The sequence below is a fragment of the Uloborus diversus genome, chromosome 5 (assembly GCF_026930045.1).
Source record: "Uloborus diversus isolate 005 chromosome 5, Udiv.v.3.1, whole genome shotgun sequence".
NCBI classification, from domain to species: Eukaryota; Metazoa; Arthropoda; class Arachnida; order Araneae; family Uloboridae; genus Uloborus; species Uloborus diversus.
Genome location: NC_072735.1, coordinates 22,859,086 through 23,147,443, shown reverse-complemented (window position 1 = coordinate 23,147,443; position 288,358 = coordinate 22,859,086). Strand labels below are relative to the sequence as shown.

At 33.8% G+C, this 288,358-nt stretch overlaps 3 protein-coding genes across 6 annotated transcripts; all 3 read left to right on the top strand.

Annotated features, from left to right (window-relative positions):
- Positions 1–79,809: 79,809 nt before the first annotated feature.
- LOC129222850 (F-box/LRR-repeat protein 5-like) lies at positions 79,810–114,248 on the top strand. The gene is made up of 9 exons (XM_054857403.1): positions 79,810–79,998; positions 84,953–85,090; positions 91,837–92,034; positions 95,443–95,587; positions 101,550–101,738; positions 103,083–103,336; positions 105,835–105,917; positions 107,802–108,362; positions 113,079–114,248. The coding sequence occupies exons 1-9, from the start codon at positions 79,915–79,917 to the stop codon at positions 113,308–113,310; spliced, it is 1,884 nt and encodes a 627-aa protein (XP_054713378.1). The 5' UTR covers positions 79,810–79,914; the 3' UTR covers positions 113,311–114,248.
- Positions 114,249–123,439: 9,191 nt separating this feature from the next.
- On the top strand, positions 123,440–124,156 carry LOC129222488 (uncharacterized). The gene has a single exon (XM_054857002.1). It carries the CDS (start codon positions 123,440–123,442, stop codon positions 124,154–124,156), a length of 717 nt encoding a protein of 238 aa, XP_054712977.1.
- Positions 124,157–145,113: 20,957 nt separating this feature from the next.
- Positions 145,114–286,503, top strand: LOC129222851 (6-phosphofructo-2-kinase/fructose-2,6-bisphosphatase-like). Of its 4 annotated transcripts, none has more exons than XR_008580620.1 (14): positions 145,114–145,789; positions 229,612–229,737; positions 233,270–233,366; positions 241,042–241,105; positions 242,235–242,369; positions 242,475–242,658; positions 259,675–259,748; positions 262,644–262,715; positions 262,853–262,999; positions 264,344–264,448; positions 266,852–266,893; positions 266,985–267,072; positions 270,753–272,646; positions 272,738–273,850. XR_008580620.1 is itself a non-coding variant. In XM_054857404.1 (14 exons), exons 1-14 carry the CDS (start codon positions 196,944–196,946, stop codon positions 284,288–284,290), a joined length of 1,413 nt encoding a protein of 470 aa, XP_054713379.1. In that variant the 5' UTR covers positions 195,781–196,943; the 3' UTR covers positions 284,291–286,503. The 4 variants fall into 4 exon arrangements, 2 of the variants coding, with proteins under 2 accessions (XP_054713380.1, XP_054713379.1); XR_008580619.1 differs by lacking the exon at positions 145,114–145,789 and adding an exon at positions 195,781–197,010; XM_054857404.1 differs by lacking the exons at positions 145,114–145,789; positions 270,753–272,646; positions 272,738–273,850 and adding exons at positions 195,781–197,010; positions 283,259–283,386; positions 284,207–286,503.
- Positions 286,504–288,358: the final 1,855 nt, after the last annotated feature.

The following is a 288,358-nucleotide window of genomic DNA, read 5'->3' as shown; positions in this document are numbered from 1 at the left end:
TAACGAGGTTTTGTTACTGATGTCTTCAAATTACATGCCTTCTCCTGTGCGCTTACTTTTTTCCGTTTAATTTTTCGGTTTTTCTTCATAATATTCTTTCTTTGAAATTTTTAAAGAGCGAAATGCCTTATGAAACGATTCGAAGTACAGTGCGGAGTTCCGCACGGGTCGACTAGTTTTCTATATAATCAGCAGAGAAAAAAATCGAAGTGAAAAGTAGATTAAAAACCCAACTATTGTCAGTGTACGGCCTCTAACAGGTCAATACATGAATATGAATATTTTTACTGAAATGACACTTGATCCTTCCTTGGACCAGAAATTTAAATTAATGCCATTCAGTGTAATTCTGGTGCAATTTAAAAGATAAATACAATTTTCAATCGTCACGAAATTCCGTGTTGTCACTTTTACTACATATTTGCAACTGAATACTGCTGTGGGCATATAAAGGGCAGTAATTACAAATTTTCCTTTTTCCTTTGTTTTGTGTATTTTTATTATCTATTGTACGTTAGTTTTATTGTACAAGCTAGTTTATTTAGTTTTTGTTGGGGAAAAAAACGCGAAAAAAGGTCTAATTCCAACATTTCCCTGTTGTTAGTATTGGTATTGACTCCAAATTGAGTTTCTTCAAATATCTCGAAAATTCATTTCTGCAGATATTGCCGTTTACCTGCCCACAACAGAATATATGTCCTCAACTTATGTGTCCACAAAAATTAAACTTAAGCAATAAACATAGTGCTGAACTTCAGGATCCGTTCAAGTCAAAGGGATAATCAAGTTCTGGTAAAATTTGATGTTCCTCTCACAAGAAAATCCACACATTTTCAAAGTAGTAGTCACAAAAAAGTGAAGAAAGAAATTTACCCATTATTGTTGCCCAGGTCCATGGACTCGTAGGACCGTCACTTAAAATCAGGCCCTGCTGGTTGCCCATATGGGGGGGGGGGGGGCAAAGGGGCTCAAGCTCCCCTAAGAATTTAGAACTTCCTTTCTTTTAGTACATTTTTCTTTGCAAAAATGTAAAAATATTTCTCCAGTTGTAAATGAATAAGTTATTAAAAATGACAAATTTTAATTTCCTCTAATCTGCACTGAAATTAGTTTCCATGGGGAAAATATCTTGCTAAACCATGGAGAAAATATCTGAGCCCCCCCCCCCCCCCTTACAATTTTGCATATTGCCCTTGACTGGACTTGACACAAGAATACGACTTCCATCTTTAGAAAATGGGGGAATAAGCCAGGTCATTGCTCTCCTTTGTAAACGCCCCCTGTCATTCTAAAAAGTCATTCAAGAAATTGACTTTACGGCAATTTTGCTCACATTTCTCGAAGTTCGCTTACCCCGTTTATTACTTCCCTATGCTTAACTTGAGATTGAGACTAATCAGCCTGGTAGTTGGATAGCCAGCTAATAGGAAGAAATAAGGTTTCATAGGAACCGTACCGGAGGACAGGGCCTGATTACCCACAAAAAGCTCCGGAAGCTTAAGTTCCCCTCAGAAATTTTAGGAGGCCCAAATATGACTGTAAAACTGCTTAAAAATTCCAGTTTCTGCTTTTAGCTGCGTTTTTTAAAGATATTGCAAACATTTGAACTTGTTAACAAAAATGTTTGAAAACATTAAATAATTATCGAAATATGTTTCATAAAATGTAGCTACAAGCTAGGTTCCCAAATGTGGACTTCGACTCAACTTTGTAACCATGTACTTTTGTGACATTTAATTTCCTTTGTGAAGTGTCAAATATGATTTAACATGTTACTACCCGCATTTTCTGAGAATTCAAACGCAATATATGTAATAAACGAATTTCTGTCAGTCGGCAAGGTGGAATTAACTTAAATTCTGAATTGTGCTGGCCCTTTTAGCATTAGTCAGTGTTGTATCAATGTACATAGAATATTTTTAAAAAATTTCCCCAAACAAAAAGTGGGGCCCAAAAATGAGACCAAGCTTCCCCTAATTTCAGATTGGGCCCTGCCGGGGGACCAGTTTGGATAGTGGTAATTGTTTCCTTTACTGCTTTTATGACGGTGGTTTTCGTCTTCCCCTCATTGTTGCAAAACTGAGAAGGCCTCTGTTACTATTTTATGCGGGAGTGCAGAATGTTTTTTAGCTTCTTTTGGCCATTTCCAATATTTATATTCCCATCTTTTATTTTGTTACTTCACCAATTGTTTGGCGCTGAATAACTTATTATGGTCTTTTTTTACAATTAAGCCCAACAAACCAACTATAAACAAGTCACGGATACGTTCATTTAGTTATATTAGGAAAATTTTCTTCTATGTTGTTCGCCTATGTTAGCCAGATGAGCAAAATTGTATTTTCCATCGAACTGAAGATTCTAGTCTTTATCCTGTGACAGCCAACAATCTCAATTGGATACTCGATTTTCCGAACCTCTAATTTACGAAAACTCATGATTTTACGAACAGCTTACCAGTCTCAAAATGTATTTTATTGAATTTGAAACAAAACTATTCGATTCTATGAACACTTTTCGTGGTCTCAAGCAGTTCGCAAAATCGATCATGAATTGTGCACTGTGCACTCCAAAGACTTCAGTCGGCTTGATGATGAGTCTCTGGGGAGATTTACATCTAAAAGTTTTCAGTCTTTTAGAGTAGAGAGTACCATAAATCAGAGTTTCTCAAACTGTGGTCCGCGGACCCCTGATGGTCCGCAAGTCAATGCCAGGGGGTCTGCGGTGCTATCCAGTTAAAACGTTGAATATAATTGAGATTCAAGGACGAGTAACGATATTTTAGTTAAAAAAGAAAGTACATTTAAGAGGAATAAAAAAGTTCTTGCTTAGGTTATGCAGGACGCACCACCCGCTCCGCCCCCCCCCCCCCGAAACCCAACACACTACACGTTTATTAATTTTGTGTGCATGACTAAACACACTTAAAAGTGTTTTGTTCACTAACTTCAAAAGTTCATTTTTATTAGTAAACTTGTTGCAGAAATTTGGTGATAACATTTCTATTCCTAATTGAATTTCACATAGAATTTTACTTCCATAACGCAAAATAATAACGAAAGAAATGAAAACCAGACCAGAGCTCTGAAAAATATACAGAACAATGAATAAATAAATTTTAAGGAAAAAGAGCACAAAAATATATTTAAAAAAAAAATTTGACTGTGTCAAATCTTTTTTTTTTTTGCGCACTGAGGGGGGGGGGAGTTGCAAAGTTCGTAATTTCTCCGGAGGGGGTCCACGGAGGCCTGAAGTTTGGGAATCTCTGCCATAAATGTTCACAACAATTTTGAGTGAAAAATCGAGCATTAACTGTACTGTGGCTGCAAACCTTGGACTTCAGCTCTTTTAGTATTTGGTAAAAATCAATAAGTATTACATTCCATCTCAACTAACAAATCTTACTACATTTCTAGTTGTGGATTTTAGTCCTTTTCCCTTACATCATGATTTTCCATACCATTCTGGGCACCCCGTTGTACGAAGTATCTTCTACCGTCGAATCTCGCTTCGATCCCGATGCAGTTGATAAGTTCATAAGAATGTTCAAAGAAGCCATTGACAGAAACTTCTCAGAGAATCCTCGCGGCAATGATTCATCCAGAAAGCAAAGAGACGACTGGTCAGCCAGACGAATGGAAGACATCGAAAGCGAACAAGCCCCAGATGAAGTTTTTCCGGAAGACAAGTTGTTAGTTGAAGTCACCGAAGAGATGCCAGAGAACTTCGAACGGTAAAAATGAATTTAAAAAGATGCAGTTTTTCTCATTTTGCTTGCATTGCGTGAATTATCAATTGATAAGCAGAAACTTAATTTTAAAATTGGCTAATTCTTCATCATGTTTTACTACGTACTGTACTGTACATGTTTCACTGTATAATGGTGCATCTATATTAAATCTTTGCGCATGTGCATGTGATAACAATAAATAACAAGCTTATAAATAATATTCGCCTAAACATGCAAGTCATAGAATCAGTGGTGCTGCCTGGGGGGAGGGACCCTCCTAAAACTCCAACACATTCATTTTTCCCCACAAAAAAAAAAATTGAATTTTGGCTTCTTGAATTCAAATTAAGTTTTTTCGCAACAACGAGTGTGTGTGTGTATGTAGGGGTGTGTGTTTGTGTCCAGGCATGAGTGTATGGGTATGTGTGTGTGTGTATACGAATTTGTATGTATGCGTGTGTGTTTGTGTCTGTATGCAGGCATAAGTGTGTGTGTGCATGTGTGTGTTTGTATACGAATTTGTATGTATGCGTGTGTATTTGTGTCTGTGTGCATGTGTGTGTAGGTGTGTGCGTGTGTATTTGTGTCTGAGTGCAGGCATGAGTGTGTGTGTGCAGGCATGAGTGTGTGTGTGTGTGCAGGTGTGTATATGTATGCATGTGAGTGTAGGATATGGGGGCAACCTGGAGACGGTTTTCGCTAGAGGAGCAGCATCGTGAGGAGCCGATCGACGGTGGTGCTGCAGAGGATGCTGGTGGGAAAATAAAATGATAGCACATCAAAATAGTCAAATGAAAGTAATAAGCAATTGTGATTGCTCAAAAAAAAAGTATCTAAACTTTTCCAAACGGAATACGTTTTAATAAAATAGCTTACTGCACTCAGGAAACAATTATTTTCCAATAGGATTGTTTCCTTCAGTCAAAAGTAGTACTTTTAGTCACTGAAATTGATAGAATAAGCAAGAAAAAAAAATAATAATAACATGGACCCAGAAAATTTTTTCATTTTCTCAACAGTTATTTTTTTAAATTCATTTTTGAAAATGTCCGATTTTTCAAACAAGGCGTGGTCTTGATGACGTCACAAATGATGCTCTTTGGCGCATCTTTGTACCGCGTTTCCATGTTATGATAATCAAGAAGCGAATTAAAATTGCGCTCTACGCTTGCTATCAACCATATCGTTGCCAATACACGTGAGTAAAGATGCGAATTAAATATTTTGCTCTGTGAATGGCAACACAGAATGGCATTTCATCATTTGTGACGTCACACGACAGAAGTGTAAACAATGAAAGCGCAACGATTTAAGTAATTTTTTTTAAATATTAAACTTAAATAAATTATTTAAAAAATGGTCGGATCCTATGTTTTTAAGCATGCTCTTTCAGAAAACAATACTTTTAAAATTTTGGAAACGACCCCATTGCTTTATAAAAAAAACCAGAATTTTTTAAAAAATACTAAGCACTTTTCATAATGCCCTCAAAAGGGCAAAATAACTTTTCTGGGGCAGAATGGACAGTTTAACTACTCCTGTAGTTTTCAATTACTCCAAGAAAATGACTCCACAAACGAGGAAAAGTGCGACTCAAGTCAGGTAGAGAATTTCTTATTATTATATTATCTTATACATTTGAGTGCTGAAACATGCATATTTTTCGGAGAAAGTTAGGTTTCAAATGACTTGAGCCTCACTTTTCTTCGTTTGTGGTGTCATTTTCTTGGAGTAATTGAAAACTTCAGGAATACTTAAACTGTCCATTCTGCCCCAGAAAAGTTATTTTGTCCTTTTGAGTGCATTATGAAAAGTACTTAGTATTTTTTTTTTTAAATCTGTTATTTTATTCATTTTAGTGTAAATGTATTTCAGAAGTTGTATGATGTTAGCATCATGAAACTTCACCTTATTTTTTCGCAAGAAATGCTCCTACAAAGAGAAAAATAGCCTATATACGTGTCAAAATTTTTAAGCAATTGGCACTAAAAATGAATCTTTGTTCCTCTCTAGGATTTATTTGCGTGCTAATTTAATTAAAACCATTTAAATACTAAAGGTTTCCCAAACTAATTTATGTTTCAAAACACACAAGTTACTCGTGATAAAGAGCCTATGTCTCTTTACTTATCCCCGTTATCTACTACTGGTATAGCTGAGGACAAATATCCTACGAGTGCAATGATAGTAAATGAATTTCATGCTTGCTCCAGAGAAGCCTTGATTCAAAATTTTTATTATGATTACTCTCAATATTGCTGATATAATAATTTGTAACAATCGTTTTCATATTTAAACATCAAATGGGGAAATTACATGAAACTTGCTGTTTTCCATCCTAACTGAAATAGAAAATTCATTTTAGAGTTTTAATGTTTCAGCGTTAAGTTTTACCTTAAGATTAAGCTAATCATTTAGTGAAATCCCGAAGTCTCTAAGTGATCTAGTTCCTGAAATAAAAGCGAAAGGAGGCCTCAGGTTACTCCATGACAATCAGGCCAAGTATAATAAAAGTGCTTAATAATAATGGATATATTTAGAAATGATTCTGTGTGTTTTTGCACGTTTCATAGCCTTTTTTTTTAATACTGAAAAGTTTGCTTATTAAACGGTGAAAAATCAATTTGCAAGGAATTCTATCATTTTTACACATTTTTGTTATTTTTTCAATTAAAATTACCAATTACATAGTCCTTAAGAGTCATTTTTTTTAAAGCTGGACAAAGTGAATGGGAGCCTGATAGTTGACACCTTCGATTTTCCTGAAACTTTCAGAATATGTTGCTGTATTGTGATAAGACAAAGTGTAGCTTCTTTCTTCTCAAATTTGACTTGTTGGCAATTCAGTGGAGGTCAAAGTTTAAGGACGTGAGAAAAAAGAGCTTAATATATGATTCCTTTGCTTCAAAACCAATGAGTGTACCAAGCCATTTTTTTTTTGTGGATACTACTTGATACTAGGTACATGCTAGCCGAAATATTTTGGTCGCTCATTCATGGCTTTGAGGGCAAAGGTCAATTGAAAATGCTATTTTTTTTACTTTTTTTGCCTTGTTTGGGCCCGGATATCTGCTAAAGCCGTGAGTAACCCTCGAAAATAAGTATATACCTAACTACTCATCACAGTATAGTACTAAGAAAAACATGAAATAGCATGGGTTACTCTTTGCTTTAGCAGTTAAACGGTCTCAAAGTCGATGATTTTTTAAAAATAGCCAAGTTTAGACGTCAATAACTCTGATCGCGACGCATCAACAACTTTGGGACACTGCTGTAGTTATAGTCCAAGTGGTCTATTTTAAGGTCCAGGTTAGAAACCCATGGCAACTAATAAACTTTTTTAGTTATACGGCCTCAAAGTTGAAAATTTGAGCTATAATTTCATTATTTTTTTTTTTCAATTACTCTATGATTGGTGAGTTAGTAACTTAGAAAAACATCTGTAATTACATTCAAAGTGATATAGTTTTATACTCAGGCCAGAAAACTTTGGGATCTAATCATCTTGCTTAATTAAACGGTCTCACAAAAATGATAATTTTAACATAAAGTGTCAAGTTTCAACTAAGCTAAGCTTTCAATCACAAAAAATTTTCTGCCAGAGATAAAACAAAGAGACACTATGAGAAAACTGGAAGAATCTAAACGATATCTTAAATTGACATATTTAACTCACTGCACTCAGAACAACAACTGCGAAAGTCATTGCATCTCCCATGCATTGTCCAGTCCAAATGATAGTAACTTTTCATTACCTTGCACAACAGCTCATGATAGCTGGTGTCCGCAGTGCTCTGATCTTTTGGAAACTGAGATTGTTATTTCAGAAGCAATTGAGAAAATGGAAAGTAGCGAGCATAAGGACGACATCCAGTACGATTTCAACATCGCAACACAAAACATTTTTGCTTGGATGAAGCATGATATTCGTTCTGTACAACAAAACAATGCCAAAATAGATGCCTTTGAAAAGTTAAATGACACTACTAGTCTATGGATCCGAGACTGGGCACAGAAAGTTCTTTCCATAAAATACCGTGAAGGTCAAGCAGATTATTTTGGCAAGAAAGGGATCTCTGTGCATGTTGATGTGTTTTTTAAAAAATCAAAAGCATGTTTACAAAAGTCAGTTTACTTCACTATATTATTCCGTTGCGAACAAGATGTTGTTGACACGCTGTCAGTTGCCGATGTTGTTTTGAAGCAGTATCGTCAAGATTTTCCAAGTGTGGTGAATATGTATGCGAAATCAGATAACGCTGGTTGTTATACTGGGAATGGTTACGTTGAAACAGAGTATAACATTTGTAAGAACTACGGTATTGTTCTCGTCCGCCATGATTATAATGAACCTCAAAAAGGAAAAGATCTGGCTGATCGGGAGAGTGCGGTGGCAAAACGGTACTTACAAGCATACGTAAAAAGTGGTCACGACATAGTAACTGCTGAAGATGTAAAAAATGGCATTTTGTACCAGGGAGGGGTCAAGAGCTCAAAAGTAGCCATCATTGAAGTTAACAAAAAAATTGCTTCGCTTCTTATCCCAAAGAAGATTACCGGAATCAGTAATTTCCATTCAGTACAATTTTCTGACAGTGAAATGACTTTCTGGATGTACTATAACATAGGATCTGGTATTAAGATTCCATATACCCTTTGCCAATTTACAAAAGGCACAGTCATAATAGATGATTTCAGCTCAACTGGGAAAAATCAGGCAACATCTGTTTCATCGAATCATCGCCGAGATCGACAGTACAAGTGCCTGTATTTTTGTCCAGAAATTGAATGCAGTGATGCATTTTTTGATAGTATTGAATTGGAAGAACATATAGCTTCAGGAAAACACAAATACATTCAAACTAAAACTTCCTTAGACAATGTGAGAAAATTGTATGCAGAAAAAATGAAAGCTTCTTGCTCTGTAACCCGTACAATAGCCGAAACTCAAATCCCACCATTATCTACTCGCAAAATAATGACTGAGAAGCTGTATGATAAAATATTCTTTGATGAAACTGGATGGGCATTGCCAGTTAGAAAATTTTCAAAATTTAGCGATAAGCAGAAGAATTTTATGCGTCAGCTGTTTTTGGAAAGAGAGAAGACTTCCATAAAAATTACTCCCGAAAAAGCGGCAAAAGAAATGAGAGAAAAAAGAAATCAAAAGGGAGAAAAACTATTTTCGCCTGATGAGTATCTGACGACTCAACAAATTAGGAGCATGTTTTATCGCATGGCGTCTAAGATGAAAAAAGGAAAACTTGTGGAACATGATCAGACTCTTGAAGACAATGAGCAAGTAAGTTACTATACATAATGCATTCGCATTGAAAATTTAAAAATCTAAGATTTCCTTTTGCTTAATAGAATCGAAATATTTTTTTTTTAAATAATTGATTAGATAAATATAAGGAAAACTTATTAGCTGATAATAGCTTTTTTTTTATAATGGTAACCTTTAAATTTGAGTGTCTCTGTCTTGTTAAACTTAAGTGTACTTTCCCTAGGAAGAAGATAGAAATGAAGTAAGATCAATTCTCCAAGAGATAAGGGCATTGGAGCTATAGGAAAGCCACCTTCATAAGTTTCAAATGTAAATTTTTCTCCATGCAACTCCAAACCTCGGGTCTGCAAGAGCAAATCTGTGCTGTATTTTGAGTTATATTTTGCCTTTTAAGTTTAGTAAAAAAAATATTTATTTACTTTCAATTGTTTATTATTCATGTATGCAAATTTCTACTGTACTTACTTTATTGTGCAATTGAAATCCTATTTATAAAATACAGCATTGACTTATTTTGATTATAAAATCAAGAATGACATTAAGAAATAGGAAAATTGATTGTTTTGCGCAAATGAAGAGTGAAAAAAAAGGTTGTATTTGCAAAAAAAAAATAACAAGTCCCATGGGTATATAATCTGGGTCAAAAACTGAATGCTGGGGACTGAAGCTGTAATTACAGCTGTGTCTCAAAATTTTGACTCGTGCATTAGCGTAGTTGAAACTTGACATTTTATGGGTAAATTATCAATTTTGAAACCGTTTCATTAAGCAAGATGATTAAATCTCATGGTTTTCTCACCTGAGTCTAAAACTACATCACTTAGGGTATGATTACAACTGTTTCTCGAAGTTACTAACTCATCAGTCAAAGAGTAATTGAAAAAAAAATAAGTTGAAATTATAGATCAAATTTTCAACTTTGAGACCGTGTAACTAAAAAAGTTTATTAGTTGCCATGGGTTTCTAACCTGGACCTTAAAATAGATCACTTCGACTATAACTACAGCTGTGTCCCAAAGTTGTTGATGCGTCGCGATCAGAGTTATTGACGTCTAAACTTGGCTATTTTTAAAAAATCATCGACTTTGAGACCGTTTAACTGCTAAAGCAAAGAGTAACCCATGCTATTTCATGTTTTTCTTAGTACTATACTGTGATGAGTAGTTAGGTATATACTTATTTTCGATGGTTACTCACGGCTTTAGCAGATATCCGGGCCCAAACAGGGCAAAAAAAGTTTAAAAAATAGCATTTTCAATTGACCTTTGCCCTCAAAGCCATGAATGAGCGACCAAAATATTTCGGCTAGCATGTACCTAGTATCAAGTAGTATCCACATAAAAAAAATTGGCTTGCTACACCCATTGGTTTTGAAGCAAAGCAATCATAGATTAAGCTCTTTTTTCTCACATTCTTAAACTTTGACCTCTACTCAAGGGCAAACAAATCAGTTTTTTAAAAAAATAAACTTCACTTTTTCTTATCATAGTACCACTAACACATCCTGAAATTTTTACGAAAATCGAAGACATCAACTATCAAAAGTGTCCAAGCTTAAAAAAAATGACTCTTAATAACTTTGTGTTGGTCAGGTTTATGAAAAAAATGCACTATATTGGACGAATGGAAGCCGTATACGGATCAACTGATTTCATTACACATTTCTAAACGAAAAGGTAGTTTTTCGAAGCACAGAAAATTATTATTTTTTCCCCGATGTAAAAGATGTGTCCCAAATATCGTGAAATGAAACTGCAGGGAAACTACCATCGTAAGATGTTGCTGGTAGCACGTTCCATTCTGCATCTCACATAACATTTCATGTTTGATTTCTTTAATCTATACTAATATTATAAAGAGAGAGGGCGGATTTTTGTGTGTTTATATGTTCGAGGTAAGCTCCGGAACCACTGCACCTATTTGAAAAATTCCTTCACTGTATGAAAAGTGCTTTCTTACTGAGTCCTAATATTATAAAGAGAGAGGGCGGATTTTTGTGTGTTTATATGTTCGAGGTAATCTCCGGAACCGCTGCACCTATTTGAAAAATTCCTTCACTATATGAAAGGTGCTTTCTTACTGAGTAACATAGGGTATAATTCGAAAAAAAATCCGATAAATGGTTCTTTTTTTATTCCAATTTAGCCCCAAATTTCACGTAAATTGCCTATTATTGGCTATTAAATGGATGAAAAATTACTTGCAAATGTTAATATTATGTATCGTTGAAAAGGGTAGAATTTTCCGCGTTCTAAACAATTTGTTTCAATCCTGTAACTTTATTACGGCGGGCATAATTTACGTTTTTAGCTCGAACTTTTTTAGGCTTAGCTAAAATTTAGGCACTACTTTCTTCATTAAATCTATCACTTAAAAGTGAAGGAATTGTCCCACGGTTTTCTTTTTGACACCATTGGGAAAAGCGACATTTTTTACTCCAGATCTCTCTCGACCTGTGGTCGAAAAAATTAGCTTCTATCTTCAAAGGAAAAAAAGTTACAAGCGTTTTTAAATCAATTTCGAAATATGTCATTTCGATTCAAGTTGTCAACTATTTTCTTTTCGCGTTTCCACAGTTACGCTTTTTTAATCCATTGTTCATTTCCTTATTTTGCATTTAATTTCTCAAACCTATTTTATTTCATGTTTCCATGGTTACGCTTTTAAAATCCATCTTTCGCATTTTAATTTCTTAAAAGTATTTTAATATCTGTCGTCATTGTTTGGAAGGGTAATTTTGCAGGGTGTTCTTTTTTTATCTTTTATTTAAGCCTGATTGTTGACCATATGTCACATGACACAATTTTTATTATCAAGGTAGACCGGGCAAAGCCCGGCAACGCAGCTCTTAATATATAAAGATTTGAAAGCTACTGTAAATGTGATTTTATACCTTTTTGTTTGTTTAAGGAAACATTTATTATTGCCAAAGAAAAAACGTCCGCTTCACTTGCAAAAGGGCTGAGTTCCGGTAGCGTGGTCGCTTGGCGCGTTATACGCTGAGCAGTTCAGTCTAGGTTTATTGTTTTAAGGCAACCGTTAATGTAATTCATTGTTTTGGCGATTTGTTTTGAAAGAAAAGAAACTTTTGATTTGTTTTTATCCTAGTGAAATGTACGACATTTTCTGTTTCTTTTTTTTTTTCGTTAGACGGATCGATTATGATAGCGTGGTTGCTGGGCAAGTTTTGCGATAAACAATCGAGTTGCGGAATTATTTTTACATATGAAAGATATTATTTAATGTTTTTTTTTTTTTTGTTTATTTGGCGAAATATTTTAAATTGCAGCAAAAACCGCTTCATTAACGAAATAGAGTTTCAAAGCAACTGTAAATCTAATTTAATGATTTGACGAAAAGTTTTAAATTCCAAAGAAACTTTAATAGTTTTTTTTTTAAATAGGTTTGTACAAATTTTATACAAAGAAAAATGATCATTTCACATCAGAGGGGAGGGGGGAGTCAATTTTTTTCATCCAACGAACTTCCATTAAATTTTTAGCACGGGCATCGCTGTGCGGGTACTGCTAGTAATAATGTAAAGTAGAAAACAAAATTTCACTTCTACATTAAAATAACCTTTTTCCAACTAAATAAAAGTGAATAGCTTTCAAACATGTCAATTGAGGCAGTGAGAAGCAAAGGGATGCAAGTGGCAAAATTAAAAATTTGGAGATAACCTGTGCACATGGTAGGTGAACCTCTCCTCTGTCTTGGGGCAAAAGATGGTACTAGTAACCCTGGTAGCTGCTGCTATACAACATGATTTAGAAAAAAAAATTTCAATGAAAGCCTACCTAGGATGTTATCTTTAAACGTGTTTTACTCAAAACTAGAAAATGTCCACTTGCATCCCTTAACTTCTCACTGCCTCAATTTATCTTGGAAATAGTTTCTTTATTATAAGACAATTCATAAGCTACAAATTACTATCTTGAACTTTATTATTAATTATAATATGCTTTGTTAAGGTTAACATTGGCTAAGGAATCTGCTATTTAAGTTAATATTTATTTATTTATGTTTTTAAATCCACTGTTTATATTCCTTAGTTAGTATTCTAGCTTGTCCACACTAGCCTCTTAGCTTGTTCACATTAACCCCATGACAAGGGGCTAGAGTGGACAAAAACAACCTTAAAAAAAATTATTAAATAACTTCTCAGCCAAATGTTTTAACATATCAATTAAAACAAGTGCAAAAGTGCAAATTATTGTTAAAAAATACCGGGTGTGTTAAAAACAGCCTTTAGTGCATTTTTTTTCCAAAAATGCAAAATTTGTCCACACTAGCCCCCTTCTCCCCTACCCATAAATTAGTATTTTTAATGCAATATATAAGGCGCCACGTGCGGGACAAAATTACCGTTTTCCGTGGAATGGCCCTACAGCGAATTTCTAGTTTCTGAAAACAATATTAATTACATGCTTCATTTTAGCATACCTGAATCTGGAATAGCATCCTATGCCTGTGATAGATATGACGACGTGAGTAGGTCATGCGTCAATGTACGACAACTTGGTACAACATTGACTTTTAAAGTACCACATGGCACCAATGAAAAGCACGGACTGCATCACATCCGTTGGTATCGATGCTTCAAAAAACGAGGCTCACAGACGCCTGTGAAAGAAGAAATTACCAGAGGTGAGCCCGGATACGTGTTTTTCAGTTCCATTTATATGATCAGGGTATCCTTCAGGATCACTTGCTGAGTTGCTGATGTCCTGTTTTGTGAAAAAGGATTTAGAGTTTTGTGGAAAATACTAATATCGAATTCTGTGAAACTAAATGGCGTTTGTCATAAATACATTGAGGTCCTGTTTTGATAAAAAATTAAATTTCACGAAAACCACAACCATAAAAGTAGTATGAACATTTAAACATATAAGAATTAGTATTAAACAAGATTTTAGAAATAGAAAAGAATAGCTAGAGAAAGCTATCTTAAACGGATGTTACCTGCTATAAATATTTTATTGATTGATTGATTTTTTTTTTTTTTTTACTTTTTTTTCATTTAATATCAGTTGCGAGAGAAAGTTAAAACGGTAGATTCTTAGAATATTCTGAAAGGTTTATCTAAGTATAAGTAATTTAGGATGCCGTAATACTTAAGAGAATGTACAATAAAGAAGTAATTTAGGATTTTCTGAAAGAACGTTTTGAGGCGTTTGGAATTGCGAAGATTCCACTTTGAGAAGTAGTACTTTTGTGAACTAGATCGTAAACGAGTAAAATTTCTTTCTAGATAGCCTGATATGTGGTTGATTATGGCTGTTCTCTATAGGTTAAGATTTATAATTTCATTAAAATTGTGACCAAAAAACCTTCTTCTGCTCCACATAAAACAACTACTTTTCCTTTTGTAATAGGTTACTTATTAATGTCTTACTAGCTGATGATTGTTTTAATTTTATACTATGCTTTTCTTGAAGCGTAAAAGCTCCCCGTTAGCAACACAACCTAAATATTACCAGCAAGGAAAAACAAATTATGAGTTGCATATCTTCCAAAATTACATCCATCTATGAAGTTCTTATTTTCTGATCAGGTATTAGCAATTTATCAAGTAACACTATTTTATTCTTATCTTTTATGACAGATTATTCTCCTTGGAACATCAACATTGGAGGCGACAACAACGAACTGCGAGTATCCCCCATCACCGAAACAGACTTCAGCTTCAACTATTTCATCGCCTCGGTGGAGATACCCGAAACGAACGATCCTTTCCACAAGAAGTCAGTCAAAAAGCACGATTTTAAATTCATAATAGAACCTATCACTATAGGTAATTATATTACTTATGAACGTGAAATTACGTCAGTGCATGGCTTAGCTGCTTATTTGGGCCATTTTCTCTCTTTCCTCTTACTTTCTCTCTCTTCCCCTCGTCCCTCCTTTTTATGTTATACAGGGTAGGACACGGAAACTTCCTTTTTTGAATTTTTTGAATTTGGCATGTAAAAAAAAGTGGAGCATCACATAGTGGTGGGGTGAGGCTCAACGAAAAGATCTGGCGGATCTTTTCGCTCCGGAGTTTCGTTGACGGAGAGGATCAACGGAAAAGTTTGTTACATCGTGCTCTTGCCATCATGCTTCGGTCGAGACAGCATCGCGCTTTTATTGTGGAGGCGTATTTTTCTAACAGCCGTTTGACCGGAATGGGGGCTTAAACTGGATTGCACGCTCGCCTGATTTAGCCACCTGTGACTACTTCCTGTGAGGTTATCTGAAGTCGAGGGTTTATAAGGATCGTCCACGAATCCTGGAGGACCTGAAGAACCGCATCCGAGCCGAAACTGTCAATATACCGGTCGACATGCTCCAAAAGAGTTGACCAAAACTTCCGAGTTCAATTGAATCAGTGTATTGACAGTGGAAGGCAACACTTACAAGATATTGTTTTCTAAACAATGTAAAGTATAATCTTCCATTATGTGTGACAGGAAAAAGATAACAATATAGAATTTTTAGGTATGTAAATTTTTTTTATTTCGTTTTCAAAAAAGGAAGTTCCCGCGGCCCACCTTGTATTTTTACGCATGAGTATTAATCCGAATAAAACGAGGGTTCAATGAATATGTATCTTTATTTTCAGCACGTTTTGTTTTAAGTTTTATGTTTTGCTCTGTGTTAAATATTATGTTCTGCCTCGCCTTCCCCAATACACATGAACCAGATCCCCATACATATGAAAGTATCAGACCTTTGACTAAGGACAAAAACTTGCGTACCTGGAGCGTTGGAAACCTTATCGACCCCCCCCCCTAAAGTAGTCCCCTTAAGACTCCACACACAACCCCCGGCGATGCTGCCATTGCTGGAAGTATTCTGAGAAGGCCTGTTTCGGAAAGTAATTTAGCTCGACTGTCGTTGCAGCCATAATATCTTCTCTTGTCCGAAATTTTCCTCTTGTTAGTGGTTTCTTGATTTGGAAAACAACCAGAAGTCGCAGAGCCCATGTCAGAAGAGTAAGGAGTTTGTTAAACCGCAGAAATCTATTTTTTTCGCCAAAAAAAAAAAAAAAAAGTCTGAATCAAACGCGAAAAATGTGCTTGCAAATCGTCTCCGAAAGCCGTCTGTATCTTTCGAACGGTGTCCGCTTGGTTGTCGTTGAGTTTCGGGCAAAATTTGATGCAGTAACACTCCTCCAGTCGGTCCGTCTTTTTTTTTTTTTTTGTAATTAAAAAAAAAATAAGAAAAAAAAATCGACGACAGCACTAAGCACTACCTCATTCAAACGCTGCTTCTCAGTGACTCAAGCTAATTGATGGGGAAAAATTCACGCATGCGTACAAAATTTCAATGTCATCTCAAGTAAGCGTGCTTGATTCATATCCATCAGGTTTTATAAAAAAAATAAGGTCGGATACTTTTCTAATAGACCTCTTATGAATGAATGGATGCTAACTGTAAGATCCACAAAATTTTCTATCAATTGATGATCTGGGCCCAACAGAAAAAGAAAAGGACCCGATTTGTCTACTTAAGAGTCATTTTTTTAAAAGCTGGACAAAGTGAATGGGGGCCTGATAGTTGACACTTTTAATTTTCCCGAAACTTTCAGGATATTTTACTAGTGTTGTGATAAGAAAAAGTGAAGCTTATTTCCTCTCTAATTTGACTTGTTGACCCTCGAGTGGAGGTCAAAGTTTAGGGTCGTGAGAAAAAAGAGCTAAATACATGTTTGCTTTGCTCCAAAAGCAATGAGTGAACCGAGCCAATTCTTTTAAATAAGGATACTACTTGATACTAGATACATTCTAGTATAAATATTTTTGTGACTCATTCATAGCTTTGAGGGCAAAGGTCAATTGAAAGTGCAATTCTTTAACCTTTTTTGCCTTGTTTGGGTCCAGATGTCTGCTAAAGCCGTTAGTAACCCTCAGAAATTTGTATATGATTAACTACTCCCCACAGTATAGTACTAAGAAAAATATAAAATAACTTCCGTTTGCCTTGGCTTTAGTAGTTACACAGCTGTAGTTATAGTCCGAGTGGTGTAGTTTAAGGTCCAGGTTAGAAACCCATGGCAACTAATCAACTTTTTTAATTACGCGATCTCAAAGTTGATAATTTGAAACAACAAAAACCAAAGTTTTAGGTCTCTAACGCCTGAGTCAATAACTTTGAGCAAGAGCTGTAACTATGCTCTACGTGGTGTAGTTTTAGACTTATGTCAGAAAACCATGAGATCTAATCATATTACTTAATTAAACGGTCTCAAAAATGATGATTTCAGTATAAAAGAGCGTTTTTTCACGAGTTTATAAGCGTGCTACTCAAAATCGTATGAGCTCAAACTCACATAAATACTAGAACGAATTAACAGTCAAATGTACTTTAAGCTCCCAACATTTCATGCTTCCAGTGTAATAAATTTTTCTGTAATCTTGACCACAATATGGCAATTCTTCTCACAAAGCTAATCCGCCATTTTGGAGCACTATATTTTCTAGATCCTAGATCCTCAGGATTTGGATCTCGGAAGCTGAAAATTCTATAAAATTTCACCCCATTCGGGGATGATCGAGCAGGGACAGTTTTAAAAATTTAGGTCAGTTGACTTGGAATCACTCTGATATAACATTGGGACTATTCACATGCATCTTTGGTTGTTTTTGACTTTATAATGATCATAAATTAATGCGATATTTTAGAAAGAAGATTGCAATTGGGTAAGATTTTTAGTTCAAAATTACAGTAGAATTTGTATATACACTACTTAGTAATAAACTTTTATAAATAAACAAATTTATTAAATTTGGCTCAAAAGTAAAAACATAAAAAAATAAATACAAAGTCAAAAAAAAAAAAAAATTGAATTTTGACATCTGGAATTCAAATTATGTTTTTCGCAATCACAAGTATTTGTATATAGGCGTGTGTGTTTGTAAAGTCAGACAAAACAACGTAAGTAGAAGCACAAATTTGTAAATTACAGACAAATTTGTGCTTCTACTTACGCTGTTTTGTCTGACTTTACTATTCATGCACAAAGGTATTTATTTATCTTGTGTGTGTTTGTGTCTGCGTGCAGGCATGAGTGTGTGGGTGGGTGTATGTGTGTGTGTATGTACCTTCGACTCCAACTGACTCCTTTACTCCAAAATGACATTGACTCCGACTCCGACTCTGAAGGCACGGAATATGTTTTGAAATAATTATTGCCGATGTTTTTTTATTTTCACGCTGAAGTTTTAGTTTTTCATTTAGTGTTTAGCAGAGGAATTCCGAGTCCTTTATATTTCCATACGAAAATATGCGCAGTTTTTTTTTTTTTTTTTTTTTTTTTGCCGATGAAAATTATTTCTTTAAAATGACACTTTGTTGTTTTTTATAAATTTTAAAGCTACATTTATAAACTTTTTAAATTATTTTTTGGCTACAGAGGAAAAATAAGCGATTTTTTTTCTTTACATAATGTATTTATTTTAATGAGCTCTTTAGTTTTCTTTTTTGAAAGCGATTAAAGATTTTTCTAATGGAAAAAAAACATATTAGCAGCTTTATTTAAAAGATGCTACTACTTTATTTGTTGATTTATATTTTTTTTATGCATCTGTTTCTTCAGATGAGCGAGACATATTTTATTTCTTGAAATCAGCTTAAAATGCTTACAAGTTATGTTTGAAAAAATTTGCGATTCTAGCTAATTTTGAAAATATTGATCATATACTAGAAAGTCGATATTGGTATGCGGGAAAGTAGGCTCGTTTAGTTCTGGACGGAACTCCTTGTTTTTCCGAGAGAAACCATGTACTCTTCTTAGACATGGGCTTTACTGTTGAATAGTGGTATACCTCATGTCAGAATTCTGATTGGAGTATTTAGCTTCGCGAATCGTAACTAGAATAAAGCGAATGGTTAGTTTTTCCGCATTGGTAGTTCTTAGGCAGTGGAACAAGTTGTACAGAGTTCATTGATTCAATGGAGGAGCTCATTCGAGGGGACGATATGAACTTGTATTTCCAGAAGGAAAAAAAAATGAAACACGGTTCTTGAAAATATCGGACTTTAAAAGGGATAACGACCGATTCCGACTCCGAGTCTTTGAGTTAAAAACCTTTGACTCCCGAATTTGACTTTTTTACCCAAAAATGAGATTGACTTGATTGGAGCTTGAGGGGACGGTATGAACTTGTGTTTCGAGAAGGAAAATAAAAAAATAATTATTAAATAAAAACAAGAAACTCGACTGCATAAAAACCGAAAAAACTAAAAAGAAAAAAATATAAGCCCAGTAGTTTAGAATGTTATTAAGTACTACTGAATAACTACACCATTGAAATAATTTTTAATAGTTCAACAGTTGGGGCTCATTTAAATTTTACGGGGTTCCTTGATTGGTCAAAAAAGAATGGGCCCCGACTGTTGATCCGTCTATTCTGCTTTTGAATTTATGATTTGTCTTATGGTGTGTATCGATTATAAAACTATTTCAATAGTGTAGTTATTCAGTAGTAGGGTAGACCGGGGCACGTTTACGAGGATTTTTTTCAATGAATTTTCTAATTTTTATGTTTGAACTTAGGAAATTTTAGACATTGTTAGTCCAGTCAATGAACACATTGTAGCGTGCCTGGAATATGCGATAATTTTTGACTTAAGAATATTGTTAGGGGTAGTTAGTAAGTAAACATACTAAAAGTCCCCGACTCTGGGGGGGGGGGGGGTGAGCTAAAGGTGGGAGGGAGGGGGGGTAGAAAATTTTGGGTTTTCTAGAAAATGTCCGAAACGGTGGAAAAAATGCGTTTAAAATAAAAATTCAAGCTAAATAAAGTTATTATGAAACTGTTTCTACACATATTTTAGGAAATTTTCAATAATTTTCTGGGTGTATGGTATGAAAAATCGATGATTTTTCGGAAAAATTCTCTCTTTTTGTCAAACATTTGCGCCTAGTGCTTCTCAGGATCAGTTTTCATGAAAGTTGTCAATGACAAAGTTGTAAGGCTTTAAATTTCATTCAATTTGATATGCTATTTTGCTATATTGTATTCAACCAATCAAAAGTTACAGAATTTCAAACTCGCACTTTCATGGCAAAAAATGGAACACTTGCCATTCACAAATTTCAAACCGACTCGAAAGGATCGCGCAGGCGCACTTCCTCTTTCTTCAATGAATTCGACAATCCTGATGGGCAATAAAGAAGTATTTGTGGATTAATACAACGCAAATGATATTTAAGGTGTGTGTGTGGGGGGGGGGAGTTGCGAATAGTCCGTTATGTTTCTACATAAAGATATGCGCAGACGATTTTTTTTCCTTTTATATATATATATATATATATATATATATATATATATAGAGAGAGAGAGAGAGAGAGAGAGATACATAGATACATAGATAATGAAAGTTATTTTTAAGTTGATATTTTGTTGTTGTTTTTCTTTTTATTTTGATAGTATGTACATTAATTATTTTTTGGCAACAGGGGAAAATCATATGATTTTTTTTTTTTTTTGAAATAATGTATTTATTTTAATGAGCTTATTCGCAACTTCCGAGCACGAATTCGTTACCTTGCGGTGATTAACAATACTACAGAAAAAGGTAAAACATTCCATTCCACGTGCTTTCTTTAGGGTAAATTACAGGCTCCAGACAGTTTGTGGTGTAATGTAATTTCAGAAGAACTAGGGGGCTATCGCCCCCTGCTCGCTATCGCTCGCCAACCCCCGGAACTGCTTACGCAGTTCCCTGTGGATCGCTTCGCGATCCATGCTCGCTTCGCTCGCTCGCTGTATGCCAATACATTAGCCTAGCTAAAATTTTCCGTAAAAATTAAAGTTGATAATTGCATTTAGGTCACCATCCATTTAACCAATATGAAAATTACGTTCATAATGTTAATTTGTCTGCTTTAGCCAGATTTTCGACAGTTTAACTTTGCTGTATGTAAGATGACTGCCTTGGCAATGTGCACAACTTTACCATTATAGATACAAAAGTGTCTGTCATTGCTTTGGAGAGATTGCACTTCTACCTGTTGGTCCGCGGAAGGTATTTTATTTCCCTTCTACCACCCATTGGAAAACCAATGAAGGCATTCCCCTATCCGCCACCTGGGGACGCGCCCTCTAGGGGTTACAGGCTCCCCCGAGGGATGTATTTACATTATTTACACTCTTATATATTTACATATTTACACTCTTATATATTCTAATCTGAGAAAACTTCCTCATATACACAATTAAAAATGTCCCGTTTGGGAGCCACAACTGACACTGCTTCAAAAGATCTTGTTCTTGATAATGCCACATAGAGCTGGCCATGACTAAAAACAGGCTCAGAGAGCACCAAACATATTTTCTCAAACGTTTGTCCTTGCGACTTATTGATGGTCATTGAAAATGCAACACGAATAGGGAATTGCATTCGTTTAAATTTGAAGGGCATGTTAGTCTGAGACGGAATCATTGGGATTCTTGGAATCAGGAAGGTTATTACCAGCTTTGAGCTTTTCTTTGCTGATTAAGGTTGAAATGGGCCACAGCCCGACTCAAACTCATCTCAAAAAAAAAAAAAAGTTCGTTGAGTATTCTGTGATTCAAGATTTCAAAACAACGTGGAAGTTTGTTTACATGATTTATCGGCGAAGTGTTGCCAACAGAGGTTTAGAAATTCACCCCTTCATTTGCCGGCACGTAAGAGAATTATATATATAGATAGAAAAGAAAGCTTCCCACAAACACGATGAAAAATTACTGTCATTCACTAAGCGTCAAAGCAAGTTATAAAAGTTACGGCATTTGTTTGCTTTACCTTTTTCATCCGCCATTAGACAGTAGCTGCAGCGCCCTCTATAGTTAATTGGAGTTGCGAATTACTTTTTCTTTTTTTTCCTCTCTCTTTGAAAGCAATTAAAGCTTTTTTTTTTTTTTTTTTTTGATGGAAAAAAAATAGATTATTTGCTTTGATTGGAAGGTGGTACTACATTATTTGTTAGTTTATTTTTTACGCATTTATTTCTTCAGATGAGCAAAGCATATTCTATTCCTAGAAATCAGGTTAAAATGTTAAAAAATTAAGTTTGAAATAATATGCAATTTTAACTAAATTTGAGAATATTGATCAGATACTAGAAAGTCGATATTCGTATACCGGAAAGTAGGCTCGTTTAGCTGTGTACTGAACTTGTTGTAATAATACAGAAGGGCTTATGCACCGTGAAATAAAGTTCTTTTTAAAAAATGTTCAAAAAAAAAAGAACCGAAACGAAGCAGCAAAAAGGAGCAACAAAACAAAATTTTAATTTTAATTGCGAAAATGAACTCCATTCATCTTTGATTTTTAATTTTATACCTGAGTTCAATGATTTAGAATCGTTTGGCTTGATTAAAGAAAGCCCGATTTTCCAATTTTCTAATATCAGATCTCGTAGCTCTCCCAATGATCGTAGAAACTTCTAACAAACTTGATCTTATGCAGAAAATTCAAAGCTTTCGAATAACTAAAATATAAAAATGTGCATGAAATATGTCTCTCCCATGTTGTCAAATTCACTCCGAAAATGAGTTAAAAATTGCAATAGAAAAAGAACAAAATCGAAATTTCGAAAAACACTTCGAGGTGTTTTTCAACCCCCCTCTCAAGCTTCAAACTAGTTTTGTGCCATATTCCATTAAAATCGGCCGAACAGTCTGGGCCCTACGCGGCGTAACGGACAAACATCCTGACACCCAGGCATCCATCCAAACTTTCTGTTTATTATTAGTATAGATTAGAGAATAGTGCAAATGCAATGTAAATCGGTTCCAAACCGCCTTTTCTTTTGGTGAGTCCCCAAACCCCAAAATGAGTTCTCCCAAATATTTTTTTTTTCCCAACTACAGCACTACTGTGGTATATTATATACTGATGTTTCATTGTAAAACAAAATATCAATTTTCTTTCAAGATCTCGGAGTATTGTACCATGGAGAGGAGTTGTCTATCAATGCCAGAGCATTTATGGAATTGCCGAAGAGTTCTATTCACCTGGAGTGGTCCTTCAGCGATCCAGATTTCCACGTCTTCTATGAACTACCTAGCAATATGAGACTGAGCAGTGACGCCAGTGCTGTCATCGTCAAAGAATACAAAATTTCAGCAGACAAAATACTAACATGTGCTGTGTATTCAAATAAGAATATCTTCGTTGCCCGAAGAAGTTTTTTACTTCGCCAAATACGTAAGTCATATATTTTAGAGCAGCTCCGTGGAATATTTCATGTTCTATTTATTCTAGAGTTTTTGAATAAGTTCCTTTCATAATGTGTTTGTCTGCTTCAAACTGATATAAAATTTGAAAAGATAAAAGAATTTCTTCAACACAATATTTTCAAAAACATCCTATAATCGGATAAATTATTTTTAAAAAAAAATCTACTCTTACCTTTTCTCTATCAAGAAGTGACAAATGCTGTGTAATTGTATTCTAACGCGTTAAGGGGGTGATATGGCTTGAATGCACTGAACAGGTACAAAAACAAGCTTTCTTTCAAATATATTCTGTGGACGAGACACTTCATTCCAGTAGGTATCTAAAGTGCATGTAGAAATCAGGCCCGTCATTTCTTAGTTTTCTGAGGGGGATGACTATGTGCTCAATATACATTGCTGGCAAAAAATAACAAGATACACATATATGTTCATATATAAATACATTATGTTTCTAAAAGCCAGAGGCAGGTCCCTGTCCTATTCCACAAATGACAGGCCTGGTGGTGCTGGGAATGCATGAAGTTACAAACCCAACCTGGCTGCATTGTGAAGGTTACGCAGATCCTAATCACAGCATTACGACGCTGCCAGGCAGAGGCGCCGACTCCATGGGGCCTGAGGGGGCCCGAGCCCCCTCAAAAATGTTTTTGAGGGGGCAGAGCCCCCAATAAATCAAGGAAATTATTAGTTATATTACGCTTTTTAAACTCATAAATTTAACTTTTATTTTCTTTGTTTGAAGATAGTTTACCTTGTAAAATACATTCAGTAATGAGTTAAAACAAATAATTATTGCGATAGTAAGGAGGATAACTGAAAACGAGTGGTGTGAGTAATGATAGTGTTACGATGTTGCAAGCACACTTAGAATTTGTCCCAGTGCGTGAACTTACGGGTCAAGTCAGTTACTGGTGGGCAGCGCTGCGACGCGCTCATCTAAGTGTTGCTGATCTGGAAAAAATATACGAGGGTTTGATTTGTATATTAAATGGGAGGCGTGATAGTTTTGAATACTTTTGGGTATTGTGTTTAAAAGAAAAACCTTCACAAAATGAACAAATTCAACATCCTTCGCTTCCTCAGAATCGACGTATACCAAAGAAGTATGAAAACAACGAAGTCAGCTCACCACACACTTTCAAAATCCCAAAGTACTACGAGGCAATACGTTGATGAGGTTTGTGAACTGGTGCAATCTTGCATTATTGGGCTGTTTATATCAACTGGACTCCCACGGGTCACTGCAGTTGAACAAGAGTGCTTGCTTTTATTAAACAAAGGTGAAACAAATTTTGAAAAATCAACTGTTTTTTAAAAATGACCTAGACATTGAGAGACTGCCTTTACATTTGAATATGTTAGCCGATATCACTAATGAAAAAAAAAAAAACTGGTCTTAAAAAACATGTGTAAATTAAAGTACCTTTTTACAAAAATACTGTGCATGTTTGTATTTATTTTTTCCTTTTTTCAAAGCCAGAAAATATGTTTCAGGCTTGTCGAGTTTTCAGGGTTCTAATTTTCATTATATAACTTTAAAATGCTTTAAAACTCACTATTTTTCATCTCAAATTTTGAAAATTTCTCGCTGCAAAACCCTCCAGTATGCCCCCCCCCCTCCCCCAATATTTTTTTTTAGTCGGCGTCCCTGGGAGTGCCCTTCTATGCAAATCAAGCGCCCTACCTTTTTCAATGCCTAGATACGGCGCTGCACGGCTTCCCGTAAAAAAGAACAAATGTTTGTTACTAAGACAAGTTACATGATCTAAATGAACCAGAAAATTTATATTTCAATTTTTAGATTGTTTTACTTTGAAAACGCCATGTCACATTTGTTTGTTTAAATTATACACACCAGAAAATATGTAAATTGGCATTTTCAAGGTACAAAAATCTGACCTTTATTGGGAGGAGGAACTTTCGTGGGAGTACATAACCCCCTAAGCCCCCGGTGATGTTTAGCCTCCCCCCCCCCAATAATTTTTGTAAGTCGGCGCCCCTGCTGCCAAGTTAAATTTGCCCCAACTCTAAAGGGAGAGTAGTAGCTAGTGATTGTACAAAATTACTTAAAGTACCAAGTATTGTATAAAATACACACGTAAATATGCAATTAATCTCCACTTTGTCCATTTTTTCCAGTTGGCCGTCACCGATCAATGACAGAGTCAAAAGCATTTTCTTTAAAAAGACACAAGAGGAGTTATGATGAAAATTATGACCAGGACGATGAATTTGAGTATGTGAAGCCAAACAGGGAAGGGATCGAAGTACCAGTGCGCAAACCTGATCCCTATTCCTTGCCAGTTTACGACACATATCCTGACAAACAGACGTATCCAGAAAACAACGAGAAACGATTTTTTCCCCTTAATCACCAAGAACCTTCTTTAAGATACGCAGTTAAAGAATCACAACGTCCCAAATCTGATGGTGATATATACTACGAACGATATAAAACTCCAGAATCATCATTAGTTGGAAAATTCTACGAAAAGAAGCGGAATAGCCCGGAATGGAAAGATGATATTAATGACTTTGGAACAAAACGGGGTTCTTTTTTAAAAAACCCTAAAGAACCTTATGCCCAAATTCCTGATGAACAATATTCAGACTTGCAGCCAAATCCACATTTAAGGCGGTTAATAGAACAAGCGAATTCTTTTGTTGAATCCCCTGCATCGAGAGAGAAATTGATAGTGAAAGACGATTACGTGAAAGATGACTTGGAAGACTCAAGCACATTTGATGATACTGAGTCTAGACTTATCGCTGAATGCCGGTCAAAATCTGATTGCAGTGTTCACGCAACTTGTCATGAAGCTAGAGATGGGACACGTTATTGCAAATGCAGCACCAAATATAAAGGCAATGGGACATTTTGCTGGAATGTTTAGCCGTCAATGCAAAGGTTTGAACTGGACACATAATGTGTGCTTTGGAAGTTAAATTCCGTAAATTACTTTCTGTGTTTTTTCAGCCATTGTTCTCTTTCTTCATAATATTATATTTATGGTGAATGCATGAAAAATGTTGATGAGTTTACATCTTTAATAAAATAATTTTTGTAACATTTTTATATTGTTCTTTTTTTTTCTTTTTTTTTTGAGCAGTCACGATTGCTTATTGTTCTCATTTGACGGTCCTTGGCATTATGGTTCCTTTTTCAACTTGGACCAGGGCCTCTGCAGCAAAACTGCACACCGGCTCCTCTGGTCATGAGCACTGTCCCCCGGAAACCGCTTCTCCTGGTTGGGGGCGTCCAGGTCCTACACACATACACGCCTCAGTGTATTCACACAGGTCTACACACACACACACACAAAAGCCTACCTCATGCACGCGGGCCTACACAAACACACAACTATACACACGAAATCTCCCAACTGGGGAGGGGCAGGCTTGGGGGGACAGGAGCCGTTTCTAGAAACAATATCTCCAATGAGTAGTGTCCTGTCGTCGTGATTGCGAAAAACATAATTTGAATTCAAAATTTCAGAATTCTAATTAATTTTTAATTTTAATTCTTTTTTTTGAACAATCACATTGCTTATTGTTCTCACTTGATGGTTTTGATGTTCCTATGATTTTATTTCCCCACCCCCCGCCTCCCTCTGCAGCACCACCGTCGACAGGCCTCATGATGCTGCTGAGATCGTCTACAGGTTGCGTCCATATCATACACACACACACTCATACATACATACACTCATGCCTGCACACACCACAAAAACACCCGCAAACACATACACACACATACACAAACACCTACACACACATACACAAACACCTACACACACATACACAAACACCTACACACACACATACACACACACCTAGCCACACACATACAAACACATACCCACACACACACACCTAGCCACACACATACAAACACATACCCACACACACACACCTAGCCACACACATACAAACACATACTCACACACTCATGCCTGCACACAGACCCAAGCACACACGCCTACATTCACACATTTATATATTTATTTATTTGTTCAATATGCTTTTGAACTCGTTTTTTTTTATAATCCGTGTTTCGTTTTTCTAAAGTTTATAATTTTTAAAGCCTATATTTTCAGTGAGTTTTAAAGACAAATCAATTTACTACAAAACATAGATCCCCCCCCCCCGAAGAAAATCATAAAGCATACCCATACAACAGTGCTTCATATTCTGTTGTGTAGAATTTGCTGTGAACTGTCGTAATTCGCACATATTCGGAACTCCAGCGCTCGAATACGCTACCTTGCGGTGATTTATAAAACTGCGAATGCAACTAAAACATTGCCACGTTGCGCTCCACGTGTATCTGTTGTTGGATCTGTTGCTCCACGTGTATCTGTTGTAAACACAGGCAGTTTGTTCTGAGTAACGCATTCAACATGTCTAAGAACGCCTTCAACAACAGAAATTAATTCGTCCCTTAGTAGTATTCTCGAGCTTCTCAAAATAATGTTAGTTTTCCTTATTTCTTTCAAAAAAGTATTAAATGGTGGAAGCGTAAATAAGAAAACTCTGGATTAACAAAATTGGATAACGTTATACCAGGTAAAATTTTTTATTGTTTTGTATGAATTTGTAAGAATATGAGTTTTTTTTTAATCTTAAATTAATTTAACTAATCATATTTTACAGCAGCATTTAGTTGGAATGGTCGGTATGCAAAATATTTTCTTGAATTTATTATAGTAGGACAAAATGAAAAATGTGAAAGAATTTACTTTATTCCTTTTATTCTCAGCTGAAAGGTTTCGCCAAATTTGTTTAGGGTTATAGTTTTGGAACTGTGCGAGCAAAGTAGCCTTGGCGAGATTTCGCGTTTTTAGTTAAACCATTTTTAATTTTTATCATTGTGGAATAAAATGATAGTAAGATTACAGAATTCGATAAGTAAAATGAAATAATGGTCAATCAACTGAAAAGAAAACTACCACCATATATAAACTGTGAGTACACATTTTATTTATTTTATTCTGAGTGAATTTGAATAAATATCAGTTTTTCAATTCGATGAAGAAAAAAAAAACGAACAACATTGACTGGTCACTTTTCCTTAACCTAATTCCACATAAATGATTTAAATACCCTTTGTTACTACAGTATCCTACTGAAATAGAAAGTATGCAAATAAATTTTCTTAAAATATTTATCGCAGAACAGATTGAAAAATCCAGAAAGAACGTTAAGAATTTGAACAATAAAAAATAAAAGTTCGCCAAAAATCTGTTTATAAGGTTATGGTTTTAAAATTGTGCGAAAAAATAATGTATCTTGACAAGATTTCGCATATCAGGTAAATCATTTCCATGACGAATGAATTAAATGCATGATTTCTTTAGATATCCAATCATATAGTCATAGAAATAAATTATCTAGTGTTAAACGTTACTCTTGACAGTCTGCCACGTATGTGCACTATGTGACAAAAATGTCAACAAATGCCAGAAATGTCACGAAACTGAACTTAATATGTACTAATGTATAGAAAAAACGGTACAAAATGAAAATGCCGTTCGAAGCGAACCAAAAATTTATGAATTCCGAATTCAACATCGTGAAAATGGCTGCTTCAGAACAACTTTTACTGTGTGTTCTGCATTAATTGTTTACTTTCGTAATACTTTTTGGTTTCTATTCTCTTTCTATATGGGTCAGAATAACCAAAAGACTTTGAAAAATCTTTTCAAATGAATAAAGCGAAAAAATCATGCATAACAACAAAAATCACAACACTTTTAGCATTTTCTTCGTTACCACATGCGTTTGTTTTGGTTTTTAATTCCGCCATTAGACAGTGATTGCAGTGCCCCCTATAGTTCGTTGGAGTTGCGAATTAATTTTCATAAGAATGGAATTCGGAACTCCAGCGCTCGAATACGCTACCTTGCGGTGATTTATAAAACTGCGAATGCAACTAAAACTTTGCCACGTTGCGTTCCATGTGTGTCTGTTGACGTAAACACAGGCAGTTTGTTCTGAGTATTTATTAACGCAATCGATGTGTCTTAGTTTGCTTTCAGCTACAGAAATTAATTCGTCCCTTAGTAGTATTCTCGAGCTCCTCAAAATAATGTTAGTTTTCATTATTTCCTTAATTATAGGTGAAAGCGAAAATTCTGGATTAACAAACTTGGATAACGTTCTACAAGGTAAAAAATTTTATTGTTTTGTATGAATTTGTAAGAATATGGGAGTTTTTTTAATCTTAAATTAATTAAACTTACCATATTTTACAGCAGCATTTAGTTGGAATGGACAGTATGCAAAATATTTTCTTGAATATATTATCGTAGAACAAAATGAATAACCGAGAAAGAATTTACTTTATTCCTTTTATTCTCAGCTGAAAGGTATCGCCAAATTTGTTTAGGGTTATAATTTTGGCATTGTGCGAGCAAAGTAGCCTTGGCGAGATTTCGCGTTTTTAGTTAAACCATTTTCAATTTTTATCATGAGTGGAATAAAATGGTAGTAAGATTACAGAATTCGATAAGTAAAAAGAAATAATTGTCAATCAACTGAAAAGAAAACTACCACCATATATCCGTGAGAATTTTGTTGATGATTTGCATAACATGACACAATTAAATCGTAACTCAGAAATTAGAAAAATCGAAACAGAAAATTTTTAAATTAACCGATTCGGGAATTTAAGAGAAATAACTCAGCTACAAATGGAAAACAAGCGCTAGCCAAAGCAAAGCAAAGAAGTATCATCTTCTTTTGGTAATAATTTGTAATGTCATATTAAATTTTCTAGCATTAATTGTTATTCTTGTCAGGCCACAATTATTATTTAGTTTTATCAAGAATTGATAAATATCGAATTCAACATCGTGAAAATGGCTGCTTAGGACTACGAACTACGTACTTTGCATTAATGTTTGACGTTTAGTAATGCTTCTTGAATTCTCATTTCTTTCTACGTGTGTCAGAATATCAACAAGACTTTGAAAATTAATTTAAAAAGAATAAAGCGAAACAATCATACGTACGAACAAAAATCACAACACTTTTAGCAGTTTCTTCGTTACCATGTGCGTTTGTTTTAGTTTTCAATTCCGCCATTAGACAGTGACTTCAGTGCCCCCTATAGTTCGTTGGAGTTGCGAATCACGGTGTATTGGTGCTTTGGTAACTTCTTTATTTCAACTTTGTTCGCAACAGAAAAATATTATTTAAAAAAACCTAATAAAATTTGATTTGACTTTGTCCAGCACATAATAAATAAATAGATATAGATCTACGACTATCGGCTCTTTAACTGAGTTATAAAGCAAAAGCGTTCGATAGAACATCGGTTGGTGAACAACAACTGAATAACCACTCACTTCATTAGCTGTCATGTGATCAAGTAACCGCAATCCATTGGTAGCTCTATGCGAACAAAACCAAGTTAGTTTTGAATGTTTATTAGTAGGATTCAACTCAACTCCAACTGATCTCCCCCCCTTCCCCCCCGCTGCTGTTGTCATGTTTTGAAAATTTACCTGTGCGAAGATTGGGATGTCATGAGAGAAAACGATGTTGAATGCGTTTGATGTAACAAAAGTCAAATTACGGGGATGGAGCTTGAATGAATAACTTTGATTTTGCATCAAAATCTATAAACAGTGGAGTTGTTTTCGGACATTATATCCTTTTCTGAATTTCGATGGCCGGCAAAAAAGCTGCTTCTCCGTTTACTGACGAAGAAATTTTGGCTGAGTTAAAGAAACTAGGTCATTATGATGTTCCTCCGGAGATATTTCAAATGATGAAAAAGGATCTTTCCAATCTTATGGCAAAAGATCAGCGATATATTTCTTCAGGTCTTAATAAAAATGCTTCCAACGTGAAGGACTCTGCAGCTGCTAATGTTCGTATTAAAGCTGACTCTAAACAAACTTTTGCAAAATCTTCAATTCATCACCAGTTTACAAAAGCTATTAAAATATCCGAGGAGGAATTGTCTGACAGTTGTTCCAGGAGCCCGACATCCAGCCCAAGTGTCGATGCACGAATTAGTAAGTACAAAAATTCTTTTGCAGCTTATAAATCAAAGAAAAACGCTGTTTATCCTAGCGATACAATCCATGAAATTGAAAGCGATGCAAGTACCTCATATGACAACAGCCCTATTAGGAAATACACAACCTCATTGAGTAAATATAGAGCTCAAAAGATCTTAAATAGTCCTGTCAAATCAGTGAATAACTTTCATGGCGATAAAAGGAGCAGTTGCGTTTCTAATAGCATCCAAGATCATTTCGTTCGCCATGAAGTCAATCATGAGATCGCAACTAATGTTGATTTGTCAGTTGTGGAAAACGGCACTAGAAATAACTCTCAAAGTAGTAGTCCCATTCGTTTGTGCACAAATTTGAGGCATTCTGAAAAACAACAGGAACCTGTAAAAATTAGAAGTGATGAAAATGACTCTAAGACTAGTGTGTCATTGAACAAGTACAAAGATTCTTTAAAAAACTATAAAATAAGAAGGTATACTGTTAAAAATTGCAATGAAAAAGGGAATGCTACACAAATAAATTCTACAGTAGCTCATAAACAAAATAATAGTCTTACTGATCGACAAATAGACAATGACAAAGAACTTAATGCTAATGTAACTTCGGCAAAAAATAGCCAAGGAAATAAATTATTTCAAAACAACGGGAAAATGAAAACATTCATTAAATCGAGTGACTTTATCGATCACGTTGATGTTGCCACTATTCCGGTTATCAATGACTCTAATGGTAGTCATAAAAAAGATACTCAGACTGCTATTTCCAATAATAAACCCAAAAGCATTGATGCTGAAAATGATACATTATCAAATACTGACTCAAGTAGTGATGATTTTGGAAAAACTTCAAGAAGTACTTCTCTGGAATATAATGAAGTGCAGAGCAGTTCCATTGCAAGAAAGAAAAATGTGAAAGCAGAAAATGTTCCTAAAAATGAAACAACTAAAATAAAAGTTATTTCTGAAAGTAGTTCTTCCGATTCTAAGCCTAGTGGTAGTCTGCATAACTTTGAAAAAGATGTGGAACATTTATCTGATGATCAGACTGATGATGACGAAATATATAATTCACCTCCAAATTTGGAATCAATACAGATGTATAAGGATTCAGTAAATATGTTTAAATTAAAGAAAAAATATGCTAAAGCTACTGATTTGGTAAAACGAACTGATTGCAATTCAGTTAGCCCCACTGTCAATCGCATTAATAAGTATAGGGACACTTTATGTAATTCTAATCTGAGGCGTTACATCCAAGGGGCTCCAGCATATACTGGTGGAGCTAAAAATCTCGCTGACTTTAGTCAAACGAGTACATTAAGGTTGTCCAGTCAAAATTCCAAAACAATTAAAAGAAAAATATTGAGACATGTAAATGGAATTGCTGTAGTAACTGAAGAAATGCTGCAGATACCTATAATTCTGGACACCTCTTATCCTGAGAGTGACAGTTTGCCGAGTAATAAATCTTATTCCAGCGATGATCTATCGTTCCAATCCAACGATAGTACAGGAAGTGTCATCGCCACAAGTCCAAAAGCAATTAGTAATTCCCAATCTACTTCATCACTTGCATCTCTATCTTTGATGCCATCTCGCATACCTGTGCAACGGAGGAAGAAAAACGACCCTGTTGCTATGTACGGTTATTACCAGAAGTATTGGAAAAATTTTAAGCCTCCCGGTGAAAAAACCCATGATAAGTTACGATGGGCTGTTCGAGATAAAATGCTTGAATATCATTTGTGATATGGAGTGATTTTCGAGTAAATATTTAATTTTTTTCTATGTATCTTATTTCCTACTGCCAGTTTTAAATGTTCTCTTGGTGCTTTTCCTTTAAAGAGTTTGCCCACTCTACCTTGGCAACAATAGAAAAGCATGCTTAAAGTGATTGGCGATATCTACAAGTGTGTTGCAACCCTATAACTTAGAAATTGAAGCTATTGAATGTTGTCAACTACCAAATTTTTAGTTAGCAATAGCAATAATTTAAAATAACCGAAAATAAGAAAATGCGCCAAGTGATGTACGTACCTTTAACAGAGAAGTACCATTCTCTTTTTCCATACTTTTCTCTAAATGCTTGCATTAATTATACAATTAGTTTCATTTATAAGACTCTCTTATAGTAAAGTAGTTGTTCATACTATAAGAAATAATCAATTTCTCAAATTTCATTAGAGAAAGCCAAGGAGCCTTTCCACCTTTAAGCATGGGTTACTCTTTTGAAAATAGGTATTTTTGACATGGATATTGGAAAATACTTTTTTTATAGATAAATTTATCATTAAAAGAGTTATAAATTTCATTATTTATGAAAACTGAAAGTAAAATTTTTCTTGATTATTACATTGTTTCAAATATTTTAATCTATATCACTAATTGGAAGCCACAATAAAAAAAAATGAAATTTTACAGGAGAAACGTTTGAAGTTGAACTCAGGCAATTTACATTAAGAAAAGTAAGTTTGCTGTGCTCTCCAGTGGTTAATATTAGAACAAAAAATCTCATTATTTTCCAAAAGAGATAACCTCATTTGAAGCCCTTTATGCAAAAAGAAAATTGAAAATTTTCCAATGAGCGATATGTAGTTAGAAAATTATATAAATAACAAAATTGACTCTTCATTTGGAGTTTGAAATTTGCATTACAGAGCCCGCGCTAAGCATTTGCCATGGCACCAAATGTGATAAAATCTTAAATAAGACGAATTAAACTCTGATTTGGCACAAGTATTGGCAAATGGAAAATTCTCCAAAATTTCTAGAAAAAAAAACATATTATCCACAATCCTCTAAATTATGTCAAAAGATAGTTAAAAATTCTGCAAAAGAAAAAAATCGTCACCAAATGGAGAATTGATTTGGAATCTGTTCCTGCCGAGAGAATGCTGGTTGTTTAATGAAAATTAGGTAAATGTGTTATTGTTATTAATTTTATGCTGCATATTTAAAATATAAGTAAATGTTTGCATTCCGTATTTATTAAATTATACTTTGTTTGCTAATTAAAAAACTTCTAAATAAAAATATTTGCAGGAAAAAATTGTTAAAATTAATCTTTGGCTGAAACTATAAACTTCGCTTAGGTTTTTGAAATTTGGCTAATTTACTCGCTGATTAAATTCCTAGTGCCAGCTTTGTATTGTAACTATTTTAATGCATTGTGGACCGGTTTAAATAACCTTTGTTGACACCTGTTTCCGGGCATTTAAACCAACATCTTTACATGTATGATTGCAACCGGGTGATTGTCGTGACAAGTGCACAATGTGTTTTCACAGTTGTATCATCAGTTTTTCCTATTAAGTTTTACAGTATGTCAATTTTGATGATTCAAAGTATCATTTGTCTCTCTTTGGGATCTTTTCAACTAATCTGTAAAGCTGTGCTGTAATTGGAGCAGGTTCAACCTGACATAATGAAGGTAATCGGGTTGTACTGGAACTGAAAATTAAATTTTAAGTCGAAGGCAGACACCTCCCAACATGATGAGTACATTGAAGGAGATCACATTGTTTAAAGGGAGAAAAGTCATAAGATTATTTAGTGTTCTAACATTACTTGCATTTTTGTCTTCTAAAATTTTGCATTCACTGCATTGCTCTTATGCAAACAACTTTATCCTAATTCTTTGCATTTGAGGCAGTGAGGAGCAAAGGTAAACATTTTCAAGTTTTGAGTCAAATGTGTTGAAAGATTAGGTTCTAGGTAAGCTTTCATTGAAAAGTTTTTCTAAATCATGCTATATTAGAGAACCTACCAATACTACTAATACTATCTCTTACCCTAAGACAAAGGAGAGGTTCCCCTACTTTATGTATACTGTAAAGTAAGAAATAACAACGTCAAAAAGCAAATTGCAGAATTGAAGATTGCTTTTTGATGTTGTTATTTCTTACTTTATTTTTCAGCACAAAGATATTTATTTATCTTATATGTATATTGGTTATCTTCAATTTTTAGCCTACTTTTCCAGTAAAAGTCAGAAAAAGAAGAAAAAAAGCATGAAAGGCTTAATGCATCTTAAAAATATCACGAAAAACAAAAAAAAAAGTCAAAAATAAATAAAATAATTAAATAAATATTAAAAAATTAAAAATTGGAAACTAGGGTATTGAGATGGGGAAAAATGTCCGTCGGTCTGTCTGTCTGTCTGTCCCCCCCTAATAACTTTTGAATGAATAGTCCGATTCGAACAAACTTTTTTTTGTTCGAAAGATCTCGGCGAGGACACCTCATTCCCATATTTCACTTGAACTATCTTTTGTTCAATTTTAAACAGTTCAAAAAAACTTAACATTAGCGCCTACGGGGAAATTCAAAGCAATTCCGAACTGTGAGGCGAATTTGCTTCAAACTAGAGACGTACCGAGTACTCGGTAACTACTCGGTACTCGGCCTACTCGGCCAATTTGCCGAGTACTCGGTACTCGGCCAATACCGAGTAGTTGCAAAAAATTGAATATTGTCCAAGACAGATACTAAAATTTATAAAAAAAGAGCAAACATTATATTCTGCAATCATTTACAATTAAAATTTATAAGTCAAATTTAAATTTTGAGAATAATGAAGTTTGTAATGCTTCAATGGAATAAATCTTTATTTTAATGTCCCCAAAGTTAATAAAACTTATTTATTAAAAATTACGCAAAAAATGTAAGTATAGAAAATATGTAATTTTTATATTAAAAATGGATTTTTGCTACAAACAAAAATTAGTTATAAAAATGTAAAAATAACTTTGCTTAAAAAATAAAACAATCTTAAAAGTACAGTGCAGGAACTCTGCAGACACGTGTTTTGGCATTACAAGGAATTCCTTTTTCAATGCACAAAATGGGGGCTCGTAGATTTAAAGGCATCCGACAAAAGTCGTATTTTTTTGTTGAATGTCTTTACATTCTCTAGCTCAAATGTTATGCACTGAAAAAGACGTTCCTTGTAATGGGGGGGGGGGGGGGGGCAGAAACACGTGGTCTGGAGTGTTCCTGCACATTTGTTTTATCTGCTTTTAAAAATTATTTATGTTTGGCAGATTAGAACTATAATTGGTTGGTATACAGTGAAACCCCTCCTAACGGACACCCCTCAAAGGCGGACACCCCTCTTATGCGGACAATTTTTAATTCCCCAGTTCCAATGCAAATAACATTATTAAACCCCTGTCCTGCGGACGCCTCTATATTGCAGAAAAAAAATTTGTCCTGTTAGTGTCCACATTAGATTTTAGTGTAATTTGTTTTAATTCCAACTTGATTAATCATACCTGTTATTTATTTATTTTTAATTTAAAAAATTATTTTTTTGTAAAATTTTTGACACAAACAAATGTGTGTCGGTGGTTCTTCTTAAAACATAATTGGTACTTGGAACTCGGCCGAGTACTCGGTAACTCGGTACTCGGCCCGAGTAATAAAAGGCCGAGTACTCGGTACTCGGCTACTCGGCCAAAGTGCTACTCGGTACGTCTCTACTTCAAACAAACTTTGTAGGAAAAAGCTTTTGATGAAAAACTTGTATATAAAATATCTTTTTGATTTGAACAATTTTCCGTTCAATTTTGAACAGTTCAAATCCCTTAACATTATCGCCTACGGGGAAACTGAAAGTCAATGTAGATTCCGTACTTGAAGGCGGATTTTTTTCAAACAAATTTTGTTGGAAATAGCTCTTGACGCCAAACTACAGACTTCAACTCTGAGAATTTAGGGGCACTTGACTCCGACTCCTATGCCCGACAATTAATCAGGCTCCGACTCCCCGACTTCGTAGCTTTGGCAAAAATTTATACACGGAGGACAAATGACTGACCCCGATTCTTAGATATTCGACTTCGACTCCTTTACCCCAAAATGAGATTGACTCCGACTCCCCAGCTATGGTTTTGACTGTGAAATAATTATTGTTGATCTGACTTGTTTTTATTTTTACGCTAAAGTTTTAATTTAGGTATTCAGTTTTCGGCGAATAAACTCGAAGTCATTTATGTTTCTACATAAAGATATGCGCAGATGATTTTTTTTTTTTTGACAATGAAAATTATTTCTTTAAGTTGACATTTTATTGTTTTTATTTATTTTGGTAAGTGCATTAATTCGTTTAAAAAATTGTTTTTGGCAACAGGGGAAAAAGAAACGATTTTTTTTTTGATATGATGTATTTATTTTAATGAGCTTATTAATTTTAATTATTATTTTTTCATTTTGAAAGCTGTTAAAGTTTTTTTTAATGGAAAAAAGTGTATTAGCTGCTTTGTTTAAAAGTTGCTGCTATTTTTTTTTTTTTTTTAAATTTTTTTAGATGAGTGAAGAATATTTTATTCCTAGAAATCAGCTTAAATTATTTTAAAAATATGTTTGAAAAAATTTGCGATTTTAGCTATTTTTGAGAATATTGATCAGGTACTAGAAAGTAGTATGGGTATACGGGAAAGTAGGCTCGTCTAGTTCTAGACAGAACTTCTTGTTTAATTTTGCTATCTTTTGCTTCTCACTGCTTGAACTAAATAAAGGACACAGTAAATTTTTTGAAATTGAACAAATTTCAGAGCACTTCAGCATCAGAACAAAAATGTTTCTTTTTCATTCTGTACTGGCATTGATGAATCTTCCGCTGGTAGAAACCTCCCGTCCCGACTGAAAATCTGTTGGTATTCGGTATATGCTTCCTATTCAGCAGACAAACCAAATATTCAAAAAATTATTATTGCAACCAGTTATAAAACAAATTTTGTTCAAAAATTTGTAAAAATAAACGCATTTTGAATGAAATGTATTGTTCCATAGTACAAATTTAATTCAAATTGTTTCTTGCTAATGTCATCACATTCAAAGTAATTTTAAATGTTGGTAGTAAATATAATTTGCACTTATAGTTAAAAATAAAAATGATCTCATGGCTATGTTTAAATTTGACTCCTTAATTTCAATTTTGATAAAATTCTTTATCAAGTTACGAAAGATTTTAGAAACGTTATGTAATCATGCGTTTTGTATGTCTTTTGTTGTTTTTCCCTGTAAAATGTATTAAATACAAACCTTTCTCCCCTTGGAAAATTTTGAAATGAACAGCCTGAAAGAGAAAGATAGCTGGAAATCACATGAATAAATTGTATTTGATGTTTTTAGCAACTTGGTTTTTATATTTTTTTATGAAGTTAATGCAAGATTATTTATTTACAACATGTTACCATGACATAGCTGCCAAGTGCTCCGTTTTTCCCGGAGTTTCTCCGATTTTTATTGCGTACTCCGAAAATCCGATTTTTTCCAAAAAACTCCGTTTTTTTGACTTTGCTTGTACACTTTTCGATTTTTGAGGAAAAAGAAGAAATTATGCGCAAACTCAACAAAAGAGAAGATAATTTGATGCTTTGGAAGCTTAGTGTCAGGATAAACACTGAGGGGGAGAGCCGATTGGAGATTGTCGTTTTTTCATCGAGCATTTCAGCTACGTGTAAAACGTAGCCGCCATGTTTGGTCATTCACAAGATGGAAGTTAGCAGACGATACTTAAGCGCCTTCGTTTTCAAAGACAAAGCAGAATTGGGTGTTTCTTTTAACTGCAAACTAATGAAAATAAGCAAAATGTGCTGCAAAATGTTTTTTTTTTTGGTTATTTTAAATAATTTTATTGAGAAATATGAAAACAGTTATACCATTTAAAATTTCATTTTATCCTTATTGCTTTGGACACGAATGTGCTAAAAATTCGCAATTAAATTGTAGTTTCATGGGGATTTTTTATTTTTGAATTATTTTCATGCTATAAATTCAAAATTTTATATCTGAATTTTTGACTTAGTCGCCATATTTGGTCATTTGCGAGATTTTAGTACACAAAACTCTTAAGTGGCCAAGTTTTCAAAATCGGAATTAGATGTTTATTGCAATGCAAACTATTGAAAATAATGCAAAAATGGGCTTTTTTTTCCCCGGAAAATTCTAAATTTTTTTCTTGAAAAATGCAAAATTTTTTCTTCAGAATATTATTTTATCCTCATTGGTTTAGACTAATGTGCTAAAAACTCGCTATTTCGTCTGAATTTTAGTTTTTTAAGGGTCATTAATTATTTATGATTGCTTTTCATGCTATAAATTCAAAATTTTATATCTGAATTTTTGACTTAGTCGCCATATTTGGTCATTTGCGAGATTTTAGTACACAAGACTCTTAAGTGGCCAAGTTTTCATAATTGGAATTAGTTGTTTATTGGAATGCAAACTATTGAAAGTAATGCAAAATAGGCTTTTTTTTTTTGGAAAATTCTAAATTTTTTTCTTGAAAAATGCAAAATTTTTCTTCAGAATATTATTCTATCCTCATTGGTTTAGACTAATGTGCTAAAAACTCGCTATTTCGTCTAAATTTTAGTTTTTTTAAGGCTCATTAATTATTTATAATTACTTTTAATGCAACAAACTCAAAAATCTATTGTCTTGACTTTTTCGCGTTGCCATGTTTTGTCATTTGCAACATGAAGTAGACAAAACTATTAATAGCCTAAGTTCCCGAAAACAGAATTAGTTGTTTGTCTCAATACAAACTATTAAAAATAACAGAAGGCAAAAAGTTATGGTTTTTTTTTTAAATAATTTTCTTGAAGGGGAAATTTTATCTATTTGATCCTTATTGCCTTGTAGGCTTTGCTATAAACTGAAACTATTTCATCTAAATTGAAGGTTCCTGCTGACTTCTCCTTCATTCATTTATTTTTTTAAATAAATCAGAAACCTATTTTAACTTAAATTTTACATGTGCAAAAAAAATATTGAATATCTCTCTTTAAATCCTATTCATCTATTTTTTTTTTTTAAGGGAAGTTGTAAAAACTGCCTCCCCCACTCCAGTTTGTATTTCAAAACTCAATGACATTGGTGGCCACTAAGTTTTTGGAGTCGAGTGCGTGCCACTGGCCACTTTCAAAATTTCAGAGTCTTGACCTTTACTATGAAGTTGCTTTACTTCCAAGTATAAGAAATAATTGTTTTTTTTTAAATCTTAAATATGTTCTTATGCATGTAGGATATGTATAAAAGCATATTTTTAAAAAGGATTGCAGTTTTATTAAATCAAACAGTAATCATGTTTTTTTAAAACTTTTCAATATGTATCTATGTAATGTTGCTTTTTTAATGTAAAATAATTTTGTTTTAAACTTGGTTGTAGTTTTGTTGAAAATCTAACATGAAAACTTAGAAAAGCATTTTATAAGTGCTTAGAATTTATGGAAACTTATGGTACAGAAGGAAGGTTTAGCGCAGGCCACGATTTCATGCTCCTATTTTAGCCCTCAGTGCTCCTATTTTTTCCCTTAAGTGCTCCTATTTTTTGTATCTTGAGGTTGGCAGCTATGCCATGATTATCACTTGTCATTTCATACATCAGGAAAGAAATTATCAGCATAACATTACTCTCAAAAAATCTCTTAAGGGAGCCAAAATTTTTCGCCTCCAGCTCATGTGATTCCTATTCCGGGCTGATGAGTGCTAAAAAGCACGAAACTGCAGTCCTCGGATGGAATAACTGAGCTGGCAGTGTATTTTAAATATTTTTGCCGTAGCCCTTTCTTTAGGGCGGTAACTTACTACAAAATACCTTAGCTTTGGCATCAATCTTTGAGTTGAACCGCACCATTGCTTCGGTCGCTCATCTGGTTTGCTAATTCTGCATTAGCTACCAGTTTGTTTGGCTCTCTTGTCTTCCTTAAGAGATTTTTCGCCTCCAGCTCATGTGATCCCTATTCCGGGCTGATGAGTGCTAGAAAGCACGAAACTGCAGTCCTCGGATGGAATAACTGAGCTGGCGGTGTATTTTAAGTATTTTTGCCTTAGCCCTGGCTTTAGGGCAGTTACTTACTACAAAATAAGCCATACATAAACCAAATGAGCCATTTACTATAAAATTAGTTTGCTTTTGCTCTTTGAATGATTTATTTTGATTTTAATTAATTTTAGATTACTAACGACTAAATGCTGATAAACCACTCTGCAACAGATACTAAATAGAAACGTATACTTTCATTTCACAAAAAAGACCCAAAATCACTTCAGGGTTGTTGTGGAATGGTATGTTTTTCTTGATGAGCCTAACTGTTGTATCTTAGGAAAGTAATGGAATGATTTGAAAAAAAAAGGTAGTATTCAAATATACCCTATCTAAGAACTAATGCTAATTAGGTTTTGGTGTCAATTGCCCGGAAGTGAGGGCAACAAATTTTAAAAAGTATCCATGTCTAAGATGCAGAAGAAAGCTTTGGATGGCCATGACATGTTGGTTTTGTTGAATATTCATAGTGTAGCATTTCAGTAACAGCTTTTTATAACTTTTTGAATATAAGCACATGGATCCTTCTTATGAAAACAGTACAGATTATATTTCACACTTTGATTTTTTTTTCTTGAATAATTTTAATTACCACTAATTAGGTTTTATTGAGAATTATTGATTCTCTGTTTATTTAATCAAAAATCTATGGTTTGTACAAAAGTAATTTATGATGGGTTTGGCCACTCTGTTGTATGTTCAATGTAACAGTGAATATTCAAACCTTTGAAAAATATTTCTGTTTTTTGATGAAATGTCCTAATTTAAAATAAAAAAGACGTTAAAAAACTATAATTCTAAAGCTATGCATTAATTGTAGATATTTGTTCAAGAAAAGGCTAAAAAAATTTATACTGAACTCTATTGCAAGATAAAGTAGCATATTTTTTAAATGGACCTTGATTATGTTATGAATTTTGACATACGGTATAACCCTGGTTTAACGATTGTCAAGGGACTGAAAAAAGTTATCGTTAAATCAAAGATATCGTTAAATGGAGGTAGAGACATTCAATGCAAACAAATCCAGACCAGTGAAATGTTTCATTATAATTGAAAAAATCATTAAATTGAAGTTATACTGTACGTTTTTTATTATTTGTATTTTGTTTATGTGTTATTTGGAAGATTATTAATTTATTTTTATTATCTTGGGTTATAAACTGGCCCTAAATATGGTTCCTTTCAGAGCGGTGGGAGCTAAGGCTGTTGTTACAGGCTTGACTCCCATCTACTCAATCAGTGAGTTTTAATTGACAGGGGAAAATATAATGATGTGCCTGTAATTTATTTCCTTTTATATTAAATTTTTGTAAAAATTGCATGATTGAAAAAGTTGAAATTGAATTATATTGATTGCAATTTTAAGAAAAAATATGCTATTATTATTTTTTTTTCAAAATCATGAACATAAATGTAACATAGTGGACTTTCAATAATTCAAATTATAAAAGTATATATTTAAGATTTGGAAATTTAACGTTTAGATTAATTACAGTTTCAGTGATGCATTGAATATTTTAAGTTTATAAATATTAAAATTATTAGATTAGAGATAAAATTACGAAAAATAAAGCTGGCTGTGCAGCCAATCCCCGTAAATAAAGCAAAAATATAATTTTGACATTCATTTTTTCTGTGGGTTTTTCCTTTGGGAAAAACGTACCAACCCTATTCCAAAGCAAAATATTTTTCAACCCTTCATAAATTGGTGGCGATTATTACATTTGATAGAAAAAGTTGCAAAGTGTCACACATTATTTGTACTATTTTCACAAGAACCACATATCTATTTAAATCAGATAGATGTTGACAATCACTTTCAAATCTAGCACATTTAACATTTCTCAATGTTGCTCAAATGTTTCTCAAAGTACTGTTGAGTATGTTGTTTAATGATGCTATTTTATGAAACATATTTTGCTCTATAAGTTAATACATATTAATGTAACTTGCTATAGTCAATTTCAATTGTATTGCTCAGATTTTTTACTCTTAAGTGAAATTGAATGTTCATATGCATTTCTAAGATGATGGAATTTCAATTAGATTGCACCTTTAATCAGATAAGCACTGAAAGTTTCTATTTTGGGATTACGTGAGATCTTCATGTACAACATAAACATTGGAAATTTGTTACTGAATCCAAATCCAGGGCTTGACTATTAGCTATCAGACCCTAGTACCATCCTACTGAAGCGGCCTAAAAATCGTTACCAGTTAATTTGCAAAAATATTTTTATCATTATTTTTTAAAGAAAGCTCAAAAACATTGTTTAATTCACAGTATGGGGGTGCAGTTTTAGGATCCTGAAATCCTGAAAACCCAAAACTTGAACCGATTTTAAATGTTTAAAATTGTTAACAAAAGCCTTTCCCTCGTTGAAAGAACAGTACAGTAGAATACCTTTATAATGCTGACCTATATAACTCAATTCTCTATAAACTGCACAGCTTTTTAGAAGTAAACAAAGGTTTTTGAAGTTTAAAAAATCCATCAGTTTTGCCTTGCAAACATAACAATTGTTAGGCTAATTAAATTTTGAAACAGTTTTTCATCTTTCAATCTTAATTCAAAACTTTTAAATGAAAATTAGTATTCACAGTAAAAGAAAAAACTAGATGGCTCTTGAAAATGCAGGTTATGCAAACCATGAAGCTAGCAGAATTGCAAGATAGTTCACTCTTTTGATTAAGAAACATATTTAATTGCGAATGACTAATTGTATAATGAGTGCTTTAATACTCAATGCAGATAAAATTCACTCTGAGGTGCTAATATACAGATATATTCTGAATAATAGTTTCAAAATTTGAAAGACCTGTATAATGCCAAAACCTGTATAACGCAAAACCTCTGATCCCAAGATGTGCCTTATAACGGTCTTCTACTGCACTTACCTCAGAGTAAAAATTAGTAAATGGAGGGAGCAAGTCCAATCATTGGTCTCATCAAAAGCTTGGGCAAAGACCTCAAGTCACGTCACTCAATAAAGATGATTGGTTGCCATGTTTTGCGTGAAACTAGCGAAAGAAACCTGATTTCTTCCAATGCTTTTCTTTAAAATCTGTCACGTGACCTGAGAGTTTTCCTTCACGAATGAAAGTCTTCACTCCTTCTATTATATCTCTTCTCAATGGTGCTTACATCTTGTTTTTACATTTCTTCGATGCCACATGGCATGCATAATACTAGCATTTTGCCATAATTGTACAGCAATCATAGCATCCGCTTCCAACTTATGCTATTCTTTTGTTTTTCTCTTTAGTGGGAATAACAAAGCGTACTGAGCAAAAACACAAATATATTTTCATTTTGGAGTATCTACCGAGTGACACATTGAATTATACATAATAATAAAAAACAACAGTGGCGAATCATGCATGCAAATTATGTCGTTTTCCTTTTTTTTTAAGTATACTTTTTTCTTTTCTTTTTTTTTCTTTTTTTAGGTATATTAAAGTATGTTTTCATCAGATTGATAAAGATAAGAGAAAATGAAAAAAAAATGGCTTGAATATAAGTGAAATGTGCCCAATATCCATTGACGGATTTACACATTTGGGGGCCCATTACAATACAATTTCAGAGCCTTCTTGTCCTATGTAAAAAAAAAATTTAATGTCACATTTTTGCCATTTTTGGGGCCCTTATGTTGTGGGGTCACAACGTTAGCGACTTGGTAAATCCGCCTTTGCAATACGATATATCGCACTATACAATAATTTTTGATATTCTTTGAGTCAGTGTCTAATATCCGGAAAAGTTGCGACCCAGAGTGTTCCGGGTTTAGGGTCCCATACTGTAAATCCAAATGCCTTGCACCTTCAAATTTCAATGATTATCAGCAAAAAGTGAACAAACCAGAAATCAAAATATTGCTTTAAGGGAATGGGGGTCTATAAATTATCAAAGTCAGGCCTAGACTGAGCTTGTGATAGAAAGCAGTAAGTTTCGGCCCTTATGAGAGAGCATCTGCCTCCAGCTCTGGTATTTATTCCAGTCTGATGAGTCTAGAACAAGGACGAAACTACAATGTCTGAATGTCATAATCGAGCTGCCGGTATTTTACATGTAGCTGTAGAAAGTTGATCTATAATACAGAAATTTTATTCCTATTGCTAACTTTGTTGAACAAGAGAATCCAAATAGCCTCAGAACAGCTAAATGTGGTATTTATCTGATTACTCACGTGATATTGTTTGCACATGGTCTTTCATCTCAACACGAAATTTGTACTTTATGTACAACTTTAATGTTGAAGTAGTTTAGCAGATAATTGTATATTCTTATTTAATACAAGTACAATGAAAGCCGTCTAATGCGAACACTAACGGAATAAAAAAAAATTCCGTAAAAGAGGGGTGTATGTCGGACAGCGTTTTAATAATGTTATTTGCCTTGGAATCGGGGAATTAAGAATTGCCCAAATAAGAGGTTTGTCCGTTATGATGGGTTTTACTGTACTTTATTTAGAGTTGAAATATTTTCGGATGATTTTCGCCTTAAAGCTCACAATTTTACACCAGGTTAAGGGAAACTACGTTTTAGGTGTCTACAATTTTATGAATTCTTGGTGCATTACATGTAATTAAGTTTTTCTGCTATTGTTTCTGCTCAAAGGTAGACTTTTGACTGCTTAGTTTGCTGATTTTCAAAATACCAACCACGAATTCTGCCGAGTCAATCCACTCCACCTCTTGTTTTTTAGGTTTGAGGCTTTACTAATGAAAAACTTCATTTTTGAAACATGGAAAATTCCCCAATTGTGAGATAATAATTTTAAGAGTGCATAACTAGAAACCCTGTGTTGTATCTCCAATTTGATATCAATTTAGTTTATGAAGACCGTTGAGTGCCAATGAATATTGATCTGTATGTAAATATATTAATTAGCTTATGTGAAAAATTCGATTTTATACATTGTGTGTCAATTGATAGTCAGAGTCAGTATAAAATTTCAAAGTAAAATAACTTATAGTAATTATTCTGTATTTATCATTGTTGAAGAAAGTAGTTACATTGTTAGAAAATTTGTAAGTCACTTTCATATAATTGTTATGAAAAATTGGATTAAATGAATTTTTTTTGAAATGTTTGAGCTTTCTAATTGTTGCTTAATGCATATTTCATATTGAAACGTTTCATAGTATAGTATGGTATGTTTTAAAACATTTATAAAATTTTAGCGCAACTTGAGTATAAATAGTGTTATGAATGAAAGGTAATAAAAATGAAATTTGCTTAAAATGCTTGCGAATATGTAAAAGGTATTTAAACGAAAGTTTGTTTATTGAATTTTAAATATTAATGCAAGGTGATATTCTACATGTTATTGTTTTGACTTTATTGTTATGAATTGAAATCTTCCCATTATACAGTATTTATGCTATGGTTTTATTATGTTTTTTGTCTTCTGTACCTAAATGTTTTTAAAAATTAGATTTTTAAGTAATTCATTCCTATTGTCAGAGCTCTTTGTATATATTGTAAATTGTTACCAAGTTTTGAATAATGAAACGTATCATATTTACATGTTGAACACTTTGAATAAATATCTTTGTTGTGAATATTGGTGCTTTAAATTTTTCTTCACTGCTTAATTTCTTCTTTTCCGAAAATGAATACAAACACAGGGTTGCCATTGGCAACTAAAGCTACTATATTTTGAAGCAAAGGCGACTATGTGATGACTAGTTTAAAGAGCTATTTGGCAATCAAACGGCGTCTGTTTTTGTGAGAAAACGACTAAAATATATAAAAACTCCCGATCTTTTTCCTTTTTTTTTTTTTTTTTTGCTCCAACCAAAAAAAAAAAAAAAAAAACAGGAAATTCTTTAATAAGTTTATCCCCTACTTCCGAGAGGGGGGGGGGGTATGGAACAAGAACGCTTTACTGGCGTGTTTAATTTTTCAGAAATAAGAGTTTTAAAAAATAGGAAATTTTAGTACAATAAAAATATTTGCGATTATAAATGTATGATGTTCATATCTTTGACTGATAAGTTTCGTTTTTTGTAAAAGAGTTTGTGTTTGCGATCGCAATTTTCGTAATTATTTTTTACTACCGCTATTTTTAAGAGAAGTTCGTTTCGCCGACTACTATTTTTGTTAACTGCTTTTTGCATTTTTAATGCATGTCAACAAACTTCTGCTCTTCAATTCCTTGTTTTATTTCGCTCTTTTTTTTTTTTTTTTGAAAAACGATTTCTTATTTCCACGCGATCGTAAAATATTGGTAATGCGCTGTTTCAAGCTTTTTTTATGCTGTTAGTCTTTTACTATTGCCTTTAATTAAGTCAAACAATAAAAATTAAACCAGAATGTGCCACGACGTACTTGTTTCTTTAGTGTTCCTTTAAAACGGCTGGACTAGTCTGGAAAATGTTTTTTCACTACCTCCCACCCCACCGGGATTTGTTTAAGGCAACATTTGTATAAAATTGCCCTGCGTATAGGTCTAACTCCCTGCTTTGAGTCATCCCACTTACATACCGCGCAGCTAAGATACTATGTCTATTTTTCGAATTGTCATTACATTCTTATGACATGAAAGCTATTTTTTTTTAAATGGGCGACTATTTTTGAAACTTTTCTACAGCTGGCAACTATTTGGGAGACTTTTTTGTATTAAAGGCTTCTAAAACAACTATTGGTCTCTGAACTCAGTGTCAGCTATATAATAACTGCTCATGTTGAAATCAATAGTTCTGCAAAAACTAATAATCCTTTGATGGTATAAAATAAATTATGAAACATAAAGTAAGCAATTAAATGCCTTAAAGCAGCATAAAAGTAACAGTTCTGAATTAAATTATATGAGAAACTTCATATAAGTGAGGATTGAACAGATTGGTCCAAAAGTGGGCGTACCCCCTTTTAAACTGAATGGTGTTCGATTGCAAAACTAAAGGGTTACTGGTTCTGCTGGTATCGAAAACCCATAGGGCTCAGGACGTAACTTTTTCTGGCACTAGAGGACGCCTATGATGTAGGGAGATTTATTGCTGCTAATCAAATAAGTGTTTTGATTATTACTGTCTAGTTCTAGCTTTTTTTACTGTATTTCATCATGTAATTTAGCTTTGTATTGTTTAGAGGGCTCATTTTTGCTTTTATTGTATTCTTGGAAGTATTTTTACATTTTTTGGAGCTAAGCCTAACATGTGGTGATCTCCTAGTTTTTAATTTCTGTGCTTTTGTTGTGTGTAGCAACTCTGTTTTACTATATTTGCTGTTGGCAGTATTATTCTGTGTTTCGTTTGCATTTTTATCATTCTGGTGTGTCTTTTGGGGGTATTCACTGAGTAGAAATGGGGTGTTGTATGTATTTTATGAAAGGGGGAGTTTAAGAGTGGGAATGGGGAACAGTTGAATCTCTTGTGACTTATGTCATATGTTCTGCCTGTATAAGGGGGAGGCTGAGTCTGTTTTTGAGGAGGATTATATTTGCACTAAATGTGCTGAACTCTCAGACTTAAGAGTTAGGATGCAAACTTTGGAAGCGCAGTTAGCATTAGATTGTGGGTCAGTTGTAGAGGGTACTGTAAATATTCCAGAGATAAAGGGGGAAGTTTCAAATAAGGAACCAGACTGGAAAACTAAGGGTGTAATTTTGGGGGACTCGATGGTAATTGAGGTGGGTAATACAGTTGGGAGAGTTAAACGTTAAGTGGCTAGGTGTTCTTTAACAGGGGCTTGGGTGACGTTATAAGACGTTAATAAGATTGCTGAAAAGTAGGGGTATTAAATAAGGATGATAAGGTTACTTTGTGGGTGGGGGTATGTTAGAGACAATTTCATTTGCAATGAATTGGTCATAAATGATAAACCTGGTGATATTGATATGGTTTGGCTGGATTTGATGAACAATAAGGGCAAAAAATTGCGCATTGGAAACATTTATAGGCCACCTAACTCAAGCCAGGGACATGATGAACAGATGTTTCGTATTATTTGTGACATGTCCAGTAAGGGATCCGTCATCATAATGGGGGATTTCAATTTTCCGGGTATTGATTGGAATAATTTTTATCCTATTAAAAGGGGTAGAAGTAGTCCTATATTTCCTATATTCCCATAGTTTGTGTATATATTTTTAGAAAATGACCTTGGAAAAACCTTTAGGTCACTTGATTCACACTTTCTTTCAAAGCTTGACAGCAAATAACTCAAGATTGCTTGAAAACGAGATGTTTGTATATATATATATATATATATATATATATATATATATATATATATAGGGTGGTCCTTATTTATATGGGGGAAAAAAAATTTCGGAATTCAACAAGTGACGCCCCCTAGTTTTGTGACACTATAATAAAAAGTAACGTGTGCAAAATTTGAACTCGATCGGTCAATAATAACACGTGCCCCTAGGCCGTTGAACTTGAACACTTTTGATAATTTTCTCACAAATCTTCGAAATTTTACTTCAGACTCAGTACATCGTTTCTCCTAGGTTTGCAAAATATTTTTACAGTGAGGTAGCACTAAAATTAATTTTTATAATTACTTTATATCATCTAAAGATTTTACGTTGAATAAGAATGAAATAAGGCTTTAGAAACTTTCCTTAATCGTACGCTTTTCTCAACGTATCTCGATAGTGTGTATTTTTTTCCGATAGTCTTGGACGGTCTGTAAAATAAATTGTTTTTGTGACTCATATTCGGTAAATTAGTTGCAAAATTCTTTGATTAATTGTGCTCCTCTTTCAGTTGTATCATTCACAATTTTCAGTATTTTAACGATCTTTCTTCCCTTTAAAGAGTTTTCTTCATTTTGCCGTGAATCAGGATCAAATAGAAAAAAATCTTTTAGTATTTGTAACTTATCAAACAGTTTTATTGACTCGTAATTGATTCTATGAAGAGGAAGATCTTTACCAAGAAAGTATTCCAAATCATCTACAGTTATCTGAAATTTGTTAAACAGTCATCAGACACGTCTTCCATATCACAAGCATTTTTTGGACAAGTGTTTTCCTATCTTCAAAATTAATTCCGTCATCCGATACGGACAAAGCTACTAGTTTATCCCCTAAATAGCATAAGTGATTTAGAAATTTTCCAATCACTGCTTCTGCTGCATGTTTGTCGACATTTTGTACGCTGCTAGTTTTTCAGACACATTATATTATTCAAAGTAGCCTCGATTGCTTCATACAGCATTTAATTGGAAAACAGCTTTGTAAAACAGCATTGAAGGACTTTCTTTTTATGTAAGGTCAATTGAAATTGTTTCCTAAATATAAAAATTTTCAAACAAAAATTCCTTTTGCCACCCATGTGGCGCAGGGATAAGCTCCAGGTTGCTGAAAACATATCCCTGTAGGAAGAAATTCACCAGGAAATATTATTACAATTATGAAAATTATCTGTAATCTTTCTCAATTCCGCTTTTTACGAACAATAATCATGTCATCAACATCAACTTCGTCTTTTAGAATTTAAGTGGTATGTGTACTTGATTGAAATGTTATTAGTTCTAAATGATGGAGATCTTTCCACAAAATTTTGAAGCACTTAAATAATTGAATATCTGATCTGGAATTAAGAAAGGCAAGAACTTCTTTAAGGACACACTCTGCAGTACGATTTCAAGTGCATGATGATGACAATCCTAATGTAATATATCACAGTTCAGTTTTTGCTCTAAAAAATTTCATGCACAATTCATTGGTATTGCAAGTCGTTGTATCAAACACTACAGCTAGAACAGTTAGTAATAAAAAGCTATCATATAAGATATCATAAGCAACTGAAGAAATATCTAAGGAATTCCGTGTAGCTGTTCAATATTAGTACCTGAATCTATCACGGTAATCCTGTCGGATATCTTTTTCCAGTTACATCTGGATGTAGCTTTGTATCCCAGTGAATAACTACAAAATCTAAATTTAAATTCATGAAATTTAATTTTACCTCTCGAAGATTTTCTCTTGCTCTCTTAAGGAATGTACCATTGATTACTAGATCATTTGGATTCAAATTTGCTGCATCTATATAGGCTGTAAATAAATGAATAACATCTTTATCCCTAATATGGCATTTGTCTAACAGTGATGAAAGGCGAGCAGATATCAATAGTTGTCAAGCTTTTTTGCATTGAGGTAGACCGCTGTAGAAAACAAAAGTTCAACAGTTTAGGATAGGTATCCATTTCGGTTTCTAAATCTTGTGAATCGCAAGAATTTGATGATAATAAAGGACTATGTACTGAAGTAGAAGAAAATTAATTTAAAGTATAGGTTTCTACATTGTTCTGATCTGAAATTTTTTTTTTAATTTATATTTTAGCTATGGGAAATACAGTATATTTTTATGTTAGGAGTAATTGCGGATTTTTCGAAATTTGTGTTTTAAAAATTAAAAATTATGTAAGCATTTATGTATGTTTATAACTAAAGAACAGCGAATTAAAATATAATTGCAATTACTTATATTTATAGCATTGAAACCTTGCGACTCTATTTGCCACACCTATTACATACACAGGGAATTTTGTAAATCAACACCCCAAAGCCTGGAGGAGGCAATTTGTTGCTGTCAATGATCATTCATTAATGACTTAAGCCATTCATTAATGGCCTATAGAATTCCTTGTGTCCATCTTGGTGGGAAGAAACGTTCCCCTGCTGCTTGGTTCGAACAAGCGAAGAAGAGCGGTACGCTTGACCCAAGCCCATTGGTGTACATGTACCCTCTGTAACATGTTAAATTTTACAGAATGAAGGTAAGAGAATGGTTGCTCTGGAAGTAGCAGCACCTATTGAGGCTCAAAATTACTTTAAATATAAAACGTTAGAATTATTTTTACATAAAAATGAGAAAATCCGCAATTTTTTCTTCGAAACTCAAAAAAGGGGGCCCTAGGGGCACGTGTTAATATTCATGGATTGACTTAAAATTTTGCAGGGATCATTTATTTGTATAATGGAACAAATTGAGGGGGCGTCGCGTAAAATATCTGCAACTTCAAAAATAAGGACCACCCTAATATATATATATATATATATATATATATATATATATATATATATATATATATATATATATATATATATATATATATATATATATATATATATATATATATTTTGAATCTCTAGCATAACTTGTCTGTTTTAATTTTGTTTTAGATGTCGAGTATTTTTGACAATGTTTAAAATTGTTTTAAGAGAAAGCTTCAATGATCCATATTTTATAACAAGCTCTCCTAACTATTGCTGAAGTACTTTGACAATGAATCGGTACGAACACCACAAGATTACCTTGGCTTTAGATAACAAAAAGTGTGTGAATGTTGTTTATATTGATTTTCAAAAAGCTTTTGATAAGGTACCGCATGTTGCTCTTCTCAGAAAATTAGCTGATATAGGAATAAGAGGAAAAACTTTACTTTGAGTTAGAAATTGGCTGACTGGAAGGAAACAAAGAGTAGTTGTGAGGGGAAATCATTCTAAATGGAGTGATGCTTTAAGCCGAGTTCCTCAGGGTTCAGTTTTAGGGCCTCTCTTGTTTATTATTTTCATGAATAACATCAATGAAAATATTTCTGGAAGCATGAATTGTTTTGTGGATGATGTAAAAGTTATGGGTATTGTAGAAAACGAAGAACAGGTAAAACAGCTTCAAGAGGATTTAGATTATATTACTAAGTGGGCGGATAAGTGGGGTATGGCAGTTAATGTAGGGAAATGTCAGGTGCTACACTTAGGTCATGGAAATAAGCGTACGAGTTATCGTTTACAGGGTTCTATCATTAGTCAGGCAGAAAATGTTATTGATCTGGGTATGTTAATAAATCAGGACTTCAAATGTCAACAGTGCAGCATTGCAAGTAACTAAGCCAACAGAATGCTTGGGTTTATCAATAGATCTAGAGCCGCTATATAGATAGGCCGACGCATCAGTTTAAGTTTAGCAATTTTGGATCGGATTTTTCATTGTTTCACTGATAGGGTTACTACAGCAAAGTTTCGGATTTCGCCAAATTTGCCAAAAATAATATGTTATTTAATAAACAATTCACGTGCCGCTAATAATTGCTCAAAGTGAACAATCACCAAACGCGATTACTCGCCAGAAAACTCAACCACTCAAACACGCGCTCCGATCCAAAATGGTTAATCTGAAGCTCATGCGTCGGCTCGTATGTATAGGGGCCTTTAATAGATCTATTGCAAACAAATCTAAGAAGGTTCTTCTGCCTTTATATAGGAGTTTAGTAAGACCCCATTTGGAGTATGCTATGCAGTTTTGGTCGCCTTATCTGAGGAAAGATATTTGTGTTGGAAAGTGTTCAAAGAAGAGTAACTAGACTAGTAAGGGGACTTTCATATTTAGATTATGATACCAGACTTAATAGGCTTAATATGTATAACCTTGAGCAGAGGAGACCTGATTCAGTTGTTTAAATTTATCAAAATGAATGATGTTAATGGATTAAATTTTTGCACCGAAAGCAGGACGAGGGGTCATTGTTTTAAGGTATTCATCAAATCTCAGGCTAACCTGGAAATAAGGAAAATCTACTACCATAAAATGGTACAACTTTGTGACAAGGGGGCAACAAAGGGCCATTGTTGCCTTGGTGATGATTTTGCTCTCTAGTGGCTTCTTTTTTGAACTTAACGAGCTCCAAAAAAATTCCCCAGGTAGTGTAACCATTTAGGTAGCTAAACACGTTTTATCAGAGATTGCCATTGTTGTTGTATAGCTTAGATAACTTAGTCGTTCTTATTGCGTGATTCGACTCACTCGTGGAAGAGCCACCAAGTCTCCTTTGAACAGACCACTTATACTGTTTTCCAAGATCTGGTAAGTTCAGATTTGCTTTACTATTTTGTCAGTTATAAATTAAGCCGCTTGTTGACTTAAAATGTTTCATAGTTTTCACAAGCTCTCGACATTTATCGAAAATGGGAATATTGTGGTACAACAGTGTACCTGTTTTTCATGGTTTTTAGTGGCTGGAAGCTTCATTTTATTCTCCGTAGGAATAATTTTGTCATATTTTTATGTTATTTGTTGTACATAATGGTAAGAAAAGACAGAAGAAAGCTTGGTGATCGTCCTATCGCCCGTATTCATGGGAATTTTTGCAGCAGGTGCTGACTGAAATCCGAACCAAATATAAACTGAGATAATTTTTTAAAAAATATTTATTTGATGAGATTTGGAATGAGAAATATGATTTCACATTTCAGTTTTCAAAACCTTTGTTGATCTCGTTTAAAACTTGTCAGACCTACGTATTTTCTGAGACTAGATATATAGGTACCTAGATGTATAGTACCTACTGAGTATAGGTACCTAGCCTTTAGTTAGTGAGATTTTTCTAGTTTTCAAATGTTTCTATGTCAAAACCTAGGCAGATAAAAAAGAACGTTACCTAAATCTACCTTGTTGAACTTTATTAATCACCCGAGACGGTAAATGATGATTAAACCTTAAAAAAGTTTTTTTTTTAAAAAAAAGGTGGACTAATAAAATTCTTTATGCAGTTTCAAGCAGAAAGCAACTTGTAGCCTCAGACAACAATAGTCCAGATCAAGTTTTGACCATGTTTTCTAAGTTAAAATGAGGTGGCCCATGTACCCCATAGAGGTACAACTATGGGCCACGGGGGGGGGGGGGGAATTCCCCTTTCTCTTCTTTCCAACTTAGATTTTTTTTAAACATTTCATTTGAAAGATGAGATGTATAGCTACCATTGCTAAAGTCCTCAAATTTCTAAATCAAAAATATACACGGAATTTTCATTGAAAACATCGAAAAGTGGCCCATAGTTGGACCATTTTACGGTACTTTAATAGGGTTGTGGGCAGTTGGAACAGCTTACCGGAAGAGGTGGTAATGAGCAAGGGGGTGGATAGCTTTAAGAGGGCCATTGATCTTCATTGAGGACTGATAAATTGACTAGGAGCAGCTTGGCTGGCCAAGAGCCTGTTGCTGTTCGTCATATTTGTATTTGAAACTGTTGGTTTCAATAATAGACTACTGCGAATTTCAACCCCTATTTTTAATTATTATTTTACGACAGAAACTGAAATTAACGTAGGTTGTTTTCGCCATGTTGTAAAACATGATAACAGAAAATCTCATTAGCTCAGAGTAAGCTTTAAAGTACATAACTGTTAATAACTCTTTTCCGTAAGTCAATATTTAAATATTGCTTTTACGAAGGACTAATATTCGATTCCAAAGAATTAGGCCTTTCTAGAAATACGTTTTAATACCGTGACTGAAACCTATTGCCTGAGTCTTTTTTTTTTCTTCCAGTGGAAAAATAGTTTGAATTTGTTCCCAATATCGATTGAACATATATTCCTCTAACTTTTGGTTACTCAGAGCAACCGATGACAGAATTATACTTGATGTATCTCTTTCCTTCAAAAAGATTTATTACTTTCCTTTTAGTTCATTAGCTTTGGAAAAGAAGGGAGAAAAAAGTTGAATTGAGCGCTGTCCTTGGAGACTCGAGTTTTGTCAATTCTTAATACTAATTGTCCGTGCAAATAAGAAATTTCGCTAATGTTAATACAGAAATCAATTTTCGAAACTGGTTTTGATGAATAAAGAATAAATACCTTTGTGCTGAAAAATTAAAATGTCAGTAATCCAACGTTATTAAGCACAAAACTTGCAAATGATTGCAGACACGTGTTTCGGTGTTACAAGGAACACCTTTTTCAATGCAAAGAAGTGTGAGCTTTTGGATGAAAAGTCATCCGAGAAAAGCAACACGGTGGAACAGGAGGTAGTATAAATATCAAAAAATAGAAATTAAACAAAACAAAAAAGATAAAATGACAAATGGAGACAAAATTTATTATATAATTCCATCAGGAAAAAACCGTTAAGTAGTAAATTTTAAAAGAAAACCCATAAACAATGCAAAAAGTCCAAAAATGAAACCACTCTGAATAAATTAGCAATAAATTTACCAGCGGGAAAAACTATGTATGGAAGCAATGTATCAAATGGAGAAATGCAGAAAAAACAGAGTGAAGGATAAACATATTGGAATTAGTTAATCACAAAACGAAATAAGAAAGCAAAAAATGAAAAAATAAAAGTAAGAAATGTACGACGTTTACATAAAAATAATAGAAAATCTAAAAAAATTTTAACAAAGGAGTCCACACAGAAGAAAAATGGGGAATTGCAGTAAGATCGTTAACTAAATTAGAACGGTTCCTCAGGATGTGAAAAGATTCCCAAAAATCAAGATCCAACGAATTGGGGCATTTTTGGATAATTTGATAAGAGTTAAAATCAAAAGAGTGATTCGATTCCCAACAGTGTTGAGCAATACTGGATTTATTCAGCTGTTGTTTTCTCACATAGCTTTGATGTTCTTTTAACCGAAATTTCAAAGAACGGCGGGTCTGTCCGATGTATCCGAGTCCGCAATTGCAAACAATTTTATAGATCCCACAGCAATTAAGAGGGTGAATAGAATCTTTAAGAGAAGAGAAAGAAAGTTTATTAATAGGAGAAAATACCACTTGGAATTGGAATCGCTTCAGAATCTTAGCAACCTGAAAACTGATACCAGGGAAGAAAGGCAGAACAACTAAATTCTTAGTGTTAAAAGTTCTATTAAGAACAACATTTTGAGATTTTTTGCAAAGTTTTTTATAAATGGAATCAACTAAGGTGGGCGGATAGTCTCTATCAACAGCCACAGCTCTTATATAGTTAAGTTCCGCATTAAGAAGCTCAGGTGAAGAACAAATATTCATTGCACGATAAACATATGTGTTGAAAGCTGAATATTTTTGATTAGGAGGGTGAGACGATAATCTATGTGGGGGTAAGGAAACAGCAAAAGGTTTACGATAAACCGTAGTTTCAAAACCGGACTCAGTTCGAGAAACGAGAACATCCAGAAATGGAAGGCAATTATTCTGTTCTTTTTCACAAGAGAATTGAATATGAGGATCAATGGAATTTAAAATGGATAAAGTATCATCAATGCTTAGTTGACCGTGGTTCATAAGAACAAAACAGTCATCAACATAGCGAACATAGAATTGAAACTGTAGTTTCTGAAACAACTTGACCTCAAAGTAATGCATGTAAATATCACTAAGGATGGGGCTAAGTGGGTTTCCCATTGCCAAACCATCCAACATAGTATAAAATTTACCATTAAAAACAAAGGAACTTTGCCTTAGACAAGTATGAGTAAGGAAAACTAAATCCTCAATTTCCTTAGAGGTAAAATGAAATTCAGACAGTCTACTCTGAAGGCATAACAATGAACCCTCGACCGGAACGTTCGTAAATAATGAGTTCACATCAAAAGAAACCATAAAAGAATTATTTGGAACGCAATTATGAATTTTTTTGACAAACTCGATAGAGTTTTTTACAGTGAATACATTATTACTCATAAGAGGAGAAAACACAGAGACTAAATATTTTGCAAGTTTATAAGAAGCCGTACCAATATTGGAAACAATCGGTCTGAAAGGAATGCCAGCTTTATGTACCTTGGGTAAAGCATAAAATCTAGCGCAATTAGCAATAGAAGGAATAACAGAGCGTTTAACATTTATTGGAATAGAATGAACAGACTTGACAGCCGAAGAAATAGTCTTTAACTCATTTTCACTAGGATCTTTAGAAATCTCTAAGTATGGACCAGAAGAAATCAAATCATTAGTTTTGTCAACATAAAATGATTTGTCAAGAACAACAATTTGACCACCCTTGTCAGCTTTAGTAACAACAATGTCTGAATTAGAAGTTAAATTCTTTACAGTACGCCGAACAGTATTAGTAAAGACGGGATTGGAAATTCTAGAATTAAAGTCCACATTAGAAGCAATAAGATGCCTAACGCAATCTTTTTGATTGGATGATAAGGCACTAAATTTAAAAGCTTTCTCAATAGGAGCAATAAGCTTAGAAAAAGAAGGTTTGCTGGCCAGAGCAAAGTTATTATTGCATTTTAGAGCATTAATTTGAGAACTATTTAAAGGAACACTTGAAATATTAACGACAACATTTTTATTTACCATTGGTAAATTTTCCGAAGGAACAACTTTCGAATTTCTACAAAGTTTAGCTAATTTCTTTTTCAAAACAACTTGATGATTCTCCGTAGAACGAAGGGTTCTAGACCAAGAAGTTCTATCTACATAATCAAAATCAAAAATAGAATTTGAAATAGAGAGATGCAAATCATAGAGCTCACGTTCAATAAACGAGAGGCGTTTCCTAGTTTCTTGGATCGAAGCTCTAAGTAGAGCCAATTTCGACCGAAAAATAACTTTATCAATTTTTACAGAACGTGGTAAGTTACATTTCAAAGAAATAAAATTCGGAATAACTTTCCTGCGCCTACATTCTTGAAGAAATTTTAAGTGGTTCAAAAAGCGAAACTTCTTAATACGAAGATTGCAAAACCTATTGATTTGAGACATTCCAAAAACAAAATAACAAAGTACATAAGAACAAATTATTATCAAAAATACAAATCAAATTAAAACAGTAACAAGGCAAAAATGAAGCAAAATTCAAAACTACCAAATACAACAAATACAACCAAAATTCAAGGCAAGAAGAAAGAAAAAGGAAAGTAGAATGCAAACGTACGGCCCGTTTAAGCCAACTAAATAAAGAATAAATACCTTTGTGCTGAAAAATTAAAATGTCAGTAATCCAACGTTATTAAGCACAAAACTTGCAAATGATTGCAGACACGTGTTTCGGTGTTACAAGGAACACCTTTTTCAATGCAAAGAAGTGTGAGCTTTTGGATGAAAAGTCATCCGAGAAAAGCAACACGGTGGAACAGGAGGTAGTATAAATATCAAAAAATAGAAATTAAACAAAACAAAAAAGATAAAATGACAAATGGAGACAAAATTTATTATATAATTCCATCAGGAAAAAACCGTTAAGTAGTAAATTTTAAAAGAAAACCCATAAACAATGCAAAAAGTCCAAAAATGAAACCACTCTGAATAAATTAGCAATAAATTTACCAGCGGGAAAAACTATGTATGGAAGCAATGTATCAAATGGAGAAATGCAGAAAAAACAGAGTGAAGGATAAACATATTGGAATTAGTTAATCACAAAACGAAATAAGAAAGCAAAAAATGAAAAAATAAAAGTAAGAAATGTACGACGTTTACATAAAAATAATAGAAAATCTAAAAAAATTTTAACAAAGGAGTCCACACAGAAGAAAAATGGGGAATTGCAGTAAGATCGTTAACTAAATTAGAACGGTTCCTCAGGATGTGAAAAGATTCCCAAAAATCAAGATCCAACGAATTGGGGCATTTTTGGATAATTTGATAAGAGTTAAAATCAAAAGAGTGATTCGATTCCCAACAGTGTTGAGCAATACTGGATTTATTCAGCTGTTGTTTTCTCACATAGCTTTGATGTTCTTTTAACCGAAATTTCAAAGAACGGCGGGTCTGTCCGATCAGGGCCGATCCTAGCAGGTGTGCAGAGTGTGCGCCGCACAAGGGCGGCCAAAGCAAGGGGCGGCCGCAGGCCGCATCATATAGTTCTTATAATCAAGCAAAATTCCTCAAGATATTCTCACAAGATAACTTATAATAAGTAGAATAAATATGCTGATTTTTAAATGTTCAATTGTCAAAATATATGTCGATTTCCCGACAGCATAGCATAGTTTAAGAAAAATAGAATGTTAGGGAATATTGTGTTAGTTCATTGTCCATTAATATCTACTCTTAACACACATGCTTCGTTTAGTTGCAAAGTTTGTGACAGAACCGGTAATCAGGCACGGATACAGGGGAGGGGAAAGGCCCCCTTCTGAAGCATGAAATGGTGGCGTCTAAAAGGAGCACCGAGGGCGGCCACTAATGTATACCCCCCCCCCCCCAAGCTTTTATAGACCTAAACAATGAAGACATATTTTATTTATTTAAAAAAATCTATACTGATTAGATACTCTCGCAAAAGCCTTTCAAACAACAAACTATGTAATAAACTCTGTTTAACAATCGTGGATGCGTATAGAGAAAGTGGAAAATTGCGACTCCCTTGAGTAACATATATGAATGACGAACTAAAAGTTGTACTTTTCTCCCTTTACGACAGTTTTTCTGATTAAAATCTTGAATAAACTTCCCGGTTTCAGATCAGGTAGAAGGACAGGACCCTTGCCCCGGGAAGCAAATTTAAATGTAGCTCCAAAACGAAGATCCAAAAGGATGCCATGACCTCCTTGACGAAACTAAAGAAGGCTTGAAATTGCGTTTCTAGGACTTTACTTTCGGAAAACTTCGCTGGTTGAACCATCGATCTTAAGGACCCAATTAAGTCTCTGATTCACCTCTTCCACAATAACTTAATCAAATGTAGCCTAAAAAGATTGGCTCCAAAATCCAAAACGTGTTTCCAGACGACAGCCCTTCCTACCATCAAACGTCATATAAAATTGCTTTGGCATTTTTCGAAATCTTTGTAGTGGAGGATCCCGAAATCCATTCACGAACATTACTACAAAAGACAGTCTCAATTAGCGTCTTTAGAGAAGCCCCTAATTCCACCCCCTCTCACTTAACGTATTGAAAAACAAACTAAAATTGCGTTTTTCAAAATCAGTTTCAAGAACTTTTGGGGAAAGACCCCGGATCCCCCTTTTCTCTAACGCAATCATTATACCAGAAAATTTCATTTTTAGACGGTTCCGTGGAGCCACAGCTTCCTGCCAAAACTAGCCTGAAATTGACTTCAGTTTCAAAAACGCAGTTCGTGAGGGCACACTGAACCCCCGCCCGCTCTTAGTCCCATCGTTATCAAACAATGCTTAAAATACGATTTTGGGACTTATATTTCTAAAGAATTCCGGAGGAGAACTGCCAGGCTTATGTAACTTTTTACGGCGCTAGGGCATATCTATTAATCGTCGAGGTGAGGTGGACAAAAGTCTATAGTTATATTTTTCAGATATTAATGTTGAAAAACATCCGAAAGATCCGTAGAAGCTTCCCAATTTTGTTAACGTCACCAAAGATAATATAAAATTGCGATTTTAGAAATATCCGCTTAAGAGCTCCAAAATCCTTTCTTCCCAAAAATAGCCTATAATGGATTTCAGTTTCGAAAAATATTTTGATTCGGAATATTTTTACGTTTCCCCTATTGTTTTCAACTCTAGCCAAAAACGGGTTTTTGAAAAAATAGTGCCGAGAAATTACCGGAGGGTAGCCGCCATATCCCGTACCGTCATCAAAGACGGCATAAATTTGCGTTTTAAACTTATATTTCGGAATCTTTCGATGGAAGACGATTGAATCTCCCTCCCTCTTGCAACGTCAACAAAGGTAACCCAAAATTGCGGGTTTAAAATTTCAGTTGCGGAGATTTTTCGGGAAGAACGCCGATCCTTCCTAAGCTACGGTCTTAAAAAAATAGTTTCAAATTGATTTCAATTTTGAAAGAATTTTAGGAAAGAACTGCAACATTACTTTCACCTAAAGTCTCGAAAAAGTTCCTAAAATTGCTATATTTGACGTCAATTTCGAAAATTTCTCCACGCACCTTGAATATAATTGACTCTTTTGTCCTTGCAACCAAACACAACTAAAGATTAACTAAAAATATTTTTCATACGCCGATTTCGATAATTTTCTTGGAGCAATCCTCCTCCCCTGAACCCCTGACACCTCCCCCCACGCTTCCCCCTTCCTCCGTCCCTTTTCTGATGTCACCGAAGAAAGACTATAAAATGCGAAAAGTAACAACGTATAAAAAGCACAAATTCGCAGATGGTAATCTGCCAAATTTGTGCTTTTTATACGTTGTTACTTTTCGTTTCTTTACAACAGCACAAAGGTATTTATTTATCTTACTATAAAATGCGTTTTTACGACTAGTAAATTTTGGTATCTATTACTTTCTTCAAAGATATAAATTGTACCTAAGGAGTTTCTTACTATAAAAATTTCTTCCTTTTTATAAGATTATTCTTCTGTCCCCCCCCCCTCCTTTTTTAAATTCGAACTTGGCATAGAAATTTAAAGAAAGATTTATATAGACGTTAAAGATTAGTCAAAATATGCGAATTGCTCTTGAGGGACGGCACATTAGGTCTTTGCACACGGGCGGCCGACACCCTAGGATCGGCCCTGTGTCCGATGTATCCGAGTCCGCAATTGCAAACAATTTTATATATCCCACAGCAATTAAGAGGGTGAATAGAATCTTTAAGAGAAGAGAAAGAAAGTTTATTAATAGGAGAAAATACCACTTGGAATTGGATCAAAACAGTTTTCCTTTGGTCTGACTCTACCATTGTTCTGCATTGGATTAAAGGATCAGCTCGAAACTGGAAGCCTTTTGTAGCGAATCGAGTAACAGAAATTCAGAGCCATACTGATCCGCTGGACTGGAAACATTGTGAGAGCAAATTAAATCCTTCAGATATAATTACAAAAGGAAGCCGTGCTGAAGATCTACTGCATTCAGAAAAATGGGTTCATGGTCCTGCGTAATAGCATAAAATTTTATTTTAAGGGAAAGGAGGGCAATAATTTTAAGCAATTTTCGAAGTCCGCGCCGGGGGAGAGGGGGAGACAACTAGAAACATCTATCTTGTTGCGCATGTGCTTGCCCCTCCTGAACTGGAATCCTGGCTACGCCCATGGTTCCAGACATAAAAAATAACAAGAATTTCCCTATAGAAATAAACGAGCCTACTTTCACGTGTACTAACATCGATTTTCTAGCATCAGATCAAAATCTTCCCAACTAGCTGAAGTTGCAAATTATGTCAAATATACTTCTAGTCTACTTTTACAGTAAAACTCAGAGAAAGAAGAAAAAAGCATGAAAGAAGGCCTAATGCAACTTGAAAATATTACAAAAAAAAGTAAAAAAAAAATATATTTAAATAAATATCGAAAAATTAAAATTGGAAAGTCGGGTATTGAGATGGGGGAAAATTTCTGTCGATATGTCTGTCCCCCTCCCCTCCCTAATAACTTTTGAGTGAATAGTCCGATTCGAACAATTTTTTTTTTTTTTTGGAAGATCTCGGCGAGGACACCTCATTCCTATATTTCACTTTTTGATTTGAACTATTTTTTGTTCAATTTTGAACAGTTCAAAAAACTTAGCATTTGCGTCTACGGGGAGATTCAAGGCAATTCCGAATTTAGAGGCGAATTTGCTTCAAACAAACTTTGTAGGAAAAAGCTTTCGGTGAAAAACTTGAATGTAAAATATTTATCTGATTTGAACAATTTTCTGTTTAATTTTGAACAGTTCAAATCCCTTAACATTACCGCCCACGGGGAAACTGAAAGTCAATGTAGATTCCGTACTTGAAGGCGGATTTACTTCAAACAAATTTTTTCAAAACAGCTCTTGACGACAAACTCCAGACTCCTATTCCGAGAATTTAGGAGCACCTGACTCCTACTTCTGTGCCCGACAATTAGTCGGACTCCGACTCCACAACTTCGACTCTGACTTCGTAGCTTTGGCAAAAATTTATACACTAAGGAAAAATGACTGTCTCCTATTCTTGGATATTCGACTCCGACTCCTTTGTTTTAAAATGAGATTGACTCCGACTTCACAGCCATGGTTTTAACTGTGAAATAATTATTGTTAATATGACTTGTTTTTATTTTCACTCTAAAGTTTTTATTTAAGTATTCAGTTTTTGGCGGATAAACTCGAAGTCATTTATGTTTCTACATAAAGATATGCGCAGACTTTTTTTTTTTTTTTTGAACAATGAAAATTATTTCTTTGAATTGACATTTTATTCGCAACTCCAACAAACTATAGAGGACGCTGCAGCCACTGTCTAATGGCGAATGAAAAAGGTAAAACAAACGCACGCCGTAACGTATAAATTGCTTCTAAGCTTAGTAAATGACAGACATTTTTGTTCGTATGTATAATTTTTTTTGTTCTTCATTCTTCTGAAAAGATTTTCCAAAGTCATTTGGTTATTCTGACCCATGCAGAAAGAGATGGGAGATCAAAAAGTATTACGAAAGTATAAAATTAATGCAAAACGCACAGTAAGTTGTTCTGAAGCAGCCATTTTCACGATGTTGAATTTGATATTCATAAATTTTTGGTTCACTTCGAACAACATTTTCATTTTGTACTGGTTTTTTTTTTTAATTCTATAATATGTTTAGTACTTATTATTACCAGTTTAGTGACATTTCCGGCATTTGTTGACATTTTTGTCACATTGTGCACATACGTGACTGTACGACTGCCAAGAGTAACATTCAGTACTAGATAATTTATTTCTATGACTATGATTGAATATCAAAAGAGGAAGATGAAATTTCGTTTTTTTATTTAGCTGGCGCAAATTTTTTTAATGAGTGAGGCATATTTTATTCCTAGAAATCAATTTAAAATATTATAAAATTATGTTTGAAACAATATGCGATTTTAGCTATTTTTGAGAATATAGATCAGGCAGTAGAAAGTAAGATATGGGTGTACGGGAAAGTAGGTTCGTTTATTTCTAGACAGAACTTCTTGTTTAACATTTAAAAATGATTTCAAACAATAAAGTATCCCTTATGCAAAAAAAAAAGAAAAAAAAAGGTAATATAGAATCTTAGAATATTTTGCCTAACATTTAAGCGAAAACTTTTACAAGAGGTAAATTCGCAACTCCAGAGCTGGAATACGCTACCTTGCGGTAATCAACAATAATAGAGGAAAAGGTAAAACATTCCGTTCCACGTGTTTTATTTGGAGTAAATTACAGGCTTCTGACAGTTTGTGGTGTTATGTAATTTCAGAGGAATAGAAAAGAAAGCTTCCCACAAGCACGATGAAAAATTAGTCATTCACTAAGCTTCAAAGCAAGTTATAAGTTACGGCGATTGTTTGTTTTACCTTTTTCATCCGCCATTAGACAATGGCTGCAGCGACCCCTCTAGTTTGTTGGAGCTGCGAATCGAAGAACAGATTTCTCTTAACATACAATTTTGAATCTGAATGCGTAAAAAACTAATAAATATACAAATGAAGTAACAATCGCAGTGCAAAAAAAGCTAATTTATTAGCCTTGGTCTATTCAAAAACTTTTTAGTCGTTTTTGAAAAAAAAGAATCAAAATGCTTCAAAACAAATAATTTTTATTAAAAACGAAATTGCTTACAGCTTTTTCTTTTGGTTTAAAAAATTTTTCACCTCTGATTTTTTTCCGTTGCCAAAACTTTAAAAACAAAAAATAAACTTATTTACTAATAATAAAACTGAAAGTCTGTCTGGATGTCCGTAGGAAGTCTGGATGTCTGGATGTCTGGATCTCTGTGACGCGCATAGCGCCTAGATCGTTCGGCCGATTTTCATGAAATTTGGCACAAAGTTAGTTTGTAGAACGGGGTGTGCACCTCGAAGCGATTTTTCGAAAATTCGATGTGGTTCTTATTCTATTCCAATTTGAAGAACAAAATTATCATAATACGAACGAGTATATTACAAAATTATCATAACGTGGAACCGTAACATGGGTACAAGACAATTGGCGAAGTACGAAATTATCATAACGTGGAATCGTAACATGAATACAAGCCAATTGGCGAGAAAATTCACCATACATTATTTGTAATTACAGGCGAACCAAAAGATCTTTCAATTTTTCTATTACGGGCAAAGCCGTACGGGTACCACTAGTCAGAAATAAATACGAAAGAAATACACGAAAAGAAAAAAAGTATACCAAATGCACTGTTTTTATTTTAAAAAATTTGAAAAAAAAAGTAGAACCGACTTCAAAATTGCTCTAAAAAGTGAAAAATAATTTTATTCTTTAAACACCATCGATAATGCTTTTAAACATAATTTTTGAAGTTGGCGCAAAAACAAAACGTAAAATCTAGTGTAACCATGCTTCGTTCATATTTTTTTCAGAAAAGCATCCAAAGTTACGAATGAAAGATTTATATCGTTATTCAAATATGCTGTCATGAATACATAATGTATGTGATAGTGAAGAAACTGGGCGTGGTTAAATTTATAATTATAGTTAAGTTACGGCTGTGAATGACTTTATCGATCGTTTTTGCGCCAACTTCAAAAATTATGTTTAAAAGCATTATCGATGGTGTTTAAAGAATAAAATTATTTTTCACTTTTTAGAGCAATTTTGAAGTCGGTTCTACTTTTTTTTTTTTTTTTTCAAATTTTTTTTATTTTATTCTTTTTAGTGTAAATGTACGTATTTCAGAACTAGTAAGAAGTTACCATCACGAAACTTCGCATTATTTTTTTCATAAAAATGCTCCATACTAAAAAAAAAAAAAAAAAACTATAAACACGCATTAAACTTTAGGCGATTGGCACTAAAAACTTATCTTTGTTCTTCTCTGGAATTCATGTGTAGTTAATTTAATTATAACCATTTAAGTATTACGTTTTCCTTAACTAGTTTCCATTTCATATCATACAAGTTGCTTGTTATGCAATCCTGTATTTTCTTACTTATCCCTGATCATCTGTTGTTGGCGTAGATGATAACGATAAAAATAGTACTGTGTAGTGAGGCAAACCAAATGGTAGCATTGTGAAGGCTAAGCAGATCCTAATCACTGCATCACCTCGCTTCCAGGTTAGGTTTACCCCCACTATGGCGCAATAGCACTGAAGAAGGGAAGATTTTGATAATTCACATAGGCTTACTATAAATCAGCAGGATTACCAAAATCAAATTATTTATGCCAAAAATGAAACGACAGCGCCAGATTCCCGATTATCGAAATATCCCCCTGAAGAAATTTGATGCTTGCTTCAGAGAAACCTTCATTCAAAATTATCATTACAATTACTATTAATGTTACTGTCGTATGGCACCAAACTATCATAACAATGGGTTTTATATTTAATCATTTAATAGGGAAATTGCATGAAATTTGTTGTTTTTTGCCCATAACTTTTTTTCTAAAGGACAAATATGGTCAAACAAAGTAATGGGACCAAAGTTGAGCCATCCCCTATCCATTAAAACAAGAATCATCAAAATCGGTTTACTAGGTGAGACGCTGTGAGTGGACAAACAAAAAAAAAAAAAAAACATACATACGGTATGAATTGATAACCGCCTCCTTTTTGAAGTGGGTTAAAAAATAAAATAGTCTGCAGCTCTTATGTTTTGGTAAATGAGAAAGTACCCTCAATTTTCATTAAGTTTTCGCTGCCAAAAAAAAAAAAAAAATCCCATTAGCGTTAATGTTGAAAAAATTTAATTTTTATTTTCAACATATTCTTCTTCAACGAAGCGCGCTCCAATACGCAACTCCAGAGCTCGAATACGCTACCTTGCGGTGATTTACAATACTGAAGAAAAGGGTAAAACATTCCATTCCTAGTGTTTTCTTTGGAGTAAATAACAAGCTTCAGACAGTTTGTGATGTAATGTAATTTCAGAGAATAGAAAAGAAAGCTTCTCACAAACACGATGAAAAATTACCGTCATTCATTAAGCGTCAAAGCAAGTTATAAGTTACGGCATTTGTTTGTTTTACCTTTTACGTCCGCCATTAGACAGTGGCTGCAACGCTCCCTATAGTTTATTGGAGTTGCGAATCAAATTCGTCTTTAAGTGCGGGATCTTTTAATTGCCTTTAACTTCCGCATAGGCGTTAATATAAAGTTTTATTAACATGGTTTTCGTAAACAGCTTAAACGCTAATATTAAATTTTTTGAACCGTTCAAAATTAAACGGAGAATTATTCAAAGAATAAAAAAAGATATATGGAAATAAGGTGTCCTTGCCGAGATCTTTCGAACAAAAACAAGGTTTGTTCGAATCGGAGAATTCCCTCATAAGTTGCTAAGGAAGACCGACACATTTTCCCCATCTCAAAAACTCTTTCCATTTTTTTTTTTTTTTTTTCAATATTTATTTATTTATTTTATTCATTTTTGACTTGTTTTCGTTCGTAGTGATATTTTTGCGATACATAACCCACTTTTCCGGACTTTTTTTACTTTTACGGAAAAGGATATGTCTTAACTATTCGCACCTTTCCCATTCCTAAAGATATCCGAGATTGAAATATGGCGTGTAATAGTATATTTCAATGGCATAGATCTCGTTGTATTGCTCAGGGTCCGGGACGTTTTCATGCACATTTTAAATATTAGCACTAAATTTTTACTTTGTACATGGACACTGAGTTTAATGTAGGAATTGAAAACTAAAACGCTAATTGGAGAGAATGACCAATGGCTACCAAAAAGTCTTATAACTTGCTAAGATTTCCCCATTATATATTTCAATCGCGTATAACTCGAAAATGGAAAAGTTGAGAAAAATTAGATCCCCACCATCGGATTCAGCACCCTCATATTTCAAGAGAACTATGTTTCATTTTTTTGAGCAATCACGATTGCTTATTGTTCTCACTTGGCCATTTTGATGTTCCTATGATTTTATTTTCCACCACCTCCCTCTGCAGCACCACCGTCGCCCCCCCCCCCCACACACACAAACACATATACACCCAAATACCCACACACTCATTCCTGCACACAAACACAAACACACATGCCTACACACCACATACATATACTCCCCCCTCCCCACGCACACACAAACACACATTCGTGATTGCGAAAATCATAATTTGAGTTCGAGATGTCAAAATTCAATTTTTTTTTTTTCTTTCTTTTTCTTCTGAAAATACAAGTTTATAACGTTTCTTCAAGCTCCTGGAAAGTTATTTCCAGTGAATCAATGAACTCTGTACAACTTGTTCCACTGCCTACGAACTACCAATGCAGGAAAACAAACCATTCGCTTTGTTCTCGTTACGATTCGAAAGGTTAAACACTCCAATCGGAATTCTGAATTATGGTGTAACACTGTTCAACAGTAAAAGTCCATGTCTAAGAAGGGTACATGGTTTCTCTCGGATAAAGTAAAAAAATATTTAAAAAAAATGGGTGCGTGCGCTTTTGTTCACTCGGAAAAAGTTATATTGCCGTCAGCAGGTCAATGACAGTAGATTTACAACAAAAAAACTAGTATGTTGTGGCCATCACGAAACTTTCTTCTATATTTTTCCTTTTTCTGATCCCTCCTCATGCTTGACGAGGAAGCAATATTCCTAACAAAAACAAAATTACACATGCAAAAACTTGACGACCATCCCAATGTCTGAATTATTGTAAAAACAAAACAAAGAGCGAAAATTGAAAGTTACTTTAAAAGCCTTACTTCAATTAATTACAAATATTTTATTTATTAACAAACATAAGATGGCAACAGTTAAAAATTTTAAATCATTGAGATAATATTTCCGATCATTTCCATACAATTAAAATCACGAGAAATACGCAGACGACAATCTATTACGATTTATCTTTCTTATTGTTGCATTAATAAAACTATTTTTATTCGCAAAAAAAAAAAAAAAAAAATCAACACCTCTTGGAGCGATTGGAGTCAAAATTGAACCAAAGCCTGTTTACGTATGGATTCACATATATTCCAAATTTCAACCAGAACGTAGCATTACTTCTTGAGATAGGGCACTCACAATGGAAAAAAAGAACGGGCGATTGCGCTACCCCCCTTTTAGCTGTTGACACCAAAATAAAATCAGCTCTTATCTTTATATATAAAAATGGAGTTTGGTAAATTTGTTCCCTAAGATCTCAGAAACTACCCGGCAGATTTGGCTGAAACTTTCACCGTTTGTTCTTTTTGGTACTGGGGAGGTTTGTAGAGCAGTTCGAAAAAAATCCGATTGTTAGTTCCTTTTTTATTCTAATATGTCCAAATTTTCGCATAAATGCCCCAATATGACGGTGAAAAATTACATGCACATATTAACATTATATGTCCATCGAAAGCGCCAATTTTTCTGCTGAAGATAGCATCTGTTCGAACTTTCTAAGTTGTATAAAAAACGAGTTATGAGCTTTTTTTGTTCCCTGTTCGAAGGCTTTCATCAACCCAAGTCATTATTTAGTGTGTCATCTCAACTCCCAAGAATTGTTGTATTGTTGAATATTTTTGCGTTTCGTCTGACTTTTTGAGGCTTTTCTCAAGTCAAATCTTAAAGTAACGTTTTTCCACAAGATTAGCTAAAAATAAATGGATTTGGCTGATCATTTTATTTTAAACAGAACTTATGTAATTAACGGTTTATTATTATTATTTATGCTGATTGGACACTTGCTCACTATATCCTTATACCTTATATATATATATATATATGCTTATTATATATATAACCAGCAGAAATATCGCCAGAATTTTTTCAGAAAGATTTCAGTAGCTGATGCATTTGGCAGTTTTTTCCACTGTCGCTGTTTTTGAGCCCAAAGACTACGTAATAATGTTTCTCAGCTTTCACCATATAAACAAAATATCGCCAATCAAAGATACTTAAAAAAAAAAAGAAAAGAAAAAGAAAAATACTGTGTAAAATAAGTCAACAACTAAATTAGGCAAATCCATAAACCGCACAAAAACTTCCATTAATTTTTCTTTTTGCACGATTTCAAACAATCGCCAAATTTTACTACTTATTTTGGAAACATTTCGGATGAAACCGTTTAGCGCCATTTTATTTTGACCAAAAGTGTCTCAGCATATAGCAACAAGATTTCTATAATAAAAATTAGTAAGGAGGGGGAGTATTATCGAAAGTGTCCCAAAACGATTCTCGCAAATTTGATAAGATTTTAAACCGCACCAAGTGCCCACAGAAACTGAAATTTCCCAAAATAACGAAAGCAAGTGTAAGGGAAACACGGGCGGCTACATTTTTACTTTCTTCTATATCTAATATATAGAAGAAAGTATTGGATTCGTGCAAATTTTCGAATTTCGAATTTTGACGGATTCGAACGTTTTGAGGTGTGCTGAGTCCATTTCGACCATTTTTGGAAAATGTCTGTCTGTCTGTGTGTGTGTATGTATGTGTGTGTGTGTGTGTGTGTGTGTGTGTGTGTGTGTATGTATGTATGTGTGTCACGTCTGTGTGTGACCAGTTTTTTGTGGCCGCTCTACAACAAAAACTACCGCATGAAATCGAACGAAATTTAGTACACATATGTGCCCCTATGTGAACTTGTGCCCATTAGTTTTTGGCGCGAATTCCTCCAAGGGGGGTGGAGCAATGGGACGTTTTTCGAGTTACGCGTGCTTGCTATTCCTCAGGAAGTAACTGGCGGAATCAAACAAAATTTGGTCCATATGTTGGTATTAACAGGAACAGGTGCTGATTCAATTTTGGTGTCAATAACTCAAACGGGGGTTGAGCTGTAGAACGTTTTTTGTCGTCAATTGTGACTGCTGTATCTCAAGAAATAATGAACGGAATGAAAGAAAAATTTATCGGCAAGTAGCCCTTAGTGGGTATAAGAACTGATTTTATTTTTGTGTCAACAGCTAAAAGGGGGGGTAGCGCAATCACCCGTTCTTTTTTTCCATTTTGAGTGCCCTATCTCAAGAAGTAATACTACGTTCTGGTTGAAATTTGGAATATATGTGAATCCATATGTAAACAGGCTTTGGTTCTATTTTGACGCCGATCGCTCCAAGAGGTGTTGATTTTTTTTTTTTTGCGAATAAAAATATTTTTATTAATGCAACAATAAGAAAGATAAATCGTAATAGATTGTCGTCTGCGTATTTCTCGTGATTTTAATTGTATGGAAATGATAGGAAATATTATCTCAATGATTTAAAATTTTGAACTGTTGCCATCTTATGTTTGTTAACAAATAAAATATTTGTAATTCATTCAAGCAAGGCTTTTAAAATAACTTTCAATTTTCGCTCTTTGCTTTGCTTTTGCAATAATTCAGACATTGGGATAGTCGTCAAGTTTTTGCATGTGTCATTTTGTTTTTGTTGGGAATATTGCTTCCTCGTCAAGCATGGGGAGGGATCAGGAAAAAAAAAAGAAAAATATAGAAGAAAGTTTCGTGATGGCCACAACATACTAGTTTAAATTAGTTCGTACATCAATAGCCATACAGAGAAGGTTTTACATTAAAAAAAAAAAAAAGTACTAACTGATAAATCTTTTTAAACATGTAAAGTTTAATTTCATATTTCGGAAATTCTTCAAATTTGTATATGCTTAAATGTCGTGCTTTCGTTTCTAATTGAATACTATTTTGTTCTTTATACTTATTGCTATTTTAGTTTAATGAGTAAGGAAGAAGCTTGATTTTTAATAACGTCAAAAAGGTTTGCTTTAAATTCTTTCTCTTAAAACAGAAAACAAGAGCAAGTAACGATTGTTTCTCATAATTATTACTGACCCAGGTAACGCCGGGTATTTTTGCTAGTACCCACTAAGGGCTACTTGTCAAAAATTTTTTGTTTGATTCCGTTCGTTATTTCTTGAGATACAGCAGTCACAATTGACGATAAAAAACGTTCTATAACTCAACCCCAGTTTGAGCTATTGACACCAAAATTGAATCAGCACCTGCTCCTGTTAGGGGCAACATATGGACCAAATTTTGTTTGATTCCGCCAGTTACTTCCTGAGGAATAGCAAGCACGCGTAACTCAAAAAACGTCCCATTGCTCCACCCCCCTTGGAGGAATTCGCGCCAAAAACTAATGGGCACAAGTTCACATAGGGGCACATATGTGTACCAAATTTCGGTCAATTTCATGCTGTAGTTTTTGCTGTAGAGCGGCCACAAAAAACTGGTCACACACAGACGTGACACACACACACACACATACACACACACAGACAGACAGACATTTTCCAAAAATAGTCGAAATGGACTCAGCACACCTCAAAACGTTCGAATCCGTCAAAATTCGAAATTCGAAAATTTGCACGAATCCAATACTTTCTTCTATATATTAGATATAGAAGAAAGTAAAAAGTTTAGAAATACTGTCAGCCCTTCTTAATTGGATAGTGGATAAACGAATACCCCATTTTTACGAATAAAAGATCCCGGAACTGAATATATCCCATAGACGCAATTAATTATTTTTCAAAAAATAATTTTCTTAAAAAAAGGTGCCAAAACAACGATTTCATAACTCAAGTTGCAAGTTCTTTTTTAATACTTTTCATACGTACGTAGAATACATATGCTTATTATTAAACTATTTTGTTGTTTATTTCAAAAACTTTTTACCAATAACATTAATTATTTCCTTTATATAGCTAGCGATTTATTACGTTTATTATTGACGTTTTAAGACAAATTTTGTCAAAAGGAAAAGAAAATTTCCTCGCTTAATCGAATAATATTTTTTGGAACCGACAGTAGTTGAAGAAACGTGTTTTTAATTTGCCACAAACATAATAAAGAAATGTTGGAATTTAAAGTTATGGTTTTAAAAAATACTTTACTTCCAATAAGCATGTTTGTAAGTAATAATTTAAAAAAAAAATTTAAAACGAAATGTTTGTATATGCAGACATTTACCTCGCCTGTGCAATACACTGCTCAAATTCTTAGTTTCTCAATAAATTTTTATATTGGAAGAAGGTCATAGGGACCATTTCCCATATTTGATTTGTTTATATTTTAACAATTTTTCGTGCAGTTTTGAAATTTAAAATACAGTTGGCATGGAATTCTGAGAGAATCTTGTACAAATTCACATCATCTGAACATCTAATAGTTGAATTGGCTTTTTAAAACTGAACTTTAAATGTAGAACTTTTACAAAATATATTTATTTTTAATGTGGAATTATTTTAAAGCTATTTTTAACGGATAATTTTTTTTAACATTATCACCTGCATTACAAACTACAAGCATTTTTATTTATAAACCATTTACAGTTCCAAAAAATAGAAAACTGTGTACACATTCTGTAACTGTAGGAATTGAAAACTAAAACGCTAACTGGAGAGAATGACCAATGACTACCAGAAAGTCTTATAACTTGCTGAGATTTCCCCATTATATATATCAATCGTGTATGACTCGAAAATGGAAAAATTGTGAAAAATTAGATCCTTACCATCGAATTCAGCACCCTCGATATTTCAAGAGAACCATGTTTCATTTTTTTTTTTTTTTTTTTTTTCTGAAAATACAAGTTTATACCGTTCCCTCAAGCTCCTGGAAGGTTATTTCCAGTGAGTCAATGAGCTCTGTACAACTTGTTCCACTGCCTAAGAACTACCAATGCAGGAAAACAAACCGTTCGCTTTGTTCTCGTTACGATTCCCAAGGTTAAACACTCCAATCGGAATTCTGAAATATGGTGTAACACTGTTCAACAGTAAAAGTCCATGTCTAAGAAGGGTATATGGTTTCACTCGGATAAAATTTAAAAAAAAAATGGATGCATGCGCTTTTGTTCACTAGGCAGAAGTTATGCTGCCGTCAGCAGGTCAGTGACAGTAGATTTACCAGTAAAAAAAAAAGTTTAGAAATACTGTCAGCCCCGCTTAATTGAATAGTGGATAAACGAAAACCCCATTTTTATGAATAAAACCTCCCGGAACCGAATAGACGCAATTATTTTTAAAAAAATAATTTTCTAAAAAAAGGTTCCAAAAGAACTATTTCATAACTCAAGTTGCTCTTTTTTATACTTTTCATACGTACTTAGAATACACATACTTATTATAAAACTATTTTGTTGTTTATTTCAAAAACTTTTTACCAATAAAATTAATTATTTCCTTTTATAGCTAGCGATTTATTATTAGTACGTTTTAAGACAAATTTTGTCAATTTAGAAAGGAAAAGAAAATTTCCTCGCTTAATCGAATAATATTTTTTGGAACCGACAGTAGGTGAAGAAACGTGTTTTTAATTTGCCACAAACATAATAAAGAAATGTTGGAATTTAAAGTTATGGTTTTAAAAAATACTTTACTTTCAAAATAAGTAGGTTTGTAGGTGATAATTTTTTTTTTTAAATTAATTAAAACGAAATGTTTGTATGTACAGGCATTTACCTGGTCAGTGCAATACACTGCTTAAATTCTTAGTTTCTCAATAAATTTTTATGTTGGAAGAATTTTATTGTAGTTTAATTAAGTACAGTGCAACTTTTGCTGGCAATGGAAATTGTGTCACTGATGCATAGTGTAACTCCGATAAGATGATTTTAAGTGTAGAAACAAGGATGTGGAAAACCGGTTTGCGTCATGATGGCGATCACTTTCTTTGTGTACATCTAGGAATTTCTCATTTTCCCACTCAAGCATAAATGAGTTCGTTTATGGGCAAGCACCTTTATACGAAAACCTGACTAATGCGGCATCGCGAAATCCGTTTTGAACAAGAATTTGTAAATAAGGAAAAAGAAAAAACACTTAAATAAAATTTTTCACTGAATCATCCTATTTAATCTCATTTTTGCAAATACATTGGTTGATATTATAACTCAAGGAATGTGCCTGCCTGCTTGTCAGTAAATGAAAACGCTAGTTTTCTTTCTGTTATGTGGATAATAGTAGAGAAAATTATCTATCCCATTATTAAGTTGGCAGCAGTAAGCAATAAAAGCGCGTGGGAAATCCAGGCTTCTTTCTGTCAAGGAGTTTCTGCATTCAAGGGCAAATTTATTGAAAAAAAAAGCCTTTTTTAGACTGAAGAATACCGTAAAAGCACTATTTCTGCAAGTTTTTAATTTTTGCGTATAATCTACTTTCGGTTGTATTCATATAACATTCGTGAAATTTTTGGCACGCGAAATCACCGATATATTCGTTTTCTCGAAAATAAGTGATTTTACAGTAGGTATATTTGGAATAATAGCAAACATTGAAAAGTGGACTACAGTTTTTGCAGCGATCCAGCTCCGAAATGTGATGTCACTTTAAACACTTCAGTTGCAGGTTGAAGTATCAGTGTCATCGTTCCAAAAAAATTAATGAATAAAATAATAATGATAAAAAATAAAAATAAAATGATGATGATTATGATAATAATAATTTATTATTATAAGAAGAAGGATATTTCTACTAATCACTCTCAGTATTCAATCATTGTGTGACGCTATGGGAAGCACTGATGTCAAAGTTGATAGCAGGTAACCGAGATAGCCAAGGTGGGCCCTTGGTCTGTTTGGTCACCGAGTCCCCCCCCCCCTCTCCTCCCATAAAACTTTTCAAATTTATGCTGCTCCAATTCTTAGCCATGTTGCCCCAAAGGGCTGCGCCGCTAGTTTCTGACTAGGCTGGCATGACCTCTCGTCTGCCCTGATTGATATATATGAAAGTTGACCCCAAAGTTCGTGGTTAAAGCTCGTTTGATTTCATAGAAAACTCTAAATAGCTCTATAAAAGGACTCGATTCTTGATGTTTCATTCCGAAAATTATTTTCCGGTAAATAAATAGTAATAATGTATTGTATATTTCAGATACTATCATATTCATATTCATAACTCAACAAATGGAACGGACAAGAATATTCACGTGCACTCATCTTATCAAATTCAAATTGGAGCAAATCGAATATTTCAGAATAATGATACATCAGAAAATTGGAATAAAACCATGTTAATTTTTCATATATTTTGATAAATTTTCTCTTTTGTACTCAGTAATCTAACACAGGGGTTGCCAACTTCTAATTGTTCGAAGACCACAGCTGCAACCAAAATCTCGGTGGCGGGTTGTAACGTAGCTAAGACAGTAACCAAAAAAAAAAAAAAAAAAAATTAAGAGGGTGGGGGGGGGGGGGGCGAATCGTAACGAACATTACAAACTAAAAAAGGAAAAAAGAAACTTTGCCAAAAGTAAATACAATGTTCAATGGAGAAACTGTGTTATTCCATTGAACTTACGACTTGTAAGCACTATAAACAAATTCTGCGGAGTCGACAGGAAAGTGATCCACTCCACCTCCCACTCCTTCACAGGTAAAATAGTAGTGCCCTTTCATTCAAAATCAGGCAGGCAACTCTGAAATGTCCCATGACCATCACATTTTTTTTTCCATTACTTTAAAAAATGCAGTAGTTACAAGTAATGAATGTGTGAAATATTCCAAAAGAATTTTAAAACAAAAAATTCTCCTATTTCATCCTTTTAAAATTCAGCACAAGATAGACTATTTTTAGAAATTCAGAAAACATCAATTTTGAAATGGCTGCCCCCAGTTTCAAAAGTAATTATTTCATTTCATCAGTTTTTTTTCTCCTATGAATATTTAAGGCGCTAAGGAACAGCCTTTTATGTAAACCATGGTTTCTCAAAAGGAGCCGTATGGCCCTATTGGCCCTTGGAAGCTACAGAACAAATAAAGTGGACCGCAGGGGGGAGAAAATATGAAAATGGTGGAGCCATGAGTCTTGGGAAGGGGAGCATGGTTGAATTATTTCAAACAACTGAACTCTTTCATAAGACGATGAAATAGTCCATTAATTTTGTCTAAAATGACAATAAACTCTATATCTTCAACCTAATCTTAGCTCAAACCTTTCATCAGTTTGTTTTCTTCTAAAACATATTTTCTTAAAGATTTTGGTAACGTCCCAGACGTGGCATATGCTTTGAAATAACAGAATATATGGGTTACATGATCTTGTAATTAGTCCTTAAAGGGTTTGTTTTCAATTGTTATTTCTAAAATTCTTCCTTATTGGCCTTCTTTTTCATGGTGAAAGTGGAGAAAAATGATCAAAATAAGAACTTGACCTAGTTGTGTTTAGAGTAAGAAATAAACAACGTCAGAAAAGCACAAATTCGCAGATTACTGCAGACACGTGTTTCGGCGTTACAGGGAACGCCTTTTTCAATGCAAAAAGTAATGAGCTTGTGGATGAAAAGACATCCGACAAAAGTCAAGAGCAGATAAGCATACAGCTTAAAAGATAAAAATAGCGAATTAGCCAAACACCAATGAGAAAATTATAAAACAGTAAGGAATAAATAGGAATGCACACAGAGGCTAGGAGCTCTTTCTGAGGTACAGTAAGGCCGAAAGAAAGAATTTAATTGGACAAAGATTAAGCCAAAGATTTAACAAAAAGAAAATGTTAATAACCGTGAACCGCAAGAAAGGAAAAGCAGAATGGAAGCAGAAACACGAAGAAATGAAATAAACCAAAAACAAAAATTTTTTGGAAAAGGAAAAAATAAAGATAAATAGAAGAAAAGGGGGAAAATGTCAACCAAGACAAAAAAGTTAAAAATAAACAAAGCAAGATAGATAAAAATGAATGAAAAAAATGGATGGAGAAAGGACAGTGTTAGAGATATGGGAGTCAGACATCGGAAAGCTGCGGAACTGCTTTAAGATCATTAACTAAAAGTTAGAGCTGTTCCTCAAAATATGGAAAGATCCCCAAAAGTCAAGATCTGATGAATTGGGGCATTTTTGGATTATCTGATAAGAGTTAAAATCAAAAGAGTGATTCCAATCCCAACAATGTCGAGCAATACTAGACTTATTTAATTGTTGTTTTTTCACGTAATTTTGATGCTCTTTCAAGCGAAATTTTAAAGCACGCGGAGTCTGTCCAATATAGGAAAGTTTACAACTACAATTAATTTTATAAATTCTACATCAATTAAGAGGGTGAATAGGATCTTTAAGAGAAGAGAATGAAAGTTTATTAATAGGAGAGAACACCACCTGGAATTGGAACCGTTTTAGAATCTTATCAACCTGATAGCTTACAGATGGAAAGAATGGCAAAACAACCAAATCCTTTCTGCTGAAGGTTTGGTTAAGAACATTAGTTTGGGATTTATTTGAATGTTTTTTATAAATGGAATCAATCAAAGTTGGCGGATAGTCTCTATCAATTGCCACAGCCTTAAGATAATTAAGTTCCACTCTAAGAAGTTCCAATGAAGAACAAATATTAATTGCGTGATACACAAAAAAAATTAAAAGCAGAATATTTTTGATTTGGAGGATGAAACGATAGTCTATGAGGAGGAAAGAAACAGCAAAAGGTTTGCGATAAACAGTAGTTTCAAAACCAATTTCAGTACGAGAAACGAGTACATCAATGTACAAAACAAGTACAAAATGAAATGCAGTTATTACGTTCTTTCTCCCAAGAAAACTGAATATGAAGATCAATGGAGTTCAAAATAGATAAAATCTCATCACTCTCAAACTGATTCTGGTTCATTCGAACAAAACAATCATCATCATACAGAATGTTAAAATTGAAACTGCAGTTTTTGGAACAGCTTAACCTTAAAATAATGCATGTAAATATCATTAAGAATGGGGCTGGTGGGTTTCCCATAGACAGACCATCTAACATAACATAAAACTTCCCATTAAAAACAAAAGAACATTGCTGAAGACAGGTACGAGTTAGGAAAATTAAATCCTCAATTTCCGTATTAGTGAAATGAAATTCAGAATGTTTTCCGCCCTTTCATCGTGTTTGTGGGAAGCTTTCTTTTCTATTCTTCTGAACTTACATTAAATCATAAACTGTCTGAAGCCTGTAATTTACCCCAAAGAAAACACGTGGAATGGAATGTTTTACCTTTTTCTTTAGTTTTGTTAATCACCGCAAGGTAGCGTATTCGAGCTCTGGAGTTGCGAATAAGAATAGAATTTTTGAAAGAAAAAAGCCTAAGTAAATAAGAAAATCATTATTTTTTATCCAGGAATCTCATTTAGTAAACTTTTTCGGTTTGGGATGTGCTAATGCATCGTACATGCATGTATTATGACCTCTCCCTACCCTCCACTATTATTTTTACTCCAGTTATTGTGTTTTGTTTTTGCTTTCAACATGAGCTCCAACCGTAACTGCAATTATAGATTGCAGACAGAGTACAGGTTTAATGATAGTTTATTTACCTAAATGTATATTAAAGTAATGTTACTTTAGAAATTGACACTCGTATTTCATAGTCATACAATTTGACTCAGAACTATGGCACCATATCCAGAAGAAATTGACGTCTTTTCAGCGCCTCATTCGCGAATGAAGCAATTAGTCGATGTCTACTCTGAGAAAGTAAGTTTTTGTTTTTTGAACTCATATTATGTAATGTTTTAAAAAACAAATGTTTAATTTTTTCCGTACCATTTCATTGCATTGTTCTCTTTTATGCTGAGGTAAAAATGAACAAAGCTTTTTGATTTTGGAAAGAATGTTTTGAACTTTAATTCCTTTTTCGTTTGTAGCCTTAGATCTGTTAAGGCAGTTTCATTGAAAGTTATTGTTTGCAAGTTATATTAATTTGTGTGTTACTAAGTTGATCTTGTAACCAGTTGTTTTTGAAAACTTCCTTCACATGAGATAGAAATGGAAAACTATATCAATCGAGATATGTTTTAAGTACGGTTTTCAGAGGCGTAGGAACTTTGTAGAAGTAGGGGGAGCTGGGACACATTATGAGAAGTGTCAGGTATGTAAGGGGCAGAAGCAGTGGCCCCTTAAAATAATTGATGGGGAGGGGGGGGGGACTTTAAATTTTTTTTTCTACATTTGAAATTAACTTCGAAGCTTCCATCTCTTTTTTTTTTTATCTTGTATCAATTGTTTGTAGAGAGAATGAGGTGATAAAACTTCTGGTTTTGAAATAAGGTCAGTCAGCACTCGAAGATGAGCACGTAGAAATAGAGGAGTTTCGGGGATCCTCCCCCGGAAAATTTTCAGAATTCTTGTTCTAAAAACGAGTTTTTAGGCGATCTTTGGTAATGTCAGGGGGAGAAAAGGTTTGAATACCTTCCCTGAAAATTTTTTCGAAATTAATGTCTTAAAAACGCGATTGTATACCATATTTGTTGACTTTAGTGAAAATATGACTCGAAGGATTGTATTCGATCGATTTTTCGAATCGATTTACATCTCCCGCCCAATATTTCGATTTTGAAGTCTTGAAAACGTAATTGTAGACAACCTTCAATGATGTCAGAGGAAAAGGCTGTACTAGGGCTCTACTTTGGAAATTTTTAAACTTGAAGTCCTACTAGAGAGCGTTTTTCAATGATGTTATCAGAAAAGGTTCAGAGGTTCCTTCTCGTTAATTTTTTTCGAAATTATAGTCGCTAAAGCACACGACTGTGGATCATATTTGTTAGCATTAAGGGCCCAGCATTTTGTTTTAAATTGAAGTCCCAAAAACGGAACATTACATAATCTCCCATGTTTTGGAGGGCAAGGTATTCAGGGACTCTTCCGGTAATTTTCAGGGAATCGAATTTTGTAATCGGTGAAAACAAAATTTGAGGTGCTTTGTAATAATTTTGGAGGAAAGGGGAGGCTTCGACAACGTAGCATTTAGAAGAATTTCTTGTTTTCCAAGAACTAGAAAAAGGCGTATAGAAGAAACAGGAGGGCGGAGAAACAGAACGTTGGAAATGTGTTAAAATGAAGTGCTCGTTATATATTATATTGTTCAGATAAGTTTTTGTAAAAGTCTTTGATAGAAACTATAAAATATTAATATAATAATATTGTTGGGGGGTTTTTATCTGCAATAGTAGATGAAAAGTAACAATTTTGTCATGAAAATATATCTGTAAGTGACGATAAAATTGTAATTTAAAAAGCAAAAAAACAAGAATAACTGTAACTTCGTAAAGTATAATCTGAAGGTTCAGATAACTTAAAATGAGATAAGTTTTTGGAAAGTTGAAATTATTTGAACAAGTACAAACAACCTCAGCAATCATTTTTAGTTATGTCTGGAGCATCCATGTTATTCATATTTAAATGCCAAACTGACTCATCCCCCCCAGCTTGCTAGACACTTAATCTTTTGTCCCAGAATTAAAGAAATTAGCCCAAAAATCAAAAATAGGATTTTTTTCCTAATTTGTGTGGTCTTAAAAATGTATTCTAGATGATCTTTGCTAATGCTAGGGTGGAAAAGTGGCCTGGGAGCATTTTCCTCGGCATTTTCTCGAAATTGAAACTTTAAAAATTTTATATTTTTCCTCTGATTACGTTAAGGAGGTTGGTATTTTAGGGTTCTTCCTGGAATTTTTTTCAAAATTGTTGTTCTGAAAACGCAGTTTTAGACATTATTCGGAGATGTTAATTAGAGGAGAAATCCGGCCCCCCCCCCCCTTCCAGAAATTTGTTGAAAATGAACAGTCTAAGAAACGCAGCTGTGTGCCATCTTTGATATTGTTATGAAGACTGGAAATTTTTCCAAATTGGAGCTCCAAAAACAATTTTATTTGACTTTTAATGATGTTAGAGGTGAGTTTTCGGATGTTTTATCCCAGTAATTATTTGAAAGGTAAGGCCTTAAACAAAATTTAAGATTATTTTAAATTATATTGGCAGAGGGTGAGGGGAGCGGAAGCTCATTAATAAAATTTTCGAAGTTAGTTGTCAAAACGCAGTTTTAGATGATAGTTGGCTATGTTACTGGGAGGAGAGGTTCGGGATCCGTCTTCTGCAATTTTAGATGACTAGTTGACTCACACGAAGCATTCGAGTTCAAAGGAAGAATTTTCTGATTTCAATGCAACCTCGAGATGCTATAGACCAAAGCAATGCGTAGTAAAGCAGCAAAATAAATTTATCCTTCTGCAAAGTCAAACTGCTATTTACCCACTTAAAATCAATGTTTTGTTTCCTGATTTTAACAACAACAGATATACAGCTTAGAATTTTGCATATTAGTATAAACTTGGATTAACATTCTGCTGAAAAACAATAAAAACCCATTAAAACGATATTTTTCGTCCCAGATTTGAACTCCCACCCTTTCCGTCATTAGCATGCTGCTTTATTCAACCAAGCCAATGTGTCTTCGCTCTCAGCTGCTATTAATTTCCAAAATTATTTGAGTGGTTTGGTTTTTCCAGAATGAAAGTTTCAATTTCCAGCCTTATATTTTTATTTGTTTGAAATACAAGAGTTTGCGGCCCCCGTCAAAAAAAAAAAAAAAAAACTTTTAACATCTTGGACTTATATGGTAGTTCAGACTTATCTTAGTTTTTACACTTTCTTTTGTTTTAAATGTCATGTCTCCAAAACATCGCTATAAAATTTTTGCTTAATTTCGCCTTTTGTATTTAAACACTTAGAACTAGAACACTAGCAGTGGTGTGACTAGTCATGACATTTTTAAATCTCGCCTTACTCTGTTTCAACTTTTTCTCTAATTAAAATGTATTTTGGTGGCACCAAAATACATTTAGTATATACAAAATAGTATTTTGCTCTACTTAATCACTATTTTCCTGATGATATTTTTACAAAAAGAAAAAGAAAAAGAAAAGAAAAGAAGAAATTAAAAAATGCCGGCAGCCCCTATGAAGTTATGTTTATTTACGTATTCATTTTTTACTTGATTAACGCTTGTCATAGATTTGTACTAAACACTGAATACTTTCTTTTCGTTAAAAAATGTTCAGAAACGTTCGTTTCAGCGCTCCTCAGAGGTAAATCATCACCTTGCTTGGATGATCCTAAATAATATTCAGAGATTGCATTTGCTTTCAAATTTTGCAGAAAAAAACTCTTTTGACACTTTTATTCTATTTGTTCACTTATTATTTCTATTACATGTTCTTAAGATCGCAAAGGTTTCCTTTCTGCTTTTTTTTTGCATCACTAATATGAAATTGGTGACGCCATTTCTGAAAAACTGGGGGAGGGGGGAGGGGTAGTAAAACCCCCCCAAAAAAATGTTTGGTTACGCTACGCCTCTGACTGGTACTGATTTTCACTGCCCGCGGAGTATAGAGTCCACTTTCCCATATTTCGGCAATCAAGAGTGTTTAAACAGTGAAAAAAAAGGTGAAGGTGAATTGAAGTGCACTGACCACTCCGTCTGCTTACCCGAAATTCCCAAAAAAGGCAGATCACATTTTTGAAATCAGGTTCGAGGTAAACAATGTTCGGCAAAAAATAGTAGTGCAAGAATTTTCCGGGGGAGCTGAGCCGGTCTGAAATATTCCAGGGGGAGCTTAAGCTCCCTCAGCTCCCCCGGTTCCGACGCCTATGACGGTTTTAAGCTAATATTTAACATTGGTTTACTAAAGAAATGCCATTGAATTGCCGTGTTTTGATGTTGATATAAATGTGATTTTTTTTTAAAAAAAACTTAGAAATAATATTTAAACATTTTTCATCTTTAGGTTATATCAAAAAAACCTAGGTTTTTGTATCTCAAATATTCCCCAAAATTGCTTGGAATAATATAAACCTGAACACTTAAGTAATGCCTGCCCTGGTCAGATCTGGAGGGGGGAGAAGTCATGATCCAACCTTTGGGGGACCAAGAGTAGCCTAAAGGCACGTTTTGGGGAAAAAAGTTGCAAAACATCCGTAACTGATTTCCTATTTGTGACAGAATATTGTAGTTATAACCTTTTCCATCAGAAACGGCGTACTGCTATTGCACTGTACCTTTTCTGATCAGTGGCATAGCCAAGGGAGGGAGGGAGCGGAGAGATAAAGGGATCATATACTCTCCCCCCTTGTAATATAATACTTGTTTATGCTATTTGGCAATACTGATTTTAACTAAATTAATTGGCAACAATAGCTTTTGTCCTTTTGTCATTTTATGTTTGAAGAAAGCTTAGTTAATTTATCTAGCTTGGTTTTCAGTAAACAAAAGCTTTATTCTTTAAGCCATACTTACATTGTAATGATTATTTATAACACCCCTCAAAAAAAAAAAAAAGATTGTATAAACACACATGCAAGAGCCTAGAATTTTTGCTTTTTGGCCGTATGTTTTCGCTAAATTACACATGACCCGCCCAGCCCCTATGAAACATTTCTCACTGTGCCACTGCTTCTAATAATAACTCCATCTCTCCTTTGTGGAAAGCCCCTTGAGAGTGCTTACAGATAATTTTTAGATTTCAAAAGTTCCATGTAAATAAAATCCTCTCTATATCAGTAAACTGTTGTGTTTGTTTTTGGTGATTTTATTTATTGAAATATTAGGTATGTGACAGAATTTTCTAAAAGGTTTTGAAATTTTGTATTTCAGTTGACTTGTACAGATTTTAAGGATTATGCTGCTGTGGAGTCATTATTACATGATTTACATGACACATTTTGTGAATTTAAGTCTCACGAACAAATCGAGAACAAATATATTATGAGAAAACTGAAGAAAAGGCTGAAAGTATGTATGCTTGTTGTAAATAATGCTGTATTCCTTCTTTATTTTTTATTCATAAAATTTAGGTAATGTAACAATTTTGATTGGTCAGAAAAAAATAAATACCCTATGGATGTGTACTCACTAGTGCATATTTTTATTTCTGAAATATATAAAATTCGTAAAAGTAGTTAACCAAAGAAAAATGAGTAAAGCATCTAATGCTTAAATAATTCTATTAAAATTAATAGACATGTATCAGTTACGCTATATTTTATTTCCTGTGGATTAAATTATCAAATTTTACAAATGATTGTAAATATCATTTATACTTAAATGCCATTCAAGGTATGTAAATTTTTTTTTAAATGTATATTTATGAATGTAAATAATGAAAGAAATATTAATTTTAGAATTGATGCATTATAATAATAGCATAAAAAATGAAGTGATTTGAGGAAGCAGTTACTATTTAATGACTTAAGTTTGCACTGATTGAAAATATCGGATATATATGTCAAAATATCAGATATATTATATCAAGATATTGGATATTTTCAATATTTTCGAAAATATCATGATATTTTCGAACCCTGATGCAGATACAGTCAACTTTGTCATTTAGTATGTTAATGTATGATTAAGACCTTAAAGTAAGAGCTAATGAAACTGTATAGCTGAAAAGAAAGTGAACAAGAAAGTCCCCTCTTGCCTCCTCCACTGAATAAAACATATATAAATTTAGTTCACTACTTGGTTTCTATTGAATGTCTAATAATATTCAGCTGCTCTGAATAATTATTCCCCCTCTTATACTTGCTTCCTAGGTAAACATTCTTTTCAACTTACTATTAGGATGTAAATATGTATTTGTCGTTATTCCTTATGCTCTCAATTTGTTTCAAAAGTAATCTAGAGTTAATATGTACTAAGTCAAAAATGCATGATAATCTGACTTCAGATTTAAATATCGAGGGGGGAAAACTACGAAATATTTGTGCATTCTACATTTAACATAAATCTTTGAGAATTGCGTCCTATTATTTTAGCTTAATTTTTATTCATTAAAAGGCTTGTTGATTATGTATACTATAATTAAATTTTATCATAATGTATGATCAGGCCAGTCCTTTCAAAGTTTTGCAGGGAGAGGGGGTTGGTATGAATTCAATGCATTATGAAGTAGGAAAAAAAACAAAATAGGAGGAAAAATGCATAATTACATTACAGTTTGAAAATCCAGGGAAGCGGAGGTTAATTGACTTCAAGGACTCCCTGATTGCCCAAATGATGGGCTTGTGTGTGAAACCAGTTTGCTTCATATGGTTCTTCAGCAGTGGCGGAGATTCAGAAGGGCAAGGGGGCGCAATCGCCCCCTTCTTTTTATGGCTATATTATTTATTTTGGGTCATTCCATATCAAATCAACCAATAAAAAATAAATTTCGAAGGTCAATGTTTTGGATTGTTATGATTTTTTGTCTGTTTATTATACTTATCTCCCGAAAAAACTGAAGTTTCAAATTTTTTCAACAATTCTTTGCAAAGTTATACAATTTTTAAATTTTGGAAGAATCCGAAATTTTGCATTGATTAAAATCTTAAGAGGTCTATTTTTAGAGTACTATTTGACTTAGAAGTCTACAATTGGTGCTCTTTTGTTCAGTCTTTTATGAGGTTTTCAAAAATATATAACAAAGCCCAGTTGCTAAAAAAAATGTTTTTTCAATTTTTTTATTAAAAAAGTTTTTTTTAATTTGTAAAAATTAAAAATCAAAATTTTTAATTTTCTTGAAAAAAATATATGTTACTTAGCCTTTTGTTAGCAACATTTATTCAAAATTTCAAGATGGCATTCTTTTCGTATCATGCAGAAAAAAACTTTTTCCTCTTTCATCAGTGCTTTAATGGGTCATGCCATGTCAAATCAACCAATAAAAAATAAATTTTTAAGGTCAATGTTTTAGAATGTAATGATTTTTTTATCTGTCTATGACAAATCTGAAGTTTCAAATTATTTCAACTATTCTTTCCAAAGTTATAAATTTTTTTAACTCTGGAAGCATCATAAATTTTACATTGTTTAGTAATCTTTAAAAGGCTATTATCAAAGAACTAATTGACTTAAAAGGTTAAAACTTGTGCTGTTTTCTTCAGTATTTTAGGAGGTTTTAAAAAATATATAACAAAATCTAGCTACAAAAAAAAAAAAAAAAATCATTTGTTTAAAAAAAAAATATTTTGTAAAAATTAAAAATCAAAATTTTTAATTTTCTTGAAAAAAAAAAAACAGGGTACTTAGTCTTCTTTAAGCAACATAAATTCAAAATTTCATGATGGCATTTTTGTGGTATCATGGAGGAAAAAAAAATTTCTCTTTCAAACAGATGCTTTAATTTTATTTGTAAAAAACATTTGTTCTAATGAAAAGTAATTAAAGTTTAAACCCGGACTATTGCATAGAAAAACAAGTACTTGGCAGTATTACAAGCATATTAACAAGTTCAAACAATTTTTTTAGTGAAAAAATATTTATTATTGAATAAAAAATCTAAATGTTATTTAAATTTGAAAACTTCAATTTAAAAGTTACTGAAGCTTTTTTAGCCATATTTTAAAAGCAAATTTAAGTTTTATTTATACATAACTGCTACAATATAAAATTTAATATTTTTTTAAACCCATTAAGAAGCAGTTTGAGATGTGTGTAACTAACTCACTTTGCTACTATAGAACTCGATTTGTAAGTCCTAGTATAGATATACTTTCTTCTTATGTAAGATTACAATTGCTTTTGCCATCTCCTCTTTCGAGACTTGGTATGCCCTGCTTCTAGCAGGGACAGGATGTAATTTGCACAGAACAAAATTTTTAGGAATGGTCAAAATGTCTGCTTTTCTTGGATAAATGAATGATGATGATGGTTTGCTAGGATGAAGGAAAGAAACCTGGATTTCTTCTTCTATCTGATCTTTTGAAATTACATATCCTATCCACCATTTGCTGTCACAGGCACAAGCAATATAGCCCACAAATTCTTCAAACTGTACATCCCCATTATGAGGGCTCATGAACTCGGAATCCTCTGTACTAGAGCCTGGTTTTGGATCTTTGCTGAACTCATTCATAACATCATTAGTTTCAGGAACTGAGGAATGTTTTTGCTTACTTAATTGTATGCGACAAGCAGTACAAATTTTCATTCCTTCTTCAATGCCATATGTTAGTGTTGTCATCCACAAACTTGCAGTTCTTAGATCTTTTTTCACCCAATGTCCTTCCTTTTTAAATGGATTGCAGCAAAATATGCTCCATTGTTTATCCATTTTCAACTGAAAGTTGACTCTTAACAACAAAAATATGCATAAATTTAACATTAAAATAACAATAAAACTTGGAAAAAAAATTCTCAAAGAAAGCAAGCAGTAAAATTTAGAATGTGCACTGTCCAAGAACATACAAAGTACTGAAGATTTCAATGCCTCTGTAGTGGGAGAAAGCAGACAAGTTTCATATTACACCAGGAGAAAGCCTAAGGATTCGTTACAGCTGGCAGCTAATGAGTGGAAGTGGCTACTTAGGGATGGGTAGCAGGGATGTAAGTGCTGAAGCATGACTCATGATGGTCAAGCCCTTCTACTGTATCAACCCATGAACATAAGATTGAAAAAATGTTGATTGGAGACCTTTGCTTTACCGAATTATTTCAACACTTTCGATTACGGACCATTTGCCATTGATAAGTCGACTAATATATTTTCAGTTAATAAATTTTAATACTTGGCTATTTAAAAAAACCTGCATATATGCATATATATATATGGGCAGTTCTCAAAAGGTGGGAGCAAACACAGACCTCAACTTTGAAGCTTCAACACCAAATAACTTTCATTTTAATTAACTCAAAAATTTTTGAGTTAAATTATAATACTGTATAGAGACAAGAATTGACATAAATTATGGAAAAAATGCTCTTTAAATGCCCTTAAAAAAATATTTTCTTTGCTAAAAGGTGCAATTTTGGACATACCAAAACGTTAACTGAGCAAATGTACCATTAAAGAAAAATTTTTTTAAATTATTTCCATACGTTTCAAAAAAAAATTTAAAGGTATGAATCCTACACTGAATAATTTTTTGTTAATATTTTACACAAATAACAAAAGTAAAGACAGATTATTCACTTTGTAAACGATTTTAGAAAGTAGTAAGTTTGAAATTTGATGCATGTCCAAAATTTACGATCTTTACAATGCTATTTTTTGAGAACTAAGTATATGATGTTTTCATTTTAAAGGTGTTTATCGAGCCTCAGAATCAATTTTTAATTGTTTAAAAGTGTTTTCATAAGCTTTTATGCAGTATCTTAGAAGAAAAATAATTTTTTTTAAACGTACATGTGAGATGTCCAAATGGCGTTACGATCTTGACGCCGATAATTCTGTCCATTTATTCATAATTTTTGATGATCTACTGTCTTCTAACCTCAATAAAAAACGTTATTATAATGTTATCTTCTTTAATCCATTGGTATTCTGCATAATTAATATGTTACACATTGAACAATACATAAATTACAGTAGAAACATGGGTGCTTGTGATCGAACCGAAAGCCATTTTGCGCTAAAATCGCCAAGCAAACCTCCGTTGGCGACAACACAGTATACGATAAGCTAAAGGTTACCAGAGGGGAATTCCAATTTGACAAATGTAGTTTATCGTCAGCTGTACCAGTTTTGGCGACTTTATCACCTGCGCTAGCATTTTTTTTTTTTTCCCCGCTTTTATTATTTTAGAATTCTTTTTCTCTTTTTTCTTTTGGAAACATAATTTAACGATCTCCAAATAGAAATACGAATTTCTTTCTTCAATAATTTTTTTAGACATCATTTTAATTCTTATGACATTAGAAAAAATATTCATTATTAAAACTGATGTTACTTTTTACAATTGTATTATTTTTAATTTGAAGCTTTTTTTTAAACTTTGCATCAATTTCTTCAAAATCATTCCAAAACTGTATTAAATGTAAGGAGCAGCATGTATAGCCATTCAAGTATTTCATTAATATCCTCTTTATTATTAAATTGCAAAATTTAAAAAGTAGTAAATAAAATTTTCATTGGAAAAGTTAAAAATCAGATTAACAATTGTCAAAAATGGTGAAACTTACGTTATGATGATGTCCAAAATCCGTTACCTACAGGAAAACAATGTCCAAAATCTGTTACCTACAGATTGCTGATTTAATTTGCTAATTAACAATTTTTACAAATACCTGCTGTCTTTTCATGTTCATATATTGTGTTCTAGGTATGCATACTATAGAATAAAATCAAAATTGATGTCAAATTCGAAAATTTTTGAAATTGCTCAAAGTTAACCTTTTTGTTCCCACCTTTTGAGAACTGCCCATATATATATGTTTCTGTATAAATAAACATCTATATATATATAAAGGAATCAAACCAAGGGTGCCAATAACACCTCCTCAAATACTGTACAGCCCCCCCCCCCCCCCCACAGGGATGAAACTTCTTTACAGAGAAAAATCCCCCTTAAAAATCTTAATGGCACAGTCTTTGCCATCCTTCCACCTTCCACCCCCTTTGGATGATCCAGCTGATCAAGCAGTATGAATTGTTGAATAAAGATGTTGAAAGAGGAAATTTTTTTTTTCATATGTTACCACAATAATGCCATCATGAAATTTTGCATAAATGTTGCTAAAGTAAGACTTAATAACATAATTTTTTTTCAAAAAAATTAAAAATTTCGATTTTGAGTTTTTTTAAATTAAAAATTTTTTTTTTCAAAAAAATGTTAAAAAAAAGAAAAAAGTAGAAGTAGGTCATGTCATATATTTTATGAAACCTTATTAAATACAGAACAAAACACTACCAGTTTTAACTCTTTGAGTCAAATAGTTTTTTAATTACGGCCGTTTAAAGAAAACACGTCAGGAAAAATTTTCAACTTCGTCAAAACTTTAAAATATTATAATTCGAAAACAAATGAGTGAAAAAATCCAAAACTTTTTATATTTTCTCTGTTGTGGTAATACTCCATTGGAACTAAAAATGAGCAAAATCTAAAGACATGACGTTTTGACCATTGGTTGATTTGATATGGAATTACCCTTTATTTTCCAATTTAAGAACCAAACTAATGTCAAAATTTTCAGAACATAATTATTTCCCTTCATATATCTGTTTATGAACGAAGCATTATTTAGTGCAAGCAATAACTTTTAGTTAATGTATTCTTTGTTTAGATATTAATAAATCAATTATTTTAATAAACAAACCATACTTGTTTAATAAAATCATTACCGTGCATTTGTGACACCTCAAAATACTTTGGTAAGTCTAATTCATGTCTAAGTGTTTCTTTGGAGAAAGTTATTGTGTACAAAGTTCGTGAAAATCGCGAGTTAAGTTGTTAGTCTTGCATCAATTTCCACTTATCTGCTTCAATATTCTCAAAACCAGCCGTAACCAAATTTTGTTCTTTTTTTTCTCTCCCCTCCCTCCTTCCGTACACACTTTTAAGTCTGAATCGCCGCCACTGTTCTTCAGCCAACTCTTAAGGGTTCTTGACTCTGAGGAGGTTTTAACAGTTTAAACTAGTATCCCCTTTTTCACGAATATACTGGTTATGATTTGTTGTTCGTATTTTTATTGACTTGTTTTAAAACATGATGAAGTTTTACTTCTGAAGAAACTTTGTTGCATCTGATATTTATTAATTTATTGTCATTATTATTTTCAGTCTTTGTCCATTCATGATGCTGCTGTATGTAATTGTCATTCTGATAATCAGTTGTCTGACATGTTGGCTCTTGTCAAGGATGGATACTCTTGCACATCTAAACCAGAAGCAGAACGTATCAATTTTGGTGTTAAACTAGAAAATGCCCTTCGAGAATTTACTGGATCCTTCCTACCTCACATGAAGGAAGAGGAAGAGGTTTGTTTGAATCTTTTATCTCAATGCAATTAATGGATTTTTTAATCATTTCTTTCGTTTGTTTGTTTTTTCATCTATTTACCAATTAGTTTATGGATTTTTTAAATTTTTTGAATTTTGGGTCATTAACTTAACAGGTTTATTGCAAATTTATTTTAACCAAATTTATTATGTTTTTCTCAAAGAAACTTATATGTAGAAAAAAAATTATAATACCTAATAAAACTATTATCCTAAAAAGCAAGTTTATTTAATAAATTTTAGTTTATGCCATTTATTTTTGCAAGTTTTTATATAATGCTTGTCTGCTTGAGATTTTAGCTAAATATATGTTAATTTTTTAATATTAGTAGAAAACAGGGCTTAGTTTCTAACAAACAAGGTGTGAGAGCTATAGGTGAAAACTGGGAGGAAATTTGTTAAGTAGCCAATGGCCAATAGGCTTTGTTTTGTTTGTGGCTATTTTTATAATTGGGAATATACAGGCAACCTTTAGTCCTAGATGTATACTTCCAATTGCAAAAAAGTTTAAAATCAGATGCAGAGTTAAGATATTGAAAGTTTGAAGTGAAAATAGAAATAAGTCAAAAAATACAATATTTAACTTTTTATACGGGCCCCAGGTCCCCCAACTTATGTTTAGCGAAATAATTTCCACTTAAAAAATAAATCCAACACAAAAAGTTTAAAATTAATGCGACCAATGTTCACCAAGATATGAAACGCACGTTTTGTGACTTACACTACTTTTCACTCGCCGTCAATAACACCTGTTGGGGAAAACATAGCAGTTAACAAGTGTTAAAAATTATATTTGTGTATAGAGTGTGGTTTTTCAAACTGTTTGAAGTTTCGTAGTGTTTTTGCGTATCACGGCATAACATTTGCATTTATTTTTGAATAGCAATAAAAAATATAATTAACTTGTTTTTCTTACTTTGACGACCTGTCATTCTTCTGAAAGGGCGATAAGTTCCAATCTCGCCTTCAGTACGGTCCTTAAAACTTTTAACTGGAATATGTCCTTGAGTTTTAGTTGCAAAAATGTCAAGTTTTTTGTGTCAGCAATAGTTTTTATTGGAGATTGTTTCTCTAAATATTAGTAAGGGGACCTAGGGCCCATATAACAAGTTAAATTTTTTTTTTGACTCGTTTTTTACTTTTCCTTCAGACTTTCAATATCTTAACTCTGCATCTGATTTTGAACATTTTTGCAATTGGAAGTATACATCTAGGACTAACAGTTGGGAAAATAAAGGTCTCTCAGGTAAAAACTGAATACCCTGTATATTTTGAGACTTAAACAAACTGTTACCCTAATATTTTTAATATATATTTCTATAAATCAGTTTTCTGGGCGATATATGTAAACAGCCCTGTCAGTTAGGCATTTGCAGGCGAGGAGATCAATTGCTTCCCTCCTGGATCATAATTTTGTTGTTTTTTCCTATAAAATATATTTAATACAAACTCTTTGTCCCCAACCTCCAAAATGTGTGAAATGATGAGCCTGTATGTAAAGCATACTCATTGCATAACTAACTAGCCCTGAAATTCATACATGACATGTTTGTGATTATTTTTAATGTAGAAATAAATTGAATTAACTTATTAAACATTCACTTTCAACAAATTTGATTAAAACTACATTAAAATATCAAGTGCATGTAGAATGAAATTATTCATAATTGTAGCACCACATTTGATTAAATCAACAAATGTATATCAAATATAATTAAAAATTGAGAACATTTCCATCAACGTAACAGCTCCATTGCTTCCACCACACTCTAAGCAACTAGTAGCAAAATTTAGAGCCGATAAAATGTTGCTTTGTATCTTAGTTATAGAGCAGCATAAATCAAGTATCAGTCTTCGGCAACGGAACAATATTAATAAAAATGATACATCATTAAAGAAAAAAAAATTGTTTACCTGAAAGTAGAACTAAATCTGTCATGTGTGGCTACAACAAAGCATAGAGTAAATATAATCATGATAGATTTTAATTTAAATTATGTCAGTGCAAATTAAGCCCTAAAATAATACCTGAAATAAAAATTGATTTCTCTTTTTTGATTCTTTTTTAACAACATTAAACATTTATAATGTTATTTCATCCTGAATTCCTGTTATTAGCTATTCCATTTTAACACATTTATCATTTGTGACACAAAACACCCCACAAAGACTCAGAATATGTTAGATTCTTGTTCCATTGCTTGAACTTTATGAGGAACACATACTCGAATTCTATGTAATGTAGAGCCAAACTGTTGTGATCCATTTCTTTATCTCCCCACCAAAGCCATTGAGAACATCCTAAAACTGGGGATAAACAGTCGATCCTGGTATGCCTACGACTTTGGTGCAAGTCCAAGGAAAGAGGAGAATGTATGCCAGTCAAAAGGGTTACAGAGATGCTCAGAAATACAGATTGTTGTTAGCCCATTCTAGTGTGAAGAGATGTAATGATGCTAGATAACATACTAAGTTTTTGTTTTTAGATTGTTTTCTAAGTTTGAACTGTTTTTGTAAATAAGTGTATATGTTGTGTTATTAAAAATAATTTTAAGACATATTGAACTGGTAATGGTTCAAGAGCCTGGTACCGACCTACAATAATGCATTTGAAGATTTCATGAAGCATATTTAAGTAATATTTCTTTGGCTCAGTGACAGACGAATCTTCTGAAATATGCCCATTACTGAGAAATTTGTCGTGTGGCTACCAAGACTGATATTAAGTATGGTCCACTGACCATTAAACTGATACTTAAAGAAATATTGAAATATTGTTCATAGAAATATGCAAAATCTAATTGCAATACATAGAAGTAGAGTCTGCTTTTAAAAAATTCATGCAATGAAACAAGAATGTAACATATCTGGTGTCTATGTGAGATATCTCTAGCAACTATGATATGTCTGTTCCCATGGACTTGACCCTTAACACTTGGTTATGAATTTCCACCTTAAATTGCGCAAATGGATTTTAGGCAGTTACGTATTTCAGGCTGGCAGATACAAAAGAACTGAGTGTAAAATAATGTTTGCAGGAAATTTTTCTCCAGCCCACCTTTTCATTTTTAGAACTAAGCCCCTCATTAGTGATATCACAGTCACTTAAGAGAATAACTTGTAAGAAACTTCATAAATTGGCTATTTGTTTGCTGCAAATACTTTGTTCTTTTCAAATTGATTATTTCATATTGCAAACATATAGTTGCTGTATATTTTAATCATCCGTTTTGCTGATGAATCCTTTGATTAGAAATAAGTGGTTTAGATTTCCAAGATTTTTTTTTCCCTTTATTTCAGTTGATTGTGTATAGGTAGTGAATATTTTATATTTGCAGTTATAAACATTAAAATAGTTATATTTATGAAATCTTTGACATTTTCTAGGTTTTTCAACCTATGTTAATGAAGTACTTTGAGTATGAAGAATTAAAATGTTTGAAAGAACAGGTTCTTGAAGAGCACAGTAAATGGCATTTATATGAAACTGACAATGAAAAGCATTTTTTTGAAGCTGCTGAAGCAGATTTAAGTATGTAATGAGCATCTCATACTTACTTATTAAGTTTTCATTCAGTATTTTTCATCAAAAAAAAAGCTTAAATATATAATTATGGGTACAATATGAATCACAGGCATTTAAATTGGGTTAATACAAGAGGTAATGAGTGTTGTAATTGATCATATTACTTATACTTGTAAATCTGAAAATATTGCATTGTGTGATAGTCACTAACCCTGAGCAAACATGGATTTTAATCAAAGTTTTGTGTATAAGATTTTGGCAAATCTAAATGTAGAAACCACTGAAGATAACTTCTGTAAAAAACATTTCGTTTTCAACAATTAAAAATCGAGGAAAACCACATCAGTGAGTTTTTGCAAGAATTTGTGTTATTTTTACCTTCTGCATTATAAACAAATTTCTAGAAGTGTTTATATCTACAGTCAATTTGCGATAACTCGAATGTAAAGGGACCGACAAAAAACTTTCGACTTATCGGAAGTTCGACTTAACGCTAGTTTTGGTTTTCGATATCTTGATATTAAAACCATTGAATACTTTAATTTATATATGCATATAACAGACAAAATTACAGAACTTAAAAGTTTTTAAGCACAATATGCACAGTTTAATCAAATATTTGAAAGAAAAAAATCAAAAGTATGGTTTTGATTTAGATACTGCTGCAGGGTGGCGACAGATCAGGGAAAAGTCAGGGAACTTTATCAATCAGGGAAAAGTCAGGGAAATATCAGGGAATTTTGAAAAAATAACAAAAAATCAGGGAAAATTAATTTTTGGAGGAAAAATTTTTTTTTTTTTTTGCTTTACAAAATTAAGTAATCTTAATTCCCTACGCATTTTCCACCAATTATCTGTTCAAAAAAAAAGTAAAATTAATGAGGTGCGATTATACACTGCCGTATATTTGTGCTTCTTTTTTCCTCAACGTTAAAGTATTGAATCTTACTTATTAACCACAGGATGAACTCCTAAGATTGTTTTTGTGTCTGTTAGGTTGTTTATTTTACCTAGCTTGAAATTTCCTTTTACGCTTTCGATGCTACGTAAAATAAACAACTATACAGGCAAAGAGGAAGCCTTCAATTATGTCTTAGCTCCTTTGCCTTTATTCCATTGTCTTGAAGTAATTAGCGTACTCTAATCGCGATTTCAAGAAGAAAGCTTTGTTTTTTGAATTAATACTATAAAAGTTTAAAAGTTATTACTTCTTCGCATTTTTAATTTAATTGCTAAAATTGAACTTTCAATTAAAAAAACTTTGTTTTTTGCCGTTATACTATTTGTTGTCACCGCAGATTATAAAGGTTTTCTTTCCTTCAGACTTTAGTGATTCTTTAATTTTATAACCAAGTTGTATTCTTCTTTTATATATTTTAAAATTAATTAATTGCTTTTTTTTTCTTTTCTTTCCCTTGCATTTCAAAGTTGTTTGTTACAAAAGCAATCTAAGATTTTTTCTCGTTACATACTGAAATCATTTGAAATAGAGTTAACTTGTGTACTTAAGTAAATATCTTTATTTTTTTAATTGTTAAAATACTGTATTCATTCATTAAAACCTATGTTCTTGATTAGAGAAAAGCTCCCTATGAATGATTGTCAAATGGTTTCATCTGTTTTGCATAAATATGTCAATTAGTTATATAAGAATAACTACATCTGTTCTCTCACTATTACTTGTTATTCTTGCAACAATTATTATACTGTTTGAAAACTTAGTTCAAAATAATTTCAATTACTTTTTAGTTCTGTCATAAATGCACATGTTTTTAAAAGTAATTTTAATAGTTTCTTAAAATTCTTATACTAAGTGGTTTCTGGAAGTAAAGTTTTTTTTTTTAAATTTTCTGTAATCTTTCCATGTATAAAAATTTAATGTGCTGTATTGTAGGTTGTCCCCCCCCCCCCCCCGAAAATTGTCTTTTTTTTTAAACCATTTTATTAAAAAAAGTAGCATCTTTTTAAAATATATCTTTAGTTCAACAACTTTACATAACTTAAAACGTTTAAAATACTGCATTTTATACAAACATGCAATGGATTTCAAGTAGAGTAAAGAAAGAAAACCATTATCATTGGTAACGTAAATCAGGGAAATTTGGTGAACTTAATCAGGGAAATCAGGGAAAAGTCAGGGAACTTTTTTTCACAGTTCCTGTCGCCACCCTGTGCTGGAACCACTTGAATAGAGCTGATTTTACTTCAGGAAAGGTGCAAATCTTCATTCATTTCAAATTCGGATTCCTGTATTCTACCGCTTTAGAAATTTCGCTTTTTCTTTTAATACTAGAAAGTCCCTCATTATGGTACGATAGGTTAAAATTTGCTTCTACCTTTGAACGCAGCATTTGCCTGTTTGGAGATATCTTAGTGGTTTAAGTTTTAACTCTAACACCAGTGGATTAACCTTAAGCTCCAGTAGGTAGCGTTCATATTGTTGATCATTTTTTCGTTTCTTCATTCCCCTTAAATGACACTGAATTTTAATATTTGATTTTTTTTTCAAGAGATGGCAGATAGTTGCAATCCAAATTGTGTTAGCTCTTAACCAGGGCTAGATTTACCTAGATTTACCTATAAGCTAAGCAAATTTTAGCTTAGGACCAGTGCCAGATTTGGAAGTGTGGAGGCCCCTTGGCAACAAAGGAGTGGAGGCCCCTAGTCAGGGTTCGAAAAGATCATCATATTTTCGAAAATATCCGATACTTTGATATATATCCGAATATTTTGATATGTATGTATAAATCCGATATTTTCGACCCTTGAAAGTTAGGATATTTCGTAAAAATTTTATTGTGGGGGCCCCTTTGTTGTAGATGCCACAGGGCAGTAGCCCCGCATGCCCTCCCCTAAATCCCTACACCTTGCATCGAAAATGTAAAAATCATGGTTCTCATGTTTCTGTAACACGTTGTATGAGAACATATTTGACTCATATGTTTCATAGCTTGCTAATTATTTGATCCCAAATTCAGTATTTTTGGACTTTCTTTTGTTATTGCTTGCTTTTGTCTACTTCTACTGTTTCTATGCTCAGCACAAAAAAAAAAAAGTACAAGCTACCTATATTTATTTTCGTGTTCTGCACCAACTTGTAACGGAAAAGAAAATATTGTAATGATAAATCTGTTTTTTTTTTTCTTTTTTTTTCAAACTTAAAACAGGAATGTTTCACAAAATTTGAAACATTTTGTAAATTTATGTAATCAAGTATTAAAATGTTACAGACTGGAAAGTGCAAATGAAGTGCTTTAAATAATTTTTATTGTTTTAGAGTCTTGAAAATAATTAAATCAGTGTTTGAGACTGCTTGAAAAGTACTTGAGTTTTATTTGTTATCAAGTGTCACTCTCCTGATATCCCCTCTCCCTCCAAGGTCAATACAACACAAGCAAGCGGGCAGTATTGAAATAATGAAAAAAAAATAATGTCTAAGTATCAGAGGAAAATACACGCTAGTGAGAAAAAAAAAAGCTTTAAAATTGGCGTGTACTGGACAACAAAAGGGACCTCATACCTAAGATAGCTTAGGGTCCCATTAAATCTAAATCCTGCCCTGCTCTTAACATATGATAGTGAACAAATTTAGTATTTTGAGAAAAAAAGCATTGAAATTATTTTCTGATTTATTTCCTCTCAACACAACTGACAACAAAGTGACCTTGGTAAAAAAAATAGTTTTGCATCAACTCAATAACTTTCACACTCTCATTTAAATTATTGTTGAATGGCATCAGGGTCATAACCTTAGCTAGATAATGTAGATATATGCATGCCGTTCATGCACGGATACATTTGCTGCTGTGCAGATACATTTACTGCAAATATGTACTTCGTTCAAAAATTTTTAATTAATATCAATATTAAACAATGATTATCTTGAAAATCTGTAGATAAATTAATGAAATTAATCTCCTGTTACCATGGATACATGATTGAAAGTACAATTAGCATTGCATTACTGAAAATTTTACCTACCCACTGAATCTTTTTAAAATACTTGCAGATAGTTTTGAGTTGTGTGTGCAGATACTTTATATTTTACCTTACTATGGTCATAACAAGCATAATTGAATTGATTATTTCAGAAAGGGCATAAGTCCAACTAATGCAACTTTTCAGAAATCAATACAAAGTGATTATTTCATTTAGAAATGAACTAAATTCTATGAAGTTTTATGACTTATATAGCCACAAGTAGGATCATAACCTCACCTTAAATTACGTTTCATTTCATCACCGAAATTAATTTTAAAAAGTTTTTTAATTTGGACTTATGCCCTATCTGCAATAAATATCCTCAAAGACTAGTTTACAGTGATGAAAATCTAAATCAAGTGAAACAGATTTGTTTCAAAGTGATTTATGACAATAAAAAATAATATTACAAAGTGACAAGAATAATTAGTGGAATCTGTATTCATAAATTCATTATCTTAAGAAAATACATCGTGTATTTTCCTCTTTCTCTCCTCTTGTTTTAGTGAAATAATAAAACAAGGTTAGAGAGATAAGTCTGGAGTAAAAAAATAAAAAAGAATACAAAAACTAATACTGAGATAAAAAGCAAAGTTTTACATGTGTATAAAACTATTGATATTCATATTCATTAAATACATCCTCCATGGAAATCTTTTTTTCTATTCTTCTCTTGTCTAGTTTTGTGCACCAAGTTGATGCACATATTAGTATGACCATGTTCAAAATTGCACTGAATAATCATCTTGATATTTGTTATTTTTTTGAACAATATGAAAATTTTCCCTTTATACTCAATATTGGCAAAGGTAGTTGAGCCGACAAGCGTTACTTTGCAATATTCTCTTGAAAACCGTCCATAAAATAGCTAGCCTGAAACCGTTCCTTTGATGTGCTATCCAATAATTAAGCATCATGAATGTTGATAATTGAAAACATTTGTTGCCCAGTAGAATCTTTTTCCAAAAGCTCAATTTGGGAAATAAGTCCTCTAAAAAAATGAAGGGCACCTGTTTAAGCAGTTACAGATTTCATTGTTTTCAACAGATTTGACGGTGAACCTTTATGTAATTTCAGGATTTCACTTATAAGCAATTGGATTTCACTTGGTCTGTCATATCTGTTGAACATTCACTTTACTGTCCCAAGATCCCGGTTGCAAAGGACAAACGAATGTCCTCGCAGAGGAAAGTCATCAGCAATCTTGTTAAATTTCTTCAGTGTTATTTCTAGAAAAAGTCTCCCGCAGTGTTATTCTTATTTTGACCAACGTACATCTCACTGAAAGCATACAGTTTTTTTACAGTTCCTAGAGTGATGTTAATAAAACCCCTGAGAAAATAGTGAAATTCATTTGGATTCCGTGATTTCGAATACCTCCCCCCTCCCAACCCCCAAAACTGACAAACCTACCATTACCAAAATTATGTTAGATCAAAGAAGTTATTTGTTTGAACTTCATTATGCCAAAAAAACTAGTTCTATGAACTTACCATTGCGTCTTACTATTTCTTCCTTTGCGTTTAGTGCAGAAAAGGCATAAGTCCGGGACTTACTCCCTTTCTGCACTAAATGAAAAATCTGACCTCTAAATAAAGTGCTTTGTTGTACAATAATTGACTTCCCTGCTACACTAGCCAATGTCTCTACATACAAGCATGGGAAAACCACAGCTAATTCAATTTTGAAAACAAATGACCTATGCCCTTTCTGCAATAATCGATTCAATTTTTTTCAAATGTTATCTTTTCTCAACATTTGAAGTTTCTTATAGTTACAGCTGAGCTTTCTTTTTCTGGTACCTCTCACCAAGTACATCTGTTTTCTTTCTGGGTCTGTCATGTGATTCAGTTCAAGAGCTAGGTTTGCTGCTGTGCTCTCTGGTAGTGCTCTATGTAAAGTTTGTGTGTTACGTATATTTTTACTTACTGGTACATGTTTATAATTACTGTGCACATATAATATTTGGCTTCAAATAATCTTTCAGAAATTGATACTGCCACTCAAACTGTGGAGAGCAATTTTTCAAAGCTGCCACCAGAAGTACTTTCGCACATATTTTCTTTTTTGTCTCCTCAAGAGCTTCTTAATTGTTCTGCTGTGAATCGTCATTGGTACAACCTTTCCCGTGAACCTTGCTTATGGAAGGAAATATATCCCTGTTACTGGGCTCATGGTAAGCTGCATTTAGATATGTTAGTTTCTTTACCTTTTTTTTTTTTTTAATTTGTTTTCAGTATTGACTTTGGTAAAGTCTTTGTAAGTTTACACAGGCATTAAATTTTTCTGTGGGTTCACAAAAATTTCCCTTTTTTTTAAAGGCTTTCTGATTTTTTGAGATTGATCCTACTCTTAAAAAATTGTGTCAAAAAATATAGAGGGGAGAAGGTAACCCTAATTTTCAGATAAAGCCAATCTTTTCCCGATTTCGATTTTCCAACAATTTATTTGTAATAATTTACTGTATAATAATAATTGTATTTATTTGACTGAAAAATGTTTAATATTTGAGTAAGCTAGATTAAAAGTATACTAGAAATTTCCCTTTAAATTCTAAAAGCTCTAGATTTAAGAAACCGGCTCTTATTTTAAAGTTTGATGTTTCTTGATTTTTTTCCTTTGCGTTTTTAACCTACCATTTACTGTATATGTACAGAAATAAGCTATTTATGTGTTAAAAAACAATTGTTTTTTCATCTTATAAATATTTTTATTTTGGAAAATTTTTTTATGTATTTTGAAGATAATAATAATTTTCCTGAATTTTAAAAAAGATATCCAGTAGTTTAAATGAATACAATCAACCCTTGTTTATCGGGGTAAACCCGTTCCAGACTCTTTTGCTCTATATGAATCCCTGTGAAGTAGGGTTTTTTAATTATAAATCGAACATGCTATTTACGACCTTTTAAATACGTTTTTTTAGCACAGTTTGTTAGAGCCTTCTAAATATGAAATGGCACCTTTTAATCACAATTACATTCATATTACTAAATATATTGCACACAAGATGAAAAAAAGAAGCATAATAGACCTAATACAGTCGAAACTCGCGTGAGTTGAAATTTCGCGTTGTGGAAAAGGGAATGTGTAATTTTTTTTATAAACATACCTAATTATTTTACATACTTGTTAACACCTCCTCAAACTGTTGAAAACCATTCCTTAATTAGAAATTACCATTTTTTAAATAAATAACTGAATTTAGACTTCAAAATTATAGACTTCATTATCGACTTGGTTAACAGAAAGTTTGGTTAATCGAAATTCTACTGTATTTGATATTTTTTAGTTAGATAGGGTACATAAAATATTACTTAATTTTTTCTGGTCAAATTTGAAAAAAAAAAAAAAAAAATTATAAAAATGGCTTCTGTTGCACCATTTAAAATAATGGGAATGATCCAATTAGATTTAAACCAGTTGTTAAAAAAATAAGAGGGTGAGACATAAGAAAAACAAAGTTGAAATAAGTATGACTATTAATATGTAGAGACTGTATATTAAAAACTTGTTCTAGGTGTCTGGGAAAGTTATGACTATAGCCATGAAGAACGCTGTGAAAAATTTTATGGTTCGAACTTTAAGATCAATCAGGTCAGAGATGAAGACGCCGATGTTGATGAAAGTGAAGACAATTCATCAAATGATTCAGATCTTAATGCCAATGAATTAAAAACTTTGAAATCCATCATTACTTACCTTTTACCCCAAATTGGCTCCGGTGTACAAAAAATAGTTTTATCATCTTCAAGAACGCTTTCTAGTAGCTTGGTAAGCATTTTTATGTTATTATGAATTTGTTATGCTTCTTAAAAGTTATACTACTACATATGTATGTATGCACTTGACAGGATTTATTATCTGAATAGTTTCTGATTTCTTAGGTTGCCCTTTTCCCCCAATTTTTTTCTTTCTCTCTCTCTCTCACTCTCTGTCTCTCTCTCTCTCTTGAATGTCTATCAGTTTTATATGATTTTAAAAAGTTTTGTCTCTAATGTATGGGAAATTTTGGAAAAAAGTTTTTTTAAGAAAGCATTTCCTAACTGCAAAAAATCTTAATTTGCCTTTCCTAAACCTTTAGCTGCACTGTATATGTTTTAGTCAAGACATCACATTATTATGGATTCTTCAAAGCAAAATGTTTGTACTGGAAAACTAAAGAAATGAGATAATAACAGTAATAAATTAATAAACTGAAGGAAAGATGAAAAAAAAAAAACCTTGATAGAGCTAGTTGGATTAACATCTTTTGGAGTTTTTATTTCAGACAATTTTTGTGTAATATACAGGGTAATAAATTTTGTGTAATAAACATATATCATTGGTAACTCTTGGAACCCATGCTGTTTGTAATTTCCTCACAAGTTTTTTGTGGGTGAGTAATGAAAGTGCAGTAACCGCTAGAGCTACTGTAGTCGGTAAACGCCTTATAAAATAAATGTGAGTTTCCATTTGCAACAAAACATTCACGAAGTTTTGAGTGCTTCCTTTTTTAAATACATTAGTCATCCCCCCAAATTTGATGGCGCAAATTCCCCCCCCCCCTCCCTCAAAAAAATTATCAACCCTTTTGCCTTTTTTATATTTTATTCATTTTTTTTTTAACAAATATTTTTAATAACTTTTTTTAAATTATAATTATTACGTTGTTAGAAAAGTTCTGTGCTACACCATCCAGCACACACACACACATACACACAAAACAATTAAATAAAATAAGTAATTTAAATTTAAAATAAATCACAAAATAAATTTTAAAAAAAGTTTTAAAAATTTTTTAAATCCCCCCCCCCTATATCTTGATGGCACAACTTGCGCCAGAATCCCCCCCCTGTGGGCACCCCTGATTAGTCATAAACTTTTTCTATGAAGCAAATACCATTAAATTTGCATTCTGCTGCACATGGAGTAATTTTTATATAATATTCTTAGTTAAATTGTATGTTGTCTTTGAATTTTATGTGTCAGAGCTCGGAGCATAATGGTCAAAAAAAGAGCAAAGTTATTAGTGCAAGATAGCAATAAATATTAGCTATATGTTTTGGAATTACAATGAACCTATTTTTTCAATGCAAAAAGATGTGAGCTCATGGGAACAGTTTTCTCTGCTTGCATTTAAAAAGGCTTCCTCGAAACACCACAATAACATGTGTTTTGGTGAATGATTATAAGATACACTTTATTCATCAATATATTTTCCATCAAGACTTTTTTTGGGAAGGAGAAATTTTTTAATTTGTCGAATTATATTCTGAATTGTACCGAAGCATAAATATGAGTATGAACACTAACATGTATCTAATGAGAAGAGACATTAAATATCATTATGTTTTAAAAAGGCAATTTCAAAGTAGTCTCCAAATTTACAGAAGCGTTATAAAAAAAAAAAATGTGGAATAAGAACATTTTTGGTAGGTCACAGTGACCTTCATCGGGGTGCTCCTGCTTTCCAAGCGTTTGGAAAAAATTATGAAATTAAAACGGCAAGGATCATGGACCGGTGTCCAAACATCGGTGCTTGGATTTGTAGTCGGTGTGGTATAAATGCATCGGTTTAGAGGAAAATTCTGAACCGGTTTAATGATGCAGGATGTACACCAATTTTTAGCGATACGTCAATGCATCGCCCAGCCCTACCGAAAATCTTATTCTGATTGAACCATGACGAGATGACATAATTGTAATTAAGTCATGATTCATACTGTTTGTTAAAAGTGTGATAAGAACTTTTTCAAATAAAATGCTCAGAATAAAGGCTTTGAACTTAGATCACTATGTGACACATTCATAGTATAAGTATCCATGTACCGGGGAAAAAAGTTTTATCAAGGGAAAACATCTTTTGAATTACATACTATTAAATTAATTGAAGCTTAGTTTTATAATTTTTGGAAAGTGTTGCATTCCTGTAAATCATTTCAATTCCCTGTTAATAATTTGATTTTGAACATTATGGGCAAATGAATCCTGATTTGCTATAGCAGGTAAAAACCACCCAAATCAGTTCAATTGTAAAATGTATTTGTAATCCTGCCAGATTTTGCTCACAAGCATAAAGTTATTAGTTATCTGACAAAACTGCATTACTTGGGGAATAAACAAATTTATTTCTTGAATTATAATTAGAGTAACATATTTTCTTTCTTCATGCATGACAAAAACAAAAACATGGTATTTTCTACTTAAAATTTTTATAGGGACCTTTTTTAAAAAATCTGATTTAAGTTTAATCTAAAACTATATTTAAATGTTCTTAATTTTTTTTCTAGCTTCGCTCTATCCTAATTTTGTGTCCAAATGTTACTTTCTTGGATGTTTCCTATACTTCAGTCAATGATACAATTTTCAAAGGGTATGTTTTTTATTATCTTATATGTTTGGTTACTTCTTGCCCTTTATTTTCTTCGGGTTTTGTTCCATTCCTCCAGTTATAATTATTTAATTTTTCAGAATGAAGTCTATATACTCTAGCAAAACCTAACCTTTGTGTATTTACCAAAAAAAGAAAAGTATTTTAAAAATTTTTTACCAGATATAATGTCTTTTTACTGCAAATCCGTTTTTGAACTAATTTCTTGAACACATTCATTTGTTCAAGAAACAATTCTATTGCTAACTTTTCATGTCCTGATTTGATTTGTTACCTTATTGCTCCTTAACTAATTTCTTACTCCCTGTCCATCCAGCAATGTGTATGGCAGTAATGATTTTAACTAATTTTTGTACCCCTTGGAAAAACAATGTAGCCTGTTTGTCCATTGTCCTGAAACTTAAAATTTGCTAGCAAAATCAAAAAAAAAAAAAGTCCCAGACTTATAATTTTTTGAAACTTTTCTTCCTTTTTCAGCTGGTTACGCTAGTTTTGCTTTTGAAAGCATTGATCAGTCTGGAGAAAATTAAGCTACATTTTAGTGCTTGCAGCTCAAAACAAAACTATCTTCATCAGTGATCTAATTAGAGTTGCAAACTATCTAAGTTTTGGCTGGAGAATCCCATTTTACAACCAATCTTCCACTTTTGGCCTTTCAACTTATTCTACCCAATTTTATGCTATAATAATTTGTTTTTAAAAGTTTTTAAACTTTTAAGTAGAAGCATTTTTTATATTTTTACTTTCTGTAACTTAACTATTGTCTAATACAAAATTGTTGAGCCGCTTTGTAAAAAACAACTAAGCATTTATTAATTGATTTCTTAAAAATTAAGTAATAATAATTTGAAACACTTATGCCAGTGAATGCCTGACCGCCAATGAGATAGAAAGGCTAACATCCGGTTTACAGGCAGAAGTGGACACATCTATTAGTTTTCACATTTTCAGGGCTGCCAGCTTTTGCAGATGTAAGCCTCTAAATTAATCAGAGTCGCACTATAATGAACAAACAATGTACATCAAATTTTCACTTCTCCTCCTCATTCAAATAGTCTCATTCTAACTGGATGTTTGGCAAAAACTTATAACTATCATGAGCTTCGTTTGGCAAATTCCGGTTGCTGGATTGCCAGGGGGACTAAAGAAACGCCTTGACAACTTCTAGTTTGTTCAGAACAAAAACCTCTTAGAAGCTTTTTTTTTTTCCCTGAATTTTCATATAAACTCTGAGAAATGATTTGCCTGGTGCCTAAAAATATTTTCCTGGAACCTAAGATTTTGCCCTTTTTGTTGGTCTTTTTGTTCATATGGATGGTGATCTTAATACTATTGAGGACTACATGTGAACATATTTGCCCCAGGTGTTTTATTTGTGAGTGCACCATCACCTTCCATAGGCTAGTTTAAAATTAAAAAAAAATCTCTTAAATGAGTATTAAAAGATTTGAAACTGTCCTAAATGTGTCTGATTCTTCAAATAATGGTCTGCTTTAATTGGTTTTAGCTGATCAGTTTGCTTAAATTATGTTTTCACTTGAAAATCGTCAGTGTTAAAAGTATGCACAACCCCTACTATTATTACAAAGAAGTTCTCACTGCAGAAAAACAGAAAACAGCATGATTCATTGCTCTGAAAATCTCACAGATGGGAATCACTAGTCTGTCATTTATTGAGATTTTTATTTATTTATTTATTTTTTTCAAACTATCTTAGTGAAACAACCTTTTTTTTTTGTATCTTGTTTACACACGTCAATATCCCTTTTTTCTTCCCTGTGTAATTTTTGTTTCATTGTAATGTTATGTATATATTTATTTATTTATTTTCGCTGTAATGTTATTCATGATTTTTTTTTTATTTAGGTTGAAATATTATTCTTGCTGCCTGAAACTCCAACACCTTGATTTATCTGGGTGTAAAGCCGTCACGGATTTAGGACTCTATAGGCTTGCAGATACCATGGCACTTCTCCCATCAGAAATACCTGATGGCTCTAATGAGTTGCGTGAAGTGTATTTAAGAGACTGTCACAACTACCAAAGACGCAGTTCAGGGGAAAACAATTCTGGTTCAGACTGTTTGTGTGAAATTGAAGAAAGTGGACTGATGCTTCAGAGAAATCCTTGTTACCCGTGCTCTGCAAGTCGTTTCTGTACAGCTGTTTGTCTGTGGAAGCAAAATGGGGTCATGTGCCATTTGGCAAAACTTTCTTACCAGTGCCCCTTCCTTCAATCTTGTGAATCGCTAGAGAAACAGTATGCCAGATACGAATCACCGGGTGCTAGCAGCATTTTGAAAACAACTGGTATATTTGTTGGTGATTCTTCAAGTTCTGGGTCGAGTAGACCAGACATCCGTGAGGATAGGTCACTGATACATCTTAATCTGTCTGGTTGTGTAGAAATTAGTGATGTAGGCTTGAAGTAAGTTTTAAAATACTTCATCTTTTTTTGCTTTACATGATATTTATATTTTATGTGTACTTTGAATTTGCAGCTGTAAATAGACTTTTCAAATTTTAATGTTTAAGCTTTGTTTACAAAGGGATAGTAGAAGCTTGTAAAACTTCACAATCTATGTCATGAAAATAATGAAAACCATTTTTCATGATAGTTCTACTGTGCAGAAGTGCGAAATATTCAATAACTATATTCTGCAATCGCAATTCTTTAAAAGAAAATTAAACAATTTACAAAAAAGAAAGAAAATGCAGGCATGGGCATAAGTCCAAAGAAAAAAATGATAACAATTTTAGGACAGTAAAGTACAACCTTAAAAGTTCAAATTGATCAAAAGTTTGATATGTTTCTTTTCTTTTAAACACATTACTAACAACAAAAAAAGGAGGGTTTTTTTTCTCTAACAAAACTTATGAGAATTATTTATTTTATTTTATTTTATTTTTTTTATTTATTTATTTTTTTTTTAAGCATTGTGCCACATCTGGAACAATGTTTTAATAGTTTAGTGTCTTCTTGGTACACCAGATGGCTGCACTAGTTCAGCTATTGAATTTCTTATTTTTGAAAGTTAGTGTGGCTGCATTGCAGTAAGAAGTGTGTATTTTTCCTTGGGTTTCCCCCATAAAAAATTGGAAAAAGAGCTTGATAAAAATCCAGGTAGGTGTATGAATCTTCTACTTTCATTTATGATACTTTAAAACTAAAATATTTGTGTACAACTTTTAAAAATGGTGTTCTCCTTATGTGTGCCTCATCTGGAACAAAGAACAGAAGGGAGTAAATCCATTCTTTGAAATGGCTCGCCGAAAGATATTGTCTGCAGAAGAGATACAAGCTATTTTATTTGGCTCTGATACAGATGATGAAACATACGGTCTTTCTGATGATAGCTGGGATGATCCGACTTATAAGCCATTAAAAAACAAAGATGTTTCATCGTCGGAAGAAGAAGAAACCATTGACTCAACCATAGAAGCTGTAGTTGAAAACAGAGATGTATCTTCTGTACTAGTGGGTGAGTTTTTGAACTAATTACTTCTCAGAAGCAAAAATTATGCCAATTCAATTAAAAATAGAAGTGCTGGTAGATTAGCACTGAAATAGTAAAAGAGTTTGGTTACTAAAAGATAAAATTCATAGTTTTGTTTCTAACCAAGAAATATTTTTTTAATATATGTAAATGTACGCAACAGTAAATAAATAGAAAAGGAAAGAAAAATCATTTCAATGGTACTCTAAAATAGTAATTTTTCAAAGAAATAAGTGCAAAAAAAATTTAAGCGATTTTGTGAAATTTGTTTTAGTCAAAATTATTTAGAAACCCCCAACTTGTACTCCAAGAAACCCCAAACTGTACAATGAATTTAAATTTTAACAAGGTCTTTTTTTTTTATTTACAGATGCTACAAACACTTCTGCAAGCCCTAGTTCTGCAGGAGAGAGACCATGCAAAAAAAAGAGAGGCTGCAGTGATATAATTTGGAAAAAGAAAAACTAAAAATTCCTGATGAACAAATGAAATTTAGAGGAAATATTTCTTTCAATTCTCAGATCAAGGCACTTGACACTCCATATCAATTTTTTACATTCTTTTTCACTGATGAATTGATGAATCTCATTACCGAAGAGACTCAGAGATACATCTTACAATGTGACCCTTCGAAACACACACGAATTTCTGTAGTTGATATACAGCATTATATTGGTATTTGCGTATTGATGTCATTGATACATCTACCATCGGCTAGAGATTATTGGAGTGAAAACTTGGGCAACCAAATAATAAGAGAGACTATGAGCGTAAAGGACTTTGAAAAAATACGAAAATTCATGCATTTTAATGATAATTCTAAGATGATTCCGAAAGGAATAAATGGTCACGACAGACTTTACAAAGTAAGACCTTTGATCGAAATTCTGAAAAAACGCTTTCTTGAAGTCCCGATGGAAGATTGTTTGGCAGTTGATGAGCAAATATGTGCAACAAAAGCCTGAAGCCTTTTGAAACAGTATCTTCCAAATAAACCACATAAATGGGGCTATAAGTTTTTTGTTTTGTGTGGAAGCAGTGGCTTTGCTTATGATTTTGAGTTATACAGTGGTCAAGAAAATGATCCAAGCAAACATCTGCCTGATGAGCCAGATTTAGAGTCCGCATCAAACGTTGTTGTACGTCTAAGCCGAAATATTCCTAAAAACCTAAACCATAAGTTATATTTTGATAACTATTACACTTCTTTGGCGCTGCTTGATTATTTATCTCAGAATGGAATACTGTCTTTGGGTACGGTAAGACGAAACCGAATACCTAATTGCAAGCTTCCTACAGAAGCGGACATCAAACAAAACGGAAGGGGATTTAGTGTGGAGCATGTAGCTCAAAGTTCAAGCTCAGAAATTTCTTGCGTCACATGCAACGACAACAGACCAGTAAATTTCATGTCAACGTTTGCTGGGGAGTTACCTATTGAAACAATTTCTAGGTATGATAAAAGCCCAAAACAGAGAGTTGACATCAAATGTCCATTTGTGGTCAAACAATATAACAAGCATATGGGTGGCGTGGACTTACTGGACAGTCATTTAGGGAGATACAAAAACAAAATGAGGTCAAAAAAGTATTACTTTCGAATTTTTTATCACTTACTAGATGTTGCTGTGGTTAATGCTTGGATATTGTATAAAATGGTTAAAAAAGAGGATATGCCTTTAGCTAAATATAGAGAAGAAATAGCCATTTGTTTGTGCAAACTTGGGAAAACAGCAACAGGGGGAAAGAGAGGGCGTCCTAGCACCTCTGAAATTGAAACACAATTACAGAGGAAAAAACAGAAAGGCCCAGCAGCAGCAATGCCAGTGAAAGACGTGAGGCTTGATGGAGTATGCCATTGGCCAACTTATATGGATAGCAGGCAAAGGTGCAAACTTCCAACCTGTGATCGGAAAACATTTATAAAATGTTCTAAGTGTGGAATCCATTTATGTATCAATCAGCAACGAAACTGTTTCGTCGAGTTCCACCAAAATTAACTCACTTTTATTTGTTTTGATGCTCTTTTATTGCTTTTTTTTAAACATTTATAAAGTAAATTGTGTGTTGTTCGCATATTTATTCAGTGTTTTTTATTATCCTAACTCATTTTTACTTTGTTTTAAATTTTAGTAGATATATTTTCTGGACTTTGTGCCAGACATGTTTGTTCCACTTTTGGCACAAAACACACTATAGATACTTACAATTATCAGTATAAGCATACAATGTGTGCTTTGTGCCAAAAGTGGAACAAACAATTAAAACAGCATTTCAGCCAAAAATTTTAGCAATTAATTTTTTTCCTTATTTTTCCTGAATTCAGGACGGCCAAAAGGTATCATATGATTTTTTTCACGAAAATATAAAAAATCGTGCAGTGAAGGGTTAAGGATCTTGTACCAAAAAAAAAAAAAAAAAAAACAATAGACAAAAATCTTGAAATGTTTCATTGATTCCATATATTATAACTAAACACTTTCTTAAAAATTCATATTTTGATATTTTTTTCTGTTCGCTAATTGTTTCTTGCTTTGAAGCCAGGGATTTTTACGGAGGTGAATCTGGTAATTGTGCCCAGGTTCCTATTTCAGGTCAAAACTGGTGTCAACTACTCTTATCTATTTATATATACTGTCCAACCTCATTCTCAGATCACTTTTTAGATTGTCAACAAAATGTCATAAGTGGAGCAACATCTTAGGATGTCTTCAAATCAAGTTATTTTTGCTGTTATCAACTTTTAGTCTTAAACACATACTTCCAATTGGGAAATTGTCAGAATAAGATGCAAAGTTAAGATATAAAAAGTTTGCAGCAGAAAAAAGTAGTAAAAAAATACAAAAACTTTTTATATGATCCCCGCATACCCTACGTTGCATTTAGGGAAATCAGGAGCATGAGAAAACAATTCAAACAAAATGCTTTTGTAGCCTGTTTTTGCTTATCATAGCATAGCATTTACTTTTATTTTTTTAAGAGCAACAAAAAATATCAAATTTTTTTTTTTTTTTTTACTTTGACATATTCTTCTGAAAGGGCGTTAGGTTCCAATCTCATCTTCTGTACAGTCCTAATTTTTCTTTAAATCAAATGTCTCCTTGAATTTTGGTCACAAACGTTTCAAATTTTTTGTGTTGGTATTATTTTTAAATGGAGATTTTGGAATTTTCAGTGGAATATCCCAAAATGTAATATAGTACATGGACTTAGGTATCATGTAAAAATTTACAGTTGAGAATTTTCTATAAAACATATTTTTTTTCACTCTAAATTGTTCATATCTAAACTTTGCAGCTCATTTTGACCATTTTTGCTATTGGAAGCAGGGGCATTCACAGAAATTTTGCGACCCGTCACAAATGACTTTTACAGGCCCTCCCTCCATACTGTTTACCCCTACATTTCACCCTTCATTTTAAAAATATTGGGCCCCTTCAGGCTTGGGCCCAGGCCAACAGGTGTCCCTTCTCCCTCCTCCCCCCTGTGCATGCCCCCGACTGGAAGTATGCCTCTTGGACTAACAGTTGTGAAAATAGAGGTTTTGCAAGTTAAATGGTGAAACTCTGAATATTTCTTTAAATTTTTTTTTCTATTAAAAATATTTTTAAATATGATGTTTTCAAAAATATTACTTAATATTTCAGATGCCTGAAAGAAGCAGGTATCCTCACTGCCTTACAGTACTTAGATGTGTCTGGTTGCTATTTTATGTCTGGGCCTGGATTGTGCTCTGTAATCGACTCTCTGAAGCTACTGGAGCCTAAGAATATTTTTTATTGTGATCGCATTACAGATGGACCTTATCCAGATACTGCCAACGGATGCCAAAATCTAGAAAACGAGTATAGGGCTTGTTGCTGTCGAATGATGTCATAAATTGAAAATTCTTTCATATGTACATATAATTATGTAAAGTGATGTAAAAAGTTTAATTCCTAATTCTGTAAGGAAAAATTGAGATCTTTAATGAAATGCATTGTTTTCACATGAGTAAGCGAGAAAATAATGTTCATATTGTTATTTGCTATTTCGCCTTAAAAAACGATGCAATGCAAAATACGAAGAAATTTATTTTAACATAAAATTCCTATGTGGAAATATTTGATTTTAAAAGTGAATACAAATGTATAGCACTTAGCTTGTTTCATCAATGTTTATACTTATTTTTTTACTTTTCTGTTCATTTTTTTGAAATTTAAACAACTCAAAGATTGCTAAAAAAAAATACACAATAACATTTTTTTTTTTTGAAAATTAAAATCATTTTAGTGCTTTTAAAAATCTGCATAGCAAATATTGATTCTATCTCATTCACCTTTCAGGCGCCTCCCCCCCCTTTTTTTTAGTTCTTCATTGAAATTCAAAAAGGAAATGAAAAATTCAATTATATTAGCACAATAATCTGCAAGGCACTATTTGACTAGATTCTTTCAAAGGTTTGTATGAACTATTAAAAATATTTTGGTAATATTTTATGCATTATCAATTTCTTGCAGAAGTTGAAGTCACCACTGAAATTGCTACAACTTTGCTTCAAGTATTATGTTAAATTTTATGGAAAAATCTATAAATAAAGCAAATTTTTTACATTTTAAAATTAATATTACGTAAAGCACTTCTTGCTTTTCAGTTTAATTATATTCATACACCAAGGATATTTGAAATATCTTTTGAAAAAAAAATCACTGAAATGTATTTTGTTTTAATTTGTTTCGATTTTTTTAATGGAATGTCTCTTCAAGTTGAATGACGAGACATTTTGTCTTAATGCTTCGTTGAAATTTTGTATACCTTCAATATAAATAAAGTTATCATTATTCACTATCATTTTGTTACTCATTGAAATTTTGAACTTGTTATTCTTCCAGGATTGTTTTTAAATAAAATTTAGTGAGATTTATTTTTCTGTGTAAGGATGTTCCTAAGATTTAAAAAGTGTTTTAAATATTCACATATAATATCTTTTGTTACGCGAAAATGTTTTAAATAGTTCGTGTGCACTTCAGTGTGCATTGAAGAGAGCAGTTGCTTAACCAGAAAAAAAAATTCACACTGGGATGTGGTGAAATTTCATAGGGAACATGGTTAATTTGTCCTTTTTTTTTAGTCAGCAAAAAAGGAAAAATTCTAACTTTCATCTGTCCTCATGCCCCCCCTCCGCCCTTCTGAATACACTTCTAGAAGAGAACATAATTTACTTTTAGCATCATTTAAGACAGGTCCCCATTCCCTTGAAGAACCATTACACTCCCCCTAAAATGAGATAGCAACCTTTTCAAATAATGCCCCCACCAGTGGGGGATTTACAGTCTATTCAAGGGGGTAGCAATTAAAAACGGTTAAAGCCATTCCTTCCCCTAAACCCGTCATTCCCGGGGGGGGGTAGGGAGTGAGTTGCTCCCCCTCTTATCCTATCTTTTAAATACCAACTCCTACTTTACCTCATGAACTTATTGCCCCCTTGAAGTGTCAAATCTCCCCTTTGGGGGCTATCAACGCCAGGATTGGAAACTACTGTTCTGAGTCATAGCAATGTATTATCATACCAGTATAGTGTAGTCCCTGGAAGAAAAAGGTTGGAAGACACATATAGAAATATAAAAATTATTAAAGTTCAAAAAAGGGGGGAGGGGTGAGCTTAGGTTCAAATTAAAAAGTATGTAACGTCTTCAATTCTATATTATTAGTTTTAGAAAATGGCGGTCACGGAGGGGGAGGTCGCCCCCCCCCTAATGCCCCCTAGTGAATCCGCCACTGGCCCCCACCCTTAAAATATTAATAATGCTGTCCATATAATAGGACCCCCCCCCCTGGCACCTTTGTTTAAAATGATTCAAATGATTGATTATCAATGTTGAAACTTGATTATTTTCTGCAGAGTCATTCCATGTCAACTGACATAATTTTTCATATCGTTCCCCCTTAACTATCTCCGATTTGGATGAAATTTCATAGATGTGTAGAGATGCTTTTGAAACTAACCTATGCAAATTTTCAGCTTCCTAGATCCAAATCCTGAGGATCTAGGATTTCCGAAAAATGTGATCCAAAATGTAGGATCACCTTTTTGTGCCAAATTGCTAAATTTAGAGTAAGTTTACAGAAAATTTTATTACACTGGAAGCCTACAATTTTAGGCACTTAAAGTACATATGGCGGTAATCAAGTATTTTTGTAAATTTGAGCCTGTTAGACAGTGGCGTATATGTTTTTATTTTGGAGGGGGGCCATATTACGAAGATTACCCCCCCCCCCCTTATGTTGTTTTTTGTAATTTTTTTTGGGGGGGGGAGCTATAGTATCCTGATGTTCTCATTTTTTTAGGGGTGGGGCAAGAACTTTATATATAAGGTTTGTCATCGAGCGTCACAACCAAATAATAGTTTTAGGGGGGCATTTTCGAGAAATAATCGCTTCTGGCGGGGGGAGAGTCAGGGGGTTCTCCCCCGGGAATGTTTTGAAATTCTAGTCCTAAGAATGCAGTTTTAGACGGTCTCTGGTGATGCTCAGAAAGGAAAAATTCGGGGGGCTCTGCGGAAGTTTTCAGAAATTGAAATCTTAAAAACGCCATTATAGGCTGGATTTGTTGACGTTAGTGTAATGAAAAGAGTAGGACTTTTTGAAGTTGCCACCTATTGATTTTTTTTTTTTTTTAAATAGAGCGAAATCCCTCACTCCTCTGCCCAATTTTTCGAAATTGAAGTTCTAAAAACGCAGTTTCAGACTAATTTCGATGATGTTACGGGCAGGGTGGTTCTGGGACAGTCCCCAAAATTATTTTGAAATTGAAGTCCTAAAAAGCGAAGTTTTGAATAGATGTTCAGTAATACTAGGTGGAGGGATTTAAACACTCTCCATCTTGAATTTTCCAAAATTGTAATTTTTTTCCTTGTCAGATTTCAGATGGGAGTAGTCGAACCCTCGTCCGAAATTTTTTCGTAATTGAAGTCTTAAAAGCGCGTCTGTGGACCATATTTGGTAACGTTAGGGGGTTCGGCCATTTTTCAAAATTGAAGCTCCATTAAAGGCAATCTTAAACAATTTTCGATGCTTTCAGAAGGCAAGGCGGTTGGTAGTTGTCCTGTGAAAATGTTTCGACATTGTAGCCCTGAAAACGAGGTTGGAGATGCTCTTCAATGGTTTTAGTGGGTGGAGGGGACTTTAAAGTGTAGTATTTTGAAGACTTTCTTGTCTTTGACGGACTAGGGAAAAAAGGAAAAAAAATGGGGGGGGGGGGGGGCTGAAAAGAATAGAAAGTGTTGGACGTGATCAATAGTCATCAGTAACTTTTAAAATTTTTATTTTAAGGTTATTTTTAAAAGCAATTCAGATTTTTCCCCAACATTAGGCAGTCTTTGGAAGTAAGAAGGAGTTCGAGAATCCTTCTCTGAAAAGTACAAAGCAATTTCAGGTTATCTTTATAGACGTTTAGTGGTAAGGAGCTGTTTTAGGGATCTTCCTCTGAACCTTTTCAAAATTGAAATCTTTAAGGCACAATTGCAGACTATTTTTCATAGTAAGCTCAGTGAAAGGATGTTGGTTCGGGGATCCTCCTCCAGAAATGTTTGAAATAGATGCCCGAAAAAGGCCTAAATAAATGCGTTTTTAGGACATCAATTTCCATTATTACTCCAACCGAACTAAAACTTATTTTAAATTTCTTTTAGGGAACAAGAGTTAATTAGAGAATCATTTTGAAAAGAAAAAAAAAGGGGGGATGAAAGAGAGAGGAATTTAAATTGCTAAGCAATTAGCTACATCTGTTTTTTTTTTTTTTTTTTTAATTAGAAGATTTCTTTTTGAAAAAATTGAGATTTTTTCCCCAACATTATTTGCTTTTCCTTTTGTTGAAATAACTTTAGCTTTCCCAAGACCCGTTCTTTTCTGGAGAACACGGAGTACTGATCCTCCAACCCCTTCTGAACACCATATCCTGGTGCCATCTAAAGCACGGTTCCCAAATTTTAGCGATTCACGGCACCCTTTGAAGAATTAGAATTTTCTCACGGCATTCTAGTCTAGTTTTATACAGGGTGTCCCAAAAGGTCGTTTACAAACTTAAAGCCGCGACTCCACATCACCGGAAAGTCGTCGGAAACGGACAACGGAAACAGAAAAACCTTCCCACTTCCGGTTGTTTCCTTTTCCGAGCGGCAGAAACAAGACGGAATCGAGAGTTGAAACATTTTTAACTTTTTCTGTTTCTGGCAACGGAATCCGCTTCGCAACAGCCTATAGGAACTCTTCACATTGTCAACAACGTTTTTCTTCAGAAATATCGACGGCTAGTGGATCCATGAAGATATATTTAGAAGTATTTTTAGAAGAGGTCAGGAAATATCCTTGCCTCTTCGATAATAAAAAAAAAAAAAAAGGAAAGATTATAAAGATGTCCCAGGGAGTAAAAGGAAGGAGACGAATCTCCATGTTAGCAGTTTGGCAACAAAATTCCACTTCCGCCAGAGGCCGCTAGAGTATCATCTCTCGCACTACTTATATCTTTTCGCTCGTAGCGAAGCATTGTAAACAAGTGTGTTTTAAAAACTATCACCTGTATATTTGGAAGTATTAAACTACTTTCGCCATGAAAGCTGTTCAAAGAAGCATAGAATACTTTACTCCACCCTAGGTTTTTGTCATATTTTGCATTCGATGTGTTTAATTTGTATTTCTGCTACGACTTTAGCGAGCATTCATTCTTGTTATGTGTTGTGCAATTTTGTGTTCTATTTTGTATATTGTTTTTGATATGGCTGTTCTGCTCATTTGCCATGAAACTAAAAATGATTTTAGCTGGCTTTTGAAAACATTTTCTCCCAATAAAATCCGTAAATTACGATCCGGTTTTCATAATTTTTCTGAGTACTATGCATTTAATTTTAAGAGTAAGCGAGAAGACTTGATTTTAAAGTTATTCATTTAAAAAAATAGAAAGAGAGTAGCAATGAACAACTAAAGTTTTGGAATTTAAATCACTAATTTTGTTTCCTTCTAGTTATATTTCCATGTCCTTTTTCTTCTTATTTATTAAATTTCACATATGCTTAACTTGAATAATAGAAACTCCACTGTAGTAGAAAAACTCAATAACGCACTCATGTAGAGAATTCAATTGAAATTAAGATTGAACTGTTTAACTTATAATTTTCATCAAAATATTTATGTTTTGCTTTTTTTTTTCTTCAAATTTCACTTAAATCCAGAGCAGAGCAACAATTTGAAACTAAACGTAATACATAAAGTTTTATGTAAGCTTATATCACACGAAATTTATGTATGGGAGGAGGAGAAAGAAAGTAACTATGGTAAGTGAAAACGAAACACAATGTGATAAATATAAGCTATAAACTAGATCAACGCTTGTAATAAATAGCACTTTCTTGTAACATTATTTGTAATTGTTCACTAATAACTAACGATAAACAATTTTTTTTTCTCAATATACAGAGTGTTAATATTTTTTCTAATCGTTTTTAAAGATAAATCCAACGAAATAAAAAGAAAAAAAAGGTTATTTCAGCAAAAGTAATTAATTAAACAAAAACGAAACTAAATATTGGTGCACATAATACAGTGAACTATATTAAGTTATATGAGCTAATATCGCACGAAATTTGTGTGTGTGGGGGGTGGTGCAGGATAAAGAAACTCGGTGTAACAGAACCAAATATTGGAATAAAAGAACCAAGTAATTATGGTAAGTGAAAACGAAACTTAGCTTGATAAATATAAGCAATAAACTAGATTAACGCTTGAATTAAATAGCACTTTCTTGTAAGATTCTTTTTTAATTGTTCACAATTAACTAACGAAAAAGCAGTTTTTTTTCAATGTTCAAAGTATTATTTTTTTTCTTATCGTTTTTAAAGATTAATCCACCAGAAAAAAAAGGGGGGAAAAACGGCTTTTTCAGCAGAAGTAAACGAAAAACGAAACTAAATATTATTGCACATATTACTGTGAAATATTTAATTTTAAATGAGCTTATATCATGCAAAATTTATGGGGGAGGGGGGGAGAGGGTTGATCGAAGTTACTGCATAAATTAATTGGAGTAAAAGAACTAAGGAGAAAGAAGATCGAGGACACACAGAATTAATGTCTAAATTCTAGAACAAATATAAGAAAGAAAGTAATTTTAGGTCCATCGTGCTGACCGCGCGATATTATTGAGTTCCAACAAATTTTTCGTATCAATGGCCCCAAACTAGCTAACTGCCGGCATCCACCCAGTCGAATACTCGGGGTCGGTTAAATCAGGCGAGCGAACTGCGAGAGATGGACCACTAGCGCCACCATTGGCGATGGAATAATCCGGTCACTTTTTCGCCCCGCTGCCAAAGGAGATGAGGCTCCTTCTTTTAGCCTCCCTGAGATGTCCAAATGAAGAAGAGTTTGTGGCCAGTCATCGGCTCCAAATTCAATTTGAGTGGTAAGTCGAACATTTTTAGTCGCTTTATTTGAATGGTATGAACTATGCATTTGCAATCAACAATCAACTGCAACAAATTAAATTTTTGCAGGTCCTGTAGCAGAAACAAAGTGGACAGTTCAAAGGGACCGGTTTACTAAAGAAAAAAGAAAAGTCAGGGACAAGTTTGGGTACAGGAAAGGGAACCTTGAAGTCTATGTTCCCAAATGGTTCCTGTACCAACAAATGGAATCTATTCTGAATGTGTGTTCATCAGAAAATACAAGAATAGTTATTTTATGCAGGATTTGAAAATATATCTTTCATTCCTTTATTTAGCCTAATAAATACATTGATAGCTTTTTTTTCTGCATATAAAATTAAATTTTGTTTCACTTATCTAAATTTTTAATCAACTTTGATCTGTAATTTTCGAATTTAACGATTTAAAAATTGAAAGTTACTATTGCAGGGCGCTGGATCTAGGGGAGAGCAAGCGAGGCAGCAAACGCACCCTATTTTTTGTGTTGGAGGTTTTTATTCTCGTTAAAATTTGATATTAAATCCTGTTGGGAAATGTGTAAGTGCAGTGGTTTCAATGTTTTGGCCCACCTTGTAAAAATTATGTATTCAGTACTGCACTCCGTTTGATTCTCTCTACCTAAAATGTTGCTAATTTCGAAAGGTTAATTTGTATAACGCAGGCCAATCATTTAAGGGCACTTGAGAAGATAATTGTCCCTAAATGACGGGCTTTGTAAAGTCAATGCATCTATATGAGTGGATATGGTTTTTGTTTATCCAAGAGCAGAGCTGTTATATTAAGAAAATGTAAACTCATCATTGCAAAATCTTTTTTCTTTCTTCGATCCATCTTTCCCACTAAATACACAAAATTAAAGTGAATGTCTGGAATCCTTCACCAGATGGCGCTCCAAGATTCCGCGTAAGAATTTCCGGCCAGTTGAACGGAAATACAACGGAATGGAAAATCGTACGTTTTCCGTTTCAGTTTCCGTTTTGTTTTTCCGGTGATGTGGAGTCGCGGCTTAACATGCTGGTCTTTCATATCATGATGAACAAGATTTACACAGGAACATGTGTTCGCAAACGCAATGATGGCGTACTACATGCACACAAAGTCAGACACTAACGGATGCACAACATGTCGCATATCTATTACATAAAGACGGTTTTGCACAAAATTTTAATTTTTAAGCAAAGCTTAAAGCAGTTGCTAAAATTTGCGGCCCGCCAGCTCTTATAATCACGTTGCAACGACAACGCAGCGATCGGTGAAATCTTGTCAGAATGGATCGTTATTACGACGGTCGGTACTTAGTCGTTGCGACGCGTGTATGACAGCTAAAGGCAGCAAATTTCAACAACAGCTATAAACCTTCCTTCGAAACTAAAATGTTGTGTAAAATCGGCTTTGTGTGATAAATATGCGACATGTTGTGCATCCGTTATTGTCTGACTTAGTGTGCACTTAGTGCGCCAGCATTGTGTTTGCGAATGTATGTTACTATGTTAATCTTGTTCATCATGATATGACAGGCCAGCATGTTAAGTTTGTAAACGACCTTTTGGGACACCCTGTATACATACGTATTATTGTTACCATGGGCGCTTGGCAGCACCCCTCACCTCCTACCTGCGGCACCCAGTTCAGAAATCTCTGCTCTAATGCATAATATTTATTATTATCACTATCGTATTTATTTATTCATTTTTGTAGCTAAAAGTTTGGAAATTATTTGTGAGCAACTAAAACCAAAAATAACAACCCTTATTTAAGTTTTTTCTTCCATATTTTGGAGGGGGCCCGGGCCTCCTCAGCCCCTCCCTTATATAGGGGAGAGTCGGTTGGGATATATGCTTCAGTGTTGGCCATCTTTCAATTGAATTACATTCCTAGCGTGGAAAAATAACTGTAACTGCCGCCATTTTGTGTTTTGTTATTTCAGCGTGAACATATCTAAATTTGTCAACCTTTTCATTAGTGGATTGCGTTAAATTGGTGAGTGTTTTGGGCTTTTCTTCAATTTTATACATAATTAGTCTTCTCGATTAATGATATAATGTTGCTTTTAAGTTAAAATACGGTTAATTTTATTCTCGTTTTGTACTTTAATTTCGACATGACGTCGTCGGGTAAGATGGATATGTAAGATGGCGGGTAAGATGGTGGTCTCCATCTTACACGCAAATAAAAAGCACGCAATTTACTAGTCTCAAATCAAATATTTGTGCCTGTAAGGATTACATATTATCTGTAAAAACTAGATTTTAAGACATTTTTTTACTTTTATTTTGTTTAATTACTTAAAAAAATATTTTTAAATGTTTAAAAAATTTGACTAGGTATTTGTTTAAATAAAAAAAAGAATTCTTTATTTTTATTCGTATTTTTCTTCTACAATGAATTGAGGCATATTAAAGATATCAATCAACTTTTCTTTTCTTGGATAGTTTAAAGGGGGGTAAAATTCATAACTGATGACAGCATCCTTAAAGTGATTATAACTTTATTTTTTTAGAAACAAAACGATGGGGAAATATAAAAGGATTACGGAAAGACAATCTTGGTCCAAAGAAGGTATGGATAAAGCTGTTGAAGAGGTACTAAGAGGAGCGTTCATTTTAACAACAGCAAAAAAATATTCTCTGCCTCAAACTTCTCTTCGGCGTTATGTGGATAAAAGGAAGAACAAAGAGCCATTTCCTGAGAACGCTGGAAGATTTAAGAATACTTTTACTGAGGAACAATTACTCTTGCTAAAAACCTATGTTACAGATATAGACAGACGTGCATTTGGTTTGACAAAGAAAGATTTTGCAAGAATCGCATTTGATTATGCTGAACATCTAAAAATAGAACATCGATTTAATAAAGAAGAAAGGATGGCTGGAAAAGATTTTGTGAGCAACTTTTTAAGTAAATTTAATTTATCTTTACGTAAGCCAGAGGCGACCTCAGTGGCAAGATTAGCAGCATTTAATGAAGTAAGTGTGCAAAACTTCTTTAATTTATTGACTGAAATTATGAAGAAACACAGATATGAGCCACACCAGATTTACAATGTTGACGAAACAGGTTGCTCAACTGTACCAACAAAATCCCCTCTCATTATAACACCAACAGGCAAACGACGGGTGGTTAAAGTATCTTCGGCTGAGAGAGGCTCAAATGTGAGTGTGGTCTGCTGTGTCAGCGCAACTGGACATTATGTGCCTCCACTTTTTATTTTTAAAAGAGTGCGCATGCAAGATTATTTGCTGCATGATGCACCACCTGGATCCCAAGCTGCCTGCAATCCAGACTCCAGCTTTATAAATGCCAAAATATTTTTGGAATGGCTGAGCCATTTTAAAAAAAATGTAGGACCTTCAGCTGACAATCAGATTCTGCTGTTGATGGACAATCACGCATCACACATAACCCTAGAAGCAGTAAATTTTTGCAGGGACAACTTTATCACTCTCCTTGGTTTTCCCCCGCACACAACCCACCGGATGCAGCCTTTGGACGTCAGTTTCTTCGGTCCTTTGAAAACTGCCTACAGTAATGTGTGCAATGATTTTTTAACTATGAATCCTGGCCAAACTGTTGCTGTGAAGAATGTACCTAGCCTCTTTCACAAAGCGTATGCCAAAGCGGCTACGCTAAATAACGCAGTGAAAGGATTTGAAGCAGCGGGGATTGTTCCCCTCAATTCACAAATTTTCTCAGCTGAAGAATTTGAACCTGCTGTGACAACAGCGGCTTATGCCACATCTAGTTCCGAAATTCATGATGCCGACACCCAACCTATTGCTGGTCCTTCTAATGCCTCCGATATCCAACCTGTTGCTGGTCCATCTAATGCCCCCGATATCTTGGTACTCCCTTTAGCTCCCCCAAAGGTAAAGAAACAAAGGACTAAAGCTCCATCGCTACATGCCACAAGTTCGCCTGTAAAAGAATATTTATTAGAAAGGAAGAAGCAAAAGGAAAGAAGAGAAGCAAAAAAAGGAAAGAAAAAAACTAAGGTCGTAGAGAATAAAACTAAGGTCGTAGAGAAGAAAAAATGCTCAAAAACTTATTTTGACTATTCATCAGATTCCTCCGTATCCATACATTACATGGACGAAGATGATAACTCAGATGAAGAAGTCGATGAAGTATGCATCATATGTGATGACTTCGGAAAAAATGAACTGTGGTTCAATTGTGCAAAATGCCACAAGTGGGCTCATGCGGCTTGTACTGGACTGTCAAATTCCGAAGCAAAAAAGAAGTCTTGGATATGTGATTTTTGTTCATAATTTTTTGGAAATTCATAATTTTGGGCATAAAATAAAATATAGTTCTTATACTTGACATAACGAGTTTATTTTATTTTGTCAAATGGAATCAACTACGTAATCGCCATCTTACCCTCCACTGGTATCCATCTTACCCGCACCATCGGGTAAGATGGATACTTTGTGATGGGAGTAAAAAAGCAAGATTAACAAAAATATAAATTGTTTACATGGCAGGGAAATAAACTGTCATTAGGCAATAGTTGTACGAAGATATTAGTACAAAAATATTTTTTCAAATGTAGTTAGTTCTGTCTTAGAAATGTAAAAAGTCTTAGGGTCTCCAACTTACCCGACTCTCCCCTACGCCCTTGCTGTTAGATTTTGTGCAGCATGCGCGTGAACTTGTGAAAAAACGCGATGGGGAACATTTTTCTTGGATTTTAGGTTGTCATAAAATCTGAACAAAAATTAATCAAAAGCTCGTGCTTCGTGATTCCATCGTAAAAATACTTGTTTTTAATGGGTCACAATTGCAGAACTAAAATATCTATTTTCTAAAAGATATTGACATCCAAAGTGGCCATCAAAACCGTTCAAGTGAAAAATAGCTATATTTTCATAGCGCTATAGCTCAAGTTTTTCACCTCGCATCTTCTTTTCATTAAAACCATTAGAAAGAGCAGATTTTTACTTTCAAAATAAGTTTTTTCTTCTATGGTGTTCTTTCGTTTAAGGATAAAAAAATGAGCTTAAAATTCGGACTGTCGTAACGAATTGAAATGTAAGAATAGGTTGCGGAAAATTTTATCACACTGAAAGCGTGAAGTTTTAGGAGCGTAAGTACTTTTAGTTGTCAATATGTTCTAGTATTTTTATGATTTTGAATTCATTTACTTTTATGTAGCATACATGCAAAGTCGTAAGAAAAACACAGTGGAGAAACTTTTTCCTGGGTTTTTCAATGTCATAAAGTCTGAACAAAAATGATTCAAAAGCTAGTACTTTGTAATTCCATTGTCAATATACATGTTTTTAACGGATTATAGTTGCAGAGTGTAAATATTGATTTTACAAAAAATATAGGCTTCCAAAGTGGCTGTCAAAATCGTTCACTTGAAAAATAGCCTGTTTTTAAGGTGCAGTAGGTCAAGTTAGTCATCTTGCATCTTCTTTTCCTTGGTACCATTAGAAATAACATATTTTTTCGTATAAAAATAGTTTCTCTTTATGATAGTGTTCTTTCAGATAAGCATAAAAAATGAGCTTGAAATACTATTTGTCCTAAAGGAGAAAATCTCCTTCTACAATAAATAAAGAATGATGAATGGCATGGGGGGGGGGCGACTAATAGTTTTTTTTTTTTTTTTCAACTGTTATAAGTCGGAAATTGCTTTTTATTTATCCTTTAAAAGAATACTTTGCAAATGAAATATGATAGAAAAAGAAAATCATCTTGTTCTGTCTGATGTATCAGTCTGCTTCCAGAACACGATATTTTTTTGTTTCTATCATATTTAATTTGCAAAAAAACTTTTTAAAAGAGAATCAAAAACCTATTTCTGACTAATAACCGTTGCAAATCCCTTCGAAAAAATTCGAAAGGTAAGATATGAAAGTATTGTTTTATCAAGCAGTTTAAAAAAAAAATCCGTATTTGTAGTTAATTGAGGTACAGTGAAACCTGTGCAAACTGACCACTTGCGGTGCACTACTTTAGTGGTCACCTTATAGAGGCTGAATTATATGATATAGATCTAATTCTGTGCCTGAAAATAACGGTCAATTAGACAGGTGGTCAACTTACACTGGTGGTCAACTTTACAGGTTTTACTGTATCAGGGACTATTTTTAGGAGAAGGCGGTTATTTTAGCGAAAATGAGAAGACAAAAGCGACTTTTTCAATCTATTGTAAAACACCGCTGACATTTTAGAGAAATAACAACTAAGATGTAAAAAAATCCAGTTTATTTTCCTTTTTTCCCATGGGGGGGGGGGAGGGGGAGTGTTGGGGAAAATCGGAAATTCCCTTAAATTATACAAATCTCGCACTATACAAAAATGGTTAGTCATAGAAGGATAAAACTTCATTATACGATTAAGTACAGTGTCAAGTTGTGCACTTCTCTTGTTGATTGCATTCTGATAGTCAAAAAGGGCTGTTTGTTCGGTCTTTGTGTAGAAAATAGTGTTCATTTTTAGTTCTTTTTCGTATGAAGTTATTGTCTGCAAGCCATTTATTAATCTCTAGTCGTCAAAGAATAAATATTTCGTGCCACTGGACGAGTGTTGTTGACATTAACCTACCAATGCCTTTTTGATACTCTATTGTTTGTAGCTAGTAGAGTTTTGCTATTTTAATGCTATTTTTTATCTGCAAAAAACCTTAAAATATAAGTAAAGTAGACGAATTAAACGGAACCTCGGAATTATGAGATTCGGATTTTCGAGACTCTGCTGTTCTTAAAAACTTAAGAATTACTTCCATACTAATGCACTATTCAGTCGGATTATGAAGACGTTAATCCAAATGTTCTGCAATGAAAAATTCGGCAGGGAAGGTTATAGAACGAGTCAAGGTAAATGCGTAGTTTTTCTTATGTCACCTCTTTCGAGATCCCTGCAAAAATGCATGGAACTTTCCTAATCAAGTTGTTACCAAGGTTACAGTGCCAAGACCGATAGAGATCGAAGTTGCCATCGATTTTTCATAATAATTGTCATCCAAGAAATGAACGATAAATGTTATCGTTTTAAATGTCACTGAAAGTTCCACATTTATACTACTGCTCAGTTAATAGTGTTCCTGCAATCAATAGTAAAGTTTTCGTTCAATAACATTGCTATTTTTTTGTCCGTTTTTCACTCAGAGTAGCATTTTGTTTTTCGAACTTACTTTGCATGTGTAGGATTTCGATAGGTTTTATACGAAAATTAGATCTATGAACTTAGGCGGGAAAAAAGTGTTCGGAAAAAGAACTGACTTAAGAGTGAAAATGTAGTGTCGTACAGTTAAATTTAAAATCCTATTTTCTATGAAAATAGATGAAATAGTCACATTTGTGGATATCTAATATTTCTGTTTAGTTATTCACAAGCACAATAAGTTTATAACAATTTGTAAGAACAAGAAAATTTAGGTATAGATTAAAAAACTGAATTATTCGGTAAATGTGATCATTTTTTTAAATTAACTTGAGATGAGTTTCCAATAATAATAATAATAATAATAATAATAATAATAAATGTAGAAATAAACAATAAACAGGTTAATGAAAAAAATAATCGCAATCTATAAAAACTTAACAAATAGAGGAAAGGGGCACATGTGAAGAATTTTCTCACTTCTTTATTTTTCAAAAAATATCAATTTTTCTGCGCAAAAAAATGTCCCCATGATTGATTCTTTTCTTTGTGTCATGGAATTTTTTGAGGTTTTTTAAAAACTTATTTTTTTACTTTTTGGTATTTTTTAAAAAATGTCTTCAATTGTTAAAATGTGCCCCTTTATGGGGGCGCATATGAACACGATTAAAAAATGCAGAAGAAGCAACATATTTTAAAGATTATGACAAGATTTAATATGAAACATATACATGTATATACCAATATCATTGGGACAGTTTGTAACCTACACTGTGGTCAGTTCAACTTGTACAGCAATTGTTTCATTAAAAGATTACTTTTCCCCAAAGATATACCTGCTCATTTTCAGATATTTAAGTCTCGTAGTCTGTTTTGATCACTGGCTAGACGTGAAAAAAACTTACAAGAACGCAATTTAATGCAAAGAATTTTTTGTAATGCAAAAATTATTCGAAATATATATTGCTTTTAAGCTCCATACAAAGTGATAATGTATTTTAAAATGATTTTTAACTTCAGATTTTAACAAAATGAAACTATTTTTTGTCTTTTTATTTTCTGTAAATATTATGTAACATTAAATTGTAAACCAACTACTTAGGAACGAAAGAATAAGAAAAAATAAATAAATATTTAGTAATAATAAGAAGTAGAAGAAAAGAAGAAACAATATATTTGCAATATGATTATAGAAAACTAGCAAAAATACCCGGCGTTGCCTGGATCAGTAATAATTGTGAGAAACAATCGCTACTTTCTTTCGCGGTTTTCTGTTTTAAGTGAAAGAACTTAAAACACACCGCTTTGACGTGATTAAAAATTGAACTTCTTTCTTACCCATAAAAGTAAAATAGCAATAAGTATAATGAACGAACGAGTATTCATTTAGAAACGAAAGCAACGAATTGAAGCATATAAAAAATTTTTAAAAATGTCTTCAATTGTGATTTTTTAAGAAATTTGTTTAAAATGTCTTCAATTGTGCTATTTTTTTTATCATCAATCTTCATATTTTGGAAGTTTTTCAAAATGCCTCCTCTCTCCCCCCCCCCCCCCAAAAAAAAAACGGCTTAACCCGGGTCTTCTCCAGTTATCAAATTTCTTCTTTCGCAGCATATGATATCATTTTAGTTAATGACGTTGAGCAGGGGTTCTCAAACTTTCAGGCTCGACTACTGTGCTCATGCATGGCCAAGCACTCGGTTTCTATGGCGAACTACTGGAGCATTCTCTCATATTAACAATAGATTGGTTTTTAAAATAAAAATATTTTTATACTAGAAACAAGTTAGTGAATCATTATCAGAAATGTACAGCCTAAAGGTTTACATTGTTTTTGTTGTTGAATTGATAGCTGAAATTTACAGGTTAACAAAATTCAACAACTGATCTCTTAAATGGCCGACTACTGAAGTTTTTACCCTATATGAGGATGTTTTTATTTCATGTATTTTTACTTCCTTTTACAAAAAAGGACGTATTGTATTCGCGAAAAAATTTTCACTCAAAAATCGACCTTAATTTCCATCTTGCTCACCCCCGAATGAATGTTGAGGTTTTTTTCGACTCGATCACACGTGGATAAGTGCCTAAGAACGTATAGACACGCGGACGATTCCCGAGTTAATTACAACGAGTTTTCTCGTGACGTCTTTATGTACGTATATATGTGTGTGTGCGTATGTCCGTACATGCGTATGTGCTTATGTATGTCGCATAACTCAAGAACGGAATGTCCTAGAAAGTTGAAATTTGGTACGTAGACTCCTAGTGGGGTCTAGTTGTGCACCTCCCCTTTTGGTTGCATTTGGGTGTTTCTAAAGGGGTCTTTTGCCCCTTTTTATAGGGAAATCATTGTTAATTTCGATGTAAACTCAAGTGGTGTTATAATTTGGCGGGTACTTTGCAATACATCGCCAGTCTTTTGGTCGCCAAGTTTTGTCGACAACGTGGCGACAAATTTGGCGATTTTTTTCTTTAATGTGGTTTCAATTTAGCCATTTTTAGTGATACAGTCAGACCTCGATATAAGGTCACCCCGCATATAAAGTCACTTTTCTAAAGTCCCGGCTCATTGAATAGGAATTCTATGTTATGTCTTGTCGGATGTATGGTCAAGTCTTAATACATTAATCGCTTATAAGATCACTTCTGTCTGATTTCTTTAAATGATTTCAGTGCATAATAGAGTCACTTCCAAGAATTGTCCGCGATATACAATCCTTAAAAAGTGAAAAGCCGTATTCCTATTAACGTAGCATGTTTTGCACCGAATGCAGTAGAAAGTGAGTAATACGACAGTAACACTAAAGTATAAAGTAATAACGAGGACAATCAGAGTGTACTTTTTACCAATTATGAGAAGCCGAAGCTGCAAATTTTCAGAGAATATTTAGAAAACCATTGTGCTTAAATTAAAGAAAAAAATCTGTCAGTTCAGTATTAATGATAATTTTTAAGTTAGATACGTTGCACATCAGTTCTCTGCTTAGGCATATTTGTTCGCAGTTTTACTCTACATGAAAGTTCTAAAAAATCATTTTAAAATTTCTTAGCGATTCCAAAAGTTTTTATTGGTTCAAATCTATTAAACTATTATAACCTAATTACTGATAATTTTGAACGTTTCAAATTTAAAAAAAAAATAATTTATATGCATGTTTATTCCTTAAACATATGTTATAAAATCTATATTGTTCGGTTATAAGGTCACCCAGCTTATAAGGTCAGTTTCGTGAAGTCCCGAAGGGTGACCTTATATCGAGGTTCGTTTGTATTTAGAAAGTAAACTATTGAATCACATTAAAACTGCCAATTATGAGAAAATGACATTAAATTGGAGTAAAAGGAAGTCATGGGATGCACACATCAGCTCGTTTTTCTGAGCATGCGAAAACGTTCGAAGGTCACTTCATTTAATATTTATTCAAAACATGAATTTTAGGAAACAATCCGGGAATTCCCATGAAATTCTTATTCTCGCGCATACTATCACTTCTTCCCCTGTTATTTTCTGAATTAATTTGACCGGTGTAATTCATTGCTTTTTCGCAATTCGCAATCAAACGATTTTCGCAATTTAGCAAGACAGAACGGCAAGATATTGGAAATCACCCAGAGAAAAAAATGTTTTATTTCATTTTGCTTTTTTAACCTTTTATTCTCTAGTTCAATGGAGCAGCTTTTTCTGTTGGTTTACATTACTTAGATGCCATTCATTAATTACGTAAGGATTATTATGGCCATTTTTGGCCATCCTACCCCCATGTAAGGATACGTAAAAATTTTCAACCTCCTCCCCCTGTTCTTAAGTAAGATTCCATTTCATTTTTCAAATCAATAAAATGTCGTTAGAAAAGGTACATACACTAAAACTCCCAGTTAGACTAAGTTAATGGATTTTTATTTCTCAAATATATTATATGATTATAATGCGATACTAGTCAAAAAAATAACATGTCATACATAGTGCGATTCTTTTATTATATTTTACACTATTCATTCTTCGTAAAACAAATAAAAAATAGATCATCTAAATTGGTTTTTACTTCCTTTTACAAAAAAGGAAGTATTGTATTCGCGAAAAATTTTCACTCAAAATTCGGCCTTAATTTCCATTTTGCTTAACCCCGAATTAATGGTTTTTTTTTTTTTTCCCCAACCCGACCACACGCGGATAAGTGCTTAAGAACGTATAAAAACCCGAAGTATCCATTTTGACATTCCCCGAGTTAATTACAACGACTTTTTTCGTGACGTCCGTATGCACGTATGTATGTATGTATGCGCGGATATACGTATGTATGTCGCATAACTCAAGAACGGTATGTCCTAGAAAGTAGAAATTTGGTACGTAGACTCCTAATGGGGTCTAGTTGTGCACCTCCCCTTTTAGTTGCATTCAAGAGTTTCTAAAGGGGTCTTTTTCCCCTTTTTAAAGGGGAAATCACTGTTAATTTCGATGTATACTCAAGTGGTGATATAATTTAGTGGACACGTGGCGATATATCGCCAGTTTTTTAGTCGCCAAGTTTTGTCGCCAAGATAGTGAAAAAACTGGCGATTTTTTTTTTAAAATCTGGTTTCAATTTGGCCACTGGTGGTAATATTTAGAGAGCAAAATATCGAATCACATTAAAATCACCAATAACTGGAAAATGACATTAAAATTGGAGTAAAAGGAAGTCATGTGATGAACACATCAGCTCGTTTCCCTTCCAGTCCAGACGCAAATTAAATATGATCGCTCCCAATCAACTAGACCGCGAGCGTTCTAATCTATAGTATCGAATTAGAAAATATTACGTAAGAATGGGTTTGACCCGTTCTTGAAGGGGGGGGGGGGGCAAAGAACGGGTATGTAGAAGTTTTTCTAATCCCCTCCCCCAGGGACCCTTACGTAATTATTGAACGGCCCCTTACGTCCATGAGTAAGCGGAAAGAAGTCCAATAAATTAAACTAGTATGTTGTGGCCATCACGAAACTTTCTTCTATATTTTTTTTTCTGATCCCTCCCCATGCTTGACGAGGAAGCAATATTCCCAACGAAAACAAAATGACACATGCAAAAACTTGACGACTATCCCAATGTCTGAATTATTGCAAAAGCAAAGCAAAGAACGAAAATTGAAAGTTATTTTAAAAGCCTTGCTTGAATGAATTACAAATATTTTATTTGTTAACAAACATAAGATGGCAACAGTTAAAAATTTTAAATCATTGAGATAATATTTCCTATCATTTCCATACAATTAAAATCACGAGAAATACGCAGACGACAATCTATTACGATTTATCTTTCTTATTGTTGCATTAATAAAAATATTTTTATTCGCAAAAAAAAAAAAAAAATTAACACCTCTTGGAGCGATCGGCGTCAAAATAGAACCAAAGCCTGTTTACATATGGATTCACATATATTCCAAATTTCAACCAGAACGTAGCATTACTTCTTGAGATAGGGCACTCAAAATGGAAAAAAAGAACGGGTGATTGCGCTGCCCCCTTTTTAGCTGTTGACACAAAAATAAAATCAGTTCTTATACCCACTAAGAGCTACTTGCCGATAAATTTTTCTTTCATTCCGTTCATTATTTCTTGAGATACAGCAGTCACAATTGATGACAAAAAACGTTCTATAGCTCAACCCCCGTTTGAGTTATTGACACCAAAATTGAATCAGCACCTGTTCCTGTTAATACCAACATATGGACCAAATTTTGTTTGATTCCGCCAGTAACTTCCTGAGGAATAGCAAGCACGCGTAACTCGAAAAACGTCCCATTGCTCCACCCCCCTTGGAGGAATTCGCGCCAAAAACTAATGGGCACAAGTTCACATAGGGGCACATATGTGTACTAAATTTCGTTCGATTTCATGCGGTAGTTTTTGTTGTAGAGCGGCCACAAAAAACTGGTCACACACAGACGTGACACACATACATACACACACACATACATACACACACACATACATACATACACACACACACACACAGACAGACAGACATTTTCCAAAAATGGTCGAAATGGACTCGGCACACCTCAAAACGTTCGAATCCGTCAAAATTCGAAATTCGAAAATTTGCACGAATCCAATACTTTCTTCTATATATTAGATATAGAAGAAAGTAAAAATGGAGAAGCTTGGATCAATCCGCTGTTGCAACATTCCATAATAGAAAAAGAACAAATAAAAAATAATTAAAACCTGCATTAGGTCATTCAATTTATTCCTTAAAGTTCTATTACGATTCTTTTGTGCTGTACATGATATGGAGTGTCGAATTTAATTTAATATTTTTTTCTGCATTTCTGCAAGTCTTTATTTTTTCTAGCTTGAGTTTTTTTTTTTTTTTTCTACCCAACAAAAATATTAATCTCAGTAGAAACTTTTAACTTCAAAACTTTCATTTTCTTTTGCAGTTTAAAATTTTCATTGTAAATTTCTTTCTTTGATTTTGTATGTTTATTTATAAATATTTCAATATTCAATAAATCATAGCAATTTATACTAATATTTTTTCTATAACTAATGATTCTCACTACTTTTTCTCTCTGATAAAATTTTTGCTTTCTTTTTATATTGTTTTTTGTACTATCAGAATTACTCAGCGGTAAAAACCAAAAGTAAAATATGATATTTTCCATCGCGTATTTCTCTAAAAAAAAAAAAAAAAAAAGCTGAAGCACATTTTCGTAAAAACTACATTTTGAAAATTTGCCCTTGTTCAACCTCCCTTTTTGACTCTGCTTGAGCACCCTCGTTGTTTTTTTAAGCCCTGCATCACTGTGAACAAATAAACATTCTGAAACGCTATTCATTTTAACTATATATGAGGCAGTGAGAAGCAAAGGGGTGTAAATGGTAAAATTAAAAATTTGGAGATAAACAGTACAAATCGTAGGTGAACTTCTCCGCTGTCTCGGGGCAAGATACAGTACGTGTAGCCCTGGTAGGTGCTACTGTGTAGTATGATTTACTTAGAAAAAAAAATCGATGAAAACCTACCGAGGAAGATATCTTCAAACGCATTTTACTCAAAATCTGAAAATGTCCACTTACATCCCTTTGCTTCTCACTGCCTCATATATAATTTATTTTTTTTTAACTAATATTTCTCTGAGAATGGTAAGGAAAAAATTTGCCTTTCTTTTTATAGTGAAGAGAACCGCGCCCATGTGCAAAATTGTAAGGGGGGGGGCTCAGATATTTTTATCATGGTTTAGCAGGATATTTTCCCCATGGAAGCAGATTTCAGGACAGATTAGAGTCATTAAAATTTGACATTTTTAATAACTTATTTATTAATGGCTGGAGAAGAAATGTTTTTACATTTTTGCAAAGAAAAAAGTACTAAAAGCAAGGAAGTTCTAATTTCTAAGGGGGGGCTCGAGCCCCCTCCCCCCTTGCCCCCTATACGGGCGCGCTTGAAGAGAACATTGTTCAATTTAATTCTTTCTAGTAGCATTTTTGCTAATGAAAAACCTCCAATTGCTGTATAATTAAAATGTTCAGACACTTGATCCTAAATGAAATAGAACGTGAATTTCACCGAGGTAAAGCCTTTTTTTGGAATGTTTATTTCTCATATGTGTGTGACAGGGTTGAGGAGAAAAGAGAAAACGTATTTTTCACATGCATTTAAAATTCGCATTGCGCATTGAAGTGCTGTAAAAGTTCTTTTTCCTTCTAGTTGCTGTGCGTGCAGCATAAACAACATACAGCTTCAAAAATGTAGAACTAAACTTGGGGGGAAAATAACCTTGACAGTAATAAATTATGCATTGTATGCTCATAAAAGATTTTATGCACATATTGTTTAATTTTATTTTTTTCGCTCTTAAAGTTGATGCAATTAATCATATTTCAGTGACAGAAATAAATTAGGGTTTATATGCTCATAAAAGTTAAAACATATATTTTTTATTTTACTTTTTCGCTCTTAATGTTTATGCACTTAATAATATTTCAGTTTCTTTTCTTTTCTTTTTTTTTTTGAGAAAAAGAGCAAATACATAGAGTTAGAGCTTCAAAATAATATAAATTAGTTGCACGCTAGATACCGTAATGTCAGTTTTAGCTTGAAAACAGAAAAACTTTCTGAAGACTGGCGGGCATAGTTCTCGCGGGGCGTTTTGCGAAGTGTTTTTTTTTTTTTTTTTTTTTTTTTTTTTTTTCCTCCCTTTGTGCAAGATCCTCATGTTACAAAAAAAAAAAAGCCAGTTTTTTTTTTTTTTTTTTTGATCATATAAATTATAAATGAAATATCTTCCAAGTCGTAACACAGCTGAATTCTGTTTCTTGTTCTCACAGATGTTTCACAGCATAACACCTTTGAATCCTCAAAACATCTACGAGAACATAGAATATGGCGCAGAAATCAGCTAAGTTACAACATGGATGGTGTTCATACCGATGTTTATGATCCCAAAAATTTCAAAACGACTGTTAATACAAGAACATTCAACCACAACTGACATGACATTGAAAATAAAGGGGTTTTGTGCTCACTTCCGGATTACTCTGCACATGTGAGGTAGTTGTGAATTGCTATCGGAACGCCATGTTCCGCTATTGCTTATTCATCTTTCACACAGAGTTAATAAATTTATTTTTCACTTATAAAGAATAATTTAAACAATGGAATCATAAGTGTCAAAAGATCAGCTAAGAGTTAGCCGAAAGTTAAGTATTGCAATTTCATACACCTTTTATAATTTTTTGCCCAGTTTTATAATTTCTCTTGTTATTTTAATTTTTCTTTATGAGTGTCAACTACTGGTGGTTTTACCTTATTGTTATGCAGCTTTTCAGTATGTGTATTATTTCTCAAAGATTTTTTTTTTTTTTTTTTTTGAGCAATCACGATTGCTTATTATTCTCACTTGACTGTTTTGAATTCGTATGATTTTATTTTCCCCCCGCCTCCCTCTGCAGCACCACCGTCGACCGACCTCACGATGCTGCTCCTCTAGCGAAAACCTTCTCCAGATTGCGTCCATATCTTACAAGCATAATGTTACAAATTCTGTAAATAGTAATTATTGTAGGAACGTAACCTGTAAATAGTTTCCCGTAATGAATATACAACCCCTTTTTCATTCGGCTAAAGTATACGACCCCTATTTTCTTTCTTTTCATTGATAACGGTCTACTACTTTACAGAAGCGTGTGGAATATTTGAGAAATTTCTTTTCGGTGTATTTAAGCCGTTAGCGATGGATAAACAGTTAGTTTCGATTGATATTTCGAACTGAGAAGATTTTTGCTCTGTTTATAGCGAGGCATTTCGCTGTGTTGTTTTCGTATTTGGAAGTAAATACGTGTGTAAACGTTGAGTTTACGGTGTTGTGTGATAATTGCTTAATTGCTGATGAATAATTTAGCAGTTGTTGAAGATCTTTCCTGTACATAGTGTAAATAAATTTCCTGTGTTTTTATCAAGAACTGTGTTTTCATTTCAAGAAAGTGGAAGTCGCACCGAATCCGTTACAATTTGGCGCCCAACGTGGGGCTACTTCAGGACTTTCTTGCAGTAAGTGTGACTTTGGACATTTTTTCATAAAGACTTTTTAAATTTGGACTTTATTTTTTATGGTGATTACTCGCGCAATGGATGAACAATTAAAACAACTGCTTGATGCAATCAACTCTGTGAAGAGTGATATGGCGCAGGCACGTAGCTAGAACTTTGTTAAGGGGGGGGGTCCAAGGTTTCACGAACTTCAAAAGAGGAGGCATGCTAAAGCAAAATTTGTAGCTCATATTTACGTCAAAAAATAAATCCAACTAAAACTAATTATTAAAATATGATAATTAACTAAAATTAATTAAATAATTGAAATTGATAGAGCATTTATTAAAAAATTATTTAACAAAAATTTTACATTAAGTGGCAAAAAAATTATTGTCAGTTTATAAAATTAACATTAAACTAAAAGTCTTCCCATACTAAGTTTTCATGCATGGATAGAAAAATTCCATCACATAAGCTTCCTCTGTTCTGATGCTTTGAGAATGAGTGATATAATTCCTCTATTAATAAAAAGTTCACAATAAAAGAAAATCGGAAAAAGAAAATTGTTCTATGGATTACTTGGAAAACGCAGGTAATAGTTTAATAAAATATTAAAGCTTTGTAATATATTTCAACAAAATATGTACAAGTCATTTTATTTGAAAAAAATAAAGAAATCTATATCTATCGAGTCGAATGTATAACTATGAATGCAATATAACGTAATTCCGCCACCCTGTCCGATTTGAACAAGATTTCTGACAAAATTCAACCACCCTCTCGACGAAAATATTAGCAAGGTTTCATTTAAAAAGCTTGAACTAGTTCTTTATTTATCTACTTTATAACATTCTTTTGATTATACGAAATTGAATGAAGTTTCTAATTTTATCCGTTTTCTAATTATCATTTCTAACCATCATTTAAAAACTTGAACAAACTATTAACCCTTTGATGGATGGAGACTTCCTTTGTTGCAATCATTAAAAAAAAAAAATGCGTATTGCCGTTTTTTTTTAAATCTTTATTATTATTTTTTTGCAAAACGAATTGGTAAAATAAGCTATCTTAGGATCCGTTATGGTATTTTTTTTTTCTTTCTAATGGGGCTTCGTTAGAGGCTTTAGCCTTGTCGGACCTAGTGCGAACCACCGATATGGCATCTAGTCTTTCAAATGCTACTATTAAGGCGCGGATGTGACTACACAGGAAATTTCGATGCCAAGTTTCCACCAGATGGAGACACTTGAGCTCTCTTCGGTGCGAAACTGCACTAGGGGTTTAATTTTGTCAAGCCAAACGAATACCTGAGAGATCTTTTACCTGTCGAGTAATGGAATGTATGGTGAATGAAATTAAGCATCTATGTATTTTTATTTTAACAACATTTTGGAAAAAATGCAAATGATTGCTTTTTATAAATGTTCTTTATAAGGTTATGAATGATTTAAACATTATTGGCGATTTTCCTCTGATGTTTTCAATTTGATGTTTCATTTAAAAGATCAAGAGGAGGCATCGCACCCACCTATCTCACCACCAAACACGAGTTCAGTTTGCAGTGGTGCCAATACAAAAAAAAACTTCTGTACAAATCAGTCTTTTTCAAATTAAAAATATAATTGTTAACAACTACAGGGAAAATGGCAATATACTCTATTACGAATTATCATGTCAATATTTGATTATAACTTGGTTACTTTACTGTCTTTATTAGCAGTAAGCAAGTGTTCGACTCGAAAATTTCATGATTTGGAGTCAAACGTCAAATTTTTATCATTAAGGTAATCTTCGTCCCGTTTGCGATTGCGATAATACAGTAGCATTAAATTAGATACATTTCCAACAATATGTAATATGCATTAAAGCTAGCCAATTTTTGAAATCAAAACTTATAGGTTTCTTATAGCCTCAGTTTATAAATTTTTTGCTCAACAGTCATCTGATGTTCAAAAGCCTAAAGACAATCTTTTGTAAAAAAAATCTTAGAATGATTGTGGTTAAAAATCCAGTAATGATTTAAATCTACCTTCCAAAATTCATCTAACAATAATAACACTTCTGATTCTTTCATTTTCAAATTGGTATAACTTCCATTCTAGGAGCGATTTTGTAATCATCATGTATTCTCGAAAGCATATCATATTTTATAACGTAGGTATTGACTTTTTTTTTCTTTCATGTGATGTTAGTAAAAGATACTCTATTGCAAGAAATAGCAAATAATTTTAACTTGAACAAATTAAGAGTTTAAAAAAAAATCTAATATAGACGTGAAAAACACAAGAAAATGTACCTTGCATTGACCTTTTTTTAATTATATGCGCAGTAAATAGCAGAAACTTTCACCGAGTAATTTTATAGTTAAATGCACATGTCCGTTTTTTGTTACGTTTAATGCTACCTTCGCAATTTACTAATGATGGATGCATAGACGCTTATTAAATAATTCCTCAGTAAAAAGGCGGTAAATACTAATCAGAAAATTTATTCCAATGAAACAAATACAAATATGCTTTTCTTGAAAAACGGAACAACATCGAAGAAAGATTTTTTTCTTCAGTTAAAAATGACTAGCTGCTCTTCTCTTGGGACCATAGACTCGCATTTCAGTAAGATTTAAAAATACGAATTTCTAATAATTACTTTTAAATTACATGTGTTAATATGGCCGAACTTGCAATTTCATAAACTGATTACAGTAAAATATTCAAGTAATTTTCAATTTCATTCTTCGCTTCATAAAATTTTGGTACAGCGAAAAGTAATTTCGTTGCATCAACTTCAAATTTATTTATTCACTTATGTTCAAAAAAAAAAAAAAAAAAAACGAACTTTTCAGGATTACAGTTTAAAAGTTGTAAGCTTCCGGGGAGATAAGTAATCTATTATTGTTAAAAATAAACTAAAAGTTTAAATAAGATTATTAATCAAAATATAAAATGAATCTGAAATAAATCATACCAAAAATATAAAGTTAAAAAATAAATTAATAATTAATATTTATTTTTTCTCATCCTCAATCACACGAAATGTGTAGAATTTTTTTTCCGTTGCTGTCGGAACTTAGTTTTTAAATGGGAAAACATATTAACACATAAATTGCTCTTATTGTTAAGAAAACTTTAAAAGGAAACACTACAACTTAGTTACCTAGTTTATGTACACTTAATTTTCTTCTGATTACAATTTTGTTCAAGATATGTTTCCTATAAGCGCATGGTAGAAAAAAACTGTGTGTTAAAACAGAAAATAATAGGAATTTCAATTACTAATTCACCAGGGATGCACCTCACTCTGGCTGTCCTTCGTGCACCATGTGTCTAGGAAATCAAGTCCAAACGGGAAAAGAGTCAAAACGAAAAGAAGAAAGAAAGAAAACCACCCCAATGAGCCTGGGGAATGTTTGTTTTCAATTACTTTGCCAATGGCAATTTGGTGGGCTGAGGGAGAGGGGCCGAATTTCAAGGTCACAACCCAGTTGGGTTGAATTGGAAATTCGTCGTTTTCGGACGGATTCTTCGCGACATAGGAAGAGACCGGCTGCAACTGGGAACCCGCAGTTATTTCACGAGGTTCTCGTGTTCTGAATTGACTCGGACGCGGGAAAATTGTCGATAAATGGGAATATTTAAGGGGAAAATACCGGGTTTCATAAAATTTCTCTCTTTGGAAAATTTTTGTTGTCGTGAGGTGCAACAACCGAGAAGTAGCAGGCAGTGGTCTTTCGGGAAGGGGGGGGGGGGTCCGGACCCCATGGACCCCCCCCCCTTGGCTACGTCCTTGTATGGCGGCTAATCAAGAACAATTAAAAAGTGACTTGACTGCAAGTTTTACAGCTAATCAAGAACAATTAAAAAATGATATGGCGGCTAATCAAAACCAATTGAAAAGTGATTTAACGGTGCTGAAAAATGACCTAGTTTCTAACCAAGAGGAAATTAAAAACGATCTTACTTCGGTAAAGACCGTGATGGAAAATAAATTTAATGAGATAGAGCATCGAGTTGATGCTATTGAAGGAAAGTTTGAGGCAGTTGAAGGCCGATTCATCGCAGTGGAAAATAAAATCGAAGAGAAATTTGAAGAAAAATTAAGTTCCGTGGAAGGTCGATGCAATGCTGTAGAAAATAAACTGGAAGAAGAAGATAGAAAATTTCATCAACTTAAAGAAGACATCTTTAAAGACCTGGAAAGGAGATTGGCGACCGCGGAAAGCAGCTCTGTACAGTTTGGCGCTCCCACATCGGTTGCTCGACCGTCCATTAAACTTGCCACATTTGATGCGAAAACTTCGTGGCAGGTTTACAAAACTTAGTTCATGATAGTGGCGGAAGCGAACGGATGGGACTCTGCTACCAAGGCCTGTCATCTTGCAGCATCCCTGAGAGGTGACGCAGCGGACATTCTCCAGACCCTTCCGGACAGCCAGCGCCTGGATTTTGCCGCCCTCACATCTGCGTTGGAGCTTCGCTTCGGTGAGAAGTGCCAGAAAGATTTCAGCCGACTCCAGTTGAAGTACCGTTTCCAGAAAACCGGGGAAACCCTGCAAGAGCTAGCGGCGGACGTCGAGAGACTGTCTCATCTTGCTTTTCGCGACTGTCCTGCGGATGTTCGGGACAACCTGGCACTCAACTACTACATCGACGGGGTTCGAGATCTGGAAATCCTGAAAGCTCTACGGATGGCGGATGTCAAAGACCTGAATTCTGCTGTTGTGTATGCGATGAGATACGAGGCCGCCCAAGAAGCAACCCGTGTGGATCGCCATCTAATCCGGACTCAGGAAGCTGATGAGTCTGATTCCAGGTCGTCCCACCTCGCTGAACTTGAGAGACAACTCGGTGACTTGACAAGACATCTGAGCAGCAAAACAGCCCAAAAGAAACAAGAGCAGAAGTGCTGGAAATGCGGTAGTGAAGGACACCTGCGAAGGAGTTGTCCGGCTCGCCAAGCTACGCGAGGGAAGGAAATCACCACCACTAGAGCTCTGCAGATTTCCTCTTCTAGTGGTGGCAGTGATGGACTTTTCGTTTGCGCACATGTGAATGGGAACCCCTGCGGACTGATTGTCGACACTGGCGCCGGTGTGACGGTCATTAGGACGGATGTGGCTCGTGAATTTGGATTGAAACTGCTGTGGACATCGCCACGCGTAAGTCTCCAGACTGTGACAGGTGACAAAATTGAGATTGACGGTAAAGTGGACTTGGAAATAGTGTTTGGGAATGCCACCTACCATCATACGGCATTCGTCGCTAATATCACGGACCCCTTCATTCTCGGATTGGACTTTTTGAAGAAATATGACTTCACTCTCGACTTCAAGACTAATGAGCTGCACTCGATGAGAGAAGACATAGCCGTTTTCCCTGCAGAGAGTGATGTAAAATCCGCTCATCAAATAATAGCTCAAACAGATTTATCGATTCCCTCAAGGTCAGAATCATTAATACCTGGCTCCCTTGAAGAAAGCAATAGTTTTCGATTTGGACTCATTGAATACCCTAACCTAAGCAATAGCCTAAAAGGAGTACTGGTAGCATCTACGCTTGTGGACCTTTCTAAGGATGTAATTCCTGTGAGAGTCGCCAACGTGAGTGAAAGGCCAAGGAATATCCGAAAAGGTGAAGTGTTGGCAACTTGTACTCCAGTAAACTGCATCATTAGAAGAATCAATTCCCCTGAGACTGTGTCTTCTGAGTCCTTGACGTCGAAGTTAATTGGGAGTGCGCCATTATCGAAAGATCAAAGAACTGCTGCGGAACAATTGGTGGACGACTTCAAGCATCTGTTTTCATCTACATCGGAGGATGTTGGCCGTACGAATTTAACGCAGCATAGGATTTACACTGGAGAACACCTCCCTATTAAACAGCATCCAAGACGACTACCGTTCGCCAAGAAGGAAGAGGTTGAGACCCTCCTGAAAGAGATGAAGGAGAATGATGTAATCGAACCTTCATCCAGTCCCTGGGCTTCTCCCATCGTCTTAGTCCGAAAGAAAGATGGCTCCACCAGATTTTGTGTCGATTACCGACGGCTGAATGAAATCACCAAGAAAGACAGTTACCCTCTTCCACGGATAGACGACACCTTGGACACTCTTTCCGGACACAAGTGGTTTTCGACCCTGGACTTGAAGAGCGGCTACTGGCAGGTTGAGATACACCCTGATGACCGAGAGAAGACAGCATTTACAACTGGACAAGGCTTATGGCAGTTTAAAGTGATGCCCTTCGGCCTCTGCAATGCACCAGCTACGTTCGAGCGTCTTATGGAGACAGTGTTAAGAGGACTTTCCTACGAATCCTGTCTGGTCTACTTAGACGATATCATCATCGTGGGACGCAGTTTCGAAGAACATCTGGCAAATCTTAGGAAGGTGCTGCAAAAGCTTAAGGAAGCCAATCTGAAGTTAAGCCCGTCCAAATGTAATTTGTTCCGCCGGGAAGTGAACTACCTTGGTCACATCATCTCTTCTGAAGGTGTACCAATTTTGGAGTTCATGGAAAGTGACAGTCGGCGCCCTAGCTGGCAGCACGTTTCCATCTTTAGTCCTGCAACAATAAGATACTGGGCTTTATGGAATTCACTCCATTTACGGAACGGCGTACTGTACCGAAAATGGGAATCTGATGACGGCAAAACGTCTAGGTGGCAGTTACTACTTTCCCGATCAAGGATTTCAGATGTTCTGAAAGAAATACATAGTAGTGCGACTGGAGGACATTTTGGTGTCTTGAAAACCCTTAATAAAGTTCGGGAGCGCTTCTTCTGGAGCAAGGCGAAGGATGATGTGGAGAAGTGGTGCCATTCTTGTGACGCCTGTGCTGCTCGTAAAGGACCGAAGAAGAGAAGCAGAGGGAAGCTACATCTGTACAACGTTGGAGCTCCTTTCGAACGAATTGGGATCGACATCCTGGGTCCTCTACCAAGAACTGCTGACGGGAACAAATACGTTCTTGTTTCCATCGACTATTTCACGAAATGGCCCGAAGCGAATCCCATTCCAGATCAAGAGGCTACCACCGTAGCAGAGACTCTGGTTCAACATTGGATCTCGAGATACGGAACACCTTTGCAGATTCATTCCGATCAAGGGAGGAATTTCATCTCTGCTGTGTTTAAGGGCCTATGTCAAATTTTCGGAATTGAGAAAACTAGGACAACACCACTACACCCACAATCGGACGGCATGGTGGAGAGATTTAACCGCACAATCCTGAACAATCTCTCGCTTATGGTCTCCAGAAATCAACAGGATTGGGACAAGAAGCTACCTTTGTTCCTGCTGGCCTACCGCAGTGCTGTCCACGAGACTACCGGATATGCCCCATCTCAGATGCTCTTCGGACGAGAGCTTCGGCTACCTTGTGATCTCGTCTTCGGTCGTCCTCCGGATGCGCCTTCATCGCCTGAGGAATACGAATACATCCAGGATCTCCAGGCCCGGTTGGAAGACGTTCATAACTTCGCACGAGAGCGAATCAATATCGTGGCGGAGAAGATGAAGACCCGATACGACACAAGGTCTACTGGACATGAATTCAACGAAGGCGACAAGGTTTGGTTATGGAATCCCATCCGACGGAAAGGTCTTTCACCCAAATTGCAGTCGCATTGGGATGGACCCTACAAAGTCGTTAACCGACTAAATGACGTCGTAGTGAGGATCCAAAAATCACCTAATGCAAAACCTAGGGTTGTACATTATGATCGGTTAGCCCCATACTATGGCCATAGTTCATGAGTATTACGTAAACAACCATGGTTGATAACATAAAAGTTGTAGATAATTTTTGCTTTTAATGTTTAGTAATATTTCTTGTTATTATTGTGTTTTCTGTATCTGTTAGTTATTAATTAATGTGTATATTTGTAAACTTGTGATAGAAGTTTGGCACCCTTTCTGGGGATTGTACTGCCTGGGACGTGCAGTCCTTAGGAAGGGGCAATGTTACAAATTCTGTAAATAGTAATTATTGTAGGAACGTAACCTGTAAATAGTTTCCCGTAATGAATATACAACCCCTTTTTCATTCGGCTAAAGTATACGACCCCTATTTTCTTTCTTTTCATTGATAATGGTCTACTACTTTACAGAAGCGTGTGGAATATTTGAGAAATTTCTTTTCGGTGTATTTAAGCCGTTAGCGATGGATAAACAGTTAGTTTCGATTGATATTTCGAACTGAGAAGATTTTTGCTCTGTTTATAGCGAGGCATTTCGCTGTGTTGTTTTCGTATTTGGAAGTAAATACGTGTGTAAACGTTGAGTTTACGGTGTTGTGTGATAATTTCTTAATTGCTGATGAATAATTTAGCAGTTGTTGAAGATCTTTCCTGTACATAGTGTAAATAAATTTCCTGTGTCAAGAACTGTGTTTTCATTTCAAGAAAGTGGAAGTCGCACCGAATCCGTTACAATACATACACATACGCATACCTTACAGACACACACACACATACCCACATACACATATACACACGCACACACATACACCCATGTCTGCACACAGACACAAACACACGCCTACACACACACACACACGCCTGCACACAGACACAAACACACACCTACACACACACATACCCACGCACACACATACACATATATACACACACATACCCACATAAACACTCATGCCTGCACACAGACACAAACATACACGCCTACATACACACACACACACATGCCTGCTAACACGCAAAAAAACTCGTGATTGCGATGACAGCTTTTCAAAAATTTAAACTTAAAAAAATCGGATTTTTGAATTGCCGCTGTCGAGCGCGAAAGCTTTACGCAGGTCAGCTCGTCATTATTATTACTTTTTCTTTTTTTAATCTTATCAGTTTTCCTTTACTATTCATGAATTCTCAACTAAGAGGTATGCAAGGTATTAACGTTGGAAACTCTGAGCATCACAATACAAAAGCAAACCCATAGAAGAACTGCGTTTCAGTGTTTACCTTTGCGAGTCTCTCGCCGACGATCGAATCTCAGAACAATATCCGGTCACATGATTGGCTCTTGCGAGCACAAGGAGCAATGGAACAGCATCCCGGGTTTCTGACGCAACCGCTTCTCCTCTAGGCCGGCATTTTCATCTCATTCGCGTGTAGAATTCCGTCTGGTCCAGTCACTTGTTCCCCTTTTTTCGTTGCAATTAGAACGTCACGCAAGCAGCAAGGTGTTCGCGAGTACTAGAGCGATGTCTCCTGGTATTGGGTCTGGCACTCGAACAAAACCGTTTCCAGTTCGAGGTAAGGTTGTTTTTTTTTTCTTCTCCCTTCTGTTTTTCTTTCCTCAAGGCTGCGAAAGAGTTGAAATATATTTTTAGAATTTTTGCTCTGCAATTTAAATGCATATTTTCCCAGAGTGACACATAGTAGAGTGTTAGCACATAGAGTGTTTGCACTAAATCTGGGAAGAGAAACATTGTGTTCACTTTTTAAAGTGTTCTAATGAGCAATGGTGCTTTTGAAAGCAGTTCAAATATTCGTTTGCCAAAGTGATACATTATGTTGTGAGATTTTTCACCGAAACGAAGAACGAAAAGCATTCTGTAAAGTATTTTATGCGCAACAAATTTATTTTAGAAATTTATTTTCTAAACAGAAAATTACTCTTTTAAGTTGTGTGCACTTAAAAATTATGAATTGTTCAAATCATGAATGAAAGTACAAATGAACAAGGTCTAATGTATTCACAGAAAAAACTCTATCGATTTTGTCCAAAAAAAAAATCAGAATTTCGTTCCAAATAATGCTTTTATGGCTTCTTTTGTTATCTTATACCTGTCCAATATTGCTCTTTGTTAGTTTCCTTCCCTTCCATTCAAATAACAAAACTTGTCCAAACGTTAATGAATCATTTGGCATATTCTTTATGATTTGATGCTTTTGATTCAGCTGTATCTTCATTTCTTTTATAACTGTCCTCAGTCTGTTGACCTTGAAGTGAAATCTCCTTCGATTTGTTGAAGTACTTACTAGATTCAATAACATAACTTTTTACGGGGTTCAAATAGTGCATATTTTGTGTGTCAGGATGAGAATGGATATTACTCCATCTTTTTGAAAGATGATCTTTGAGTTTACTGATGTCTTCGTAGTACGTTTAACAAATAAAACAATGTTCTCAGCAATCCTTTCCTGTGACTTGTTTCAACAAATCTGAAAGCAGTTTCAACATTGTACTGTTCCAATATAAATTTCAAGTTTGTAAGCAAATGTTTTTGCTTGAATTGGCTTGTCATATCACTAACATGTCATACTAAAATGATTTTCACATGTTTAGGAATTTTTAAGCGTAGTTTTCATGATTTTCATCACATAAAATAAAAGAAATAAAATCACCAAACATTTTTTTAAAACTTTAAGCAAAAATTTATTTTTGAAATAAAAGCACTTATAATTTTTGTTCAAATATTACTTAATAATTCAAATGTGACTACTAACTTTAAACAATAGTTTGTTTTATACTTACATTCTTAAATATTACCCTGTATCAGTTTATAGATAAATGTCCTACCGTTACCGTATTTTTTTGTCCTTCCGTTACCAATAAAAACTATATAAATTAAATATCTATTAATATTTAACTATGCCTCCTTAACAAGGGACAAAACTCTTCTTTGCATTAAAAAAAAATTAGTTTCTATACCCCATAGGTTCTTGGTGAGCTAATTAAGATGTAGAATTTCGATAACGGAAGCAGGGTCACGCCGCGCCGTCCCTATGTGCAAGGTCGTGCGTAGCATAACGGCGCCAGAGTCAAAAGGACGACGAGGTCTACCAACCAAAAATGATCCAAATGAGAGGGGAAAATCTCCAACCAAAATATAAAATTGAACGTTTCATTGTATCTAATGATGGTTACGGTGAAATTATACTGCTCACTGAAACAAGGAATTCGTCTCGCTGACCATCTAAAAGAAAAAATGATTGCGTTCTTGTGTCTATACATGCTATTTAAAAGCGCAGTCCTTTACACTGAAATCACGTGATGCTAATTAATGCACACATTAGCATTTTTCTTCCTGAAATGTAAAGCTGTGAATGCTATTTCGGAAAGTCTATAATAGTACACAAGGTTCAGCGTACGAGGCGCAAGAAATTTGCCTCCATTTTGGTTCTTACGATGAATATATGTTGTATTAAAATTTGTGCAATATGCCTTTTTGTGACTTTTAACTATTGTTCGTGGTAATTCAACTGCTTCATGCTATCACACGTTTAAAAAAAATACGATAAGCAGATTTGCGTATTATATTTAGTTGTGCGTAATACTTATTATACTGCAGACAATAAATTAGGTTAAATTTCGAGCCTCGAAAAGTAACGACTTGACCGTAGTTACTCGATTCTCCCCCTATCCCTTTTCTTAAACTATTTGTGTATTAAATTTAAAAAATCGCTTTGGACAATGTATTTGTTTTAGATATTGAATTCAATGTCTTTTTGCCGATACCTCAGTGTTTCAGAATAATTGTTTTTTTTTTTTTTTTTGGAAAGGATTTCAGATTTTAAGGTGGACTATCTCTTCATTATCATACTTTTGGGGTGGTTGAGGGACTCTACAGCATTTTTTCAAAAATGAAGTACTAAAAGTGTTTTTAAGACAATTTTTGATGAATTTAAGGTGCTCTCAACCGGAAATGTTTCGGAATTGAAGTCTTATAAACGCAATTGCATCTTTGATGACACTAGGGAAAAGGGGATGAGGTTCGTAACTCTCCACTCCCAAATGTTTTTAAATTGTGGCTCTAGAAGCGGAATTTTATCATCATGGTGTTAGGTAGAGAAGAGGCTTGCAATATTTTGCAAAACTGAGTCTTAGAAACGCGATTTTAAACCACCTTTGGTGAAGTTAGAGGAACGAATGAAGTGCAAGCAGTTCCCTCTGCTAATTTTTCATAACTGCAGTTCCAGTAAAGCAACTTTAATTGATGTTCGATGATGTTAGAGAGAGTGATGAGGATTCGGAGACTCATCAGTAATTTTTCTAAAATTGAAGTTCTAAAAACGCAATTTCGCCTCTTCCTTGAAGAATTCTTAGATCCGCCCTTGATTATACTTCAATTTAAATATATAATCAAAACCTTTTTTCGTTATATTCGGACAAGCATAAAAGTTTAACTATTTATTAATTAGAGATTAGAGAGGTGTTTAGAGCGGCGTTAACTTTGATACTTAAAATATTGTAAGGAGCAATTCCTCGAGATAGGAAGTAAAAATATACACTATATTCCAAAACAAAGTATTTACACATTAGTTTTTTTAATAAATCTAATGTGAAACGTATTTTTTTATTGAGCAATCACGATTGCTTATTGTTCTCACTTGACTGTTTTTGGCGTCTTTTGATTTTTCCCACCGCCACCCTCCGCACCATCACCGTCGACGGGCTCCTCACGATGCTGCTCCTATAGCGAAAGCCGTCTCCAGGTTGCATCCATGTCCTACACACACGCGCATACATACATAACTACACGCACGCACGCACACACACACAAACACATACATACACATACACACACCTACACACACATACACCTACACACAAACACATACACACACGCATACATACAGACACTCACATATACACACACAAAAACATACACACATACACACAACTACCCACACATTCATGCCTGCACACAGACACAAACACACATGCCTACACACACATACACATAACCCCTACACACAAACACATACCCCCCAAAACAAACACACACGCCACATACACACACTCGTGATTGCGAAAAACATAATTTGAATTCAAGATGTCAAAATTCAAATTAATTTTTATTATATTTGTCCTCACTCCAGGTGCAAACTAAATTTTGCTCGAACGGCACAGCATAAAGGCTCAAAAGACATATGCACGATGGCACCGATCAGGTTTGGCGTGGGCCTGAAGCGGAATTACATCAAATTGTCACCTCAGTAATGGACCTATTTCACGGTTAAAATAAAAGAAATTTGAAATTACTTACCAAAAAGCTTACCTAGACATTTAAAAGATAAAAGGGTACCTAAATATTGTTTGTTGATAATAAGTTTATTCAAATTACAGTATGTAACAAAACAGAGATTTTTTGCTCTGTAAAAACATAAAGAGAAAACTTGATTTTGTGCTTGATTTTCTGAAAGTCATCAAACTATTTGAGAAAAACAGGTTAAGATTTAAACGTTACTTTTAAATGGTTTTTGTTGACACGGGAAAACGCAAAAAGGAATGAAAATTACTAAACGAAGAATTACAAGCATAGCATATACTGACATCTTGGCTGCGAAATGCCTTTTTCTTCTTCTTCTTTTTTTCCCCTTTTCATTTTTTTTTTTTTTTTTTCGATGTCATAAAAACTCTTGAACATGTGAAGTATTAGGGTGCAAACCGCAAATTCATACTACAATTTGTTGGTTTTCTATGATTTTTTTTAAATGTGTCAAGGACTTTTCGAACACCCTGTACAACCAGGTGAAGAAAAAAAGAAATAAGCAAGTCTAGTTTCATCAAGTAGTTCCGTCCCAACAAGCTTACTTTCCCATAAGCCAAAATCGATTTTCATGCATTAGATCATTTTAATCTTTCCCTTCTCTTCTTTCATTCTTTGATTTCTGCAAGAAAGTATAGGCTAAAAAGGGAAAAAATGCCCAAGAAAAACTTTTATATTTATGCCTCAACGTTTTCTATAGCTCATAGCGTCCACTCATGTGACAGTCACTTCAAAAATATAATAAGCAATTACATTGAATCTGGTAGTATTTTTCAAAGGTAAAAATTGTTTTACTCATGTGCTTGAACGGTCATTTTGAATTCTACAGTCAACAAACAAGGTGTGAGTTTTATTCTCTCTCTCTTTCGCTCTTTTTTGTTTGCTTGTTTTCTGACAGTTAATTTGAACTGTTGAATTGTTATATTTTTTGCCCTTTTCTTCCCTTGCTTTCTACAAGAATTTCTCAAATTTAAAACAGAAGTAGAATTAGAAACAAAGTAGGAAAAAAAAAAAAAAACAGCACCTCCTAAAAAGGAGTTCTTGGACTCAAAAAGATTCAAAAGTACTCCTGCAGCTACCTGTATCTATAGTTTTCCATTTTCTTTTGAAGCTTTTCAGTCTTTGTTTTACTCGTAATTTTGAACTTGACATTTTACTTTCAAGCATTCCTTTTCGTTAATTCATAGTAAGTGGCGACTAATCTAATGCTGGTCTACCTTGCAGACTACTTTTGAGTTCTTTAATCTCCATCGCTGACTACTAAAAAAATTTAGCTCCCGGGAACATGATTATGACAGTATTATTTTCTGACAGTATTAATTTTGAGAACCTTCTCATACTCGCTGTAATAAAACTACATTTTGTTCTTTTATTGACAGCGTATGATCCTCATATCATTCTATGTCATATGATGAGTTGATTAAATGGAACAATTAGTAAAACCCGGAAAAGACGGATGAAGTCCCTAGTCATCGTGGTGGTAGAGAAAAGTTGGCAAATGTGACCCTACTGCGTTGTCAACATAGCCTCATCTCATTTGGCAGCACGCCTTGTTATTTGTAGCCTTGACAATCAACTCGTGGTGCTCATGCGAGCAGAGAAAGGGAAAGAACAAGTGGAAAAATATTATACAAAAAGTAATTCATTCATTCAAGATGCGGAAAATGACGTTTTTTTTAATCTATGGAGGAGAATATTTTTGAAAATGGAATCCCTAATGATGATGACGGTGTTTTGTTTATGAGTTACTACTTTACTTTTGTTTTCCAATGTAAAGGAAAAGGTATTTCAAAAATTTTTTAAGGAGTTGTATTTGTGTATGAATTTGCAAACCTTCATGGGCATAAAAGACTATGAAGAAAACGTTACTTGATTTTTATAAATAAAAATTAGCCTACGGAAAAACTATTCAGGGGTTCCCCAACTTTTCCGATTCGCGGTACCCTTTGAAGAATTAGAATTTTCCTATGGTACCCTAGTATTTCCCTATTGTATACATACACTATATGACCAAAACTATTGGGACACTTTCAAAAATTCATATTTTTACGGATTGCTCGAAAAAAAAAAGACCAATTTCTGTTTTTTTTTTTTTTTTTGGACATAAAAAGTATACTCTAGCTGTCATTTTACAATAACAAATATTTCTTCTATTCATTTAGGGGACCAGCAATAAACTGAGGAAACAAAAAAAGGTTTTTTTTTAATCATTTTTCTTTGTAAATAGCTGGGAATAAGTTATAAATTTCAGAAATAAGTTAAAAATCTACCAAAAAATTTTTTTTATATTTTCGTGAAAGTATCTCTTATACCTACTGAGATATAAACATTTCTTTCAAAAATTAAAATTGTTTCTGAAGGTCGCGCAGAGTTTTTCGTCAAACGTTACTAAACTTTCAGGATATCTGACAGCATATTAGAGAAACATGATAATAAAATTTGAAGTTAAAATATTGAAAATTTAATGAAACATGAATGTTTAAAGCAATTAATTTTTCGCTGCGTATGCGCGAAAGATTGCAATTTATAACGTTTATAATCCAAAGCTCAAGTATATCTTACAATTCATAAAAAAAACTCCACCTCAGTATCTTTAAAATCAAAAAAGAAATCAGCAATCTAATGAGCCGAATTTCTATTATTCTTGCATAGGCGACAAATGGTAAGGGGTCGTTCGCCAACTGGCAACACTTTTCTGCTATCTTTGCAGAGTAATTCATGATAAAAACGGATTATTTGCGAACGATCCCTCATGATTCGTTGTCTAGCCAAGAATCATTAGAATTTGGCTCATTAGATCGCTGATAACTTTTTAGTTTTTAAAGATATCAAGATGGAATTTTTTTATGAGACGTAGGATATATCTGGGCTTCCGATTATGAAGGTTATGTTTTGCTATCTTTCGCGCATGCGCAGGGAAAAATTAATTGTTTTAACGTTCATTTTTCTTTAACGTTCATATTTCATTAAAATTTTAATATTTTAACTTCAAATTTTATTATTATGTTTCTCTAATATGCTGTCAAATATTCTGAAAGTTCAGTAACGTTTGACGAAAAACTCTGCGTGATATGAGCCGAAAACCTTCAACAGTTGACGCTAGCAAGACACAAGCTATTATGCAGCTTGAGGATTTTGTGTTTTCCAGGGAGGAGGTTCTATTTCATTTGAAAACATTAAAGCAACTAAAGTTCCAGGAACAGATAATATTTATCCAAAAATTTTAGTGGAATGTGCAGAGGAATTAGTGGATGTTTTTTTTTAAATATTTTCAATGCTTCTTATAACTCAGGGACAGAGCCAGAGGACTGGAAACTGGCTAACATAACGCCGCTCTTCAAGAAAGGGTCTAAAGGTATTGCTGGGAATTATAGACCTGTAAGATTTTCGAAACTTTGATCAAAATTAATATTATGAATTTCTTAGAGACTAATAGTCTGTTGACTAGTTTGCAGTATGGGTTCAGGAAAGGTAAATCGTGTGCTACTAATTTATTGCATTTCTACGACAAGGTTACCTTGCTACCTTGGCTTTAGATAACAAAAAGTGTGTGGATGTTGTTTATATTGATTTTCAAAAAGCTTTTGATAAGGTACTGCATGTTGCTCTTCTCAGCAAATTAGCTGACATAGGAATAGGAGGAAAAAATTTTCTTTGGGTTAGAAATTGGTTGACTGGAGGGAAACAAAGAGTAGTTGTGAGGGGAAATCATTCTAAATGGAGTGATGTTTTAAGCGGAGTTCCTCAGGGTTCAGTTTTAGGGCCTCTCGTGTTTATTATTTTTATGAATGACATCAATGAGAATATTTCTGGAAGCATGAGTTGTTTTGCTGATGATGTAAAAGGTATGGGGATTGTAGAAAATGAAGAACAGGTAAAACAGCTTCAAGAGGATTTAGATTATACAGTAGACGCCGCTTAATATGATCACTTTGGGACATATATAATTTGATAACAATAACCGAAAGGAATCCCGGCGACATAAAATAATGATTTTTTCAAATTAAGAAACATTTATTTTTGCAACTGCGAATTACAATCACAATGACTCTTTAAAACGCAGTTTTCAATTATAAATTACTTAATTAATAGAATGGGAATATCCGTATTATAAAAGAGAAAATTAAAATATGCAATTTTTAAACGCATAGTAATAAATGAAATAAAATATGACTTCCAATCAAAAAAAGTCTTTCAATGACGTTAATGAATTTTTGCAATGAATTTTTTCATATGCAAACAAAAGGCATCTTAGGGGGAGTCGGTGGTGACTAAAAATGAACTTCCTGTAGTTCCACTAGTAGAAAAAAGTAGTATTGCTATTGAAAACTACAAAATGCTTCACAGAAAGTTAGTCTTGTCAGGATTTGCCTTTGTATTTCTGTTGATTGAGGACTAAAAATGGGAAAAAAATTGAAAGTTTGTGAGTAAGTGATAACAATAAACGAAGACACTGATTACAATATCCGACTTTTTTAAACATGTGTTAATATACTAGTGTTCCGGGACTTAGTGATTTTGATAACATTAAGCGAATGATAACATTAACCGTGATTACATTAAGCGGCTCCCACTGTATTACTAAGTGGGCGGATAAGTGGGGTATGGCAATTAAAGGAAAATAAGCGTACAAGTTATCGTTTACAGGATTCAATCATTAGTCAGACAGAAAATGTTATGGATCTGGGTATCTTAATAAATCAGAACTTCAAGTTTAGTCTACAGTGCAGCATTGCAAGTAACAAAGCCAACAGGATGCTTGGGTATATCAATAGATCTATTTCAAACAAATATAAGAAGGTTCTTCTGCATTTATATAGGAGTTTAGTAAGACCTCATTTGGAGTATGTTGTGCAGTTTTGGTCGCCTTATCTGAGGAAAGATATTTGTGTATTATTGGAAAGGGTTCAAAGAAGAGTAACTAGACTAGTAAGGGGACTTTCAGATTTATTATGATACATACCAGACTTAAATGGCTTAATATGTATAGCCTGGAGCAAAGAAGGATCAGTGACCAGGGGCCAATCCAGGATTTTTTTCTCGCTACCTATTTTTGTGTAAGTTTTTTTTTATCATCAGCACTGTTTTTGTGAAATTTTAGAAAGAGGCATCCTCATTTTTGTAAAAGAGAAGTAGAATAAGTAAAATTTTAGTTTCAAAAGTGTAAATGTCATTTAGTATTATTTTTAACAGGTTTTGTTTTTTTTTTGGGGGGGGGGGGGGAGCTAAAAACCTAAGAAGTACAAAAAATACCATCGTAATTTCAGCTTAATGGGCTATTTACTGTGTACAATATAGGAAATTATGAGAAAAACGGCTTCCCAAAACAGATGTTGAAAGATTGCGATAACATTGCATAAATACACTTTGGCGAGAAACAGCTAAAATTTAGTTAAAATACTACAAAAAGGTTTCTATTTAAGCGATTGTTCATATAAACCTGCTTAGAATTTTATTTTATGAGTAAATTTTGTTTTAAACAGAGAAACAAATTTTATATTTTAAAATGCAAATTTTTGAAATTTTTGAAGTTTTTATGAAGCTACTGATTTTATTTCTTGATTTTTGTGAAAGTACCGATTTCAAAACAAGGTTTTTGTGAAGGTACCGAAAAACGGTAGCAAAATCAGCCTGTATTGGGCTCTGGTGACGCATACGCAGTGAAAAATTAATTGCTTTAAACGTTCATATTTCATTAAATTTTCAATATTTTAACTTCAAATTTTATTATTATGTTTCTTTAATATGCTGTCAAATATCCTGAAAGTTTAGTAACGTTTGAAGAAAAACTCTGCGCGATCTTCAAAAACGATTTTAATTTTTGAAAGAAATGCTTATATCTCAGTAGGTATAAGAGATACTTTCACGAAAATATAAAAATAAATTTTTGGTAGATTTTTAACTTATTTCTCAAATCTATAGCTTATTCCCAGCTATTTACAATGAAAAATAATCAAAAACCTTTTTTTTGTTTCCCCAATTTGTTGTTCATCCTCGTCCCCTAAATGAATAGTAGACTTATATTCTTTTGGAAAATGGCGGCTAGAGTATACCTTTTATGTGAAAAAAATTACAGAGCAATTGGTGTTTTATTTCTCGAGAAATCCGTAAAAATGTGAATTTTTGAAAGTGTCCCAATATTTTTGGTCATATAGTCCCAATATAGATACCAACCCCTCGTCTCTCCCTGCGGCACTCCAGAGTGCCGTGGCACCCAGTTTGAGAACCTCGGAACAATATAATATCCAGAAAAAGAAAAAACGAATGTCTTTTTTTCTCTGATTGGATATTTTGTTAAGAGAATATTAAAAGTGCAAACTGAAGTGAAAATTTTCTGGTTTATTGCTGGCTTATTTTCCAGATTGAAAAAGATTTTTTTATCTTAACTATGAAAATTCAGCTATGTAAAGAGGTAGCTAATGCCAATTCTTAAAAAAAGGGAAAATATGAATGAATCGCAGTTGTAAGGAAATAGAATCAACAATTATAAATAAAAAATAATTAAAGATTCATAATATTCGTTAGTATATAGTCGGGTCTCTTCTAAAGGGCGTACGTAGTATGTATACAACAAACGTATACATACGTTTGTTTAAAGAATGATTTTGAAAATCACTCGCAGTAAGCAATCCTTGATAACTCAAAAAAGGGGAGGGGGTGAGAACGTTATTTATTTAACATTTTATTTATTTAAATAAAATACACACAAAGACTCATGCATAAAAATTCACACACAAAATTTCATGTTCAAAGATTCGTGCACAAACACGCAAACAACCATTCGTTTTATGAGTACAAAAGGTCTACCGGTTCAGTAACCGGTGGATAACAGAACGCTGCGGTTAGTAACTGGTTAGTCACCGGTAGACCGGTTGAGGTCGTCGAACGCAACCTATGGGTTTCGATTTTAACGGAAAATCTTAGGCTCAACTCAATTCAAGCACCGAGCTAAAGAGCAAATTATATTACTATAGAGACCACGAATATGAGAGCGACTTTTCAAACGTACAAAACTGCAGTTTTTCAATGCTCAGGAGCCCCTTAGCCCTTACGGCTCTGCAAGTTGGTACAAGTTATTTTTAAACCCGGGGAAGGGGTGCTTTTTGATCCAAAGGAAGCTCATAATGCGAGTTTAATCTTTCTTTTTAATTGACGATTTAAAAATTTGCGAATCATATAAGATTGCGAAGCAATCTTCGGGGGTTGGTGAGCGTTAGCGAGCAGATGGCAGAGCCCCCTAGTTGGTTAAAAAAATTCAAACGAATAAGATTGAAAGTTGGATAACTGCAAAGGATATGTAACACTGCCCGTGTAATATGAAATTTGTTTGTAAAAACAGATGGAAACTGCGTATCAATAAAACAAGCAGGTAGTAATTCTTCCTCGTTTTCCCATGTTATCTATAAGAAAGTACCTAAATGTATTTTAATTTTATATGTGTTCTGGCCAGCGAGATTCATCTTAGTTAAGATGCGGCCCTCAGGTAAAAAAGGTTGTGCACCATTGCTCTACGTTCTGATGATCCCCCCTGATTTGAAAATAGTTTTTTACAACTAAAATGGCTGATAGAGTTTTCAAGAGAAAAAAAAATCTGATTTTTTATGTGTTTAAATCCTACAATCACATATAAAAAATATTTTCTTCACTGTTTTCTTTGAAAATATCATCTTAACCAAAAGTATTATTTGAAGTAATGTAAATGAGAATTACCTTATCTTTTTTCTTATTTCTTTCAAAATATTTTCTTCATTAAAAGTTTATTTTCTTATTACATAAAAAAGAATTAACTAATCTTCTTTTCTGTTTTCTTTCAAAGTACTTTCTTAATTAAAAGTCTTATTTCAATATCGTAATATTTTTTAATGACTTTTTGCGAAACTTATCATTTTTTTAGCATTATAGCTCAAATTATAGATTGACTTTAAAACTTTATGCTTTACATCTGTTCTAAAATGTGACTTTTTTTTTTCATTATTTGTTTTCCATTTTATTATTATTATCGTTTTAGGTTTTTCCCCCGATGTTTTATAGTTATGCATCATTTAGACAAAGACATAAACAGTCCCGCAATCTTAAGAGAATTTTGAGTTATGAAATTGTGCAATTATATGTTAGGCGAAGGCACAAATATTTTCCCTTTAAAGAAAACAAATATTTGAACATAAATATGAAAGGAATTTTTCTACAACATCGGAACGATACACATCAGAATATGATAACAGAGAGTCAATGAATTATCAGTTGTAACGTATCAGGGCGCTCTCTCTTTTTAAAATCTTTTAAGGAATGGCGAAATGTGTTTTAAAATAGATGTTACATTTTTTATGCATTGCTTAATCGTGCAGTTGCCCAAGTGATCCTATTCTACTAATCTGATTTGACCCTGTACTTCTTTTTTTATTCTTAAACTGTCTTTCATGTTTTCGTTTTACGCGTTGCGTTTGTAATCTTCGCCTTTGATTATTATTATGTGATTGAAAGTGGTGATTAATGTTTTTAATCCCAGTCATCTGGCATTCGTTTCGCCTTAAGTTATTTTCATTTGACAACTAAGTGTACAATGACGTGGTTTTAAAAATGTACGTTTGCAAAAATTACTTTCCACTAAACCAATGTAAGAAACAGTAGTGAGTCCAGAAGTGGGACTATGAGGTTGCAGCTGCCACTAGACCAGAGTCCTACCCGCTTCAACATTCTTAAAGAACTTTTCGAACTTCGCCAGATATTTCGAAATTTTTTTGGCGTCAAGTGCTGAACCCCCATCTTTTCTTTTAACTTCATCAGTAAAATGTAACTGACAAGTATTTTTTTTTAAATCTTTATATTCACTTCAATAAAAGTTTGAGAGTCTCAGAAAAAACAAAAAACTTTGTGACCCCCCCCCCCCCCAAGCAAGATCCTGGATTCGTCACAGAAAGTAAAGCAAACATTACCAGAGAGACTTTCGAACTTGTACGTAATACATCAGCGTTTTTCAACCTTTTTTCACCGGAGCGACGGACCGGCGAAAGCTTTTGGGAACAAATCGCGGACCGGTGAGTTTATTTTATTTTATTTTTATTTATTTAATTTTTTTAAACTTCGACTCACGAACTGCCGTTAACAAATTTCGAAAAAAAAAAACAAAAAAAAAAAAAAAACATTTTTCCCACTAATAATTTGTTTTTCTTCTTACGGAGTAGTAATAAATTCTTGGCATTAAAAAACTCGTTTTTTTTAATGAAATAATTAATAAACATTTGTGAAATATTGTAGAGAATTACGAAAATTATGTACAAACGTGGTATAGAACATTGTTTCATATCATTATTATTCTTTTATTTGAGTAAAGAATATTTTTTCAACGCAAAAGAGTGAGGACGAATCAGTGAGGACGTGTCATATTTTTTCTACGGATCGGTGTCCGCCGGACCACCAGTTGAGAATCGCTGCAGTACAATGTAGAATGTTGTTGTTGTTGTTGCATGCCCCCATGGTCAGCAGAGCTAGACCAGGTCCATGAGTTTGTTTACCCTCAAGAAATCCAGCACCGTCACTGGGTCTTCAGTCAAATTCCTCCTGGAGAGCCCCAGCCAGGCACGACAGTATATGGTCAGGCGAGGCCTGCTCAACCGAACACTTGGAACAAGTCTAAAAGGTCTTCGACCCCTCCGAAAATTTTAAAGTTTTAAGATGTCCACTACGAAAACGGGCAAGAGTTGCCCGTTTTCGTAGTAGTGTACATGCTTGCGTAAGTAGTAGTAGTGTACATGTCGTAGTAGTGTACATGCTTATGCAGAATGTACATGCTTGCGTAAGCTTTGTTTGAACATACTTAAATATTTTTTCGAAATGCGCGTCAGCTTCGACATCGGAATGATATTTAACAACTAAAAATAATCAATGAAGTGCAATCTTTTTATAGACCTCTTCTGTTCCTGACACATAATTTATGAGACAAAACTTAGACAAGTGCTTCGCAATGAAATATATATTTGCATCTCTTTTGTTCGAAAATTGGCAGCTGCTTCAATGTTTTATATATAACTTTCCGTCTGAAAGTTTGAGGCATCGGATTTTCCATCGCGGAAGGTTTTCTTAATATAGAAGCATAATTTAAAACCTATTACGTTAACGTTTAACCTATTATTTTGCAGTGGTATTTGCTGGGGGTAGAAAGCATTTGGGAGAACGATTTTGACATTGTTTTCATATTATCTAATAGTCACTCTAATAGTTTTTCACGTGGAAGGTAGTTATACCGTTTCTTTAAATTGCTTCAACTTAAAAATAAAAAGTATATTTTAAATACTTTGGACCCGTAGCGAACTGAAAAAGAGAGGGGCTGTCGATGTTGATATACGGGAAGGTAGACTCTATTAGTTCTGGAGGAACGTTCCTTCTTCCACAAAATGTAGCTATCAAACACTTAAGATATTCTTTTTTTCAAAAGCATAGTTTTTTTTTTTTTAATAATTTAATCGTACTTTAAAAACAAAAAGAATCGGCTTTGCATGCCTTAATTCTTTTTAGTAATTTAATCTATTGCTGAACATTATTTTGCATAAAAATAAAAATGGTTAAAGATGTATAGTCTTTTTACTTTCTTCTCTATTCAATAGATAGCTCAAACACCCCCGTGCTCCCGCTTTGGCTCAAAAAGTACTGTATAAAATTGAAAGAACTTTGGTAGACATATGTGCCCATGTGACTTGATGCTGCTTAGGTTTTGGCATCTCTTTCTACAAGGAGGATGGCGCAATCTAGCGTTTGTTTCCTTAGCATGACTGCTGTACTTCAGTAAGTAACGTAACGATTCTTACAAAAATTGGTTTATCGGTAGACGGTAGACCTCAGAGGGTGCATTGTGCTGATGCCATTTTGCCATCTCTATTTCTCGAGAGGGGTCAATTGAACGTTCTTTCTCTTCATTTCAGTAATACAGAGCTCAGACAAAGTCTGAAATACAAGTGCAATTAAAACGAAAACAGACGCTGAATCGTTTTGGCGCCAATTGTTCCGGGGGGGGGGGGGGTTATCGTCTGCTTGAGTTGTAATCATCTAAAATAAATAACCAACGTGAAAGATGAATTGAGTATTAGACAACCGTATTGCCGCCGTAAATCCGGCAGCCATAATAATTGAAATGACGTGAAGACGACAAAACTTAGCAGTTGCGATTATACGTAAGATTCGAGCATTTATAAATAAGGAATTTTTGAATAAAAAATGGCCACAGCATATCATTTTTATTGCTGTTTTAGCATCAAAACAAAACAGCTTGAATCATTAGTCCTTCAATCAACGTGTCGTGTTCCGAACTCGTTTATGCTCGTAATAAAAACAATTTTTTTTTACATAGCAATAATACCCTTTTCCCTCCTATAACGATTTCAGTAATGCATCCTAATCTTTCTTATGTTTTTCATAAAAATAAATTGCTTATTGTTTTCTCTCGGAATGACCTCATAACGAATTACTGACCATCAAAATACCATTAGACGTACGAAAATATTTTTTGCATAAGGCCTGAAGTGTTCTTTTATTTCACCTTTCTCAAAGCTTTAATAAGCGGAAATTACACTCTATGCTCCACTATTAAAAAAAGAAAAGAAAAAATAATAAGAAGAAGAAAGAAAGATAATTCTAAACATTCCAGTTTGTTTTGTCTATTTTTACTCGTGATTTTTCTAGCTGAACTACTTCAGGCTTCATAAAATAATAATAATAAGAAGAAGAAGAAGACGAAAATTAATTTAAAACAAGAAGTTCCTTCCAGAACTAAACGAGCATACTTTCCCGTATACCAACATCGACTTTCTTGTATAGAATAAATATTCTCTTTGTAAGCTATTCCTGCAAATTATGTCAAATATACCTTTTTAACAATTCAATCTTGTTCTACAAGGTACTGGGTAACAAGTTCTTGCGGAGATTATTCGAACAAAAAAAAAGTTTTGCATTAAACCCTTCTTGGCGTCTCCCTGTCGACTTCATGAAAATAGTTGAAAGACCATCAGTTAGCAAAAACTGATCAATATCGGCATACAAATTCAATTATAATGAGCTATGAAAGTTAATAAATTCGAAGGAATCGAGTTTCTCCTTACAGTTATCAAAAACTAATCAATATTTGCACTGAAAATCAGTTAAAAATTATGAAAGTGGATAAATTTGTGAGAATAGTTTTCTCCTTTATCCAGCTCGTAAAAACTCATCAATATTTACACACAAAACAAATTCAATTATAAATTACGTAAGTAAATAAGTTCGAGAGAATCAAGTTTCTCTTTTTTTACGAGTTAGCAAAAACCTATCAATATCTTAACTGAAATTCATTTAAAAATTATGAAAGGGAATAAATTCGCGAGAATAAAGTTTTCTCTTTTTTACCAGCTCTCAAAAACTCATCAATATTTTCACAAAAAACAAATTCAATTTTTACTTAAGTGAGTAAATAAGTTCGAAAGAATCAAGTTTTTTCTTTTACCACTGAGCAAAAACTGATCAATATCTGCACGAAAATTCAATTTTAAATAATAACAGTAAACAAATTTGAAAAAATCATGTCTCCCCCCCCCCCCCCCTTTTTTTTTACCATTTTGCAAAAACTCATAAATATCTCAAAAAAAGTTATGTAAGTAAATGAATTCGTGAGAATCAAGTTTTCCCTTCTTTACCAGTTCGAAAAAACTCATTTTAAGTCTCTTATTTTTTTAACCTTATATCCCCCCCCCCCCCCCCCCTACCTTACCGAAAAAAGGAAAAGAAGAAGAAAGAGAGAATCTGTGAGAGAATCTAAGAACAGGAGAAAAATCTGTGCTTAGTCTAAGGAAGAAGATATTTTTTAAGCCTCTATAAGCGTTTTTCGCTCACTGAAATTCGGAAAAGTGTTTGCCTAGGGTTTCCCCATATCTTAATCGGGCCCTGTAAATGCCACAAGTATTCTAGATTTAAAAAAATCAAAATAATGCATTCTTAGAGAGTTAAATTTTTTATCGAATTGGTCATGATTGAGCGATATGACAATTCTCGCTGTTTTTGCATATTTTAATCCTCAAGCTGATGTCAGTCTGAAAAATATCGAGGAGTCTTCTCACGCTGTGGAAAAATATCTAGCCTCTGCCTTTATTCTATCTTATTATTTAATCCTTTTATTTTTGGAATTAATGTTTCAGAGACTTTTCTCCCTAACTGCTTCGGAACAAATTTATAGTGGCGACATCTATAAGTGAAAATCTGTACAAGAATTATCTTCCATATTTAAATATCTTTTAAAATATTGGGAATTTCCTCAACCTACCTTAATGAGCGTCGACTTGTAGCGCATGCGCGGTTACCAGTGCTTTGGCGGGGAAAGGCAGTCCATGGAGTGTTAATAAAACAGACGTTCATATTATTTGTCCTCTTTATTTTGTATTTTCATTCCACACACGTTGAAGAACCCAACCCTGAATGATTTATAAATACCTGGTGGCAGCGGGACTTATATAACCTGATGGCAGCGGGATATAGAAAAATCTTATGGAGGATGGAGGGGGCACGGGAAATTGAATAGCATTCCCCCTTCCGCTGACTTCGATGTTTCATTACAAAGTTTTAATGATTTTATTTTTAAACGTGCGTGTTTTTTATTTTATTTATTTATTTTTTTTAGGATTCCTTTAGGCAGAGCGCGATCATTCTGATATTGGACATGGGGCACATTTCTATTTCAGGGCTCCCCTAAGATTTTTGAAGACACTGGGTATAAAATTCATTTTGTGCCCCCCCCCCCCTTCCCCTCATTCTATACAGTGAAGCTATAAAATATTTCGATGCTTGCGTATTAACACAACTATGCTAAATGTTGTTGTACCTCATATCACAATATAGTGCATACAGTTAAAAAGTTATAAGAGATATAGTATACCATAATTATATAAGATGTGGTTAAACTTTGCCCGTTGCAGTAAACCATAAATATCAATGTTACCTATGATATAACTTTTAATAGTAAATACAAACTAAACTTGGAGTGGTTTTGGTATTTGCAAAGAGATCAAATATTTAAGGGGACTTTTTATCAGCAAATAAGAGATTTTTTTCCCTTGTCTTACCATTTTCAAAAATATTAAATAATCAATATAAGCTAAAGGGATTTTGGGCCCCCATGAAATCTAATATTAGGGGCCTGTGCCCCGCATGCCCCTGCAGTAATCAAGCTCTGCCTTTAGGTCAATGAGTCTACTTCTAAGTACATGAATATTATTTACGAAAAAACTTTGAATGAGGACGGAAAACATCTTTAACGTTCAAGGGCGCCGACTTGCAAAAATTATTGGGGGGGCTAAACGTCACCAGTGATCCAGGGGGTATGTAATTCCACGGACCGCCCCCCCCCCCCCGCCCTTTTTCAAAAAATAAATAAATAAAAGTTCATATTTTTGAACTTGCCAATTTACATATTTTCTGATTTATACAAACAAACAATATGTGGCATAGCGTTTTCAAAGTCAATCTAAGAATTGGTATGCAAATTTTCTGGTTCAATTAGATCATATCACTTGTCTTCAGTGAGGGACATTTTTACAATTCTTTTTTGGGGGAAGTCGTCGTGCAGTGCCGTAGCTAGGCATTGATATAAAGTAGGGCACTTGACTTGCATGGAAGGGCACTCCCAGTGGCGCCTACCCACAAAAAATTGGTAGGGTGGGGGACATACCGCGAGGTCTAACTCTGAGAAATTTTCTAAATTGGAGATGGAAAAAGTAAGTATTACAGTTTTTTAAGCATTTTAGAACAATATATTATCAACATTAGAATCCCGAAAACGTTACTCTCGCTAACTCGACACACGTTTTGACTTTGAAAAAGGAAAAAAAAAAAAAACACACTTGTACAGTATTTTTGTAAAAAGTTAATCTATTTTATAGTATAATAATTTTGTTTTTAGACTATTACGGAACAGTATATATATATATCTATAAAAAGATTGAAATTATATTTAAATAAATCTTAAACTATCATTAAAAAATAAATCATAAAATATTGCTGTCGCACTTTGATTAATAAGTGAAATAGCTAATTTAAACTTGCTTTGAATAAGGCTCAGAGTTCATTAAACAAAAATAATATCCCAAAGTTAATTTGTTTAATATTAGTTAATAAAGTTAATATAGTATTTAAAATAGCCGATTTTTATTGTCTTATACCCTAAAAATATTTAAGTATTCGAAAAAACTAATGCAGTAATATAGTAATACGGTAATAAAATAATAGTACTAATATTTCGAAATTTTAATCTAACATTGTGTATGTACAAAAAATCAGTAATCCAACGTCAGAAAGCACAAATATTTGAAGATATTGCAGACACGTGTTTCGGTGTTACAAGGAACACCTTTTTCAATGCAAAGAAATGTGAGCTTCTGGATGAAAAGTCATCCGAGAAAAGCAACACGGTGGAACAGGAGACAGTATAAATATCAAAAACTAGAAATTAAACAAAACAAAAAAGATAAAATGACACCATGAAGGCAAAATTTATTATATAATTCCATCAGGAAAAAAACCGTTAAGTAATAAATTTTGAAAGAAAACCCATAAACAATGCAAAAAGTCCAAAAATGAAACCACTCTGAATAAATTAGCAATAAATTTACCAACTATGTATGAAAGCAATGTATCAAATGGAGAAATGCATTTAAGAACAAAGTGAAGGATAAACATATTGGAATTAGTTAATCACCAAACGAAATAAGAAAGCAAAAAATGAAAAAAATAAAAGTAAGAAATGTACGACATTTACATAAAAAATAATATGAAAACTAAAACAATTTTAACAAAGGAGTCCACACAGAAGAAAAATAGGGAATTGCAGTAAGATCATTGACTAAATTAGAACGGTTCCTCAGGATGTGGAAAGATTCCCAAAAATCAAGATCCAACGAATTGGGGCATTTTTGGATAATTTGATAAGAGTTAAAATCAAAAGAATGATTTGATTCCCAACAGTGTTGGGCAATACTGGATTTATTCAGCTGTTGTTTCCTCACATAGTTTTGATGTTCTTTTAACCGAAATTTCAAAGAACGGCGGGTCTGTCCGATGTATCCGAGTCCGCAATTGCAAACAATTTTGTAGATCCCACAACAATTAAGAGGATGAATGGGATCTTTAAGAGAAGAGAAAGAAAGTTTATTAATAGGAGAAAATACCACTTGGAATTGGAATCGCTTCAGAATCTTAGCAACCTGAAAACTAATACCAGGGAAGAAAGGCAGAACAACTAAATTCTTAGTGTTAAAAGTTCTATTAAGAGCAATATTTTGAGATTTTTTGCAAAGTTTTTTATAAATGGAATCAACTAAGGTGGGCGGATAGTCTCTATCAACAGCCACAGCTCTTAAATAGTTGAGTTCCGCGTTAAGAAGCTCAGGGGAAGAACAAATATTCATTGCACGATAAACAAATGTGTTGAAAGCTGAATATTTTTGATTAGGAGGGTGAGACGATAATCTATGTGGGGGTAATGAAACAGCAAAAGGTTTGCGATAAACTGTAGTTTCAAAACCGGACTCAGTTCGTGAAACGAGAACATCCAGAAATGGAAGGCAATTATTCTGTTCTTTTTCACAAGAGAATTGAATATGTGGATCAATGGAATTTAAAATAGATAAAGCATCATCGATGCTTAGTTGATCGTGATTCATAAGAACAAAACAGTCATCAACGTAGCGAACATAGAATTGAAACTGTAGTTTCTGAAACAACTTGAGCTCAAAGTAATGCATGTAAATATCACTAAGGATGGGGCTAAGTGGGTTTCCCATTGCCAAACCATCCGACATTATATAAAATTTAGCATTAAAAACAAAGGAACATTGCTTTAGACAAGTATGAGTAAGGAAAACTAAATCCTCAATTTCCTTAGAAGTAAAATGAAATTCAGACAGTCTACTCTGAAGGCATAACAATGAACCCTCGACCGGAACGTTCGTAAATAATGAGTTCACATCAAAAGAAGCCATAAAAGAATTATTTGGAACGCAATTCTGAATTTTTTTGACAAAATCGATAGAGTTTTTTACAGTGAATACATTATGACTCATAAGAGGAGAAAACACAGAGACTAAATATTTTGCAAGTTTATAAGAAGCCGTACCAATATTGGAAACAATCGGCCTGAAAGGAATGCCAGCTTTATGTACCTTAGGTAAAGCATAAAATCTAGCGCAATTAGCAATAGAAGGAATAACAGAGCGTTTAACATTTAATGGAATAGACTGAACAGACTTGACAGCAGAAGAAATAGCCTTTAACTCATTTTCACTCGGATCTTTAGAAATCTCTAAGTATGGACCAGAAGAAATCAAATCATTAGTTTTGTCAACATAAGATGATTTGTCAAGAACAACAATTTGACCACCCTTGTCAGCTTTGGTAACAACAATATCTGAATTAGAAATTAAATTCTTTACAGTACGACTAACAGTATTAGTAAAGACGGGATTGGAAATTCTAGAATTAAAGTCCACATTAGAAGCAATAAGATGCCTAACGCAATCTTTTTGATTGGATGATAAGGCACTAAATTTAAAAGCTTTCTCAATAGGAGCAATAAGCTTAGAAAAAGAAGGTTTGCTGGCCAGAGCAAAGTTATCATTGCATTTCAGAGCATTAATTTGAGAACTGTTTAAAGGAACACTTGAAATATTAACGACAACATTTTTATTTACCACTGGTAAATTTTCCGAAGGAACAACTTTCGAATTTCTATAAAGTTTAGCTAATTTCTTTTTCAAAACAACTTGATGATTCTCCGAAGAACGAAGGGTTCTAGACCAAGAAGTTCTATCAACATAATCAAAATCAGAAATAGAATTTGAAATAGAGAGATGCAAATCATAGAGCTCACGTTCAATAAACGAGAGGCGTTTCCTAGTTTCTTGGATCGAAGCTCTAAGTAGAGCCAATTTCGACCGAAAAATAACTTTATCAATTTTTACAGACCGTGGTAAGTTACATTTCAAAGAAATAAAATTCGGAATAACTTTCCTGCGCCTACATTCTTGAAGAAATTTTAAGTGGTTCAAAAAGCGAAACTTCTTAATACGAAGATTGCAAAACCTATTAATTTGAGACATTCCAAAAACAAAATTTCAAAGCACATAAGAACAAATTATTATCAAAAATACAAATCAAATTAAAACAGTAACAAGGCAAAATAAGAAAAATGAAGCAAAATTCAAAAGCTACCAGATATAACAAATACAACCAAAAATTCAAGGCAAGAAGAAAGAAAAAAGAAAGTAGAATGCAAACGTACGGCCCGTTTAAGCCAACTAAATAACGAATAAATACCTTTGTGCTGAAAATTCAAAAAATCAGTAATCCAACGTCAGAAAGCACAAATATTTGAAGATATTGCAGACACGTGTTTCGGTGTTACAAGGAACACCTTTTTCAATGCAAAGAAATGTGAGCTTCTGGATGAAAAGTCATCCGAGAAAAGCAACACGGTGGAACAGGAGACAGTATAAATATCAAAAACTAGAAATTAAACAAAACAAAAAAGATAAAATGACACCATGAAGGCAAAATTTATTATATAATTCCATCAGGAAAAAAACCGTTAAGTAATAAATTTTGAAAGAAAACCCATAAACAATGCAAAAAGTCCAAAAATGAAACCACTCTGAATAAATTAGCAATAAATTTACCAACTATGTATGAAAGCAATGTATCAAATGGAGAAATGCATTTAAGAACAAAGTGAAGGATAAACATATTGGAATTAGTTAATCACCAAACGAAATGAGAAAGCAAAAAATGAAAAAAATAAAAGTAAGAAATGTACGACATTTACATAAAAAATAATATGAAAACTAAAACAATTTTAACAAAGGAGTCCACACAGAAGAAAAATAGGGAATTGCAGTAAGATCATTGACTAAATTAGAACGGTTCCTCAGGATGTGGAAAGATTCCCAAAAATCAAGATCCAACGAATTGGGGCATTTTTGGATAATTTGATAAGAGTTAAAATCAAAAGAATGATTTGATTCCCAACAGTGTTGGGCAATACTGGATTTATTCAGCTGTTGTTTCCTCACATAGTTTTGATGTTCTTTTAACCGAAATTTCAAAGAACGGCGGGTCTGTCCGATGTATCCGAGTCCGCAATTGCAAACAATTTTGTAGATCCCACAACAATTAAGAGGATGAATGGGATCTTTAAGAGAAGAGAAAGAAAGTTTATTAATAGGAGAAAATACCACTTGGAATTGGAATCGCTTCAGAATCTTAGCAACCTGAAAACTAATACCAGGGAAGAAAGGCAGAACAACTAAATTCTTAGTGTTAAAAGTTCTATTAAGAGCAATATTTTGAGATTTTTTGCAAAGTTTTTTATAAATGGAATCAACTAAGGTGGGCGGATAGTCTCTATCAACAGCCACAGCTCTTAAATAGTTGAGTTCCGCGTTAAGAAGCTCAGGGGAAGAACAAATATTCATTGCACGATAAACAAATGTGTTGAAAGCTGAATATTTTTGATTAGGAGGGTGAGACGATAATCTATGTGGGGGTAATGAAACAGCAAAAGGTTTGCGATAAACTGTAGTTTCAAAACCGGACTCAGTTCGTGAAACGAGAACATCCAGAAATGGAAGGCAATTATTCTGTTCTTTTTCACAAGAGAATTGAATATGTGGATCAATGGAATTTAAAATAGATAAAGCATCATCGATGCTTAGTTGATCGTGATTCATAAGAACAAAACAGTCATCAACGTAGCGAACATAGAATTGAAACTGTAGTTTCTGAAACAACTTGAGCTCAAAGTAATGCATGTAAATATCACTAAGGATGGGGCTAAGTGGGTTTCCCATTGCCAAACCATCCGACATTATATAAAATTTAGCATTAAAAACAAAGGAACATTGCTTTAGACAAGTATGAGTAAGGAAAACTAAATCCTCAATTTCCTTAGAAGTAAAATGAAATTCAGACAGTCTACTCTGAAGGCATAACAATGAACCCTCGACCGGAACGTTCGTAAATAATGAGTTCACATCAAAAGAAGCCATAAAAGAATTATTTGGAACGCAATTCTGAATTTTTTTGACAAAATCGATAGAGTTTTTTACAGTGAATACATTATGACTCATAAGAGGAGAAAACACAGAGACTAAATATTTTGCAAGTTTATAAGAAGCCGTACCAATATTGGAAACAATCGGCCTGAAAGGAATGCCAGCTTTATGTACCTTAGGTAAAGCATAAAATCTAGCGCAATTAGCAATAGAAGGAATAACAGAGCGTTTAACATTTAATGGAATAGACTGAACAGACTTGACAGCAGAAGAAATAGCCTTTAACTCATTTTCACTCGGATCTTTAGAAATCTCTAAGTATGGACCAGAAGAAATCAAATCATTAGTTTTGTCAACATAAGATGATTTGTCAAGAACAACAATTTGACCACCCTTGTCAGCTTTGGTAACAACAATATCTGAATTAGAAATTAAATTCTTTACAGTACGACTAACAGTATTAGTAAAGACGGGATTGGAAATTCTAGAATTAAAGTCCACATTAGAAGCAATAAGATGCCTAACGCAATCTTTTTGATTGGATGATAAGGCACTAAATTTAAAAGCTTTCTCAATAGGAGCAATAAGCTTAGAAAAAGAAGGTTTGCTGGCCAGAGCAAAGTTATCATTGCATTTCAGAGCATTAATTTGAGAACTGTTTAAAGGAACACTTGAAATATTAACGACAACATTTTTATTTACCACTGGTAAATTTTCCGAAGGAACAACTTTCGAATTTCTATAAAGTTTAGCTAATTTCTTTTTCAAAACAACTTGATGATTCTCCGAAGAACGAAGGGTTCTAGACCAAGAAGTTCTATCAACATAATCAAAATCAGAAATAGAATTTGAAATAGAGAGATGCAAATCATAGAGCTCACGTTCAATAAACGAGAGGCGTTTCCTAGTTTCTTGGATCGAAGCTCTAAGTAGAGCCAATTTCGACCGAAAAATAACTTTATCAATTTTTACAGACCGTGGTAAGTTACATTTCAAAGAAATAAAATTCGGAATAACTTTCCTGCGCCTACATTCTTGAAGAAATTTTAAGTGGTTCAAAAAGCGAAACTTCTTAATACGAAGATTGCAAAACCTATTAATTTGAGACATTCCAAAAACAAAATTTCAAAGCACATAAGAACAAATTATTATCAAAAATACAAATCAAATTAAAACAGTAACAAGGCAAAATAAGAAAAATGAAGCAAAATTCAAAAGCTACCAGATATAACAAATACAACCAAAAATTCAAGGCAAGAAGAAAGAAAAAAGAAAGTAGAATGCAAACGTACGGCCCGTTTAAGCCAACTAAATAACGAATAAATACCTTTGTGCTGAAAATTCAAAAAATCAGTAATCCAACGTCAGAAAGCACAAATATTTGAAGATATTGCAGACACGTGTTTCGGTGTTACAAGGAACACCTTTTTCAATGCAAAGAAATGTGAGCTTCTGGATGAAAAGTCATCCGAGAAAAGCAACACGGTGGAACAGGAGACAGTATAAATATCAAAAACTAGAAATTAAACAAAACAAAAAAGATAAAATGACACCATGAAGGCAAAATTTATTATATAATTCCATCAGGAAAAAAAACCGTTAAGTAATAAATTTTGAAAGAAAACCCATAAACAATGCAAAAAGTCCAAAAATGAAACCACTCTGAATAAATTAGCAATAAATTTACCAACTATGTATGAAAGCAATGTATCAAATGGAGAAATGCATTTAAGAACAAAGTGAAGGATAAACATATTGGAATTAGTTAATCACCAAACGAAATAAGAAAGCAAAAAATGAAAAAAATAAAAGTAAGAAATGTACGACATTTACATAAAAAATAATATGAAAACTAAAACAATTTTAACAAAGGAGTCCACACAGAAGAAAAATAGGGAATTGCAGTAAGATCATTGACTAAATTAGAACGGTTCCTCAGGATGTGGAAAGATTCCCAAAAATCAAGATCCAACGAATTGGGGCATTTTTGGATAATTTGATAAGAGTTAAAATCAAAAGAATGATTTGATTCCCAACAGTGTTGGGCAATACTGGATTTATTCAGCTGTTGTTTCCTCACATAGTTTTGATGTTCTTTTAACCGAAATTTCAAAGAACGGCGGGTCTGTCCGATGTATCCGAGTCCGCAATTGCAAACAATTTTGTAGATCCCACAACAATTAAGAGGATGAATGGGATCTTTAAGAGAAGAGAAAGAAAGTTTATTAATAGGAGAAAATACCACTTGGAATTGGAATCGCTTCAGAATCTTAGCAACCTGAAAACTAATACCAGGGAAGAAAGGCAGAACAACTAAATTCTTAGTGTTAAAAGTTCTATTAAGAGCAATATTTTGAGATTTTTTGCAAAGTTTTTTATAAATGGAATCAACTAAGGTGGGCGGATAGTCTCTATCAACAGCCACAGCTCTTAAATAGTTGAGTTCCGCGTTAAGAAGCTCAGGGGAAGAACAAATATTCATTGCACGATAAACAAATGTGTTGAAAGCTGAATATTTTTGATTAGGAGGGTGAGACGATAATCTATGTGGGGGTAATGAAACAGCAAAAGGTTTGCGATAAACTGTAGTTTCAAAACCGGACTCAGTTCGTGAAACGAGAACATCCAGAAATGGAAGGCAATTATTCTGTTCTTTTTCACAAGAGAATTGAATATGTGGATCAATGGAATTTAAAATAGATAAAGCATCATCGATGCTTAGTTGATCGTGATTCATAAGAACAAAACAGTCATCAACGTAGCGAACATAGAATTGAAACTGTAGTTTCTGAAACAACTTGAGCTCAAAGTAATGCATGTAAATATCACTAAGGATGGGGCTAAGTGGGTTTCCCATTGCCAAACCATCCGACATTATATAAAATTTAGCATTAAAAACAAAGGAACATTGCTTTAGACAAGTATGAGTAAGGAAAACTAAATCCTCAATTTCCTTAGAAGTAAAATGAAATTCAGACAGTCTACTCTGAAGGCATAACAATGAACCCTCGACCGGAACGTTCGTAAATAATGAGTTCACATCAAAAGAAGCCATAAAAGAATTATTTGGAACGCAATTCTGAATTTTTTTGACAAAATCGATAGAGTTTTTTACAGTGAATACATTATGACTCATAAGAGGAGAAAACACAGAGACTAAATATTTTGCAAGTTTATAAGAAGCCGTACCAATATTGGAAACAATCGGCCTGAAAGGAATGCCAGCTTTATGTACCTTAGGTAAAGCATAAAATCTAGCGCAATTAGCAATAGAAGGAATAACAGAGCGTTTAACATTTAATGGAATAGACTGAACAGACTTGACAGCAGAAGAAATAGCCTTTAACTCATTTTCACTCGGATCTTTAGAAATCTCTAAGTATGGACCAGAAGAAATCAAATCATTAGTTTTGTCAACATAAGATGATTTGTCAAGAACAACAATTTGACCACCCTTGTCAGCTTTGGTAACAACAATATCTGAATTAGAAATTAAATTCTTTACAGTACGACTAACAGTATTAGTAAAGACGGGATTGGAAATTCTAGAATTAAAGTCCACATTAGAAGCAATAAGATGCCTAACGCAATCTTTTTGATTGGATGATAAGGCACTAAATTTAAAAGCTTTCTCAATAGGAGCAATAAGCTTAGAAAAAGAAGGTTTGCTGGCCAGAGCAAAGTTATCATTGCATTTCAGAGCATTAATTTGAGAACTGTTTAAAGGAACACTTGAAATATTAACGACAACATTTTTATTTACCACTGGTAAATTTTCCGAAGGAACAACTTTCGAATTTCTATAAAGTTTAGCTAATTTCTTTTTCAAAACAACTTGATGATTCTCCGAAGAACGAAGGGTTCTAGACCAAGAAGTTCTATCAACATAATCAAAATCAGAAATAGAATTTGAAATAGAGAGATGCAAATCATAGAGCTCACGTTCAATAAACGAGAGGCGTTTCCTAGTTTCTTGGATCGAAGCTCTAAGTAGAGCCAATTTCGACCGAAAAATAACTTTATCAATTTTTACAGACCGTGGTAAGTTACATTTCAAAGAAATAAAATTCGGAATAACTTTCCTGCGCCTACATTCTTGAAGAAATTTTAAGTGGTTCAAAAAGCGAAACTTCTTAATACGAAGATTGCAAAACCTATTAATTTGAGACATTCCAAAAACAAAATTTCAAAGCACATAAGAACAAATTATTATCAAAAATACAAATCAAATTAAAACAGTAACAAGGCAAAATAAGAAAAATGAAGCAAAATTCAAAAGCTACCAGATATAACAAATACAACCAAAAATTCAAGGCAAGAAGAAAGAAAAAAGAAAGTAGAATGCAAACGTACGGCCCGTTTAAGCCAACTAAATAACGAATAAATACCTTTGTGCTGAAAATTCAAAAAATCAGTAATCCAACGTCAGAAAGCACAAATATTTGAAGATATTGCAGACACGTGTTTCGGTGTTACAAGGAACACCTTTTTCAATGCAAAGAAATGTGAGCTTCTGGATGAAAAGTCATCCGAGAAAAGCAACACGGTGGAACAGGAGACAGTATAAATATCAAAAACTAGAAATTAAACAAAACAAAAAAGATAAAATGACACCATGAAGGCAAAATTTATTATATAATTCCATCAGGAAAAAAACCGTTAAGTAATAAATTTTGAAAGAAAACCCATAAACAATGCAAAAAGTCCAAAAATGAAACCACTCTGAATAAATTAGCAATAAATTTACCAACTATGTATGAAAGCAATGTATCAAATGGAGAAATGCATTTAAGAACAAAGTGAAGGATAAACATATTGGAATTAGTTAATCACCAAACGAAATGAGAAAGCAAAAAATGAAAAAAATAAAAGTAAGAAATGTACGACATTTACATAAAAAATAATATGAAAACTAAAACAATTTTAACAAAGGAGTCCACACAGAAGAAAAATAGGGAATTGCAGTAAGATCATTGACTAAATTAGAACGGTTCCTCAGGATGTGGAAAGATTCCTTCAAATATTTGTGCTTTCTGACGTTGGATTACTGATTTTTTGAATTTTCAGCACAAAGGTATTTATTCGTTATTTAGTTGGCTTAAACGGGCCGTACGTTTGCATTCTACTTTCTTTTTTCTTTCTTCTTGCCTTGAATTTTTGGTTGTATTTGTTATATCTGGTAGCTTTTGAATTTTGCTTCATTTTTCTTATTTTGCCTTGTTACTGTTTTAATTTGATTTGTATTTTTGATAATAATTTGTTCTTATGTGCTTTGAAATTTTGTTTTTGGAATGTCTCAAATTAATAGGTTTTGCAATCTTCGTATTAAGAAGTTTCGCTTTTTGAACCACTTAAAATTTCTTCAAGAATGTAGGCGCAGGAAAGTTATTCCGAATTTTATTTCTTTGAAATGTAACTTACCACGGTCTGTAAAAATTGATAAAGTTATTTTTCGGTCGAAATTGGCTCTACTTAGAGCTTCGATCCAAGAAACTAGGAAACGCCTCTCGTTTATTGAACGTGAGCTCTATGATTTGCATCTCTCTATTTCAAATTCTATTTCTGATTTTGATTATGTTGATAGAACTTCTTGGTCTAGAACCCTTCGTTCTTCGGAGAATCATCAAGTTGTTTTGAAAAAGAAATTAGCTAAACTTTATAGAAATTCGAAAGTTGTTCCTTCGGAAAATTTACCAGTGGTAAATAAAAATGTTGTCGTTAATATTTCAAGTGTTCCTTTAAACAGTTCTCAAATTAATGCTCTGAAATGCAATGATAACTTTGCTCTGGCCAGCAAACCTTCTTTTTCTAAGCTTATTGCTCCTATTGAGAAAGCTTTTAAATTTAGTGCCTTATCATCCAATCAAAAAGATTGCGTTAGGCATCTTATTGCTTCTAATGTGGACTTTAATTCTAGAATTTCCAATCCCGTCTTTACTAATACTGTTAGTCGTACTGTAAAGAATTTAATTTCTAATTCAGATATTGTTGTTACCAAAGCTGACAAGGGTGGTCAAATTGTTGTTCTTGACAAATCATCTTATGTTGACAAAACTAATGATTTGATTTCTTCTGGTCCATACTTAGAGATTTCTAAAGATCCGAGTGAAAATGAGTTAAAGGCTATTTCTTCTGCTGTCAAGTCTGTTCAGTCTATTCCATTAAATGTTAAACGCTCTGTTATTCCTTCTATTGCTAATTGCGCTAGATTTTATGCTTTACCTAAGGTACATAAAGCTGGCATTCCTTTCAGGCCGATTGTTTCCAATATTGGTACGGCTTCTTATAAACTTGCAAAATATTTAGTCTCTGTGTTTTCTCCTCTTATGAGTCATAATGTATTCACTGTAAAAAACTCTATCGATTTTGTCAAAAAAATTCAGAATTGCGTTCCAAATAATTCTTTTATGGCTTCTTTTGATGTGAACTCATTATTTACGAACGTTCCGGTCGAGGGTTCATTGTTATGCCTTCAGAGTAGACTGTCTGAATTTCATTTTACTTCTAAGGAAATTGAGGATTTAGTTTTCCTTACTCATACTTGTCTAAAGCAATGTTCCTTTGTTTTTAATGCTAAATTTTATATAATGTCGGATGGTTTGGCAATGGGAAACCCACTTAGCCCCATCCTTAGTGATATTTACATGCATTACTTTGAGCTCAAGTTGTTTCAGAAACTACAGTTTCAATTCTATGTTCGCTACGTTGATGACTGTTTTGTTCTTATGAATCACGATCAACTAAGCATCGATGATGCTTTATCTATTTTAAATTCCATTGATCCACATATTCAATTCTCTTGTGAAAAAGAACAGAATAATTGCCTTCCATTTCTGGATGTTCTCGTTTCACGAACTGAGTCCGGTTTTGAAACTACAGTTTATCGCAAACCTTTTGCTGTTTCATTACCCCCACATAGATTATCGTCTCACCCTCCTAATCAAAAATATTCAGCTTTCAACACATTTGTTTATCGTGCAATGAATATTTGTTCTTCCCCTGAGCTTCTTAACGCGGAACTCAACTATTTAAGAGCTGTGGCTGTTGATAGAGACTATCCGCCCACCTTAGTTGATTCCATTTATAAAAAACTTTGCAAAAAATCTCAAAATATTGCTCTTAATAGAACTTTTAACACTAAGAATTTAGTTGTTCTGCCTTTCTTCCCTGGTATTAGTTTTCAGGTTGCTAAGATTCTGAAGCGATTCCAATTCCAAGTGGTATTTTCTCCTATTAATAAACTTTCTTTCTCTTCTCTTAAAGATCCCATTCATCCTCTTAATTGTTGTGGGATCTACAAAATTGTTTGCAATTGCGGACTCGGATACATCGGACAGACCCGCCGTTCTTTGAAATTTCGGTTAAAAGAACATCAAAACTATGTGAGGAAACAACAGCTGAATAAATCCAGTATTGCCCAACACTGTTGGGAATCAAATCATTCTTTTGATTTTAACTCTTATCAAATTATCCAAAAATGCCCCAATTCGTTGGATCTTGATTTTTGGGAATCTTTCCACATCCTGAGGAACCGTTCTAATTTAGTCAATGATCTTACTGCAATTCCCTATTTTTCTTCTGTGTGGACTCCTTTGTTAAAATTGTTTTAGTTTTCATATTATTTTTTATGTAAATGTCGTACATTTCTTACTTTTATTTTTTTCATTTTTTGCTTTCTTATTTCGTTTGGTGATTAACTAATTCCAATATGTTTATCCTTCACTTTGTTCTTAAATGCATTTCTCCATTTGATACATTGCTTTCATACATAGTTGGTAAATTTATTGCTAATTTATTCAGAGTGGCTTCATTTTTGGACTTTTTGCATTGTTTATGGGTTTTCTTTCAAAATTTATTACTTAACGGTTTTTTTCCTGATGGAATTATATAATAAATTTTGCCTTCATGGTGTCATTTTATCTTTTTTGTTTTGTTTAATTTCTAGTTTTTGATATTTATACTGTCTCCTGTTCCACCGTGTTGCTTTTCTCGGATGACTTTTCATCCAGAAGCTCACATTTCTTTGCATTGAAAAAGGTGTTCCTTGTAACACCGAAACACGTGTCTGCAATATCTTCAAATATTTGTGCTTTCTGACGTTGGATTACTGATTTTTTGAATTTTCAGCACAAAGGTATTTATTCGTTATTGTGTATGTAGTTAATCCTCTATTTTACACAGATTTTTAAAATTGCTCTGAACACCAATATTAGGGCTCTCGTTAGAAAGGTGCAAATGTCGACCGCCTGACTAGATTACTGAATTTGAAGTCGTTGACGACTTGTCAAATATTTAATTCATCCAAAATATCTCGGTGGTTATAAAGAACAGCCAAGTTGTTTAATCGTTTCTACTTTTCAGCTTACCTGCTTTTTACTGTAATAATTGTTTTAACTCACATTACGGAATGTATTTTACAAGGTAACTATCTCCAAACTAGGAAAATAAAAAAATGCTAAGACAAATTTGAGTTTAGAAAGCATTAAATAGCTAATAATTTTCTTAAATGATTGGGGGGGCTCTGCCCCCTCAAAAACTTTTTTGAGGGGGCTCGGGCCCCCTCAGGCCCCATGGAGTCGGCGCCACTGTTAACGTTTCAAGCCATTTAAATACTAAACCCAATATAATGTCACCGAGATGCTAGACAATAAGCGGTTTTACTTAGTAACATTGTCATAATGATTATAACACGAGGGCAAGGTTATTAAATAAACCCATACCTCACTTGATTTTTTTAAAAATTAATTCATAAAGAAAATCATAACTTCATAACACATAAGTTTTACTGAAGAATCCAGAACCTATTTCTGTGTGAATTTCAAAACAGTTGCTGATTTGTTCTTAAAGCCATGATACAGTTGAGATAGCATATTGATACAATAGAACCTCGGTTATCCGAGCTTCGATTAACCGAGCCGACAATGAAGTCTTTTTTTTTTCTTTTGTCAAAAATACGTAAGCTCTAAAAAGGACGACGTGTTTTATTTCTTTGCCTGTGCTGCCTGCTGTTCTCCCTCTAAAACTAACTTCTAAGAAACCTAAGACAGACCCATATTTAGAGCAGATGACAGATACTGCTTACACCAATAGAAATTTTTTTGCTTAAAATATTGCTTCATCGGGGAGATATTGCCAGAAATTCGGGACTTTTGTAAAGAATAGTAACAGATTTAACAACAAAGATGTACATTTAATAAAATGATGAATTTTAAATTTTAAACTAAATTTATTTTCTGGAAATTTTGTGTTTTTCAAAGGCATCTGTTAATATTTAAATCTGCATTGTAAAAAAAAAATCAATTGACTTTTAAAACTTACTACAAGTTATTTTCTTATTTTAGTTTTTTAACTGTAAAACATTATTTTTGCATGTTCATTTTTATCCTTTAAAAATATTTTATTGTATTTTATTTAATACACACATTTTAAAACTTTGAGATCCTGACATGCTTTTGTACAAAGTTTTTACTAATCGAGATCTCCGACAGCCGAGGCACCTGCGGCATACCAGTGAGTTAAATGTATTCTGCAACTCTGTACTTCTTACTCCAGTAATACTTCTTCAGCAAACAAAAATGCTTTTATTCAAAATATGCTGTATGTGTTTTGCGTTCTTTTTAATTATCTACGTAAAAAAGGCAAAAGAAAGGTCAATTTTAAAAAAATAAATAAAATAGTGAAATTAATTTAATTTTTTTTGCGGGGGGGGGGGGGGGCGCACGTGCCCCCCCCCCCCCCCCCCCCCCCCCGCATTAAATCCGCTACTGCTCAACCTCAACGTTCAATTACATGTATTTTAAAATGAGTTATATTTAATAACAACTGAATAATTTAAAAGGATGCAAATAGGTTTTAATTTTATGTATTATTTAGGCTGACACTACATATCAATTAAAATAAACGTTCCCCATTGCCCATTTTCATAATTTGTTTTCAAATTGTATTTAAAAATCCCATTAATGCCAATAATTTCACATCATTTTAATTGAATTCGAAATTCTGATAGTCATGATTGATGACTTATTACAGGCACATGCTTGTAGAAGTATTTAAAGATAAACGTATTTTTAAGGAACTGTGTATCTATAAAATTGAGCGTGGGATTCGCATTTCCGATATGAAAATGAAAATAAGAGGAAAAAATCCCTTGGGGGGAACGGTAAGGTTTTTTTCTTTCTTTATTTTTTTCCTTATTTATTTATTTATTCATTTTGTGTGTGCGTGTGTAAAAAAGTAAAAAGGATGGGGTCGTTTCCAAAATTTTAAAAGTATTTTTTTCTGAAAGCGCATGCTTAAAAACATAGGATCTGACCATTTTTTAAATAACTTGTTTCAGTTTAATATTTTTAAAACATTACTTAAATCGGCGAGCTTTCATTGTTTAGTGCTTCTGTCTGATGACATCACAAATGATGAAATGCCATTCTGTGTGTTGCTATTCACAGAGCAAAATATTTAATTCGCATCTTTACTCACGTGTATTGGCAACGATATGGTTGATAGCAAGCGTTGAGCGCAATTTTAATTCGCTTATTGATTATCATAGCGTGGAAACGCGGAAACAAGATGCGCCAAAATGCATCATTTGTGACGTCATCAAGACCACGCCTTGTTTGAAAAATCGGACATTTAAAAAAATTAATTAAAAAATATCTGTTGGAAAAATGAAAATATTTTCTGGGTACATGCTTTTTTTTTGCTTATTCTATCAATTTCAGTGACAAAAAGTACTACTTTTGACTGAAGGAAGCAACCCCATTATGACTAACGAACCGTTCAAAACTTGGGGAAAATTTTGCGTACGAGTAAAAATCTTACTACCTTCAAAAAAAAAAAAAAAAAACTCGGTGTTAAAGAACTGTCACAAAAAATATTTTGATGCAAAAATAAGTATTTCTAAAAAGAAAATGAAAATTCGAGAATTAGTCTAAGTCTCGGGAAAAAAGATCGATGCTTATTTATATTGCATTTTTCTTTTTAGAGTAAAAATTTTTTCTAAGGTAGACGACAAAAATCTCCGATACCGGTTATATCATCCTGCGGACCGGTGCCGGTCTGTCGAACCAGTGGTTGATAATCGATGTCACAATCTATGCTCGAACTCTTTTCAGACGTTAGCAAATGGAATCACAATACTTTTTCCTCTGCATTGATACCCTTCCGTAATTCTTTTAGTTCGTGGAAATCAACTGCATGGCTGACTAAGAAATTGATGCATCGTAGAAACGAGCAGTGGCGTAGCTAGACCCGACTTTCGGGGGGGGGGGGGTTACTTCTTTTATATATATATATATATATATATATATATATATATATATATATATATATATATATATATATATATATATATATATATATATATATATATAAATATATATATATAGTATATATATATATATATATATATATATATATATATATATATATATATATATATATATATATATATATATATATATAATCGTTTTTCCTTTTCTTCTTTTTTTTTTCTTTCTCATCTCTCTTCCTTTTCTCTTTTTTTTTTTTTTTTGAGACTAACGTTTCGGGGGGGGGGGGGGGTTTGTCCCCCAAACCCCCCCCCCTTAGCTACGCCCCTGGAAACGAGACCGGATGGGCGAGAGTAGACTATTATATAGTAGAAAAGGGGTAGAACTCAAAATCGGCTGGTCACGGCTCGGAACACAACGACACCAAACACCCACCAAACAACCGACTACATTTGTAGTCGGTGGTCTAACGCGTTCGTTATCAAATCTTTAGGACCGAAAGTTCTATGGTTTGTCGTTTGTCGCTAGCAGTTACCATGGGTACAGAATTGCTTCCTTTCACTTCAGACTTTCCCTACCCTTCTAAATTGTAACGATGCTGCTGCCTTCTGTCGCAGCCTAAGTCAGACCCTTCCTCATTTTTTCCATTGGGATCAGGCAGGAACACACTGTTTTCGCGCTTGTTCGTAGTGACAGTATCTGATTACCTTTTACCGCACGGGTCTAATAGGTTTGGGCCTGGGTCCCATCTTCCTAAGGGGTCCCAAATTACCTAAAGAATTACGCATTACAACTATATGAAAAATACATGTATTTTTAAGATAATAATAATAATTAAAAAACATGACTTGTTAATTGGAAAAAATCTTCCTTAAAGGAAATTTTTTATTCATTCGGCCATTAACGGATTAACCATATCACAACTATGAGGGACTCTAAAGGGGATTGATAAATGCATATGTTAAACGATTTATACATAATTCTGTGACAGACAAAGAAGAAAGAGGCCTTCAAAAATGCATTCCAACGGTCCCCAAACCTGTAAATCCACCATTGCATTCCGCTATAGGATATTTTCGAGGGGCCTCCAATTTATTGTGTGCCTAAAGCCTTACTTGTAGTTAGTCGGGCCCTGCGTAGTGAAGACGCTTAGAAGTGCCTATGGTGACCGCGGTCCTGCCTTGAAGTGTTTTTGAAGTATGTAACAAAGCTATCTTATTGGCCGATGAATATATCGACACACAAAAAAAGGTCGTATTACTCGCACCATAAATTTGTAATTTTTTTGAGCAATGCTGATTGCTTATTGTTCTTACTTGACTGTCCTTGGCGTTTACGCTGATAATATTTTCTCCCCGCCTCCCTCTGCAGCACTACCGTCGGCCGGCCGCCTCACGATTCTGCTCCTCTAGCGAAAACCGTCTTCAGGTTGTGTCACTTACTTGCCTACCTTTACACATACACCTACACACACACACACACACACACCTACACCTATACACACAAACACATACACATATGCATACATACAGACACCTACACATACACACACACCTACACATACACACAACTATCCACACATACACATATCCCCCCACACACACAAACACACAACTACCCACACACACACACAAACACACATGCCTACACACACATACACATACCCCCACACACAAACATACCCCCTCTCCCCCCGCCACACACAAACACACATGCCTACATACACCACACACTCGTGATTGCGAAAAACATAATTTGAATTTAAGATGTCAAAGTTCAATTTTTTTTTTTTTTTTAACCATTACTTTGCTTGCAGCGATTTTCAACAGTCGTAGCAAAATTCACCGGATTACTACGAAATTGCCATAGACATTTGAATAATCAAATTAAAATAAAAGAAATCATGGATTTAATTTTATACTATTATTTCCTATTTAGTTTTTAATGTTTACTTTTTTTGGATTTTTTTAAATCTTTTTATTTTGATTTATTGATATTTTACTTACTGCAGCTTACTTAACTTTCTTATTTATTTCAAAACGAATTCTGAGATAATTCTTCTTCTTAGTCAAACATATTGAAAGTTAAAGTTTTATTTCTTTGATCACAATATTTTTGTAATTTGTGCTTTGCTGAAAGTAAATTTAAAATCATTTATTCAAAATGAATATTTTTTTTTAAATAAAAGTTAAGTTTATCATTAAAAAAGTATTTAACTAAATGTACTTCTTAAAATTAATTTAATTTAATTTTTGAAAGCCAAGGAGTCAAAGTGCATCTTTCTGCTGTCCCTGCCAAAAGATTGAGAATAATATTATAACGGATTCGGTGCGACTTCCACTTTCTTGAAATGAAGACACAGTTCTTGATAAAAACACAGGAAATTTATTTACACTATGTACAGGAAAGATCTTCAACAACTGCTAAATTATTCATCAGCAATTAAGCAATTATCACACAACACCGTAAACTCAACGTTTACACACGTATTTACTTCCAAATACGAAAACAACACAGCGAAATGCCTCGCAATAAACAGAGCAAAAACGCACTCAGTTCGAAATCTCAATCGAAACTAACTGTTTATCCATCGCTAACGGCTTATATATACCGAAAAGAAATCTCTCAAATATTCCAGAAAATGCTACGACGTTCTACAACTACACTTCCATTGATAAAATCAGTGAATGAAATAAGAAAAAAAAGAATAGGGGGTTGTATACTTGAGCCATATGTTAAGGGGTTGTATATTCATTACGGGAAATTATTTACAGGTTACGTTACTACAATAATTACTATTTACAGGATTTGTAACATGGCCCCCTTCCTAAGGACTGCACGTCCCGGGCAGTACAATCCCCAGAAAGGGTGCCAAACTTCTATCGCAAGTTCACAATTACACACATTAAATAATAACTAACAGATACAGAAAACACAATAATAACAAGAAAAATTACTAAACATTAAAAGCAAAAATTATCTACAACTTTTATGTTATCAACCATGGTTGTTTACGTAATACTCATGAACTATGGCCATAGTATGGGGCTAACCGATCATAATGTACAACCCTAGGTTTTGCATTAGGTGATTTTTGGATCCTCACTACGACGTCATTTAGTCGGTTAAGGACTTTGTAGGGTCCATCCCAATGCGACTGCAATTTGGGTGAAAGACCTTTCCGTCGGATGGGATTCCATAACCAAACCTTGTCGCCTTCGTTGAATTCATGTCCAGTAGACCTTGTGTCGTATCTGGTCTTCATCTTCTCCGCCGCGATGTTGATTCGCTCTCGTGCGAAGTTATGAACGTCTTCCAACCGGGCCTGGAGATCCTGGATGTACTCCTCAGGCGATGAAGGCGCATCCGGAGGACGACCGAAGACGAGATCACAAGGTAGCCGAAGCTCTCGTCCGAAGAGCATCTGAGATGGGGCAAATCCGGTAGTCTCGTGGACAGCACTGCGGTAGGCCAGCAGGAACAAAGGTAGCTTCTTGTCCCAATCCTGTTGATTTCTGGATACCATAAGTGAGAGATTATTCAGGATTGTGCGGTTAAATCTCTCCACCATGCCGTCCGATTGTGGGTGTAGTGGTGTTGTCCTAGTTTTCTCAATTCCAAGAATTTGACATAGGCCCTTAAACACAGCAGAGATGAAATTCCTCCCTTGATCGGAATGAATCTGCAAAGGTGTTCCATATCTCGAGATCCAATGTTGGACCAGAGTCTCTGCTACGGTGGTAGCCTCTTGATCTGGAATGGGATATGCTTCCGGCCATTTGGTGAAGTAGTCGATGGAAACAAGAATGTATTTGTTCCCATCAGCAGTTCTTGGTAGAGGACCCAGGATGTCGATCCCAATTCGTTCGAAAGGAGCTCCAACGTTGTACAGATGTAGCTTCCCTCTGCTTCTTTTCTTCGGTCCTTTACGAGCAGAACAGGCGTCACAAGAATGGCACCACTTCTCCACATCATCCTTCGCCTTGCTCCAGAAGAAGCGCTCCCGAACTTTATTGAGGGTTTTCAAGACACCAAAAAGTCCTCCAGTCGCACTACTATGTATTTCTTTCAGAACATCTGAAATCCTTGATCGGGGAAGTAGTAACTGCCACCTAGATGTTTTGCCGTCGTCAAATTCCCATTTTCGGTGTAGCACGCCGTTCCGTAAATGGAGCGAGTTCCATAAAGCCCAGTATCTTTTTGTTGCAGGACTGAAGATGGAAACGTCCTGCCAGCTAGGTCGCCGACGGTCACTTTCCATGAACTCCAAAATTGGTTTTATGTCGGGGTCTTCAAGTTGATCTTTTCGAACTTGGTCGTCACTCCATGGATCAGGTTCTGAAGATATTGGAGTCACTGTCACCTGATAGGCGGTAGAGCTAGTCGTTCCATACTGTTTCTCGATTCGGGAACAATAGTGGCAGTTCTCAGGACAGGGTCTCCTTGATAAAGCGTCAGCATTCCCGTGAGATAACCCTTTTCGATGCTTGATCTCCATGTCATATTCCTGGAGCCGCTGTATCCATCTCGTTATCTGGCCTTCCGGATTTTTGAAGTTCAAAAGCCAAGTTAATGAGGCATGATCTGTCCGAAGCAGAAATTTTCGGCCGTAGAGGTAATGATGGAAGTGTTCTACAGCTTTCACTATGGCCAGTAACTCCTTTCTGGTGACGCAGTAATTTCGCTCCGACTTTGATAAGCATTTGCTCCAGTAAGCGATGACATGTTCATTTCCGTCAATTTCTTGGGATAAAACAGCTCCGATGCTCTCGTTGCTCGCATCAGTGTCCAGGATGAAGGGTTTTTCAGGCTGAGGATAGGCGAGGATAGGCGTTGATGTTAAAGCCTCCTTCAGTCGTAGAAATGCATCTTCGCATTCTTTGGACCATTCAAACTTTTGCTTGCTCTCCGTCAGCTTATGCAAAGGTCGTGCAATGTTGGAAAAACCCTTCACAAACTTCCTATAGTACGTGCAGAGCCCCAGGAAACTTCGCAGCTGATGGATGTTTTCGGGACGACTCCAACTCTTGACAGCAGATACCTTTTCTAGATCGGTTTGCACACCCTCAGAAGAGATGATGTGACCAAGATAGTTTTTTCCCGGCGGAACAAATTACATTTGGACGGACTTAACTTCAGATTGGCTTCCTTAAGCTTTTGCAGCACCTTCCTAAGATTTGCCAGATGTTCTTCGAAGCTGCGTCCCACGATGATGATATCGTCTAAGTAGACCAGACAGGATTCGTAAGAGAGTCCTCTTAACACTGTCTCCATAAGACGCTCGAACGTAGCTGGTGCATTGCAGAGGCCGAAGGGCATCACTTTGAACTGCCATAAGCCTTGTCCAGTTGTAAACGCTGTCTTCTCTCGGTCATCAGGGTGTATCTCAACCTGCCAGTAGCCGCTCTTCAAGTCCAGGGTCGAAAACCACTTGTGTCCGGAAAGAGTGTCCAAGGTGTCGTCTATCCGTGGAAGAGGGTAACTGTCTTTCTTGGTGATTTCATTCAGTCGTCGGTAATCGACACAAAATCTGGTGGAGCCATCTTTCTTTCGGACCAAGACGATGGGAGAGGCCCCAAGGACTGGATGAAGGTTCGATTACATCATTCTCCTTCATCTCTTTCAGCATAGGCGTCGGAAGCGGGGGAGCTGGGGGAGCTTGAGCTCCCTCTATAATATTTCAGACCGGCTCAGCTCCCCCGGAAAAATTCTAACCGTATAGCTCTTTGCAGTACATTGTCTATCTCAAACCTGATTTCAAAAATGAGATCTACCTTTTTTAGGAATTTCCACATAATAACCAACAAAGAAAGGGGAGAGATGAAGTGGTCAGTACATTTGTGTTTCCCTCTTTTCAAACCTCTCGATTCCCGGAAGAAAAAGAAAAGTATTGAAGACAAGTTATCTACATATGGGTGTTTTCCGCCCTCTCCACTTTGAGCTTGTCTTTCGCAAGTGTATTACACATTACACTGTAGCTCAGTTTAATGTTCATGCCATTTGTATCTCACACTTCCACTAAAAAGAGATAATCGTGAGCCAGTTTTGTATTTAAATATGAAGGTGCTCCAGACACGTATCAAAAAGAAGGTTTCTAAGGTAAACAACATCTGACCTTCCGGACGCTATCTAAAGAATCTCCGGCGAATCCTTTTAAATTCGTTGATTAAAACAAACTTGCAAAATATGAAACGAAAGTTAAATTAAAATACTGAGTGGTCATATAATATTTTTGTTTATAGTAATCATCAAAAAAAAAAAAGAAAGAAAGAAAGAAAGAAAAGGAAAGAAAGGAAAAAAAAAAAACAATGCAGAGGAAGAAAAGAAAAAAAGTTCAATTTACAAACAAATTTATTTAGCATTTTTATCCATCGTTTCTTTCTCTTTTTTATTTTTTTTTCATTTCTTCATAAAAAGTTCAGCCCCGATCAAAGAAAATTCTTTAGCGAGTTCTCAAAAGTTTAGCAATGTAGTTATTGAACAAAAAATAGTTCTAAACTAATTTTCGAGGGATTATGATCGTATGTTTCGGGTGTTAAATTCCACGTTTTGATCAAAAGATACGATCCCCTACCTCCTAAATTATTAAAAAGCGTTGCAATGTTCGTTTTTGGAGATCAATATCCTGAAAATTCGCGGAAGAGAGCCCATGACTGAACACCTTGCCCTCCACAATAAGATAGATTATATAATATTCCGTTCAATTTCAAAACATTGCTATGCCTCTAACTAGACACGTACCGAGTAGCACTTTGGCCGAGTACCGAGTACTCGGCCTTTCATTACTCGGCCGAGTACCGAGTTACCAAGTACTTGGCCTTTCACTACTCGGCCAAGTTACCAAGTACCAATTATGTTTTAAGAAGAACCACGGACACACATGTAATGAATTTTGAACTTATTGGAATAGTTGTATAGACCTTGTCCATATAACAGTTCTTAAAATTAAATTCCTGCTGAAATTTAATTACGCATTATTTGAAAAATTTTGTTTTTGTCAAAAATTTTACAAAAAAATTATTTTTAAAATTAAAAATAAATAAATAAAAGGTATAATTAATCAAGTTGGAATTAAAACAAAGTATACCAATCTATTATAGTTCTAGTCCGCCAAACATAAATAATGTTTAAAAACAAATAAAACAAATGTGCAGGAACACTGCAGACACGTATTTCTGCATTACAAGGAACGTCTTTTTCAGCGCATAAAATGTGAGCTAAAGAATGTAAAGACATTCGACAGAAGAATCCGACTTTTGGCGGATGCCTTTAAATCCACGAGCTCACATTTTGTGCATTGAAAAAGGAATTCCTTGTAATGCCAAAACACGTGTCTGCACTGTGCTTTTAACATTGTTTTATTTCCATTTATTTTTTAAGCAAGGTATTTTTATACTTCTTATAACTAATTTTTGTTTGTAGCAAAAATCCATTTTTAATATAAAAATTCCATACTTTCTACTATTACTTTTCTGCACAATTTTTAATAAATAAGTTTTATTAACTTTGGGAACATTAAAATAAAGACTAATTCCATTAAAGCATTACAGACTTCATTATTCTCAAAATTTAAATTTGACTTGTAAATGATTGCAGAAAATTATATATGCTTGCGCTTTTTTATAAATTTTAATATCTGTCTTGGACAATATTCAATTTTTTGCAACTACTCGGTATTGGCCGAGTATCTGATCAAAATTGGGCCGTGTACCGAGTGCTCGGCAAATTGGCCGAGTAGTTACCGAGTACTCGGTGCGTCTCTACCTCTAACATTAACAAATATGATCTATCTCGAATAATTTTCGGAGAGCGACACCCGAAACTCCTCTATGATATCAAAAAAGAAGGATGAAAATTCAGTTTTTAAAACTACAATTTCTAAAACTTTAAGGGGAAGGAATCTTTTACAATAACCTCATTGAGGAACGCTCTCTAAGACTTCAATTTCTAAAAAATTCCAGAGAGCCCTAGAACTTCCCCCTTTACCTGACATCATTGAAGACCGTCTTCAATTGCGTTTTTGGAACTTCAATTTTGAAATATTGGGAAAGAGATGTAAATCGATTGAGGACAATCCTTGAGTCATATCATTTTCCCTAACGTCATAAATATGGTCCGAATTCGCGCTTTAAAGACATAAATTCCGAAAAATTTCCAGGGAGGGCATTTGAACATTTTCTCCCCTTAACATTACCAAAGACCGTCTAAACTAAGTTTTTAGAACTAAGATTTCGGAAATTTTCCGGGACTGAAGCTCCAGGACCCCCTATTGATGTGTGCTCATCTTCGAGAACTGACCGACCCCCTTCCAAAAAAACCAGAAGTTTTATCACCTCATTCTCTCCATATACTATTGAGGCGGTGAGAAGCAAGAGGATGTAAGTAGCAAAATTAAAAATTTGGAGATAACCAGTACAAATAGTAGAGAAACCTTTCCTCTGTCTTGGGGTGAGAGATAATACTAGTAGCGCTGGTTGGTGCTGCTGTACAGCATGATTTAGAAAAAATATTAATGAACTCTTACCTGAGACGTTATCTTTAAACGCATTTTACTCAAAACTTGAAGATATCCACTTACATCCCTTTATTTCTCACTGCCTCAATTTATATATTAGATATGATTGAAAACATTACTGGGAAATGGAGAGGAAGACGAAAGGATCGACAATCATTTCAAATAAGAAATTTTTTTCAAGTGCTCCCCCCCCCTTCCCCGCCAAAAAAAAAAAAAAAATCTGGTGGCGCTACTGCTTCTGTCCCTTGCATCCCTATCTTGAGCCCCAGCTCCCCCTACGTTTATATACTTCCTACGCCTCTGTCTTTCAGAAGGGTTTCAACCTCTTCCTTCTTAGCGAACGGTAGTCGTCTTGGATGCTGTTTAATAGGGGGGTGTTCTCCAGTGTAAATCCTATGCTGCGTTAAATTCGTACGGCCAACATCCTCCGATGTAGATGAAAACAGATGCTTGAAGTCGTCCACGAATTGTTCCGCAGCAGTTCTTTGATCCTTCGATAAGGGTGCACTCCGAATTAACTTCTATGTCAAGGACTCAGAAGACACAGTCTCGGGGGAATTGATTCTTCTAATGATGCAGTTTACGGGAGTACAAGTTGCTAACACTTCGCCTTTCCGGATATTCCTTGGCCTTTCACTCACGTTGGCGACTCTCACAGGAATTACATCCTTAGAAAGGTCCACAAGCGTAGATGCTACCAGCACTCCTTTTCGGTTATTGCTTAAGTTGGGGTATTCAATGAGTCCAAATCTAAAACTATTGCTTTCTTCAAGGGAGCCAGGTATTAATGATTCTGACCTTGAGGGAATCGATAAATCTGTTTGGGCTATTATTTGATGAGCGGATTTTACATCACTTTCTGCGGGGAAAACGGCTATGTCTTCTCTCATCGAGTGCAGCTCATTAGTCTTGAAGTCGAGGTTGAAGTCATACTTCTTTAAAAAGTCCAATCCGAGAATGAAGGGGTCCGTGATATCAGCAACGAATGCCGTATGATGGTAGGTGGCATTCCCAAACACTATTTCCAAGTCCACTTTACCCTCAATCTCAATTTTGTCACCTGTCACAGTCTGGAGACTTACGCGTGGCGATGTCCACAACAGTTTCAATCCAAATTCACGAGCCACATCTGTCCGAACGATTGTCACATTGGCTCCAGTGTCGACAATCAGTTTGCAAGGATTCCCATTTACATGTGCGTAAATGAAAAGTCCATCACTGCCACTACTAGTAGAGGAAATCTGCAGAGCTCTGGTGGAGGTGATCTCTTTCCCTCGCGTAGCTTGGCGAGCCGGACAACTCCTTCGCAGGTGTCCTTCACTACCGCATTTCCAGCACTTCTGCTCTTGTTTCTTTTGGGCTGTTATGCTGCTCAGATGTCTTGCCAAGTCACCGAGTTGTCTCTCAAGTTCAGCGAGGTGGGACGACCTGGAATCAGACTCATCAGCTTCCTGAGTCCGGATTAGATGGCGATCCACACGGGTTGCTTCTTGGGCGGCCTCGTATCTCATCGCATACACAACAGCAGAATTCAGGTCTTTGACATCCACCATCCGTAGAGCTTTCTGGATTTCCGGATCTCGAACCCCGTTGATGTAGTAGTTGAGTGCCAGGTTGTCTCGAACATCCGCAGGACAGTCACAAAAAGCAAGATGAGACAATCTCTCGACGTCCGCCTCTAGCTCTTGCAGGGTTTCCCCGGTTTTCTGGAAACGGGACTTCAACTGGAGTCGGCTGAAATCTTTCTGGCACTTCTCACCGAAGCGAAGCTCCAACGCAGATGTGAGGGCGGCGAAATCCAGGCGCTGGCTGTCCGGAAGGGTCTGGAGAATGTCCGCTGCGTCACCTCTCCGGGATGCTGCAAGATGACAGGCCTTGGTAGCAGAGTCCCATCCGTTCGCTTCCGCCACTATCATGAATTGAGTTTTGTAAACCTGCCACGAAGTTTTCCCATCAAATGTGGCAAGTTTAATGGACGGTCGAGCAACCGATGTGGGAGCGCCGAACTGTACAGAGCTGCTTTCCGCGGTCGCCAATCTCCTTTCCACGTCCTTAAAGATCTCTTCTTTAAATAGATGAAATCTTCTGTCTTCATCTTCAAATTTATTTTCTACAGCATTGAATCGGCTTTCAACGGTATTAAATTTTTCTTCAATAGCATCAACTCGATGCTCTATGTCATTAAATTTATTTTCCATCACAGTCTTTACCGAAATAAGGTCGTTTTTAATTTCTTCTTGGTTAGACGTTAAGTCCTTTTTCAGCACCGTTAAATCGCTTTTTAACTGGTCTTGATTTGCCAACATACTTGCAGTCAGATCACTTTTTAATTGTTCTTGATTAGCCGCCATATCATTTTTTATTTGTTCTTGATTAGCCGCCATATCATTTTTAACAGAGTTGATTGCATCAAGAAGTTGTTTTAATTGTTCATCCATTGCGCGAGTAATCACCATAAAATTAAAGTCCAAATTCAAAAAAAAAAGTCTTTATGAAAAAATGTCCAAAGTCACACTTACTCCAAGAAAGTCCAGAAGAAGAGCCACGTTGGGTGCCAAATTGTAACGGATTCGGTGCGACTTCCACTTTCTTGAAATGAAGACACAGTTCTTGATAAAAACACAGGAAATTTATTTACACTATGTACAGGAAAGATCTTCAACAACTGCTAAATTATTCATCAGCAATTAAGCAATTTTCACACAACACCGTAAACTCAACGTTTACACACGTATTTACTTCCAAATACGAAAACAACACAGCGAAATGCCTCGCAATAAACAGAGCAAAAATGCACTGAGTTCGAAATCTCAATCGAAACTAACTGTTTATCCATCGCTAACGGCTTATATATACCGAAAAGAAATCTCTCAAATATTCCAGAAAATGCTACGACGTTCTACAACTACACTTCCATTGATAAAATCAGTGAATGAAATAAAAAAAAAAGAATAGGGGGTTGTATACTTGAGCCATATGTTAAGGGGTTGTATATTCATTACGGGAAACTATTTACAGGTTACGTTACTACAATAATTACTATTTACAGGATTTGTAACAATATTTTCGTGATGTATATTGTAGTTTGTCCTTGATTAATTCATTTTATTTTTTTTTTAAAGCCGGGGGGGGGGGAGAGAACGCACCTCCTTGCACGCTCCTACCAGCACTCGTGGACATAAGCATAAGATTAAATTGTCGTGATGATTTTGTTAAAGTTTTTAAAGTGTTTTGTAGTTTGTTTCTGTTTAATTAATGAAATAATATTTTTGAAGTTAGGGTGTGACCCCCTCCCCCCCCCCCCACTAAAACTCATGGGCATAAACATGAGATTAATATTCTTCGTGTTTGTGATGTACTTTATGCTTAAAACGAATTGAATTTAACTTATTTAATAAAAATACAGCTAAAAAAGTATTCAATTCATACATTTTTTTAAAAAAGTAATTTTATTTCTAAAAGCCATAGGGTAAAAGTGCACCCTATTTTTTTTTTTTTTTTTTTTTTTTTGAAAGTATATTGTAGTTTGTCGCGGGGGTTATTAATTTTTTTTAATTATATTTTTTATTATTTTTATCCAAGGATGTGAGATGTACCTCCTAACGCTAGCGGCACTCGTAACCTTTAGTGTATTTTGTAGTTTTTAAAGTGCTTTGCAGTTAGTCCCATTTTGGAGGTGCCCACAGGGGGGGGGGGGGGGAGGTGATTATGGCGCAAATTGTGCCATCAAATTTTTTTTCGTGGGGGGGGGGTGTAAATTTTTATTATACATTTATTTAAATTTATTCATTGATTTATTTTTAATTTAAAATATTTATTTTATTTTATTTCACTCTTTTTAAATATTACTTATTATTTAGTTTGTGGGGGGAGGGAGGGGTGTATTTGCGTGTATAACATTGGCGTAGCATAGAACTTTTCTAATAAAATAATAATAATAATAATAACATGGGCGGATTTATGGGGGGCAGAGGGGGGCAATGCCCCTTAGTTTTGGGAGGACTTTATGTAGTAACACCACATCTTCCAAAAATTAAAAAAAAATTTTTTTTTCTTTTTTGAATAGTTCAGAAGGGCATGGGTGGATTTATAGGGGAGGGGCGTCGGGGGCAATCCCCCAATTTTGGGAGAACTTTATATAGTAACAACACATCTTCCAAAATCTTAAAACAAAAAATCATGGCTTTTTCTTTTTTGAATAGTTTAATGAAAATGAAGAGAAAAGCGAATGTCCTTTCCTGATGGGAGAAAAGAAAAGGAAGGAAAAAAAAAAAAACGATCATTAAATACAAATAGTACAGCTCTCACTGGGGTGCTGAAAATGTGTTTAAATTCACTATTTTGGACTGAAAACCATTTGGGCAAGTATATGAATGAAAATATAGGCTAAACGAGCTATACAATAAGTTGAAACACTTTATAATAATTGACGATTATTTTAACAAATTAGAACCTAAAGCAAAGGGGAAAAAACTCCCCCCCCCCATTAGCGCTAACAGAATGATCTACTCGTTATGATTTGTGTCCACATTTAAAGTATATTTGTGCATAATATTTATGTTCTTATTAGATTAATTGGCCTTTTGAGAAATTTAAAAAACATAGTTTTTCCCCCCCTTCTCTCTCTCTCTCTCTCTTTTTAAGAGAAAGAGAGAGAGAGAAAATGAATACTGACGAATTTTCATAAAAATTACAAAAAATCAAGCAAAAATCTGCAGGTAAGAGTGAATTACAAACAGGGCTGAATTTGCCCATAAGATAAACAAGCTATTGCTTAGGGTCCCTGCTTTGAAGTGGGTTCCTAACTCCCCCCCCCCCCCCAAAAAAAATCATGATTTGTTCCTTATAAAATAGAAATTGCTTGAAAAAACTAATTTCATTTTTAAGTGCTTGAAAACCTTGAACATTTGGAAACGTGTGGCTACAAACCTTAAATTTTAAAATTTCTAACAAATGGTAGAGGGGAAGGAATACCAAAATATGTCAAATTCAGCTCCTTGCCACCTCTTGTATTAAAAGTTTAAAAATCATGGTTTTCACATTTGTAACATATTGTTTGAAATAAATTTTTGTGACAAACATGTTTCATATCTTGCTATTTATTCAATCCCGAATGCAGTATTTTGGGAATTCTATTGTATTGATTGCTTTTATCTTACTTCTTCTGCATATTGTCTATCTGTTTAGCACGGAGAAAAATACACACTACTTCTATTTCTTTTCGGTTTCTGCCCCACTTGCAACTGAAGAAAAGTTGTTATCATAAGAAATCTATGGTTTCTTTTTCCTTTTAAATTTAAAATAGCTCTTACAAAGTTAGAACAGGACTGTAAATATTTACATTCAAGTACTAAAATATCAGAGACTGGAAGGTACAAATGAAGTGCGTTAAATAATTTTATTTATTCTAGAGTCCTTGAAAATAATTAGAAAAGTCTTCTAAAATCCTAAGCAAAGTGAGCTCTAATTACTTCTACACCATATTGTTAATCTGATTAGCCAGGGGAAAAAAATGACCTCTACCTCTATTCCTTTTTGTTTTATGCACTACTTATAATACAAATACAAATGTGACAACCAGCAACAGACTCCGGGCCCAGCTAGGCTGGTCCTAGTCAATTATTTAGTCCCTAATGAAGATCAATGGCCCTCTTAAAGCTATCCACCCCCTTGCTCACTACCGCCTCTTCTGGTAAGCTATTCCAAGTGTCCATGACCCTACTAAAGTAGTAGTTTTTCTTAATTTCCAAGTTAGCCTGAGATTTAAATAGCTTAAAACAATGACCCTTCGTCCTGCTTTCCCCGCAGAAATTTAATCCATTTACATTTTTCATTTTGATACATTTAAATAACTGAATCATGTCCCCTGACTCTCCTTTGCTCCAGGCTATACATGTTAAAAAAAGGTTGTTGTAATGATAATAAAGGTTGTTGTAATCTATAGTTTATTTTTTCTTTCAAACTTAAAATGACTGTTTCTTACAAAGTTTGAACAATATTGTATAACTGTATAATCTAGTTATCAATTTCTGTCTATCCAATTAACCTTTATAAGGTTTCAAAATGCAGAATTTTATATCCATTTTACAAAATTTCCTCCAGGGGAGAAACCCCCGGATCCCTAAAATTGGAGATATTCTATTTCCCACTTAAAAAGGAGTCCTTCGTCACTCTCTTGATACCAACTCCCTCTCTTAAGGAAAATTTTAAATTTTTTATTTCTTTTCTCAATTCAAAAAGGACAGCATGAAAACATACATTAATGAAAACAACTCACAAAAAAGTAAAGCATAGACTTATGCATCACTGGAAACAGACCACAGCATGAGAGTGGGGGGCAATAAAAATGTTGCTCAAAAAAAAAAAAAAAATCCTGCCCCCCCCCCCCCAGGAATTCAGTCCTAAATCCGCCTATGAATGATAATAAATTAAATAAATAAATAAATAAAAACTATTTTGTTAAAAAAAAATAAATAAAAAAATTATTAAATAAAAACAAAAAACCCGACTGCGTAAAAACCAAAAAAACTAAAAAGAAAAATTTATAAGCCCAGTAGTTTAGAATGTTATTAAGTACTACTGAATAACTACGCCGTTGAAATAGTTTTATAACCGTACACAGATAAGGCAGTAACACAGATAATCATAAATTCAAAAGCAGAATAGAAGGATCAACAGTCGGGGCCCATTCCTTTCTGATTCAAGGAACCCCGTAAAAAAAATTTGAATGAGCCCCGACTGTTGATCCTTCTATTCGGCTTTTGAATTTATGATTTGTGAAATTCTCCCTCCCCTCCCCAAGAAAAATAATTAAATAATAATAATGATAATAATAATAATAATAATTTAAAATGAATAATTAAATAAATCGGGAACAAAGATAAGTTAAAAGATAAAATTGAAAATATCTTGATTGGATGCTTTTTCCCCTCATTTCTTCTGAAGACTGACTACCTTGGTATAAGAGTACAGAGGTATCCCCCCTCCCCCAAAGACCACAAAGCACCCAAAGAATGAGAGCCTGCCCCCCAAAAAAGGAAAATGTCCCAAACCCCCCTTAAAAATTTCAATGTCGAGGTCTGCGGCATGCCCTTCCCCCACTCATGGTGGGCAGGGGTAGGGGCATCCCTAAAAAATGATGGACACAGAAATGAACAGGAAATTTGAATGAAGGTCAAAAAGGTTGCTCACCGGCTATCGCTTCTATTCGAAGAGCCATGCGCTGACAGTGGGCGGCTGCTCAGCCTCACTCTGATTGGCAGATAGCCGAGGGTGTGTTGCTGCGCTTCCTGTGAAAAAGTCTTCCTCGGTTATTTTCAACTGCCGCAGAAACTGGATTGCTGTGTTTGGTGTCGGCTTGCAACGGGACGAGCCGGAAATATGATGTGTGACACATTTCATGGTTCAGTATTGTTTTGGAATTGCAAACAGTGCACAAATGTAAAATCGCATATTTCTCACAGAATGAAAGCGGCGTGAGTGGCTAGCTGACTGTTTTCGGTGCAAGCAGGGTGCAATACAGAAGCATCGATTTTTTTCCACCTTCGTTTATTTTGTTTACTTCGGTGCAATATGCATGTGGATTGGAGCATCGTAAATGCACACCCCGTGATGCGAAGGGAATCTGTTGTGGGTCCAGGTAATATTTTGTTTCCTAATTATGGCGCAGTGAAGCCAAACTGTTGTTAAACCAAAAAGGCTTTCATTTATTCTTCATCTCCCAAGGGCGCCCATATGCAAAATTATAAGGGGGGGGGGGGGGGGGGCTCAGAAATTTTCCCCATGACTTGGCAGAATATTTTCCCCATGAAAAGCGATTTCAGTACATATTAGAGATATTAAAATTTGACATTTTTAATAACTTATTCATTAATGGCTGGAAAAGAAATTTTTATATATTTTTGCAAAGAAAAAAGCACTAAAAGCAAGGAAGTTCTCATTTCCAGGGGAGGGGCTTGAGCCCCCTTGCCCCCCCCCTATATGGAAGCCCTTTTCATCTCCCCCCACCCCCTCAAATATTCTGCAAGGCTTTTGCTTAGACAACATGCTAGAGGCACTTTTCCTAATTCTAATTAAGTAACTGCATGTTCATTAGCTTATATTTGCTCTTGATTATAGAATATTCTTATTGGCTCTGTTAATAAGCTTTGGTACTGGGGCTATTGCCTCTGTGTTGTCATTGAGAGGGCTCAAGAAGGAGGAGTGAGCCCGCCAACCCTGGCTTACAAGGGCACCCATGTAGGGGGGGGGGGGGCTCGAGCCCCCCTTGGAAATTAGAACTTCATTGCTTTTAGTACTTTTTTTCTTTGCAAAAATATAAAAATATTTCTTCTCCAGCCATTAATGAATAAATAATTAAAAATGTCAAATTTTAATGACTCTAATCTGTCCTGAAATCTGCCTCCATAGGGAAAATATCCTGCTAAACCATGGTTAAAATTTCTGAGCCCCCCCCCCCCTTACAATTTTGCCCATGCTGGCTTATAAAGACTTTTACATGTGTTTTCTTTATATGCATATAGAGTAGAGCTTTGCTCCTTCCCCCCCCCCCCCAGTGCACACAGAAAAAATATGCCCTTCTCCATCTGAATTCAGAATGGTTAAAAATTCAAACTTTTCCTCACCATCGAATTGCTAATTTGTTATTTTTGTTCGAGTGAATACCTGTTTGTGTTCTCATAAAGTTTAAAATTATGATTTAAAATAACTCGCAAAATTTTATCAAAGGAATTTCTGCTCGAAAATATATAGTGTCATTGAAGGACTGATAATATGATCTTGCTTCCTTTCCTTGAAACTTCCTGATATCCTCAATCCTAGTTTCTAATTTTTCATTCAAAGAACATCATTCAGTTTCTTACGTGGGGTATTGTATACTCGGATTTCTTTTCATTAGTTTTCATGCAGAGATTTTGAAAGTGCATTTTTTTTTCCAAGCTAATCAAGAAAGTTGCTCAATTGAACAGAAATGAGAGGAAAAGAGCAAAAAAATCCTGTCAGATTTCTCGCATGCTATTTGAAATTTACTTGTTAGAGCTTTTTCAAAGTGCTATGGCACTAAAACTAGTAGGACTTGGCCAAGCAAGTTCCGGCACCTCTGATAAATAATATTTGATAAAGTATTACATACTTTTTGGAAATCTGTTAGGTTTTTTCAAAGCTCCCTATTGAAATTTGTCTCCTATCCGCTATCAAGTTTGTTTCCTTTGTGTTATTATCATGTATTGAATATTATTGCAAAATGGGTATGAAGTTATCAAAAATTTGGAAGAATGGATTTTGTTTTTTCATATTTGTATAATTGTTTTCCCTTTCAGTTGATATTTTAAAAATTCTTGCATATAAGTTTCATAGATTTTATATTTAAAAAAAATGCTCTTCAAAATTTACTTTTAATTATAAATTAAGGCATTTGTGATTTTAAAATAGTTATATTTTACACAAATAAAAAAACTTTGGTTGACTCTCTGGTTAGTCTTGAGAGATCCCAGGCTCATCATTTTGTACTTTGTTGGGAGAAAAGGGAAGCAAAAAGTATAAAACTCAATATAAATGTTGTCAAACAGAGAAAAAAAAAAAAAAAAGCCTCTGCAAAAACTGCAGCCACTCACATGTAAATAAATTAATTTCTCAATCGACTCTCATCTCCCGACCCCCCAGGACCCGGCTCTAGTAGTTTTGCGGCCCCATTCAATGTTGCAAAGTGTCGCCACCCTTTCTTAATAATATATAACTTTTTTCTTAAATCGTTGAGCATACTCTCATGTATTGCTGCAATTGTAGCTTTGTCAAGAAAAGAAAACTAAAGAACAAATTTGAGTTTTTTTCATTTTTTTCTTTTTTTTTTTGCCTCCTTACATTTAGCCATAATGAAATTTGACACCCCTAAAATCTGCAACCCTAAATGGTAGCACAGGTCACTTACCCCAGTTTATAATTTTACGACTAACTGCAACAGGCAAAGTTTCATGACATCTTTTATTATTTAATTATTATATGCTATATCACTTTATTTTTTGTAATGTATACATATTGTAATATAGGTACAGCCAAACTTTAGCATGGCTGTGTTAATATGAAAGTACTGGTATTGAAATATTTTATTGCTTTATTATATAAAGAATAAGCATGGAGAGGGCATCAAATGAATTTTGGGCCTTGTGTCTTGAAAAATCATAATCGGGCCATGGGTATGCAATATGTATTAGAGGCTGTCCATGACGCAAATGATGTCGCTTATTTTCAACGTATTTCATCCCTCTTTGTCAAAGTGTCATATCTCTCATTACCCCTTTCCTTTGTCACATGTCATGATGTCTGTGGTGACCTGATTGGTAAGAGACATTGACTGGAAAGTTCCAGGTTCGATGCCAGCCGGTGGAAGATTCTCCCATGTTCACTAATAATGATTGGGGGCACATTAAATATGCTGTGAGTGGTCACAAAGTCCTCCAAGTTCCTATTCCAAATCAATCTCCTGGGAGTGCTGGATCAGGGGTTGCATGGTTCCTGATCTGCATTAAAAAAGAGCTTTTTTCAGGTCCTAACTAAATGGTAAACCATATATTATAGTTGGTATGGGGAACCTTGGAGTGTTATGTAGTGTGAATGTCATATGTCTTACTGAATTACATAAACATATCGCTGAAAAAATGTTTTTATTTCAATCAGAATGAGTGATCTCACACTTCTTACTACGTCCCCCCCCCTCCCGGTTGTTGTCACTCACAGTTTATGAACCACCCTCAAAGTGTGACAACATTTGTAGACGACCCCTCATGATATTTTACTCCAGCATGTTTTTTTTTTTTTTTTTAAGTTTAAGTATTGACCAAAGAACTCGCTTTTTTTATGAATTAAGTGATATTTGATGTTTTTACAATTAAGTACCTGTTTCTCACAGAATTTGTTAAACCCGATTATTTTTGAAATTTAAGCCAACATGTTCCATTCGGGGTAAGGGCATCCATATAAGGGGGGGGGGGGGGGAGGAATGCAAGTTGCAAAGTGGGGGGCTCAAGCTTCCCTCTTTGAAATTAGAACTTCCTTGCTTTTAGTACTTTTTTCTTTGCAAAAATATAAAAACATTCTTCTCCAGAAATTAATGATTAGTTATTAAAATTTGACATTTTCAATAAATCAATCTGTACTGAAATCGGTTTCTGTGCGGGAAAATATCTCAGCCCCCCCCCTTAAAATTTTGCATATGGGCACTTTTGTACAGGGGTACAAAACTATTGTTACAAAAGTAACCATTGCTTACCTCTAACAACTTTTTAGCATTTACTACAACTTCATATTAATGATTTCAAAGGAAAATTGTTTAGGTTTAAGTTACTACTAATAGCTGTGTGTAATGATTTTTGTTATATTTCTTAACCATTAACCTGCTTTGAGGTTAAAAAAATACTAATTAGGTCAAAATTTGCAGGACAACAAGCACAAATTAAAGAAATCAAATCATTAAGAGAAAGCTTGCGTTAACCTTTAAAAATTGGGGATCACGTTGGTTTTTTTTTTATTTTTATTTTTTATTTATTAGAGCAAGTTCCTCCTGTCTCAAAATAATGGATCATTATGATTACAGAAATTCAGAGCTACGAGAATGGACCAGAAAATAGTCATATGTGGATGATTTTTAGTTTTAGTGGTTTTGCTAACATTGTCATAAAAATATGAGCCCCTCACTAGGGTGGAAGAAAGTGTAAAATTAATGAGGTGCGGATTACAAGCTGCAGTGGATGGTTTTTCCCCCCTTCAACGTCGAAGTACTGAACCTTCGTAATTTGTAGTAGGATTCACTTACAAAGACTGCTTCTTTGCCTGTGGGGCTGTTTATTTTACGTAGCTTGAACTTTCCTTTCGCGGGGTTCATGCTTCGTAAAATAAACAACGCTATAGGTTTTCATTTGTACAGATTATTGACATACCGCTCTTGCCTTTACTTATTGTTTTAAAGCAGAGTACTATAATCACGATTTCAAGAAGAAATAAATCTTTATTTTTTAGAACAATTTTATGTCCCTTCCCGTGGCTCGTCAAAACAATATCTGTTTCTGTTTATTCGGAAATCAGGAAGAAAAATAAAGATTCCTCTCGTTATTTATATTCGCCTGCTTATTTGCGGTGGGGAGGGGGAGTATGTCCTGCCCAAGACCCCCCCCCCCCCACAAATATCTTGAGGGTGCTCAAGCACTGCATCATCCCCGGCGTAGGCTCCACTGTCAGTACAACCAAGTTCAAACTATTAAAATACAATCGTAAAGACTTTTGATCCATGCGTAAATGTGATAAATAGATAAACATAAAATAAATGAAAATACGCAAATATTTAAAAAATGATTTCAATGTTTTAGAGTAGAGGATGCTGAGTTTTTAACGTTGATGTATATTGTAATCGATCCCCGTGGAAGTTTGTATTTAAACAAAATGTTATTAACTAAAAGAAATTTTTTAATTTTATTAACAGAATGTTATAGTTTATAATCAATTTCAAAGTGCTTCATACATGGAAATGTTTTTTTTTCCAATCGAATGCGGGGATGATTAAAATCTTAAATAATATTTGAGATTCTTGAATTTTCCGCGGGGGGGGGGGGGACATTGAAACCAGGGCTGTGGAGTCGGACTGATTTTGGATAAAGGAGTCGGAGTCGTATGAAAAACATGCCGACTCTGGGTTTTTTTACTTTAATTTTCACTGACTCTTGCATTTTTTTAAAAAACTGACTACCAACTAATTTGACTACATGTATAAAGGCCTACTCGTACTAATAAGAAAATAACTCATCTTGTGGCAACCAGCTGGCTTGACTGTTTATCGAACTTTCTGTAACAGCTACCTACGCCGTCTCCTAGTTTGCTTATTTTCTAACTTTATTTAACTGATAGCAACTGTCAGCAAACAGTTTTGTTGCTTAAAATTTTCTAAGTAATCACTTTTGAAGCCGCCTGGCTTCAGGGGGAAAAAACTAATTTTCCAGCAGTGGACTGTATATTGAGAATGGTGACTGCATAGATGAGTCGTGGTTAAAACAACAACAATTAAATTTATTTACAATTAGAGTATGAGCATAATATTAAAGTAAGACTAGGATACGCATGTATCCTTACAAGGGATTGGGAGCGAGAGCCCTATGGCTGCATCCGCTAGCTACAACGTTGGAAGTGCATCCCCGAGGGGTGGTTTCCCACGCTCCTCTCACTATGGGGGCTTTAGGGTTGCTTGGCAAAGCCAAGACCCCAAGCGTTGCTCCTTATCGTTCGGGGACCCGCGCAGAGGCGTTAACAACTTTCAAGTAAAAATAATGATACTTTTTTTTTTTTTTTTTTGCCTCGATCTCAGTTATAAAATAGTAAAAGGAATGTACTATGCTTGAGCAAGTCAGGAAAATACTGAGGGTTCTTGGTAAATTCAAATAAGTGTTGGTAAGAAAGCGCAAATCCAAAAGATCCGATAAAATATAAATGTTTTTTTTTTCTATCTGACGAATATGACTTTATCTAAGAAAGTTTGGTTATCACTTAAAAGTGCAAAATAAAATTGGTACATGATTTATTGGTTACAACACCTTAATTGTAGTTAATCCTTAACCTCTTCATGTTAAGGTTAATTCTGAAGCTGCCAATAAAATTAAAATTAAAAATTGAGCCTAGAAATGTAGATATTCGTACAAATTGTAAAATTTGCTCCAGACGTACATGTACCCCCGACCGCTCTCCGCAATATAGTGCAAATATTTTTGTTGAAATTTTTTAGATGAAATTTAAAATTTAATTTTTGGGAAATTTTTCAGAATTAAAGTATTTAAATTTTTATGAACACTGAAATTAAGTTTAGGTGTTACCCATCAGATGGGTTTCACCCGGGAGGGGGCGGGGCGCCCCCTCTCAAGAAAAGTTTTTGGACTTAGCAAAAAATAAATGACTTCGAGTTTATTCGCCGAAAACTAAATACCTAAATTAAAACTTTAGCGTGAAAATAAAAAAAAAGTCATATCAACAATAATTATTTCGTAGTTAAAACCATAGCTGCGGAGTCGGAGTCAATCACATTTTGCGAGAATGGAGTCGAATATCCGAGAATCGGACTCGGCCATTTGTCCTCGTGTATAAATTTTTGCCAAAGGTACGAAGTCGAAGTCGGGGAGTCGGAGTCCGATTAATTATTGGGCACAGGAGTCGGAGTCAGGTGCCCCTAAATTGTCGGAATCTGGAGTTTTGGCGTCAAGAGCTATTTCCAACAAAATTTGTTTGAAGTAAATCCGCCTTCAAGTACGGAATCTACATTGACTTTCAGTTTCCCCTTAGGCGCTATTGTTAAGGGATTTGAACTGTTTAAAATTGAACAGAAAATTGTTCAAATCAAATAAATATTTTACATTCAAGTTTTTCACCGAAAGCTTTTTCCTACGAAGTTTGTTTGAAGCAAAATCGCCTCTAAATTCGGAATTGCCTTGAATTTCCCCGTAGACGCAAATGCTAAGTTTTTTTGAACTGTTCAAAATTGAACAAAAAAGAGTTCAAATCAAAAAGTGAAATATAGGAATGAGGTGTCCTCGCTAAGATAATCCAAAAAAAAAAAAAAAAATGTTCGAATCGGACTATTCATTCAAATGTTATTAAGGGGGGACAGACAGACAGACCGACAGTCATTTTTCCCCATCTCAATACACTACTTTCCAATTTTTAATTTTTTGATATTTATTTAATTATTTAATTTATTTTTGAATTTTTTTTTTTGTTTTTCGAGACATTTTTAAGATGCATTAAGCCTTCTGTCATGCTTTTTTCTTCTTTCTCTGACTTTTACTGGGAAAGTAAGCTAAAAAACAAGTCAAATGAATAATAATTATTTCACAGTCAAAACCATAGCTGCGGAGTCGTTGTCAATCTCATTTTGGGGTAAAGAAGTCGAATATCTAAGAATCGGAGTCGGTCATTTGTCCTCCGTGTATAAATGTTTGCCAAAGCTACGGAGTCGAAGTCGGGGAGTCGGAGTCCGATTAATTGTCGGGCACAGGAGTCGGAGTCAAGTGCCCCTAAATTCTCGGAGTCGAAATCTGGAGTTTGGTGTCAAGAGCTATTTCCAACAAAATTTGTTTGAAGTAAATCCGCTTTCAAGTACGGAATCTACATTGACTTTCAGTTTCCCCGTAGGCGCTAATGTTAAGGGATTTGAACTGTTCAAAATTGAACGGAAAATTGTTCAAATCGAAAAGATATTTTATATACAAGTTTTTCATCAAAAGCTTTTTCCTACAAAGTTTGTTTGAAGCAAATTCGCCTCACAGTTCGGAATTGCCTTGAATTTCCCCGTAGGCGCTAATGTTAAGTTTTTTGAACTGTTCAAAATTGAAAGAAAAATAGTTCAAATCAAAAAGTAAAATATGGGAATGAGGTGTCCACGCCGAGATCTTTCGAACAAAAGTTTTTTCGAATCGGACTATTCATTCAAAAGTTATTAGGGGGGGGGGGGGCAGACCGACAGACATTTTCCCCCATCTCAATACCCTACTTTCCAATTTTTAATTTTTCAATATGTATTAAATTATTTTATTTATTTTTGACTTTTTTTTGTTTTCGCGATATTTTTAAGATGCATTAAGCCTTCTTTCATGCTTTTTTCTTCTTTTTCTGACTTTTACTGGGTAAGTAGGCTAGAAATGTCTCTTATCTCAGTGGGAGGGGGGAGGGAAAATGCAACTTTAATCTGGATTCGGCTGGGCCGCTTTTAGCCAAACGATTAAAACCTGAGTGCGTGTGTCTGTGTGTGTGCCTGTAAGCCTATCTCCTCTTCCAGACTGCCAATGTCTATTAGGGGCTATTCATGAATTACGTAAGGATGATTTTGGCAATTTTTGACCCCCCTCCCCCCCCATGTAAGGGTACGTAAGATTTTTCAAACCCCTCCCCCTTATCTTACGTAAGATTGACTTTCGTTTTTCAAAATAATAAAATAACGAGTCTTCCATCACTGGAATCGTTATTAAATTCACAAAACAATTTAACATTAATAGTAGCTATATTCAAACCTTTTTGGGTAAAGAAATATTTACTAAAAAGTTGAAATCTAGACTAAATGTTTTTTCGACATTTTTTTTTTCTACATGAAACGATACTAATAAAAAATAAAACATGCCATACATAGTGCAATTCTTTTATTATATTTTACACTATTTATTCTTTGTAAAAGAAATGAAAAACAGCTTATCCTAATACGTTTTTTACCTTCTTGACGCAACTGAAATATTATCACTGCCTAACCGCTTGATAACTTAATTTCTAATATAAAATATCGTCTCCGAAAATATTACGTAAGAATGGGTTTGACCGCCCCCCCCCCCAAAGTAAGGGTATGTAGAGATTTTCCCAATCCCCCCCTCCCCATAGAGAGACTTACGTAATTAATGAATGGCCCCTTAGGTCAATACTGGTACCGTTAAATAGGAGGCATCCATGGAGATCCATTCCGCCCTTTCTCACCCCTCTAAACCTTAAGGGGGGGGGGAAAGTGGGGGCTCAAGTTTCCCCTCCCCTATCCCCTCCTTAGAAATTAGATCCTCCTTGCTTTTAGTTGTTTCTACATTTTTGAAAAGAAAAGAAATCTTCTCCAGCCATTAATGAATAAGTTATTAAAATTTTAATAACTCGAATCTGTATAAAAATCGGTTTCCGTGGTGAAAATATCTGAGCCCCCCCCCCCCCCCTTACTTAACATTTTGCTTATGGGCGCCCATCGGGCCTGACATTCAGTTCTGAGGATGTCCTCAACACATCATGGGCTAAAAGCATTATAAATCATCAATTGTCCCCCCGCCGTGGGCGAAATTTAGACAGCGCAGGTGGCAAACCGGGGTTGACGAGCGAAACGAGCTAGGGGGCAGAGCCCACTAGTATTTAGTGAGTATCAATAGTGATTTTTATTTCATTGTGTGTAGAATCAGAATACAGAAATATTTTTCCCACAAAACAAAAAAGTAAGCCCCCCCCCCCCCGAACTGCGACTGAGCTTCCCCTAACTTCAGAGGCTAATCACGCCGTGCGTAGAATGTGTGAAATTTTTTGAATTTTGTGTGAACATAAATTATTTGTGTGTGGTGTGTGTGAAATGATTTTTAAAAACAAATTATTTTTCAGTCAAATGTTCCTATGGTGATAAATTTAGTGCAGCCACAAATTTATCAAGAACTCACCATATGGCATATTACATACGGACATCTGTTGATAACTGTGAAGAGATCTTTTAATAACTATTTGTGTAGATGAATTATAAATTTTTTTTGCGTGACTGGGCTTACGTTTGAGAAAGGGAAAACGATTTTTTTTTTTTTGTCGTGCCGCTTACTATTTTGGGAGTATGCCAGCTAAGGTTGTCAGAGGTTACAAAATTTTTACCTGTACTTTGGCGGTGAAGCGGTGGATTTATGCGATGGAAGCTAATTTTAGGTACTATTACATTAGTTTGTCAGAAACGCTATTTTAATTGCTTCACCTTTGAAATTAAATCTGCATAGAAGACGAATAGCAGACTTTAATTTTCAAAGGAATGCTTTTCCCTTTTTGTGTTTCTTCCTTTTATTTTTTGTTGCTCTGGAATTAATGAATAGTTTTGGGTATAAGACCAAGCTGCTGATCTGGCTGTTCCATAAAAGTAAACAAGCGCTATACTGACCGAACCATAGGTATCTCTGTAGATTAAAACAAGAAGTTCCGTCCAGAACTAAACGAGCATACTTTCCCGTATACCAATATCGATTTTCTGGTATCTGATCAATGTTCTCAAAATTAGCTGAAATCGCAAATTATTTCAAACGTAACTTTTCAACATTTTAACTGAAATTTCTAGAAATAAGATATGTCTTGCTCATCTGAAGAGATAGATGCGTAAAAAATAAATAAACGAACAAATATAGTAGCAGCTTTTAAACAAAGCAATGGAAAAAAATATATGTAATATTTTTTTCCATTAAAAAGAATCTTTAATCGCTTTCGGGAAAAAAAATGAAAAATAAGCTTATTAAAATAAATACATTGTGTAAAAAAAAAAGTTTATTTCACTTTTAACGCTTTTGCACATGACATCACAAGTGATGAAATGCCATTAACGCAGAGCGCAATATTTAATGCTCTTCTTAATTATCATAATCTGGAAACGCGGTAGACAGCGAGCGTAAACATTCAGCGCGCCGAAGTTCATTACTTGTGACGTAATAAAGACTACGCGTTATTTAAAAAAATCGGACATTTAAAAAAATAATTAAATTTTACGTTTTGAAAATAAGTTTTTCCTCGCTCCATGTTGTTATTTTTTGCTCATTCTATCAATTTGTGTCCAAAAGTAGTACTTTTGACTGATGGAAACAACCCCATTTTCAAAAATGATGACTATTCTGATGATAATAAATGTGTCATGTCGTAACACACAGCGCAGAAAGTTGTCATTGTTCAAAAAAATCGGAATCTATTGATGATCAAAAGGCGTTTTGACAAAATATTACATACTAGTGGTACCCACACGGCTTTGCCCGTAGTAGAAAATTAAAAGGTCTTTTGGTTCGCCTGTATATTTACAAATATTGGATGGCGAATTTCTCGCCAATTGGCTTACACCATGTTACGGTACTATGTTATGATAACTTGGTAATTTACTCGTCCATCTTATGATAATTTTCCTCGAGAAAATGTTCTTAAAATTGGAATAGAAAGAGAACAAAATCGAATTTTTGAAAAATCGCTTCGAGTTGCACACTACCACGCTACAAACTAACTTTGCCAAATTTCATGAAAATCGGCCGAACGGTCTAGGCGCTATGCGCGTCACAGAGATCCAGATAGTGAGACTTTCAGCTTTATTATTAGTGAAGATAAAGAATAAAGATGTTCGTTCTACTAAGGAAATTGAGTAGTCTATTTGTCATGAATTCCACGTATTAGGAAGGAATGAAAATGAGTGTGAAAATATGTTAAATGAGGAACATTGGAAATCTCAAAATCAGCAAGCTGCATTAAGAACTATTTGGGTTCACTAAATGCTTCTATGCTTCCAAATATAAAGGGGATCACGGAAACATTACATTCGAAAGAATTTTTAAGACTGGGGAGACATTCAATACTTTCAGGGGCAAGTATACATTCTGAAATCTTTGAACGTTTACAAGATTATATTATTTCTATCTAATGATAACTTTTTCTTTATTTAGTTTTAAATTATTCTTCTTTAAAATGATAGTAGTTGTCCCAAATTATTATCTATTGCTGCATACATAAAAGAAAGATCAAACTGTTAAGTGTGTTTCATAGGGGGATACTAACTTGGGAAATGGACATTTTTTTTTTAAGGGACATATCTACACATCTACACTATACCTTATCCTGAGGTGAAGTATTGAGGCATATCCTAAAAATAGAATCGTTTAACGTTATAGTCATGGTGATAAAGATATGCCGAAGAAATTATGGTTTGTTTTAGTCAGTTACGGTGAACTTTAGTTGTTTGAATGATATTAAAGATATAGAAGAAAATAACCACCTTTAGCTCACTCCTGCCATCATATGCGATGTATTATAACCACTGTTTGAATGTATAGTATATTTAAAGTTTTTTTTTTGAAGCAGCGAAGCCATTTTTTCTTCCGTGATTGTCAATCTGTTTCGATAATGATGTCTTTCTTTTTCCTCGTTTAGAGAAATAAAAGGTTTCCTGGGGAGGGGGGGGGATTGGGTTTTATAGTAAAATTATATTAAAATAATAAAAGAAAACATCCAGCATTCATCCCTTGGCATTATTCGTTTCAATTTTGACGTCCTGAATTCAAATTGTTTCAATTCAAATGTTTTTCGTAATCACGAATTGCGACAGGACCATATTCGTTAAGTTTGTCGTTTCTACAAATGGAATTTCATGGACATGGAGAAGAAATTCGCACCAGTCATATTATGACTGATGATTTTCTAGATCAGGTAATGCGAAGTATATAGGGTCCGTTGGGGTAATTTGGGTACAAGTTATATTTTATTGAATAAAAGGAAAACTATTCATTTGATACACATTTAAAAATTCACAGTTAAACATCATGCTTACATATGAATATATGCTGAAAAAATGTTGTCAACGCTCTTTTTCGAAATGGAAAAAAAAATAAATTCAACTTTTTGGAGATGTCTGCAATGCAAACCTACTACTTCCAACAGGGTTGGCAGGTTTCTGCCGAGGCGGTAAAAACCACTGGTAGAAACCGGTTAAAAACCGGCATGGCAAAAACCCCCTTTCTGCCACATTTATGGCAGAAACTGGCAGAAACTCAAAAAGTGACAAATGCAATTCCTGACATACAATAGAAAATGTATAAGAAAAATAAATATTAACCCAAATACAATTTATTTACAACACTATCACCATTCAAAATCAAATTTTACATTGTTTTCACACTGCAGCAGCATGTAACAAAATAAAAGTTTTGACGCTGTTTCTAAACCTAACGAATTTCCCAATTTGTTGTGCACAACGGAGAAATTTGAAAAGATTCTTTCAATCCCAGCAGAACTAGCTGGCATTATCCTCAAAGAACAAACAAGATTCACAAAACTTTCATCTATAGCACATTTTTTGAAACTGGACCACCATGCGGTATTTGGAGTAGTTGTTACAACGTGATTGGAAAAATAGGTTTTGAGAAAAGGGGCCGATTTGTTTTGTAAAGCAGTGGTATAAGGTACATAATCAGGGTTAATATTTGTGAGTAAAGTGCGGGCACTTTCTTCTTGATTACATGATAAATTTACTCCCAAATACTTTGGATGGAGCATATAGGCGAGTAAATGATTATCAGTAACTGCTTGATTAAGCTCTTTGAGAATAGCTTTATTCAGTTATATTAAGTGTAAAATGACAAGTTCTTGTATTTTAGAGTTTAATGAAATAAAATAAATTTGTATTTATTTAAATATTTGATATATATATTACACTTTATATTAAATGCAAACAAAATAATTATAAACAACAAACTGAAAAATTTGTTACGTTTACAACATTACAAGGCTAAAATTTCTAACACGTAGCAATTTCAACCATGATAAATTTTACTTTGCTCTGGAAATGTCAGTCTTGTTATTTAACATATTTTTACACTAATTATTAAATAAACTATTATATTAAGTTTTTGCAATGACGAAATTGAGTTATATTTTTCATTTTACTTAATTGCCTGTCATTAAGTAATTACCAAAGCTATTAAAAACGTTTTCTAGTTTTTGCCAGTTTCTACCAGTTTCTGCCGGTTTTTACCGGTTTATAACCAGTTTCTGCCACTTGCAGGGCAAAAACCAGTTTCTGCGGGAAAAAGCCAACCCTGACTTCCAACCACCCTATGTTTTTCAAGTTCAGGTATGTAGGTATTACATATTTCTACTTTAATTTGGCATTGAATTGAAACATTTAACATAAATAGTTTTCATGTAATTAATTATCAAAAAACATGGGGTAATTTGGGTACACATTACATTTTGCCAATCAGAAGGACAAATAATAATTTTATTGGACTACGAATAAAGACATGTATGTGCATCCTCCACTACCCAAGGCAATATGCTAAAAATGAATTGGAATGTTGTTTAAATTTGCTTAAATATTCTGTAGCAAAAAACTAATTTTTGTTCATTAACGGCTTGTCATATTTTGCTATTTTCAGTCTGAAATCCATTTTAATTCTAAAAAAAAAAATGAATTTTGACATCTTGAATTCAAATTATGTTTTTCGCAATCACGAGTGTGGGTATGTAGGCGTGTGTGTTTGTGTGTGGGGGGTATGTGTGTTTGTGTGCAGGCGGTATGTGTATGTGTGTGGGGGGGGTATATGTATGTGTGTAGGGGATATGTGTATGTGTGTAGGCATGTGTATTTGTGTCTGTGTGCTGGCATAAGTGTGTGGGTAGTTGTGTGTATGAATGTGTGTGCGGGAGGGTATGTGTATGTGTGTGTAGGCATATGTGTTTGTGTCTGTGTGCAGGCATGAATGTGTGGGTAGTTGTGTGTATATGTGTGTGTGTGTGTGTAGGTGTCTGTATGTATGCGTGTGTGTATGTGTGTGTGTAGGTGTGTGTGTTTGTGTATATATATGTGTGTTTGTGTATGTGTGTACGTGTGTGTTTGTGTATGTGTGTAGGTGTATGTGTGTGTTTGTGTGCGTGCGTGTGTGTATGTGTTTGTGTATGTATGTGAATGTGTGTAGGACATGGATGCAACCTGGAGACGGCTTTTGCTATAGGAGCAGCAGCATCGTGAGGAGCCGGTCGACGCTGATGGTGCGGAGGGTGGCGGTAAGAAAATAATAAGATAGGACGCCAAACCAGTCAAATGAAAGCAATAGGCAATCGTGATTGCTCAAAAAAATTAGTATTCATACTATCCCATTATTTCTATTGTACCTACATTCAATCTAAGTTTGAAAACATTCAGTAAGATTCTTTTTAAAACCATGCTTTGCTCTTTAATTATTACTATACCCAAATTTCCCCATCCATGGGGTAATTTGGGTATAATGAAACTTATGTTTGCCATTTATATGCAAATGGATCTATTAACATGTAATTTGTAGAAAACTATTCTGGAAAGTCATAACGCTAAGCTGAAAAAGGAAAAATAAAAGAAAGAAATTAATTTGAATTTTTGGCATCTTGATTTCAAATTATGTTTTTTGCAATCACGAGCGTGTGTATGTATGCGCGCGTGTGTTTGTGTAGGCGCATATGTGTGGGTGCGTGCGTGTGTGTGTGTGTATGTAAGCATGTGTGTGCATGTTGTGTACGCAGTGCTGTGTGTGTACGGGTGTGTGTGTAGGCTTTCGTGTGTGTGTATGTATGCATGTTGTGTGTGCAGTGCTGTGTGTGTATGTATGCATGTTGTGTGTGCAGTGCTGTGTGTGTATGTATGCATGTTGTGTATGTAGTGCTGTGTGTGTATGTATGCATGTTGTGTATGCAGTGCTGTGTGTGTACGCGCGTGTGTGTAGGCGTTCGTGTGTGTGTGTAGGTGTGTGAGTTTGTATGCGCGTGTGTGTATGCGTGTGTGTGTAGGATATGGACTCAACCTGGAGACTGTTTTCGCTATAGGAGCAGCGTCAAGAGGAGCCGGTCGACAGTGGTGCTGGCAGAGGGTGCTGGTGGGAAAATATAAAATGATAGTCAAACACAATAGCCAAAACAGTGATAGCCAACAATGATAACCAAAACAGTCAAATAAGAACAATAAGCAATCGTGATTGCTCAAAAAAAAAAAAAAAAAAAGTATATATAAACTTATTACAGGATTGGAATGTTCAAAGTAGGTCATTTTTATACCCAAATTACCCCGATAGACCCTACATAAAAAAGAAAGGAAATTATATTTAGGATGCGCTAAAAAAGATCAAGTTATTATGCCCAAATTGCACCCGTACACTAGCCATAAAGATTATTTTTACAGCTTATCCCGTTGAGGTATTTTTATTTCTCACTAGTCTTAAATGATGGGAATTAGTAATCTAGAAATTTTGTATTTCGTTGAAATTGTGCTATTTAAGTTCATCTTTTTTGGTGTTTTACCTGAAAAAAAACGGGATTTTACACAAAAAAAAAAAAAAAAAGTTTTTAAAAACATTCTTATGCATAGCAAAACCCCGTTTACGAAATGGCCGTTTTGTTATGTATAAGAGGCCTTTAAGCTGTGAAATTTAGTACAAATTATATTAGTCCCTAGAGGAGGGGTGCTCTTTGAAGTTTTTTAATGTAAAATCTGCTTAAGTTAAGACTAGAATGAACGCAAACGATTTGAAACGATGACGACGAAAATGATTCTCTAAATATTAAAAATGACGAGCTAGACTAACTCTCGTCGTCATAGTAATCTGAAAAAGCAAAGGAACCTTAAAAAACGGTCAATTGAGGATAAATGACAATTCGTCATTGCTCAAAAAAAAAAAAAAAAAAAAAAAAAAAAACTTAATTATTGTGTCAAGGGAAACATGACCCCAAAGTGAAAATGTGGGGGAAGAGAAAGAGAAAAGCTGTGTGAAATGATTTGCTAATTGCGTCAAAAAACGGACAAACGGCTTTCGTATTGTTCTCGGAAATCGTAATTTACGTTTCTAAAATTTAAGCGTGCCTTTTGGAGCTTCATCGTGAGCTGCGGCGGTAGAAAACAATCGAACAAGTTCATTGCTGTTTTTCTCCGAGTAAGCTTCTCAAGAATTGGACGTAGAGGAAGCTATTGTTCTCAAGTGACTCAGCTGGGGGGGGGGGGGGCTGAAAATTTCGCTTTTAATGACCATCTTTCTATTTATTTGCTACACAGCCTCGAAAGTTCCATGTTTTGATTCAAAACATTTGAAATGTATATTTGAACTAGTGGTACTCGCGCGGCTTTGCCCGTAGTAGAAAATTAAAAGGACATCATGTTTCCCTGGCACATGAACATGGACACTATCTAATGAGTTTTAGCCAAAATACTGAACTCTGCGCTAATGGCGTCAGTAAATGACATTTTATCCCTTGTGATGTCATGCGCAGAAGTGTAAAAAATGAAATTGAACCTGTGCACCGTTTAAAAAGTTTATATTTTTTAATATTAAACTTTGCCAATGTGTTTTAAAAATGGTTATATCCTATGTTTTTGAGCATGCTCTTTAAGAAAAAAAAAAAAAAAAACTTTTAAAATTTCGGAAACAATCCAATTGTGTGCGTGTGTTTTTCGCTTTCTCCCTACAGAAATCCTTTTGAGTGGAATACTAGCTCAAAACAGAAAATTTGTCATAGCCTCCTCAACTAGGAGGGCTATAGGAGGCTATGAAATTTTTTATGTAGTACTGTGGAGTTGGGAGGAAAATGACTGGCTCTCCGACTCCTTTGCCCCAAAATCGGTCCTGATTTTATGAGTAAAAAATGAATTTTGATAGTGAAAACATTTTGTTTAAAATATCTTGGCCAAAACACCTCGCGCCCAAGGCTTTCGTTTTTTTATATGAATTTTTTTCCCATTAAATTTGAAAGTTTTTTTCACATATTTTTAAGGCTGTAATGGAACCTAACGGTAGGATTTGTTTCATACCAATTTATCGGAAAGTATGAAGTCAATTCGGAGACGTCTGTTGCAGCGTGGGCTGCGCGCAAGGATTCCTTTATACAGGATTCCTCTCGCGTAAAACCATCGCCGCTTGCGGCTACAATGGGCGAATGTTCATAGTAGCTAGCGTGCTAATTGGCAGCAGGTAATATTTTCTGACGAATCCCGCTTCAACTTGTGGAACCATGATGGCCGAATTCGTGTCAGGCGCTATGCCGGTGAACGGCACATTCTGGAGTGCATTATCAAACGCCACAGTGGACGAACACCCGGAGTTATGGTCTTGGTTACCATAGTATATCATGGACGATCACAATTGCTACGAATTATGGATAATTTGAACAGTACCCGATACATAAACGAAGTTTTACAGCCCCAAGCTATTCCTTTCCGGCAAGGATTGCCAGGGGCTATGTTCCAGCAGGATAATGCCCGTCCACATTTCGCCAGGACTGTCAAATCCTACTTTGATTCGCAGCAGGTACAGCTTCTTCCTTGGCCTGTTATTCCCCGGATATGTCACCGATTGAACATGTGTGGGATTTCGTTGGGCGGCGCACAGTGGAGTATTTGACTGAAAATCCTGGCCAAAACGAGTTTGAAATTTTCATTCTTTTGAAAGCGACACCCTTGTGTGCGTTTGTGCGCTGTACGGCAAAGCTATCCCACTTATAGACACGAAACTTGATATACAAGTTGTCTGAAAGGTCTAATGTTACAATTTGAAACTCGATTTTTTAAATTTGAATTAGAAAATGAAATGTTTAATATTTTATCCACGGTTTAGACTTTTGCATGTTTACGACCGTAAAAACGATCCTAGTAAACGTTGAAAAAAAAAAAAAAAAAAAAAAAAAAAAAAAAAATGCATCACTAGATAGAAATAATTGTCTTCAAGAATATGATTTGTTAGAAATTCTAACGTAATTAACCGAATTTCTAGGAATTTACAAAAGAAGGTCATTTTTTCGACTTTTTTCAGTTATTAATCAATGTAAACTAAAATTCCTGCATCCAATATTCTAATAATGTTATGGCTCTGAAACTTTTTAAGGAAATAATATAAACACCTTACCTTCATTTACAGCGAAAACGGTGAAGTTATGTTGTTATTTGATTTATAATGAATTTTTTTTAATGAATTGAAATAAAAATTTTTAATAATTTTCACTCGATCCGAAATAGATGCCACAGTTGGCAGCTTGCCAATAATGCTTAGACAAGTGATAAGTAAGCATATTTGATGCGAATGGCTGTTTTCCTTTGAAGATATGTAATTAAGTGCACTGTTCGAGGGGGAAAAAAGCGGTTAAAAAAATCCTAGTATTCTGTACAAAACACTAATTTGAATCCAAAAAAATAATCAATTTTATACTTTTCGTTTGGTTTCAATCATTAAAACCCTGAGTTAATCATGCACAAAAAGAATTGATGACAAAGGTTTCGGGGTTACAAAGAACCTTTTTTCTACTGTAAAAAAAAAAAAAAAAGAACTAGGATTTATAACTGTAAAAACACTCGAAAATGGATATTCAAAAGCTCTTTGTTTTTTAATTGTATATATTGTATTCGTACCTTGGGTCGATCCTTAGTTTTACATAGGGTGATGTGTCCCGCTAAAAATTGTACGAACAAAGACTTGGAACTAAAATTTTATATAACTTCAATTTCACAATGAGTAGGTAAAATGTCTTAAATGTGCATAGCTCGCTAGCGTTAGGAGACAATTACAACTGTCTCCTAACGCTAGCGAGTGTGGAGGGGGAGGGGGTCTTTTCCCCCTTATGCTACGTATAAAGGGGAAAAGACCCCCCCCCCCCCCCTCCTCCCTCGGCACATTATTTGCAGCAATGATCTGAAAAAATATAAATATTTATTTATTTTATCTAAAATCTATCTCAATTTTAAGGAAGAGCAAATTTTCTTAGCGAGATCACAAAATAATTTATAACGTACATAAGAAAATTAACATAATTGAACGCAACACATGTTTTAGGGGTGCAAAGAATCTCTTAAGCGATGCATAAAGGTAAGCGTTTTCGAAATTGGATGATTCTCATTCCATAACTTAAATCTTTATACATTGATGAAGCGGTTTCTCGTAACTCTGAAACTCGTGTCTGAAATTTTATTGTTGTTTGTGCGCTCAAATATGTCGATCTTTTCATTCAGTAGTACTTATGAAAACTTTTTACAAATTTATTAAATCTTTGTAGGTAAATTCAGTTTAAATCAGGACTTGTCACAAAACGATCGGATTATGTACTTTTTTAAAAAATCATTTAAAAAAAAAGGCAGTTGTAGGCGGAAGATTTTTTTTGCTGAAATTAGCACTAGAGACTTTGCCAAATACGATGCAAATTTCAAAACAGACCGACCAAGCCCGACACCCATTTAAAAAGCTTTCTCTAGTTATAAATTAAGGCGAAAAGCCTTTAAAAATCTCACGTACCAAGTTTTCTTTATTTTTTTTCACAAAATAAAATAAAAATATTTACTTTGATTTTTTATAATTAGTACAAAGCCCTGACATTTCTTTATCCCCTAAAATTGGTTTGGTTCAATTCCATTCATTTATAAAGCCACAAAAAAATTTACATTGAAACGTAATAATTAAACTGAAACGTGACAAAAAAACGAAAATTCTTATAGAAATCTCATCTTTTACCGAGGCTATGAGCAATTGTACGTGACTCAAGTTTCCAAAACAGGAACCGATTGATGCACCAGTTAGTCAACTATCATAGAATAAATTTTCATAAAAATCGTGTAAATTTTTAATTTTTTACTTTTGGCCAGGATTTTCAGTCAAATACTCCACTGTGCGGCGCACAGGGGTATGAAATAAATCTTTTGGTTAAATTAATTTAGTATAATTTTTGTTAAATAATTATGAAATATATCTTTGCTTTTTTTTGCCCGAAGTTATTATTATTGTTATTTCGAAACGTGGGTAACCTGAAATGAAAAGAATATAGAATATAACGAACACTTAGAATATCGTTTAACACTTAGAAAAACACTTAGAAAAAAAAAGTTTTTAAATTATATTGGTTAAATTGGTCCGGTCCAACATGCCCCAGAAAGAGTGGACCAACCCTACCCCGCATTCTTAGTCTGAAAAAGTACTGTTATAATTTTTCTTCTTGCCAAAAAATGAAAAATTTGCCATTTTTTATGAACTAAACGAATTTAGTTTAAGAAAGGAGTTCAATTTTTTTCCCGCAATCTTGATGAAAACCATATAAAAAAAAAGTTAGAAATTTCTGAAAATTACTCAGGACTACTGAAATAACTTTCTAGAATAAAATTTGTTCAATATAACTGTACCATGTGATTTCATTATGATTTGTAGGACCATAGGTGCTATTTGTTGGTCATAAAATAAAATAAGAAATATTAATAGCATTAAAATAATTGAGATCGGTCCAACGGTTTTTGTCCCGCGGTCCAACGTAACCCATCTCCCCCTATCATTTGTTTTTGTAATACAGTGGACGCCGATTCCGATTAATTGAATCAACCGCATTAATGAATCAAATTGTCAAAAAACAGAATGAAACTCAGCTTTATAGAATTCGCCGCTTTATTGAATAAGCCGCTTTATGGAATCAAAACTGCTTTAAAAAAACGTAATTCAGAAAATGAAGCGGTGGTCACTGCAGTTAGAATGGGGTCGTTTCCAAAATTTTAAAAGTTTTTTCTGAAAGAGCATGCTTAAAAATATAGGATCTGACCTTTTTTTAAACAATTTCTTCAAGTTTATTATTTAAAAAAAATTATTTAAATCGGTGCGCTTTCATTGTTTACGTTTCTGTCGTGTGACATCACAAATGATGAAATGCCATTTAGTGTTGCCATTCACGGAGAAAAATATTTAATTCGCATTTTTACTCACGTGTATTGGCAACGATATGGTTGATAGCAAGCGTATGGTGCAATGTTTAATTCGCTTCTTGATTATCATAAGGTGGAAACGTTGTAGAAAGATGCGCCAAATTGCAGCATTTGTGACGTCATAAAGACCACGCCTTGTTTTCAAAATTGGACATTTAAAAAAATTAATTAAAAATACCTGTTGGGAAAATGAAAGTATTTTCTGGGTCCATGTTATTTTTTTTTACTCATTCAATCAATTTCAGTGACTAAAAGTAGTACTTTTGACTGAAGGAAACAACCCCAAAACCAGAAAGTACACCGAGTATAGTAAGATGCGCGTTTTCTCCAATCCAATCTATTACAAAATAACAAACAACCTATTTATAGCCCAGTAAATTTAGGTCGAAAATAGGGTCGATGCACCACAAATTTATAATTAGCTGAATTTTTCAGAATTACTTCCTGAACATGTGTAGAACAAATCCTAAAAAGTCCCCTAAATTCCCATGTGAGCTTCTACCCAAAATGGGGGATCAAAGATGGCCGAATAGTACTTTTTGTTTTCCTCATAAGTCGCTCAGAAATGAAAAAAATTTCAGTTCTAACAAAAACTGTAGTGTCTAGAAGTAATATTGATACGATACATAACCTAAAATACCCAATAAAAAATTTCTAACATTTGTTTTGACACCAAAAACTGTAATTTCTGTGTTCTATGTAATATGCAGCAGAACACATCAACAACTAAAATAAATATATTTTTTAATTTTTTGGGGTACATTCGACTCTTGCTACAACGCGATTCGACCTACGCGAAAGGGCTATAACGCGAATTTTTCCCGAGCAACGAATTTTAGTACTAACGCGAATTCCTCATCGACAACACGAATGTTTTAGGAAGAAAGTATCGGTTTCGTTATTGGCTACTAAATATTGATGTCGTGTATGTTCTTACACCCCTTTAGTATCAATAACAGCAAAAGTTCTCACACCAAACTAGTCTACGCATCGCGTTGTTAGTGCATCAAATAACCACTTAGCACATTCCTTCCTTTATTATTAATTTTTCATTCTTATTATTAAAGTTGATGAAATATAATGACACTTTAGTGCACTGTTTCATCTAAAGTTTGAACATGGGAAGAAAAAGAAAGTTTCTGTCAAAAAAAGAAAAAAAGGTTAAGATTCTTGGTATGCTTGAACAACTACAAAACATCAACGGTAGCTCGACAATAAATATGAGTGAATCTTCCATACGTACAATTAAATGTCAAAACAAAAAGATATTAGTAAAAGTTCAGAACTTTGTTTCACATACACACTACACAATATTAAAGCTTGCAGAGTAGTGTTAGCAAAGTAAATATTTATTATGAAAAAGGAAGCCTGCTCTTATATTGTGGATTAAAGAGATCAGGAAGAGAGGCTTTTGCCGTAAATGGAAACGTTATAAAAGAAAAGGCGATGCAATCGTATTTAAAGATGTATTAAAAATGAATAACGATCTGATCATGAAACATAAATCATCAGCCGTGAATATCATTATTATATCTATTGTACATTACTACTATAGTGCAGAATTTACTTATACATACTGTGCGTGCCGTGTTTTATCTTATGTCTTTCCCTCCCATTGATCATTCGTTTTGTGCATCTTTAAATATTTTATGTAATTTTATGTATAAAACGGCTTTTTTATTTTTTTAAAACAGTAAAAGTTCAGTTCTTTATGTAAGAAATTGTAATGTTTAGTTTAGGAATGCCTTAAAACAGTTTAAGGGGTGTTTAACAGTATCTAGAAGAATTCGATATGTTTCTAAAAAAAATTGAATACGCATATTTTTCTACAACGCGAAATTTTGACTTACACGAGGAGTCTTGGAACGGATCCCTCGCGTAAGTCGGGACTCGACTGTATTTAAAAAAAAAAATGTTTTTCTTCATATGGATGTTATTTTTCAGTTTTAAAAAATGCTATGTAAGTTTGAATTGGTGCTTGTGTTTTACCGACATTTCCCTATAAAAAGCTATAAATATATGTGATCTACTAATTAGGGATGCACTGGATATCCGGCAGTTATCCGGTATCCGGCCTATCCGGCTGGTTTTTTTTACTATCCGGTATCCGGCAATACCTGATTCGGTCGCTTCCCTCGAGGGCAGGATATCCGGCAGATTTTTGCAAGATATCCGGCTGGTTATCCGGTACTATTGGGGTGGTTATTCGGTGTTGATGTAGAGGATATCCGTTATATATGAGACGGTTTCATTGGGAATTTCAATTTTTGTTAAACCTTTTGGGTGATGTAATAACTTTTCATGTTTCCTTCATTAATTTCTGCTTCTAAAACAAAATTAGTTTATACCTTCAACTTTGTCCTGGACATGGGGGCTTTCCACACGTTTTGATTTCCACACAATTTCCAATTTAAGTATGATTTTCTTCAGCTTTCTAAAAATATTTAGTTAAAATATTGCATAAAAAAAGCTACAAATCCTCATAGATCACATGCGGCAAAAAAGATTGAAAAGAACTTGTAAAGATTACAACAAATATTTGTTTTTTATTAATCAATAACAAATTGCTTATTGCCTTGATATTACCACGACGGCAGCTGTTTTCAATAGTTACTTAGAGAGCGAAATTTTCGTCGTCATAGTTTCAAAACGTCTGCAGTTTGATTTTATTCATACTTTTCTCACGGCTTAACTCACATGGACTTTACATTAAGAAGGTTTTTGTGTAAAATTATGTTTTTTCAGGAAAAAGCACCAATATAGATGAATTTAAACAACAAAACTAGTAAGGCTCAATCGCAATTCGTGTTAACAAAAAACATAATTTGAGTTTAATAGGTCAAAATCAATTTTTTTTTTTTTGTGTTTATTTTTTTTTATTTTTTAAATTTATGATTATTTACTTTCTTTAAGTACCGATGATGATCATAACCAGGGGAGTCGGAAGAAAAATGGCCGACTCCGACTCCTGGATTTTGAAACGCCCGACTTCAACTCCGACCCCGGATTTTTTTTTAATTTTTCTTAATTGTATTTCTTCAACTCCCTCCCTCCCTTCAGGGGAAAGGGGAACCTCTAAACAGAGATTGAAATATTAATTCCTTTTTATGAAAATTTCGCATTTTGTTTTTTATTGTAAACCCAAGACGCATACAACGTTAGAAATTCAATTTAAAAATCAAATTTTCCAATAGTTACGAGTTAAAAAGTGAGATGACTTAAAAATCCCTTTTAAAAAATTTGAAAAAGATTATCTGTAATTTGCCCCCCTTTAATGTTTAACAAATAGATATTGATCAAATCGTGTGCTTTCAATTTTTGAAAGCTGTAACTTGAGAGAAAAAAAGCTTTTTTTCTAAATCCAAGTTCTTGAGAGAGGGTGGTTTGCCCCGGGTGACACCCATCTGGGTAGATGACACCCAAAGTTAATTTCAGAGTTTATAAAAAAAATATAAGTATTTTAATTTTGAAAATTTTCACCAATATATTTTAAATTATATTTCATTAGTAAAATTTCAACGAAAATGGGTCACATATACATCAGGAGCTAATTTTACACAAAATGCGGCGGTATACAAATTTGTACAAATAGCTTTTACTATACCTATATTTCTTCTTTGCTAAATTTTTAATTTAAATTTTATTGGCTGCTTTAGAATTAACCTTAGTATGAAGATTTTAAGGTTAACTGCAATTATTGAGTGTTTTAATCAAGAAATCATTTACACTTATTTTGTTCCATACTTTTTAGTGAGAACCAAGCTTATAGAAATAGTCTTAATAAAGAAAAAAACATTACTGTCTAACCACGGATTGTATGGAAAGGCAAACATCCGGTTTACACGCGGAAATGGAAGAATCTATTAGTTTTCAGGGATGTCAGATTTTGCAGATGTTAGCCTCTAAATTAAGCAGAGTCTCATTCAAATGAGCGGAATACGCGCATCAAAAATTTTTTATTTTCCCCCTCATTCAGATTGAGTCGCCTTAACTGGATGTTTGCCAATTCCATACAATCCGTCGTCAAACAGTAGATTATTTCATCGAATCGTTTGGATTCGTGCTTTCGCACCAGAACTTCTTTGAATTTGCCGATCACCTTTAAACGTTTCAACCTTAGCTACGGGCCTCGACTTTCTAATTTGATACGTTTCTTTTGCTGTTTTATAACTGAGATCGAACAAAAACTAGATTTTTATTTGAAAGTGATCACTTATAAAAATGTTAGGCAACAAAACCGTTTGCTGACAGTTGCTATTAGTTAAGTTAAAAAGCAAGCAAACTAGGGGACGGCTACAGAAAGTTCGGTAAGCACTCAAGCTAGCTGATTGATATAATGGCAGTTATTTTCTCATTAGTATTTTTTTTATACAAGTAATCGAACCAATTGGTAGTCAGTTTTTAAAAAATGCAAGGAGAGTCGGTGAAAAGGGAAGAAAAAAAGAAGCCCGGAGTCGGCATGTTTTTCGGCGACTCCGACTCTTTTACCCCAAAATCAGTCCAACTCCGACTCCACAGCCCTATCATAACTATTCGGTAACTATTTAAATGGACCGTTATTATTAAAATGCAATTTTCAAATTAATTTTATTTATTGAGTTTTTTTATTTTTCGTTTTTGTACTTCTGACACAATGGCATAATATTTTAATTTTTGACGATTATTGCCTCAATAATAAATGGCATAAAATTAATAAACCATCCAAACTTGACTAAAGTGTTCGTCTATACTTGGGACAAACCTAATAGTCTAAGATCCGGCTGCAGAATTACTGTACTCATTGAGTATAAAGTCGAAATCAAATTTTTATATTACATTATGAAAAGGGCAATGTGTTTTGTCTAGGTTGCCTATCAAGAAGTGCCCGCAAGTATTTTTTTATCAAATTAATATTGTTTGAAATTTCGGGGTAAAAATGGCGCATTTGTTATTGAAATAAACTATACTCCACTTCAAAGAAATATACCTAAAGAACTTGAAAAGTTATGGTTGCCGTTGCGCAACTGGCCTCTACCTATTCGCAGCCACATGTAAATGGGTACTATTGGTGCACATTTATGCACTCATAAAGTATAGTCATCTTTTATACATCAAATTAAAACTAATTTTTTTCCGAACGTGATAAACTAAGGTTGTGTATGCAAAAATGGCCGCAAGTGGAGTTGCCAGCTGTTAAAAATTGCTTAGAATGAAAGAGTTAGCGCTTTGCAATATTCGTTCGACAAGGATGGCGACAGCCAGCTCTACGCACGGGCGTATCCAGAGGGGAGGGGGCAAGGTAAGGCAGCTCCCCCCTCAAAAATATAAAATATTTAGAATTTAAAAAACAAAAAAACTGTAAATTGGCGGTTGTTTTAATTTCTAAATTCATCAAAGCGTTCAGATGCTGTAACTTGTTCCTGAGTTTGAAAGTGTATGCATCTTCTTTGGGAGCTCATTGAAAAGGGAAAGTAATTGGTGTTTAGTTGGGTTAATACCGCAATCATTTTAGAATTTCATTGCTTCCAAAATCTTAGAATAAAAAGGAGGGGGGCTCTAAAAACCAGTCTTTCAACTGCCCAAATGATGGGCCTTCTCACGCGCCCCAAAGTTCAAATTTTATCGGGTGGAAATTCTCAATGAGCCGAATGGAACTCCGAATGATATTTTTATCATATCGTCAAACAGAACTTTCCGAATGATGATATTTTTGCCATATCGTCAAAGAAAATTTGCCGAATAAGAAAATTTTTGGGAGGTCACAGTGACCTCCCATCAGGGCTCCCCTATGGCTGCCCCTCCCCCTCTCCTTTCATGGTTGAGCTGGCCCTTGGTTGTACGAGTTTTTAAAGTCATCGCGCTTGCGTCAATTGTTAGTGTTCTCAACCAACGGTGCAAACAGTAGTAGAAACAAATTTCAAATGCTCCAAAAGAAATAAAATTAACAACAACGTATAATTTTCATGTTTTCATTAAATAGTTAATAAAATACAAGCCTTCAAAAATGCAACATTTAGCATTGATGTGAATGCTCTACAATGTAACCAATTTTCAATTGCATGTAACTATTAAAATAAAAAGTATTAAGCCAAATATTTTAGAAAGTTTTATATAGGCATAAAAGGAACCTGTATACTTAATTTCATTAAAATCTGCCACCATGCGGCCACCACTTTTTGTGAATTTTGCTCATTTCGTATATAATGACCCACCTGGCAACTCTTCCACCCATAAGTGCAGCAGCTTCACAGCATTAACTTTGTGTTTATCCTGAAGTAAAATAGTGGCTGAAGAAAAACATGAATTCAATTGAATAGGGATGTGTTATGAAAGAAGCTGGACTGTGTACAATGCTTTCATCATTTTCCGTTCTTTCGTTCGTCCCCTTCTTCTTTACTTAATGTTTTGTGACTACAAAAGAACCGTAATTATGTGAGACTGTGGTCTCAGATGCCAATGAAAATGCAGATCTTTAATGTTCCATGTTTAGCATGCATTGTTTAGGTCAGGGATCTCCAACCTTTTTTGCTCAAGGGCCACGTTGTAAGTTTTTGGAGGTAAGGCGGGCCAACAATCCAACAATATTTCAAATCAGATGATTTAGTTAACACTAGCTCCCCCACCCAGAGACTGATTACCGACGGGGTATGCGGGACACAGGCCCATGCTCTTAGACTTCAGGGGGCCCCAAAATCTTCTTAATTTATCATGCTAATTAAAAATAAACAATGATTTCACCCAGAATCTTGTGTACAGTGATGTCATTGATATTTTTGCAAAAGCAAAGACAAGGAAAAAATCTCTTTATTTGTTGATAAAAATTCAACTTAAAAAATTGATCTCTTTGCATATCTCAAAACACTCCAAGTTAAGTCTGTATTTACTATTAATAGTTATATCATAAATACCTTTGATATTTACGGTAAACTGGCAAAGTTTAGCCCCATCTTATATAATTATCGTATACTATATCTCTTTTACTTTTTAAACGGTGTGATATGAGGTTACCATTAAATTTAGCATGGGGGTTGTGTTAATACGCAAGTAATCAAAATATTTTATAGCTTCAGAATAAGTGGAAATATAGGGGGGGGGGGACAAAATGAATTGTATGCCCACTGTCTTCAAAAATCTTAGTCGGGCCCTAGGGGGGGGGGCTTGAATTACAAATGAGCCCCATGTCCAATATCAGAATGATCGGGCTCTGCCCCCACCCCTATCACCCACGGGTTTTTTTTTTTTTTTTTCAATAAGCGCTCAGTGTTATGAGTGTAGCCAGAATCCACGTTAGGGACGGGCAAGCCAAGGTACAACAAGTTGGTGGTTTTTATCTGCCCCTTCGGCCCAGTGCCAGTTTTCGAGGCCAGGCAATAACTTGATGCTACCGCCCTTACCCATCTTGCTTCAATTTCCTACACTAAAGTTTGTTTTATAAAAAAGAAATGAGTGAATTTGTAAAATCTATTTGCTTTGAAAAAAAAGATAGATATCAAAAGTTATATGTCTTGAAACATTTTATGTTGTCTTTGAATAAGTCGAAAGACGGAGATGAGAGGATCGAGTCATATCTCCCGGAAATTTTTCCAAATTCAAGTCTCAAAAACGCAGTTTTCGACTATTTTTAGTGGTGCTAAAGATGGTCGAAGGACAAGTTTCAGCGTCTACCTCAGGAGAAATTTTCAAAATTCGTATTAAAATTCACAATTTCAGGCAATTATAGTCACATTAAGGGAAAGAAAGTTGCAATTATCTCTCTCAAATTATTTTTTTCAAAAATAAAGTCAACTTTAGGTTATCTTTGGTAAAGGCAAATGTTTTTCCTCCTTACAAATTAGTTTTGAAAACACAGTTTTAGATTATCTTTGGTGATTTGTGATGTTAAGGAAATGACGAAGGTTCATATCCTTCCTCCAAAAACTCTTTGGGAATAAAGTCCTCGAAACACATTTCAGGACAACTTTGATAATGTTAAAAGAATGATCAGAATTCAGGACCTGTACCAGAAATTTTTTGATATTGAAGTTTGAAAAACGCAATTTTAAGCTATATACAGTGGTGGACAAAATTATTGACTCAAATTTTTTTATTTTGTTCCAATTACAACATGACTCAGTTTAAATTATTTTCATTGAAGTAAAGATGAATAGTTGAAGAAATAGTTCTAAAATCAGTACATCTTATCAATTAAATTAAAAAATTCATAAAATTAGAAAATTTGCAAATTTAATACTTTATTATTACGTGAAACCTGGACAAAAGTATAAACTCAGAGGTAAAAAATCCAGGATTACGAGAAAGTTTCGTTCAAAAATGTTAATTTAACGCCATAGAATGAATAAATGGTGCCATCAGTGATTGCTAAAAGTTTTGTTTTTGGAAATTTATGAGAAACATATAAATGCACCGCTGGACAAAATTATAAACTCTTTTTTTTTTTTTCATTTTTTCAATCATATTTAAAAAAATATTTTGTTCCAGTAAAGATAAATAACTCTCTCAGCATGATAAAGCAGAATTGGCATTTCTAAATGGAAGATAAAACGCTGAAGATTACCAATTAATACTGGAAGATCATCTCTTACCTTTTGCTTATCTGATTCCTGGAGGTAACTGGTTATTTTAGCAAGATAACGCGAGTGTACACTCAGCGAAAAGTACAAAAGAATGGTTCAAGCGCTGGGGTATCTAAGTTATCAAATGGCCAGCTCGTAGTCCGGATCTTAATCCAATTGAAAATCTTTGGGGGACCACGGTTCGCAAAGTTTATCATGATCGGCACCAGTACCAAACCACAGAGGAATTTAAAACGGCAATACTTTCAGCATGGAACCATATGCCACTGCAGCTGTTAGAAACTCTTGTGAAATCTACATGCCCAGCCGCATATTCGAGGTAATTCAGAAAACGGGGGGGGGAGCAACTCATTTTTAAAAGTTTGTAGTTTACACTAATGGCTAGATTTAATGCAGTGTTAATTTTTAAAACATTTCAAATATGGATTTTTTTTTCACTTTATCCATGTTAATAGCAAAATTACATTTTCCGAAATCTATGCTTTTGTTTTACTGAAGTAATTGCAAATGTAAATTAAACTCAAAAAATAAAAAAATAAAAATTAAATTTTTTCAGATTATAATTGCGTTTATGCAGTATTGTAAGTTTGTAATTTTGTAATTCAGCATTGGTTCATTTTTGGATATTAAATGATTACGTATTTGAATGAAAATCTACCTAACTTTAGAGTTTCTTACTTTTGAGTTGATACTTTTTTGTCCAGGTTTCATGTATTATAAAGATATTAAAGTTGAGATTGTTTTAATTAAATTATTTATTTTATAAAGTTTATGAGTTATACTGAATTTAGGACTATTTAGTCAGTTATTTATCTTTGCTGGAACAAAAGTTTTTTTAACTGAGTTAAATTGTGATTGAAAAAAAAAGAAAAAAAAATGAGTTTATAATTATGTCCAGCGGTGCATTTATATGTTTCTCATTAATTTCCAAAAACAAAACTTTTAGCAATCACTGATGGCAACATTTATTCATGCTATGGCGTTAAATTAACATTTTGGAACGAAACTTTCTCGTAATCCTGGATTTTTTACCTGTGAGTTTATACTTTTGTCCAGGTTTCACGTAAAGATAAAATATTAAATTTGCAAATTTTCTAATTTTATGAATTTTTTAATTTAATTGATAAGATGTACTAATTTTAGAACTATTTCTTCAACTATTCATCTTTACTTCAATGAAAATAATTAAAACTGAGTCATGTTGTAATTGAAACAAAAGAAAAAAAAATTGAGTCTATAATTTTGTCCACCACTGTATATATATGTATTGACGTTTGGAAAGGGTCCCTTGGAATCTCTCCTCGGAAATCGTTTGAAATAAAAATCACCAAAACGCCATTTAAGGATATTTTTGATCAAATGAAGAAAAAAGTGACTATCCTCCACAAAGTTTTTGAAATGGAAGTCTCAAAAATGCCATTTTGGCTTTAGGGAGAAAAGTAAAAGTTAAGACTCTCTCCTAAGGAGAGGCAGTTGCCCTTTTCTGCCCCCCTCTAGCTACGATCCTGCTTCGTAGTGATTGTTGAGATTTTCTTAGCTTAGTTTTCTTTTTAAATGCTTAAAAAGAAATATATTATCAAATTGAAATGGAAAAAAATGTTTCCAGTTTGTAAGCTTCCCGTGGGTCGGGAAAAATATAATCGCGGGATGGATCCGGCCCGCGGGCCGTAGGTTGGAGAACCCTGGCTTAGGTGAAACATGTAAAAATCCAGTGTCTGTATACAGTTTCGAAGATGAGGATGATGACGATGTTGAATGATGATGCTTTTTTTTCTAGACTTTTACTGACATTACTATCTTTTCTTTAGATATTTTACTGGTTTTTCAATGAGATATTTTATGCCAGTTTTTAAAGTACTAAATGGATGACATTCTGCATTTTTTTTTTTTTTTTTTTTTTTTTGAAAATTCTTCAAAGGTCACTTTTTTTCCCTTATCATATTCTCATTCCAAAACTAGAAATAGCAAGATTTCTTTCAGAAATTGAATAAAAGCTACTTGGTTATTCAATAAATGGAATTAATCAATCATTTCGCTGTCAATATTTAGAAAAGAACACCATAAAACATTCTTTATTTTAGAAACTTATTTATTTTGCTGCTTATTACGTAGAAAATAGAAAATCTACCTTTTGGTATCAAAATAATTGTTAGAACTTTTTTATTGGTTATTTTAGGGTATATATCGAAATAGTATTACTTTTAAAGCATACAAGTTTTTTTAGAACTGAAAAACCTTCATTTTTGACCGAGTTATAAGGAAAACAAAAACTACTCGGCGGCCATCTTTGATCCACCAATTTTGGATAGAAGCTGACATGGGAACTTAGGGGACCTTTTAGGATTTACTCTACATGCTATGAGGAACTAACACTGAAAATATTTCTTAATTATAAATTTGTGGTTCAAAAAAACCTAAGTTTACGGGGCTACTATTACAAATGATGTTTCCGGTTCAAGGTGATACACAATCTCACCGTGGTTAAGCATTTTTTTTTAAATAAATGTGGTTCTAAATATGATGTGTTTCCAAATGTTGAAAAATTTGTTGAATGCTATGTCCCTGGTAGAATAAAAGAAAGAATAGTTTTATTTTGATTGCTTTCTTTATATTGGCCAGAACATACAGAATATCAAAACTACGTATTAATTCTGGAAAGTGGTTTGCGCCTTATAATATGCTTTCTTCATTGTAGGAGATCGAGTCAACTATGTGAATTTGCCTCATGTAATTGCCATGGTGGGTTTGCCTGCTCGGGGCAAAACTTACATCGCAAAAAAATTAACCCGATATTTGAACTGGATTGGTATTACCACAAGAGGTAACAATTTGATATTTTTTTTTCTTTATTTCAATCCTAATAACAAGAAAATTAGTGTACGGAAAACAATATTGAACTGGCGTATTGGCAACGAAACTCTAATCATGTGAGACATTACTTTGTTAACATTGAAGAAATATCTATCTCTGCATAAATTTATTCTTTCAACTTAGATATTTAATGGTACGAATTTCCCGTAATTCATGCTAACGAATGAAACTAAAACACACGGTGGGTCCAGAACGTTACGCTATGCAATCTTTTTGCTTTTCATATTGTATTTCCTAAGGATTATTTTCGTATGTGATTCCAATTTGTCATGACTTTCAATTCAGTTCAACATGACCATTGATTAGTGTTATGATACAACCGACTCAATTTAGTGAGAGTACCTGGATGTACACTTTAAAATCGGTGCACATTCATTTTTAAAAATTCCAGTCCTTCAAGTTTTAAGACTTGAAAAAGATGAAAAATGTCTTGAATGACCTTTGTGATAATCAATTGATTCCATTGTCTATGTATACTTCAGGTCCTGATTAAGGCAAGGACTAACTGGGCCTATGCCCAGAGGCACACAAGATCAGAGCTGATTAGGCCAACTAGACTTTGGCCTAGCCCCCCCCCCCCCCCCCGTCCCGTCATTTTGGATTTTTCCGGAGGGCGGGGCGGTTAAAGGGTATATATTCAATGCAAACTGTATCAAAAAGAAAAGTCACGCCCACTTTTATGTAAATATAGTAACTTTTTTAATCCAGGAGCAGGGGGGGGGGGGCAATTGCCTTCTCTGGACCCTCCTAAATGACGAGCCTGGGATCTCCGCTGTTTAAGGACCCCCAAATGGTTTTACAAAAGATAGCTAATGGCTAAAACTGTAAGGTTTGACTACAAGGATGTCCTGAAAAAGTGGCCTAGGGCTGCTCGATATCTTCATCATACCCTACCCAAGTTTCAGAGCACCCATTTCTTTTTCAAGTTACCTCATATGCAAAAGAAGTTTCAGGGAAGTAATTAGGCTTTAAATATAAAATTAATAAAAACAAAACGTTTGTTAAAATGTTTTTTTTTTTTTTAAATTTGTCTAATATTTGTGTTTTAATCTAAGCATTCAGTATACTTGCATAACAAATTTCGAATAGCATTAGATTAAAATTATATTTCAGTTTGTTCAAACAGACTAAATGCATTTGAATTTTAAAAGATGGATCACTTTTGGTTGTATTCTTAGCGCTAGTCATATTTAATTTTAAATTTTAACAGTGGAAGAGAAAGCTATTGAAATTAAAGGTAGGTAGGTGCAGGAATACAAATAAAGTGCATCTTAAAGAAGCAAAGATGAGTAATAATGTGAATAGGTGTTTATAGGTTCAGACATGTAGATGTGTGTGCTGATGCGATAACCCCATATATCTTTCAGTGTTTAATAGGGAAGTTGCAATCTATTAAATGTTCATATTTTGGCTATTGGATATTGTTAATTGACCCTCAAAACTAAAAAATTCACCATCGCCGAATTTTAAAACACCGTGGTTGATTTTTAACGGATTTTTAAAAATCTACGCGCAAAAGTGCGCTCTTCTGAAACGTCACGAGCCTACGTCGCAGGGCGCGAATGGGCAGCCTTCCGCCGAAGATCCCTTGTTTTCGCTAGGGACATTTTGAGCGCGCTGATATTTTTATTTTTTAGAAATTCAATAATCCTTTTGAACACACTATGGAGACTGGATTCGTTAAAGCACAATCTAAATAATCTTCCTCGTGTAACATCAATGATGACATTCGAATGTTTCTGAGAGGATGAGAGGTTTAATGTTCCAGAAACGCGAGGAGATAAGCCTTTTACGTTTCGTCTTCGAAGTCGAATGCTTGACCTTCGGCTTCTCCCCTATCGGAAAAGCGCATGACGTCACTTCCTATGCCATTTGACGTCACAAGCGCTTGAACTTTAAAAATTAATTAAAAAAAAACTACTTATCGTATCGCAAAAATTTTTTCACCTATGATGTTCATACATGTTACTCTATCATATAAAAATAAAATTGAAAAATCGAAAACTTCCCTATTGTAAGAGACGTAGATATTTACAAAATATTTTCATAGTTGTGATATTCACGTAAAAATGGAATAGAACAGCATTGTAATTTTTTGGAGGAGGGAAAGTCCTTTTCTGGTCGAAAGGATTTATTATTCTGCCGTGGAAAAGTAAAGGGCAGTTTCTGCAAAAATGAGGTTTTTGAGATTAGTTGAAGACGCGCTTTTTGGATTCCATACTAACATAAGTAAGAGAAATGTTGGAATTTGATTCGACGTTCTTTTCATGCTTTATTTCCAGCGGAAACCGAATAAGCAAGCGTGTGCAGTAAAACTAGGATGACAAAAATGAAAAGAAAAAAAAATAAATAAATAAAATAATAATAAAATAATAAAAAGAAAAATTCTGATACTGCCCCGAACTTTTCCAGGCAATATTTGCCTTAAGATCGATATAAATTTTCAGTTCGTTCGTAATATTTTCTTTGCCACTTAACTCATCGAGAATGTTCAGTAAACATTCAGGATAAGAAATTATCTCTTCTCATTATTTCCATTTGCTGTAAGTATATTTCTCTTTTGTTCCAATATTTTATCTTTTGATGCTTTGATAGGTATATATTAGGGTGGGCCGAAAAAAGATTTTCGATAAGTAATTTCTAATAGCAAAAAAAAAAAAAAAAATTGTGTATTGCTATCCTAAACATGGGAAAAATAATTAAAAAAAAAAAAAGAAATTAGTATTTATGATTCCAGATCGCGCATTCTCTGCAAAATTTGAAGAAAAGGTTAAAAAAAAAGGCAAAATTTAAGTATTTAAATGCGACTGTGGAGGACGTCTCAGGTAGTATTAGGTAAAAGAATGGGTTTCGTGAATATCCTCTGATAATTTTACGAAACTGAAGTTTCAAAAGCGCAATTTTAGACAACTTTTTTTTTTTTTTGGGGGGGGGGGGGGTAGGTTAGTTAGGAGGGGGTTTCAAAACATTCTTCCTGAGTTATTGTGAAATTGTTCTAAAACGTAATTTTAGAATACCCCTTTCAATGGAAAAGGAAAGTTACTGAAAAGGACCTAAACTGGAAAATCAACATTCACCGGTGATTTACTAAAAATTTCAATCTTTCGCCGACGTCTTTGCAGCGTGAATGTATTTACCGGAGAATATCGATATTTTCCAGGTTTTGGTCATCACACCAGTAACATAGGGGGGGGGGGAGGGGCGCGGAAGAATTTGGTGCTCATCAGGGGCCACAAGTCAAAAAAGGTTGAGAAACCCTGCTCTGCGGGGCTGGAAGCTATTTTAATCTTAATTCTTCCTCTAGCAGACGAATTAAATCTTCGCGAACCAAATCTTCTTGGGGCTGTTGAGAGTTAGCGAGCAGAGGGCAGAGCCACCCGGTGTTATAAAAGTTTCATGAAATAAACTGCATTGTATTCTAATGTTGTTGTAGACATATTCAAGAAGTGTTTAATTTCAATACATATTTATCTGCCATTCAGTGTTCAATGTTGGTGAATATCGACGCCAAGCTACTGAAGCATACAAGAACCATGAATTTTTCAATCCCAACAACAGGGAAGCAATGGCGATCAGGAAGTAAGAATTTCGTCTGCCTTTTCATGTCTGTGTAAATAAGATGTATACAGTAACTTCTCGTTATATCGCTCTCGTTGGGAGACAACAAAAAGCGCGATATAACGCCGAAGTCATAAGAAAGGTGCGAATCTGGAATCACCCCCTGCTTGGCGCAATTTCCAAAAATAAGTAACAAATGGGGTTGTTTCCTTCATCAAACGTACTACTTTTAGTGACTGAAATTGATAGAATAAGCAAAAATAATAACACGAGCCCAGAAAATACTTTCATTTTCCCAACAGTTATTTTTTAATTAATTTTTTAAAATGTTCGATTTTTCAAACAAGGCGTGGTCTTGATGACGTCACAAATGATGCATTTTGGCGCATCTTTCTACAGCGTTTCACGTTATGATAATCAAGAAGCGAATTAAACATTGCGCTCTACGCTTGCTATCAACTATATCGTTGCCAGTACACGTGAGTAAAGAAGCGAATTAAATATTTTGCTCTGTGAAAGGCCACACTGAATGACATTTCATCACTTGTAATGTCATCGGCAGAAATATAAACAATGAAAGCGCACCGAATTTCAGTTTTTTTTTTTTTTTTTTTTTTTTAAACATTAAACTTCAGCAAATTATTCAAAAAATGGTCAGATCCTATGTTTTTAAACATGCCTTTTCAGAAAAAATACTTTTTAATTTTTGAAAACTACCCCATTTGGAAGTTGAAGCCTAAACTACAACGAATTTAGATGCATGGAAAAATAATCAGATTCGTAAATTTATTTTTAAAAAAAGCATGCATTCCCAAGTAGCATTGAATCTTGGCGCAATATTGTACTTGGTTGGCTGAATGTTGGCGTACGATTTACACCCAATATTGGCTGAAGCTCGTAGGGGATACATTTTAACAATATTGGCCAATATTGCTATTGTAATCTTGAGCCATTATTGCATGCCGATCTAATGCCAATATTGGCGTTACGTTGGCTAAATAGTGGCTCACAATATTGGCTGAAGCACGGAGGGGATACATTTTGACAATATCGGCCAATATTGCTATTGCAATCTTGAGCCATTATTGCATGCCGATCTAAGGCCAATATTGGCGTTACATTGGCTAAATAGTGGCTCACAATATTGGCTGAAGCATGGAGGGGATACATTTTGACAATATTGGCCAATATTGCAATCACACTCTTGAGCCATTATTGCATTTCGATTTTAAGCCAATATTGGTTAAATAGTGGCTTCCGTTATTGTTATATACACTGCTGTCTACATAAAATGCGACATCAAGAAGGTGCAGTCAGAATGATACAAAATTTTACACTTGATGGCAACATTGATTACAAAATGAAAATAAAATGAACATTTATTACTGGAAAAATCCCAAATGAATGGAGGTTTAAGTACCTGTTGAATCAACTCTAGCTTGAATGTACAACACAATACAGTCGAACATTGAGGTATACTAGTCTCATATGATGTAGTAGGTCAATTCCTATCAGTTAATGTAAAGCACTACTAATTCAATCAAACTCATAGATTGCTCAATTTACCGTCAAGTCATTCCAGATATGCTCAATTTGTGACAAATCATGACATCACGCAGGTCAGAAAAGATGATAATGTGGGAGAGGAACCCCCCCCCCCCACTGCTGTGTGTGACGGAGCATTGTCCTATTGAACACGAGTCTCAACACATGACAAAAATATACCATTAGGTTGTGATAGTGCAGCGAATCAATGTTAGAGGTGATCCTGTCCCACACACAATATAGCACCCCATAGCATCACTACAGCTGTCGATGTGTGTGCTCCTAAAAAGCAGGCTTTATTAGGGTCGCACACACTTGGAGTAGGTTCGAGTTCAAATCGATTTGTTAGCAACTGAATGGTTCCTGATTGCTCTCATAGCGATGAATCCAGATCGAATTTGGCAAAAATAACATTTTTGCAAGGTTATGGAGAACACGTTGTGAACTACCAAATAATGCTTTTGCTTTTCAGCGGCATACCCCACCCACAGCTGGGATGCCTTTATGGGTTGCAATCATGTACAAAACATAGTCACTTCTAATATTGATCCACAGCACCACGACAGGTCACCCTGCGGTCCCCATGACACCAAACTGCGTTAATATCATTATTCAGTCACATGTGTTGACACTCATGGTGGGGCTCCCAGGAAGACACTGCTTGATCACACACAGCAAGGGTGTGAGGGGACTTCCTTTTCCACTTTCTATGTCCAGTGCGTCACCCTGCTTTGTCACAAATTGAGCATATCTGGGATCACTTGAGATGGTAAATTGCGTAGGCTATGAGCTTGATGGAATTAGGTGCACATTTCTAGTACCTGTGTAGTAGGATATCCTACAAGACTGATATGCTTCAATGTTTGACTGTATTACCTCGTACATTCACGCAATAGGTAGCTCGACAGGAGACTTAAACCTCCATTCATTTGGAATTTTTCCAGTAATAAATGATCAATTTGTTCTCATTTTGTAATCACTTTGATAGTAAGGTTGCCATCACGTGTATAAAATTTCATTTCACTCTGACTACTATCCTTCTTGGTGTTGCATTTCGTGTGGCCAGCAGTGTAGGAAGCTGTTCCAGTTTAACCAGGACTGAAATTGTTAGGATTCCAACAATTTCAACGAAAAGGAAGAAGGAATTAAAAGTCGCTTTCCTGGAAGCTTCGACCACGTAAACACTGAAGATGACTGCCGCAGATGCAGTTGAAACGTTTGTGGTAACAACACTCAGACCACAGCAGAACAGCCCAGAATCTCACAACATCATCAATTTAATTCATATTAAAAGTGCCTAGTTATTAAATGTTTGTCAGAAAAAAAAGAGAATTTCTTATGACTGTGCACCAATTAATGTATATTTTATTTTTGAATCATATAACTGTAAAAGTAGCTGACAGAAGAAAAATGAAACAGTCAATGCTAACTCCATAAAAACTGATGAAAATGTAAAATGAAATATAATAAAAAGAAAACTTAATTTTAATTCTACATATTGTAATAAAAACATAAGAAAATAAAGAGTGATTTGAGGAAACATTTACTATTTTAAAGACTTTAATTTGTGCTAATTGAAAATATCGGATATTTCCAAATTCTGCTCAAAACTTACTAACATTGCTAAATATTAGTTACAAAAGTTCATGAGCAGAATTCAGATTAGAGTTAATTCTCCCTCGACGAACAAATAGAAAATTTGTACACATTTGGTTTCATTGCGATTCTAAGGTTACACAGAAAGTAAATGTAATTGAAGTACAGTGCAAAAGTTGCTCAAAATCTTTGCTTGATCGTTTTCCTTGTCATTCAAATTAATAATAAACTTTTAAATTTGAAATAACTGATTAGTAAAGTTATTTTGCAATATTGAACAATGGTAGGAATTTTTATTCCTATTTAAAAAAATTAAATATGAACATCATTTTTAAGTACCTTTATCTTTGACCCGGATAGTTCAGAAATAGCAACTTAATTTTGCAAGAATTAACTCCTTCAGTAAAATGTTTGACCATGTTTATGTAAATAAAGTAAGTAGATCTTTAAAATTTCTTTATCAAATACTCCAACATATGTCTAATATTTTCACATAAACAAAAAGTATTCAATAATGAACTAACAATTATTGTCAAAGAAAAATAATAAGATCTATTTCATAAAATTGGCATTCATTATAATAAATGTGGAAACAAACTACACTCAAACCTAGTTTTGTGTGGTGGATAGGGACCGCATAAAAAAATTCACTCAAAACTTCACTATTAGCTACAAAAAAATGCTTTCGTAACAGTCTCACTTGAAAATAACCCAAAACATACGAAACAACTGTAGGAATTTCTTCTTTAAACAAATTCAAGACACTTTTCACTCCAGAGTTCCCTGTACCTACCACTTTTTGTGGCTTAACCAGTTAGATGGGACCCTGAAGACAGCTCTGCTTTTGCAACTACTTTGAATCTCGCCAACCATTTAAATCCGCTTTTAAAATATACATCAGAGAACGATTCATCACTTAAAAATACTACCGAGCACTTGTTTTATAGACAAGTTAGTCAATTGAGTCACAATTTGATTGAAATTTTCATGTACCACAAAGAAAAAGGATCCCACACAAACAGGTTTGAGTGTACTACAAACAAAGTTGTTAAGTTTTTCTTTTTTAAAATGGATGTAATGTAGGTGACAATGAACACTGAATAATCTGAAAATCATTTATTATTGATGCAAATATAGGTTGCACTTATTGCAGTGAAATTATGGACAAGCAGTCAGTCTAGTACATATGTTTGAAAACTAAAACACATAAAAAAATACTTCCACTTACCATAATGAAAGGAAAATTTAAAAAGTTGAAAATGATTATTAAACCCTTTGCATTTTGGCTTAACTTCTGACATCACTTTTTAGCTCTGTATTGTCTTAGTTTTTATAAAAAATAAAAACATTTATTTTTATTTCTAAACAAATAAAAAATATTCCATACATAATGCAAAAGAACTTAAGGCTTACTTTACATGTTTTTCCCCTCACCTTTAAATTTCCAAAATCTTCAACATTATTAAATTTTAATCTACTTTTAATAGACGAAAGAGTATGAACACTTAATTTTTTTGTGCAAATGAGATGAAGTGAAACAATTTATAAGGTTGAAAAGGAACATTCACTAGAACAGTTTGTTACAGGCAACGGTATAAATAGAATTATTTGTAAAGCAAATGGACAATTCCACGGTATTGGACATAGAATTTGCACAACATTTATCAATAAAAGTTCAGATTTTCTAGATGACTGAGCCATTTTTTTTGCTCAATACTTATGCATGTAGAAACAATTAAAAAACCTACGAAATTTCTAGAAAAAGTTCTAACTTGAAATATGAAAAACGTCATGGTGTTGAACGTATATTCAAGAGATTCTTGACATGTCATTAGAAAATAAGGGTTTGGCACAAAAAATTCAACACTGGTGTAAAATCATAGTTAATCAAAGCATCTTGGTTTTATTCGATTTCGGATACATTTCTTGAACTACTTTATCAGATAGAACTTCAATTATTTCCGTAACAATGGTTGACGCTAAATAGTTTACACTACCTTTACTGCCATTTAATTGTACATGCTCAGCTGAAAATAGACCATGGAACTTAATTCTCATTCCGTAATGAGCCAAAAGTCTTATGATCATCAAAACGCAAATCCGTGTAGAGAAATGAACTTGGTAGCATAAAACTAGTCCGTAAAATCTTCTTTCACATTTTGCATTCAGACTTCTAAAAGTTTACTAGATTATTGTCAATAAGTTTAGGTGTTATAGAGCACTGTGAAAAGGAATGCAGTTTCCCAGTAGAAATTTGAATTTTCACGGAAAGTTTGTCTCACGATACATTCTCACTTTAGAATCATGAAAATAAAACTCCTGGAATCTTTATATATTGATCCAGTGTTTTCAAAGTCAAATATGATCCAGAATTTACTCCAGTTTCAAATGTTAGTTTGGAATTCTCAATGTTTGGCGCAATTTAGAATGTCACTGTTCGATTATGATTTCGAGTTTTGAAAACACAATGTCGATCCAAAATTTTCACTGCTTCACATCGTTTCAGCAATTTCTTCAATGTTGGATATCTATCCAGAATTTTATTCAGCTTATAATATTTCTTCAAAAAATTTTTTGCCTTATTTCATTACTTTTACTTTGAAAGACAAAGTTCATCACTGCAAAAGAAAGCTTTCTCATTGAGTTGCTCCAATAACGCTTTTCTCTTTCGCTTTTTAAAATTTTACAGTGGATTAGACATAGTTAAAAAAAATTCACTGATGAAAATGATAAAATATCATTTAAGAAATGAAGGCAACAATATAATTTTGAGGAAAATATCTCCGATATTCGGACAAAAGCATTTACCATGTGCAGCGGCGAGGAAGAGCAACAAAACACAAAATGTGCAGAGCAGACAAAGTTGAAGTTTCTTTTTCGCCGGGTTTTAAAAAATTACAAAAGCGTTTAAAGTGAACTCAAATAGCTCCTATTTTTGAGGACTCTCTCTACGTTCAAAATTTGTCTTAGCATTTTAAAACAGTTCGCGGAGTTTCAGGTAATCAGACTCAGTGTTTAATTGCTCACTTAGGAAAATGAATCATTTTTCAGATTTGTTTCAAAATCGGTTGAACATCAAAGAGCCATCTTCCGCCCAATATTGGCTTTCCATAATTCGACCAATTTTTCGCCAATATTGTCTCACAGCCTAAATACAATAATGGTTGCGCATTGTTAAGCCAATATTGGGACAAGATTGTGTGCCAATCTAAGTACAATATTGTTAATGCAATGAGACGCCAATATTGGCACAAGATTATATGCCAATCTAAGAACAATATTGTTAATACAATGGGAAGCCAATATTGGCTTAATATTGCAAAAATCGTGCCAATATTGGCCAAGACATTGCCAACGTGAACAATCTCACGCCAATATTGAGCCAAGATAAAATGCTACTTGGGTTTGCTGAGAATTTTCATATTTTTTTCTTTGATGTTAAATGTAAAGCAATTATCATTTTGGGGGGGGGGGAGGAGGGAGAGAGCGTGATTCATCCGAATAAGCGATGTAACGAGGGGTGTTACTGTGTGCGTAACGTTTATATATAATTTGTGTTTGAGGGGGATCTAAAAAGGGGGGGGGGGAGGGGAATGGGAAAAAAAAGGATTTGTAACACATTTAATAAGATCCTAATAAATAAATCTGCTCTTTTTTATTGTGATGATTCTGGACTAGCATAATTCGTTTTTTTTTTTTTTTTTTCGTAATTTTTTTTCAGGCTGCCACTTTAACTGTAAAAAAATGCATAAAAATTTGCTCTTGAAAATATTTTGCAGTTTATTAATATACAGATTATCAATACGTATGCACACTTTGTTAAAAATGTCATTAAATAGTATACACATAAATAAAATAATAATAATCATGGTATAAAATACCTTTTTGCTTGCTCCGTTGTTAGTTTCAATAGGAAAGAGAATCAGGTAGCGCTGTGCCTGTAAACATAAAAGGATTAAATTAATATCATTGAAACCCTCCATTTTAAAATTATTCGCAACTCCAGAGCTCGAATACGTTACCTTACGATGATAAACAATACTAGAAAAAAGGTAAAATATTACATTCCACATGTTTTCTTTGGGGTAAAGTACAGGCTTCAGACAGTTTGTGGCGTAATGTAATTTCAGAAGAAAAGAAAAGAAAGCTTCCCGCAAACACAATGAAAAATTACTGCCATTCACTAAGCATCAAAGCAAGTTATAAGTTACAGCATTTGTTTGTTTTACCTTTTTCATCCGCCATTAGACAGTGGCTGCAGCAGAACCCTATAGTTTATTGGAGTTGCGAATTTCATTGCACATGTTTTTTGGGTTTCAAGGAACACCTTTTTTAATGATGAAAAATGTTTAGAGCATATGATCCTAAGCTGCTGTTACTAAAAAAAAAGCAAGGAGTGGGACTGATTGTAAAATTCATTAATGTTATTATAGAAAAGCAAAACAATTAATTGCTTTTACAAAATGTTTTATAATTGTTTTTATTAATCTAAAAGCATGATGCATGAATTCATTTTATTTATGTAAAAATGAATTGTGTATTTTTTTTACTTCAGTAAATGTGCATTAGATGCGCTTGAAGATATGTGCAAGTGGCTTGAGCAAGATGGAGAAGTAGCTGTAAGTTTATTATTTTTGTAGATATTATTCCCCCACCCCTTCTTGCAATTCATATTGATTATTATGGTATTGAACTTAATGAGTAACTTTTAATGCAGTTTAAAATGTATTCAAATAATGTATGTGCAAACTCAATTAATATTGAAATGGAAATCAGGCAATATATTTTTAGCTGTTGAATATCGCGTATAAGTTGATCCCCCTACTTTTAAGGGGGGGGGGGGAGAATCAAAAACCCGAGTGTAAGTTTAGAACGGACTTTTTGGAGAAAATCGGAGATGTTTTGCCGCTATTTTTGATAAAGGTTTTAAAAAGACTGAAAATGAAATGTAATGAAAATGCTTACGATCAAAAACGCCCGGATTTAATAGTTTTATGAAGAAAGGTTTTATTTTTGCAATTGCGATTTCTGTAAAGGATTCGTTTTCGCCAATAATTCTTTTGTCATTAGTTGCTTTTATTTTGAATTTATGTCAACATTTTTTTAAAATCAAAATGTTTGAGTTTTACTTCTTTGGCGTTTGTTGAAAAGGGTTGGGTAAAAATCGGGAAAACGTTTTAGTTTCTTTTTCCATAGGGTTGTTCTGGGAAACTTTTCCGAAATTTGCCTCGCATATAAGTTTACCCCCCCCCATCCCCCCACACTTTTAACCTCTTTTTTTTTGTATTAAATTTCACGACTTATACACGACACAACTATTGATAACTCGGATAACAGAACTCTCTCTCAAATGTAGCATTGTTAACTTAATTTTCTAACATTTTGAAAACAGTTTTTAATTTAGGATGCTCCATGGACTATTTGTTTTTAAAATATGCCTCATTAAAATATTTTTTTTTAAATTTTTTAAAATGTGCCTACGATAGCTTCCAATTAGGCTCTTTAGCACCAAACTGATAATTATGTGCTTTTGCTGATCGACCTTTCTTTAATGAAATATTTAAAACTTGTTTTATAATAAAATTTTAAATGATAAATCAGAGCTTTATCAGTATATTTTAAATAAAAAAAATTGAGGAATATAATTTAACTATTTTATTTTTTCTTGTTTGATATAATTTTTTTATGTATTGCATATGAAACTTCATTATTTTACTATCAAAAGCTTATATTTTAGTTTGGCATTAGGTTTATGATGCCACGAACACCACTTATGACAGGCGAAAATTAATTCATGAAATTGTATGTGAAAAATTTGGAGCAAAATTGTTTTTTGTTGAATCTACTTGTGATGACCCAAGCATAATCGAAGCAAATTTGAAGGTAAGCATCAAACTTTGTGCTTAAAAATATACAAACAAACACATAGTTTACACAATATATAACAACACATGTATTCATGTTTATCATTCCTTTGTTTCCTTCTAGGAAGTGAAAGTAAACAGCCCTGATTATCGAAATCGAAATGTTGAAGAAGCTCTCTCAGACTTCATGTTTCGCATTGAGCACTATGTCAAAGTGTATCAGCCACTTGACGAAAATATTGAAAGCAATTACTCTTTTATGCAGGTTTATAATGCTGGACAAAAAGTTTTCGTTCATCGACATGAAGGTTTTTTGCATTATTATCTTTGATTACTTTTGTCATAAATTCTGTCTTTAGAATTTAGGAAAGTTCTTTTTTTTTCTTTTCTAATTTTACACCTACAGTGAAACCGGGGGTGCCCACAAGGGGGGATTATGGTGCAAGCTGCGCCATCAAAAAAAATTTTTTTTTTGGGGGGGGGATTTTAAAATTGCTTTTTATTTATTTATTGATTTATTTTTTATTTAAATTAGTATTTTTTTTAAATTTTATTTCATTCTGTTTATTTTTTATTTCATTTATTTAGTTTGTGTGTGAGTGTGTGAAGTAGCACAGAAATTATCTAATAAAATAATAATAATAATTAAAAATAATTAAATACATAAATAAAAAAATATTTAAAAGAATAAATTTATAAAAAATATTAAAAAGAAAAAAAAAATTAAAACTTATTTTTAAAAAATAAATAAATAAAATAAAAAACGAGCTAAAAACAAAAAAGGGGGGGAGAGTTGAGGAGAATTTTTGGGGGGGAGGGGGAATTTGCGCCATGGAACTTGAGGGGATGGGCACCCCTGAGTGAAACCCCGATTTAATGGTTGCCAAGGTCTGGAAAAAGTTACTGTTAAATCAAGAATATCGTTAAATCAAGGCACATATACATTCAGTTTAGTTAAATCCAGAACTGTTAAATGTATCATTAAATTAAGGAAATCATTGAATATGGTATCGTTAAATTGAAGTTGTACTGTAATATCAAATTGAACGCTAATTTTACATCTATTAGTTTTTGAATGTAAGTCTGTTTTTCTGTCATGGGCGGATTTATGGGGGGGGGGGGCAGAGGAAGGCAATGCCCCCCAATTTTGGGAGGACTATGTAGTAACAACACATCTTCCAAACACTAAAAAAAAAATTTTTTTTTCGTTTTTGAATAGTTCAAAAGGGTATGGGTGGATTTATAGGGGGCATATGGGGCAATGCCCCCCAGCTTTGGGAGGACTTTATATAGTAACAACACATCTTCCAAAGTCTTAAAACAAAAAAAATCATGACTTTTTCTTTTTTGAATAGTTCAATGAAAATGAAGAGAAAAGCGAATGTCCTTTTCTGATAGGAGAAAGGAAAAAAAAAAGAACATTAAATACAAATAGTACAACTGTCACTGGGGTGCTGAAAATGTGTCTAAATTTTCTATCTTGGACTGAAAACCATTTGGGCAAGTATATGAATGAAAATATAGGCTAAACGAGCTATACATTAAGCTACAACACTTATAATAATTGACGATTTTTTTAACAAATTAGAATTTTTTTTTAAGAGAGAGAGAAAAAAATAGTATCGCAAACTGAATAAATTTCAGTTATCTGAGTGTTATATGAATCTTTTTACTTAGAGGGAGAGTACAATTTTACTTACTTTATAAATACTGTTTAAAAAGTAAGGTAAGTCATAATCATCTAAGTCTAAGTGAGTCAGTCCTTGTCATTATTGAAATCTAAATAATTGAGTCATCAAAAGTTTTGGAAAAATTTGCTGAAATTTTATACAAATCTATAAAAACCTAACAAAGATTGGTAAAATCGTAAAAATCCTTTAACTGTAAAAACTGACGAATTTTCGTAAAAATTACAAAAAATCAGGCAAAAATCTGCAGGTAAGAGTGAATTACAAACAGGGCCGAATTTTCCTATAAGATAAACAAGCTATTGCTTAGGGCCCCTACTTTGAAGTGGATCCCTAACTCCCAAAAAAAAAAAAAATCATGACTCGTTCCTTAAAAAATGGAAATTGCATGAAAACCTATAATATTTGGAAACGTTTGGCTACAAACCTTAAATTTTAAAATTTCTAACAAATGGTAGAGGGGGAGGAATGCCAAAATATGTCAAATTCAGCTCCTTGCCACATCCTGTATTAAAAATGTAAAAAATAGGGTTCTAGAGTTTGTAACATATTATTTGAAATAAATTTTTGTGGCTCACATATGTCATATCTTGCTATTTATTCAATCCAGATTGCAGTGGAAATTCTTTTGTATTGATTGCTTTTATCTTACTTCTTCTGCATATTGTCTATCTGTTTAGCACGGAACAAAATACACACTACTTCTATTTCTTTTCGTTTTCTGCCCCACTTGCAACTGAAGAAAAGTTATGAGAAATCTATGGTTTCTTTTTTCTTTTAAATTTAAAATAGCTATTTCTTACAAAGTTAGAAGAGGACTGTAAAAATTTACAATCAAGTACTAAAATATCAGAGACTGGTAAGTACAAATGAAGTGCGTTAAATAATTTTATTTATAGTCCTCGAAAATAATTAGATAAGTCTTTGAAAATCCTAAGCAAAGTGGGCTCCAATTACTTCTACTGCATATTGTTAATCTGTTAAGCCAGGGGAAAAAAATGATACGCTACCTCGATTCCTTTTCGTTTTCTGCACTACTTATAATTAAAAAAACTTTGTTGTAATGATAAATCTATAGTTTATTTTTTCTTTCAAACTTAAAATGGCTGTTTCTTACAAAGTTTGAACAATACTGTACAACTGTTTAATCTAGTTATCAATTTCTACGTCTATCCAAATTAACCTTTCAGAATGCAGAATTTTATATCCATTTAAAAAAATTTCCTTCGGGGAAGAACCTCCCGGTCCCCTAAAATTGGAGATACTCTATTTCCCACTTAAAAGGGAGCCCTGCGTCACTCTCTTGATACCAGCTCCCTCTATGAAAACGACGCACAAAAAAGTAAAGCATGGACTTATGCATCACAGGAAATAGACAAAAACATGAGAGTGGGTGGGGAGCAGTAAAAATATTGCTCAAAAAGAAAAATCCTGCCCCCCCCCAGGAACTCAGTCCTAAATCCGCCTATGTTTTCTGTTTCTAACATATTCGTAGCAGAAATTTTGTTTACAAATTTCTTAACATTGTAGTAATTTACTAGTTTTGTTTATTGTTTTGTGGATGCTTATTCTAGTTTTATTTAAATTACTGTAACTAGAGACAATACGTTTTACTAGATTCATCTGCGTCTGCCCAGTAGCAGAAACAGTTTGATGCTGCCACGCCCATCGCAGATTTTTGAGGCTTTTTTTTTTTAGTTTTCTGCAGAAACTTCTCAAATCTAAAGCAGAAAAATACAGTTCAAAGTAAAAACAAAAAACACAGGGCCAAAATCTGTGTAGTAGTCCTCAGTGGCTGAGAGGTCAGAAGCACTTGCTCCTCCATCTACCTGTGCCTCAGCTCTCTATTTTATTTTGAACCTTTTGCATCTTTGTTTTACTTGTAACTTTTTTAATTAGTATTTTATTTTCAGTCATTCCCTTTTGCTGATTCATGGTAAGTGTTACGACTAATCTAATGCTGGTCTACCTTGCACACTTTTTTGGGGTTTTTAGTCTCCATCGCAAATTACTGAAAAACATTCTGCTACCAGGTGTATGTGTAGAGACCAGGCTTACCCTTACATATAAAGTTAGTAAAACTGATACAATTATTAGTGTGATTTCACATTAATTGTTGAAATACTTGTTCAATGAGCAAATTTGAATTTTCAGACTACTAATACAAATACAAATACAAATGTGACGACCAGCAACAGGCTCTGGGCCCAGCTAGGCTGGTCCTAGTCAATTAATTAGAGTCCCCAATGAAGATCAATGGCCCTCTTAAAGCTATTCACTCCCTTGCTCATTACCGCCTCTTCCGGTAAGCTATTCCAAGTGCCCAAGACCCTGCTAAAGTAGTAGTTTTTCCTGATTTCCAAGTTAGCCTGAGATTTAAATAGCTTAAAACAATGACCCCTTGTCCTGCTTTCCCCACAAAAATTTAATCCATTTACATCTTTCATTTTGATAAATTTAAATAACTGAATCATGTCCCCTCTGACTCTCCTTTGCTCCAGGCTATACATGTTAAGCCTATTAAGTCTGGTATCATAATCTAAATCTGAGAGTCCCCTTACTAATTTAGTTACCCTTCTTTGAACCCTTTCCAATACAAAAATATCTTTCTTCAGATAAGGCGACCAAAACTGAACAGCATACTCCAAATGAGGTATTACTAAACTCCTATATAAAGGCAGAAGAACTTTCTTAGATTTGTTTGAAATAGATCTATTGATGAACCCAAGCATTTTGTTGGCTTTGTTACTAGCAATACTGCACTGTTGACTAAACTTGAAGTCCTGATTTATACAGACACCCAGATCCATTATATTTTCTGCCTGATTTATGACTGAACCCTGTAAACGATATCTCATACGCTTATTTCCATGACCTAAGTGTAGCACTTGACATTTCCCTACATTAACTGCCATACCCCATTTATCTGCCCACTTAGTAATATGATCTAAATCCTCTTGCAGCTGTTTTACTTGTTCTTCATTTTCGACAATCCCCATAACTTTTACATCGTCAGCGAAACAATTCATGCTTCCAGAAATATTTTCATTGATGTCATTCATAAATATAATAAACAAAAGAGGCCCTAAAACTGATCCCTGAGGAACCCCACTTAAAACATCACTCCAATTAGAATGATTTCCTCTCACAACTACTCTTTGCTTCCTACCAGTAAGCCAATTTCTAACCCAAAGTAAAGTTTTTCCTCCTATTCCAATGTCAGCTAACTTGCTGAGAAGAGCAACATGCGGTACCTTGTCAAAAGCTTTTTGAAAATCAATATAAACAACATCCTCACATTTTTTGTTATCTAAATCTGAGGTAACCTTGTCGTAGAAATGCAATAAATTAGTAGTACAGGATTTACCTTTCCTGAAACCATACTGCAAACTAGTCAACAGACTATTAGTCTCTAAGAACATCATGATCTTAATTTTGATCAAAGTTTCGAAAATCTTACAAATCACCGAAGTCAAACTTACAGGTCGATAATTCCCAGCAATACCTTTAGACCCCTTCTTGAAGAGCGGCGTTATGTTAGCCAGCTTCCAGTCCTCTGGCACCGTCCCCGAGTTATAAGAAGCATTGAAAATATTCAAAATAACATCCACTAATTCCTCTGCACATTCAACTAAAATTTTTGGATAGATATTATCTGGTCCCGGAGCTTTAGTTGCTTTAATCTTTTTCAAATGAAATAAAACCTCCTCCCTGGAAAATACAAAATCCTCAAGCTGTATAATAGCTTGTGTCTTGTTAGTGTCAACTGTTGAGATACAGTTATCGTTAAACACACTGGAAAAAAAGTTATTTAGAACATTTGCAATATCCCTATCGTTTTGGATTAAATTTCCATACTCATCAACCAAAGGCCCAATTTGACTGTTTCAAGCTTTCCCAGAATTAGCGTAAGCAAAAAACCTCTTAGGGTTCCCATCAATGTCATCTGCCAGCCTTTGCTCCAATTCCCTTTTCTGAATCCGTACCAAATACTTAAAATTTCGCCTTGCCTTACCATACTGGAGCCTCTCCGCACTCTGACCAGTTTCTTTAAACTTACGAAAAGTGGCTTGCTTATAATTAAGAGCTTCTTTAGTCTCCCTGGAGAACCACATGAGCCAAATTTTGGTACTAACACCTTTTCTCCTAAATGGAACATAGTCCCCAACGGTTTTAGCAAGTTTATCCTTAAATTCCGTCCACTGCTGACCTACGTCGCTATTTTCCAACCCTGACGAAAAAACCTCTTTCAAGCTCTGCCTAAGTGCAACAAAATCGGTGTTTCTGAAATTGGGCACAAACCTAAATTTATCATCTTTGCACACTTCAAATTTAACACGGAACCTAATGCTGTTATGATCACTATCTCCAATATGCTCCCCTACACTCAACCCCTGAACAAAACTACCTATGTCACAAAAAACTAGATCCAAAATGGCCTCCTCACGAGTTCCCTGAGTTACAACTTGATCTAAGAAACAGTCACCAATTACTTTTAAAAATTCCTCTTCTTTGCCATTACCAGGATAAAAATTATTCCAATCAATTCCCGGAAAATTGAAATCCCCCATTATGATAACGGATCCCTTACTGGACATGTCACTAATAATACGGTACATCTGTTCATCTTGTCGCACGACGAAACGACGACACAAAAAAGTAAAGCATGGACTTATGCATCACAGGAAATAGACAAAAACATGAGAGTGGGTGGGGAGCAGTAAAAATATTGCTCAAAAAGAAAAATCCTGCCCCCCCCAGGAACTCAGTCCTAAATCCGCCTATGTTTTCTGTTTCTAACATATTCGTAGCAGAAATTTTGTTTACAAATTTCTTAACATTGTAGTAATTTACTAGTTTTGTTTATTGTTTTGTGGATGCTTATTCTAGTTTTATTTAAATTACTGTAACTAGAGACAATACGTTTTACTAGATTCATCTGCGTCTGCCCAGTAGCAGAAACAGTTTGATGCTGCCACGCCCATCGCAGATTTTTGAGGCTTTTTTTTTTTAGTTTTCTGCAGAAACTTCTCAAATCTAAAGCAGAAAAATACAGTTCAAAGTAAAAACAAAAAACACAGGGCCAAAATCTGTGTAGTAGTCCTCAGTGGCTGAGAGGTCAGAAGCACTTGCTCCTCCATCTACCTGTGCCTCAGCTCTCTATTTTATTTTGAACCTTTTGCATCTTTGTTTTACTTGTAACTTTTTTAATTAGTATTTTATTTTCAGTCATTCCCTTTTGCTGATTCATGGTAAGTGTTACGACTAATCTAATGCTGGTCTACCTTGCACACTTTTTTGGGGTTTTTAGTCTCCATCGCAAATTACTGAAAAACATTCTGCTACCAGGTGTATGTGTAGAGACCAGGCTTACCCTTACATATAAAGTTAGTAAAACTGATACAATTATTAGTGTGATTTCACATTAATTGTTGAAATACTTGTTCAATGAGCAAATTTGAATTTTCAGACTACTAATACAAATACAAATACAAATGTGACGACCAGCAACAGGCTCTGGGCCCAGCTAGGCTGGTCCTAGTCAATTAATTAGAGTCCCCAATGAAGATCAATGGCCCTCTTAAAGCTATTCACTCCCTTGCTCATTACCGCCTCTTCCGGTAAGCTATTCCAAGTGCCCAAGACCCTGCTAAAGTAGTAGTTTTTCCTGATTTCCAAGTTAGCCTGAGATTTAAATAGCTTAAAACAATGACCCCTTGTCCTGCTTTCCCCACAAAAATTTAATCCATTTACATCTTTCATTTTGATAAATTTAAATAACTGAATCATGTCCCCTCTGACTCTCCTTTGCTCCAGGCTATACATGTTAAGCCTATTAAGTCTGGTATCATAATCTAAATCTGAGAGTCCCCTTACTAATTTAGTTACCCTTCTTTGAACCCTTTCCAATACAAAAATATCTTTCTTCAGATAAGGCGACCAAAACTGAACAGCATACTCCAAATGAGGTATTACTAAACTCCTATATAAAGGCAGAAGAACTTTCTTAGATTTGTTTGAAATAGATCTATTGATGAACCCAAGCATTTTGTTGGCTTTGTTACTAGCAATACTGCACTGTTGACTAAACTTGAAGTCCTGATTTATACAGACACCCAGATCCATTATATTTTCTGCCTGATTTATGACTGAACCCTGTAAACGATATCTCATACGCTTATTTCCATGACCTAAGTGTAGCACTTGACATTTCCCTACATTAACTGCCATACCCCATTTATCTGCCCACTTAGTAATATGATCTAAATCCTCTTGCAGCTGTTTTACTTGTTCTTCATTTTCGACAATCCCCATAACTTTTACATCGTCAGCGAAACAATTCATGCTTCCAGAAATATTTTCATTGATGTCATTCATAAATATAATAAACAAAAGAGGCCCTAAAACTGATCCCTGAGGAACCCCACTTAAAACATCACTCCAATTAGAATGATTTCCTCTCACAACTACTCTTTGCTTCCTACCAGTAAGCCAATTTCTAACCCAAAGTAAAGTTTTTCCTCCTATTCCAATGTCAGCTAACTTGCTGAGAAGAGCAACATGCGGTACCTTGTCAAAAGCTTTTTGAAAATCAATATAAACAACATCCTCACATTTTTTGTTATCTAAATCTGAGGTAACCTTGTCGTAGAAATGCAATAAATTAGTAGTACAGGATTTACCTTTCCTGAAACCATACTGCAAACTAGTCAACAGACTATTAGTCTCTAAGAACATCATGATCTTAATTTTGATCAAAGTTTCGAAAATCTTACAAATCACCGAAGTCAAACTTACAGGTCGATAATTCCCAGCAATACCTTTAGACCCCTTCTTGAAGAGCGGCGTTATGTTAGCCAGCTTCCAGTCCTCTGGCACCGTCCCCGAGTTATAAGAAGCATTGAAAATATTCAAAATAACATCCACTAATTCCTCTGCACATTCAACTAAAATTTTTGGATAGATATTATCTGGTCCCGGAGCTTTAGTTGCTTTAATCTTTTTCAAATGAAATAAAACCTCCTCCCTGGAAAATACAAAATCCTCAAGCTGTATAATAGCTTGTGTCTTGTTAGTGTCAACTGTTGAGATACAGTTATCGTTAAACACACTGGAAAAAAAGTTATTTAGAACATTTGCAATATCCCTATCGTTTTGGATTAAATTTCCATACTCATCAACCAAAGGCCCAATTTGACTGTTTCAAGCTTTCCCAGAATTAGCGTAAGCAAAAAACCTCTTAGGGTTCCCATCAATGTCATCTGCCAGCCTTTGCTCCAATTCCCTTTTCTGAATCCGTACCAAATACTTAAAATTTCGCCTTGCCTTACCATACTGGAGCCTCTCCGCACTCTGACCAGTTTCTTTAAACTTACGAAAAGTGGCTTGCTTATAATTAAGAGCTTCTTTAGTCTCCCTGGAGAACCACATGAGCCAAATTTTGGTACTAACACCTTTTCTCCTAAATGGAACATAGTCCCCAACGGTTTTAGCAAGTTTATCCTTAAATTCCGTCCACTGCTGACCTACGTCGCTATTTTCCAACCCTGACGAAAAAACCTCTTTCAAGCTCTGCCTAAGTGCAACAAAATCGGTGTTTCTGAAATTGGGCACAAACCTAAATTTATCATCTTTGCACACTTCAAATTTAACACGGAACCTAATGCTGTTATGATCACTATCTCCAATATGCTCCCCTACACTCAACCCCTGAACAAAACTACCTATGTCACAAAAAACTAGATCCAAAATGGCCTCCTCACGAGTTCCCTGAGTTACAACTTGATCTAAGAAACAGTCACCAATTACTTTTAAAAATTCCTCTTCTTTGCCATTACCAGGATAAAAATTATTCCAATCAATTCCCGGAAAATTGAAATCCCCCATTATGATAACGGATCCCTTACTGGACATGTCACTAATAATACGGTACATCTGTTCATCTTGTCCCTGGTTTGAATTAGGTTTATAAGAAAATTGATGTAATTTTTTGTCTTTTTTAAAGAGCTAAGTTCTGAGTTTATATCGAGAATAATCGGTAATGCTGAGGCATTTGCTTTAACTTGTGATCAATGTTGTTTATACAATGCAAATTAATTGAAGTGTTATAAAGCATAAATTAGTCACATTTTATCATGATTATTATTTTGTTCTTTTTTTTTGTAAAAAGTGTGTTTTTCATATTGTTCAAAAGAAAAGAAAAGAAAAAAAAACCTTTTCAAATGATGTATTTTGCATTAATATTAGGATTACTCTTTATTTTCTTTGTTTTTTCTCAAAGGTTCATTTATATTAAGTAATTACGATAGACTTATTTTGAAAATATTATAAGCAAATCATAATCTTAATATATAAAAATCAATGTCCTGAGATAACATATATATATATATATATCAACGCACAGCCAATACCTCTGAAGTCTCAGACTTGAAATTTGGCAAGCATGTCCACATGTTTACGAAAGTATCCAGTAAGAAAGGATTTTTCGAAATATCAATTAGTTTAGGAGAAATTGATTAAAACCCCTAAATTTCTGTGAAATTAAAACCTGTCATTGAAATTTAAATCCTTTATTTTCGGAGGCTTTCCTCCATTCAAATCATTATTCAGTACTTCATCTCAACTTTTGGTCGATAGCAAATTTTAAATTTAATATTGGTTTTGTTTCTCACGTGATTCTTCGAGGCTTTTCTCAAGTCAAATAATAATGTTTCTATCTTTTGCTTTCATTTTTTCAAAACTAGAGAAAGTTTTTAAGAACATCATCACAGGCGGACTATCCTTTTGAATTTAGAAGAGTGCAGTTTCCAGTAAAAGTTTGCTTCCCAATAACCGTTAATAAGTCACAAGGACAGACATTAAAAGTAGCAGGGATCGATGTAAGAGAAGACTTTTTTTTTTCAACATGGCCAATTTTATGTAGCTTACTCCAAAGTCAGTTCATCAAGCAGCTTAATAATTTTAACACCAGAAAAAAAACTAAAAATGTTGTATACAAAGTTCTTGCTTAAACATAGGTATAACAATAAAATGTGGATGGCCTGTGTTTGCAAAGATAATCAATACTTTAAAAGGATCGTTAATAACAGTTAAAGATCGGTTAAGGACAATGGCATACGTATAAGGAGTCCAGGGAGGGGCCCCGGGACCCTCCCAAAATTAGAAAAAATTATAGGTAACTAGAGGACCCGACAGACGTTGTTCTGTTCAAACTTTGTAAATTGAAATGTTAAAAACTATCAATAAACTATCAAGTGTTTGATCCGTTCTGTTGAAAATAATAAGTAAAAAAAAAAAATGTTTTAAGCTGCTCTGGTGTCGGAATGCGTATATTTATTACAACTTCATTTATCTCATGCCCACTGAGCAGTTGTTTTATTAACTATTTTTTCTCCCGTACTTGATGGTTTGTTCCTTTAGCCATACTCAAAGGATAAAAAGTGTCCTCAGATATTAAGTGTAAAAATCTAACTACTTAGAACAAACGGGAAATCCTGCTGTAACATCCCCATATGAAAAAGAATAAAACAATCAAAAGGATATCGTTTAGAAAAATTATAAAGGTAAAAACAGTTCTGAGTAAGCAAAAACCACTCATCCCTCCCCATCCCCCCCTCCTGATGTAAAACAAACACATTCTTCAACTAAAATAACTAAAAACTCTTTAAAAACGAAAAACAATTCTTTGAAATATTTCGCCAAATAAACAAAAAATACAGTAAATTACATGAACAGTAGCTTTAAAATGTAAATAAATGATCACGCAACTCTATTGTTCATAGCCAAAGTTGCCACGCCACCACGTTACTGTAATCCAGCTGATCAGTGAGCGAAGCGAATTCCGACCGATTAGCAGTCCAATCTTTTGAACAAAAACTTTTTAAGCTTCATATATTGCCTAATTTGTTCTTTTGGCCAAAGATAAAGATCTTCCACTGCACTGATCTTTTGTGTACAGAACTGCCCTGTTGTAATTTATGTGGACGAAAATATAAAATTTGTTTCGTCTTTAAATTCCATCATCTTTTCCTTTAATAATGTTCTGATTAGTTAGATAATCCTTTAAGTAAGTATTCTTGACATTGGTGCCAAAACTCAGATGGATTTCATCCGAGAAACAAATGTTGCTAGGCAAGGTGCTTTCTGATCATTTGGTTAGGAAAACCTAAAGCACTAATCCGGTCACATGGTTCAACTACGACGACAGAACAAACGTTTTGCGTGAACCTTCCAGTACTTTACTTTAAAATACATCACGGGGCCTAAAATCTTTGCTTTCAAGAAATGAAAAAAAAGAAAAGGCTTCACTCTCTCTCTCTCTCTACGTTTTATCTATTCTCAATTGACATAATATCACAATAGGAAATTTCATTACAAAAAGCAGAGCTGGCTTTCTTATTGTCATTTGGCAACGGGTTAAATATTTATTTCAATTCTCGCTCAACAATAGGTTAAAATTAATATTAAACATTTGGGAGATATAATCATCCAATGTTTAAATTAATTAACAAAAACGTTTCTGATTCGATTCATCGCGCTTCGAAACCATGCTTGCCACAACTTAATTACACACAAAATATTTGATCAAAATCGGTCCAGCCGTTTAAAAGCCTTATGGTGAAAAAAGTCCGCACAGAAGATTTTTATATATTAAGATAAGTAATTATTATAGGGGATTTTCGAAACTAGGTGCACCAAGCACTGTTAACTCTTGCTAACTCCATTACCTAAGCAATGCCAGGTATGGGAATGCTAGTGAATATATAAGAATTAACGGGTCTGGGTCGAAATCCCGACAGCCCAAACCCCGACAAGTCAGAATCCCGACAGATGGTATCCCGACTGCCCAATATCCTGACAGGGCCAAAATCCCGACTGTCCAGAATCCCGACAGGGTCGAAATCCCGACAAACGAGAATCCCGCCATGGTAGAAATCCCGACAAGCCAGAATCCCGACAGGGTCAAAATCCCGACATGGTCAAAATCCCGACAAGCCATGAATCCCGACAAGCCAGGATCCCGACAAGGTCGAAATCCCGAATGGCCAGAATCCCGACATAGTCAAAATCCCGATAAGCCAGAATCCCGACATCATCAAAATCTCGACAAGCTCAAGAATCCCAATAACAAAATCTAAATAGAAACACTCAATTTTGATTAATAAAAGACAATTTTTAACTAAATACTAGCCGCCTTCGGCGGGCGCCACGTCCTCGACACATGTTCAGTTTTTAATATATGTTTACATATTACTTAAAATGTTCACTTCTTTTATACATATTACATATATATATATATATATATACACATATTACATATATGTAATATTACACGTTAATTTGCATATTACACATTGCTATTTTTGTGATCTCTTTATTTCAAAACAGACTTCAATATGAATTCAAATGACATTTCGTACAAGCATGGAATCACATGTGATTTGGTGCTGAATGGTCTTTTGGTTCCATTTTCTCCAAGAGGGTGGAGTGCGACATTTTCTATGTCATGCGAGACTTCTATAACTCAAGAAGTGATTGACGGATTTAGAAAAAGGGTAGACCCCAGAAGGTACAGATGATTCGATTTGGTGCCTATAGCTTCAGGAGGGCGGAGCAGTCGAACATTTTTCTCTCATTATTTGTGACTGCCATGTCTCGAGAAGTAATGCAATGATTCAGACAAAATTTGGTCTGCAGACTTTGTAAAACACAAGGTGCTTATTTTTTTAAATTTTATTGGTGTTTATCCTTTCAAAGAGATGGCGCAAACAGATATTCTTTCTCGTTTACTATGACTGCTATTATCTCAAGAAGTAAGGCAAGGTTTCAGACAAAATTTAGCGTACACGTGCAAATTTATTTAAACTGGCCCTATTTCTGTATTAAGTTGATTTTTTTAATCATTTTGCGAGAGTCATAATTAGCGTGATTAAATAGGCAATGAAAAATAAATTAAATTTAAAATTTTTCTTAGTTTGCCTCAAGATCAACCAAGAGAAAAAAATAAAGAGAATATGAGCAAGCTTTAAAAAAAAAATCTAAACTAGCAAAATATTACATATGTTCCTAAGAACGTATAGACGCCCGAAATATCCATTTTGACGTTTCCCGAGTTAATAACAGCGAGTTTTCTCATGACGTCTGTATGTACGTATGTATGTGCGTATATGCGTATGTGTGTATGTATGTCGCATAATTCAAGAACGGTATGTCCTAGAAAGTTGAAATTTGGTACTTAGACTCCTAGTGGGGTGTAGTTGTGCACCTCTCTTTTTGGTTGCATTCGGGTGTTTCTAAAGGGGTCTTTTGCACCTTTTTTAGGGGGAATTCATTGTTAATTTCGATGCAAACTCAAGTGGTGTTATAATTTGGAGGACACTTGGCAATTTATCGCCAGTCTCTTAATTGCCAAGTTTTGTCCCCACTTTGGCGATTTTTTTAAAATCTGGTTTCAATGTGACCATTGTTGGTGATATTTAGAGTTAACTCTTGAATCGCATTAAAACTGCAATAATGGGGAAATAACATTAAATAGGTGTAAAAGGAAGTCATGTGATGCACACATCAGCTCGTTTTCTTTGTAATGTAAATACCCAGGACATAAAATAACTAGCTGATGTGTGCATCACATGACTACCATTTACCTCAATTTAATGACAGTAGTGCCTTGGATTATGCAAAGAAACACTTTAAATATTTTTTGTTGCGAACCGAAGCAAAAAAACCTTTATTCAGATTGATTTTCCCAAAATTGGACATTTTAACGTAATTTAATGGTCAACTCTCTGAATATTGGCAACAGATTTGGAAAAAAAAATCGCCAAGTTGGCGACAAAACTTCGCGGCTGAAAGCTTGGCGATATATCTCCAAGTTTTTGACAAATTATAGCACCACTTAAGTTAGCATTGAAATTAACAATGATTTTCCTCCAAAAAGGTGTAAAAAAACCCTTAGGAACATCCGAAAGCAACCAAAAGGGAAGGTGCACAACTAGACCCCTCTAGGAGTCTACGTACCAAATTTCAACTTTCTAAGACATAATTTTTTTGAGTTATGCGAGATACATATACACATACATACGGACGTCACGAGAAAACTCGTTGTAATTAACTCGGGGATTGTCAAAATGGATGTTTCGGGTGTCTGTACGTTCCTACGCATGTATCCACGTGTGGTCGGGTCGAAAAAAAAACTCAACATTCATTTGGGGATAAGCAAAATGGAAATTAAGGCCGATTTTGGAGTGAAATTTTTTTTGCGAATACAATACTTCCTTTTTTTGTAAAAGGAAGTAAAAACTGAATTAGCATTCTTTCGAAATTTTTGTAGCGAAAATTTACCAGTTGAGGGGCTGCTAGGCCTTTTTGGGATTTTGACCCTGTTGGGATTTTTCCAGGGTTGCGGAGTTGGAGAGCCTTCGACTCCGACTCTTTTACTCCAAAACCAGTCCGACTCCACCAGCACTGGCAGAGTTGTGGACTTTGACAGAAAATGACCAACTCCGACTCTTGAAATTTTAAAACTTCGACTACAGACTCCGACTCCTCAACCCCAAAACCAGCCCAACTCCGATTTCTACTGCCCTGGATATTGGACAGTCGGGATTTTGTTTTGTCGGGATTTTGATTTGTCAGGAATTTGACCCTGTCGGGATTCTGGCTTGTCGGGATTTCGACCTTGACGGGATTTTGGTCTGTCGGGATTTTGACTCTGTCGGAATTTTGGTCTGTCGGGATTTCGACCCTGTCGGGATTTTGGTCTGTTGGGATTTCGACCTTGTCAGGATTTTGGTTTGTCGGGATTTCGACTCCGTCGGGATTCTGGCTCGTCGAGATTTCGGCTGTCGGGATTCTGGCTTGTCGGTATTTCGACTGTCGGGTTTACATCCGGATACCAGAATTAACATATGTAAGTTTTCTAATACAGTGAAACCTGTGTAAGTTGACCACTTGCGGTTCAGAACTTTGGCGGTCAACTTAGACAGGTGGTCAACTTATAAAGGGCGGTAATGTTTCTTTTTTTTGTCATTTCTTGCATCATGTATTCATTTTTTGTAGAGTTCACCCTTACTCTTTCTGTTAAACTCACTTTCAGTGTTTAACATTATTGAAAGTGAAACAATAATTAAAAATACCTATTAGTATTTTAATAATAAACAAAAAATAATTTTGTTATTTTTTCCTTGTTTTTAACTATATTAGACATTGTAGGTTCAGAAATTCCATATATGCCAGCTAATTTCCTCTGGATTTCTCCATTTTCAATTAATTTTAATATTTCATACTTTTTATTAATCTCAAGTTCAACTAACTTTCTTTTTGAAGCCTTTTTATGTATAGCACAAAGAGTAACAAGCTCGACTCTCCCAGTTCATAAAGGCAAAATTAAAATGTCCTGTCTCTTAATCCCTTGCACCAGAAACATGTAACTTTACTCATTAGCAGCCCAGATCTGTGTACCCGCAGTGTGAGGGGCCCCTGTCCTTAAAAGGGCTAATGACCCTAGAAATTGAAGATAAAATAGAAAAAAACTAGCACTAAAACTTATGCACTTTACAAATAGACACTGCTGGCCACTAGGGAGGGGCCCAACATATTTTGTTGCAGGGAGGCCCAAAATATCTAGATCCGGGCCAGCTCTTTTTGCACAATTCCTATGTTGCCATAACATATTGCAACTGAAAGAAAAGATTTTGAACTTTTCTACTGACACCTATTTTCATTGAACAGAGAACAAAAAGCTATCTCAAATAGAACAACAAATGAAAAACAAGTTTAGAGAATAAAGAGCAAGCTACCAGTTTGTTTCGCACTCTTGGCTTCCTTAAGTGGTTTTCCATCTCCAGCTCAGTCACTTTCCTATGCCGGGCTGATGAGTGCTAATAAGCACGAAACTGCAGTCCTCGGCTGGAAATGACTGAGCTGGCGGTGTATTTCACGTATTTCTGCTTTAGCCCTGGCTAATGGGCGGTAATTTACTGAATATAGTAAAATGCTAGTCTGTCATCAAAGCATTAAAAACATTCTTTGAAAGCTATCAAATAATAATAATAATAATAATAATGAATAAATAATAAAATAAAATAATTTACTGCAGAAAATTTAAAAAAAAAACCAAGTGGTCAACTTACAAAGGGTTTTTTACAATACTTCAAACCAAATTCGGCGTACATTAGTAGTCAAGATAGACAGGTGGTCAAGATAGAGAGGTGGTCAAGTTACAGAGGTTTTCCTTCATTATATGAGATAGGACAAATTCCGTTCCTGACAAAAGTGGTCAACATAGACAGGTGGTCAACTTACAAGGGTGGTCAACTTTACAGGTTTTACTGTAACAGTTTTCGTAATTTTTCTTTCTCGTGAAAAGCAAAAAAAAAAATTTTCACTGATCCAGAAACTTTTTTCAAATTTTTTCCAGTCTAGTCTGCAGTGGAGAGTGGTTAAGAAACGCTGCTCAAAATTACCTGTAAGCTTTTTTCAATTGGCTCAGGCATATGTTGGTTTGCATTAATAGCAGAAAGTCTTGATCTGCTGATGAAATTATTAATATGTTTGTTAAAAAATATATGATTCATTTTTGATACTTACAGCTGACAACATGCAATTATCTTCAAAATAGTTTTTTTCTATTTATAGGTCATATCCAGAGCAGAATTGTTTATTATCTGATGAATATTCACATTATTCCTCGTTCTATTTATCTTACAAGGGTAAGTGTCGAATTTAGCTACGTAGCACACTGCCATATGCAATTGTTGCAAAAATTGATTTTAGGTAAAAAGCATACTCATTTTAAAACAATTTTATCAAATAGGAAAAAAAAAAATCTTGCTTAGCAAAGTAAAATCATATAGAAATAGAAATTGACACTTAGTGATTATTAATATAGCATGTCAGTTCAAAGTTTATTTTGTATTCAATGAAAAATTTCAAATCATAGATGAACTTTATATGTTCAGAAGAAATTTATGAAACTCTTTTAATTTTGATGTTATTTATTTAAAGTTTTTTTCTCTTATAGTGTAGTTTATAAATCTATTCATGTGAGGGCTGATCAAAAATGAATAAGATTTTTTTTCTACACTTTCGTAAGTAATTAATGTTATAGAATTGAGCAGAGATTTTTTAAGCTCAATTATTATCAAAAATGTGTCAAAAAATAGCATTACTGTCCTGCATATGTGAGTGTCAGATAAAAAATAAACAAAATATTTTAATAACTTCTTTTCTTTTTCTTTCTGATAATATAATTTTTGCTGTAGTTAAATTTTTTTAGAAGCTCTCATGTTTTTCTGAATAGATACTTTCTATAATTTTTTGCTTTCATTGCTGTTCTATTATTTTGTAAGGGGAGGGGGGGGGGAATTGTGTACATTCCTCATAACAGAATTTCTTGATCATATTAGGAAGTGCATATTTCAAAAAGCAACATTTCAAAATGGATATACAGCAATATATTTGGGTGTACATTGTACAATAAACTCTCGATTATCCACAGAATTGGGTGGCACAAGCGATGTGGATAATAAAAATCGCGGATAAACAGCAAAAAGGCTAAAATGAGGGACAAATAAGGTAAAAATTATCCTTCCGCAAAATCTTAACTGTATTGATGCATACTACTTTCTTCAAACAGTGAAAATAAATACAGTACAGAAGAAATGTTTTGTATTTTTGCACAACAGAACTTAACTTCAATGAAGAACAAGTCTATGTACAATGAAGAAAGTACAATAAATAATGAAACCAAAACAACTGAGTTTTTTTCTTTTTTTTAAATTTGACAATAAACCAGCTATTGGTATTTGCTTTTTGCTGTGAAAATACATGTTCCTGATTTTTAAATGACTCTCAGATAACCCGCTTGTGGATAGTCGGGAGTTTACTGTATAATATTTTTCATTGCATTATTCCTTGATCAGCCGCTATTTTTATTTCTTGGGTGATTTATTGAGAGGTACTTTTTCAAAAAGAACAAGAAAAAAAAAATAAATCAATTTTGTTGATTAATCTTTATTGCAATACAAAAGAATCATTCTTGAAATTTGATTTTTGAATATTATTTTTTTCAAATGTTGGCCATAACTGCAGCTAACATAATCCATTCTGAAATTCCAATTTTCAATGAAGCATTGGAGCATTCCTAGTCTTATTTGGGCAATGAGACGAGTAATATCGGCTTTGGATACCAATCTAAAAATTCATGTCAGCTCATTTCAAGAATGATCAATTACTACTTACTAGACCATCCCCAGTAAGAGAACCCCATATTTAACTAGTTAGAATCTGAAAAATGTCATTATTTCATAAGTCAAATTTTATTTAAAAATTCATAAAAATATGATCTCATTGAGATCCCAACTTAAAACTTTGCACAAATGAAGATAAAATGCACACAAATTAATCATTGCATAAAATTTATCTTACTCGTGAGATTGAAGTGATAATATGAAATTCTGGGCTGCATGTCCTTTGTTTCGAAAGTCTAGGGACGAAAAACCTTTTTTTCGGCCATTTCTATCATTGATTGCCCATTGTCTGCGATATGGCTTGTCTAGTACTATATGAATAAACAAATGCAGTTATCAATCATTCATAAGTTCTTCCTTAAACAATACTATTCCACACTAATAACTTAGCAACCAACTTAGCGAAGCCTAAAGAATGCAATGCCACGTGCAGCGTGAAGCTCCTGGTCTGACTATATACAAGGTTGAAGGAGGAAGATAACGTGCGAGCAATACAAGGGACGTTGGGTATAAAGAACTGTGCACATGCGCAAGTATCAACGAAGGTGGTCCTGTTCTATTGTGTACTAATTACCTTGACGGCGACAGCATGAAATCAATACCATTTTGACGGCGAGGGCATAAAATCATTACCATCTTGACGGCGTCAACATGTATGCAATGCTGATATTGTAAGGTAATATCAATATTATTATTTTAAGATGAATACAATGTTGCATACTTGTTATTGTAATATTGCTTTTTAATCTTTCTGCAACCTTTATGCAGTATGAAACACGTCAATATTGACACCGTCAGTATAATATCAAGATCTGTCAAGGTTGATGCAAGAAATTTTTCTAATAGAGTAGACTTTTGATTTTAGGTAACTCAAAAGAAAAAAGTAGTAGCCTGTGAGACCAATTATTGACAGACCAATTAGTTGAGCAGCTTATTTCATGCTTTGAATCAGTGAGCTGCATTTTCTTTTGGATTATATAAATCAAAAGTCTGCAAGGATAAGGCGGCAACAATTGAGACGTTGGAGGCCGACATTACTTGAGTCATTGTCCAGAACCTTCAAATGCTCCAGTGTCTCATTGAAATTTGGAATTTCAAAATAGATCATGTTAACCGCAGTTACAGAGAAAAAAGTTGTACTTAAAACATAAACCTCAAGAATAGTTCTTTTGTGCTAATGTCAAGATTATTCAATAAAATGGATTATTTTTTAAATTATTTTAAATTTCTATTAAAGGTACTATTTTTATTCCAAAAACTGTATCTTTTCTTAAGAGGTACTATTTTTGGAAAAAGTACCTTTTGATGAATCACCTTATAATATAATTATTTGTATTAATTATTATTTTTTTATAGCATGGGGAGAGCGAGTTTAATGCTTTAGGGAGAATAGGAGGAGATTCTGAATTATCGGAAAGAGGATGGGAAGTAAGAACTCTTTACATACATTTAGTTCAAACAGTAATGTAAAAATATAAAGAAAAATACTCAATATACAGTTGAAACTTCTCTTTTTTTGTATTCAGATAAATGAGTGTTGTAAATTTTGTTGTTTTCCTTTTTAGTATGCAAAAATGTTGGCTAAGTACATAAAAGAACAACAGATTCCTCGACTACGAATTTGGACCAGCTTACTGAAAAGGACAGTGCAAACTGCTTCTGGTATAATTGCACCCCAGGAACGTTGGAAAGCTCTTAATGAAATAGATGCTGTTAGTTTACATTTATGTTTATCTATGTTTGTGTTTATTATGTTTCATACTGCCCCACTTTGCGCTGTCTATCGAGAAAATAAAAGTCATATCAAGTATGCATATCCATCAATCAGGCTTCAATTACAGAAAAAAAAATGCTGTAAAATTTTTTGTCAAAATAATCATTCTTAAAGGCACAAAACGACAAATCAAAAATTCCCAAATAAATGAAACGCAACCCTCCATTAATACAACTAAAATCCTTGATTATCTTCTGCTGGCAGGGCCGTAACCAGAAAATAATTTCGGGGAGGGTTTAAAAACTTGCATGCAGAGCTTTGCGCTATTTGTGCTAATGTTCAGGTCCTAGGGTTATCTATTATGAAAGCGTTTTATGCAATTAATATACATGTGAAAGACATTTGAGTTTTGGAACAATATTTTTTGGAAAATTTTAAATATAAACGAACATTTAAATGTCAAACCGAACTTTTCGAGGAAGGGTTTGAACCCTAAGACCCCCCTCCCCCCCATATATGGCCCTGTGTGCTGGCACTACAAAAAAAAAAGAAAGAAGATAAATAGTCGAATAATAATCAACAGGGGATATTTTCGCCTCAAAATAAAAATAATAAATTTATTTCGTCACAGCCGAGGAAAAAAAATGTAGCAAGCTTCTGAACGCTAATTTAAAATGAGATGGCGCAAATGATTATTTTCCTTTAGGAAAATAGAGTTACATTAGGCTTATTAATGCTTTTAAATTTTTTCCCGATGATTTTACTGCCTTGATTTTTTTTTTTTTTTTTTTTGAAATTCAAAGAAAATATTAAGTTTAGAGGTATTTTTCGCAGGCTTTCAAATGATTCTAAATTTGAACTTGTCAGATAATTATTTTGGGTAGAACGATCCATTTAATGCCATTTTTGGGTCCTTAAAATCAAAATTCGAATGGTTCAGTACTTTTTCGGTGTTTGAAAACCCCCTACGTTCCTTCTCCGGTTCCCAAGTACCTCCCTGTCAAGTTAGGTCAAGATCTGATGTAAACTGTGGATTTGTATAGGGAACATACACACACTTATATACATATTATTTGTTTTACTATTGAAATTTGTTATTTCTTTATCCCTATTTTTTTAAGTACAAATCTATTTTTGAATTTTTCTAAATGTTTTTAAAAAGTGTTCATTCTTATAAATAATGTCATTTATGCAATGACATTATTTATTGGAACGAGCATTTACATTAATGCGCTGTTGACAAATAATGCTGCATCTTAAATGGATTTTTGAATTTTCCATTTTAGTTGTTTCTACAGTAAATTTCCTTTTATTTTTTGTTGATAAAAATTTTTGAAAATAGGGCATTTGTGAAGAGATGACATATGAAGAAATCAAAGAAAAATATCCACAAGAATTTTCTGCCAGAGATTCAGACAAGTTCAAGTACAGATATCCAAGAGGAGAAGTATGCATTTTAATGTTTAAGCTGGCTTAAACATATTTTATATATTTCAGGATTAAAATGTACATACTTTAATTCATTTAAAGTCTTGACATGATTGATCTCTTTTGATTTGTCTCTATGCTTTTTCCCGAAGGAACGGCTTGAGATGCACTTGTGTCAAATGCTTGTTGCAATTATAATTTCTCTCTCTAGCTTTTTTTTTTTAGTTTTCTGTGTCTTTTTTTTTTTTTTGTATTATAGTGACAGGATTCCCGTTTTTATATAGTTTTATATAGTACTGGTTAAAGGTCTTAACTTATAGTTAAGAACTTTAACCATATAACATGATTTTTCTAAGTGATTCATTTTGCATTTAGTGCAAGTTTTTTTTTTTTTGTAGGCTGAGCATTTATTCATCTTTCTTTATACCTACCTTGTTGTCTTGAGGTCTTTATACCTATTAGGTTACAATCCTTATTAAGCTTTCCTGTTCTCCTAATCAGGGGCGTGCTTAGAGTTTTAGCGGCCCTGTGCGAAATTTGTTTTAATAGTCAATAAATAATCATTTTTGTTATTTATCTATTCTCTCCTAAAACATAACACATTTCGTTATCACACACTACAACCCAGACCAACCCCAGCACATAAAAATCGACAATATTTTGACATTTTTTAAAAAATTGCTATATTATGTGAATTTAAAAAAGAAAAGAAACACACAACAAAACTTGCCGAAAACAAACATTAATTTTGAAAAAAGAAAAATCTAAAGACAATTAAATTACAATATAATTTTAAAAAGAAAAAAAAAACCTACTGAAGATTAACTGTTTTAGCTTCTTGAGCAGCAAATCGATCAGTTAAGTTTGAATAATCTAAAGAAATACATAACACGAGCATTAGTCTAGTTGATCTTCTTAAATACATTTTAATTATAATATATACATTCTACAGAGGCAACTGTAACTTGTACAGTTTGTAAAATTCGTAAAGCAATTACAACATTTGGTAAAGCATCCTGGAAACTTTTTCAACAAATGTTTAAGTGCATCTAGTGTTTAAGTTAGTTTCTGGAATGAAATTTACAAGAACTTTTAACTCTGTGCATAAATCAGTCCCATTAACATCGTCTAGTTATTATATTTTAGTGGCCCTGTGCGGCCGCACAGTTTGCCACCCCCTAAGCACGGCCTGCTCCTAATTATCATATTCCTACCAATGTCTTACCTGTTCTAGGTACTTGTTGAATGTCATCAAGTTTGCATAAAAAGACTTAAGTTTTTCAGAAAAAATATTTTAGCACGGAACACAATGTTCTTCAAATTTTTTCCCTTACTCTATGAAGGAAATAGAGTCTGCTCCATGGTCAAAAATCTTCTGTACTTCAGCACTTTCATCACCCAATAGATCTAACCGGTAGTAATCTAAATTTTGTTACTTTTTCCTTTGTTTTCAGGAACAAGCATCAACTTATTGAATATTTGGACTCTCCTCCTCCAGTTTTCTGCCAATTTTCCTGAAATGAACCTCTTTGTGTTTAGGCTTATGCTTATATTCAAGGGATATTTTTGTTATTATTTCATCCCTGAGTCATGCAATTCAAATTATAGTTAAGGGGCTGGCCGCAAATGATGTCACAATGATGTGAGGAAGGAAAAGGAAGAGGTAACAAGATGTGACAGCATGCATTTTTTTTTTTTTTTTTTTTGAGGTGAATGTGATTATGAGAAACTGCTTATAACAAGGGATGAGATGAAGTGTAAGAGAGGATAAAAAATGTTGAAAAAAAGTGAGATCATTTGAGGCAGTGAGAAGCAAAGGGATGTAAGTAGCACAATTAAAAATTCGGAGATAACCAGTACAAATAGTAGAGAACCTCTCCTCTGTCTTGGGGCAAGAGATAGTACTAGTAGCTCTGGTTGGTGCTGCTGTACATCAAGATTTAGAAAAATATTTCAATGAAGGCCTACTTAGGACCTTATCTTTAGACGTGTTTTACTCAAAACTTGAAAATGTCCACTTGCATCCATTTGCTTCTCACTGCCTCCATTATTGATGGCCCCTAAACACTTCTGACCATGGGTGCCCATATGCAAAATTTGGGCACCCATGTTAACCCATGTCCCCCAATTAAGGGGGAGGGGGGTCAGATATTTTCCCCATAGAAACTGATTTCAGTACAGATTAGTTATTAAAATTTGATATTTTTAATAACTTATTCATTAATGGTTGGAGGAGTGCTTTTTCATTTTTGTAAAGAAAAAAATACTAAAAGAAAGGAAATTCTGATTTTTAGGGGGGGGGGACTTGAGCCCCACTTGCCCCCCCCCCCATATGGGGCAAGTGCTTCTGACTAGACACTATAATTTGGTTCCCGAGTTTTTAGTGAGTCAAATATTAATGTTCAATGTTTTTCCCTTCTAGTCGTATGAAGACTTAGTTTCAAGATTGGAACCTGTCATAATGGTAAATTTCTTTACCTTTATTTTTCAGTGTGTCAAATAAAGCATTTGTTAGATTTTGATTACAAATTTGCCCTATTCCTCATCTTTCTTAGGAACTTGAAAGGCAAGAAAACGTTCTAGTCGTAGCTCACCAGGCCGTTTTAAGATGTTTGCTGGCTTATTTTATGGACAAAAATTCGAGTAAGTTTTTCTATAAATAGTTTTACTTATAGATACAGAATAGAGTATGTTTTGTGCATTTATTCTCATTGTTCATGTAATTAATTGCATCTCATATTCTCTTGGAACAGTTTTGTATTGTTTTCATTTTTAAAACAATTTTTTTCCTTTTTTTTTGTGTAAACAAAAATTGAAATTTTATTATTTATACATGTAAATATGTTAATGTTACATTTTTAACGACATGTTCAGTTAATGTCATGTTTTGAAAATGTTGCTGTTTCATTTTGAAACTGCATATCATTTGAGATCTTACACTTGTTAGTGTCTTAATTATTTGAATGGCTTCCTGTGCAGATGTCCAGATTGGGTGTGCTTGAAACGGCCGGGAAAAACTGGAAATGTCAGAGCAGAAACCATCTCCCCCCAGGCATTAATTTCCACTCCAAAAATTAGAATTTTCTAGGACGAAATAATGTACCAAAAAAAAAAAAAAGTTATAATATTTACATTTCAATGTTTTTTTTTCTTCAATTTATGTTCAGTACCCAACTTGGAAAAACACTTTTATAATGGAAACTGAAGGATAATTTAATTTCCCCATACATTGAATTATACTTTACCACTTTTCTCCCTAAAATTAAATATATACTCAGGACAGAATTATATCAATAATCTCAAATAGTGGAAATATCTATCATTTAACGTGTGTGTATATGCATACATATTTGGAAAAAGATATATTGCAATGTAACAAATTAAATTTAAAAAAAAACTTTCTGTTTCAAAATTTAAATTTGCATGAAAAAAAGTAAAGAAAGAACTACAACAGTTTCATTTAAAACTTAAAAAATGTTTTAAAATAAACTATTTTGTTCAAGTTAAGATATTTGGGATCTATTTAGTTTTATAATGTGTAGCATATTAAGGAGCCAATAATTTTTCTAAAACCCAAGTTGCACTTGAAAAACAACAATATATTTCTTTGACAAATTTTAAGACTCTTCGACATTTTGTGAACTCTTTGAATATTTCTCTAGCATCCTATGAATTCAAAATGTTGAAGCAAAAGAGGTTTCCAAACAAAAAGACTCATAAAAATTGGATTTGAAGTATCAAGTTAAAATTTAAAAAATGCCTTTCTGACCCATGGTTATTTTTTTTTTCTTAGCTATTTTTGACTTGGATAAGTTTGGCCCATTGTAGATGCTTGCACATAATTTTGAAACATACAATGCTATTATTAATTATAGGCAATTATCATTGCATATAATTGCTTTTTTTTTGTTATGAAATAGGCCATTTTAAAAATCAAAATTATTTATTATGAGTTAGAAGTGGTTTAAAATTTCTTTTTCTTTTAGCTTTTAATTAAACAAGCCAGTTTAAAACATAAAAAATATTAATTATGAGTTATAAGTGGTTTAAACTTCAGTTTTTCTTAGCTTTTAATTTGCTTTATCTATACTAATATTATAAAGAGGGAGGGCGGGTTTTTGTGTGTTTATATGTTCGAGGTAATCTCCAGAACTACTGAACCTATTTGAAAAATTCCTTCACTATATGAAAGGTTCTTTCTTACTGAGTGACATAGGCTATAATTCGAAAATATAACAATGAATAATTCTTTTTTTATTCTAATTTAGGCCCAAATTTCATATAAATTCCCGAATATGAGAGTGAAAAATTTCTTGCACATATTAATATTATATATCGTTGAAAAGGGTAGAATTTTCCGTGTTCTAAACAATTTGTTTCAATGCCCTAACTTAATTACGGCGAGAGTAATTTGTGTTTTTAGCTTGAACTTTTTTAAGCTTAGCTGAAACTTAGGCACTACTTCCTTCATTAAATCTACCAAAAAAGTGAAGGAATTGTTCCACAGTTTTCTTTTTGACACCAGTTGAAAAAGCAAACTTTTTTACTCCAGATCTCTCTCGACCTACGGTCGAAAAACTTAGCTTCTATCTTCAAAGGAAAAAAAGTTACAAGTATTTTTAAGTCAAACTTGAAAAATATCATTTTGATTCAGGTTGTCCACCATTTTATTTTTGCGTTTCCATGGTTACGCTTTTTGAATCCATTGTTTCTTTCCTTATTTTGCATTTCATTTCTTAAACCTATTTTATTTATGTTTCCATGGTTATGCTTTTAAAATCTATCTTTCGCATTTTAATTTCTTAAAAGTATTTTAATATCTGTCGTCATTGTTTGGAAGGGTAATTTTGCATGATGTTTTATTTAAGCCTGATTGTTGAATATATGTCACTTGACACAATTTTTATTCTCAAGGTACAGCTGTTAATATATAAAGATTTGAAAGCTACTGTTAAAGTGATTTTATACTTTTTTGTTTGTTTGGCGAAACATGTATTATTGCCAAAGAAAGAAAATCCGCTTCACTCGCAAAAGTGCTGGGTTCCGGTAGCATGGTAGCTTGGCGCGTTAGGTGCTGAGAAGTTCAGTCTAGGGTCTAGGATTATTGTTTTAAAGCAACCGTAATTGTAATTCATTGTTTTGTGGATTTTTTTTTTTTTTTGAAAGAAAAGAAACTTTTGATTTGTTTTTATCCAAGTGAAATGTACGACATTTTTTCTTTTTTTCTGACTATGATTTTTGAATGTTCCACTGGATGTTTTCTTTCGCTAGACAGATGGATTATGATAGCGTGGTTGCTCGGCGAGTTTGACTATAAACAATAGAGTTGCGGTACTATTTGTACATTTGAAAGATATTATTTGATTTCCTTTTTTTTGTTTATTTTACAAAATATTTTAAATTGCAGTAAAAGCCGCTTCACTTGCTAAATAGAGTTTTAAAGCAACTGTAAATCTAATTTAATGATTTGGCAAAAGTTTTAAATTTCAAAGAAACTTTAATTCGCAACTCCAATAAACTATAGAGGGCGCTGCAGCAACTATCTAATGGTAGATGAAAAAGGTAAAACAAACAAATGCCGTAACTTATAACTTGCTTTGATGCTTAGTGAATGGAGGGTAATTTTTCATTATGTTTGTGGGAAGCTTCTGTTTTCATTCTTCTGAAATTACATTACCCCATAAACTGTCTGATGCCTGTAATTCCCCCCCCCCCCCCCAAAAAAAAACATGTGGAATGGAATGTTTTACCCTTTTCTTTAGTATTATTAATCACCGCAAGGTAGCGTATTCGAGCTCTGGAGTTGCAAATAGGTTTTTTTTTTTTTTTTTTTTGAAAAGTTGTGTACACATTTTATACGAGGAAAACTGATCGTTTCACATCAGAGAGGGAGGGGGCTTCAATTTTTTTTTATTCAACGGACTTCCATTAAATTTTTAGCACGGGCATCGCTGTGCAGGTACTGCTAGTTTTAAATAAAACTAAAGCTTAGCACCCATATTTATTTTCCCAGGCCAAAAATATTGTACTTGTTTGAAACTGTTCCAGTAAATCTTCAGAAGTGCTTTTTCCTGTTTTCAGATTTTCTAAAAATCTCATAAAATTGCTTTTATTTATTTATTTTTCTTTTTCTCCATATTTACTGTACCATCAAAAAAGATGCCTAATTGCACTTTTTTTAATTCTTTTTTTCTTTCCTGAACTTGTAAAGGTGAACCCTATGTATTTTTTCGTTTTTCTTTCCCCCTCTGAGTTAAATTATAGTAAATTTAAAATATGCGCCTCATGAGTGGGCATACATTTTTCTTTTGCCCACTTCGCAGCTGAAATCCCATACCTGAAAGTGCCCTTGCACACTATCCTGAAGTTAACAAGGGCTGCATACGGATGTGAGATTGAAGAAATCAGAGTACCTGTTGAAGCAGTAGATGATCACTCACTCATCTAAGATGCTTAAGGAAAGAAGTATTATGACACAAGTGCCTTATAGAGTTACTTGATAATAGGTTTTATCTACGTGTTATTTGTGTGTGATGTCAAATTTTGACTATAAGTATGAGTTAGAAGGATAAGATATCTTCTATAGATCATAGACTTTTAACAATAATGCTTCTTTTTTGTACTTAGTAAAACATTTCCACAAAAAATGCTCATTTTTTTTATAAGCATTTTTATTATTCATATATTATGAAGTTATCTAAATAACTATTATACTTCAGCATATTTGACACAGGGTAATTGGGTATTTGAATCATGAATATACTGATAATAATACTACTTTTTCTCTTTTTAAAATGTATTTTTCGTGGTTTATAGCAATTTTTTAGCTTTCCCAAATTGAAAAATGTACTAGACATTTTTATTATTATTTATTATTATTACTATTATTATTATTATTATTTTTTTGCTTTAAAAACATTTTAAATTTAGTTTTATTGCAATATGAAAATGTACTTAAAGAAATAATAAGGTTATCATACAAATAACAAACATTAAAAAAAAAAAAAGAATTTTGAACATATGGATATGCTTCACAATTTTGTCTTCCTAAAATATTTCTTTATACTATTTTAAACTTCATAAATCAATTTTGATTGGCATTTTTTGACAGGAATATCAATTATTGTACTGCAAATTTAATGGCAAGGACATATGAATAATAAAATATTGTGCAAAAGGGTTAGAAAATTTTTTTTTAACTGTTTCATTTTCTTGACAAGATATATTTTGAAAGTAGAAAGTACTATTTTTCCAAAATTTTAATAGTTTAAATGAAAAAGCTTGCGTGGTTGAAATGAAAATGTACACTGAAGAAATCTTGTTATTTATTCAACATGTTTGTTAAATCCACAGTGCCATTGTGTAGACTATTTCTTACTTGTAATATGCCTTTTTTAATGCATTGCATGTTTAAATAAGTTAAAGCCAAATGTACAGTATTATTTTATGTAGAATTTTTTATTAAATATTTTAACTTTTGGTGTTACATACTTTGTAAAATCTTGTGGTGTGCCCAAGTTTTGTCTTGATATTTAATTAGAGTTATGTTATTGAAGAACCAAGTTTTTAGTTATTGAAAGAACTATAAATTCTGCAATGTCTGGCCAGTAATTTTTCCGAAACAATATTTTTGGTGTTTGTTATACTTTTCTATTTCAATTATATACCTCTGATCAAACCTTTCTGAGAATTGAACTGAATTTTCAAGAAAGGTAAATAAAATTCAAGAAGTATCAAATATTGTTTTTAATAATAAAATGTTAAACATTAAAAAAGAAGTTAATAAAATGTTGAATTTTAATAATAAGTTAGTATAGAAGAAGCAAGGGTTAAATAATGTGCAAAATACTTCACAGGATTCTTTTTTTTTTTTTTTAAATGTCTATGGACTACGAAAGCGGTTATAGTAATGATATAAAGTGGATTAAAGCTCTTACTGAATTAAAATGCCTAAGTAACAAGTCTTTCAATGCATGTGTGGAACAACCTGCTCATTGTTTAAAATGAATATTGTAAAAATCCACTCAAATTTTACTTTTGCTTGCTGTTTCACATTTTATGTTTCTTAAGTTAAAAAACAATGCCAATGGTTTTCAAAAAATTAATTTAATATCTATGTATCTAAGCATTTATTGTTAAAAAGTAAATAAATAACAAAGTAATAATTTAAGATTCATGAAACCTGGCGTTTAGAACAAAAAAAAAGTTTTTAGGGAGGTGATATTAGTAAAGTCAGAACAAACAACGTAAGTAGAAGCACATCTGACTTTACTATTCAGCACAAAGGTATTTATCTTATTTATCTTAGGTGATATTAGTGTTTAGCGTTTGTTTTTAGCAAAGCTTCTCATTTCTTTGTTACAAGAAACAAAGGACAACTATTACGTAATGTAATGTATACTGGACATTTCTTTATTTTGTTCAATTTTATAAAGAAAAATATCAATCACTGAAGATATCTCTCAGTTTCAAACATTCCTTTCTGAGAAATACTTGTGAACAATAGAAGATATAAAGTAAATAATAGCTTTTTTTACATAGTAGTACAGTGCACACAGAAAACTTAGAAAGCATTTATCATAAAAATATACAATTTATGTTCTCTTGACTTTTAATTTGTAAAATTTATTTGTAAAGCCAATTTATTGAATAATTGGATTCAATCTACATCAGCTTGGTCATAAAAGTTTCTGTAAATATGGCTACTAGAAGAATCCAAAACTAAAATGCTGTATAAAATTATAGCAAAAGTGCAATTTATGTGTACAAAATGTAACTGAGTAATAAACACTAGAGGAGGGAGGATATTACAAAATAAAAATTACTGATCAGTCATTTTACATTAAAAAAGTAATTAAAACAAAAAAGCAAAGTGTGTTGAATCTGAATTTTAAAACATAAGTCATATCTATTTTATGTTTCATCTCAAAAATAATTACTTTGTTAATAAACCTTCACAGTATTTATTTTCATTGATTTTTTTTTTTTTTTTTTTGTCTCTAGTCCCGATTAAAATCAGTTGGTTTTCACTAAAATTATATGCATTTCAAATTATATTTCATGTATTTTCTAAAATGACATGCAGAATTTAAAAACTTGTGTTAGTCTTTTGATTTTATTTCCTCGTGCAATAAACTTCATATTTTTTAAAAACGTTTTTTATTACAACAAGATTTTAGAGATTATATTAACTTATTTAACATATTCATTGAATTCTTTATAGTATGTTAAAGTATTACATGCTTAAACTATCATAGTTAAAGCACTGTTACCAAAATATGTTTTTGAATAAGTTGCTTACTTTTAATTTTTATAAATGAAAGTGCTTCTATTAAAAAAAAACTTTTTATAAAACTATTTATATATGTACATTATGTACTTATAGGTGATATTGTGTTGATTAAAAGTAATTTTGAAATAATTTCTCTGTGTCTTGCATCAATGTTTGTCAAGTAACATGCTTTATTGCTCCATGAACTAATACTATTTTGTCATACATTTGAATTGCACACATTATATATATAATTGTAAAAACATCACAACAAAAGTAACCAGCATTTGACCATCTTTCAAAAAAGTAACTGGTCCTGCAGATCAGTAAAAATGAAGATATACTGGTCCAAAGATAATATATGCTTCTAGAAAAATTTATTAGCATTTTATTACAGCTTATTTATTCTTCTTATGTTCTGTATAATGTAGTTAATTGGTTTGATTTCAAAATGTAAAACCAGACGTGTGATTTTTCATTGTTTTTAATGAATTCAGTATTTTTATGAGAGCAAAATACTGTAAGCAGGAAAAAAGAAGGATATTGAAGCTTAATTCAACATCTTCCAGTTAATTTCATGCATCCAATTAAAATAGTCGGCTATATAGATACAAAAATAAATGGGAGAGCTTTTAGGTGTAGTACAATATACTAATAGTGTTGTGTTAATTTACACAGCAGCCCTGCAATTTCAGTATGTTTCATCTTGTTTGGGTCATGTAAAACACTTAACTGATAGTACATACAAGAAAAATTTACCTAAATGTAAAATATCAAAATTACTGTAAATGTAAAAGTGTTAAAAGACAACGATCCACACTGGTGGACTAATGAATTTTATGTCCAAAGTAGCTTTTACTGATATGGGACCAGTGGACACCAATGCTTTCAAACGCTGGTAACTTTTTGTTGAAATGTGTATACAGCTCATGCATCAAGTATAAATGAAAACTCAAATATTACATCCACTGCTAACAGTTGTACGTTGAAAGTTCAAATCGGTAACTGACAAAATAACTCCTTGCGACAATACATCTTTGTTCAGTCTATGTAAGCACTTTCCTTCTCCTCAGTTCTAGTGGTTAGGGCCACTGGCTAGGGCCTAATTTAGTAATTTTGGGACAGTAGGCCCAATGTATCTGTTGGGCTTCCCATAAAAAAGTGCTCTAGAATTAAAATATCACATCTTTCTGTCATTGCATAACGCACATTCATGCTATGGGCTACAGAACCAGGGTATAAAAGGGGTACACAATGAGGGACCCCCGCCCTGCATTACCTACTTCGGATTTCTCCGGGTACGGATCTTTCGTTCGGGGACCCCTCTCGTCTCAAAGGAACAATTCATACCACTTACGACTCCAGGCACCGTGGACCCAGGTATAGACCTGACTCCTGTAGCACCCATTGCCTACTCAATTGGCCACTGAACAGATACAGATCTGCTCACACAAAGTGGAAAAGGGGTATTCAATTTTTATTCAATTCAGGTAACATATGCATGAGACAAACTTCTTTACACAAGCTGTAACCTAAACTTTAATGAAAATTAATTACTGAGAAATGCACCCCTCTATAAAGTAAAGGCTGAGACTGCTGGCCTTGGCTCCTACACAGAAGCCGGGGCGATAGGTGATGGTGACTTTCCAAACATTTCCTTATTCAACAAATTTTGTCTGACAATTCAGCAAATTCGGAGATAGCATTGCACAATTGCTGTTTTATTTTTTTCAATGATGATGCTATGCTCCTTATAAAAGTTATCATTCGGTAAAATTCAGAGTTTCATTTGGCAAATTGGAAATTTTCCTCCTCAAAAAAATTTAAGTTTGGGGCATCCCTGCCCAGGGGTGGATACAGACAGCCATTTTAGGGGAGATCATCCTGAAGAATATAGAATTTTGGATACGAAAAATTTCTGAAACTGCTTAGGTGTTAATAAAAAACACTGAATCGGCTAGGAATAAGGCATCTAGTAAGGCATAAATTATTACTAATTTAATAAGCAATGACAGGAAGATGTATTTCAAATATTTACTTTTAAGTGATTTATGAATTGAAAAGATTACAGCAACCATTTACATTTTACTCACAAAGTATTTGAACACAATAATGGATGCATAATATTGTCAATGGGTGGGGGGAGGTGATGAACCCCATGACCCTTCATTTGTATATGCCCCTGCCCCTACAGGCGCACAAATACTATCGTCATCTGCTCCAAGTTTGAAACGATGAAGTAAATAATTTGCATATACTGTTACAAGGATTAGGAAAGGTATATACATTACTAAATTCAATGTTGTTAGGGAAATTTGCACACATAGGCGTTTTAAATTTCGAAAGACCCACTTCTCCAGTGCAAGGAAAACCATTGTACAAAAATATTTTTGGCTCTATTCTCTTGCACTTTCTAAAAACTCTGAATTTTATAACTTCTGTGGCTAACAATATCACACTAAATAATATAAAATTGGCATAAAGGTGATAATTTGCTAATTTAAAGTTTACACTTGCATGTTAATCACTCATCTAATATTTCTATCCTGGCAAGTAAAAGGACACCAGTAGAACCACTTTTAAGTGATACACTCCAAATTTGGAAAATTAAGTTAAAGTAATAATATTGGGTATAATCACTTTTTGGTGAAGTCGGGTGATGCTTTTGGGGAGATAGCATATAGTACAACATTCATCGATTCATTTTTTTTTAAGTATACAATCATATTATTGAATAAGTTAATCCAAATTTATAAAAAAAAAATTTCAGTTAAAAAACACATTTCCCAATATTTTGTGAAAAATGAGAAAGAAACGAATTTGTCTCGTTCACAAGTTTTAGAGAAATTTTTAATGCCTGAAAATGTAGTTGCAGAGATGATTATTTTATTCGTTAGAAAAGGTAATCCCCAGAACTTTGAAGGAAGCAAATTTTTCTTGCATATGTAGTTAACTCTCAATAACTCGAATATTCCTTTTTCTCAAAGATTTCATTGGGTACCAAACTTTTGAGAAGGCTGTGGGAACTTGTGATAACTCAAACGCTCAAAGGTTTTAGTCCCTTTGTGGCTTCCAGTTATCAAATGTTGAATGTATTGTTCTCGTGAAATTTAGTTATCTATATATACAGTACAACCTCGATATCTCGAATCTATCGAGACGGGTTAAAATTTCGAGATATCGAGTTTTCCAGTTATCAAGGTTTTTAAAAAAATACACTAGTAACTCTAAAGGTCAGTTCTCTGGAAGCCCCAGATGGCATAGCAGAGCGGGGTTCCCTGTTTCGTACATTAGTAACTCTCACATTTGCACACACGTACACTATATGCATTTATATATGTACTATGGGACCACTTTGAATTCTGATCAATAAAGTAGTCTTCAATATTTCACTAGATTTGAAATTTTCTGTCGAAAGTGCACAGGATGAGATTTTGAAATGAATAACATTTTCAACTTTTTTTTTCCATCTAAATATTTAAAATTCTAATTTTATCTTTAACCAGTAACCTCACATTCAAAAAGTTCTCAGCAGCCATTTTGTAGGAGTTAAAAAAAGCTGAATGATGAAAATGAGGAACGCATTTTCAATTTTCGCTTGAAAACTGACGGACGAAAAATCGAACCCCTTTCCTCAAAGTGGACAACTTGTTTGAGAGAAATGCACAAAGATTCTAAACTCTGGGGGGAAACACTGCACTCTCCTATTATGTTGCCCCAATGCCCTATTCACAAAATTTCCAAGAAAAGGGATAAAAAACGTTAAGCAATTGTCCCTGGAACTGGTTTTACTACAAAAATTGCCAAAGCAAAACGACAATTGAAACTTGCTTCTGTGCGAAAATTTCGATATATCAAGGGTTTCAAAAAATAAATTTCGAGATAACTATGGGAAATACGTAGGGTTTTTTATAGAAAATGCTGGGGAAAATTTTTGTTTTGAGACATCAAGGGTTTTGAGATAAGGAGGTTCGAGATATCAAGGTGTGACTGCATAAAAATGAATGTTGGTAAATTTGTGTGTTCCTTAAGATCTCAGAAACTACCCAGGAGATTTAGCTGAAAGTTTCACCCAGGGGCGTAGCTAAGGGGGGGGGGTTTTGGGGACAAACCCCTCCCCCTCCCCCCGAAACGTTAGTCTCAAAAAAAAAGGGGGGAAGAGAAAGAAAAAACGAAGAAAAAGAAAAAAAATCACTACGACTTTTTTTTGTGTAACAAAGGTCAAAAATTCACTTCGCTCCCCCCCCCCCCAATGCCATTGAAAATCTGCTCCATGAGTGACCCTCAAGTATAAAGACGCCTCCCTCTGCTGCGACAATTGATAATTGAGTGAAATTTGACACTTTGCTTCAGAAATGAGATTGTTTGTTAAATCCACGGCGGCCTTTCTTTGTCATAGATTCTGCAAATTGTTAAATATGTTTAATTTTATGAGCCGCGCAGTGGGAATATTGCATACAGTCGAATCTGTATATTTCGAATTTCACATTTAAAAAAATCGAGATAAAGAAATTTTGAATTACGGAGACTAAGAAACTTTTTATAGAAATTTGAAATATGATGGTGAAAATTTGAAATTGATACTAAAGACAATATGGGCTCTTGATTAAAATTCCTCTTTATTAGTTTTGTTAGGTATTTATTCTATTATTACATTATTAAGTGCTTTATTGCGAGTTTAAGGAATCATTTTGACAGTAAAAGAAACTTTAAGCATATCTTTTTCAAGAAAAGTCTTTTATTGCTTTTTGGTCCCTGATTTTTTTTTTGGATTCATTATTTATTCTCTTGAGGTTAGCAATTGCAGCAAATCTAACTTGGCCAGTAGTCTACGATTTTCCTATTTACATCACTTGAAAAAAAACTTATACTTTCTTTTCACTCCTATCATTTCAGTTTTCTACATTTCGGTCATCACAATTTTAAGAAAGAGAGCAACCAAAGAACAGTACTAATCTAGATAACAGAGCGAAATGCCTTTTAACTTGAAATGACCTTTAACCATGAACTTTAATGTTCATCTTAACCTGCCAAACCTGTGAATTTCACCCCTTAACTCTTCTTCCAAGAAAGTGCGCGAAACGACTGTCCTTTGGTTAATCTTCCTGGGAAGCCTATTCGTGGAACGCATTTACTGCCTCCTCAGCTCTTGAAGACATTTCCTCTGCTTCTGAGTTGAAGAAAATGTTTTTGTTTGCTGCTTTGTAGATCATTGATCTTCGAATCCGAAAATGATAGCATAACCGGAATTCGAGACGATAGAGGTTTTTGTTGGTCTGGTCTCGTGTGTGTCATAGGTCATAGTCAAAACTACCTTTGCTAACCAGAGTATTCATTGCAATCACATTGATTCTTCAGCCAGTATTTACTGCGTATTCTTTTGGAAACGTACAGTCTGTTTAAAGTAGTACATTCTAAGTGAAAGTTGTTGCCTAATGAAACGAACAAGACCAATAACAAGCTTTTTTCAACTCAAAGAAAAAAATTAAAATGACGAAAAGGATTGCTCTAAAAAGAGAAAGTTAACGTCGTCTGAAGAAAACGAAGTACAGTCTGAAAAGCAGCGTTAGTCCCATCGGACCATTCTGAAGGTAATTTTATTTTAATTCAAAAGAAAAACTGCATAGCATTACATGAATAAAATGTTTAAAAACGAGATGAATCTAGATTATTTCTATAAGCTTGGTTCGGATTAAAAAGTAGAAAATAAAAAAGACTTCTGTTTATAATACCCGAAAATTGCTGTTGCTCTCTCAAATAGATATTTATGTAAATTCTAAAGCAGCTAATAAAATTAAAAATAAATATCTTTATAGATATATCTTTATAAATATATCTTTATAGTCTGACCACCGATGAGATTGAAAGTCAAACATTCAGTTCACAGGCGGAAATGGAAGTATCTATTAGCTTTCAGGGATGCCAGCTTTTGTAGATGTGTGTTAGCCTCTAAATTAAGCAGTCACACTGAAATGAACGGAACACGTTCATCAGATATTTGATTTCCCCCTGATTTGGATAGACTGGTTTTGACAAGACCGTTGCTAGAAAATTTCACTTTAAATTAAATGGAGGGAAAGGAAAAAAAAGTTGAATTTTCCATAACATTAAAAAAATAAAAAATTCTTTACTTTTGTTTTGTTTGACACAAGCATCGGAATTGGGGCACCCCATTCCAAAGTATGTAAGATTCACCTCCCTCTTATTTTTTATAATACTAAAAAAATTTACACACACACATATATATATATATATATAAAAGAACCCCCCCCCCCCCCCCCGAAAGTCGGGTCTAGCTACGCCTCTGGTTTCACCATTTGTTCTTTTTGGTACCGAGAAGGTTTATAGACCAGTTTGAAAAAAATCCGACTGATAGTTCCTTTTTTATTCAATTTGTCCCAGTTTTCGCATAAATTCCCTAATATGGGGTGAAAAAATACGTGCATATATTAAAATTATGCACTAATTTTTCGCTGAAGATGGCATCTGTTAAAAAGTTCTAAGTTGTATAAAAAATTAGATATGAGCTTTTCTGTTCCATGTTCGAAGGCTTTCATCAACCCAATTCATTATTTAGTGTATCATCTCAACTCCCAATTGATAGCTAGATTGTTATATTTTTGCATTTTGTCTGACTGTTCGAGGCTTTTCTCAAGTCAAATCTTAAAGTAACGTTTTCCCACAAGATTGGCTAATAACAAATGGATTTAGCTGATCATTTTCCATTTAAACGGAACTTTAATGTAATTAATGGTTTTTTATTATTATTTATGCTGATTGGACACTTACCCAGTATCAATCAACCAGCAGTAATATAGCCAAATAGTTTGCAAAGATTTCAGCAACTTATGCATTTGGCAATTTTTTCAACTGTCGCTGTTTTTGAAGCCAAGGACTACCTAATAATGTTCCATGTTTCTCAGTTTTCACCAAGTAAACTAACTATCGCAATTAAAGGAGTCTTTGAAACATTTTTTAATATGTAAAGTAACCCACCAACTAAATTAGGCAAATCCATAAACAGCACATAACTTCTATTAATTTTTCTTTTTGTACAATTTCAAACAATCACCAAATTTTATTACCTATTTTGGAAACATTTTGGATGAAAATATTTCGCGCCATGTTATGGTGACTAGAAGTATCTCAGCATTTGGTGACAATATCTTTTTCATGAAAATTAGTTAACAGACCGTTTTAATAACTAAGGAGGGGTAGCATTATCAAAGGTATCCCAAAACGATTCCCGCTAATTTGGTAACATTTTAAATCGCACCAAGAACCCTCAATAATTGAAATTTCGCAAAATAACAAAAGCAAGTGTAAGGGGATTACGGGAGAAGCTACATTTTTTTAAACACTTCCTACTTCAATAGCCATACAGAGAAGGTTTTAGGCTAAATGTTAAAAAACAGATTAATCTTTTAAACATGTGAAGTTTAATTTCATATTTTTGGAATTCTTGAGGATATGCTTGCTTTCGTTTCTAAATGAATACTCGTTCGTTCTTTATACTTACTGCTATTTTCGTTTTATGAGTAAGGAAGAAGAGCTCGATTTTTAATTGCGTCAAAAAGGTGTGTTTTAAATGCTTTCACTTACAACAGAAAACAAATGCAAGTAACGATTGATTCTCATAATTATTACTGACCCAGGCAACGCCGGATATTTTTGCTAAATCTTTTATAAATTTAATCATTTTTTTTTTTTAGAATAATAATAAAAGGGGTATATGTTTAAAATCAAGGACAGCCGGTTCTTAATAGCACAAAGTCCTGAGAGACGAATCAAAACATTCTAGTTATTGGTAGCCATATGATATAGGTTTCACGATTTCATGCTTACTTTTCAGTATAACCTTTATTAATTTATTTTAAAGGCTGACTTCATACTTTACATTAAATTTAAGCATGGGTTTCCAATAGGATAAGGACTGAGACTATATAATTATATAAAGTTGGGGGGTGCCTCAAATCCTAACTTTTTGGATTTGCTGCACCCTTTGAAGAATTAGAATTTTGTCACAGCACCCTAGTCTATCTCTTTTACATACCCAAGTTTTGATATCATGGACACTTTGCGGCACCCACTTTTAAAAACCCCTGGTATAAGGCATTCAGAGCTAAAGTGGTTTTAATCTATTACGATTTAACCGACTTTAGCTCTAAATGTCTCATTTACGAATATAACATTTCATTCCCAAAACCTTGTCTGTTCAGAGATAAAGTAGATCAATTCAAAATGAACTGGATCTACTTTAGCTCTGAATGTCTCATATGGTGATGCTAAAAAATAAAAACTTAAATCATTAGCTAAAACCTCTAGCGAATAAGAACTGCCTAAAAATTGCCAAAGGAAATAAAGAGCAGGAATTAAAATACATAAAAAAAAACATGGTTTTCAGAATAGCTTCTTAAGGTATTACGGTATTTTGTTCTTTTATTGTAACTTTATTTGCAAATAATGATTGTAATTTTGCAGTGTAACATTGCGAAATGTGTAAATTATTTAATGAACTGAAATCTACACATTTCTTGATCACAAGCTACATGGATTTCCAGAAGTTAACTCTAAGAGAATGAGCTGAAGGTCAAGGGGTCAGTAGGCTTAAACTGTAGCAGTAATACATATATCAAAGATAACATCCTGCGATGGAAATACTATTAAGAGGTAGTGCACATAATTACTGCCATTATAAAATTGTTATTATTATTCTTTTTAAACTTAAATGGTAATGGCTAATGCACAAAACTATTATAAGGTTTTTTAGAGAAGTTTATTATCGGAAGGGGGCCAAAGTGCAATTTTTAAGCTTCTAAAAGGGGGGGGGGGGGTCTAGCGAAAATTTTTGGAAATTTGTCTCAAAATGCAACTTTCATCTATATTTAGTCGCTTAAGGGGGACTCCCCCCTAGAAATGTGCCTTTTTGTATCTTGGGCTTGTTTTATTAACAATATTCTGGTTCAATTCAGAATAAGTGGATAATCTTGTAATACATACCTTCAATTTCTGAAACATCACACATACTTTTAAGATCTTCAAATTTTATAACAAACCATTTTGAAAAGTGTTCTTTCAAAAACTAAGTTTTATGCAGCTTTTATTCTAAAGGCATTGAAATTAAAAACTTTTATCTACTTTTCATTATAACCTTTATGAAATACATTGAATTCAACATGAAGACATTTTTTTTCTTGCAGAATTAATGCAGACCTGTAGCTAAATAGGTATTTGCTCATTTGTGCAAATGCAGTTTTCTAAGAGAGAGGCTTTTGTTGTTTAACTTTGCTGTAAAAAGCACATCTCGGTTAAAAAAAAAATAAGTTACAATCTTGAGAACTTACTGTAGTTTTTTCTTCTTTTTTTTAAAAAAGCCAGCGTAGAATTCCATTTTAAGGTAAGTCTTTAAAGAAAAACAAATCTTCCATTGATTAAACTTTTGTCTATAATTAGATTTATATCAATTAATCAGAAAATTCATACTTTCCATAATAAAAGTCTGCTTACGAAAAATATTTTGAACTATTTTTATTATTAATTATTCATATCTACTTGCAGCAGAACTTCCATACCTGAAAATTCCTCTCCATACAGTTTTAAAGCTCACACCTGGAGCTTATGGGTGCAATATAGAACCAGTTTCATTCCCAGTGCCTGCTGCTGAGACATACAGAGAAAAGCCTTTTGTAAGTACACAAACTAGTACACAAAATTCATACTATTTACAGCCATAAATAAAATTACATCATGATTCAAAGCACAGGATACTTCAAAACTTCAACAGGACATCTGATCTGGTGGTTCAAAGTTTTAGTACATTAGAACACCATCATATGCCCCCCCCCCCCCGACTCTTATTCTACCACATTTTTTTTTTCGAAAGTTCATGACCAGGCCTTGATCTACGTACCCGCACACGAGATAAAAGGAGTGCAGGACTTAAAAACAAAACAAAAAAAAAAAAAAAAATTACAAAATAAATTTTAAAAAACTATACTCTAGTTTTAACAGTTGAAAATGTTTTGGTAAAAATGTGAGGAAAATTGAAACCAAACGCAGTGTCGCATTATAATAATTAAGTAAAATGTTTTAAAAAATAAATTCAAAAATTAAGTAAAACTGTTGAAGCAGTTAAAAACATACAACAAGCACTCATTAAAAAAAAATTTCGTTTTTTATGGGGGGGGGGGGATTTATAGATCGGGGGCCTGTCCATGAAAATTGAAAAACATAACATCTTTCAAGTAGTAGCTTAATTTGTTGATAACATTGGTATTTTTTCTTCATATACCTTTATAACACCAACCTATAATGCACAATTCTCTATAAACTGCATAATTTTTCAGATGTAAACAATTAAGTTTCAGTGTTACAAAAAGCTCTCTATTCTGCTTTGTAAACATAACATTTCTTCCACAAGCTAAATTTTTAAACTGTTTTTTAGCTTTCCATTTAATTTCAGATTTCACCGTTAAATCTATTTTAAGCAAAACAATTTAATTTCAGATGCCAGGACATTTGGAAGAAATATTTCACCTCAAGGAAGGCAAAGAACTCCCTCTACAAAATCCAGATGTACAATTTCTGTAATAGTATAAGAAATGAAAGAAATATCCTATATGAATCAAAGTATTTTTGCAATTATAACTGACGTCATTTAAATATTCTTAATGAAAAAGACATCTAGCTAGAATGGAACAAGTATAAGGTAACCAAAATAGTTCTTGCTGCTCTTTATGGAAACAAAAAGCCACACTTCAACTTTTTTACAGTATCAGTTAGCATATTAATCTCTCTTGCCACTTAGATCATAAAACTCGTGGGTCTTGAGCTCACACGTTAAAAAAAACTGCAAATGATGGTATATAACTTTGCTGGCTTTCAGCAGAATTCTTGACATTGTAGCTTTTGTGTCTGAAGCTGGTGTTTGTTCTGTTGATATAAGGTGTGTGAAACTAAGGGTGTTGGCAGGCCCCAGGGCAACGAAGGAGTGGAGGCCTCTAATCAGGGTTCGAAAAGATCATCATATTTTCTAAAATATCCGATACTTTTATATGCATTCGAAGATTTTGATATATATGTATATATCCGATATTTTTGATCAGCACTTTAATAGTAAATACATCCTGAAGTTACAGCTATTTATTTTTTATATCATTATTATTATAATTTATAGGGGAGAAAAAACGTAAAATTTGCTGATCCGTGAAAGTTAGGATATTTTGTAAAAATTTTATTGTGGGGGCCCCTTTGTTGTGGAGGCCCCGGGGCAGTAGCCCCGCCTGCCCTCCCCTAAATCCGGCCCTGGGTGTCGGAGTGAATCTCGGTAAAGTCAATGAATAGTCCTTTTATCACCTATGGCTTTTTGTGATAGATTTCTAGTGAGCACCTTATTCCTTTTGTTGGAAATGAGACAATGGCGGCTCATGGGTGGTTTAAAAAGAGGTTCACAAAACAAATTTCGAAATTAAAGTATGCAGATATGGCATAACTTACTGGTAGTTTTTTAAATGTTTCTTTTATTTGATTAAGTTTTATTTTTCTTATTGTTCAGTTATATTAATTTACTATTTTTATTTAGTATTTATTTGAGGTTAACAAATCAATAACATTTTGAGCTTGAGTATGTCAATTATCATGCTCTTTTTTCAACTGAGGTCATGGTTTAAGTGCTTAGTCTGTCTCCCCTTCGATCATAATGCTTCTTAAAAATAGTATGTTGGCGATTTTTATGCATGAAAGTTAAAACAGTAAAAAACGATGCAACATATGCCTCTTAAAAGGCTTGATGTATCTACTGAATCATTGATCTTGCAAGCATGCAGCAAAATTTAGCTGAGAGCCATATCAAAAGATTTTGATAAGTAGCCAAATATGGCAACCTCTCTTCTTCAGGAGCACACTCAAATTGCATAATCAGAACATTATATAGCAATTCTTTATCCCTAGCTCTTCATATTCACTTTTACAACATGCAACCATAAGTAGATATCGTCACCTCAGCGCAACACTAATACATCTAATCCCAAGAATAGCACTAAGATATCCTACTGTTGCTCTGAGGCGACGATATGTCAATCCTCAGTTTCAGCCTCTGATCCCAGCAGTACAAGGCTATACGCTAAAGATGGGCAGGGCTGACAAGAGGCCAAGTTAGCCTAGTCGGAAACTAACTAGGGGTCCTTCCCTTGAGGAGACACGGCTCGGAATTGTAGTGGTACATGTTAGGCAAGTTTTAAAAGTAAAAAGGGGTTCGCCTTGGCTCTCGGCAGCCCTGAAGATGGTCTGAGGTGAAAAAAAAGCATATCAAGCACACTTGGGCGAGCAAGTATCGAGTACTTTTTATAAAAAATATTACTTCTGTTGATAAAAGACGAGACTAGATTCTTCTTGGGGATTAAAAAAAAATATTCATCTGGATGTATATTCAACCACATTTTATTTCAGTTTTTAATGAAACTATTTTTTTTTCTTGGGAGAACACATGTTTATGTGCATAAATAAAAAGTAGAGTCTAGAGGTGAGATTCAATGCTTTTTACTTTTCTATGTTGTAGAATTATTACTTCACACTCAATCATTAGTAGTGACCAATTAGCTTTTAGTTCAAATGTATAGTAAACATGTGCCCAGTAAATAAGCTCATCTTAAAAGTCACTAAACCAAACTCAAAGTTCATTTTATGGTCTTATTCTTCAGAAAATATTGAATATCTTATTAGTGAAAACCTTAATCTATATACACACTCCAGCATCTTTTATATAGTATGGTGCACTCATAAAAATAAATAAATAAATAAAAATAAAATAAACAAAATAAAATAAATTTTTAAAAAAATATAAAAAATAAATTTTTACTTTTTAATGCAAGAAATAGTAAGGACATATTTTTGGTTACTTTATTCTTAATTTTGCATATTTTTATGCCACTATATTATATGGTATATACTCAAGATGTTGCGTAAGATAGATATATTTATATATTTTATGTAATAAATTTAAATGACATTTGCATGTTTTAACTCTCCTAGAAATTTTAGGATAATAAGAGAAGATAGGATTAGGATAATAAGATAAGTTTTAGAGAAAAATAAGTTTTGATGGTAAAATTAGTTCCTAGAACTGGAGACTTTTCCTTTATTTATACTTATTTTTTAAATTGTTAGCTTTCATCTTTAACTTTAGAATGTTTTGTTAGTTATATGCAGTGGCTTGCCTCAAGCATTTTAATAATGTTAAGTGACTGATACCATAAAAGAATCATGAAACTAATAAAATTAACCACAAAAGCATTACTGCATTTCTACTAAAAAATAAGTAAAAGCTTTGGTAAACATCTTCACAAAGTTATGCATTTCAAAAGAATGAGTTGACACAGTCATACATAAAATCTTCAGAATCTCTAATATATTTTCTTTTATTTAAGAATCACTCATACTTATACATTATTTGCTAAATTTGTTGAAATGAGGTTGCAAATCAACTTTTAAATCCTATTGTAATTTACCCCTATTTTCTGCATTTATAGAGAGCTTTCTTCAATCCTTCAGGTTTTTAAACGGTAAGAAACAACCTGCTCATTTGAAAAAATCCTGTAAAGATTTTTATTCTATATGGCAAATGGCCAGAGAAATATTCTTAAAAAGATTGTTTGTTGTTCACAACTCATGTATTCTCACAGAGCATGTTTTAAAAAGACATAGCAATCAACAGGCTAAAAGTGTGAACTACAGAAAAAAGCTTTTTTCCACCAGAATGAAAATGTTCCTTGCAGGAGGATTTTCTCTAATCAAATCTGCAATGACCCAGCTTTTGGGTAATTATTGGGTTTTGTAAAGAGTCTCCAAGATTTTTTTTTAAATTTTTTAAATCATAATACACAATGGGGGGAGGTATTTTTCCCTGTTTATAAGAATGAACTATTTGGTTCGAAGATTGATAATATCAATCCATGTGGTGATTAGAAAAAGGCGGGATTTTTTACGTGCAAATGAATTGAGGAGGTTGGGACATAACATATTGAGGCTACTGTATATGTGTGTGTATGTATATGACTTTTTGTAAAACTTCTACTTAATTTTGCTTTAATATGCAGGGGGAAAATTGAATTTATCTTTTTCATAATAGTCAATTTGCTCTGTAAAATATTTTATAATTAAACTACATTTGTTAACTACATTAATTTGTATACTGTATCATCACTAGTGACAATAGTGGTATATATCTCAAAAAAAAAAAAATTACATAAAATTGCTTTTGAATTTTTTATCCTCCAACGATGTAATATGCGCCAAAAAATTATGATTTTATGTTGCTTGGTTTTTTTTTTCCTAGTCGAAAATAATAATACATTGTTAAAGTTTGAAATTTTTTTTATTCTTAAGTAAAAAGAGTTTGATTGTACTACAATTGGTTACATTGTTTAAATATGTCACCATGCGCCAATTATGTAAACTAACTTTGATCCAGTATTGTGGCAAGAAAGAATATTAAATTTAGATTTTAAATCAATAATTATTAAGTTTTTTTTTTTTTTTTTTAAATATGCTACTATTGACCTCGAAGAGTAATATGTAATTCTATGTTCTTAAGATGTAAAAGTACTTCATTTTCTGTGAAAGAAAACTAAATATTGAAAACAATATATTAGAGTTCCTGTT

Excerpts from the sequence above, each read along its gene's own strand:
- LOC129222850 (XM_054857403.1), top strand. The coding sequence starts at position 79,915 with ATGGCACCATATCCAGAAGAAATTGACGTCTTTTCAGCGCCTCATTCG. Across the intron at positions 85,091-91,836 it reads AACTGAAGAAAAGGCTGAAA|TCTTTGTCCATTCATGATGC; the intron begins GTATGTATGCTT and ends TATTATTTTCAG. Across the intron at positions 95,588-101,549 it reads AGCTGCTGAAGCAGATTTAA|AAATTGATACTGCCACTCAA; the intron begins GTATGTAATGAG and ends ATAATCTTTCAG.
- LOC129222488 (XM_054857002.1), top strand. The coding sequence starts at position 123,440 with ATGAATCCTGGCCAAACTGTTGCTGTGAAGAATGTACCTAGCCTCTTT.
- LOC129222851 (XM_054857404.1), top strand. The coding sequence starts at position 196,944 with ATGCATGTGGATTGGAGCATCGTAAATGCACACCCCGTGATGCGAAGG. Across the intron at positions 233,367-241,041 it reads GAAGCAATGGCGATCAGGAA|TAAATGTGCATTAGATGCGC; the intron begins GTAAGAATTTCG and ends TTTTTACTTCAG. Across the intron at positions 262,716-262,852 it reads TATCGGAAAGAGGATGGGAA|TATGCAAAAATGTTGGCTAA; the intron begins GTAAGAACTCTT and ends TTTCCTTTTTAG.